At 46.1% G+C, this 281,273-nt stretch overlaps 9 protein-coding genes across 32 annotated transcripts; 6 read left to right on the forward strand and 3 right to left on the reverse strand.

The window, feature by feature from the left end:
• Positions 1-25,638: 25,638 nt before the first annotated feature.
• CCR2 (C-C motif chemokine receptor 2) lies at positions 25,639-33,700 on the forward strand. Of its 2 annotated transcripts, XM_040246806.1 has the most exons (3): positions 25,639-25,858; positions 29,876-30,857; positions 32,047-32,214. In XM_040246806.1, exons 2-3 carry the CDS (start codon positions 29,887-29,889, stop codon positions 32,114-32,116), a joined length of 1,041 nt encoding a protein of 346 aa, XP_040102740.1. In that variant the 5' UTR covers positions 25,639-25,858; positions 29,876-29,886; the 3' UTR covers positions 32,117-32,214. The 2 variants fall into 2 exon arrangements, with proteins under 2 accessions (XP_040102740.1, XP_040102739.1); XM_040246805.1 differs by having other exon boundaries at positions 29,876-33,700.
• Positions 33,701-42,279: 8,579 nt separating this feature from the next.
• LOC120868161 (C-C chemokine receptor type 5) lies at positions 42,280-48,965 on the forward strand. Its single transcript, XM_040246807.1, has 2 exons — positions 42,280-42,364; positions 44,064-48,965. The coding sequence occupies exon 2, from the start codon at positions 44,075-44,077 to the stop codon at positions 45,131-45,133; it is 1,059 nt and encodes a 352-aa protein (XP_040102741.1). The 5' UTR covers positions 42,280-42,364; positions 44,064-44,074; the 3' UTR covers positions 45,134-48,965.
• A 26,020-nt stretch (positions 48,966-74,985) lies between these two features.
• On the forward strand, positions 74,986-76,913 carry CCRL2 (C-C motif chemokine receptor like 2). Of its 6 annotated transcripts, none has more exons than XM_040246809.1 (3): positions 74,986-75,374; positions 75,476-75,529; positions 75,800-76,913. In XM_040246809.1, the coding sequence occupies exon 3, from the start codon at positions 75,812-75,814 to the stop codon at positions 76,856-76,858; it is 1,047 nt and encodes a 348-aa protein (XP_040102743.1). In that variant the 5' UTR covers positions 74,986-75,374; positions 75,476-75,529; positions 75,800-75,811; the 3' UTR covers positions 76,859-76,913. The 6 variants fall into 6 exon arrangements, with proteins under 6 accessions (XP_040102743.1, XP_040102744.1, XP_040102747.1 ...); XM_040246813.1 differs by having other exon boundaries at positions 75,246-75,529; positions 75,805-76,000; positions 76,167-76,250; XM_040246808.1 differs by having other exon boundaries at positions 75,253-75,374; positions 75,805-76,913.
• Positions 76,914-88,309: 11,396 nt separating this feature from the next.
• Positions 88,310-118,648, reverse strand: LTF (lactotransferrin). The gene is made up of 17 exons (XM_040246814.1): positions 118,542-118,648; positions 114,522-114,685; positions 111,530-111,638; positions 111,051-111,233; positions 110,573-110,720; positions 109,588-109,643; positions 105,967-106,145; positions 105,366-105,540; positions 104,794-104,948; positions 103,100-103,190; positions 100,811-100,858; positions 99,926-100,081; positions 97,887-98,028; positions 93,577-93,644; positions 91,444-91,628; positions 90,125-90,317; positions 88,310-88,562 (listed from the first exon to the last, which is right to left on the reverse strand). The coding sequence occupies exons 1-17, from the start codon at positions 118,582-118,584 to the stop codon at positions 88,528-88,530; spliced, it is 2,130 nt and encodes a 709-aa protein (XP_040102748.1). The 5' UTR covers positions 118,585-118,648; the 3' UTR covers positions 88,310-88,527.
• A 21,367-nt stretch (positions 118,649-140,015) lies between these two features.
• On the forward strand, positions 140,016-142,955 carry RTP3 (receptor transporter protein 3). Its single transcript, XM_040246817.1, has 2 exons — positions 140,016-140,212; positions 141,892-142,955. Exons 1-2 carry the CDS (start codon positions 140,058-140,060, stop codon positions 142,607-142,609), a joined length of 873 nt encoding a protein of 290 aa, XP_040102751.1. The 5' UTR covers positions 140,016-140,057; the 3' UTR covers positions 142,610-142,955.
• Positions 142,956-147,421: 4,466 nt separating this feature from the next.
• On the reverse strand, positions 147,422-186,797 carry LRRC2 (leucine rich repeat containing 2). Of its 2 annotated transcripts, none has more exons than XM_040246815.1 (9): positions 186,635-186,797; positions 176,836-176,979; positions 171,701-171,908; positions 164,867-165,023; positions 159,234-159,370; positions 157,476-157,621; positions 155,403-155,558; positions 152,768-152,904; positions 147,422-149,457 (listed from the first exon to the last, which is right to left on the reverse strand). In XM_040246815.1, exons 2-9 carry the CDS (start codon positions 176,958-176,960, stop codon positions 149,408-149,410), a joined length of 1,116 nt encoding a protein of 371 aa, XP_040102749.1. In that variant the 5' UTR covers positions 176,961-176,979; positions 186,635-186,797; the 3' UTR covers positions 147,422-149,407. The 2 variants fall into 2 exon arrangements, with proteins under 2 accessions (XP_040102749.1, XP_040102750.1); XM_040246816.1 differs by having other exon boundaries at positions 186,654-186,779.
• Positions 186,798-198,473: 11,676 nt separating this feature from the next.
• Positions 198,474-201,453, forward strand: TDGF1 (teratocarcinoma-derived growth factor 1). Its single transcript, XM_040247271.1, has 5 exons — positions 198,474-198,513; positions 198,595-198,729; positions 199,202-199,316; positions 199,398-199,507; positions 201,148-201,453. Exons 1-5 carry the CDS (start codon positions 198,474-198,476, stop codon positions 201,258-201,260), a joined length of 513 nt encoding a protein of 170 aa, XP_040103205.1. The 3' UTR covers positions 201,261-201,453.
• A 30,182-nt stretch (positions 201,454-231,635) lies between these two features.
• FAM240A (family with sequence similarity 240 member A) lies at positions 231,636-233,382 on the forward strand. The gene is made up of 2 exons (XM_040247272.1): positions 231,636-231,784; positions 233,280-233,382. The coding sequence occupies exons 1-2, from the start codon at positions 231,642-231,644 to the stop codon at positions 233,380-233,382; spliced, it is 246 nt and encodes an 81-aa protein (XP_040103206.1). The 5' UTR covers positions 231,636-231,641.
• A 17,666-nt stretch (positions 233,383-251,048) lies between these two features.
• ALS2CL (ALS2 C-terminal like) lies at positions 251,049-275,060 on the reverse strand. Of its 17 annotated transcripts, none has more exons than XR_005722163.1 (27): positions 271,723-272,180; positions 270,780-270,904; positions 269,532-269,730; positions 269,158-269,223; positions 268,523-268,688; positions 267,891-268,022; positions 267,075-267,194; positions 266,156-266,214; positions 265,946-266,012; positions 265,311-265,507; positions 264,239-264,304; positions 263,725-263,823; positions 263,475-263,636; positions 262,419-262,530; positions 261,102-261,179; positions 260,100-260,230; positions 258,782-258,955; positions 258,533-258,629; positions 258,247-258,404; positions 257,620-257,688; positions 256,528-256,701; positions 255,075-255,117; positions 254,184-255,032; positions 253,931-254,080; positions 253,541-253,637; positions 252,631-253,123; positions 251,049-252,239 (listed from the first exon to the last, which is right to left on the reverse strand). XR_005722163.1 is itself a non-coding variant. In XM_040246822.1 (26 exons), exons 2-26 carry the CDS (start codon positions 270,880-270,882, stop codon positions 253,043-253,045), a joined length of 2,862 nt encoding a protein of 953 aa, XP_040102756.1. In that variant the 5' UTR covers positions 270,883-270,904; positions 274,994-275,060; the 3' UTR covers positions 251,049-253,042. The 17 variants fall into 17 exon arrangements, 8 of the variants coding, with proteins under 8 accessions (XP_040102756.1, XP_040102754.1, XP_040102755.1 ...); XR_005722164.1 differs by having other exon boundaries at positions 254,184-254,960; positions 271,723-272,179; XR_005722158.1 differs by having other exon boundaries at positions 253,541-253,661; positions 254,184-254,245; positions 271,723-271,985.
• Between the last annotated feature and the right edge of the window lie 6,213 nt (positions 275,061-281,273).

Below are 281,273 nucleotides of genomic sequence, written 5' to 3' on the forward strand. Positions count from 1 at the left end.
CCCAACTCCTTCTATGAGATTAGCATTACCCTGACACCAAAATCATACAAAGGCAGTATAAGAAAGCAACAGGTCCATATGCTCCATGAACACAAGTGAAATATAAGATATCCCGTGCATAAACTGAGACTTCACTGTCCTACAAATACAAGCAATTCAGCATTGTTGGCTGCCCTTCCAGGCCTGTTAAGTCCTGCCTCTTTTATTAGAAGGCATCCTTCTTGAGGACAGAAGTCTCAACACTTCTCTCCTCACAGCACCTCCCTTGATCCTCAACATTCGCTGACCCATCACTACACAGATAAAACATTAAGTGTGTCCACAAATTATTTTAGAGAAAAAGCAAGAGAAGAAAGGGATTTTTGTATGAGAAAAGAGAGAGGAAATTCTTGTGGGTTTTGTACAGATGGGGCCAAGGGAAAATTACACATGTGAAAATAAAGAGTATGTGAAACAGTGTCCTTGGTACTCAACAAATGCAATAACTTCATTTTTTTTTAATGACAACTGTTTCAATGTTTCAATACAAAGCTTTATTGAAAGCAAACTATACCGTGGTTCCTCATTCCTGAGGTTGCTGCTGATGATTTCCTCTTCTCATCTGATTATATTTGGTGAAACAATTCAAAGGCTGAGATGTAAACACATTCTGTTTCAGGTGCATGACCCTTCTCCTGGGCTCATCACAGGAGCAATTATAGCTGAAGACACAAGGTCCTACCAGCAGAACTTTCCTCACAGTCTTAACTTTGGCCATGTAGTTCTGGACCTTCTAAACATCAAAGCAGAGGAAGTGACTCATTTTTGCCTGATGCAAATTGTAGGCTTCTAATGAGGAAAAGCAATATGTATATCCCTAGTGTGTTAAGTCTGTATAATTTAGGACTTATGGAGCTTAAGTGGTTGAGGATGGCACTGGAGGTATGGTGGGCCACAGAATGTCAAATGGTGAAATCCTGGTAAGATTAAACATTAAAACCCTCCTCTTTTCCAGTTCCCTGTAGGATGTGAATTGCAAATCATTGATGGGGGCAAAACTGGGATGAAGCTGGAGAACATATTACCAACTAGGCACTTAAAAGTGTTTATGAGAGCTAGCTTCTCTGGATGAGAACTCAACCTACTTCCATGGTGACCCAATGGGTATCAATTCTAAAAACCCTGAATCAGAAGAGACCATCTCTTCTCTGAGTTATTGCCCAGGACTCCAGGGAACTCCAACACATTAACCTTTCCTGATTACTTTTTTTGCTACTAGCCTAGGAGTTTCTGGAAGGGGGGGTAGTGGTGGCAGGAGGCAGGACTGTGTCCTATTCACTTTGTAACCATAGCAACTGACCCAGAAGAGCTGTTCCCTGAAGGTTTGCTGAACTATAAGCATGCATGTCTTTTCCTATTTCTTCCAGACTATTCCAATGATGTGTTGGGCACCTGTCTCCCTCACTAAACCATGAATTTCTTGAGGGTGAAATCCATGTTTGACTTATCTTGGTACACCCATGCTCCCTGTATTGAAAACCATGCCTAAGATAGAGTAAGCACTCAGTTTGAGTCTGCTGAATAACTTAAATGCATATGTGCATGAAAGAACAAAAAGAGCCTCCCTAAACTTTATCAATATACCTCAATAAAGCTGGAGAGGAAAAATGAGGATCCTTCTGACAATTAGTTGCTTTACTACTTCCTGCAGCCTAGAGCTTACCACCTGGGCATCTAAAGTTATCTATTAGTGAAGTGGTTCTCAAACTGATGTGGATTCGAATTATCTAGAGGTCCAAGTTCTTTGATATATGATAGGGCCTGGGCCTTTGTAGTTTCACTAATTTTCCCAGATGATTCTAACACCAACCCAAACTGGAGAACTAACGCTTTTCAGCAGTGCTTATCAACCTTTCTCATGTTGTACCATCACAGAGCACGATACTTATTCAGCATATTGGAATAAACAAGATGAAGCTACTTGCAGCCGGGGGACTCAAACTCTCACCCACCGAGGATGCTTTCATTCACTAGGAACACGAGCTGGAATGATCTGCAGAACCCTAACACTCAAACAGTGATCTGGGGATTAACAGCTTCAGGATCAACCAAGACCTTGTTAAAAGTACAAATCTCAGGCCTCCCCAGGCTCCAAAAAGAGGATTTTAACAAGATCTCAAGATTCGCAAGAACATGAAAGACTAAAAAGCACTGATTTTAACATCCCTAACCTTGAAACTTTACTTCTTGACTTCACACTCGAAGATGTCTGGCTCTTGGTGAGTCACGTGTGCCTAGGAAACATCACTAGAAACAAAGCTAGTGGAGGTGATGGAATTTCAGCTGAACTATTTCAAATCCAAAAGATGATGCTGTGAAACTGCTCCACTCAATATGCCAGCAAATTTGGAAAATTCAGCAGTGGCCACAGGACTGGAAAAGGTCAGTTTTCATCCCAACCTTAAAGAAAGGCAATGCCAAAGAATGCTCAAACAACTGCACAATTGCACTCATTTCACATACTAGCAAAGTAATGCTCAAAATTCTCCAAGCCAGGCTTCAACAGTATGTGAACCGAGAACTTCCAGATGTTCAAGCTGGATTTAGAAAAGGCAGAAGGACCAGAGATCAGATTGCCAACATCCGTTGGATCATTGAAAAAGTGAGAGAGTTCCAGAAAAGCTACTTCGGATTTATTGATTATGTCAAAACTCTGTGTGGATCACAACAAACTGTGGAAAATTCTTAAAGAGATGGGAATACCAGACCACCTGACCTGCCCCTTGAGAAATCTGTATGCAGGTCAAGAAGCAACAGTCAGAACTGGACATGGAACAGCAGACTGGTTGCAAATCAGGGAAGGAGTACGTCAAGGCTGTATATTGTCACCCTGCTTATTTAACTTCTGTGCAGAGTACATCATGAGAAATGCTGGGCTAGATGAAGCACAAGCTGGAATCAAGATTGCCGGGAGAAATATCAATAACCTCAGATATGCAGATGACACCACCCTTATGGCAGAAAGTGAAGAGGAACTAAAAAGCCTCTTGATGAAAGTAAAAGAGGAGAGTGAAAAAGTTGGCTTAAAACTCAACATTCAAAAAACTAAGATCATGGCATCCAGTTCCATCACTTCATGGCAAATAGATGGGGAAACAATGGAAACAGTAAAAGACTTTATTTTCTTGTGCTCCAAAATCACTGCAGATGGTGACTGCAGCCATGAAATTAAAAGATGCTTACTCCTTGGAAGAAAAGTTATGACCAACCTAGACAGCATATTGAAAAGCAGAGACATTACTTTGGCAACAAAGGTCCATCTAGTCAAAGCTATGGTTTTTCCAGACCAACCTAGACAGCATATTGAAAAGCAGAGACATTACTTTGCCAACAGAGGTCCATATAGTCAAAGCTATGATTTTTCCAGGAGTCATGTATGGATGCGAGAGTTGAACCATAAAGAAGGCTTGAGTGACAAAGAATTGATGCTTTTCAACTGTGGTGTTGGAGAAGACTTTTGAGAGTCCCTTGGACTGCAAGATCATCAACCCAGTCAGTCCTAAAGAAAATCAACCCTGAGTATTTATTGGAAGGACTGATGCTGAAGTTCCAATACTTTGGCCACCTGATGTGAAGAGCTGACTTATTATAAAAGACCCTGATGCTGGGAAAGATTGAAGGCAGGAAGAGAAGGGGATGACAGAGGACGAGATGGTTGCATGGCATCACCACCTCAATGGACATGAATCTGAGCAAGCTCCAGGAGATGGTGAAGGACAGGGAAGTCTGGCGTGCAACAGTCCATGGGGTTACAAAGGGTTGGACAAGACTGAGTGACTGAACAACAAACCTTGAAACTCTAACTCTTCTCTGACCCAAACAAAACCTATGTGTGTCCAGGAAAAGACATGACTCTTCCTTCCCTGTAGTTGACTCAGAGAAGCAGAGGAAGTGGGTCAGAAATCTGCTGAGCTCAGCTACAACCACTGTTTTACACTTGAGGTCACTGGAGGGGACTGGGGGTGGGGGTTGTGGTATACGTGGTATTTCATTCCTGGCAGAGCACCACTGAGCCACAGTTTAATGAACATAATCTTAGATGTTCTTTTTAAAAAGTAAGAATTCTGAAAGATGGTGAAGAAAAGTCTGTGCTCTCTCTCTGCACCTGAGATATATCCAGGACTGTTTTCTGTTCCGTTCCTGCGACCATGACTCTAGTTCATTCACTCACTCTTTCCTTGAGCATCGATTTTGTGGCCAGTATCACATTCAGTTCAGTTCACTTCAGTTCAGTCACTCAGTCGTGTCTGACTCTTTGCGGCCCCATGAATTGCAGCACGCCAGGCCTCCCTGTCCATCACCAACTCCTGGAGTTCACTCAAACTCACGTCCATCGAGTCGGTGATGCCATCCAGCCATCTCATCCTCTGTCGTCCTCTTCTCCTCCTGCCCCCAACCCCTCCCAGCATCAGAGTCTTTTCCAATGAGTCAACTCTTCGCATGAGGTGGCCAAAGCACTGGAGTTTCAGCTTTAGCATCATTCCTTCCAAAGAACACCCAGGACCGATCTCCTTCAGAATGGACTGGTTGGATCTCCTTGCAGTCCAAGGGACTCTCAAGAGTCTTCTCCAACACCACAGTTCAAAAGCATCAATTCTTTGGTGCTCAGCTTTCTTCACAGTCCAACTCTCACATCCATACATGACCACTGGAAAAACCATACCCTTGACTAAATGGACCTTTGTTGGCAAAGTAATGTCTCTGCTTTTGAATATGTTATCTAGGTTGGTCATAACTTTTCTTCCAAGGAGTAAGTGTCTTTTAATTTCATGGCTACAGTCACCATCTGCAGTGATTTTGGAGCCCCAAAAAATAAAGTCTGATACAGTATCACATTAGGTACCAGAAATAAAAATCTGAAACAACATTTAGGTTGTTGCTCAAGCCTCTGCCCACAGCCTCTCATCCTCCCAATCCACAATGCCTATGACACCAGACTACCCTTCATAGAATGTATATTTCACTGTCACTTCCGTGGACCAGGTGCTTTCAAGGGTGCCAACCTTCTTTATTTGCTGGCCTATCTCCTAGCATTTTCCTATGTAGACCTACCAATCCCTGAAGCTGGACTTCCCTTTAAATATGGCGAGCACTTTACTGCTGGAATCAGATTCAGCAGGTCTAGAAAGCATCCCAAGCCTCTGTATATTTGTGAAGTTCTTTGATTGGGGCTGATGTACAGCCATGACTGAGAAACACTTGTTAACAAGATTAGAGACATGACCCCTATCCTCTGGACACTCACAGCCCAGCCATGCAGTGTGTGAAGGCAATGCTAATTGAAAGTGGGAGCTGCGGTACTCAGTACAGTGTTGACATCTACACAGGTGCCCCAATCCTGGTCAGGACATCCAGGAGGCTGGCTGGAGGAGAGGCCATCTGAAATGCTGTTTTGTAGGATGAGAGGAAGTAAGATACTCAGGCAGGAGACTCGGAGTGAAGCTTTGTAACACCTCAGGGAACTAGAGTGAATTTAGAGTGCAGGGTGGCATCAGGAGGAGAGGACAGTGAGGCAGACGGTCAGAGTTCAGAAAGTCTGCTACACCACACTAGAGAATCTGGTCTTAATCACACAATGGAGTGCAGGAGGGCAGCATGGGAGATTTTAATCAGGAATACAGACCTAAACTTGAGTCTCAAATAAGCAGCCTGAAGGTTTTGCAGAGAATGTGTGAGAAGATAGGGGTGAGGCTGAGGGCATGGAAGTCCAGCACAAGAAGGCTAGTTGGAAAAGCCACATGGGATTAAGCAGAGTGACAGAAAGACAACTGTCACGACTTGGTTCTGCTTCTTGTGGCTATGTAGCCTTCATCAAGTCGTGTCATTTCTCAGGGCCTCAGTCTCTTCATCTGTAACATCAGTGGGTTGCAACACATAACCAGAAAGATCATCCTCAGTGCTACAAGCCCATGATGTGGTGAAATTTAGTCTGGGAGACAGTTTGTGTTCTGTTTTTTTTTTAATTGTGGTAAAATACACATAACGTAAAATTTACCATTTTAACCATTTTCAGTGTTATGAAGTACATTCCCACTGTTATGCAACCGTCACCACCCCATCCATCTCCATAACTCTTTCATCTTCCTCAGCTGAAACTAGCCCCACTGAACACTAACTCACCGTTTTCTCCTCCTCCCAGCCCCTGGCAATCACTATTCTACTTTCTGGCTCTAGGAACTGAACTACTCTAGAAATCTCATACAAGTGGAATCATATTTATCCATTTGTGACTGGCTTATTTCATTTAAAACAATGTTTTCAAGGTTCATCCTTATTGAAGCTTGTGTCAGAATTTCCTTCCACTGTAGGCATATACCACATTTTGTCCATCTATTCATCTCTTGATGAACACTTAGACTGCATCCACCTTTGACTTTTATGAATAATGTTACTACAGAGATGAGAGTACAAACATCTGTTTAGAGCAAGTCCTGCTTTCAATTCTTTTGAGAATTTACTTAGATGTGGGACCACTGGATCACATGGTAATTCTATATTTAATTTTTTGAGGCACTGACAAACTGTTTTCCACAGTAGCTACTACAGCATTTTACATTTCTACCAGTAAAGTAAAAAAGTTCCAATTTTTCCAAACCTCATAACACTTGTTATTTTCTGGGGTTTTTTGATAGTACCATCCTAATGGGTGTGGAGTGGTATTTCATTGTGATTTTTGATTTGTATTTCTCTAATGATTAGCAATGTAGAACAACTTTTCATGGGTTTGCTGGCCATTTTCTTTTTTGGACTTATAAGCTGTTTAAGCCCTTTACCCAATTTTTAATTCAGTCTTTGCTTTTTTTGTTGTTCAGCTATAGGAGCTCTTTATATATTTTAGGTATTAATCTCTCAAAGATATATGATTTACAAATTGTTTCCATTCAATGGATTGCTCTTTCATTCTGTTGAGTGTGTCCAGTTTGTCTATTGTTACTTTTGTTGACTGTTCCTTTGATATCAGATCCTAGAAGTTACTGCCAAATCCAATGTCATGAGGCTTTCCTCTATGTTTCCTCTAAGGTTTTTATAGGTTTAGCTCTTACATTTGGGTCTTTTATCTATTTTGAGTTATCTTTGTATATGATATATAGTAAGGGTTCACTTAATTCTTTTGCATTTGGGTAGCCAGTTTTCCCAACACCATGTTGAAAATACTGTTTTATCCCTATTGAATTAGCTTGATGCCCCGTCAAAATTTATTCGACCATATATCTGAGGGTTTATTTTTGAGCTCTCTAATTTATTCTGTCAATCAGTATATCTGTCTTTGCACCAGAACAACTGTTTTGACTACTGTAGCTTTATACAAGCTTGAAATCAGGAAATGTGAGACCTTTAATTTTGTTCTCTTTTAACATTATTTGGCTATTTGGGGTCCTCTGAGCGTCCATATGAATTTTAGGATGGATTTTTGTTTTCCTGTGAAAAAAAAAGTGCTTTAATTTTTATGAGGGTTGCACAGACTTTAATCTGCAGATTATTTTAGTTAATACTGACATCTTAACAACATTAAGTCTTCTAATCCATGAATACAGATTATCATTCATTTAGTTCTAACTTCTTTAATCTCCTTCAGAAATGTTTTGCACTTTCAGTGTGCAAGTTTTTCACCTCCTTGCTTAAGTTTACTCGTATTTTATTCTTTTTGATGCTATTGTAAATGGAATTCTTTTCTTAATTTCCTTTCTGTTTTTTCAGAAATACAACTGATTTTCATGTATCGATTTTGAATCCTGCAACACTGCTGAATTCATTTGTTGTAACAGATTTTACGTAGAATCTTCCAGGTTTTGCACATATAAGATCATGTCATCTTCAAACAAAGACAATTTTACTTCTTTATTTCCAGCTTTGATGCTTTTCCTTGTCTATTTTCTTTTCTTTGTCTAGTTTCTCTGGCTAAGACTCCCACTACTTATTAAACAGAAGTGGTGAAAATGGGTATCTTAATCTCATCACTGATCCTGGAGGGAAAGATTTCAGTCTTTCATGGTTTGAAAGGCTTTTTAATCTACTCATGGGGTTAAAGAACTTCAAAAGTTTGCTAAGTAAGAGATTGCTTTATTAACATAACTGGCAACAATGCTGAGAGATCAGAAAGGAAAGAAAAGGGGTAAGAAGTATCTGGTGAGTATATAGATTTGAGTGGGCTGTATATACTACTAATTTTCCATAGGTATTAAACAGAGTGCAAAAGAAAGAATGAAAAATAAAGCAAGGTAGTAAGAGAGGCAAAAAGCCTTAATCAAAGTTGACTGAGCAACACTGAATGAAGTGGCTTTGCATTTATATCCATGAATGACTTCCCAAGAAGCCCCCAGCCTCGACTGTAAGCTAAACAAACAGACAGCAACAACAGACCCAACACCTAAAATCAGAAGCCTTGGAAGAATGAAAAACGAATTGGGGGACTCACTCCATGTCTGTTCCAGAAGCAGTCTCCTCTGGGGTTCTGACCCTCAACAAGCCATGTAAAAAGAACCCCAGCCACATTTATTGAAAGATGGAAAGTTTGTCTAAAAATACGAGAGAGGGAACTGAAACATTTCAGAGAAGGCAGGGCTCAGGAGAAAGAAACAAAAAGAGGAAGGTAAAATTCTACTTACAAAAAAAAGAGGAATGGAAATTGAATTTTCTTACACAGAAAGTCCAGAAGCTTCCCCCTGTTCCCTGACTACTCCAACAAAAAAGGGGAAAAAGTAGTCAACGGGAAACAGCTCTGAGAAAAATAAGTCTCTGCACCATTACAGTTGAGAATTCAAGCAACCTGCAAAGTTGGACAAATTCTTGACTAAAAGTATGTATGAAATGAAAAGGCTCTTCTTAAAATCACCCATCTCTCCCATCTCAGAGAAGAAACTGAGGCTGAGAAGGCTCTGAAGCTCCATCAGAGTTACAGAGCTAACAAAGGTCAGAGACAGGTTGGAAAGTCATTTTCGGATGTTGTCCTGTGCTCTTTTATCTGGACTCCCATAGTGATTTGATGTACTCACTGCATTGAACTGGAATCTTTCCCTTGACATTCCTTCAGGACCAAGTTTACATTTAAGTCTGTGGTTCTCAGAGTAGGGGCCCGTATCAGCAGCACTAGCATTGTCTGGGAACTTGTTAGAAATGCATGGTCTCTGCCCTTCAGTCCTAAAGAATCAGAAACTCCGGAGTAAGGACCAGGTTTAACAAGCTCAATGAGAAATTCTGATACATTAAGTTTTGAGAATTGCTGGTCCAAGAAATACGTCCCTTTTATTCATTATAACATGAATAATGATAAACATGTACTTTACAATTTAAAGCGCTTTTAACCTGCATTCTTCTTTATTTTAGTTGTCTAGCGGGGGTGGGGGTTCCTCTTAAAATCTCTGTGAAAGTAGAAAGTCAGGTACTGATATATCTGTTTTATGGCCTCAGAGCTGAAGTTAAAGGAGGGTAAGTGGTACTGAGATGGCAGGTCTAGAGAGGGCAGAGCCAAAACTGCAAGGGAGTTTCTGCCTTGAAAATCAGCGTAGTTGTCCCAAGGTGTTCCTCAATAAAACTTACCACTTATCACTTCTAAATAAAATGGTATTGACTAGGGCCAACTTTCAGACCATTCTTAGAAGCATAAGATATGAGGCCAATTGTGTCATGGGTACAGATGAGGAAATAATACTAAGAGCTCCCATTTTCTGAGGACTTAGACAGGATCTTGTTGGGGAGGAAGCAGTCTCAGAGAGACAACGCTGCCCACTCTAATCACCAGGTGGGCAAGAGCTGAGATCAGGATGCTGGTGTTTGGCTCCAGAGCCTGCCTGCCCACAGAGGTTACATGAATTGTACTTGGTCATCCAGAGCCTGAGGGGGCAGCACTGGGCTCACACTAAATTCTCTCAACTTAAATTCAGTGCCCTATCAACCTACAGAAAATCACTTCTCTCTAGACCAATGGCTTTCAAACATAAAATCCATCAGAATCACTTGTAAGGTTTGTTTAAACACAGACTACCCCACCCCAAGAGCTTCTGATTGCACAGCCTGGAGTGGGGCCGATGGATCTGCATTTCTAACAAGCTCCCAGGCAATGTTGATGCTGTGGCCCACACTCTGAGGAGTGAGGCTCTAGACTCCCTCACCTGAAGAGTGACCAGGCTGATGCAGCAAAGGAGTAAGAAGCAAAGTTCTGAGTCTAATATCTTCACTGTCAGTCCTAATCGGTAACATACACACAATCCCATGCATTTTGCCTTCAGCTTCTCATCTGTATCCATCCCTCCTTTCCCTTCCAGTCCCTCTCTCCAGTTACCTCATACCAGGTAACACCAGGCCTCCTGGCACTAGCCTCAATCCATTCTGCTCACCCCCATCATATTCATTTTCCTTGTCAGAACACCAAGTCATATAAGGCCTGAACTTATCATTAAAGGTTTTCCACGACTTCCGTGAGTCAACCTAACATTTTGGCCTTATCTCCAGTAACATGTCTTCACCACATCTTTATCCCTCTTTCTCTCTCATTACTTTTGTTCATTCCATCTCTTCTAAGTGAAATCTCCTCCCTCACCATCTCACCAGATTTAAATTCTTCAGAGCTCATCTCAAATGCCCTTCCTCCCATGAATCCTTTTTTCTTGGAAACCCCTAGCAGGAGGTTCTTCCTCTGAGCTCTCCAAAGCACATAGATCTGCACTGGTGGCCATTATCTTATGCTACCCTGCATAAAAACTTCTCCATTCTGTCACACTGCCATTCCCTTGAAGGCAGACACCTTGTTGTGCCTTATGCATCTTTCTATTTCATCAGCACAGTACCCAAAACACTTCGGGCCTTCAGTCAGCATTTGGTGAATGAATGTATGTGTTCTGTTTCCAGTCATACTGCACATGAACCATTAGTTTTCCCTGATAGGGATCTAAAGAATAAATAATAAAGATCAGTGCAAGTCATTAACAAACACTGAGGACAATTTATAGGGACATTCTAAGGAGGGCTAATCATTACACATTGCAATGCTCATCCACCTGAAGCCAGCTAAATATTGGCCAAGTTAATGAGCTTACAGAAAAAGATAAAATATCATGAAAAGCCCTAGCTAGTCCCCATTTCAAGTAATAAAATGATACCCTATGATAATATTTCATGAATAGTATAATTGCTGGTTCTCTTTACAGTAAAGCAAGATATAAGAGAGAAGTCTGAAAAATCCTTGTATCTGGCTGCCACAAAGTTCTGAGAATAATGGCCTTTCTGCCCTTCTGCCTTCCAAGCATAGGCACGTTCTCCTCATTGGAGACCTCTAACCACACAGAGAAGGGAAGCCATGTGAAATCCATACAAGGTGAGGGATTCTGGAAAATGCAATTTCTCACTTCCCTTCTATATGCTCCTGATCCAAAGCATTTACTACTTTGAATTATACTTAAACTCCTTAATATAGCATTGTGCAGTCTGGTTATAGTCAAGGTTATGGTCTTCCCAGTGGTCACACACAGTTGTGAGAGCTGGACTGTAAAGGCGGCGGAGTGCTGAAGAATTCATGCCTTCAAACTATGGTGCTAGAGAAGACTCCTGAAAGTCTCTTGGACAGCAAAGAGATCAAACCAGTCAATCTTAAGGGAAATCAACCCTGAATACACACTGGAAGGACTGATGCTGAAGCTGAAGCTCCAGTATTTTGGTCACCTGATATGAAGAACTGATTCACTAGAAAAGTCCCTGGTGCTGGGCAAGATTTAGAGGAAAAGGAGAAGATGGCATCAGAGGATGAGGTGGCTGGATAGCATCACCAATGCCAATGGACTTGGGCAAACTTCAGATGATGGTGAGGGACAGGGAGGCCTGGCAAGCTGCAGTCTATGAGGTCACAGAGTCGGACACGACTGGACGACTGAACAACAACAACAGTCTGGTTACTTTTAACCCCAAAAACATTCACACACACTCTATCAGACTGATTGTGGTCTGGCCATACTGGTCTTCTTTCAGTTCCTTGAAAACACTGATTTCTCATCCATGGGTTAGTAACTTCTTTGGTTGTGTTTTTTCCGTTATGAAGATATGCAGTGGTTAAAAAAAAAAAAGTAAAAGAAATATATATATGACAAATTCTATCTCTAAAACAAGCATCTTGGAACCAGAAGTGGAGCAGAAAACCAAATGTGGTGAGTAGAACTAAACCATAAGCCCAGGTACAAAGTGGGTGATTGCAGCCAGCAGTGTGGCATCTGATGGGTTCCGTTCAGTTCAGCTCAGTCGTTCAGTCGTGTCCGACTCTTTGTGACCCCATGAATCGCAGCACACCATGCTTCCCTGTCCATCACCAACTCCCAGAGCTTGCTCAAACTTGTGTCTATCAAGTCAGTGATGCCATCCAAACATCTCATCCTCTATCATCCCCTTCTCCTCCTGCCTTCAATCTTTCCTAGCATCAGGGTCTTTCTAATGAGTCAGTTCTTTGCATCAGGTGGCCAAAGTACTGGAGATTCAGCTTCAACATCAGTCCTTCCAATGAATATTCAAGACTGATTTCCTTTAGGATGGACTTGTTTGATATGCCTGCAGTCCACGGGACTCTCAAGAGTCTTTTCCAGCACCACAGTTCAAAAGCATCAATTTGGTGCTCAGCCTTCTTTATAGCCCAACTCTCACATCTATACATGGCTACTGGAAAAATCATAGCCTTGACTAGATGGACCTTTGTCGGCAAAGTAACGTCTCTGCTTTATAATATGCTGTGTAGGTTGGTCATGACTTTTCTTCCAAGGAGTAAGCGTCTTTTAATTTCATGGCTGCAGTCACCATCCGCAGTGATTTTGGAGCCCCAAAAAATAAAGTCTGACACTGTTTCCCCATCTATTTGCCATGGAGTGATGGGACCAGATGCTATGATCTTAGTTTTCTGAATGTTGAACTTTAAGCCAACTTTTTCACTCTCCTCTTTCACTTTCATCAAGAGGCTCTTTAGTTCTTCTTCACTTTCTGCCATAATGGTGGTGTCATCTGCATATCTGAGGTTATTGATATTTCTCCCAGGGTAACAGGTACTAAAAATGTATGCATGAGATGGAGATGGGAGCCAGGTTGAGTCTTAAAACCAAAGGTAGGATGAGCTTCCACAACTCTTGAACAAAGGCTGGCCGCTGTAGCCTGCTCTTCCCCAGGTGCACAGTTTATACAGGGCAGCAGGCCCATGGAGGCAAGAGGACTCAGAACTCACTTGGAAACAGAGCGTCAATCACATCACCTGTGGTTACGGCTCCAATATCCTCACAGGGCAAGCAGTTTGGGCCAACATGCGAAGTCTTGTTCTGGCTTAGGGAACTAGACAAAGACAAATACAAAACAGCTGGATAGGGAAAGAAAAGCATAAAAGGAGAAGGAAGACCAAATGTTCTTTTATTCAAAATGTGATTAGAAGTAAAAGTTTCACAATTTGTAAAGAAACAAAATGGTAATAAAGACATTCAATACCTATAGCTTAAAGCCAGAGGATTGTCTGTCTTAAGAGGCTCTTAAGTCAAATGATAAGGTTCTACCATGCCTGATACAACAAAGGGGGAGGAGGTAGAAATATACCCAAATGTCTAACTCTGACAGAGACTATTGGCTGCCTTCTAATAGCTCTTCTTTCTTAGTAACTCTATCTTACTTAGTAACAAAATCCTAGACAAGGCAACCATCAGTTCAGTTCAGTTTCAGTTCAGTCGCTCAGTCGTGTGCGACTCTTTGCGACCCCATGAATCGCAGCACGCCAGGCCTCCCTATCCATCACCATCTCCCGGAGTTCACTCAGACTCACGTCCATCGAGTCCGTGATGCCATCCAGCCATCTCATCCTCGGTCGTCCCCTTCTCCTCCTGCCCCCAATCCCTCCCAGCATCAGAGTCTTTTCCAATGATTCAACTCTTTGCATGAGGTGGCCAAAGTACTGGAGCTTCAGCTTCAGCATCATTCCTTCCAAAGAAATCCCAGGGTTGATCTCCTTCAGAATGGACTGGTTGGATCTCCTTGCAGTCCAAGGGACTCTCAAGAGTCTTCTCCAGCACCACAGTTCAAAAGCATCAATTCTTCGGCGCTCAGCCTTCTTTACAGTCCAACTCTCACATCCATAAATGACCACAGGAAAAACCATAGCCTTGACTAGTCGGACCTTAGTCGGCAAAGTAATGTCTCTGCTTTTGAATATACTATCTAGGTTGCTCATAACTTTTCTTCCAAGGAGTAAGCGTCTTTTAACTTCATGGCTGCAGTCACCATCTGCAGTGATTTTGGAGCCCAGAAAAATAAAGTCTGACACTGTTTCCACTGTTTCCCCATCTATTTCCCATGAAGTGATGGGACCAGATGCCATGATCTTCATTTTCTTAATGTTGAGCTTTAAGCCAAGTTTTTCGCTCTCCTCTTTCACTTTCATCAAGAGGCTTTTTAGTTCCTCTTCACTTTCTGCCATAAGGGTGGTGTCATCTGCATATCTGAGGTTATTGATATTTCTCCCAGCAATCTTGATTCCAGCTTGTGTTTCTTCCAGCCAGCGTTTCTCATGATGTACTCTGCATAGAAGTTAAATAAGCAGAGTGACAATATACAGCCTTGATGTCCTCCTTTTCTGATTTGGAACCAGTCTGTTGTTCCATGTCCAGTTCTAACTGTTGCTTCCTGACCTGCATACAGATTTCTCAAGAGGCAGATCAGGTGGTCTGGTATTCCCATCTCTTTCAGAATTTTCCACAGTTTATTGTGATCCACACAGTCAAAGGCTTTGGCATAGTCAATAAAGCAGAAATAGATGTTTTTCTGGAACTCTCTTGCTTTTTCCATGATCCAGCGGATGTTGGCAATTTGATCTCTGGTTCCTCTGCCTTTTCTAAAACCAGCTTGAACATCAGGGAGTTCACGGTTCATGTATTGCTGAAGTCTGGCTTGGAGAATTTGGAGCATTACTTTACTAGCATGTGAGATGAGTGCAACTGTGCGGTAGTTTGAGCATTCTTTTGCATTGCCTTTCTTTGGAATTGGAATGAAAACTGACCTTTTCCATAGCCAGTCAAAAGATGACTTTTCTCAGCTTCCCTTGCTACTAAGAATCATGGAATTTTGGCCAATGAGAAGTGAACAGAAGTGCTGTGTACAGCTTCTGCAAACCTTAACCTTAGAAGCAAAGAGATGAGTTCCTATTTTTTTTTTCTTCCTCTCTTGCTCTTTTCTGCTGTCTGAATATGGGCAAGATGGCTGGGTCATTTTAGACCACCAAGTGACCTAGAGGATAGCAGTTTTGTACTAGAGACAGTGGGGTGGCAAAAACAGAGGTAATAATAAACCTCAGTACGTTAAGATGGAAATATTCCCCAAATGGATCTACAGATTCAACTCAATCCCTATGCAATTTCAGCTGGTTTTTTGCAGAAGTCAATACATTGAACATAAAATTGATATGGAAATGCAAGGAACCCAGCATAGTCAAAACAATCTTTAAAGAAGAGTAAACATGGATGGAAGATTCATACTTGCTGATTTCAAAACTTACTACAAAGCTTCAGTAATCGAGACAATGGATAAATGGTATAGCAAAGTGTTAGTCGCTCAGTCATATCCTACTGATTGCAACTCCATGAACTGTAGCCCACCAGGCTCCTCTGTCCATGGAATTCTCCAGGCAAGAACACTGGAGTGGGTAGCCATTCCCTTCTCCAGGGGATCTTCCTGACCCAGGGACTGAACTTGGGTGTCCCGCGTTGCAGGCAGATTCTTCACTGTCTCAGCCACCAGGGAAGCCCCATAGAATGGAACTGAGAGTCCAGAAGTAAAACTTTATACTTACAGTCAACTGATTTTCAACACGGGTGCCAAGATCATTCAGTAGGGGAAAGAATAGTCTTTTCAACAAATGGTACTGGGATAACTGAATAGCCACATGCAAAAGAATGAACCTGAGTCCCAACCTGAAGCCAACTGGGCTATGGGGGTCCAGTGAGACTACTGATGTTTCATTACCCAGGGCTATGCCAGCAATGGGACAATCTACAAATCTCATCCCCTCAAAAAAGAAACAAATTTGAACGATTATATCATTCCATATGCAAAAATTAATTCAAGATGAACCATAGAGCTAAATGTAACCCCTAAAATGATTAAACTCCTAGGAGAAAGCATAGGCGTAAATCTTTATGACATTAGGTTAGACGGTGGCTCCTTAGATGTGACGCCAAATGCACCAAGGACGTAGGAAAGAGTAGATGAACTGAAGCTCATCAGAATTAAGAGAACATTTGTGCTGCAAATGATATCATCAGGAAGTGAAGACACAACAAACGAGATGGGAGAATGTATTTACACACAGCATGTCTAATAAGAGACACGCCCAGAATACACAAAGAATGACTACAGCTCAATAACTGAAAAGATAAATAACCGGGACAAAAAGTGGGCCAAGGACATGAACAGATATTCCTCCAAAGAATATACAAAAATAGCCAATAAGCACATTAAAAGATGCTCAATATCATTATATATTGGAGAAATGCAAATCCGAACCACAATGTGATACCAATTCACACCAGGGTGGTTACAATAAAAAACACAGATAACAACTATCGCCAGCAAGATATGGAGAAACTGAAACTCTAACACATAGCCAGTAGGAATGTAAAATATACAGCAGCAGCTTTGAAACCAACCTGGCAGTTTCTCAAAAACTTAAACATACACTTACTATACGAGCTAGCAACCCAACCCCTAGGTATACATCCAAGAGAAATGAAAGTATATATCCACACAAAAACTTGCATACAAATGTTCAAATCAGCTTTATTCATAATAGCCAAAAAGTAGAAGCAACTCAAATATGTCAACTAATGAGTGGATAAATAAAATGTGGCTTATCTATACAATACTATTCAGCCACAAAAGGAAAGACATACTGATACATGCTATGACATGGATAAAGCTTGAAAACAGTATGCTATGTGAAAGAAAATAGTCATGAAAAACCACCTACTTATGATTCCATTCACATGAAATGTCCAGAAGAGAGAATTCCATAGAAACAGAAGAACAGTGTTTGCCTAGATCTGGCATGGCAAGGGGACAGAGACTGGGAGAGGCAAGGCAGAGTGACTGATAATGGTACAGGGTTTCTTTTGGGGTGATGAAAATATTTTAAAATTAGCTTATGGTGATGGCTGCACAACTGTGAATACGCTAAAACAAAACATTTAATTTATACATTAAATGGGTAGATTTTATGGTTTGTGAATTACATCGCAATAAAACTGCTTTTAAAAAATCAGTATGGACCTACTGTCTAGCTCAGGGAACCCTATTCAGTGCTCTGTGGTGACCTAAATGGAAAGGAAATCCAAAAAAGTGAAAATATATGTATATGTATAGCTGATTCACCTTCCTGTACAGCAGAAACTAATACAACATTGTAATGCAATAATACTCCAGTAATTTTTTTTAATCAGGGAAAACGGACTATTCATGATATAGTTAATTAGTTAGCATACAGGACAAAAATTAGATCCTTATTGCACACTGTATTAATCAATCAAGACTCTTGAGAGTCCCTTGGACTGAAAGGAAATCAATCAGTCGATCCTAAAGGAAATCAACCCTGAACATTCACTGGAAGGACTAACACTGAAGCTGAAGCTCTAATACTTTGGTCTCCTGATGCAAAGAGATGACTTATTGGAAAAGACCCTGATGCTGGGAAAGCCTGAGGGCATGAAAAGAAAGGGGTGAAATTTATTTCTGGACTCTCTCAATTATAATCTGTTGATCTACATGTTTATCCTTATGCCAGGATAAACTGGCACTAATGACTACAGCATTGCAGTAAGTTATGAAATTGGAAAGCTGTAATTCTCAGAAGTCGCTTTGCTGGTGCTATCATCATTTCAATTGTTTTGACTATTTGGTATCCCTTGAAACATCTATGTATTTGAGGATCAGTTTTTCCATTTCTACAAAAGGCCACTGGAATTTTGATAGGGATTGCATTAAATCTTTAGATAGCTTTGGGCAATATTGCAGTCACAATGATTTAAGTCTTCTAATCCATTGACATGTGCTGCCCTTCCATATATTCAAATCTTCTTTAATTTCTTTCAGTGTTTTATAGTTAGGGTATACAAGTCTTTAAGCTCTATAGTTATATTTATTCCTAGGTATTTTATTCTTTTTAACGCCATTCATTATAAGTCGAATCGTTTTCTCAGTCTCTTTTCCGAGTGTTCGCTGCCAGCATATAAAAACATGACTGACGTTTGTGCCCTGATTTTGTTTCCTGCAGCTTTGCTAAGTGTGTTTAGTAGATCTAGCAGAGCTTTTTTGTGACTTCTTTGGGGTTTTCTATATGTAGGATCATGTCATCTGTGAAAAGAGATAGTTTTACTTCTTTCTTCCCAACTTGGATGACTTATTTCCTTTTCTTGCCAGATCCACTAAGTGCTGAACAGCAGTGGTAAAAGTGAGTGTTCTTGTCTTGATCTTAGACAGAAAGCTTTGGTCTTTGAGTATGATACTAACTATGAGGTTTCACATATGACCTTTATCACATTGAGAAAGTTTCCTCGTATTTCTAATTTTTTTTAGTGTTTCTGCTATGAACAGGCATTTAATTTTGCCAAATGCTTTTCTGTGTTAACTGAGGTGATTATATTTTTTTCTCTCATTCTGTTATGTATTACAATGGTTGATTTTCTTTTACTGAACCATGCTTACATTCTTTGCATAAATTCCAGTTGGCGATAGAGTATGATCTTTTCAATGTGCTGTTGAATTTAGTTTGCTAGTATTTTGCTATTAGTTTTGCACTTGTATTCATAAGGGAAACTGGTCTCTGTCTGGCTTTGATCTCAGGGTAACACTGGTTACAAAGAATAAATTAGGAAATGTTCCCTCCTCTTTCATTTTTAGGAAGAGTTTGAAAAGGACGGATTGTTAATTTCTTTTTAAATGTTTGGTAGAAATCACCAGTGAAGCCACATGGTCCTGAATGCTTTCAGTTGATTTCTGATTCAATCTCTTTAATTTTTAACAGATCTTTTCAGATTTTCTATTTCTTGAGTCAGTCTTGGATAATTTATGTGCTTCTAGGAATTTTTCCACTTTATCTAGGTTGTTTATTGGTGGACATTGCTCATAGTGTTCTCTTATAATCCTTTTTTATCTCTGTAAATTTGGTAGAATAAGGACTTTCATCTGATATTATTTATATCTTTTCTTTCTTAATCAGTGTAGCTAGAGGTCTGTCAACTTTGTTGATCTTTTCAAAGAACAAGCTTTTGTTTGCAACATGATATATATATATAGACACACATGCATATGTATATGGGGCTTCCCGGGTAGCACTAGTGGTAGAGAACCTGCCTGACAAAGCAGGAGATGTAAGAGATGTGGGTTTGATCTCTGGGTCAGGAAGATCCCCTGGAGGAGGGCAAGGCAACCCACTCCAGTATTCTTGCCTGGAGAATGCCATGGACAGAGGAGTCTCTGGCAGGCTACAGTCCAAAGGGTCGCAAAGAGTCAGACATGACTGAAACAACTTAGCACACGTGCACACACATATATGTGTATGTCTGGGGCCTCCCAGATGGCAGTAGTGGTAATGAAACCAACTGCCAATGCAGGAGACATAAAAGAGATGTGGGTTTGATCCCTGAATCAGGCAGTCCACTGGAGGAGTGCATGGCAACCAATTTCAGTAATATTGCCTGAAGAATCCCATGGTGGGCTACAGTCCACAAGGTTGTGAGTCGGCCACAACTGAAGTGACTTAGCACACACATGTATATGTCTGCATATAGCAGGTTGAAAGCATTGATAGGCATATATTTCCAACTAGTCACAATGATAGGTATATATTTCCACTAGACCATTGATCGGGGTCTCTCCAACTATCTTCCATCAGCCACCGCCCATTCAGCAGCCCAGGATGACTCCTCATTCATGTCCTCCAATCAGAATCTGCCATACCAGCTTTGTGGGTTTCTTCTCATGTCACCTGTGCCTGCAAAGAACATGATCTGAGTTTCCTGCAGCTGGGTACAGCATCGTGTTCTACCCTGGGACACCTCAGAAGCCACACTCAAATAGTAGATGATGTCAGAGGTGGAGAGACGACCTCTGGTCCCTAGTGCTATGTATGAAACCTCATCCTGGAGATACTTCCTTCCATCCTCCTCCTACTCATCATGCCTTGGGAGGGGGGGCAGGTAATGGTGGAGAGAGTGACTTCTAGCTTCTCAGTCCCCAGAAACAGCCCCCAACCCACTGCTGTCCTGGGAGGTAGGTGAAAATGTCTTCTAAGTACTCTGTTCTGACCAATTCTCACCCAAGATTTCTTCCCCAGAGCAGGCCACCTCTGAGGCATCTAGACTAAGATCTGATTCTAGTCACAGAGTAGTCTGAAGCATCGGAGCTATGGAAAAACACCGCATTATCTCCCTACTATATGGTTCAACTGATATCAACTTAAGTCACTTGACAGCAAGTGAATGTATTAAAGATCCTGACTTCACACCATTTCCCCAAGATTTATTTGGCCTAAAGGTACGGAAACTATCAATCTGCTACCTTTACACTCTAAGTTAATACAGACTCAAATTACCATTTTGATGGCATTTTTATTTCTATTCTTCATTACATATTCAAGTCTGTTCTTGGTTCACTTGGAGATGTTATTGAACTTGGAGGGTTAAAAAAGAAGGAGAAATTCAAGTCTCACCTCTGAGTGTTACTTGACACTTTTCCTTTCCAAAAATCATGTGTTGTTTCTGGGCTTTCCTGCTTAGACTATATGCCCTGTTGTATTACTTTGTCACTTGGAACAAAAACAGTGGAAATAGTTGGTACAATTTTTATCATAAAGAAATGACCAGAACATGAAGGAACATAAAACTGTGCTTCTTTGATGGGTACTAGTCTAGATCATTGTTTTTAACCAAAACTGAACTGAAGATGTAAAATCCTAGAACTCACTAATCTATTTTAGTAGGTCACAGGAAGCAGGCAAACCATAGAAACCACAATCAACCAAAAGCATCGCTGCTGAAAATAAATGGCAAGAGTTTAACCTTCTAAAGGTGTTAACTGAACAAATCCAACTGACAGTGTCAAGGGGACAACCTCAAAGCACCTCAGGGTGTTGATAAACCTCTCCTATCTCCTTGCCCCAGCAGCCATTCTCTCTAGCCATGCTTTTCCCCATGTTATAATTGAGTACTGCCACCCATGGAGGGGCAGAGAGGTTCTTGGAACAAATCTAACTTTCAGCTTCAATGGTCTAACCCCCAACTCGGCTGTTGATCTTTAGAGTATGAATAATCAAGAATCTTAAAACTTTCCATGGCCAGTGTTGTTGATCTGGTTCCTCCCTCTTCATTCAGGGAGCATGAGCTCTATTTCATTGGTTTACAGAAGAACTGGTCATCTCCTCAACCCTGGCCCAGGTGACCTTGAGGTGATCCCAGCCATGTCTTCTATGCTGACCTGCACGGTCAGCAGTCACATCAGAGACAGAAGTCTGGAGACATGTTTTCCTCTAAGTCTGGTCATACTCCAGACTTACTCCAAGGTCATACTCCTTTTGCCAGATTTGAGAATTTCAGAACCCATCAACCCAGTGCCAACAGGTAGATGGAGGTGGGTGGGGGTGGAGGTGGTTCTCAAACTCAAGGAGAAGTATCTTTTGTAACTGTTTCTATGTGCAGAAAGAATTCTAAGGTGTACTAGCATTGGTTCCCAATTTTCTGACTATCTACATGGACCCTGTGAAAAGAAAAAAAAAAGTTTGACTTGATAGCAGTGTGGCTATTTGCTACTCTTCCCCAGATCCACTCTGAGCCCCAGAAAGCTGATGTCCACATGCTACATCACCTGGACTCCCTGCTGCACCCTCTTCTCATCGGTTTTAACCCAACATTACTGGGATGCACCGCAGGAGATCAGAGTGGGAACAGAAGGTTTCCTGCTTGGCTGCAGTTCTGGTAGTGCCTGTATCCTTCACCTTTCAGCTCTCAGTAGGACTTAGGTAATACTGTTTATTCTTTTGACTCTTCAAGCACAGGGGTAACAGTTCCCACTTTTGCTAGCATCTCTGGGCACCTCAACACCCTTGCTAGCTCTTTTAATCCTGTCAATGCCTATGTACATATACTTATCCTTATCAAGTCTTCAAAATGTCAGTCAACTGTCATATGTTCCCTGCACTAGAGATAAGGCAACGATCTGAATTCAGGCTCTACCGCTATTTAGCTCTGCATATCTCTGTTTATAAAATGACAGACCTGGAGTCAATGATACTTGTGTGAAGACAGAAATGTAGAGTGGTCCTAATCAGCAATAGCCAAATTTCTGGGTCTTGACCTTCCCCATTCCAGACTGACTCAAAAGAACTAGTTGCAAGATATCGTAAGTGGAAGTGGATGCAGTATCAGTGGAGTGAATATGACCTGTTTTGTTATTGATATCTCAGAAAAACCACATTAGGAGATTTGGGGGAACTTTCCCTATTCCTGCTCAAGCAAAGAATTGTTTCTTAGAGGAACAACCTGAGGCCCCTTTGCTCAGTACGAGAAACAGGTCTTATGCAGGATACATGGTCACAATGTATTGAAATCTAGAAAGGACACCTGAACTTCCCTGAGTGTTTTACTGTTATTATTCTTGACTACTATTTATTGAGAGCCTACTACACACCAGGCACTGTACTAGCTGCTTTACATTTATTTACACCTCAGAGACCCCAGACACCTTATTATTCCTAATTCATAGCTGGGGAAAATAAAGCTTAGAAACCTGCCAAGGCTATCTGAGATCCTTGTTTCTATATGGCGTATCCTGGAAAATTCCCCATGTGCATTTGGGAAGTACACTGTATGCTGCTGTTGTTTGGCAGAGTTGTACATATAATCTGTTAAAATCTCATTGGTTTATTGTGTTGTTCAAGTTTTCTACTTCCTTACTTCCCATGAATTTTTTTCCCATTACTAAGAGCGGGTTATTAAAGTCTCCAGTGATTATTACTTCTTCATTTCTGTCAGTTTCTGCTTCATATATTTTGATGATCTGTTATTAGGTGTGTTTATAATTATCATACCTTCTTGCTGTACTGAGCTTTCTTCATTATCCCTGTAACCTTTTTTGAACTTCATGTCTATCTTGTCTGATATTAGCATAACCACCTCTGCTCTCTTGGTTAATAGTTCCGTGGAACATATTTCTCTGTCCTTCACTGTCAATCTTTTTGTGTCTTTTAAAGTGAATCTCTTATTGACAGTATTTAATTAGGTCATATTTTTGTTTTGCTTTGTTAATTCATTCTATAATTCTTTAACTTTTGGTTGGAGGATTTAATCCACTTAAATTTCAAGTAATTACTTACAAGGAATGGCATTCTGTCATTCTGCTATTTGTTTTCAATACACCTTAGAACTTTTTTGTCCTTCATTCCATGCATTACTGTCTTTTGTGCTTAGTTGACTTTTTTGAAATGGAATGTTTATTGCTTTTTATTTTCTTTTGTATATATTCTATAGCTATTTTCTTTCTGGTTACCATGAGGGTCATATTTAACATCCCAAAGTTATAACATTCTAATTTAAATTTGTACCAGCTTAACTTCAATAACATCGGAGAAGGCAATGGCAACCCACTCCAGCGTCCTTGCCTAGAGAATCCCAGGGACGGGGGAGCCTGATGGGCTCCCCTTAGTGAATTTTTCATATCAGTTATTGTATTTTTCAGCTCCAGAATTTCTTTTTGGCTTTTTAGATTTTCCATCTCTTAAGTGGTATTTGCATTTTGATCATACATGGTTTTCTTGATTCTCTCCACATCTCCCTTGAAGTCTTTGAGACTCTTTAAGTCTTTATCTAACAGATCTGCCATCACATCTTTTTCAGGAACAGTTTCTCTTTGTTTATTATTTGCCTTTGAGTGGACAATATTTTTGTTCCTTTATACATTTTGTGATTCTTTTTTTTTTTCTTTTGGCTGAAATTGGACATTTGAACCTAATAACATGGTAATTCTAGAAGTCAGATTCTCCCTTTCTCAGGATTTTTTTATCATTATTGAGGGATAATTGCTTTACAAAACTGTGTTGTTTTCTGTCAAACCTCAACCTGAATCAGCCACAGGTATACATAAATCCCCTCCCTTTTGAACTTCCCTCCCAACTCCCTCCCCATCCCACTCCTCTAGGTTAATACAGAGCCCTTGTGTGAGTTTCTTAGCCATACATCAAATTCCCTGTTGGCTATTTATTTTACACATGGTAATGTAAGTTTTTTGCTTTTGTTTTTTACAGTTGTTCTTGGTTTGTTTTTGTTTTGATTGCTGTAACCTCTCTCTGTGCCAAGGATCAGCCTGCACTGTGAACTTAAGGTCTTCTCAGGTCTTTTCAGAGCCTATGCTCTTCCCTGAATACATGGTGGTGGTTTAGGCGCTGAGTCATTTCCAACTCTTGCGACCCCAAGGACTGTAGCCTGCCAGGCTCCTCTGTCCATGGAATTCTCCAGGCAAGAATCCTGGAGTGGGTTGACATTTCCTTCTCCAGGGGATCTTCCCAACCCAGGAATCGAACCTGGGTCTCCTGCCTTTCAGGCAGATTATTTCCAACTGAGCTACGCATGCGGTCCTTTTTAAATTTTCCCTGGAAATGCAGCTGTTTTTGAAGGTCCCAGTTTTTAATGTGTGATTCCCAGAAAAGGAAAAGAGAAAAATTAAACAGAGAAAAATAAAGGGCACCGGCTCTTTAAATACCCTGAAAGTCACTTCAGCCAGAGGGGGAGGGGCTTACAGCAATGAGGGGAATACAACAATGGCTGCCCTTCTCTTTGTTGGCATTTCTAAGATCAGAAGCAATCACCAGTGATCAGAGCACAGATCCCTGATACCTGGAGGTCAGGGCCCAATTTGTGCCCACCTTGGCTTCTGCAAGCTACGTGCAAGCTGCCCCAGGAACACATGCAGAACTGCCTGCCAAAGTGCCTGGGGTAGGGAAGTAGGTGGGGGTTACTGTGCCAAGAGCTGAAATTGGCCATAGTTAACTGCAACTGGTCATCCAAGCCTTCTCCTGAAAGTTGAAGACCCTCAACAGACTCCAGAGTTCCAAATCAGTTAGATCAGACAGCTGCTGCCAGTGAAACTGTTATCTAGGTGAGGAGAGAGACTCGTGGTACTTCCTAACCTACTACCTTCCCAAAATCTCAATGGTGTTTTCTTTTAGCAAAACTTTTTTCTTAAAGAGTGGAACCTGTAACAGCTGAGGATTTTCTTACTAAAGACATCTCTGACACAAGAGACCATTTAACATTCCCTTTTCATTAAAAAGCTCTGTTTAAATAAGTTTTCTCACCAAGTCCCAAATCTTTGATGCCACTGAAATCAGAGCATATGGTCAACAGCCCCCATTATCATTTATCCTCTAGGAAATGAAATTCTAGTGTGCTCGTTTCATGCAAATCATTACTGACAGAAGAGAGTAAAAGATTTCCAGATATAGAGAACCACAAGATAAAGAAGCCCAGAGTCGTTAGACCCAGGAGCAAACACGGAGTGTGCTTGATTTAAACCCTCAAGGTTGCATAATCAAGATTTCAAAATTAATTCTACTCTGGAGACTTCAACCTAGTGCACATCGTTCCTGGCTGGAAAAGAAGAACTATATCATTCTTTTTTTCAAATCTTTACCATTACTTGCCCTTGTATCTCCGCCTTCTCTTTCTGCAGGAAACTTTATTTCCTACTTCTGCACACCAAGTTTCTACCTCCAGATCTGTTTGGTTCAGTTGCTGAGAAGCCTGACACACCAGTGCCACTTAAAAGAAGCCATCTACCGGTGAGTTGGGGGTGCTTTTTCCATCACTTTATGAATCAAAGGCTCAAAGCAGCTCGATGCTAGATGTAGGGACTGGGAGTCTATATTGCCCAGGAACTTGGGGGATGATCAAGATAGGAGAAAGGGATGGAGAGTGGCATCTGTCCCAGGAATGACAGAGAGATCCCAACAGCAGGAAGGAAGCACAAAGCAGAGTGAGCAGAGCTCAGCTGGTAGGATAGAGTTGGGCTAAAACAAGACAATTAAGAAAGTAGGACAATCAGGCTTCTCAAATACTGCTCCTCTCATTCTGCCCCTCCCAGCCCCCAAAGACTGTGAAGAGCAGGAACTTTCTACCCTGAATTTTTCCCCCTCTAGTCCACATTTGTGATAGTACAGACCCTGCACTGAAATACACTTTTCACCTCAATTCAGAGGCTGAAGTGAGGAGTTCATTTTTCTGAGAGGCAGCTTTTAATCAGTTCTGTTTGATGTGTCTTGACACTTGAAAGTGACACCTAAACCAGTGCTCTTCAGCCTCCTTGCTACGTGTCTGCTGTGGTAGGAGCCAGGTGACACGGGAGTAGATGATAAAAAGAAGGTTTCTGGCACTTGAGAGGCAGGTGAACAACAAAGCATAGGAAACACACAGTGGGAGTGGCTGGGGCAGCTCATCCCCAATCTGAATGACCAGAACCAGGGTCTGCGCTGTGTGTTTCTGACTGATGGGCTTCCTGTGTAATCTGAAAGCCAGCATTTCCGAACCACTGATCCAGTCTACACCTTTCCATACAGATGCGGAGACTAATGACAGAACAGCCCAGAGGGCCTGTTACAGCTAAGAGGCATGTGCAACGAACCCCAATATTTTAGCTTTTATAACAGCTCCCACTAGATTACCTGGGAGTCTAGCCCACAGGGGAGCCCTCTGTTTCTCAGAAGCTTGTAGCCTACTAGTTCTCCATTATTCACTTCTCAATTGATATTTATATGTACTAGGCGGGATTCTAGGGCACTAAGATAGTTCATTGCAAAAACAAAGCTCTCTGCCCTCTTGGAGCTTATTTTCTGGCAGAAATGTATGTGTATGTATGTGTGTGCTTGTGCCTTTATAGGCAGAACACATTTGTATGGGCAAGTGTGTGGATTTTAAGGCTAAATGCCAAAGACACTCATGAAGGCATGAAGAACAACCAAAAAATCGGTTACTTCTACATTCTTCTACATTCATCTCTGTTCTCAGAGTCTGAAGATGAAAACCCTTGAGGGCCTTTGAAATGGAATAGCCCAACAGTTCAAATTCCAGCTCAGCCATTACTTGCATTGTGAGTCTGAGAAAAAATTATTTAATTAATCCATGCTTTTATTTCTTCACTTTTAAAATGTATATTTATCTCACAAAACTGTTAAGGATTACATTAATTAACGTATGAAAAGTATTTAGCATAGCACATGGAGCCTAACGAACATTCAATTAATCACTATAGTTTTAATTCTTTAGGTGGACACCTTTTTTCCTCAAGTTTGATCAGAAGTATTATTTCGTTTCTGCTCATTTAAAGAATCTAGTTCAGTGCTGTGAAATTCAAAATCTGTGAAATGTATCAATCACAAGAGAAAGTGAAAAATATGGTGTGTACACAGATTAAAAACAAATCCAGTCACTGCCAGGGAAAAAATAAACATTCTTGAGAACAATTCTAATGTTGTTAGTTGTTACACTTACTATGAGTTTGATGTATTTTTTCAATGAACATATTACTGGTACCTCCTTTAGCCAGGTGCTATCATAAGTGCTGAAGACAGAAACATAACCTAGTCCTCTCTCTCAAGGAGCACACTATGGGTAGAAGATAATGTGTTTATTACAAAGGCATGCACAACGTTTCGAGATGGTAAGAATGGTATGACAGAGGAGGATGGTTGGACTTCACAGAGAAGGGGAGAGGGCTTCCTAGGTGGCACAGTGGTAAAGAATCTGCCCGCCAATGCAGGAGATGCAAGTTCAATTCCTGGGTTGGGAAGGTTCCCTGGAGTAGGAAATGGCAACTCACTGCAGTATTCTTGCCTGGAAAATTCCATGGACAAAGAAGCCTGGCAGGCTACAGTCCCTGGGGTCGCAAAAGAGTCAGACACGACTGAGTGCGTGGAAGTGCGTGTGCACGTGCACACACACACACACATCGCAGGATGAACAGGAACTCACCAGACATTTTAGGCAAGGGGGCAAGCATGTGCAAAACCACTGAAGCCTGAAGGAAATGATGAGCCTGGGAAAAGTGGGAAAAAATGGGTATTGCTGGACCACAGGATCTGGGATTTGAGAAGTGATTAGAGATGAAGCTGAGAAGAAAGGAGCTTAGAAAAGCCATGATGAGTAGCATGGGCATTGCCTTTGAGGCCCCACCATATACAAATTGTGGGGCTACTTGAGTTTTAAACTTAGAAAAGCATGATCCAATTTCAGTTTCAGAGAATACAGACTGAAACAGAACATGGTGAGGAAAAAGGCAAGAACAAATGAAAGAGCTCAGCAAAGCCAGGATGCATAGGAGGCAAGAGAGTGGCAGCTGAAAGAGGTACAGAGGGGACGACTCTGAGAGGTGACTATGAGGTAGAATCCATATAACATAATAATAACAACAACAACAACAATACAGAGCATTTCTTTGTACTAGATGCTGCACTATCTTTGTTTCCACAGCAACTCAGCATGGTTATTATTTTAAACAAAAAGAAACTGACAGTTGAAGAAGTAGTTAACCTCAAATTACACAACTTGGACGCTGGAGGCAGGATTCAAGTCTAGGTCTGTTTAGCTCCAAAGGCCTGCTCCTAATCTTCTGAAAAAGAGCGGACCCAAGACAATGTCAAATCTTACTTCTTAAATAATGGAGTACATGACATTGGTCAAGATAAAGAATCCACAAGCAGAAGCAACTTTCCCGGGGTGTTCAGTTTGGGGTGGGTTGAATTCGAGGTACCTATCTGATACCCACTTTGCTCTCTGTCTAAAATAGAGTATGGCTCCTAGCAAGTGCTCAATAAATATTGGTTAAATAAATAAGTCCAAGGGGATATATGCAATAGGCAATGGAAAATTCAACTCTGAGGTGGGGCTGAAAGGCAGAGCTTTGGGAAGCATTAGCCTACAGGAAACTTAGAACCTGAAAACAATGCAGGAAGAACTTTGGAACAAGGGCTAAGAGGTAAATGCTAAAGAAGTGGGAGCCAAGGATGGTGCCTAGGGACCCTTACAGCAGAGGCAGGGGGAGGAAACACCAACAAAGCATATGAAAGAGAAGTGGTAGGCCAGGAGCTAGCCTACTGGAAGCCAAACAGGGTTTCTTATTTTTTAACTTAAAAAAATTTGTTTTTCTTTTTGGCCGTGCTATGCACCTTGTGGAATCTTAGTTCCTGAACCAGGGATTTAACTCGGCCCTCAGCAGTGAAAGCATGAAGTCCTAAGCACTGGACTGCCAGCGAATTTCCAAACCAAAAGTTTTCAATGAAAGCAGTCATGGGAAGGATCAAACGTTTGATGAAGATGAAACTAAAAGCCAGGGTGTTTAAAATTGGGCTGTCATCGCAATCCCGGCAAGAGAAGTTTTGGCAAAATGATGGGGGCAGAAAGTTGAGAGTGTTCAGAACATTTTGGGTGGCAAGTAATAGAAAACACAACTCATAATGGCTCATTATGAGCATCCCCAGAAGCCCCCTAGTGGGGTCCCCTTATATATTATCATCCAGGATGGAGTCCTAGGCCCAATAGAGAAAGCAAGTGTGCAGCACAGTCAGCCTTATAATGAGAGTCAGGCTCTGCAGGAAGGCCAAGGTGTTGGGAAATGGCTGTGGGAAGATGACTGGTGTCTGTGATCAGGAATAAGGGGAAGTGGTGAACTAGCACACACGCTTTCAAGGAGATGGCTGCCAAGGAAAGAGAAAGCCTGGATGTTGCTTAAGTGGAGCAGGGACCTTGGTAAGACTGGGGATTGTAGCCATTGTGCTGTATGTCATCATCTTGTCCTCTGTTTCCAGGACCGAGGAAGATGGACGGCAATGATACGTTCAGCCACAATGTGCTTCCCACATCTCATTCTCTGTTTACAACAAACGTCAAGGGGAATGATGAAGAACCCACCACCAGTTATGACTATGATTACAGTGAACCCTGCCGAAAGACCAGCGTGGGACAAATCGAGGCACAGCTCCTGCCGCCGCTCTACTCGCTGGTGTTCATCTTCGGTTTTGTGGGCAACTTGCTGGTTGTCCTCATCCTGATAAACTGCAAAAAGCTGAAGAGCATGACTGACATCTACCTGCTTAACTTGGCCATCTCTGACCTGCTGTTCCTCCTCACCATGCCGTTCTGGGCTCACTATGCTGCAGACCAGTGGGTTTTTGGGAATGTGATGTGCAAATTTTTCACAGGGCTGTATCACATTGGTTATTTTGGTGGAATCTTCTTCATCATCCTCTTGACAATCGATAGGTACCTGGCTATCGTCCATGCTGTGTTTGCTTTAAAAGCCAGGACAGTCACCTTTGGGGTGGTGACCAGTGGGGTCACCTGGGTGGTGGCTGTGTCTGCCTCTCTCCCAGGAATCATCTTTATCAAATCCCTCGAAGAACATTCAGGTTACGCATGTGCCCCTTATTTTCCACTAGGATGGAAGAATTTCCATACAATTATGAGGAGCGTCTTGGGGCTGGTGCTGCCACTGCTTGTCATGATCGTCTGCTACTCGGGAATCATCAAAACCCTGCTCCGGTGTCGCAACGAGAAGAAGAAGCACAAGGCCGTGAGGCTCATCTTCGTGATCATGCTTGTCTACTTTCTCTTCTGGGCTCCCTACAACATCGTCCTTCTCCTGAGCACCTTCCAGGACTTCTTTGGCCTGAGTAACTGTAAGAGCAGCAGCCAGCTGGACCAGGCCATGCAGGTGACAGAGACCCTGGGGATGACGCACTGCTGCATCAACCCCATCATCTACGCCTTCGTCGGGGAGAAGTTCAGGAGGTATCTCTCCGTGTTCTTCCGAAAGCATATTGCCAAACACCTCTGCAAACAATGCCCAGTTTTCTATGGGGAGACAGGAGATCGAGTGAGTTCAACATACACCCATTCCACTGGGGAACAGGAAGTCTCAGCTGCTTTATAGAAGAGCAGAAGTTCACCTGTTATTTTCCAAAGGTGACAGCAATCTATATATGATAATAAGCCGCCAGGGTTTGTTGAAGAACAGAGGAGTCTCAAGTTTCTAGAGCAAGTGCCCAGGAACTTCAGGATTATGTGAATCAATGAAGACTGATGTTACTCTCGTAGAGTCACCGTGCTCAGGGAATATTCCAAGACAACTGTGGGCAGAGACTTGGAATCTCCAACGAGCTCATCGCGGTTCCTAGAAAATGCCATATTGCCTTGTGTTTGTGCTCTTCCCTCCACCTTCCCCCCATCCACCACTTCGCTTACTCTCTGATTCTATCAACCTCTTTAATCAATCTCTTTAATCCTCTGGAGATTGGGAAGAGGAGTCAGGCGAGGGTGAACGGAAAGAGGGGGAGTAGAGTCTGGACCAAGGGGAAGGAGGTGAAAATGTTTAAGCCTTTACAAGGACGCAGGTAAGGGGTTTGCTTGCCCAGCCAGGCAGCAGCACTGGTCCTTAGCATCATCTCCTACCACATTTAACTTTGGAGGCTTTTGTAGGTCATGGCGAGCAAGGGAACTGTAAGAACTCTCTGGGAGCTTTGGCTAGGCCCATGATCCTCTTCTGCTAAGTGCATGACACATTTCTGCTTCATTACAGTTTAACTATGACAACCACACAACCTACATTTGAAATCTATTCAATACCTTGCCCCATTGTACATATGCCTCTTAGGCCTCATCCCTCTATACAAAAATTTATTAAAATGTTTGTTTATAAAATACACATAATCTTTAATGAGATGAAAAAAATAAAAGCCTTTGTTTAAAAAGGGAAAGGGGAGGGGTGGAAGTGGTGATTATGAGAAAGGAGTGGGCTCTAGTGAGTCCCTCCATGAGGAGTGGAGGGGCACGCTCACACCAGATGCACAGGAATGTTTCCAGAACTGGTCAAGACCAAAAGTCAGGAAGGATGCGCCAGAAACCCTAAAGGGATCTGATAGTATTTTCTTTGTGGCTTTTCCTGCTTTCTTGCTGCCCTTTCCCACCTGTCTCCCCACAGCCTTTATCACAGTTCTTCCTGTGGGATTGCCCCACGCCAAAAGCCGGTTTGTAGAGGTCCAGGAGAGTAACTGTGGGGAGAATGTAAAGGAAATTGTGCAACAAGAACTCCTACTGGGCCTGGGAGAGGGAAGACAATCAGTGGGGATACTGGGGTGAGTGTTCAAAGCAGAGAAGGGGCCTGTTCTGGAAAACAAACATCAGCCTGTGACCTCAGGGTCTATTACCAGGCAAGGCAGGCCACGATGAGGAAGACTCTAGACAGACTGGAAAAAAAAAGTTTTCCAAATTACCTTCTGGCAACTCATTTTTGCACACAGGCAGAGAGTTCAGATACACAAACATATACACACACCACACACACACTCATGTATTTCAATGTAAAGTAAAAATTAAATGAAAGCTGGAAACTGCAACCTAAAATTGTGGTAAAGTATCATTTTTAAGATACTTACTATTATGCCAAGCCTAAAAATACTGTATGAGTCATAGAGACAATGCTGGTATTGGTGGAGCACATGGTGTGTTTGGGAGACCGCTGGTTCAACATAAATAAATATTGTCAGGGAGCTGGAGGTCTGTGAGCTACGGGTTTACTGGCTTATGGTGATATAGCATCTAAATAATCTCAGATTACAGCATGCATGCCACAACTGTCATCTCAACTGTGTGTCTTTATTCTGACTTTGTACCAAAAATCTTTTTTGCCTCATTATGAAGTCTAGAAAGTCATGGATTTAATCCTGTTTGAATGCTTCATGCCTTGCTGCATCTTTACTGATGCTCTGACGGGTCCTCTCTTTGGCCAGTGGGAACTCCTAACAGGGAGTTGGAGAAGTTCACCTAAGCAAGCAAAGACTTTGGTCTTGGCTTGAGCTAAGCTAAGAATATATCTATGTGTTAGAGCATCTCCAATCTGATGCAGGCAAGAAACACAGGGATCCTGGAACCTGGCAACTGGGGAACTGGAAATTACTAAGGTTTTACTTTCTTGCCTCATGTCTAGAGGCTTCAGAAAGAGGGGTATGTTGTGTTGGGGGGTGGGGCGGCCTTCACCTTCAGATATCTGTATTATCCTAATGAATGCATTAAATTTTGTTTTGATGATGAAATGTAAATATTGTTTTTAAAAACTATGTCTTGAAAACTACCACAATATTATAAAGCAATTATCCTCCAATTAAAACAAATTAATTTTTTAAAAACTATGACTTTGAAAATGCATCAACACTCTTAACTATAGTTTTTTAAAAACTTTCTGATTACCAATTCCTCTGTACTTCTTCTCCCAGACTCTGATACTCACCATTCTATTCTTTTCATCTATGAGACTGATGATTTTAGATTCCTTATGTGAGTGAAATTATGCAGTTCCTGTCCTCCTGTGTCTGACTTATTTCATTAGCATCATGCCCTCCAAGTACATCCATGTTGTTGCATACTGCAGAATTTCCCACTTTTTTGAGACTAAATTATATTCCTTGAATGTGTAGACGTTTTCTTTATCCATTTATCAACGTGCATAGAATTGTTATACAGGATGAGTAAGTACTAAATAGTGTGCTTATAAATAATAATACCCTATTGTATACTTAAAAACTGTTAGAAGTGTAAATCTCATATTCTATTTCCACCACAATAAAAAAATCTTAAACTGCCAATTTTGTTATGCAGTGCTGACAGACTGTCTCACTGTCCACAACTTCTCACTGCTTCCCCTGTGTGATTACACATGCCTGTCCTTGCTGTGTGACCTGCAGTGTACCCTGAGGGGAGGGACACCCCTCAGCCCGACCACAGGCGGCTTGGCCAGGAGACAGCACAACTGACGCCTGCTTCATCCGAGCAGGGTGTTGAAATGCCTGGGTGGAGTCTCTGGCTCTCCCTGCTCAGCTGCAGGAAGGTCCATCCCAGACCACAAGTCCTTCAGCCCAGGTGCCTGGTGAGTGAGTGGGAAATCGCAGAGAGCAGAATTGGGCCCCAGCTACCCAGCAGCCACGTCATGGGAGTAAGCAGTCCATGTTAGCTGTTTTAAGCTCCTGAGTTGTGGGGGTTGTTTACTAAGAAGCACAAAAGTTACCTGATACATACGTTACATAGTGCCTCCATAAATAAAATTTGAAAAACTGTTTTTCCATGATGGAATTCAGTGTGACAAACACACTTGAGGAGTCAGTGTGTGTCGGCCTGGGGAGGGCACATAGAGATGGTGATGTTATTCTCCTGCCCTTAGACCTCCCAGCCCAGAGACACCTGATGGGGAGGAGCAGGGGAGAAATCATCACCACTATGGAGTATTCATAATCACAATGCACTATGCAAGGTGCAGAAACAGACGTGTGTGTGAAATTTTTTGAGAGCCCCAAGGAGAGAGTGAGAGTCCTGCATCATAGTAATAATAGCTACAGCAGGATTTACTGCCACCAAACAAACTGCCCCTTAAAAGCTGCCAACCACCTCTAGACCCATTTTCTACAAGTGGAAACCCCAAGCCTCCTTTATCCCGGGGAAAGCATTCAAGTGGGCTGTTTGAGGTAAGCAGATGTCAGGAAGGATGACCGTTCCAAGGGGTGGGTATCATATTTAAGACTCTTGGTGGAGCTGGCACTTGGCACCGTCCACCCCATACCATCCTCCTCGATCTGTGGTAACTGGGACAGTTTGAGTATTTTTCAGAGAGGCCCTGCCATCTCCTGGAAGTAAGCCATCAAGACCCTACCTCTTTGCTTTCACTTTTTCTCCCTATTAAAATTTCCCTGACAAATTGAAACGGCCTCAGGTGAGATTAGCCAGTGACAAAGGTCACGAAGGGCCACCAAAAGGAAACCCAACACGAGCAAAGAAGTGTCTGGGCTGGTGAGCAGATCCACAAAGCAGCCTCTGAGCTCGGGGAGGGCCAGCCCTGGGTGTGAGGAGGGACTGAGTGGCCACTTCTCCAGACGCCACAGTCCAGCACCACGTTTATCACTAGACATCCTTGGGACACTCTTGCTATCTCTCTGCCACACACCATCCTCCACCATCACCTGTCTTCCCAGCTCCTCTTTCCTGCTCAGGGGGCTTGCTGCCCAGTGGATGCCCCACCCAGGAACGAGGTACTGGCCTCCTCTTCCGGCAAGCCCCCACTCCTCACACGTTTTTCTCTCAGAGGTCCCTCCTTTGGGTTTGAAGAGAGGAACCCCACCCTCCTTCCCATCAACCTCACCCACTTCTAAAACCCTTTCCTGCCCAAACCTGTCTCCTCCTTGTACAGGACACACTGAGAAAAGTTGTCATGGTGACTAGGGGCACAGAGCTGATTCTGTCACACTTAGAAAGCCCTGGGGTAGGTGTTCAATCCCAGGTGTCAGTGGTTTTTTGTAGAACTTCAGGGTACTTAACACCTCGTTGCCCTCAGCCTCAGGCCATAGTTGCCAGTTCTGGAGCAACAGGAAAAGTCCCACCTAATATCCTGTTATACAGAGAGAACATAGAGGTGAAGGTGTGACCTGACCCACTGAAGACTGCGCTAGGTCTAGCATACACCTTAATCGTACATTAGACTTCTGTTACCACACTTAGGGGCTTCCCTCATAGCTCAGTTGGTAAAAAAATCTGCCTGCAATGCAGGAGACCCAGGTTCGATCCCTGGGTCGGGAAGATCCCCTGGAGAAGGAAATGGCAACCCACTCAGGTATTCTTGCCCAGAGAATCCCATGGATGGAGGAGCCTGGCAGGTTGCAGTCCATGGGGTCGCAAGAGTCAGATACGACTTAGCAACTAAAGCACACCCCACCCCACATAAAGTTGCATCAGCTTCATGTCTGCACACTGATCTGAAAGAAATCCCAAAGTGCACAGAGCAGGCTTCTCAGCAGAGTTATGGGGTTTCCACCAAGTCTGGACATACCTAACAAAGTGATGAGGTGGACAGCCTATTAGTGTCTACTCAGTTTGAGGATCTGCACGGGGCTAGGGGAACAGGGTGCATGGGCTGGGTAAAGTGGTCCAACTGGGAAGGTCCAAAGGACAGGGATCAAGACCACCCCCAAGAAAAAGAAATGTAAAAAGGCAAAACGGTTGTCTGAGGAGGCCTTACAAATAGCTGAGAAAAGAAGAGAAGCTTTGGCAATGCCAAAGGAGAAAAGGGAAAGATATACCCATTTGAATGCAGAGTTCCAAAGAATACCAAGGAGAGATAAGGAAGCCTTCCTCGGTGATCATTGCAAAGAAATAGAGGAAAACAATAGAATGGGAAAGACTAGCGATCTCTTCAAGAAAATTACAGATACCAAGGGAACATTTCATGCAAGAAAGACGGGCACAATAAAGGACAGAAATGGTATGGACCTAACAGAAGCAGAAGATATTAAGAAGAGGTGGCAAGAATATACAAAAGCACTATACAGAAGAACTATACCAAAATGATCTTCATGACCCAGATAACCACAATGGTGTGATCACTCACCTAGAGCCAGACATCCTGGAATGTGAAGTCAAGTGGGCCTTAGGAAACATCACTACAAACAAAGCTACTGGAGGTGATGGAATTCCAGTTGAGCTATTTCAAATCCGGAAAGATGATGCTGTGAAAGTGCTGCACTCAATATGCCAGCAAATTTGCAAAACTCAGCAGTGGCCACAGGACTGGAAAAGGTCAGTTTTCATTCCAATCCCAGAGAAAGGCAATGTCAAAGAATACTCAAACTACCACACAATTGCACTCATCTCACATGCTAGTAAAGTAATGCTCAAAATTCTCCAAGTCAGGTTTCAACAGTATGTGAACCATGAACTTCTAGATGTTCAAGCTGGATTTAGAAAAGCCAGAGGAACCAGATATCAGATTGCCAACATCCACTGGATCATTGAAAAAGTAAGAGAGTTCCAGAAAAAACATCTGCTTCATTGACTACACCAAAGCCTTTGACTGTGTGGATCAGAATAAACTGGGAAATTCTGAGAGAGATAGGAATACCAGACCACCTTACCTGTCTCCTAAAAAATCTGCATGCAGGTCAAGAAGCAACAGTTAGAACTGGACATGCAACAACAGAATGGTTTCAAACTGGGAAAGGAGTACATCAAAGCTGTATATTGTCACTCTGCTTATTTAACTTATATGCAGAGTACATCATCCGGAATGCTGGGCTGGATGAAGCACAAACTGGAATCAAGATTGCCAGGAGAAATATCAATAACCTCAGATATATAGATGACACCACCCTTATGGCAGAAAGCAAAGAAGAATGAAAGAGCCTCTTAATGATGAAAGTGAAAGAGGAGAGTGAAAAAAGTTGCCTTAAAACTCAACATTCAGAAAACTAAGATCATAGCATCTGGTCCCATCACTTCATGGCAAATAGATGGGGAAACAATGGAAACAGTGCCAGACTTTATCTTCTTGGGCTCCAAAATCACTGCAGGTGGTGACCGCGGCCATGAAATTCAAAGACACTTGCTCCTTGGAAAAACTATGACAAACCTAGACAGCATATTAAAAAGCAGAGACATTACCTTGCTAACAAAGGTCCATCTAGTCAAAGTTATGGATTTTCCAGTAGTCATGTATGGATGTGAGAGTTGGACTATAAAGAAAGCTGAGCGCCAAAGAATTGATGCTTTTGAACTGTGGTGTTGGAGAAGACTCTTGAGAGTCCCTTGGACTGCAAGGAGATCCAACCAGTCCATCCTAAAGGAGATCAGTCCTGGGTGTTCATTGCAAGGACTGATGTTGAAGCTGAAACTCCAATACTCTGGCCACCTGATGAGAAGAACTGACTTATTGGAAAAGACCCTGATGCTGGGAAAGATTGAAGGTGGGAGGAGAAGGGGATGACAGAGGATGAAATGGTTGGATGGCATCACCGACTTGACGGACATGAGTCTGAGTAAATTCCGGGAGTTGGTGATGGACAGAGAAGCCTGGTGTGCTGCAGTCCATGGGTTCGCAGAGTCAGACACAACTGAGTGACTGAACTGAACTGAATGGACAGACACAGTGGGAGTGGAGAGGACAGCATGGTGGCCCCCATCCCCCCTCACCATGAATGGTGTCTGGAGCAGCAGACGAAGGGGAGTCATGGGACCCCAGCATCACTGCTGAGGCACACAGGTACAAACTGTAACACTGGTGGGGGTGGGGGATTCTTCCTGTATCGTTGAGAACCGTGGGGATTCTCTGGCTCTGCTGGTGAAGGGGGCTTCAAGGACACTAGGAGCTTCCTCCTTGGTGGAGATATCAGAGCACTGACAGCAACACCCACAACATGCTGTCCAAGTGAGTGACCCAAGCAAAGGGCTCACCTAACAGAGCTCTGTCACATACAGTTACTGCATTCGGTTGAACAAAAGGAGCCAGACAGAAAGAGGACAGCATTTGTGATTCCATTTATGTGAAGCTATAGAAGAGGTACCTCTCATTCATGCACTGAAGCAAACTGGCCTCTGCAAGGTGGGGCAGGGTGTGAAGGCATGTTCTGGGGTGACAGGGCTGCTCTCTATCATCTGGTGACAGGGATGTATGTGTATCAAAACTTCCCCAAAATGTACACCTAGGACTAGTGTGTTTTTGCTACAAGTAAGTTACACATCAATCAAAGTAACAATTAAAGAGACGTATTTATAAAGGATTTTTAATAACATGGGTACACACCGATACTATAATTTTTAGCCAGAAAAAGGAGCAGCATAAAGAACTGGTATGTGTGTGAGAACAATTAATCAAAAAGTATGCATGGGAAAAGGTCTGGATTAAAATATATCATGTGTTAAGAGGGACTGTTTTGAGATTGTGAGACGATGACTAATTTTTTCTGTACTTTCTATTTTTCTGTTTTTCCTAACTTGATACAATGAGCATGATGTGTTAGTTTCAGAATTAGATACATGTTTTAAACACTAAGAAATTCGTGTGCTATTTTTTCAGCCCATCTCACTGCTGACATTGATAGAGTCAGTGCGAGCCCCCAGGGTTTCAGTTCATTGAGCTCATGCAGTTGGCCCTCTGAACCCAAGAAAAGAGTAAGTGTCCTCCCTATCTTGTGCGTGATGCTCTGAGTCATGGTCCAGAGATGGCGTGGGCGAGCAAAGAGAAGCTGCCCTCAGAACTTGGGTACAATGACTCGACCTGGAGCAGCTAGTGAAAGCTTGGCCAGCACCCCAGGAGGAGGGCTGGGCATCAAGTCCAGAGTGACAAACCAACAAAAAGCTCATTCCTCAGGGAGAGTCTGAAGGCCTGCATATCAGAACCAGAGCCCTGGAAACTGGAAGGGCCAAGGTAAGAAGATAAGCAGAGAAGGGGAAACTAAGTCCTGGCATGCTAAACCACTGGCTTGCCTTGCTGCTGTATCCAGAGCAACAATTCATTGATTAACTGCTGAAGACCTTCCCATGGGTCCTCCCTTCCTTGCACATCCCTGGAATGAACCCCTATCCCAAAAGGTGACCTGAATGTCCCCCTAAAAGGAGACACACACACACTGCTAAGCTGTGCTTCCTTGTTTCAGCCTGTGAATCCTCACCCTGTATTGCCCAAATGTGTCTTTTCCAAAGCAACTTGGCCAGGGAGTCATTTTGTATTTCAGCAGGGAGGTCTCCTGGGGCCCCTAAAGTCTAGCACATAATTTGACAAAATAGGAAACAGAAGCTCAGAGAGGGGTAGGATCTTGCTAAGGGCACACAATGAGTCAGCAGCACAGTCTGGGGGACTCTCAGCCTGCTTCACTGCTCTACACTGCCCTCTGGGGGTAAGCGTTCCCTCAAGTCTATACCACCCGATGACAATCTGCAGAAGACGACAAACAAACCCCAGGTCCGTGTGGTAAAGTACAAAGCAACCAAAGCCACACACAGAAATATTATGTTTGTCCTGCAGCATCTAAGAGTTCTACCCTGTGTATTACCAGTGAACACACAAGGGTCTCTTCAATGAGACAAAATTATATTCCCTGTTTCCTGTGAAATTTTGTATTATTTGCTACCCCTCTTGTAAATGCTTTCTCAAGCATACTTTGTACGACACCACTTAACTAGCCCACAGAGAGCGAGTACCAACAAAAGGCTCTACACTTGTTTCATCGTTTGATCTTGACCACAAATCTGTCAAGCACATTTGTGATTGGGGGTTTTTTTGCCCCCATTTTACAGATAAGAAAACTAAGATCTGGAGAGTTTCAGTAACTTGTACAAATCAAGTGGTAAAGAGTAAAGCTGAGGACTAAGCCCAGCCTGGAGATGGCAATGGCGCCCCACTCCAGTACTCTTCCCTGGAAAATCCCATGGATGGAGGAGCCTGGTGGGCTGCAGTCCATGGGGTCGCAAAGAGTCGGACACAACTGAGCGACTTCACTTTCACTTTTCACTTTCATGCAGTGGAGAAGGAAATGGAAACCCACTCCAGTGTTCTTGCCTGGAGAATCCCAGGGACGGGGGAGCCTGATGGGCTGTCGTCTATGGGGTCGCACAGAGTTGGACACAACTGAAGTGACTTAGCAGCAAGCCCAGCCTGGTGACTGGAGTACAGTTCTCAACTGCTGTCTCTTGAATCCACATACAGCATGAACTTGAACATTTTTTTCATGATTCATTGCCCTGGTTGTGATTGCCAGTTGCTGATTCTTTCTGCCTTATTCTAGCTTTCCCCAGCAGTCATATCCCCATACTCTGTAGCACCAGCCATTAGCTTCTCCCTTTCAGCTTCTGCTTTGCTGACAAGGACCCCAGGAAACCAATTTTATTAGAATTTTATATAATAAATCTCTCTAAGAAAGAATCACTGAATGAGTACGAGTCTGATTTTTTTTTTGAGTGTATATTATATGCTACATTCTCAACTTGGATGTCTCAAGCAATCCTCCCAACAATCCCAAGGAGCAACTACCATTATCCAGCCCATTCCACAAATGAGAAAGCTGAGGGTAGGGCCAGGCTTTGAGTTCAGGCAGTTGACTGCAGAGGCCACTTTAGCAGGTTTGGGGTCTTCTCAGATCATAGGCTGTGCTGGCGTGTTTCTTAGCCTGTGGCAGAGGAAACAAAAGCATGCAGAGGGCCCTCCTGTGGCTCGGGGCTGGCTCTCAGTTCTGTTCTATAACGTTCTCGGTTCTGTTGTCAACAATTGAGGTTTTTAGATAAGTAACCAACCACCAAGGAAGCCAGGGGTGACTGCAGATATTGAAATAGAATCCTGAACTTGACCCTTTTCTTCTGCCATTTGCTGCCTGTTTCATGTTGAAAAATTCTCAGAGAAATTCCAGATAGACTGTATCCTTTGAGTGTGGGACTCTGCTACCTATGTCCCTGGCACAGTACAACTACCCACAAACACGGGCTGCCTTGGAGGGCTGCAAAATGGTGAACAAGGAGGCTAACATTTTATAATGACATGCCCCCAAGATACTTGATCTGGAGAAAGATGGGCAACACGTTCAGCTCACAGGTGAAGAACATACAGTAAAAACCCTTAAGCAGCCAGCTATTTTAGTTTGCAGAGGAAAATAGTATTGGGTGGTGAGTGTATGTGTGTGAGTTGTGGGAGGAAAGAGGGGGTAGTGAGGGAGTGAACAAAGCAGGGGGGTGTGCATGCTCAGTCCCTCAGTTGTGTCAGATTTCTTGCAAACCCATGGACTGTATGTAGCCCACCAGGCTCCTCCATCCATTTTTCTAGGCAAGAATACTCAAGTAGTTTGCCATTTCCTCCTCCAGGTGATCTTTCCAACCCAGGGATCAAACACACATCTCCTGCGTCAGCAAGCAGGTTCTTCACCACTGAGCCAGCTGGGAAGCCCAGGTTTAAGGGGGATCACAGGGTTAATGTGAGATGTTCCCTGCACTTTAAAGTCAATTTCAGCTGGCTTCCACAAATAGCAAGTGGGTCAGAATCTCTCACCCTCTGAGCCTCCCCATTGATAAGCCCTGCAGTCTAGTACAAATCATTTGTCTCTTGGACAGAAGTTTCTTTCAGTAAAACATGGCCCTTTGACTAGATGCTCATGAATGTTCTTCTAGTTCTAATATCCTTTAATTCCTTCTTTTTTCTAACCATTTGGGTACCCGGGTGAACTAAGAAGTAAAAAGAAATTGTGTAATCAAAGAAACCCATGAATAAAGTTTCAGATTAGAGATCTATTTTCCGTCTATTTTAAGCTCAATTTAAGAAAAAAAAAAAAAGGACTGTTCTTTGATGATTTTTTGCACAGCCAGATACTTACTCAGTAAAACTCCGCCCCCAACTCAGAAGAAACCGTGCATTTCCTACTTTTATGCTGTCTATATGTTTGACTTGCACAGCTCAGCTGGTCTGAGGAGTTGAGACATCCGTTCCCCTACGAGAATCTCTCTCGGTAAGTTATCTCTCAGCTAACTTTGCCTATTTCTTAGCGCAGCTTGAGTGATGAGTAAAAGCCTTTACAGGAAACCATAGAAAACATCAGAAATACACCAGGCGTTCACTGAACTATCTTAAAATATAATCTTTAAGTAAGGAAAAAGTTAGAGAGTTTAGAATCAGTTTCAGACTGTGATAACATCAAAGATACAAAACAGGATTATGAATGGAAGACTATAAAAAGCCCTCACCTTTCAAAAGAAAGATATTTTTGGAGAATAATTACTGGCCAAAACTTTGACAGACATGATCTTTTGGTTAGGAGAAATAAAACCTCCTCAGCAGGATGCCCTCTGAACATGTGCCCAACCAGAAGCTGTGTCTAAGTCTCCTTTTATTTCTGCCAAGAAAAGAAGGAAGCCTGAAAATTGTCCAAATTAATAACAAGTTATAAATATCAAATCAACTTTCATAGCACATCTAGTTGATTCTTTTTCTGGCTCAGAATTTAAAGGTGAGATTTTTCTGTGAGCTTTTCCCAGCTGCTTAATCTGAGGTACTGGGAGCTAGAGTCTCACAGGGACTAATTAGAGAAAATTCTCAGTCAAGCGGTGGGACCTAAATAGACCAGGCAAGTTAGTGGGTTGTGAAGGAACTAAACTAACACAGGACACATGCTAGGAGATGAAACACTGTCCACTTGACCACTTCTTATGTATTAGGGGAGGGGGTCCTTAATCATAGCAGCTCAGAAACTACAAACACAAACTTCAGAGAAAATGTGAGAATGGCAATCGGGACTTGACAACCAGCTGCTGGCTCCTATGACCTTCTCCAGGGACTTGGGCATCAGTCTGTTTCATTTTGACTACATCAAGGCTCCAGGCTGACAATCCTGCTTGTAGTTCTCTCACCAAGGAGTGAAAGACAGGGACCATAGCAGATAAGTTACAGTCTGCACTGCCTGCCTTCAAAATTAGTTGCTTATTCCCTGTGGGTCTTTGGGGAAGTTACTCATCTTCTCTGTGCTCTGAGGTTCTTATTTGCAAAACGGGGACAATAAACCTGACCTGCCTCACTGAGTCACCTTGAGGATTAACTGAATGAATGAAGTGAAGCTTAGAACAGTGCTTGGCAGGCAAAGTGCCCTTGAGAACTGTTCATTATCACCAGCAAGCCCCTAATGATGCTATGTGTAAGCTAACTCCAAGGAATGACAGCTTAAGAACAGACACGGTTGGACAGTTCCTGACCCAGTTTCTGGACATTGTAACATCCGATTTTATTTGGTGAGATGATTGATGCTCTCCATCTAGTAAACAGAGTGTTAGTCGCTCAGGCGTGTCTGACTCTTATGACCCCATGGATTGTAGCCCACCAGGCTCCTCTGACCATGGAATTCTCCAGGCAAGAATACTGGAGTGGGTTGCCATTTCCTTCTCCAGGGGATCTTCCCAACCCAGGGATCGAACCCAGGTCTCCTGCATTGCAGGCAGATTCTTTACCATCTGAGCCACCACAGAAACCCAAAGCAGAGAAGCTAGGAGCAAACTTATAAAAAGTTCATTGTTTGACCAAAAAAGGGACTTCAGTTAAATGTAGAAATCTATGTATCAATTTTTAAAACCTACTGAAGTATATAAAATGGTTTGCATTCATGATGGACTGCTAAGAACATTCTAGGACTTTATAAAAGACGTTTTCTTTATTTACAGAGTCAAGCAAAATGGATTATCAAACATCAACTCCCCTCTATGACATTGATTATGGGATGTCAGAGCCATGCCAAAAAATCAACGTGAGGCAAACTGCAGCCCAGCTCTTGCCCCCACTCTACTCGCTGGTGTTCATCTTTGGTTTTGTGGGTAACATGCTGGTTGTCCTCATCCTGATAAACTGCAAAAAGCTGAAGAGCATGACTGACATCTATCTGCTCAACTTGGCCATCTCTGACCTACTTTTCATCATCACCATCCCATTCTGGGCTCACTATGCTGCAGACCAGTGGGTCTTTGGAAATACAATATGCCAGTTATTCACAGGGATGTATCACATTGGTTATTTTGGTGGAGTCTTCTTCATCATCCTCTTGACAATTGATAGATACCTGGCTATCGTCCATGCTGTGTTTGCTTTAAAAGCCAGGACAGTCACCTTTGGGGCGGTGACAAGTGGGGTCACGTGGGTGGTGGCTGTGTTTGCCTCTCTCCCAGGAATTATCTTTACCAAATCCCAAAAAGAAGGCTCTCGTCATACGTGCAGCCCACATTTCCCATCCAGTCAGTATCATTTCTGGAAGAGTTTCCAAACTTTAAAGATAGCCGTCTTGGGGCTGGTGCTGCCACTGCTTGTCATGATCGTCTGCTACTCGGGAATCATCAAAACCCTGCTCCGGTGTCGCAACGAGAAGAAGAAGCACAAGGCCGTGAGGCTCATCTTCGTGGTCATGCTTGTCTACTTTCTCTTCTGGGCTCCCTACAACATCGTCCTTCTCCTGAGCACCTTCCAGGAATTCTTTGGCCTGAATAACTGCAGTGACTCTAACAGGCTGGACCAGGCTATGCAGGTGACAGAGACCCTGGGGATGACGCACTGCTGCATCAACCCCATCATCTACGCCTTCGTGGGGGAGAAGTTCCGGAACTATCTCCTGCGGTTCTTCCGAAAGTACATCGCCAGCCGCTTCTGCAAAGGCTGTCCAGTCTTCCAGGGAGAGGCTCCAGAGCGAGTGAGCTCCGTTTATACACGATCCACGGGAGAACAGGAAATCTCTGTTGGCTTGTGATCTGACTCAGTTTATATATGCAAACTGTGGTGGAGTAGTTCAAGAGGAAATTACTGTCAACAAGGGTTTAAGATTCATCCATCAATTTGGCATCAGCTCTGAATATATTAGATATTTTAAGCAGATCAATTCTAGAAAGCCAAAGCAAAACATGCTGATGAAATAGCAATCTTCTCACCGCCCCCCTCCACATACAACAATTTATTGGCAAGGTTCAAAAGGTTCAATGTTTAAAAAAAAAAATCCTCAGAGAATTATTAATTCCTGAGTTTGGTTACCTGAACAGGAATAACAAAATGAACTGAGGAAAGTATTGTATAGTTTCTTATCTGGGTAGGGCAATAGCCAGGTTGCAAATGTGATTAAAATAGGTCCTTCTCTTGCCATGGGGAGAAAAGACATGCCGGTGATCAGATAAGGAATGACATCTTCCATGTGGGATCTCTCCCAAAAGGTACGTTAATAAGTTCCACAGACACTGATGCCAAGGAAGAGCCCTGTGGTCTGCTGAGAGCTGGGAAGGCTTCTTCGCAGAAAAGGTACTGGAGGTCAATGGTCTGTCAGCGGAGAAGGAAGCTGAGCTCCAGGATGCGGGCACTGCACAGGCAAAACTTGGCTGTGGGGAGACAGGCACTGGCTGGGGGAGCTCCTGGGAGGAAAAATGAGCCTGGCGCATGAGAAAACTGGACGGCACTGCTCATCAAAGCCCGAGAGCAGAGTGGGGAGCCCTGGCCAGTGCTGCAGAAGGCTCATTCTGTGACCAAAGGATGGCCTGGAAAGGTGAGCATTCAGGTCAAGGAGACCAGCAACAATGTGATCAAGTCAGGAGGCTCCACTGAGGTTGAAGCCAGAGATGGGAAGGATGGATACCTCCCCACAGCACTGAGGATGAGAGCCAGCAGAATCTGGGGTGGATTTGGCTTGGCAGTGAAGGGCAGAGAGGACTCAGAGACTCCCTAGATTTGAGGCAAGCATCAGAGATGCCCTAAAAGAGACATCAAGCATGGGAGGAGGAGGAGGTTTAGGTCAAAACAGGAGCTGGTGGAAGAGAAAGGGTCCAGTTTTGGAAGCTGAACACCACCCTAGGCAGACAGACCCTGGGCTGCCTGCCGTTGACTGCTCCAGCCACCAGAGCAGTCCTTCCATCCTGGCTCAAACCATGAGGCATCCCCAGGTGGCTCTGAAATACTAGATTTACAAATGCATGAGTCTGAGGTCCAGGAACACTTCCAGGTCAGATATGACATTTGGGTGGTACTGATTACAAAGTTAACAAAAATCCAAAGCTTTATAAGCACTGAGTAAAGAGGCCCGGAAGAGCTGAAGGAAGCCTAAATGACTGCTTCTAAGTAGGTCTTCTGGATTTAATTATCAATAGATAAAGGGAAGAAGGACACACTCATTTGGAAACAGGTCGCTTCAAGCTTTTTAAACCACAGAATATACAATTTACCAACCTCTGTGCTTCAACCTGAGCGTGAGGGCTAGAGATACACATTCCAGATGCATTTCTGAACAAACCTTATCCAAACACTAAGAGACTTCTTTCAAAGGAAGAACTGTGTGGGATTTTTTGCAGTTTGCTAGTTACATTATTATTTTGTATATTCCTAAGACTGTTTTGAGTCCAGGGGTAGCTAAGGCCATCACTGTAAAGATTAGGTGGGAAAACACAAAGGAATGAGAACCTCTCAAGAAATTAAGATGTCAGAATAACAGGTACTACTGATTTTTCTCCAGCTCTAAAGTGTGAAACTTGAGGGTTGTGGCTGTCAATAGGAAGTGACTAGAAGGGTCTTTTGTCTTGTTCTTAAAGTTGTTGAGAGTATATACATGGCATATGAGCCTCGTCTCCGGGTCAGTTCAAACATTCTGACACATATATATACACATATACTCATACATATATACATATATGTGGCATTATTATGTATATAGACAGTCACAAGTTGCTTGAAAGAAAATATGCATCTAATAAAAACTCTAAAAAATAATTGACTGTATTCTTATTCTTTCAGCCAATGTCCATTTAGAATACTGCACATAAAATTGTGAGAGAACTTTTTAAGTAGCTGATTTGGAAAATTTCACGCACATACAAACACACATATTGAGGATTATTTTTTCTAATTATTTTTAAAAGTTGACCCTCTCACTGGGTAAAATTGCCAGAATAATTTGTTTTTAAAGACGCTATCTCTCAGAGTGAAGATTCTGAGCAACTGACCCTGAAAACTTTTACATTTCAAACTTAATTCTCTACTCAAGCAAAAGAATTGACATGATTCTTCAGAGAAAATCAATGTGTGATTCAACACACGTTAGCTGTCTAGGTTGGACAATGGAAAAGACATAATGTTGTAACTTGGTTACTCATCTGTAATCTTGTGTTGCAGACACATGATACAGAAGGTCACCGGTGGCTATAAAGATTGCTTTTGTTTCATTTGACAATCTCTCCCCCAAACCTGGCTGCCATTGCAGTGATGGCAACGGTGTTCACACAGACTTCTGTGCACGTGCCTCCTTCCCTCAAGAAGGACAGGCACTTCAGGTAGAGGTGGCCTACCTGGGCACACTCACACAGCTTTCCCCCTGCTTCCCTCTCCTCTTCCAAGCACACTCTAGAGTCGGGTGCCATCCTAACTTGGAGGTCTGTGACAAGGACAGCTTCTCCCTAACAATACTGAAGGACTGCCTTCCATCTCACAGGGCACAAGGAGGCATGAACCGAGGTCAAGTGGGAGGGGCTGGGGTTAAAGCAGAGGGAAGGACCGGGGAGAAAGAAGGCCTCCCCTGTAAGAGGAAGGTGGCTGCATAGGGAGGTTGGAAGGTGTCAGTTTGATGACTGATACACGTGTACTTCTCATCCTCTTTCCTGCTAAATAAAACAAGTCCAATGCCAACATGAAGCAAAGCTACCCAGCGTGTCTGTGGCCTTCCCAGGGTGCATCCTGTCCCCCATCGTGTGCACCCCTCACCCCTCATTTGCCTGGATCCTCCACACCCCTCGCTCTGCAGGCCCCTTCACTGCCCACCTCTTTTTTGCTCATTGTTTAGATCAGTAAATGAATGTTAATTCATTATGGCCCACAGGCTCTGACTTATCTCAATGCCTCAACCCAGAGGCCCTGTCAAGGAGGGGGTTTCATATGTGCCATGGAGAAAGTCAAAGAAAAAGTGAATGTCCTTAGAGGGAGGAATAATGTGCAAATTCATAAATTAGGATTCTGCTGACATCTGAATGACAAGGGTTCTCAGTAGCAGCAGCTCTCACTAAATTAAATGTGTTGGTATTTCTAGTGACTAAATTAATGTCATTTACTTTATAATCAAAGGACAGATTCCCCCACATGAACATAGATGTCCAAGTGTTAACCCTTCTTATGAAGGCAGGAGACTTACCACGGAAGTGAGATGTGAGCCAGAGAACAACTCCTGAACTTCCTAACTGCTCTGGCTCATAGCTTGATAGCATATCCTTTACCAGCAATTCAGGGTTTGTGCAGAGCATCTATATAACCCTTGGAGTGAGGGTAGACAGAAGAGGCAGAAAGAGGTATTTTCCATAAGTTCTTTTCAATTAAATTCACTATAAAAATCTTGCTTGTATTTTTCTAAAATACTCTCAAACTTTAATATTTTCCATTATGTATATGTCTACGCCACACTTTTCATTTTCCTTAATTTATTGTAAGCATTTTTGTAATTCTTATATTTGGCTCCATACTGTTACTACTTTGAGAATAAGTTCTGTGTCATTTTGATTCTGTCATGCTTCAGCAACTTATGTTTGTCTCTTATAAAGTGGCAACTATTTTTTTAAAGCACAGCTTATATGTCTTTTTCTTAAATGCAAAGCCATTCAGAACCTTGGGCTGTACTGCCCCCCTGTGGCCACTTAGCAAACCAACAAGTGTGGCCAGCAGCCATCCTTGATCAGAGATGCAGACGGGACATTTTTATACTCAGCTATTTCATGTCTGTCTCTGCTGGCACCACAGCTGTTGTGTACACGAAGTATCACCACAACAGGTAGGGGTGGATGATTCCCTACTTGTCACTCGTGAAGAATAACTGGAGCATCAGTGGAGGCCTCACTGATGGAATGGCAACCCACTCCAATATTCTTGCTTGGAGAATCCCATGGACAGAGGGGCCTGGTGGGCTATAGTCCATGGGGTTGCAAAGAGTCAGACACAACTGAGCAACTTTCACTGATGCCTGCAGTGAAGGTCCCAATGGCCCAGAACCAATCTCTGCAGATCTGGTCAATTTCTGGGATTCAGATTTGAAGTCTGTGATGCAGCCTGTGGTTCTGACTTTCAGAAATTCCCCAGGTGATTCTAAGTGCTGCCACAAGTATGAACACCACTTGCTTACAGCCAGTTGAACCGAAAGCAGGTTCAGGGAGGATTGCCATCTGGGCAGGATTCTGCCCAGCGTGGGAGTGGGCAACTTGTGGGCCCAGGAGAGTCTGGACTCAGATCTTTCCATTTTCATAACAGAATACTGACTCTGTCTTCCCCTAGGCTGATTTTAAAAGCATGTAAATCTAGACTTAATTGGCAGTATAAAAATAATCCATATTCAAGGCCCCAAATATTTTGCTTTCATTTCTGGTTTTGGATTATGTTTTGACCTGTTCCAAGTGAAAAGTAAATAAAAGTGGGATGTCTGGCACCCATGCTGAGTTTGGGAGCTTCAAATTCAATAAAGAACACGTCAAGGTCTGTCTGAGATGGTTTGCAAGTGAATATAGATTTTGCTTCCTTTGGTAAAAGAATTCTGCCCCCACCGTTTCCATCTCCCTTCAGTAAGCCCCACCTTTAACCAAGTCCAGCGAAAACACGACTGAAGCTACTTAGCAGCAGCAGCAGTGAAAACCATCATCCCTAAAGAACTGGATAACTCTGGGAGTTCCGGTAAACCGTGGATAAGACAATGAAAATTCTGCAGAGAAATAAAGTTTTAAAAGAGTATTGCTCCTAGTTAGTCTCAAAATGCTCTATTTATGTTTACCACCACTTAGCTAATGTTCTTCAAAAATCCCTTTTAAGAAACTTACAACATTTTCCAACATATGATCAAATCAGGGCTTTGTTCACTGGTTAACTCTCTCCTTCATGCAGGGTACAAAGAAGAGCCTGGTAGATTGAAAGAATAGGTATTTAAAAATCAGACTGACTTCAGCTCCAGCCTCAATACTATGGGAGTTTGCATAAGTGACTTAAAGACTCTGGATGTCAGATTCCTTTCCTGTAATTTGGTGTACTATTAATATCCACTGGGAATTATGCTGGGATATAGTGTCTAGACCAGCACTGTCCAGTAGCATTTTCTGTAATGATGGAAATGCTCTGTATTTGCATTGTTCAATACAGTGGCCACCAGACCAGTGCAAAATGTGGCTAGTGCAAATGTGGAACTAGGCTTTTTATTTCAATTAATTAATTTTTTACTATGGCAAATGTTGGGAAAATAATGGAAACAGTGACAGACTTTATTTTCTTGGGCTTCAAAATCACTGCAGATGGTGACTGCAGCCATGAAATTAAAAGATGCTTGCTCCTTGGAAGAAATGCTATGACCCACCTAGACAGCATATTAAAAAGCAGAGACATTACTTTGCCAACAAAGGTCCCTCTAGTCAAAGTTATGGTTTTTCCAGTGCTCATGTATGAATGTGAGAGCTGGGCCATACAGAAAGCTGAGTGCCAAAGAATTGATGCTTTTGAACTGTGGTGTTGGAGAAGACTCTTGAGAGTCCCTTGGACTGCAAGGAGATCCAACCAGTCCATCCTAAAGGAGATCAGTCCTGAATATTCATTGGAAGGACTGATACTGAAGCTGAAGCTCCAATACTTTGGCCAACTGATGCAAAGAACTGACTTATTTGAAAAGACCCTGATGCTGGGAAAGATTAAAGGCAGGAGGAGAAGGGGACGACAGAGGATGAAATGGTTGGATGGCATCACCGACTCAACGGACAGGAGTTTGAGTAGGCTCCTGGAGTTGGTCAGGGTGATGAAGAGTTGGTGATGGTCAGGGAAGCCTGACATGCTGCAATCCATGGGGTCACAAAGAGTCGGACACGACTGAGCAAATGAACTGAACTGAAGGCCAATGACTACATTAATGGACAGTACAAGCATGGTACACAATAGATATTCGTAAATATCGGTATTACTTGGACTCTGGCATCAAGGATTCCTATGTTTAAATTCTGAGGCACATTACTAAATGTTTCCAAGCTTCAGTGTTTTCATCTGTAATGTGGGCCTAATAACAATACCTTCCCTATAGACTGGTTCAGAAGATTAAACAGAAACTGCAAATGCTCTTCACCATGGTGGGTGATTCAGGTTGCTTTCTGCAGGGGAAGAGAAGCGCTGCAGCCCTGAGAGGGCTCTTTGGGTGTGAAATCAAACACCATGGGTTTCGAGTAATAGACAGAACAGGCCTCCCAACTTTGTGGCAGTATGTTCAATCCATTCAATCTTACGGATCTCCTCTGAAAAGTCTTTTAAGGATAACAAATCTGATCAGGTTTCTGGCTGGATGCAAACCCTATGGCTCAAAGCAAAGTGAGAGATGGGGATGTGGATGACAGGTTAATTCCTCTCCCCTATTCCTGGGATTCTGACAGAAGCTTATACACAAGGAGAATCAAGAATTATATAATAGTCAATGAGTCCTGGCAAAGTAACCTGGGCAGATATGGCTTAGGCAAGAAGGCAATGGGGTTTCTCACCACTGTCCTCATGAAGATCCAGTACCCTCACCCTGAGGTGTACCAGTAGAAAGAAAGTGCAATCCAGAGACCCCCCAAGCCCACACTCCTCCCACAGAAGCTGGGACAATCAGGGTTGAGAGAAAGGGTCCACATCGGCCCTCCACTGAGAGGGAAAAGGGACATGGGCCAGAAGCAGAAACCTGGGGAAACAGGAAACGAGGGGAGTCACCCTAGTACCATTCAGCTGTGCATTCAGTTCAGTTCAGTTCAGTCGCTCAGTCATGTCTGACTCTTTGCAACCCCATGAATCGCCGCACGCCAGGCCTCTCTGTCCATCACCAAATCCCAGGGTTCCCTCAAGCTAACATCCATCGAGTTGGTGATGCCATCCAGCCATCTCTCCCTCTGTAGTCCCCTTCTCCTCCTGCCTCCAATCCCTCCCAGCATCAGAGTCTTTGCCAATGAGTCAACTCTTCGCATGAGGTGGCCAAAGTACTGGATTTCAGCTTTAGCATCATTCCTTCCAAAGAAATCCCAGGACTGATCTCCTTTAGGATGGACTGGTTGGATCTCCTTGCAGTCCAAGGGACTCTCAAGAGTCTTCTCCAACACCACAGTTCAAAAGCATCAATTCTTCGGTGCTCAGCTTTCTTACAGTCCAACTCTCACATCCATACATGACCACTGGAAAAACCGGAGCCTTGACTAGATGGACCTTTGTTGGCAAAGTAATGTCTCTGCTTTTGAATATGCTATCTAGGTTGGTCATAACTTTCCTTCCAAGGAGTAAGCGTCTTTTAATTTCATGGCTGCAATCACCATCTGCAGTGATTTTGGAGCCCCAAAAAATAAAGTCTGACATTGTTTCCACTGTTTCCCCATCTATTTCCCATGAAGTGATGGGACCAGATGCCATGATCTTCGTTTTCTGAATGTTGAGCTTTAAGCCAAGTTTTTCACTCTCCTCTTTCACTTTCATCAAGAGGCTTTTTAGTTCCTCTTTGCTTTCTGCCATAAGGGTGGTGTCATCTGCATATCTGAGGTTATTGATATTTCTCCCAGTAATCTTGATTCCACCTTGTGTTTCTTCCAGTCCAGCGTTTCTCATGATGTACTCTGCATAGAAGTAAAGTAAGCAGGGTGACAATATACAGCCTTGACGTACTCCTTTTCCTATTTGGAACCAGTCTGTTTTTCCATGTCCAGTTCTAGCTGTTCCTTCCTGACCTGCATGTAGGTTTCTCAAGAGGCAGGTCAGGTGGTCAGGTATTCCCATCTCTTTCAGAATTTTCCACAGTTTATTGTGATCTACACAGTCAAAGGCTTTGGCATAGTCAATAAAGCAGAAATAGATGTTTTTCTGGAACTCTCCTGCTTTTTCGATGATCCAGCGGATGTTGGCAACTTGATCTCTGGTTCCTCTGCCTTCTCTAAAACCAGCTTGAACATTTGGAAGTTCATGGTTCACGTATTGCTGAAGCCTGGCTTGGAGAATTTTGAGCATTACTTTACTAGCATGTGAGATGAGTGCAACTGTGCGGTCGTTTGAGCATTCTTTGGCATTGCCTTTCTTTGGGACTGGAATGAAAACTGACCTTTTCCAGTCCTGTGGCCACTGCTGAGTCTTCCAAATTTGCTGGCATATTGAGTGCAGCACTTTCACAGCATCATCTTTCAGGATTTGAAATAGCTCAACTGGAATTCCATCACCTCCACTAGCTTTGTTCGTAGTGATGCTTTCTAAGGCCCACTTGACTTCACACTCCAGGATGTCTGGCTCTAGATGAATGATCACACCATTGTCATTATCTGGGTCGTGAAGATCCTTTTTGTACAGTTCTTCTGTGTATTCTTGCCACCTCTTAATATCTTCTGCTTCTGTTAGGTCCATAACATTTCTGTCCTTTATTGAGCCCATCTTTGCATGAAATGTTCCCTTGGTATCTCTAATTTTCTTGAAGAGATCTCTAGTCTTGCCCATTCTGTTCTTTTCCTCTATTTCTTTGCATTGATCGCTGAGGAAGGCTTTCTTATCTCTTCTTGCTATTCTTTGGATCTCTGCATTCAGATGCTTGTATCTTTCCTTTTCTCCTTTGCTTTTCGCTTCTCTTCTTTTCACAGCTATTTGTAAGGCCTCCCCAGACAGCCATTTTGCTTTTTTGCATTTTTTTTCCATGGGGATGGTCTTGATCCCTGTCTCCTGTACAATGTCATGAACCTCTGTCCATAGTTCATCAGGCACTCTATCTATCAGAAGTAGTCTCTTAAATCTATTTCTCACTTCTACTGTATAATCATAAGGGATTTGATTTAGGTCATACCTGAATGGTCTAGTGGTTTTCCCTACTTTCTTCAATTTAAGTCTGAATTTGGCAATGACAGAATGTGGTCCACTGGAGAAGGGAATGGCAAACCACTTCAGTATTCTTGCTTTGAGAACCTCATGAAGAGTGAAAAGGCAAAATGATAGGATACTGAAAGAACTCCCCAGGTTAGTAGGTGCCCAATATGCTACTGGAGATCAGTGGAGAAATAACTCCAGAAAGAATGAAGGGATGGAGCCAAAGCAAAAACAATACCCAGTTGTGGATGGGACTGGTGATAGAAGCAAGGTCTGATGCTGTAAAGAGCAATATTGCATAGGAACCTGGAATTTTAGGTCCATGAGTTAAGGCAAATTGTAAGTGGTCAAACAGGAGATGGCAAGAGTGAACGTGGACAATCTAGGAATCACTGAACTAAAATGGACTGGAATGGGTGAAATTTAACTCAGATGACCATTATATCTACTACTGCAGGCAGGAATCCCTCAGAAGAAATGGAGTAGCCATCATGGTCAACAAGAGAGTCTGAAATGCAGTACTTGGATGCAATCTCAAAAACGACAGAATGATCTGTTCATTTCCAAGGCAAACCATTCAATATCACAGTAATCCAAGTCTATGCCCCAACCAGTAACACTGAAGAAGCTGAAATTGAATGGTTCTATGAAGAACTACAAGACCTTTTAAAACTAACACCCAAAGAAGATGTCCTTTTCATTATAGGGGACTGTCATGCAAAAGTAGGAAGTCAAAAAACACCTGGAGTAACAGGCAAATTTGGCCTTGGAATATGGAATGAAGCAGGGCAAAGGCTAATAGAGTTTTGCCAAGAGAACGCACTGGTCATAGCAAACACGCTCTTCCAACAACACAAGAGAAGACTCTACACATGGACATCACCAGATGGTCAACACTGTAATCAGACTGATTATATTCTTTGCAGCCAAAGATGGAGAAGCTCTATACAGTCAGCAAAAACAAGACCGGGAGCTGACTGTGGCTCAGATCATGAACTCCTTATTGCCAAACTGAAGAAAGCTGTGCATTAACCATCTGCAACTCAACATGCATTCATTCAGCAAGCATTACAAGGGCCTTCTACATGCAAGATAGCAACCATTCCACAAAAGACAGTTCCTGCCTTCACAAGGTTCACTGTTGAGAGAGAAAGGCAAGCAAATAAACAAAGTGATCTGGTGTTTGAAGGCAATGAGGTACAGGAAGGAGGCTCTAAGAGTCAGAGGAGGGTAGCTCTCTCAGCCCAAGCACAGGAGCCCAGGGAAGTAAGCCGGCAGGAGACAATCTGTACTTGAGCAAGGGCTGCAGAGAAGCTCCTCAAGTAGATCACTGGAGAGGGAACAAGTGCGCAGAGGCGACCAAGAAAATGGCACAGGCCAAGGGCTTCAAGTGGCACCGCCACTTGATAAGAGAGGTAGATGGATGGCTAGATGGACTGCAAAGACAAACCACGTGAGTGTGTGAGAGGAGGGGATGGGGGCATCCCTCCCAAGGGAGGTTAGGAGTGGTGGCCAGTACAGAGGGAGGGCAGGACCAGGTAGTGTCCCCTCCAGGCACTTCCTTTGAGCAGAAGCAAAACAGGTGATGGGGAGCCAGGAATCTCCCCAACACAGTACCCAAGTGCATTAGCTATTTATGATTCCATATCCCCCATTTATTCATTAATCCAACATTTATTGAGTGCCTACTGTATGCAACATCTATATCCAGCTCTCAGGAGTGGATTCTATCCTGCTGGCCACAGGAAACCCTTGATACCATGAGACACCCTCAGCTTTGCTTTTCAGAAAAAGTCTGTAGGACAAAACGAGAGACTCAGAGAAGGAGCAGTGTCACAAACCACAGCTGGAATGAAGTTCCTGTGTTCACTGAATGATTTAAGAGTCTGGAGACAGGATCCAGAGAGATAAACAGACTATCCTAGAGCATAGAGTGAGGCATGCTCCAGCACCAAGGAGGACTCTCCAGCCAGGTGCTGGGCTGTCAGAACTGACTTCCTGGCAGAGATGATGGCTCAGTGAAAGCCTGAGGATCAAGGAGGGCCTTGAGACATCTCAGGATTAAATCAGCTCCCCCACCCAGAAGCATAAAAGAAATTATTTTATAACCAGACACACTTTTCCTCATTTTAAGTTGCATTTGTTTCAGAATGCAAAGTTCCCATTCCATCCTGCCTAGCATGTTCAATCCAACCTCATGGCTCTTCAGCCAAATTCAGGATACATACCATTCATTTTCTGTTCAGTGCTCCCTTGCCAAAATCTCCCCCTTTCCCCTCACTCCCACAGTTGATTCTTCTAGTGTAGTGGATCTCAACTAGAAGATGACTTTCCTCCAGGGGCCATCCAGCCATGTCTGGAGACATTCAGGTTGTTACAATTTGGGAAGAGGCCTAGTATCCCCCACAACAAAATCATACCCCAGTCCCCATCTGTCAGCAGTGCCATGGCAGAAAACCCTCCTCCAGTCTCAGCAAGTAGGACCCTAGATCAGGCCCCACACAGATGGCTGCAGCTGACTCCAGACTTATGGAACATTCCAGATACTTTACATGGCCAAAGGAGACTCAGGCTGTCCACAAGTGCCCATTCCTGTCACTCCACCATTTCCACAGCCTTTCCACACCTGCTGATGCAAGAGAAATCCATAGCGGGTCCCACCACAGGTGCTCTCCTCTTCCCCACAGCACGTGCAGACCTAGTGGGGGGCGTGATCCCTGTCTCCCTACCCCACCTTCCTCGGCCAGGCGACTTTAGAACACCGCAGTTTTAGGTTATCTTTCTCAGCAATCCAGTCTGTGCGCATATGGGAAGGGATGAGGGGGGCTATCAGATGAGGAGAAATTATAAGGGAAAGCGTATCTATGTGTGATGAAAGGAGGCATTCCAGTGGCAACAGTGTATGAGAAAAAACAGAGTCACAGAGAAGAGGCGGCTTCAGAGAATAGGGGGTGAGTGGCTCCATGAGAAGGGAGAGAGAGCAGGGGATGGGAAGAAACGGGACTGGCGGCTGCAGAGCAGACGGCAAATGAGGACAGGCTTGCTGCAGAGTCTGGCCTGTTGAAGCCAGGGAATAGATGCATACTTGGGCCCTGAATGGCCCGGGCAAGTGGTGGATGTGCTGGAGGAAGACAAGAAGCGGGGCAGGGACTATGGGCGGAGGTTTTGGTAGTGCTCCTTCTGGGACACAATGGAGGGCTCTGCCAAGGCAAAGAGCTCTGTGCGGAAAGAAATTAACATATTTGAAAGCTACATTTTTAGTTGTTTGTTTTATTGGAGGATAATTGCTTTACAATATTGTGTTGGCCCTCTGCCATAGAGAAGCACTCATCAGGACTGCGATTTAGGGAGTGGGGAAGGTCAAGGGTTGAGCCCAGCCCAAAGGGATGGGGAGCACTGACTCCAGGATGTGGGATTCTGTTTTTAGGACAGGCTGAGTTAGAACTCCTGGAGGCGGCAGTGTCAAGAGAAGCTGGATGTGCTGGCCCTGAATTAGCAAAGCAAATGGGTAGAGATCCACATTTGTGGGGGTCACAGGAAGTGAACACTGTGGGAATGGAAAAGTGGCTCAAGACAGGACCCAGAGGAATAGAGGCAGCAGAAGAGTCCCAGAGGAGAAGGTGAAGGTGTACTAGGCAGGGCAAAGACAATTGCAGAGGAGAGAGCTCTGGGCGGAACAGGAAATGTCAGTGGTGTTTAATACTGCCAAGCAAGATAAGAGCAGAAAAACACATCTCCTGATCCTGTGACGCAATCAGAAAGGCACAATAATTTTGAAGCTCCTGCCGTGTCTCTTCCTGGGCCAATTCATGTAGCAAAGGGGCACAGAATCGTATTTCTTCCTTCCCACAGAAATGCATAATTTTTGTCCCCAAGTTCTGGGCTCTCTCAAGGACAGGACCAGCCTTTGCAGTCTGAAGGTCCTTGGGAGAGGGAAGTGCCCTTTCCAATGACCCTTTCCAGAGGGTGTAGTTGACTCCTTTGGAACAGGAAGGGATGGGACTGTGGACTCTGATGCAGAGATAAGAGCCCGCTCAAGGCCCCGGGGCCTGGAAGGGATTGGCTGCAGAGCCTCTGAGGAGCCTCAAGGACCAGCCTGCAGGAGCACTGCGCAGGAGGGAGCACTGCCTGCAGTTTTCAACACAGGGGCTCGCATGGGTGCTAGCCCTCAGAGGGGCCCAGAGCAATCACCCAGGCTAAGTACCAAGGCAAATCCCATCCTGCACAGTTAAAATCTGTCAGGATTTAATTCTAAAGAAATTATTTTTAAAGTGAGATGCTACTTAATTATCTTTAACTTTTGTTCATAAGAAAAAAGTTTTTATCTAGTTAAGATATGGTTAGTATACAATCACCGTGACTGTCCAGCACAACCAACCCTACAAAAGCTGGAGCAGGGAAAGAGAGGAGAAGGGCGCACTGGGGGTGGGGCGGGTGGATGAGCCACTTCCTCTTCCATTCTGCTCTCCATACCCTGTGGACAACGGTGAGAACCAGGGGGACAGTCAGATGGAGTGCGTGTGCAGCATGGCCTCCCTGTGCACATGACTCGTCCTTCCGTCCAGCATACACGTGGGTTTCACAGTCTTGCAACATGATGGTGCTGAAAATTCCAGTTTCCATTTCCTGTCATCCAGGGTAAACGGCATTGCAGAAAAGCAGAACCCTCAGCCTGTGCCCTACTCTGCCCAGATGCCCACTGCAGTCCTGGGGATGGGGCTGCTGCCCCCGTCACTGGAAACCACGCTCAGTCGCTGGGACCTGCCTGTCTGCGGGGTGACAGAGGCCAGTGACTGCTGGGCTGGGACTGCAGAGGCTGGGCCCCTGCTCTCCCCGTGGCATGGCGCTCGCGGGCCGCCCCAGAGCACCGCAGAGGGTCAGTCGAGCCCTCACACTGTGCAGAGGCCTGTGCTATGCCCACGCCGTGGTGGCTTCTCCCTCTGCCCAGTCCTGCCTCGCTCACTCCCTCACACGTGAGTGTCCCGGAAGCTACCCTAACAGGCCCGCTGCCGCTGAGAGCTCTGGATTGCCAGGAACGCAATCTAAGATAGCCTGATTTGGGGTACAACTTTCTCTTCCACTGAAACTCAGTCACAGATGCCAGTAAGTAATAAGATGTCTCCACCTTGAATTCTGTTACTTTCCCTTCCCTTGCTCCATCTCTGGGATCCAAGTAGCTGGTCCCTCAGGAACCTGAAAAAGAAGACTAAGAGGAAAAGGGAGGAGAGGGGAAGAGGCCTCCGCACACTTCACCTGGTTAACTAGCGTTCAGACTGGGCTTAGAGACTCCCACACTGGAAAACCCGGCCTGCTGCCCCTGCTGACAGCTCCAACAGCTCCTGAGTGCTCCCCTCGCACAGCACGTGACCCCCTGAATCATAGCCGGGTGTGCACCTGACCATCTCCCCCCAGAGAGTTACTGCCATCAGGGCAAAGAAGGGGTCTACTTTGCTTGCCATTTTCTCCAGGGACCTGGCAAAGCTCCCGGCACTTGGGAGACATGTCCTATAGGGTCCTGGCAGGAAATAAACAGCACATACAAGTAGGGCAACTGAGGCAAGTTTGGTAAGAAGACTCTACAAGATTTAGTCAGGGCATGAGGAAGCCACAGTGTACAGTGCAGCACCTGGTGGCAGTGAGAGCAGGCTGCCATTCCCACTGCCAGGAACAGGGGGCAGGGCACAGGCATGGGGAGAGGCTGACAGCCACACACAGGGCGACACATCAGTCCCATCAGCAAGACAAACCCTGAGAACCACCAGGAAGGAGCCAGGGAGCTAAATCCCCTGACCTCACTCTAATCTCCTGCCTAAAACTCCCCATTGGCCAAATGCAGCTGATAGAGGACAGAAGAGACTGCCATTATAAGATAAGGAGTCCTGGGCATAAACCAACGTGGAGGTGAGTAGAGAGTGGATCAGTTCAGTTCAGTTCAGTCGCTCAGTCGTGTCTGACTCTTTGCGACCCCATGAATTGCAGCACACCAGGCCTCCCCGTCCATCGCCAACTCGCAGAGTTCACTCAAACTCACATCCATCAAGTCAGTGATACCATCCAGCCATCTCTTCCTCTGTCATCCCCTTCTCCTCGGCCCCCAATCCCTCTCAGCATCAGAGTCGTTTCCAATGAGTCAACTCTTCACATGAGGTGGCCAAAGATTTGAACTTTCAGCTTCAGCATCAGTCCTTCCAAAGAACACCCAGGACTGATCTCCTTTAGGATGGACTGGTTGGATCTCCTTGCAGTCCAAGGGACTCTCAAGAATCTTCTCCAACACCACAGTTCAAAAGCATCAATTCTTCGGCACTCAGCTTTCTTTACAGTCCAACTCTCACGTCTATACATGACTACTGGAAAAACCATAGCCTTGATTAGATGGACCTTTGCTGGCAAAGTAATGTCTCTGCTTTTCAATATGCTACCTAGGTTGGTCATAACTTTCCTTCCAAGGAGTAAATGTTTTTTAATTTAATGGCTGCAATCACCATCTGCAGTGATTTTGGAGCCCCCAAAAAATAAAGTCTGACATTGTTTCCACTGTTTCCCCATCTATTTCCCATGAAGTGATGGGACCAGATGCCATGATCTTCGTTTTCTGAATGTTGAGCTTTAAGCCAAGTTTTTCACTCTCCTCTCCTCTTTCACTTTCATCAAGAGGCTTTTTAGTTCCTCTTCACTTTCTGCCATAAGGGTGGTGTCATCTGCATATCTGAGGTTATTGATATTTCTCCTGGCAATCTTGATTCCAGCGTGTGCTTCTTCCAGCCCCATATTTCTCATGATGTACTCTGCATATAAGTTAAATAAGCAGGGTGACAATATACAGCCTTGACGTACTCCTTTTCCTATTTGGAACCAGTCTGTTGTTCCATGTCCAGTTCTAGCTGTTCCTTCCTGACCTGCATATAGGTTTCTCAAGAGGCAGGTGGTCAGGTATTCCCATCTCTTTCAGAATTTTCCCCAGTTTATTGTGATCTACACAGTCAAAGGCTTTGGCATAGTCAATAAAGCAGAAATAGATGTTTTTCTGGAACTCTCTTGTTTTTTCCATGATCCAGTGGATGTTGGCAATTTGATCTCTGGTTCCTCTGCCTTCTCTGAAACCAGCTTGAACATTTAGAAGTTCACGGTTCACGTATTGCTGAAGACTGGCTTGGAGAATTTTGAGCATTACTTTACTAGTGTGTGAGATGAGTGCAATTGTGCGGTCGTTTGAGTATTCTTTGGCATTGCCTTTCTTTGGACTCGAATGAAAACTGACCTTTTCCAGTCCTGTGGCCACTGCTGAGTTTTGCAAATTTGCTGGCATATTGAGTGCAGCACTTTCACAGCATTATCTTTCCGGATTTGAAATAGCTCAACTGGAATTCCATCACCTCCACTAGCTTTGTTTGTAGTGATGCTTTCGAAGGTCCACTTGACTTCACATTCCAGGATGTCTGGCTCTAGGTGAGTGATCACACCATCGTCATTATCTTGGTCATGAAGATCTTTTTTGTACAGTTCTTCTGTGTATTCTTGCCACCTCTTCTTAATATCTTCTGCTTCTGTTAGGTCCATATCATTTCTGTCCTTTATCGAGTCCATCTTTGCATGAAATGTTCCCTTGGTATCTCTAATTTTCTTGAAGAGATCTCTAGTGTTGCCCATTCTGTGGTTTTCCTCTAAGAGCATTTTTATGAGGAATCAAAATCGTAAAACATAGACAAATATTTTTACCAGAACCCATGAAGTGTTATGAAAGTATATGCTACTCTTGTGGAATTTTTCTTATTGCCCTAACTCAGCACTCTATCTCAGATACAAAAAATCCTAGAAACCATTCTGAAATATGAGGGCATTTACTCAGTAGACATTTTCCCTTTCTTTTCCTAGGGATACACACTCACAAGGGGTTGCCTTCTGAGTCCACTTGTCTGCTAATTGAAGAGTACTGAAATAATTCTCAGGACTTAGTGATTTTCCCTCTTTCTTCAGTACCATATCTGTAGTAGGATTAGGTTTAGGTTCAGCTCCAATTCAGGCTTCCCAGGTGGCTCAGTGGTAAAGAATTCATGTGCAGATGCAGGAGCCACAGGAGACCTGGGTTCGATGCCTGGGTCAGGAAGATCCCCTGGAGGAGGAAGTGGCAACCCACTCCAGTGTTCTTGCTGGGATAATCTTATGGACAGAGGAGCCTGGCGGGCTACAGCCCATGGGGTCACACAGGGTCAGACATGACTGAGCATGCATGCACAGCTCAGGTGCACCACTTTCAAAGTTGTGGCACAAGATCATACCCTATTTCTTGTTCAGTTGCTACTGGCCACGTTTTAGAATTTTTGTTGAAACTATCTTTTAGTCATTTTACAAGGTACTGGAGAAGGAAGAGTTCATGACCCTACTTCACTCTGCCATCTTTACTAGAAAGCCCCACAGAAATGATTTTGAGATTCTATAGAGGTTTCAAAAGCTTAAGTACTGCTTCCCCTTGGGCGGCCCTAGATGTATGTAGTGGTATTTGTGTGCTGACTGTGGAGCTTGGTTGGTGGGACTGTTGTTTATAGTTGGGCAGCAGGGAGATATTAGACACCTGTTTATGGGGCATTAGCTGTCCTGACTCAGCAGAGCAACCAATTACATTTCACCACAAGATGTTGCTGGTGGCCCTGGGAAACCAACCTCATTGGAATGGTAGGGACAGACGCTAGGCCAGAGGGGACTCGGTAGGGAGTAAACAACATGAAGCAGCTGGACAACTAATGAAAGCTGTCTAAGAAGAGGGAGAATAAGTCGCTTGAGCAATGTGTGAGGTTAAGGGCAGGATTACAGTCTTTATCTGAGAGACCTCAGCATTTAAAACTTCTGGAGAGACCAACAGAGAAAGAGAGGGTTGGACCTAAAGCAAAACATGGAAAACTCTAATGGAGGTTAGACAGAATGAGAGCCAGAGTGCAGGAGGAGACATCAGCCTTCAATAAAAGAGGAGCAACTGAGTCTATGGAAAGAGGGAAGAAAGGAGAATCTGAAGCTAGGGACCAGGGAGCTGAGGGAGTTCAAGAAAGGTAGAAGGTGAGGCCATTTCCTGAACATAAATGTAGGTGACGGGAATGGGCATTTGAAGAGATGGCAGAGTTTTAAATTGCTCAAAGTAGCCAACAGAAAATAGGAGAAAGTGGCAATTTGGGACATTCATCACCTATTAGAGTTAGAAGGAAAACTAGAAAAATCCTTGGACGCCAGTTGAGACTCAGTTCAGTTCAGTTCAGTCGCTCAGTCGTGTCCGACTCTTTGCGACCCCATGAATCGCAGCACGCCAGGCCTCCCTGTCCATCGCCAACTCCCAGAGTTCACTCAGATTCACATCCATCGAGTCAGTGATGCCATCCAGCCATCTCATCCTCTGTCATCCACTTCTCCTCCTGTCCCCAATCCCTCCCAGCATCAGAGTCTTTTCCAGTGAGTCAACTCTTCGCATGAGGTGGCCAAAGTATTGGACTTTCAGCTTCAGCATCATTCCTTCCAAAGAAATTCCAGGGCTGATCTCCTCCAAAATGGACTGGTTGGATCTCCTTGCAGTCCAAGGGACTCTCAAGAATCTTCTCCAACACCACAGTTCAAAAGCATCAATTCTTCAGTGCTCAGCTTTCTTCACAGTCCAACTCTCACATCCATACATGACCACTGGAAAAACTATAGCTTTGACTAGACGGATCTTTGTTGGCAAAGTAATGTCTCTGCTTTTGAATATGCTATCTAGGTTGGTCATAACTTTCCTTCCAAGGAGTAAGCGTCTTTTAATTTCATGGCTGCAATCACCATCTGCAGTGATTTTGGAGCCCCAAAAAATAAAGTCTGACACTGTTTCCACTGTTTCCTCATCTATTTCCCATGAAGTGATGGGACCAGATGCCATGATCTTCGTTTTCTGAATGTTGAGCTTTAAGCCAAGTTTTTCACTCTCCTCTTTCACTTTCATCAAGAGGCTTTTTAGTTCCTCTTCACTTTCTGCCATAAGGGTGGTGTCATCTGCATATCTGAGGTTATTGATATTTCTCCTGGCAATCTTGATTCCAGCCTGTGCTTCTTCCAGCCCCACGTTTCTCATGATGTACTCTGCATAGGAGTTAAATAAGCAGGATGACAATATACAGCCTTGACGTACTCCTTTTCTGATTTGGAACCAGTCTGTTGCCCCATGTTCAGTTCTAACTGTTGCTTCCTAACCTGCATATAGGTTTCTCAAGAGGCTGGAAGTGGACAAACAGGAGATGGCAAGAGTGAATGTCGACATTCTAGGAATCAGCGAACTAAAATGGACTGGAATGGGTGAATTTAACTCAGATGACCATTATATCTACTACTGAGGGCAGGAATCCCTTAGAAGAAATGTAGTAGCCATCATTGTCAACAAAAGAGTCCGAAATGCAGTACTTGGATGCAATCTCAAAAACGACAGAATGATCTCTGTTCGTTTCCAAGGCAAACCATTCAATATCACACTAATCCAAGTCTATGCCCCAACCAGTAACACTGAAAAAGCTGAAGTTGAACAGTTCTATGAAGAACTACAAGACCTTTTAGAACTAACACCCAAAAAAGATGTCCTTTTCATTATAGGGGACTGGAATGCAAAAGTAGGAAGTCAAAAAACACCTGGAGTAACGGGTAAATTTGGCCTTGGAATATGGAATGAAGCAGGGCAAAGACTAATACAGTCTTGCCAAGAAAATGCACTGGTCATAGCAAACACCCTCTTCCAACAACACAAGAGAAGACTCTACACATGGACATCACCAGATGGTCAACACCAAAATCAGATTGATTATATTCTTTGCAGCCAAAGATGGAGAAGCTCTATACAGTCAACAAAAACAAGACCAGGGGCAGACTGTAGCTCAGATCATGAACTCCTTATTGCCAAATTCAGACTTAAATTGAAGAAAGTAGGGAAAACCACTAGACCATTCAGGTATGACCTATATCAAATCCCTTATGATTATACAGTGGAAGTGAGAAATAGATTTAAGGGACTACTTCTGATAGATAGAGTGCCTGATGAACGATGGACGGAGGTTCATGACATTGTACAGGAGACAGGGATCAAGACCATCCCCATGGGAAAAAAATGCAAAAAAGCAAAATGGCTGTCTGGGGAGGCCTTACAAATAGCTGTGAAAAGAAGAGAAGCGAAAAGCAAAGGAGAAAAGGAAAGATATAAGCATCTGAATGCAGAGATCCAAAGAATAGCAAGAAGAGATAAGAAAGCCTTCCTCAGTGATTAATGCAAAGAAATAGAGGATAACAACAGAATGGGCAAGACTAGAGATCTTTTCAAGAAAATTAGAGATACCAAGGGAACATTTCATGCAAAGATGGGCTCAATAAAGGACAGAAATGTTATGGACCTAACAGAAGCAGAAGATATTAAAAAGAGGTGGCATGCCAGGGTCCAGCCCTGGTGGATCCAGGGAATTCGAAGCAGGGATGGCATTGGCGAAGAAAAACTTATCTATTTAATTAGAAATATAAGATTAGATTAGGAAGAAATAGTGTAGTAGGAAAATTTAGTGGAGAAAAGAGGCTGAATAACTTGGTTTACGTGGAAAGCCAATAAAGTTCCAGACAAGGAGCTTGCACCATCTACGTTAGGCCACCGGCGTCCATTTGAATATCAGAGGGTGCCCCACCTTGGGCTCCCTCTCTCGTGGATCTTAGAAGCCAGGGCACGTAAGTAGACATGGCGAGCCTCCACGCCCCAGATAGGAATTCAGCCAGAAATTAGAGTACAGAGAAGACACGGGGGAAACCAGTCCAGCAACTGGCCCGGCCTCTATTGTCTAGAAAGGCCTTTTATACCTTTTTGATTGTACATAGAGATCAATGGGTAACACAAAATTATGCAGCGTTAGCAGCCCAGACTCTTATCAAAACCAGGCTTTTCTCTCTGTATACCTAGTTGTATACACAAGTCTTAGGTGATTTACATCATCTTCAAGCCAAAAGGGCCAATTAACATTTTACAGCCTTTTTTCTGATAAGGGTTTGTCAACCAGAAGACTTATTTGCGTTGTTCTTCTCAAAGTCTGGTGCCACTCTCAGAAAGCACTAAATAAAGTTACATTCTTACATAGCAAAGATAGAGCAATTTATAATAAGTAAAAGGAGTACAGTGATTTATAACAAAAGAAAAGTAATTAACTCAAAAGTCTAGTGTTGCTAACATCAAAACTACTATATATCCTTTTCCATATCCTGTTTACATTGATTAACATCCTCCCAGGTGCCTAAAAGATAAAGAATATGGAGGCCTGGCAGCAATCATTGAGTCAACAGTGAAAACCCACCACCAATATGATTTTTAGCTCTTTAGAAAAGGCTCTGTATCTTTAAGATGCTTTTAAGCTTTGTGCCTCTCACAGTTGGGGGGCTGTAAGCAATTCACAAGCTGTAAGAGGTCAGGGGGAACCTGTTAGGCAAGCTAGAGAGTTATCAGAGGGGGTTTAACTGAAATATCCCTTTCAAATGCAGAAGACTAAAGCCCTGAGTTGACTATTTCCAGACAGTGTCAGAAGAGTGGAGAAGCAGAGTACAAAGGCCAGCATATTTTTGGTTTTGGGGGTACATGCTCAGGAAATACCAGGGGGACACCCTGAGATCTGACTCGCCTTGCCCATCAGATCTCTGCCGCATGACCTTGTCACGGGTGGGATTCCTCACGCTGGCTCCGAGCAGTGGCAAGAATACACAAAAGAACTGTACAAAAAAGATCTTCACAACCCGGATAATCACGATGTGATCACTCATCTAGAGCCAGACATCCTGGAATGTGAAGTCAAGTGGGCCTTAGAAAGCATCACTACAAACAAAGCTAGTGGAGGTGATGGAATTCCAGTTGAGCTGTTTCAAATCCAGAAAGATGATGCTGTGAAAGTGCTGCACTCAATATGCCAGCAAATTTGCAAAACTCAGCAGTGGCCACAGGACTGGAAAAGGTCAGTTTTCATTCCAATCCCAAAGAAAGGCAATGCCAAAGAATGCTCAAACGACCGCACAATTGCACTCATCTCACACACTAGTAAAGTAATGCTCAAAATTCTCCAAGCCAGGCTTCAGCAACGTGAACCGTGAACTTCTAAATGTTCGAGCTGGTTTTAGAGAAGGCAGAGGAACCAGAGATCAAATTGCCAACATCTCCTGGATCATGGAAAAAGCAAGAGAGTTCCAGAAAAACATCTATTTCTGCTTTATTGACTATGCCAAAGCCTTTGACTGTGTAGATCACAATAAACTGTGGAAAATTCTGAAAGAGATGGGAATACCAGAGCACCTGACCTGCCAGTTGTGACTAGAGACCATAAATTAGTCACAAATTCTGTCTTCATGGGTAAGTGGTTTTAACCAGCTATTCTCAGAAACACATTCCAAAGAAAGAATGGCAGGGAGAAGTAGAGTGATGGGATCTAAAGCTGGGAATCAAGGGCACCCAAGGTACTGACCAGAGAATGACTAGCTGATAGACTATGGGATCTTAGCTAGACTAGGAGGGATGTGGCTATAGGAAGGGCTGAGACACAGAGGCTAGAGGGCCTGATGATGGAGAACACCAGTACAGAAGGAGCGAATGCAGTGAGAAAGATCTAAGGAGTAGATGCTGTGATCAGAAGAGTGAGCAATTTTACTGTGAAAGTTCAGTGGGGAATCAACTTAACAAATCCTAAATCTGACTGTTAGTGTGGATGATAGTGGGGTGAAACTGAAGGCCAGTGAAGTGGAGTTAATGAGCTGAAAGCCCTGGGCCCTGAGTGGAAGTCAACATGGGCAATTAAGCCACCAGGATGATGGAGAAAACTAGATGAAGAGAAGCTCCTATTCCACATACCCTTGTCTTAATGAAAGAAGAGGCAGTCAGGCAGACAGTGGTAATCAGCAATGATGAGCAGAGTGCAGGGTGGGGGCTGGAGACCGCAGTAGTCTGTTATATATCTACCTACTGAAACCTGTAGGAGTAACGGTCAGGAAGAGGCACTGGAGCCAGGAATACCATCTTCTGACCCTCAAGGATGAGGCATGTGTGAGAGCGAAGGAGCACCCTCAAGGAACATGTTGAGGAATGTTCTGGGATTCAGTTGAGGATGTCAGGAGGATTGTCTGCAGTGGAATTCAGATTTCAGAGGGCACAGAGGAGAGCAGTGGAGAAAAGGGAGCATTAGGAAGGGAGGCGAGGGCAGAGGAGACAGGAAGAAGAATGCAATCAGAAACTGACCTGGGGCACTGAAGATGGTGTGGATGTGGGGGCATAATGACATCAAGTGGCCTTATGTGTCCCCAAAAGATTGACCCCAGCAGAGCACAGGTAAGTGAAATGAAGTCTCTCAGTCATGTCCGACTCTTTGCAACCCCATGGACTGTAGCCTAACAGGGTCCTCCATCCATGGGGTTTTCCAGGCAAGAGTACTGGAGTGGGTTATCATTTCCTTCTCCAGAGGATCTTCCCAACCCAGGGATCAAACCTAGGTCTCCTGCATTGTCCTCAGGCACTTTACCATCTGAGCCACCAGGGAAGTCAGGTAGACAGTGGCTAAACAGATGAGGCAGGGATTAAGATGCTGATAAAGAATCTGCCTACAATGCAGGAGACCTGGGTTTGATCCCTGAGTTGGTAAGACCCCTGAAGAAGGAAATGGCTACCCACTCCAGTATTCTGAAGAATTCCATCAGAAGAGTCTGGTGGGCTACAGTCCATGGGGTTGCAAAGAGTCAGACATGACTGAGCTACTCACGCTTAAGATGCTGCAGAACGTATCATTCTTCAGTAAGCGAAGGACTCAAGACTCTCTGAAGACTGATGTCTCCCTCCCAAGGCTGTGTTTACCCAAATTCTTTCAAGATACAGACACTAATATGGGACACAGCATAAAATAAATGGATTAGATGAAACACCTCTGAGAGAGATTGCGAAGGGTGGTGGGCAAAGCTGGGAAAGTTAACAGATCACAATGCAAGTCTGACCCCAAGTGAAGGACAGAAGGAAAAAGTAGGGTGAGGGAGAAGCACCAGTCCATCATCCAGGAATGGGCCCATCCCAGTGGCCCTATTAGGGATGGGAGCAGCCCACTGGCTGGGAGCAGCCCTTGGCAGGCAAGGCTTTGGCATGGATGCAAGGATGTATTTTTGGAGTGAGGAAGCTGGGCTCCTCAGTCAGTTATGCTCATTCCCACACAGCACAGCAATATTTGCATGTCTGAAGTAACATTTCTCGAAAACATGTTCTGCAGAGCACTTAGTCCATCCATACGCAACTGCAAGAGAATTAACAAGGGGACTCCATGATCTAACAACTTTGGGAAATACCACATACTTTCTCCAGGATCCAAATGCTTATCAGCACTTGAAGAGCTCTGAGAAGCACTGTAGTGAAGACTTGTTTTATATTTTTAGTCCACCTATCTTCTAAATATCCTTGAGCAAAGTCACTCTTGCCCATTTTTTACGTTTTTTTAGCACAATGCAGAATAAACCAAACATAGGTTGAAAAAGTCTTTGTTAAGGATATGATTACTTTTCTTCCAGTAAGTACATATAAAATCTGTATTTCAGAGTTGGTCATCAATACAATTGTGTTTTGAAAGTCTTGTCTCCCCCTTGCTGCCCTCCCAGGTAGCCCAGGTAGTAAGTGGACTAAGCACTAAAGAAATGCTGTAAGCTTGGCCAGGATGTGGGAGAAAATGTGGGGGCAGGATGAGACATTCTCAGAATCCCTAAAATTACAACATGAAGGTATGTTCCCCTTCAAACTACTGCTCAGCACCAAACAACGAACCCAGAGGAAAACTGATGGTTTTCTCAAAATAGGTTTTACACACTCTCCACCAAGAAGTAGTTCTATTTAAAAATTATAATCGCTGCTATTTGGGAATATCAATATCAAAGATTTTTTTTCCTATACTTACCAAATTTTCTGGAATATTTACTAATAAAAATTAGATAGATAATCTGACAGCATTGATGAAGCCATTTTAAGAAATAAAGTACTGTAATTCTAAATTTTTGAATACCCTTTTCTCAATATCATTAGACCTCTGAAAATGCCACCACACTAGGATATATTAAGCATCCTAGCAATCTGCCATCCCTTCACTCAACCAATTTAATGTTGTATCTATGAATTAGCATCCAGTTAAGAGACAGGAATCATACCAGTAATTTGAACAAAGAAAATTCACTACCAAGAATTGTTAGCCAGTCAAAGGGGACTGAAAACCCAAGGGAGGAGGAAGTAGGTACAGGGAGTGGCCTCCAGGCTAAGGCAGAGCACCCGAGAAGAACACACCTGGAAGATGCCTGCCCTCGCAAATCTGAGATTCAGACCTTGTCAGAGAGGGTGACTGCAACCCTCTAGATGGTCAGCAAATTTGCCAAGGTGCTGCCTTCGGGGCTGGAGAGTAGGAAACGGCCTGAAAGGGCACCAGTGAGACACACAAGAGGGCGGGCGTCATTCAGTCTCCACACAGCACTGTCAGCTCATCTCAAGAAACAAAAACAAACAACAAAATCCTGGAGCCAGAGGGAGAAGCCCCTGCCTCTTCCTGTGATTCTCAGCACCTGCTATACCAGCTGGCAAAGGGCAAATGTTTACAGAATTCAGCTTGAGGATCACAAAGCAAAAGAAGGAAGGTGGGTTAGGGGCTAAAAGGCAATGAATTACTAACAGGTGCACTGCACCCTCAGCGTTTTTTTTTTTTTAATGGAAAACCAATGTAACATGAAGAATATTTCCACATCTCCTGTCACATTATTGCTAAGTGTGTTTTCCAGTGTGTTTTTGTGTACCTTTGCTCAGTGTTGTTTTCTAATCTCCCTGATACAAGAACTCAGTAACAAGAGAAAAAATGAGATGAGTATAAATTATTGGACCTAATCATTTGCTGTTTCATCTCATCAGAGATTATCTTGTCAGCAAGGCTTTCTCTGACTATTCTACGTAAAATGTGAACTCCCAAACCACCCTGGCCCCTCCTAGTCTCCTTCCCTGCTTTACTTTTTGCCACAGAACTTCTCTCCTACCACCTTCAACTTACATACTTATTTTGCTTTTGTCTGCAATGTAAGCTCCATGAAGGTCAGGATGTTTGTCTACTGAACAGTGCTGGGCACACGCTAGGCATTTTACAAACATTCTTTGAATAAATGAATGATCTACATGTTGGGGGGGAATAAGAGTCATAACGTGACAGCCTCCTATACTGAAACTGGGACTGAACTTGACTAAACACTTTTCTGAAACCACACCGATTGCCAACAAACACACGAAAGGTGGTCAACATCATTAACCATCAGATAAATGCAAATCAAAACCACCTCGTTTCTGTTAGAATGGCTAGTATCCAAAGGCCACCAATAACTAATGTTGGTGAGGATGTAGAGAAAAGGGAACCCTCGTACACTGTTGGCAGGAATGCAAATTGGTGCAGCCACTATGGAAAACAGTATAGAGGTTCTTCAAAAAACTAAAAATAAAACTTCCAGATGACCCAGCAATTACACTCCTGGGTATATATCTGAAAAAAAATGAAACCACTAATTTCAAAGATATAAGAACCACAACTTTCATAGCATTATTTACATTGGCCAAGATATGGAAGAAACCTAAGTGCCCGTAAACAGATGAATGGATAAGGAAGATGTGGTGCATACACGTACGATGGAATATCACTCAGCCATCAAAGTGAATGAAATGCTGCCATTCACAACAACATCGACGGACAGAGTATTATGCTTAAATAAATCATAGGAAAACAAACACTATATGTTATCACTTATATGTGGAATCTAAATTTAAAAAGCAAACTCACGGATATGAAACAGAAAGAGCCTCACAGATGTAGAGAACAAACTAGCGGTTATCTGTGGAGAGAGAGAAGGGCCAAAAGAGGGGTAAAGGATGAAAAGATACAAACTATTATGTATAAAATAAATAAGCAACATTGATATATTGTACAACACAAGGAAATATAGCCATTATTTTGCAGTAATTTTGCTGTTATTTAGTCACTAAGTCATGTCCAACTCTTTGCGACCCCAAGGACTGCAGCACACCAGGATTCCCTGTCCTTCACTATCTCTGAGAGTTTGCTCAAACCCATGTATATTGAGCTGGTAATGCTATCCAACCATCTCATCCCCTGTCATCCCCTTCTACTCCTGCCCTCAATCTTTCCTGGCATCAAGGTCTTTTCCAATGAGTCGGCTCTTCACATCCAGCAGCTGAAATATTGGAGGTTCAGCTTCAGCATCAGTCCTTCTAAAGAATAACTTTAAATAGAGTATAATGTATAATATACTGAATCACTATGTTATACACCTGAAACTAATATAATATTGTAAATCAACTATACTTCAATTGTCTAAAAGACTGGGGTTTAATTATATTTATCACAGAATCATGTGAAATTTGAAGTTTCCTAGAGAAAAGCATTGTTCGGTAAGGCTCACCCTAACTTCCTGGTATTCAAATGGACTTCACTTTCAGAATTATTTTATTTGGCTTGATTCCCAGAATACTGCTTATTTACGCCCAGACCTTGGACTTTTTTTTTTTTTTTTAATTGAGATTGCAGCTCACAAACCTTAGAATGTAGTGAAGTTTCACCAATAACGATGACCCTATTACAGTTCCAGATACTAAAATGGTAAATAAAACCTTCCTCCTGCTTCAACTTTAGACTTTTAAACCACTCCTTCCTACTAATTTTCAATTTTCAAGAATCCCGTGGTCTTCGAGATCTAATATACAGTATAGTGATTATAGACAACCAAACTGTATTATAAACATTAAATTTGCTAAGAAAACAGAACTTTATTGTTTTCACCACATAAAAAATTGGTAATTTTGTTAGCTAACACTACCATGGCAATCATATTGCAATATAAATCTATCAGTATGGCACACCTTAAACTTCTAGAATGCTTTTTGTCGATTATATTTCAATTAGAAAAAAAAAAAAAGAACTCCAAGGTCTGGGTGTAAATAAGCAGAATTCTGGGAATCAAGCCAAAATAAAATAATCCCAAAAGTGAAGTCCATTTGACGATCAGGAAGTTAGGGTGATCTGGAATTTACCGAATGATGCTTTTCTCTAGGAAACATCAAATTTCACATGATTCTGTGATACAGATGAGGCACCTGCTTGCTGCTATTTTCCTCCACTTAACCACACAACGTGCAGTGTGTATGTTCATGGGGTTTTTTAAGTTTCAAAGTTTGACTTGACCCTCATTCCCCTCTTGGAGACTGACCAGTGAGCATCAGGCAATAAAGCACCATGAGGCACCATCACTTAGTCAAAGTTGAGGGGGGACTGATGTGTCTCCAAATAGCCCAGCTGCAGGGGGCAGAATCCCAGGGCACAGTGACCCTCACTGACACACAGAAGCCATACTGGGGGATGATGGGGGAAGAGTTGCTGGGAAACATTCACAGCCCAGGTTCCCAGCAGCACCAATCTCTCCCAACCCCTTCCAACCCCTTCATACAGAGGAACATCACGAGTTTCCCTCTGGGTTAAATTTAATGCTTGTCACATATTTGTCCAGGAGTTTATTGTTTATTTTTCCTTTCCCTTGATAGATCCCTCAGTTATATTTCTACTTTGACAGGTCCACATTCTGCACCGACTATCACCTCAAACACATTTTTGGCATTAACAGAAGTCTTTTAACCAGTGAAATGAACACGAAGCCAACATGTAAGACTGGTCCCCAAATTAGGTCCATCACAGGTACAAAGAGTTGATCCAGGAGTTCATACAGATTTTCCAGTTACTTAAAGTTATTCTTCTCAGTTCATCTTTCTTTCCAACCACCCCCATCTCCCTTCAAATTTGGACTTTCAGCTTCCTTTCTCTCTGGCCTTAAATGTCACCCACCCCAGCCTCAGTCTAAGGTTGAACTTGTTCCCCTCACATTCTCTGCACAGCATCTTGATAGAGCCTTTGTGTTCTCACCATGGAATCTTCCTGCACTAGGCCCTTCTTATAGGAGCAGGGTCAGCTCCTAACATCCTTCCTAACTCCATCGATTTCCCCCAGGCTCACTGGTACTGAGGTCTCATCTCTGCACCCACTCTCTTCCCAAATGACATCATTCCGTGGCTTCCACTGTCCCCACATCCTCCCTTGGGGACCCACTCTTCAGCCAAATATCTGACACATAAAAAATGTCTCTCAAAAAGAATAAAGAAAGGCACTCAGTCGTGTCCTACTCTTTGCAACCCCATGGACTATACAGCCCACAGAATTCTGCAGGCCAGATTACTGGAGTGGGTAGCCATTCCCTTCTCCAGGGTATCTTCCCAACCCAGGGATCGAAGCCAGGTCTCCCACATTGCCGACGGATTCTTTACCAGCTGAGCTATGAGGAAAGCCCTGTTACTGTTCCTCTCAGTTACTGCTACTTTCAAAAGTAACAGTACAAGTCCAGGCAGAGTTGCTCACTCCAAGTCCTTGAAGACTGACCCATATGCTAATACTGAGGAAATGCTACAGGGGAGCGTCAGCCCAGTCTGGACGCATAGTCACCGCCAGTCACTGTGTATGACACTTCTCTGCTGCTACCGACTACCTGCTCAGAGTTGCACATCAGAGCACTTTCCATCCCTCCCTCAGTATCACTGAGAAGCAGCAGTAACTTAGTTCCTTATCTGGGGCAGCCAGCAGGATGGCCACAGGGAAATCAAAGGCGGGGTGCGGGGTGGGGGTGGGGAGAGCAGCAGCTGGAGCAAACAGCTTCCCGGTTTCTCTCTGCAGCTTGAGAAGCTCTCTAGGGGTTAGTGGGAGCTTTCAAGTTGCTTTATTTCGCTTAGTCCCCGAGACCTGTGACTGGTGGGACACAGCCACCAGGGGGATAAACAGTGGTTTCTCTTGCCCCAAAGGGTCAGGGGCCAGCTATTCAGAAGGAAGTTAGTCTTTCATCTGGCCAGACAGCTCCCACAGCAACTCGGATGGTAGGTCAGGAGGCTGTTCCCTCCCCTCCCAGGAACTCAGTCACTGGTAAGTCATCGACGTATTTAACCAGTTGTGTCCATTTGATACTTAGGGTGGTTTCACTTTTGCAAGCATTTATTTATATCCTTCGAGACAAGAACTCAGACTTCTCTACCTATCACAGGAAGCTGTTTACAGAGGGTGAGCAAACTTTTTAAACACATAGGAACTGTGACTGACACCAATTTTGTGAAACTAAACCCTGGTACTAGTTCTCTCTAATTGTGTTTTTTCTTATATAGCTTCAAGTAGGCAAGTCTTGTTTCTACCAAGAGAATGAAGTTGTATGAAGAAGGGTAACGTTTACTTTTGTCTCCCTGTGGTAGCTGGCATACTACTAAACACCTAAGTGTTTAATGAAGGAATGAATTAGAGCAGCTGTGCTCGGGATGCAGGGGCATGTTAAAGAAATGTTTATTTTAAATCTTCTGAGTTGTAGACCTGCTCTGGCTAAAATAAACACCAGAAAAGGACGAGTGTGGCTGCAGGGGCTCTAGTCCTGTGTGCTGTTTCATCCAGGACCACATAGCTGTATGAAGGGAAAATAACCTTTCATTTCTCCCCAGGGCAGCCTGAAGATGGCTAATTACACGTCAGCACCAGAGGATGACTATGACGTCCTCATAGAGGATGATCTGAGTAACAGCAAAATAGAACCATGCGTCCCATACGACCCCAAGATTCTCTCAGCCCAGCTGGTGCCTTACCTCTACACCACGGTGTTCATAGTTGGCCTCCTGGACAATATCTTGGTTGTGGTTATCCTGGTAAAATATAAAGGACTCAAGCAAGCAGAAAATATCTGTTTCCTCAATTTGGCGCTTTCTAACTTGGGTTTCTTGCTCACTCTGCCATTCTGGGCTTACGCAGCCTCTCATGGGGAGGGCTTTGATGAACCCCTGTGTAAACTTCTCCTGGCACTCTACTCCATAGGCCTGTACAGTGAGGCATTTTTCAACGTCCTTCTGACTGTGCAAAGGTACAAGGAGTTTTTCCAGGTGAGAAGGCGTCTCTTGGCCTGTAGGACTGTGGCCGGCAGAATCCTCATGAGCGCTCTAGTGTGGGTCACAGCCACTCTGGTCACTTTGCCTGAACTTGTTTTTTACAAAGCTCAGATGGAAAGCCAGAAATACAAGTGCTTCTTTACCGGACTTTACTTCTTACCAGATGATGAGACATTCTGGAAGCATTTTCTGACCTTAAAGATGAACATTTTGGGATTTCTTTTGCCACTGTTTGCTTTTGTATATTGCTACGTGCGAATGAGGAAAACACTCCAGTTTCGGGAGAGGAACTTTGGCCTTTTCAAGCTTGTTTTCACCATAATGGCAGTTTTCCTTCTTATGTGGGGACCCTACAATATTACACTTTTCCTGTCTGCTTTCAACAAACACGTCTCCCTGCATGGCTGTGCCAGTAGTTACAACCTGAACAAAAGCGTTCAGATCACGAGAATCATCGCCACCACCCACTGCTTCATCAACCCTCTCCTCTACGTGTTTCTTGACAAGGCATTTAGGAAACACCTCAGCCGCCTTTGCTGCCTGTGTAGTGACGCTGCACCGCAACCCACTGAGGAGCCTGCCCAAGGCACCTCAGGGGAAGAATATCACCTTTCTCCCTAAATGGAAACTAGCTCCTGTCAAAGGCAAGATAAATAAACATCGATTTTTCACTCATCGCCTTGTCCTGTCCAATAGTTTTTTACACATTTGTATATAAAATAGGGTACAGGGAGAAAGGGGGGCAGTGAACAAACACCCACCAAGCGCCGAATCTGTCTCAGGCAATGTGCTAGGCTCTTGACAAACACGAGCTCCTCCACATCTCACTGTTTGCTCATGATATGGGTGGAATTAGTCTCTTTTCTCTGGGGAGGAAACAGGCTCAGAAATTTGTCTATGATCACACAGCTAGAGAGTGGCAAAGCTGGGACACAAACCCAGTGCCATTCACTCCAGAATCTATGCTGTGGCCAGCACACCAAACTTTCAAAATTCAGGTGAGAAAATACATAAAGAAAATATGCACTTTTACAACCAACTGGACCACATTCTGTAAGAGAAGCAACCTACTCACACAGAAGTAATTTATCAGGCACCTTTCCTTTCATGTAATTGGAAGAGCTGGCTAGCTGGAGGCTCTGGATGGCAAAACCAATACAGTATTGTAAAGTAAAAAAATAAAATTTAAATTAAAAAAATAAAAAAAAAGAGGAAAACAGACTTTCTCTGTGTAAAGTACTCTGAGTCTTCTTGGCTACTTGCCACACCCCCAATGAGCCCAGATAACCCCAACCGCTGAGCCTCCCAAGGTTTCTAATACTTCCTCCTATTTAACAATAGTAAATGTAAGATTGTGTCTAGAAATCTTTAACACAAGGCAGGCTTTGTTCTTTTCAGAGTAACACACACCTTAGGCCCTCCCCACATGTAACTACAAAATGCCACAATAGGCTTGCCGGGTGCTATCTAGCACCCGTTTTCTGTTACATATCCCAAGTAGAGGTGACAGCTTAAATGTGGGATGACCGTGGACAACAACCTCTCGCCTCCATTACAGAGGAGGAGGAGGAAGAGGCGGCACCTGGGAGAGACCTCATAGTAAGCACTGCTGCTGCTGCTGAGTTGCCTCAGTCGTGTCCGACTCTGTGCGACCCCAGAGACGGCAGCCCACCAGGCTCCCCCATCCCTGGGATTCTCCAGGCAAGAACGCTGGGGTGGGTTGCCATTTCCTTCTCCAAAGCATGAAAGTGAAAAGTGAAAGTGAAGTCGCTCAGTCACAGGCTATCCCAATCCCTGGCTCTTTCGTGTCCTCACAGGGTAGTATGGATGGATCGTGTCCTCCAAAACATTCATACGTTGCAATCCAAGCCCCAGTGTGACTTTGTGGGGTAACTTGGTTTAGATGTGGAGCCCTCAGGAAGGGATTAATGCCTTTTAAGAAAAGACCCTAGAGAATGTGTTCTCTCTGCACCATGGGAGGACACAGCAAGAAGGTGACCATTGGCAAGCCAGGGAGAGAGCCTGCACCAGAATTCCACAGGCACCTCAATGTTGGACCTCCCAGCCTTGAGTACTGTGAGAAATAAGATTCTGTTGTTTAAGCCACCAAGTCTGTGGTATGTGTTGTGACAGCCTGAGCTAAGACAGGACTCATCCTGAATGACATTAAATAGCAAATAAAAACACCATGACAAGTTAAGAGCAAGACCTCAGAAGAAAGTACCCCAGCAGATATGAAAAGAGGAGGAAAAGGCACGTGGGAATCTTCTTCACATGCTGATATGAGTAGGTCTGGACTCTCCATTCACCTCTACCACATATGGGACAGAAATCTCAGACAAAATGACATTGGTTTTGGATGTTCACAGACACGGTGCTGAAATCACAGAACAAATCTTTGCAGAATTTTCAGAATGAAAACATGGGTGTATATAAATTCTGACAGTGACTCAGAGTGAAATCGTTATTGAAAAGCAAAAGTTTGTGAAGGATGACCCAGTTACAACAGCTCACGCACATAAGTAGTATATTTAGAACATTGATAATCCAGCGAGGTCTTCTTCCCCTAGCAGGAGACAGTTGTCCTAAAGATAAAAATGATTTCGGCTTGCACCATTTACAACAGCCAAGACATGAGAGCAGCCCAAGGGCCATCAAGTGCAGATCAGACAATGTACACACTCCCAAAATGAAATATCATTCAGCCAGAAAAAGGAAGGAATTTTGACATTTGCAGAAACGTGGATGGACCTACAGAACATTGTGCTGCATGAAATAAGTCAGACAGAGAAAGACAAATACTGCATGGCATCACTTATATGTGGAATCTAGAAAAGAACACAAATGAGTCTCTATGAAAAACAGAAACAGAGGCTTGGACATAGAAAATACACTTGTAGTTACCGAAGGGGAGAGGAAGTGCAGGGGACAAGTTAGGGATATGGGATCAACAAACACAAACCTCTTCGTATAAAACAGACAAGTATCAAAGGTGTGTTACATAGTATAGGGAACTATAGCCATTAACTTATAATAACTTATAAAGGAGTATCATTTGCAAAAATACAGAAGCACTATGCTATATACTTGAAACTACTAAAATACTGTGAATCAACTATCTTTCAATTAAAAAAAAAAACACATGCTTTTGCACTTTTCTACAAACTATTGCATTAGAAAACTAATAATCATTAAAAAGCCAAAGAGAAGATAGTCAGCATAGTTAAGAAAAATTGATGACATTTCTGTTTTGCCTGTAAATTAAATTATTTTCTAATGCAAAAAGAATTTCCTATCAAGTCAAGATAATTCTGATTTGGGACATTTGAGAGAAAGGCTGAAATCTCACGAGAAGTCTCTTCTTCATCTCAATTCTATGTATTTGTGGGTATAAATGGAACAAATTGTAAAATGGTAAACAACTGATACAGTGAATGAGAAAACAATAAAATTTGAGGTTGAAAAAAAACACAGGATGCCAGTTAATTCTGAATTTTGGTTAAGCAACAAATACCCTTTTTTTTTTTTTTTCCAAATGTTCTGGGGCCACATCAGCCCCAGTCATCCTCCTTCCTAAGAGCTGCTCATCCTTTGCTGGTCTCAGGCTCCCCCACCTAGCTGGAATTTCAATAAGACTTTGTTGTTGTTGTTTACCAACTGCCTTCACAGACATATCTGCACCACAGAAAAATCAAAGAAAACTGAGAATCATCAGCTTCAGTTTACAAGTGTGGAAACGGAGAATTAAATCACACAGTTCTCAGGGGTCAGAATCTGGGCTTGACATTTTCTGATATCAAATCTTATGCTCCTTCCTCTCCTCCACCCAGTACTTCCTGGTTTGTCTCTAGAGCTTGGTTTATAGAGTGAGTTCCTGTGTATAACTGCACCAGATTTTTCACAATATACCAAGTGATTGGGGGAAGGCGGGTCTGAGGATTGCTGGTCCCGTCAGCCACCCATTTACGGACACTGAGAAAAGCAGAGTTCTCCAAACAACCATCTCTGGCACATCCAACAGAAGAAAATCTTTGATCTAAATTTCAGACTGTAAATCCTTTGATCTTTCCCTGGGGTGTGGCCTTTAGCTATGACCAGGGCCATTAGTCACATCCCTAGAGTCCCCTGCCGTGCCTGCTTGGAGAGAGGGTAGGAAGGGGTGTCTCTCTTTTCCAGTGGGACCCAACACAGGCCATCTAGCCTCCTGGACCTTCAGATGACTGGGAATAAGACTTCTCCCCAGGCAAGGTTGATGGCCGGGATGAGGGCTTAGTGAGCAACACAGTGACTGGCCCATTGGATGCTGCCACACAGCACTTTTCCTCACACCCTCCATAGATGCTGCCTGAAACTTGATGGTGTTGGAATTTCAGTTCTCATGGGCCTCCTTCTCCCCATATCAGCCTCCTGCAACTGCCAGGTAAATGACTATGTTTAACAAAAGGATCTGGGGACATGTGGCTCACCCCCACTTCTTTGTTTGAAGGAGTGGTAGGGAGGATCAGACCATCTGGCTTGTATCGCCTACGACAATATGTGTTTTCCTCTGCCCTCAACCACATGGTCAGCTCAATAGTTTTGCTGTGAGTCTGTGGACAGCCCTCCCCACCAAGCCCTCGCCCACACGCTACTTCAGGCGTCTGTCTTTGCAGCTCACCTGACACCCACTTCCTGGGGGTGCACCCAGCTTGCTCACCATGGCTCAGGACCTTCCCCAGCTGCCCCATGCAAACAGGCTGGCCCTCCTCTGCAAAGCAAACAACACAAGTCCCCAAGTACACGCCAGCTCTGTCTGACGATGATCGGCACACACACTCACTGTTTCCACTCTGTCTCTGAAAGACTCCAAGGCAGAGGGTCAGGTTCATCTCCAAATGGACTAGAGGAGATGGGATGCAGTGACAGATGAGGAGGTGGCCAAGAAAAAGACTCCAGCCAATACAGGTGCTGTTATTCCCACAGAGAGAAGTGAGACTCATGCCCAGGAGGGAAGGGAAGAAGGAGAGGTTGACTACCAATGGGTAATGGGAACACTTCCTCAAAAAGATGCTAAAGACATTACAGGGAAAATCTGAAAAATATGACTATGAACAACATATCAGATGCTATAGATTTATCATTTCAAGAGTAACAATAAAATTGGAATTATGTGGGACACTGTCCTTACTCTTAGAGAATGCATGCTCAAGAATTTAGGAATGATATGGCTGATTCATGCTGATGTATGGCAGAAATCAACACAATATTGTAAAGCAATTATCCTCCGGTTAAAAATAATTTGTTTTTAAAAATGCAAAAAGAACAACTTAGAAATGAAATGTCACAGTGGTCACAACTCACATTCAAATAATTTAATGTCACACACACACAACCAGGTCATATAAAGGAAACGAGGAGGAAAACACATCAAAATGTTAACACCTGTCAGCTCCACATGGTGCGTATGTAGATGTCCACTGAGCCCTCTTTGACTCTCACTGCACAAAGGGAAATGTTCCTAAGATCAAGCTGAAGAGGAAAACGGATTTTTTTTTTTTTTTAAATTTTCTGGCCATGATGGGTCTTCATGCTGTCCGTGTGCTTTCTCTGGTTGCAGGGAGCACGGGCTACTCTCTAGCTGTGGTGCATGGGCTTCTCACCGCAGTGGCTTCTCACCTGTGCGCAGCAGCGGCAGCTCCCTGGCTCTGGGCACAGGCTTAGTAGTTGAGGAACACAGACTCAGTTGCTCTGCAGCTTGTGGAACGTTCCTGGACCAGAGATGGATCTCATGTCTCCTGCACCGGCAGGTAGATTCTTTACCACCGAGCCACGAGGTAAGCCCAGAAAACTAACTCTGATATTGTCTGGATAATATAGTGGCCAGAGGACAAAAGAACAAGCTGAGCTCGAAGGGCCTCAGAAGGCAGAAACAGATAGCATCAGACCCTTATCGCCCTTCCACCCACGTCGCAACTGTTGCAATTTTTGCGCCATCCTGGGGAGCATAGCTCGTCCCTTTCCTAACCCCATATTAGGAAGGGTATTTGTCCTGTTCTTCTCCCCGGAAAAGAAAAGCAGACATATGGTACCTAATTAGTAAATGACAGCAAGATTTCTATCCCATTCCCTTTCTTGTTCCCCGGCTAGAAAAGACAGGCAGATGACGCGTGTTCGTTGTCATTTCTTCCCCGATCCTGCCTGCTGCGTCTATCAGACACACTCTATTTAATAAGAGTGCACTCTAATAAATTGTATTCACCTCTCATTCTGCCTTTCCAGAAATTCTTTTCCAACCTGCACACAGACCACCACAGGTAAAAACAAAGAAAAAAGTATGATATCCTCCCCCAGGACAAATTTTAAAAGTCTTCTCCTTTCTGGTCCCTCATGACTGGGGTGAGACTCAATCTGTTCGACAATCATAGAGAACAAGGCCCAGCCCCTCATTTCACCCACAAATAAAGCTGAGGCAAGAGCAGGTAAAGGGCTTACCTGAGGTCGCACAGCCACACAGCAGCAGAGCTGGGCCCGGCTCTAGACGTCCTGCTCACAGGCCACTTCTTTCCCACTCAGGACTGACTTGTAATTATTTCTGGAAACAATGCGGCGCTGAACTAGTCCAAATACGCTAAGCGTAACAGCTAACTCCCTGAGAAGTATACAGCCTCAGTCTGCTTCCCGACTTAAGAATACACGACGCTCCTCCTGACAGGAAGCTCCCCGCACCACATGGTAACAGCTTTTCCCTCAAACTAAACCCACAAAACAAGGAAAGCAGCCCGAGGGAAAACCTTGGAGCCCTCCAGGGCACTTTCGAGCCCTTGACAGAATCTTCGAGGCCGCCAGAGAACTTTTGAGGCCTCGCGAGAACCTTCGGGCCCTCTGCCGCGCAGCCCTCTAAGGAAGGACTGCGCAGGCGCAGGCGCAGACCCTGGCAGCCGCGTGGACTCCTGCGCGGTACAGATGAGCCGAATAGCCCTGAGCAAGCGCTGCAGCACCGCGCTGGAGGTATCGGTGTGGTGCATAAATCGCTGCCCCAGAGCAGCTCTAGGCCCTTTCAACACGTGGTGCAGTGGAAACAAGAGTCGTCGTTGCTGTGCTTGTCGAGCTCCTCCAGGAACTTGTCCTGCTCGGCAGAGGCAGAGCCTCACTTGCGAGAGTAGATGGAAAGAGCCAGGGATGTTCCTACCAGAGGACAAAGGGCAGCATCCAAAGGAACTGGCAAACTACCAGCCTTGGAACAAACCCAGCCTACCACCTGTTGTTTTGTTTGGCAGGGCACCTGCACAAAGAATGGCTTTTACCTTATTTTTTAATAGTTGGGAAAAAGTCAAAAGAATATTTCACGGCATGCGAAAGTCATATGAAATAAAGATTTCCGTGTCCATTAACAAAGTTTAATTGGCATTGTAAATATGTATTGCTAGTGGGCTTTTTTTTGCACTGTAATGCCTGAGTCCAGTGGTTGTGAGATGGTTTCTGGAACTCTCATGGCTTCCTGCTGCCCCTTGGTGCGTTGCAAATCACAGTCAGGTGGTTATGATTCAACAGCCCTACAAGTAGCAGACTGATGATGTGACACGGCAATGACATGTACATGTACACGTACAATACAGTATGACACGTACATGCAATCTTCAGCCTCGACTGCCGGGGTGTAATACAAGACAGTATGACACGTACATGCAATCTTCAGCCTCGACTGCCGGGGTGTAATACAAGACAGTATGACACGTACATGCAATCTTCAGCCCAGACTGACGGGTGATAAGAGTGTCTTTTGTTATTCATAAGAAACTTTATACCTGAGTTTCAGTCAGACCTGAGCATATGCTGGTGAAGTAACTTTTGCTGCTTTCCTATGTAAGTTCAGGGTGGGAGCTGGTTCCCAGCACCAATGTGTAATTAGACGATTCGATCTTTCAGCTCTACCTCCCAGCCTCCAGGGATGGCAGAGTGGCTGGATAATCACCAGAGGTAAATGGCTTAATCAGTTGTGTGTATGTTACAAAACTTCCATACAAACCCTATACGACGGTGTTCAGGGAGCTTCTTGGTTAGTGAACGCATTCATGCGCTGGAAGAGAGGAACACCCCAGCTCCACAGGGACAGAAGCTCCTATGCTCTAGGCCCTCCCAGTCCTTAGCCTATGTACCTCTTTATCTGGCTAGTCTGTATCTTTTATATGCTCCTTTAACATAAATAGGAAACAATAAGTAAAGCGTTCCCCTGAATTCTGTGAGTCATTATAGCAAATTATCAAACGTAAGGAGGAAGTTGTGGGAGCCCTTGGTTCATAGCCAAGTTGGTCAAAAGTATATGTAACCTGGGAACCCACTACTTGTGATTGGCATCTGAGGAAAGAGGGCAGTCTGGTGGGCCTGGGCCTTTAACCTGTGGTGAACTCTAAGTGGTTAGTGTCAGAACTGAAATGACTTTCAGGAAACCCAGTTGTGTCCACAGAGAATTAGAGAATTGTTTGGTGTAAGAAACCCACATATTTAGTATCCAAAATGGTTTGAGTAGACACATGCATACAGAACAGACTTGTGGTTGCCAATGGCAAGGGTGTTGTGGCAGGGATGAATTGGGAGTTTGGGATTAGCAGTTATAAACTATTATCTATAGAATGGATAAACAACAAGGCCCTACTATATAGCACAGGGAACTATATTCAAACTCCTGTGATAAACCACAATGGAAAAATATTTGTAAAATAATGTACATATATATACACAACTGAATCACTTTGCTGTACAATAGAAATTTGACACATCATAAATCAACTATATTTCAATATAAAAAAAGTGTTGTCGGTAGAGAAAACAGTTTCTCTTTACACACAATGTAAATTTTTAAAAAATGTTTTCAGTAGACAGTTTCTTTTTATTACCAGTTCATATCCAACATGTCAAAATTTAAGCAAAGAGAAAAGTGAACTTCAAATGTCACTATGGATTGTGGATTATTTTGTTATCAAATTAGATGACAAAGCACTGTACTTATTACACAGTGAAACTGTCATTGTGCTAAAAGAATACAACATGTGTTGATATCTCCAGCCTAAGCATTCATTGCACTATTCCAAACTCAGAGGGAAAAAAAAAAAATGATCAGGAAATTTAGAAATTTTAAAGTGAAATATCTCATCACAACAGAATTTCTTCAAGGGAATTCCCTGGCAATTCAGTGGTTAGGACTTGGCTCTTTCACTGCTATGGGCCCAGAATCAATTCCTGGTCAAGGAATTAAACTTCAACAAGCTGTACACTCCAGCCAAAACAAAAAAAAGAAAAAGAAAAATTTTTTTTCTTCAGAACAAAAAATGAAATAAGGCTATAAGCAAAGTAAGTTTCTAAATAGCTCATTTGTTAACCAAGCAAGAAAAACCTTTTAACTATGTTGAATCAAAGAAATCATTTGATTGCAACTGCAAACAAATGTGTCCAGAGAAAATTAACTTATTTAAGACTGTTAGGGCTTCCTGGGTAGCTCAGTGGTAAAGAATCCGCCTGCCAGTGTAGAGGACACAAATTCAATCCCTCATCTGGGAAGCTCCCACATGCCACAGAGTAACTAAGCCTGTGCACCCCAAGTACTGAGTCTGTGCTCTAGAGCCAGGGAATTGCAACTTCTGAAGTTCCCATACCCTAGAGCCCGTGGTCTACAACGGATGAGGCCACCACAGTGAGAAGCCCAAACACCGCAACTAGGAAAAAGCCCATGCAGCGACTAAGACTGAGCACAGCCCAAAATAAATAAATATTTAAAATTTCCAAAAAAAGACTGTTAACCTTTCATTGACAATTCTCGCTTACAGAGCTGAAGACACTGGGACCAATATCAATGGTCAGAACACAAGGCAGATGGTTCTGAACGGCTTTCCTTGGCTTTTGATGAGTCAACAGATGATACAGATGCTGCAGACTGTTGTCTTTCTGAGGAATTAGTGGTGAGTTTGAAGTGAGTAAATAGCCTCCGTGAATAGTCTGCATGGGTTAACTATAGACAAGAATATTTTCCAAAAAGCTGAGGAAACACTAATTCAGTACAATCTGAAGTGGAATGTGCTAAAATGTATTAATATCTGTGTCAGGCAGAAAAAAGCTTAGAGTGGGAACCATGCAGAATGCAAGGCCATGAGCTTTCCTAGAAGATTTTAAGGAACTTGGGGGTTTCAGAAAGTAAAACCGGGGACACCAAACAGAGTTCACACTCAATTCAGGGTCAGAGTGAAAGGATGTGAGACCAAAGACCCCTCCCCCCAACACACACAGTGATGCTATGACCTCCTGACTTGTTTTGGGGTGACGAAATGATGGAAATTATATGGCCTCTCCCAGGAGGAAGCTTTAAGAGTTATTGTGTTGTGCCTCCAACCCTTTTATTTTCCCCTGTTTATAGGCCAACACACCCCAGGTGGGAGCTGCTGGTTCAGCCTGGGTCTCAGAATAAAGAGACCCAGGTGCGGTCAGAGTGCGGTCTCTGATGACTCATGATAGGCATGAATGTGACCCATGACCCATGAATGTGGCTTTGTTATGTAAGGCACTGGGATGTTGACATAACTTAGCATGAACTAATGGATACAGGGGCTTCCCTGATAGCTCAGTTGGTAAAGAATCTGCCTGCAACGCAGGAGATCTCAGTTCGATTCCTGGGTTGGGAAGATCCCCTGGAGAAGGGAAAAGCTGCCCACTCCAGTATTCTGGCCTGGAGAATTCCAAGGACTATAGTCCATGGCGTTGCAAAGGGTCAGACATGACTGACCAACTTTCACTTTCAATGGATACAGTGATGTTAGACTTTGAACTTTATTTCAGCCAGAAAAGGGGATTTCATGGGCCTTTCATTCCACTTAAGTTATCTACTGATACCCATGAGCCCTGGAGGCCATGCTCCACAACAAGAGAAGCCACTGCAGTGAGAAGCCTGTTACAACAACTAGAGAAAAGTCCTTCCAGAAACGAAGACCCAGTACAACAAGCAGAATAATAATAATAAATTTTAAAAATAAATTTTAAAAAATGTTAAAGGCAGAGAAAGGAAGGAGGAGGAGCAGCAGGGAAGATCAGGAAACAGGGCTTCAAGAAACACATGGTCCATAGGATCGGAGATGTACGGGGCTTGGGGGAAGAGATGGGAACCCTACTCAGCTTCTGTCTTATTCCAGAATTCTTATTCACTTCAAGGGAGTGAATAGGTTAGAATCAAATTACAGTGAGGAGAGAATGACCCAACCACCCACCCGACTTGCTGAAGGAAGCGAAGGCAGCCCTCTCTGACGGCACTTGAAAAAGCTTGGCTGAGAAAAGTAGGAATAAACCGATGACTGGAGGTTAACTGGAGAACGAGGACCAATAAAGCCAAGGGATAAATGCACAGTTATGCACAGTTAGTTTTCCCTTGTACCTCAGTATACCCAGGGATTGGTTCCAGGAAAAATCCAAGGATGCTCAAGTCCCTATGTAAAATGATGTAGTATTTGCATACAACCTATGCATATCCTCCTGTACATTTTTTTTTCCTTCTATACATTTTAAATCACCTCTAGGCTACTTACAACACCTAATACAATGTAAACTATATGTAAATAGTTGGCAGCACATGGCAAATTCAAGTTTTACATTCTGGAACTTTCTGAAATTTTTCAAATATTTTCAGTGCTCTGTTGGTTGAATTCAAGGATGTGTAACCCAGGGACATGGAGGGCCCAATGTATTCCACATTTTCCCCTGGTTGTCTATATTTGTACATGTATTACACCTGATGCCATTTACTTAAAATACCAAATACTCATAAACCTTCTTGGCACCCACTTTCTTCCACTGATCACTTGATTCCTACTCTCTATTTCTTCCCCACCTTAGAAACAAACATACCCACTCAAACCTACACGTACACAGACAGCTATGTAACTGACCAACCATGTGCCCTAGAGGAAAATAGTTTCTTGGCCTGACCTTAGATTCCAGAGCATCAGACACCAAACACAAAACTGCAGGAAAGTGGGAGGCAGGTGTGCCCTGGAAAACAGGCCAGGAAAGGTTCCACTGGGCAGGTATTTTGTCAGACACGATTTCAGTATGACATTCGAGAGAAGATAATTGGCATTTTATAGGGAATGAAAATCAACAGCATTTCTAATTTTATTTCTTGCTAAGATGACAGCAGGGAATTGTGAATACTGATGAGCTTGGCAAAAATCCGACTTCAGGAAGGGGGAGGAAGGTCCCTCGCGCCTGGAGACTGGGGCTGAGAGCAGGGAGGAGCTGAGGCCCAGGGAGGCAGGCTAGCTTCTTTGCAGGCTTTACCTCGTCAGGAAGGCGCAGGCTTCCAGAAGCGCTGTGGGACACAACAAAGCCAGAGATTCAGAAAAGGATTCCTTTTTTTTTTTTTTCTTGGAATCAATGCATCAATCAAAGAAGACACTAAAACAGACTTCCCTCTGCCCTTCTTCCCCACTGTAGGTCAAAGCTTGCCATCCCCATATTTCTCAATGACCCCTCCTGCTAAGAGCAGCAGAGCCCAAGGGAGCACACAGAAGCTCTGGTCCTCATTGAGCTTAGAGATTTCCTGCTCTGGCCTGAGTGACATGACCCCCACCCACTTGTCTCCAGGTGAATCAGCTGTCACACTCTCAAGTTCACATGGTCCTCGAATTTCTTTTGCGAGCAACCAATCATCTTCGTGCAAATCTGCCTGCAATAGTGTCTACCTCGGCCCTCACTCATTCATCCACGAATGCCTCCTGAGCACCTGCTTTGTACGAGTCTCTGCTAAGTGCTGGGGACTCAGCACAGACAGAGGAGCCTGCCCTCCAGAAGCGCATGGTCTGTGCAGTCCTGAGCGGCTGCTCTGAGAGTAGCCCTGCAGCAGGGTTCTGAGTGTGGCCCTAGATCCACCTGCATCACGATTCCCGAGATACCTGTGGATACAGCAGGGTTTCTCAGCCTTGGCACTACTGACATTTGGGGCTGGGGAACTCTGCATTGTGAAGGCTGTTCTGTGCTTTGTTTAGAAGCATCCCTGCTTCTACCCACAGATGCCAGCAGCACCCCCACCCCAAGTCATCAGAATTAAAAATACTTCCTGGCATTGCCAAATGCCTCAGGAGCAAAATCATCCTCGGTTGAGAACCACTGATGTAGAGATTCCCAGCCTTCCCCCTCCCCCTGGACCACCACACAAGCCCCACCAATGCCTCCAACTCCCCTGGGGAGGGACCAGAAACAGGAACCTGGATGACTCCAGTGCACAGAGCAGGTAGAACTCACTAAGATTTGGGAATTATTGCCTGGAGCCTTACAACACTCTGCTATGTCTTCTAAACGTTTTTAAATTGTTATCAGTACGTTTTCCTGGCTAAAATGGCTTATGAGAATTTGTATTCTCTTTATGGTTACTGTTTATGGTAACTGCCTAGAAATCAGAATTTGCTATTTCTCAATATGTATGTATACACATGCGTACACATGTTTATATGCATTGGCAGGCAGGTTCTTTACCACTAGCACCACCTGGGAAGCCCATGTATACACACACATATATTTATGTGCATAGATATATTTGCATGCATAAATATATTTACAATTGCTAGCAGCATTATAAAAATTTAGCATATTATCTACTGCTTATTTTATTCTCTAATTCTTTCACTTCATCAATGAGAGCATAATTTCCTGAGGTATTTGTTGTTCAGTCGCTCAGTCATGTCCAACTCTTTGCAACCCCATGGGCTGCAGCACACCAGGCCTCCCTGTCCTTCACCATCTCCATCTCTGAGGTACAGAGACACTGTATTGCCTTAATGTTTTTAAACCACATCACCCCTAAAATGTTTGACCCTCCAACTTTGACCTTCATGCAAGACGGTTTCTCGGCGATGTTATTTATATTCCACTTACGGGAGGTTGAGCACTTTTTCAGGTTGGCAATGGTCGTGACATACTCTGTCCCCAAATATGTTTCATACGTTGGTCTGCCTCCAAGTTTGGCCAGACACTCAGTGTTGTCATTGAACAGAAGGTTGTTTTTGGTTTCAGATTTGAACAAACAAAACTTGTCCGGGCAGTTTTTTCCATTTTTCCCGAACAGAGCCTATGTCAGAAGGGCAGACAGTAAGAGACCAGTTGAGGAAAAGAAGACAGATTATGGACTTGGGAGGCAATCTCTGCTGTGCAGGATCAGCTGCAGGAAGACCGTGGGGCAAAAGGAGCCGAGTTCTAGAATCGATCCACTGCCCTGGCTGAGCCTTCCCCTGCTCCAGGCCCCAGGCCAGCGCCCAAGCGCCTCACCACTTCTGATCTCACCTCCCACCATCTTGCCTTGCTCCTTAAATCTGTGGCCTCCGCCCTCAGATTCACCTTCTTATGGGTGACGAGGTACCAGGTGAGGAGTTTGAGATCCATCCTCAAGGTTAATCACCTCTAGCATTCTAATAGGCCAGCTCTCCCAGAGGGGCAGTCTGCGTGGGAAATCCTCTCTGCCACAGACCAGGTCATTGCCTTGGGAGGGTCACCTGGCCTCCCCTGACCATGGTTCCTCCTTTGTGCCCAGGGCTCCTCCAGAGGTGAGCTGCAAGGACCAGGCACCTTCATGGTGGCAGACCTCTTATCAGCACCTGTGACTATGCATAGTGGGAGCTCCAGGCATGCTAGTAACTGGGCCTATTTTTATATCCTAGGGTCACTGTCTTTAAAGCACATCTGGAAAAAAACATGCCGTTTTAACACAGAACTAGACAAGCTAATAGAAAAATCCCAGACTTTAAGGAAATTATAGGATGTCTTTCAAATAGAAAGAAATCTTCACATAGATAGCCTTAAATCTATAGAGGTTCTGGGTCAGCTGTTTTTAGAGATTACAAATGCAGGGGCCTTGTCAGAGAACATTGCCCAGCCAGCCCAGGCTCTGGAGACATCAGCAGAAGAAACTCAACTCTCTACCTGGCTATGAAAGGAAGGCTCAGTCGCCTCCCTCATTTGCTGGAAGAACAACAGGAGGCTCAAGGAGAGACAGCCTCTCCTGGCTGGGCAGTGAGCACACGTCCAGGGGCCTGAGACTCGGGGCAGCCCCACAGTGTGGACAAATACTGTCATCTCCAGCTTCAAGCGGGGGCATGAGGAAGAATGGCTGGAGATGACAGATTTGCTGAACTCTGTGGTTGCCCACCTGAGGGGAGCCCCTGCAGGTAAGCACAGGCAGGAGGCCCTGTGACCCTTACCTGCTGGTAGAGCAGCACCTGTTCCACGTGCGCTGCCCTATCGCTCCGAGACACCACAGCGTGATTCGGGGCCACCGCCAGGTAGCAGCTCTGAGCCTCCGTCACAGGCTTCGTGGTGCCATCGAGGCAGAGCAACCTGAAGTCCTCGCGATTCAAGTTCTTAGCCCAGTCTGCAGAGCTCTCTCCTGGAGACAGAGAGAAGGCTGCATCAGCCACGGCTGCCCAGCTGAGTCAAAGCCTCCTTTCTGGGGCTGTGACCACGCACCGGCCTCTTGAAATGCAAACACGTGAAGGAGAACAAATAAAGCTCCTCAAGTTATACAGACTTCAAATGTATCAAATGCCAGCACTATATGCTCAGGATGGAGTCTTACTCAGCAACAAGAAGGAGCCAAGTTCTGACACATGCTACCACGCAGATGAAAACAGGATGCAAAGTAAGACAAACCAGTCACAGAAGACCACTTATCATAGGATTCCATTTCTGTGAAATGCCCACAATAGGCAAATCTATTTTTTGGAGACAGAAAGTGAATTGGTGGTTGCCAGCTCTGGGGGTGTGGGGAAGGGACTGCTAACAGGAGCAGAGCTTTTTAAAGGGGTTTTGTGAATGTTCTCCAATTGGATTTTGTCGGCAACTGCACCACTTTGAATGTGCTGGATATCACTGAATCAGACAGTCCGAATGGGTGGATTTTACAGTATATAAATTGTACCTCCATAAAGCTGTTACATTGGACTGTGTATTATAAAAATATGAAAAATCCATATTTTCCAGCAAGTTCCAGAAATAGAAGTGCTAGTTTGTGTTCAAGAAGAAATTGTTTTCTTTCGAATTCCAACGCTCTTAATGTAACTAGAAGAAGGATAGGAACTTCTCTTATGGGTTTATCAAATACATTTAAATCAATTTCAATAAAATACAGTTGCAAAATCCCAGAGCAGCTTAAAACTATACTCATCTGAGCCCTGGAGATCACTTAGATTCAAGGTTCCTGAATTCGAAATATAGTTGTGTGCAGGCCCGCCTGTGTGTACGCAAATCGCCCGTGTGTATGCAAATACGGCTTCCTCGGTCACACGGCTGGCTGCTTCTCTCCTTTCGCCCTCTCCCCTCAAGAAACTACTTCCTCCAACCTCTTGGCTTTGTCTATCCAATACTTAGATCATCCCAAAATTTACATGTCTGGCCTCAGTCACTCTCCCTAGGGACTTGAGGAAGCAGAGCCTAGGACTGTAGCTGTCACTGAGGGAGGGAGGTGGAAAGTTGAGGCAGGTCCTTCTCCAGGGGAGGAGGTGGTAGTTCCCTCTGGGTGGAGAGGCTGATGGGAGGTGAGCACAAAGGTGCAGTTTAGAACGAAGCAAACTGCTCAGAGTCTTGAATTTATCATTATTATTTTCACCAGAGATCAGAAGAGAGAGTGGCTACTTCTCTACTGGCTGGCAGGTCTTCCACTTGATCATCCACCTGTGATTTTGCCCTCATTCACTCTCCAAGGAGTCTCCCCACTGAGAGCTCATAGGGGCTGAATGAAGGCTTCTACTTCCTTCTAAAAAAGGGGAAATTTTTACTTGCATATGTTCAACTTTTTTTTTTTTTAGTATCATTCACCTTCAACTTCTGATCGGCTGAGACAGGCAGATGGCGTGCTTCTGTGGCCCAGAGTCAAGGGCACCTCTGGAACTGACTGAGCCCCATAGGAACCATTGCCAAAAGCCCACCTGATCCTTACCGACCAGTTTCCTGACCCCATATTATTAACAGGAAAAATTGCCTACCCTGGTACTCACCCTCTAGTGCCCTAACCAATCACCTTAATCCACCTTCCAGCAGCAATTTTCGTCTTGAGGTTATAAAAACTGGCTACTAACCCAGGAAAGAGTCGGCTCTCCCTTGAGCCTGGTTGCTGTTCTAACAGCGTTCTGTCGACCATCCCTGGTCAGGAGGTCGGCCCACTGTGCCTGCAGCACCCTCATTATCTCTGCTCCTTGTTCTTATAAAGTCACTCCTTGCTGAAATACTTTGTGTCAGGAAATTCTTTTCCAACCCGCACTGGGGCTGCCACAACAGTAGGCTATGTTGTGACGGCAAAGATTGTGCTCTCAAGGGGAAAGCACAACACCTTCACCTACCGTTCGTGTTCTCCCAGACTGTGTCGTTTTTCACAAATGCAACGTCCCCAACGTCCTCAGCCAGGCACCTAAGTTGTTCCAGAGAATAAAAACATTGCCAGAGAGGAAAAACTATTAGAATTTTCATAGCTATTTATAATACACATTCCAAAAACTGCAACATGGAAGTAAACATAGAAAAAATAAAGACAAATATGTCCAGGAACTTTTAGAGTTTAAAACAGTAGCTCAAAGACTTCTAAGTACCCTCCCTCCTTGTAAAATGCCAATAACATGGCACGAATGAGATTTTCTTTTTTTAAGCCACAAATCCATGAGTGAGAGGAAAGCAAGAGGGAAAGAGGGAAGATAATAATGTCATTTGGAAGTCAAAGATCAAATGGATGAACGGTAATTAACCCAACAGAGCAAAGAAAACTGTGACATAAATTGGACGCCCAAGTGTCCAATTTGGGTGGGGAACACCCAAGGAGAAAGCTGATGTGCACAGCAGAGCTCCAGAAAGACTCAACAATTAGAAGTACTAGGTACCACTGAAAGTAGCTGAGAACAGGAGGACTAAATAGAGCCTATATACATGCAATGTAAATACACACGTGCCATCCAATGGATTAAAACAAGACCCACATATATAACCTCTTGAAGTTTCAGAACACTGGAGGGAGATTTAAAAATAATTTTTACAACTATTGCTTATTTCTTTTATTTTTTAAAATCAAAAACTTTTCAAGAAAATAACTTTCAAAGCATTTTACATTGGATGAAACCCCGAACTCATTTTTCCTAAAGAGTATTTTTTATTCATTGTTTAATCTCTGAAATTTAGAGATAAATATGCATCAAATATGTCTGATTTATTTACTCTTCAAAAAAATATTCTTTGTGTAGATCTGTTTACTAAAACATCTCATGAGCTTTCTAAAACTTCTCTCTCAGAATTAGGAAGCCAAAAATAAACTGCTAAAACTTAAAAACAATTTCCTTTTCAAGAAGAAAAAAATGTCATATACAAAGAATTAGGGAAGCAATGGCAACCCACTCCAGTACTCTTGCCTGGAAAATCCCATGGAGGGAGGAGCCTCGTGGGCTGCAGTCCATGGGGTCACTAGGAGTCAGACACGGCTGAGAATTTTCACTTTCACTTTTCACTTTCCTGCATTGGAGAAGGAAATGGCAACCCAGTCCAGTGTTCTTGCCTGGAGAATCCCAGAGACGGGGGAGCCTGGTGGGCTGCCGTCTATGGGGTCACACAGAGTCGGACACGACTGAAGTGACTTAGCAGCAGCAGCAGCAGCAGCAGGGATCAAAAACTGCTATCAGCTTTCTTATCAGAAACTTTAGATTTAGAAGACAATGGATTAATGCTCTTAAATTTCTAAATTTGCTTATTTTCTTTCTATGTTACATTCTGCATAATTTTTTCATATACTTTCCACATCACTACTTCTCTTTTTAGCTATGTTTAATCTGTTAAATTGGTCAGCTGCATAGCTAACTTCAATTGCTGTACATTTTTTCCTTTCAAGAAGTTCTATTTATTCCTTTTAAGAACACTAACCTGCTGATTCTTCTGTTTTCCACTTCTGGCAACTTCTTCCCTGTATGTTTGCTTAACAATGTTATAGTTACTGTTTTTACTGTGTCTGGCTCATTATTATTCAAAGAGTATTTCTGAGCAGTCTTTGAGGCCTAACCTGAAGATTCTGTCTTCCAGACAGGTTCCTAGAGGAGTGACCTCGCTAGTCTAGGTCACTTTTTTTGGAATTATGAGTTGAGAATTTCTGAACCATCCTAAGAGACACAAGTTAGAGCTGCAAATTCATGTAAGAGCTGGCCCATGGTTTCACTTTTTCAGGGATGGTGTGTATTTTCCTCTGCATCTAGACAACTTGAAGCCCTATGGGAGTGGCGGGGAAGCTACCTCTTGTTCACTCCTACCCTAAAGATGTATGTAACCTCTGAGTGTAAGTTTGTTAGAGTCGCTAACTGTCCTCAGGACAAAGTGGCTCCACTTAGCTCCCTCAATCCCTATTTGCCTTAGATTTTAGTCTAATAATCCCTTGTTACTTTGTCAGTTATTCAATGCTCTTAGGAACATGTCTGTGTGTGTGTTTGTGCTGAGTCCAACACTTTTCCTTGTTTTTCGTGGGACCATTGGTCAAACCAGTTAATGCTGCCATTTCCCAGATGTGGAAATCCTGCCAAAATTCCTAGGAAAATTTTTTCTAGCCTACACTTAATTTATTCAAACTATAAATCCCTTCAAGGGTGTACTAAAGATGTTTTTAAACATGTAAATACTCAAAAACCAGCAACTCCTATTCACTCTTTCTCAAGAAGATATGTTCTGTCGCAACAAAATCAAGAAACCGAAAGATGCAGGATCCAAAAAACAAGTCCTTTAACGGGAAGTAAGACAATGGAAAATCCCAGAATGATGATTCAGGGGAATCCCACAACCACAGATGTGCGGGGGGCCTAGAAAGGGCCAATCTAGATTGGGAAGGAGGGTGGAAACTTCAGATGCAACATTCGCAGGTAAATGATGAGCCTGGGGCAGCACCCAGTCTGTTTATGCACAGAATGTTAGGAGATTTGTGCTACGAGTGAAAGGTTTGGGGATGAATGAGTGATTTGTTTAAAAGCAGTATAGAAAGTTAAGCAAAGTTTAATAAGACACTTATCAACTCCAGAGTAAACTAAAACTTTGTACAGTAAGGGAAATATAATTTTATTATATCACATATTTAATATGAGACTAATATTTGCATATTCATAATAAAGTAAACCCTAAATACGTCATACTCTTGTCGGATACTAAAAGGAGGTAAAGCTTGTGGTTATGAGTGAAAGAGGCACAGGAGCAGTAACAGAGGCTAGATTTTCTTCTTTCATAATAAAAAGTCAGCAGAAAATGGCTGGCATTTAAAAACTGAGAACCAGCAATATATGAGGATGTTAGAAACAGAGAGATCAACAGAACTTCCGGTTCCAACTTTCGAGTTGAGCAAAAGACAAAGCATTTCCTTCTAGTATAAATAGGAGTTCTAAAGGGTATGTGTTTTCAGTGAAATACTGCCTTACTATAGGTTTGAAAAGGAAAACCTCATGGTTTTTTATCAGACAAGTTGTCTGTTCAGTTTTTCTGAGTGGAATCACATTACAACTTTCCCACATGCACAAACTTAGCCCCTCAAAATTTTTTTGCAAATTCATGAAATATGTAATAAGTCACTCAAGAGTATAGCAAAAGCTACTTTTATATCATCCCATCACTGGAGGGAGGGCTACTGAATTCACATTAAAAAAATTCCAAGACCAGTTTGAGCAGTGTTTCTCAGATACATGACGCCACCTCGTGGTGAAATATATTCTTGGCGAATAGAGAAAAAATAACGGATGGGGGAGAACTCTGCCCTTCAAACCCCTAACCGTATCACTCAGAAGTAACAGCTGCATGAATGGGACTGAAAAAATGAGGATGTGAAAAGATACTGTAATTCACTAAGTGTTTATAATTTGTGAGTTCTGAAAACACTTTTAGGTTTATTTTTCACTAGTGGAGAATAACTGCAACACTCTCTGCCATTTCTAAGGCCAAAATCAAAGAGAGCAGAAAAACGTGAGACATACCTAGACTCGGGGAGAAGGTGGTGCCTACGGGAAAGAGAATTCTTCCCCATAAAACTGAGTTGCCGAAAGGACTTATACCACAACCTCTCCCTATATGATTCTGAACATGACGTCCACTGAGATTGACCTTGGTTCCAGGACACAGGAAGGGACCCAGCAGAGCTGAGGTCAGACAGCCCCAGGGTCAGTCCCCACTCGTGGGATGAGGGGAGCCCTCCGAGCCCGCCCATCAGCTGATCCCCAGGCTGCCCCCGACAGACCACATCAGGCCCCTTAGCAATGCAATGCCAAAGACTTGCGGGCAGAGCAGGGGGAAGGAGAGGGTGGGACGAACTGAGAGAGAAGCACTGAAATGTAACATCACCACGTGTAAAACAGAGAGTCAGTCTCTATACCACACAGGGAGCTCAACTTGGTGCTCAGCCATAACCTACAGGGGTGTTCCGGGGGGAAGGAGGCAGAGAGGGAGGCGATGTACGTATACTTCTGGTACTTACGGCTGATTCGTGTTTTCTATGGCAGAAACCAACACAACATTGTTAAGCAGTCATCCTCCAATTAAAAATAAAGGAAATATATTTTACAAAGAGAAAGAAAAAAAAAAGAAATGTGATGTGCCAAGGCCCTGGAGGCTGAGGGCCAGGCCTGTCCTGATGAAGCCTGGCCGCAGCACTCACCTGAAAGCTCCGGTGTACCCGTAGTACTTCTCCTTAGAGTTGGGCACACACTTGTCCTGGCCCTGGTCATCGCCAGCACACAATGCACAGAGTCTGGATTTCGGGTCGGCCCCAGGGGCACAGCTCTGACTAAAGAATTCATCTGCAGAGAAGAAACATGGAGAGCCAGCTCTTCCTACCTGTGTCAAGATTAAGTGGTCTCTGCCTAACAGGGACAGACGTGGCTTGGTCTGACCAAGGCAGACAGAACACACTCATTATAACACATAGTAACACGTTACCACCAACCTGGGCCCCAGCAGGATTCAGAATAACTTGAGACTATAGGCAACCTGACTGGGGCTGGAGAAGAGAGTCTGTGACTGTACAAAGGGTCCCATCCTCGCAGCCTCGAGCAGGGGACTCAGCCTGATGAACTCCAAGGCCATTGTATCAGAAGCTGCAAAATGTCCAGGTTCTGCTCTCCCCTTTTCCTCAGTAATAGGAATCCTGCTTTTTACCAGGGCCCCTGGTACCCGGTAAAACAGAGATAAGCCTTATCAGACTGTGGCCAGTAAGCCACGTGGCCAGGCACTCACTCCTGAAATATGAGCGGGAGTATCGGGGGCCAGTGTCCTGACATCTTCAAAAGACAGCTGGCATACACGTTCTGCCCCTTCTTCCCTTCCTTCATTCTGCACGTGAAAAGCAGAAGCGCGGGCTGGACCGCCAGATGTGACATGAGCCGTGAGTGACCTTGAGCATGGAAGTCACATATGTGTCAAAACAGCCAGATACTTGAAAGCTAGGTCCCTGATACCATGCTGCTGTCCTGTCAGCTCTGGACAAGCCACCTTTGGGCTTCACTCACATGAGAGAGAAATAAGCCTCTATTCACTCCTACTGGGGGTTCTCTGCCCTTGCAGCTGAACCGAATCTGGACCAACTCATCATGCGATTTAGCCCACATTAAGAAGTTAGTGGAGCTTCTCTGGTGGTGAAGAATCCACCTGCCAATGCAGGAGACTCAGGTCCAATCCCTGGGTCGGGAAGAGTCTGGAGAAGGAAATGGCAACCCACTCCAATATTCTTGCCTAGAGAAATCCCATGGACAGAGGAGCCTGGCGGGCTACAGTTAATGGGGTCGCAGAGTTGGACACAACTTAGCAACTAAACAACAACAAGGAGTTAACACGGATTAAAACAGGTTAAAGAGAGAGGAAATAAAAGTGACAAGGAAGCCCTGCGCCAGTGAGCAAATGGCACCCCTTATCTGACTTGTGCATTCTCTACCACTGGAAAAGCCACACCACGAGCCAAGCTCAGGCGATGCTGGGAGTGTCCCTCCATGGTCCTGACAGCCTCCCCACAGCTTGGAGGCAGCCGTGGGGTCAGGAAGAGCCACACCAGCGTGCGCTCCTGGGGAGGAGCAGAGCCACATGAAAGCCTGCCAAGGCGGAATCGCAAAGACCCGTTCAAAATGCAGCAGGGCCCCACCGGAGCAGAGGCCTGCCCGGGACGTGGGCCACAACGAGAACGTGGCACACACCTCCCCATCACCATGCCCACGGCAGGTAGGGTGTGGCTCCTATGTGAGGCGCAAGCATGGTGTGCAGTGGGGAGGGCAGGAGGGGGGAGGCTGAGGCAGAAGTCTGGAGGTCTTACTGGGTTTCCTCTGTAAGTCAGTTCTGTGTAGTAGCAGAAGGCACCTTTTGTGAGGAAGGCAGATGGCTTTTCCCAAATTAGGGAGCCAGTGCCTGGGAGGAATTTAGATCTGGAGCTTCAGGAGGTGGGAAAAAAAAGACTTCTGAACTTCTCAGTACCAGCATCCATTTTTAGCGTGCAGAGAGGTAGACTGACCCTGCAGTTTTGTGCCTCCGTGTGGGGTGGACGGGGCATGGGGCAGGTTGTATGAAGAAACTGAAGGAGGCAGCCACAGGGGACCGCTTACACCAAACGAGGCCTGTGGGCCGCAGCCAGCCTGCAAATCCCCGCCCCTCCCTGCCCTGACTTTCTCAGGGGACCCCAGCGTACCCCCACAACTGCCTCAGGACTCCTACCAAATGCGCAGGAGCCTGTCTTGTTGGCAATCAGGCCCATGGGGATGTTCCAGCCTGCAGTCCTGTTCACGGCGGTGTGGCACGACTTCTTGCCTTTCAGAGAATTCCAAGTGAGCCCCTCATTTGCTTTCTTGACAACTGCCACGGCAAGGTACCCTTGGACAAACGGAAGAGCAAGTCTTAACCTCCCAGGGCCTGGGCCGTGGACTCTATTGCACAGCATGCAACCCAGGCCCACAAAGGTTAAGAAGCATCACCAGGCAACGATGCCCCCAGATGACTGGTCATTGTCAAATAGACCAACACAGCCTAAGCTTAAGTGGGGTGCAGCTCCCCTCCTGCTAGCTCACGCCTGGTAGACTCTGCTGCCGGCAAGTGTCCCTCTCTACCCAAGCTGAGGAGGCACCAGCTCTGGAGGGCGGTGGGCTGGCTGGTGCACAGGGCATGGGATTTAGCACAAGGGACCCTGGTTCCGCCCAGGATCTGCACAGTATTATCCATGGCTGTGAGTGAGATCTGGGGCTCTGCTTCCTCATCCGTACGAGATGGGGATGGGCCACCCCTCCTCCCCAGGACACAGTGGGGCTCAGGACACAGTGAGGAACTCTGAGATTTCTCTGCCATGTGTGAGGGTCCATGTGAACACGAATCCCAGCCACTCTCATCTCTGAATGCCTGGCATCTGCTTAAGAACTCACAGCGTCTATGGCTGCATCTCTGTGAGTTTTTTTTTAAGTTCCCAACCTCTCCTCCAGGGACAAGAATGTACCCTCACAAACTTTTAAATCCCAGCAGTCCAGAATCAAATGCAAACAGACCATCCCAGCAGTCAGTTCCATGCAGCAGAAATGCTTGTATGCGTTCACCAAAAGACAAGGCACTCACCTTCCGTTGGTCTCAGCACACAATCTGGGCTACTGTATTTGGAGGATTCTGAAAGAATAAAGAGAAGCAAAGTGTCATTAGACACATTGTTTAGGTACCCACATATTGAAAAACGCATATTGGCATGGCTTTGTATATGTTTGTTTTTAACATAAATACATGGCATTGTATAACAGACTTCCCTATGTTTCTTCCTTTTTTTGGTTTTTGTTTTCAGTTCAACCCAATGCTGTGTCTTTAAGTTCTTTTTTTAAACTGAAGTATAGTTGATTTACAGTGTTGTGTCAATCTTTGCTGTATAGCAAAGTGACTCAGTTAAACACATATACACATTTGTCTTTTTATATTCTTTTCCATTATGGTTTATCCAGGAAACTGGACATAGTTTCCTGTACTACACAGTAGGGCCTTGTTGTTTATCCATTCTAAAAGTAACGGTTTGAATCTACCAAGCCCAAACTCCCAGCCCATGCCTCTCCCTCTTCCCATCCCCCTTGGCTACCAGTCTGTTCAGTATGCCTGTGAGTCTATTTCTGTTTGTAGATAGGTTCATTTGTGCCATATTTTAGATGCCACATATAAGAGATATCATATGATATTTTCCCCAATACTGTGATTTTAAGTTCGCATCGCCTTACTGTCGTCTGTAACTCAACTGAGCGGAGTTATGGCTCCTAAGTTCACAGCACATCTTCATACATGTCTGGGGATGTACCCAGGGGTGGAACTGCTGAAACTAACATCTGGACAGTTCAGTCAACTATCATTTTTTGTTTAAGCCACTTGGCAACTGGCTGGTGTTATTTGCAACCAAAGGACTCCTACCTAATCCTCACCGGTCGGAGGTGGGGGGCACCTGGCCTCCTCTGGTTCCCTGTGGAGAGGTGAAGGATAAAGTGGAATTGTTTATATCCTTGCATCACTCTCCATCCATGCCTTTGGACTCCGGAATCAGCTTCTCCTTGGGAAAAGGTCTCATCATCCCCACTTCATGTGATGGATAATTTGAATGTAGGTGTTGTTTTATTGGAAAAACATTTTTTAACTGGTTTATAACATTATGTAACTTTTATGAGTACTATACCTATAGTGTGTGTGTGTGTGTGTGTGTGTGTGTGTGTGTGTGTGTGCGCGCGCGCGCTCTTTGTGACCCCATGGACTATAGCTCCCCAGACTCCTCTGTCCATGAAATTTCCCAGGCAAGAATACTGGAGTGGGTTGTCATTTCCTCCCTCAGGGGATCTTCCTAACCCAGGGATCGAACCCATGTCTCTTGACTCTCTCGCATTGGCAGGCGTATTCTTTATCACTGCGCCGCTGGGGACGCCCCTTACCTGCAGTGTGCTCACCACCAAAACTTTAGTTTCCATCCATCACCTACAGCTGACCCCCACTACCCATTTCTCCCTCCCCCACATCTCTTTCCCTGTTTTCTTATCCACCACTCGGTTCCCTGAATCTGTGTATTTGTTTTTGCTTGATTTGGTTTATTCACTTATTTTTTAACTATCCCACATAGGAGTGAAATCAGAAGGTATCTGTCTTTCTCCAGCTGAGAGATCACAAACTTTTCAATCCCAGCAGTGCAGAGTCAAATCCAAACAGACCATCCCAGCAGTTCCATGCAGCAGAATGCATGTACGTGTTCACCAAGAGACACGGACCCAGATGTTCACAGCAACACTATCCACAGCAGCCAACCATTGGAAATTGCCCAAATGCTTACTACCCACAGTAGAGTAAACAAGTAACTGCAGTGGAGTCACAACAGAAAGCTACAAAACGAGATATAACGCTGAGCAAAAGACGTTTGAAAAGGAACCTGCTGTGCAACTCCTTTTACATCAAGTTCAAAGACGGGCAGAACCGGTTTGTGCCGTTTGAAGTCAGGAGTCATTACCCTTGCTGGGGTAAGAGGGTTAGTGGACGCAAGAGGACTTGTGGAACCTGCTGTATCTCGCTGTGGGCACGAGAGCTTGGGGATGCACCGCTGTGTGAAATGTTCTTGAGTTGTACACTTACGTGCACTTTTCTGTATATATATTATAACTTACTAAAATCTCTTTTAAAATCAAAAAGAGGAAATCAAGCTGGGCTCTGTCAGTTCTCACCACACTAGGCCATGTGGGTAACACAGCCATTTGCATCTATTCTTTCTCCTGATTCTTCTGTTTGAACCTATCTGTCCATTTTAATGTCTCCGCATGACCCACCGAGTGGGGTTACTCCTCTCCACCCCGCCCTCGAAGCCCAGGGGGAATAAGCCAGAGGATGCTCTTCTCCACTTACTCCGGTTCTCTGCCATGACAGGCACCAGACCACACTTGCCGGCAGTGTAGATATAGCCTCCATCCAAGTTCAGGGCGTCCGCTTCCCCTTTCTGCCAAGACAAAGCATATCTTCAGCACCACGGTGAGGCTATTTCCCATCCTGCCTGTCTTTACAGCTTGTCAGGTGCCCCAGTGAAGCAGCAAGGATTGATCTGGGCAGCCCAAGGAAACGCCACGTGCACTATTAATTCTCTACCGGCCGTGCATGCCTTTCACGCTGTCACTTCCACTGGAAAGACCGGGAACAGGCAGCCCAGTCGTTGCTGCTGTTTAGTCACTAAGATGTGAACGACTCTTTGCGACCCCGTGGACTGTAGCCCACCAGGCTCCTCTGTGTATGGGATCTCCAGGCGAGAATACTGGAGGGGGTTGCCATTTCCTCCTCCAAGGGGATCCTCCTGACCCAGGGATGGAACCTGTTCCTCCTGCATTGGCGGGTGGAGTCTTTACCCCCGGACTCGGAACAGAAACTCCTTCTGTACTTGGAGCACTGTTGGGACCACTCCTGCACCAGCCTCCCTCGCTGAGGAGACGGGTGGGAATGGCTGGTCTTGTCTGGTCTCCACTCATTAGCACTACACTCAAAAGTATTCAGCAAGTGAACAGAAGCAATTAAATTCGCTCACCATCAGAATGAACAAGCCCTCACTCCAGCACTGGAACATGGATTCAGCAAGACTGTGAAACTCCCTCTTTGAACTAATAACTTTTCTACAACTGTATTGAAGGTAATTGGAGACGTGGATGAAGATTTCTATTCAAAGCTGCACAGCACATGTTATTTTGATAACATCAAAATAAGGGGACAAAGAAGAATAGGGTCATGACTAAATTGTGCCACATCCATATACAAGATATTCTAAAAAATATATATATTTTTTTTGGCCACACCATGCAGCACGTGGGATCTTCCCCAAACAGTGATCAAACCAAGGTGCCCTACAGGCCTTCCTGGACTCTTCACTACTGGACCCCCAGGAAAATCACTGAAATAATTTTTTAAAGTGTTTTCAAAGCATATGTCACATGGGAAAATAGCCAAGATATACTGTTAAGTGAAAAGGACTCAAAACAACATAAGTGCAACAATCCACTACTGTTCCGAGGCTAAACTGAGATGAACTGATGAATCCTAGGGTGAAGAATTAGTGAAACTCTTAACTATGGTGCTTTCCTGCTGGCTCAGATGGTAAACAATTTGTCTGCAATGCAGGAGACTCGGATTCAAGCCCTGGTTCGGGAAGATCTCCTGGAGAAGGGCATGGCAACCCACTCCGGTATTCTTGCCTGGAGAATCCCATGGACAGAGGAGGGCTACAGTCCATGGGACCACAAGGAGTCAGACACGACTGAGTGACTAACACACACTGAACTGTGGTGGCCCCGTATGAGGTTCCACTGCTCTCTTTGTTTTTACATCACATCTTTCCAAATTTTCCAAATTACCTGCATTCATTGTGAGTTGTTCTTAAGATCAGAAGAGTGGGAAGTCCACAATAGACACTCTGGAGGACAGAAAGCTCTGTCCCCACTCTGCGCAGGCACGAGCAGACCCTGCCTCCCTGGGGGCGAAGCACCGTTGAGCCCCTGCTCCCCTCCAACGAGATGCGGTGACCTGGGCCCCCCGCCCACAGGCCAGCCACAGGCCCCTACCAGCACCAGGGCGATGCAGTCATCGGTGGTGGAGGCCGTGGCACAGGTCACGTTCTGGCCGCTCTGCTCGCTCCACTGCTGGCACTTACTCTGCTCCTCGGGTCCCACCGCGCACCACACGACCCGCGTGCACCGCGCCTTCACCTCCTCCGCGGCTGCCCAGGGACACAGTGGTCAACAGGCTGTGAGCTCCCTGGAAGGAGCCAGAAGGGCCCTGGCTCTCTTGGGGTGTCCTCGTACTTCTCACTTCCCCAGAGGCAAACTGTCTGCTCTGCCATGGCTGGGCAACCTGACGCACACAGGGTCCTGCGGCAGTGTTATCAGGAGGCGACATGCTCCTTTGGAGACACTTGTCACCTGATTTGGTCCACAGAAGATGCTCACATTCGCATCACACCTACCCCGGTGAAGACCTCCAGGGGCTGGAAGGTGACCAAGGGACCACTGCAGAGCAGGGTCAAGCTGCCCATAGCGGGCGGGGGTGGAGGGTGGTGAGGTGCTCCCGGAAGGCCTCAGCCAAGGCTCCCCGCCCACGCCGGCCTGCCCTTAGGGCGGGCCTGGCCCTCACTCACTTTCCCTGAGGTTCTTCAAGGCGGTCAAGTAGCGGGAGCCCAGGTACAGCGCCGAATCTACTTTTGAGGGGATCCTCAAAAACCCAAGAGCAGAGTCTTTGAATAGCAGGTCCCTCTGGCCATGTGGAGAGCCAAAGAGCTGAAAGCCCTGAGACTTGTTTTTTCCAAACTTCTCCTAATGAGGGGAAAGAGAATTATGATGTCAGTGGTAAACAGGAAACCGAAACACCAGGTTGAAACAGTATCTGGAATTCTGGGATGATTCTGAGAGCAGGAACCTGGGTTGCCCTCCTCCTGTAGCGGGTCTCAGGCATCCCTGAGACACAGCTCAGTCATGGCTTCGTCTTTACGAAGTTGCTGGGGTCTAAGCACCTTAGAGTCTTGAGAATATTGCATCATCCTCCCCCTAGTTCTATTCCAGCCTGGGAGACACCACGAGTGGGTCACGCTAGAGGAGGCATCATTGTTTCAGCTGTATGGAGGACGGCCTAGACAGGCAGGTCACTGAATCTTCCAGAGTGGCAAGAAGTTAGGGAAGGAAGGAAGGAAACCTCCCCACCACCAGATCCAAGTGGGTGGGGGGTACTGTGGGTGGGGATACCTGTGCCTTCCTGAGAAGCTCCCAGATCAAGTTCTCCTTGCCATCCACACTGCGGGCCACAACAGCATGAGAAGGGACCTGGGCCAGGTGGCACTCCTTGAATGCATCCACTGGCGCCCGAGTGTTGTTTAGGCAGAGAAGCTCATACTGGTCCCTGTCAGCCTTCTCTGGCAAGTTCTCTGGGGGGAAGGGAGAGGTGGAGGAGAGGAGGGTCCAAATGAGCAGACCCCAATCAGTAGCCATGAGCTATGGCCCTCCTCTCCCCATGGAATTTGAGCTGGAGGAGACATCGTATACAGTTGACAAAATTGGGGGTCAGAAGGGCAGTGGATTGCTCCAGAACATATGGAAAAGTAAAGACAGAGCCCAGGAAGCCTTAAGGGCAAGCCCATGGTCCTCTGATTGGATCATACAGGCTCTGGGATCATTGCAACTCTTGCCTGGCAAGCCAAGGAGGCTGAACCAGACCCACCTTTTCACATGACAACCCCACCTACGAAGGGTCGCAGGATGGAAGCAAGCCCAGCACTGCTGCTTTAACCTACATCTCTAGAAAGAATAAAAATGGTAAAAACTTTAAAGCAAAAAATACAGTTGAATCACTTCTCAACACTTGGGTGTATCCAAAAAAGGGGGAAAGACGGTATGAGTGAGTCCATCCCAATTTGGAATTGTTGATCTACATCACATGTAAATTGCATCAGAATACGTTAAGTGATGGAAACTGACCCAAGTTGTTTTAGGAGCTTAGTATGATTTGGATCTCAAAATCAGAGAAAGAAGTACAAGAGGGGATAATTACAGACCTGTTTTACTTATGAACATAAACCAAAAAATCTAAAATAATTAGCTAAGTCAATATAACAGAATATTTTTAAACTAATAGGTCAGACTCTTACATTTATCAGTTTATTCCATTCACAAAAGAATGACTGAATGCCAAAGAAGCTAAAGACATTCATGACAAGAATGAATTAAAGGAAAACAATGAGATCATCTTAATAGCTACAGAAAAAAGCATTTATATGTTCAACATTTATTTGTGCTTTTTTTCAGTTTTGGAAAACCAGTAATATAGAGAACTTGGTAAAGGTATTAAACTTGATAAATGCTAGTTATCAAAATATCTACAGCAAAATCATACTAAAAGAAGAAAATTTAAAGTCACTTCAAAATCAGGACCAAGCAAAGACGTCAGTTGTCACATTGCCAACACAATACCAGACGACCTGTATTTCACAATTTGCTAAAGAAATAAGAGATACAAGCACTGGAAGGAAAAAGACAAATTCTAATTATTGAAAGATGATGCAATCACCTACATAGAAAAGCCAGTGAAACCAAGAAAAAACTAATAAAACTAACAAGAAAAGTCCAGCGAGGCAACACTACAAAAATCAAGTGTTACCCTCATTAGCAACAACAGAACAGAAACTAATAGAGAATATAATATACTCTAATAGCAAATAAAATCATTAAATAGCAGGTAACTGGTTTCATCGGCTTCTTGGGTGGCTCAGTGGTAAAGAATCCGCCTGCCGGCGCAGGAGAAGCGGGAGACATGGGTTCAATCCCTGAGTCAGGAAGATCCCCTGGAGCAGGGATCGGCAACCCACCTCGATATTCTTGTCTGGAGATCCCATAGACAGAGGAGCCTGGGGGGCTACAGTCTATAGGGTCACACAGAGTCAGACACCACTGAGTGACTGCAATTAGTTTCATTAAACAATGCAGAAAAAAAAAAAAGAAAAACAATTCAGGAGGGAGCCCCCTGATGGTCTGCTGCTGCTGCTGCTGCTGCTGCTGCTGCTGCTGCTAAGTCGCTTCAGTCGTGTCCGACTCTGTGCGACCCCATAGACGGCAGCCCACCAGGCTGCCCCGTCCCTGGGATTCTCCAGGCAAGAACCCTGGAGTGGATTGCCATTTCCTTCTCCAATGCATGAAAGTGAAAAGTGAAAGAGAAGTCGCTCAGTCATGTTTGACTCTTAGTGACCCCATGGACTGCAGCCCACCAGGCTCCTCCGTCCATGGGATTTTCCAGGCAAGAGTACTGGAGTGGGGCGCCATTGCCTTCTCCGCCCTGATGGTCTAGTAGTTAGGATTCTGTGCTTTGACTGTGGTGGCCTGGGTTCAATCCGTCAGAGAACTGAGATCCCGCGAGCCTTTCTGCTCAGCCGAAGTAAGACAGAAACAACGCAGGAGACTAAGAGAAAAATGTTAAGTTCTATAAATTCTACTGAAGAACCTAAAAAGAGGTGTGATCAAAAGGGAGAGATTTATTTATGATCCAGGGATTAGAAAATTTGACATAAATATATCAGTTTTTCATGAATCAATTTAAATTCAATACAGTTCTACTTAAAGTATGATGTTTTAAACAATCAAAAAAATAATTCAAAAATTTTAGTTAGAAAATAAATAGCAAACTGTTTGGGGAAGGTTCTCTCTCTTTCTCTCCCTCCCACTTCCACCTCCATAAGCTATTAAGGATCACTACAAACCAGAGGAATAAAAGCAGAAAAATACAAATAGATCAGTGATACAAAATAGCTCAGAATCCATGATTATAAACAAGTTTTATGTATAAGTGGCTCCACACAGCAGTAGGAAAAGGGTAGAATTTTTTACAGTCAGTATTGTAAGGAAAATGGTCTCACTATAAAGGGGAGAATGCTCGAGTGGAATCCATACCTAATTTCCTAGGTAGGGTACATATGAACAGACAAGAATGTGTTAGGGACTGAAGGCTATAAATTGTACTGTAGAAAATCTTTATGATTTGGATGGAAAATAGCACCTTTAAAAGACCCCCAAAACATATGCCAGCAGGGCAAAAGTGACCAATTTGACTTTATCAATATCAAGGACTCTGTTCAACAAACCTGTTACTGACAGATTTTTTTTTTGACTGAGAAGAGATTTTCCTAAAGTCTAGAACCAACCATGGCTGGTTATATAGAGAGGAGGAACGCCTCACCTTGAATCAAAATCATGAAGAAACAGGCATGAAAATCAATAAAAAGACGAAGGTAAAAAAAAGGAAGAAAGGGAAGCCCAAACTACCAGCAAATACAGTGAGATGATCAAACTCACTAGATGCCAGAGAAATGCAAGATAAACCAACAGTGACGTATCTACTGCTTTACAGCTGTAGATAGTAAATGTAATGTGTGCTCTCCACAGAGCACTTCTCACCTGTTAGAACCACTGAACCAGACAAGTACAGCACAACAACACGGATAAATCTCTAAAACGGAATGCTGAGTGGAAAACCGTGATCACATCATAATCAATAACGATCAATAGAGCTTCTGTGAGCTTAGAATCCAGAAACACAGATCACCTCTATACACTTTGCAAGACCACATCTATCTTGGGGGACACGTATCAGATACCTTGACCTGGGTGTCTTTGATGCAGAAGAGAAAGATAGCGGGCATGGGGGACTTTCAAAGAAAACTGATGGCTTAAAATATAAAGTCACGTAAAAATCAGAGCTGTGCTCTGCAGAGAACTTTGATAATCGTGTGCCAGGAAGTGAGGAGTCAAATTAGCTCAATGAAATGAAAGGAAAGAAAAAGCAAAGGAGGCGGTACCTGCGGCTCCTCGCCCTCCCCTTACCAAACACTGTTGTCTCCTTGACAAAAGCCACGTCTCCAGCCCCGTCCTGCAGGCACCTGTGGGATGAGAAAGCACCAGAAGGGTCAGCACAGAGCGGCCCGGCTTGTTCCTCGTGTCTGCCTGTGGAACTGGGCCCTGGGGCTTGTCTTCTGTGGGCTCCTGACCTGCAGAGGACAGGTCTCTGAGGCTCTGGGGCCCCCACTGGGAAGGCATCAGGGGCCACCTGCAGATGGATTCTGAGGAAGAAAGAACCAGAGGATGCTGGCTAGAGACCCCCACTTTCCCCTTTAAGGGTTGATTGAGAGGGCAAAACTTTGTCTTTCTATGTAAAAGAGTTTCCAAGCCTCTACACCAGAGGGTAAAAGCAGTACATGCGGCCACGTGCTTTTTTCCCCTCCCAGGGCTAAGTGGCAAACGTGCCCTAGGCAGCAGAGAATTGGGGAGGCCCCCCAACACACACAAAATGCCTGAGTCCAAGAGGCAGATGGGGTAAAAGGAGAAACATCAGCTTCAGCATGAGGCTGGGGCGGAGGAGAGAGCTCCCCAGTGAGGCAGAGATCACTACCTCCCGGGGAGAGGGACCAGGCTGTCCAGCTGCCTGGCCAGGGGTCTGGGGCCAGTCTGCTCATGACAAGACTCCTTCAGTCCTTCTGTAGTTAGGGAGGGGACAGCCGTCAGCAGGAGGAGCCCAGGACCGCAGAGGGACAAAGCCAGATTCAGGGATCTCTGGGGAGGCAGGAGGGTGCGCTGACGAGGTGACTGGGCTGGTGCGGAGGTGAGGGAGTCCTGTGGGGGGCTAGGGGACTGGAGGAGATCATGCACTGGGCAGAGCCAGCACCTTTTTCGGACTCGGTTTCTCTGCACAGCTGGAGAACCGGACCTCCTCCATGGTCCCCACTCATTGAGCTCTATGTGGGGCCAGAGAAAGGGCTTCCTAGCCCGAGGACACATGGGCCGCTGGGGAAAAGAGGATAGTCTCACTCACCTGAAGGCACCAGAATAACCAAAGTATGGTTCCTGGGGAGAGCAGGCACACTTGTTCTCTCCCACCCCCTTGCACAGTTGACACAGGTTGGGGTACGCTTTTCCATCAACGCAGGGAACACAGCTGGCAGAGAAGAATTTAGCCACAGCTGTTGAACAGAGAGAAATAAACCAGGGTATGAGCTTACCCGACCACAGCCAGTGGCACCCCCAGTGTTCCCTCCCCTCCACCCCCACCTGACAGCCTTTGCAAAGCCAGGAGCTCAGAAGATGTACATTGGCTTAGACTAGACTCAGCTACCACCTCCCAGGGCTGCTGATACAGGAGACCCCACCCCCACAGGCTTCACAGCAGTTAACCTGACCCCTGCCTTGGATTCACCCCATATGCTCACCTGGGACACCCCGAAGTGGCTTGTGAACATGCCACTGGAGTAGGGACCCCAGCCTGAGATCACCAGAACCCCCACACGTCTTACCTCCCTGGAGGGGCTCGGCTGACTCTGTCCAGCTCAAGAACGGGCGAAGGATTCCCATAGGGATGTTCCACCCAGCGGACCTGCCAAGGCCCGTATGGCAGGACTTCCGGCCTTGCAGCTGGTCCAGCTGAAAGTTGCTGCCCTTCTTCACGATGGCCACAGCATAATAGTGGGTTTGGGGAGCTGCAGAAAAGGTAGAGAGAATCGAGAGCTCTTATCCTGGACCGGAGAGAGAGAGAAACAGCCCTCCCTGAACGAGTCCCTAGTGGGAAGGGGAATTCCATCTGGTCACTGCAGCCCAGAGCCTCCTCTGCTTCCCCAGTGGGTTGGTGACCTGCCTAAAGAGCCCAGGGACATCATTCCCTGGATATGTGACACTGTCTGAGACCTCAGCTCTGTGCCTTGTCCACTCTGACCCCACAGAGCCCAGGGCCCAGGTCCAGGCCACCTCAACTTCTGGGTCCCCAGGAAGAACTCACACTTTTCCGTCCCATAGATTTCTGCCGCTACTGGCCGCAGTTTGTAGGGGTCCAGGCCCGCCTCAAACACCATGCCACTATCCAGGGTCACAGCATCCGCCTTTTTTCCCTGAAACCACAGGCCAGACCAGCTTCAAGAGAAAACCTACCCTAAGCCAGGCAAGTGAACCTCAGGATGTCAGAAGGCTCCACGGCTGGAAGGATCTTCCAGAGGGTCAGCTTCCAGTCACATCCCACTCAGTTGCTGTGAGAGGTGGTATGAGCCCAGAGCCCCTCTTTTCTGGGTAACGGGCTCCAGCCCCTTTTCTGTAACTCCTGAGGTCGCCAGGTGGCCGCTTTTTCACAAGACATGCCTCAGATCACTCAGCGATGGCATCCTTCACCGTCTTTTATATTACAAATTTTAGGGATGGACATGTACACACTGCTATATCTTAAGTGGATAATCAACAAGGCCCTACTGTGCAGCACAGGGTACTCTGCTCAGTGTCATATAGCAGCCTGGATGGGAGGAGTTTGGGGGAGAGTGGACCCCTGTATATGTATGGCTGAGTCCCCTTGCTGTTCACCTGAAACTACCACAACATTGTCAATCAGCTATATCCCAATACAAAATTAAAAGTTCAGTAAAAACAAAAGTTCTAGATGCTTCCCCCACCCTGTTTTTCCTCTATATTTCTTTTAAGTTCTTATTTTTATTGAATACAAATGTTAACTATTAGTATATCTTAAAGTTATCATCATCATAAACCATGTTCATCCTCTTTGGCATATTATTTCACCTATGCTTACTTATTTCTCATATTTGAAGCCTGGTAGAAATACTATTTTCTGGACTGCTTTATTTATCTAAAACTGCCTACATTTTCTCCTGTAGCAGCTTTATTGATTGTACTGACTTCATGATATTTTATCATAATGTGGCTGTTTTATATATTAAGCTAAATTTGAAACATTCCCTCCAATGTTCACCACTTGGGTTCCTTCTAACTTTTTGCTATTAAAATTATACTTGCACGGGCAGCTTTGTCCTCTTAGCTTTTTTCCCTTCTGATGACCTGTTGCCTTGGGATAGGCATCTGGGAGGGGATCACCCAGACAATGGGCATTTTGTCTTCAAGGCCTTGGCCATCATTGCCATCCTGCTTTCCAGACAATTCCTTTCCAATTTGGAATGCCACCTGCCGGGAGGACCAGTTTCACTATAGAACCACCAGTGTGAGAGGCTTTCATTTTATTAAGTGCTATCACTTAGAAAATTCAAGTGCTAACAAATTGCTTAGATTTGTATGTTTCTTGATTATTATGGGGAACATTTCATAGTATTTTTATTAATACTACCTCCATCCCCCTATATTGTTTTTCTTATGTGATCTTAAACATTTCTTATCAGTTGAATTAGTTCTTTATAGAATACAGTCACTTGTCAGAGCTGGTGCATATTCACTCCAGTGCTTTCTAAAGTTTCTTTTTAATTGGAGGATAATTGCTTTACAATGCTGTCAAATGTTTTGCTTAAATGTTTTTAATGGCTATAAATTAAAATTTTTTAATCATTCATTTTACTTCATGATTTGGTTCATTGCTTTTTTCAAAGCTAAGAGACTTCTCTTCCCTCTATGGTTCTGCTAATGAATCTGCCTCTCTAGGTTTTCGATAATACACATTTTATTTTTAAGCATTCCATCTATCTCTATTTTGGTGTATGGTATGTAGTTGCTGTTGCGTAGTCGCTCAGTTGTGTCCAGCTCTCTGCGACCCCATCGACTGGAGCCCACCAGGCTCCTCTGCCCATGGGACTTTCCAGGCAAGAATACTGGAGTGGGGTGCCATCGCCTTCTCCAGGGGATCTTCCTGACCCAGCGATCGAATCCACACCTTCTACACTGGTGGATGGATTCCTTACCACAGAATCACCAGGGAAGTCCGTGGTGTGTGGTACTGATTTCAAATGGGGCTCTAATTAAAAAGGCAGATTTTGAGGTCTTATTCACAGATATGGAACAAGTTAGAATAGGGCCTACAAATCTGCATTTTAAGCCAGCAGGAAATGCTGGTGTTGCTTGTCCACAGGCCATAGCTGTAAACTAACAGTCTAAAATATTATTCAAACTAGATTTTTTCCCTTAAGCACTGTTCCAATAACCCTAGATATTAATAGGAACTTTTCGCACATCACCTACTTTGTGCTAAAGTCATATACACATTGCCATGGCACATGGCAGACACACAACATAGTTGCCAAACAAATGAATAAACATGATTGCAATAGATTTTACATCTGAAAAAAACAAAAGGAATCTGAAGTTATGCACAGGTCATGACTCCCTTTCCTTTCTCTCTCTGCTAACGTCTTAGACAAGTGTCTTTCCAGTGTGGCCTGGCCGGCTGTGCCCCAGTATGTGATGTGCTGACTATGACGGGCTCAGCTTTTTTCTCTGCAAGTTCAGAGGTAATCTCTCTGGAGATTTTCTCTTAGAGTCACCTTGACTTTTGCCAGTGTTACCTATTCACCCAATACAACTGCTCCTGTGACATCAGTGTGTGTTAGTGGTGGGTTAGTCACTCAGTCATGTCCGACTCTTTGCAACAACTTGGACTGTAGCCCGCCAGGCTCTTCTGTCCATGGGATTCTCCAGGCAAGAATTCTGGAGTGCGTTGCCATTTCCTTCTCCAGGGGATCTTCCCCACCCAGGGATCGAACCCAGGTCTCCCGCGCTGCAGGCAGATTCTTTACCGTCTTAGCCACCATCATTGCACTGCCATTATTCTCAATTTGTGTGGTGATGTCAGTTTCCCTACAGGTGGTTTTCAAATGTTAGAATGGTAATGTCTGCTTCCAAAATAGCATTGTGTCCTAAGAGAGAGGACAGCTCCCAACTTACAGGCGCTCAGGAAGAAGAGCAGAGAGGGCAGGGCGAGTACATTTTCCACGGCACTTGGATCCTTTCCCTTTCAGTCTGGTCCCACCCAGCCTACAGCCTGGACTCACCGCAATGGCCCGGATACATTCCAAGGCAGAGGTCCTCCTCACACAGGTGATAGAGGGAGCACCCAGCTTCTTCATCCGCCTCTGCCATCGGGAGCACTTGGACCACTCCGGTTGTGAGACGGCACACCATCGAACATTTTTCCTCGGGGCAGCCAGACACAGTCCTGGGAGAAAAAGGCCAAGGAGTGAGGGTTCTATCACTGTCTGGGGAAGGGACAGCCTTGCCCTCTCAAGGAGTGGCCCTCCCCTTCCCTCTCCATTCTGTGGCTAAGTCAGGCCACTCGCCTCTGATGGAGGTGTTTTGCTAGCCTAATGACCACTCCATGCTGGCCAGAGGGGTGTGACCCTCAACAAATTTGAGGAGATGATCAGAGCCTCTGGAATCGTTTCCCTCCTCTGACTGACATACTTCTTATCCCTGACAAAAAACCAGCAATGCTCCCTTGCATCGGCTAAGGGAGTTCTTCCACCTGCTTTGTTCCCCTGGAACCTAGGAGGTAGGCAGGGGAGGAAGTATTGCGTCTGTCTTTCTGGTGTGGAAGCTGACTCTTGAGCATGGCTGAGTGACCGTCTGCTCAGCAGTGGCAATGTCCAGCCTGGAATCTGGGTCCCTCTAGCTTGTTGAGGCTTCAGACATCTCCCCAGACATCCTCCCCAGAGGATGCCAAGGGAATGAAGGAAAATACACTCCACCCCTTGTCGGGAGATGAGCTGCAGTAGGTGTTGTACCAAATGGGTCAGTGTGCCTGAGTTACACCATTTACCACTGCACCGAAGACAGGACTCTCAAGGAGGGATGGAAATGTTCTTAAATTGATTTACCGCAATGGTTGTACCACTTGGTAAAGTTACTAAAAACCACTGAATTGTATACTTTGATGAGGTGAATTTCATAAGTAAAATATACATCGGTAAAACTGCTACAAAAAAAAAAAAAGCCTCTTGGTTGCAACAGCCATTCCCCTTTTGGATGTGATTTGGTGGGGAAGGGGGCTGCATTCAGCTCTCTGCCACCTCCTATTCGTAAGCACCCCCTGCACCCTCCAGGGTATTGAGACACCTGGCGAGGATGTGGCTGCCACACCTTTCCCCCCCACACCAGCCACCGTCCCAGGGAAATTTCTAGGGGTGTAATCTACCCTGGGAAGACTTCCTGGATCTGTCCTGAAGTGAGAATCAGCGCTATCCGATTTAGCCACTGGGATCCAGCAGGGTTTCCTGGGTGCCCTCTGTATACACAGCCCTGGGTGATATGCAGAGGAACGTGCAAGCAGATGGCAGCAGCCATCTCATCGGGAGAGGCGAAAAGCCTCCAAGGATGCAACCAAGTACGATGAATGCTCTAGAAGAGAACAAGTGCCAAGCCAGGTGTGATGTCCCCGTGACCTCAGCCAGTGACTGGGGCGGGGAGGCAATCCAAGAAGTGGGCGCAATGGGCCACATGCTCAGAGACGGTTGCAAGGCCGATCTGTGCCAGGTCTTTACTCAGCCCTTCATGTGTTCCGTTCCCCCTCAATCCACCCAATCCCTTTTTATTGAGTTTTGCTGATATCCACGTTTCCTAGGTGAGAAAATTGTGGCTTTAACTTATGGTTAAGGTTTCACAACTAATAAGTCTGGATCCAGGATTTGAACCTAGGCAGTCAGACACCAAGCCCCCTGCCTATGTAGGCTGACTGGTTAGAGACGGGGTGCCGTGGAGATGGCAAAGGGCTTGGGGGCAGGTCATGGAAAGCCTCCAGTGCTGGTCCTAGAAAGTCTCCTTCAGAAGCCATGGAGCGGCGACTCACAGGAGGGCAGGGACAGGTGGGCTGAAACCTGGAAACCAGGCAGAAAAGGGAGTCGAGAGGAGGGAGCACAGCAGAAATCAGGAGTTGGAGGTCACAAGATGGAAGCTGGGGGTGAAGGGAGAGAGCAAAACGAAGACCATGTGTCAAGCTGGAGGGAAGGCATGAGCCGGGGCAGGAATAGGGAACCAGGGGACGAGCTTGTGTGCTCCCTTGGGAGGGGTGAACCAGGAAACTAAAGCGCCACTGAGAGGTTTTCTGAGATGCCTCCCGAACACCCGCGCTGGGTGCAGAACGCAGCACTCTGCTCCTCCCCTTCACAGCTCCCAGCAGCCAGCTCTGAAGCTGCCTGTCTCTCTCAAGACAAAACGCTCCGAGGCAGATCTAGGTCTGGCCCTTCTGGTATCCCCAGCCCCGCCCCAATCTGTCTCAGTCACTCACATGCTGCCCACTTGAGCCTGGATGGCACCCTCCTGAAAGGACACCTGCTCAGATTCCTTCTGTGCGGACACACAGTGCCCCTCTCTCAAAGGCAGGGGCTGGGCTGGAGTTACTCTTCTCGCCTCACCCAGGCTCTTCCTGCCACGACACCCATGGGGAGCAGGGCAGGAAGCCCCTAGGCCAGTGGCCGCCCCTTCCACTGGGTAGGACAAGGGATTCAGTGATACTTTGGGACGTTGGCCACCATCCCATGGATGGTAGGATTTACACTGCAGACCTCACTGGGGGTCAAGACAACCAAAGATTCAAGTGAAAATGGAACCCAGTGATGTGACTCTGAGCCAGATCCCAGACCACAGCCCATGACCACTTCTAGGAAAGCAAGGATTCCTGCCCCTCCGGCCTCTCCTAGGTGACCCCGACCCTGTGCTACAGGCCCAGCAGGCCACGGGTCAGCGAGCAGAAGGAAGGGTAGTCGTGAGCTGGTGGTCCTGGCCAGGTCCAGTCCTGCCTTAGAGAAGAGAGAAATAATCCACACTCCTGGGGAGGATGAGATGGTTGGATGGCATCACTGACTCAATGGACATGAGTTTGGGCCAACTCCAGGAGATACCAAAGGACAGGGGGTGCCTGGCGTGCTGCAGTCCACGGGATTGCAGAGTTAGACATGCCTGAGTGACTGAAGAACAACATGGGGAGGAAACTGGAGAAGAGGGCCAGAAAAGACAGGGATAGGTGAGGGAGCAAAAGCTCCCGGTCATCCTCTAAACACCTCTCTTCATCCAGGAAGCTCCCAGCCCGGAGCAGACGCCACAGGACAGAAGGAGGCTGCTGGCGGGGCAGGCTGCAGGGGCGACACCTGGGCTTTCACCCGAGCCCTGCACACACCCCTTCTCACCGCTGACACTCTCCAGCCCTTGCGGCCACTGTCCTGGACCCTCCCCCTCCACTGCTGGAAGCCCGGCCCTCACATTTACATCACTAATGTCCAGCACAGGTGAGTGAGCACTCCAGGAATGAGTTCAGATACTTGGTGGGGGTGGGGTGGGGGGTGCGGTCAGAAGGAACGGTGGTTTAGTCCCTTCTGCTTAGTCCCCTTCTAGTCCAGGCACATTAAAAATCAGGCACCAGGCACTTCTCTTGCACCCTCTGACAGAAGGGGCCCAGCAGCAGGGTCTGTGCCCCCCACCCCTGCCCCTTTGCAGTGGGAAGGCTTGTGTGCGCCTCTATCTACCAGGGCAGGCGGCCCTGCGCCCTCCTCACAGCCCTGTGGAAAAAGGGTTGAGCCATTTTTCAGTGAAGCTGAGGTTCAGAAAGACTGTCGCTTGCCCAAGTTACACAGTCCTTGCAGGAGCTGGGACCCCATCTGCAGTCTCCTGAGTGTCTTGGGCAAGTCACTCGCCCTCTCCGAATCTCATTACCACCCCTGCCTCCCTCTGTATACTCTTGTCACCAGTGCTATGGGTAGGACAAAGGGACAGGGACCGGGAAAGACCCTTAGGGGATCTCGGCAGCTCTGGGCACGGACCCGCCAGCTTCTCGGAACCCAGCTCCGGGCTCCTCCCCAGGCGAGTGGGCGGGATCAGCTCCGCTCCCGGGCGCCTCCTCTGCGGCAGGTGCCCGTGCCAAACTGCCTGCTGCGGGGATCAAGGAGGCCCACACCGCGGGGAGCCAGGACCCAGACGCCTACTCTGCGGGGTGAGGGGACTGGGATGCTCCCAGAGCAGGGTCTGGGGACCGGGACGTCTACCTGCAGGGGCATGCCCCTGCCCCCACCCATACCTGCACTCACCAAGGGCTCCAAGGGACAGCAGGGCGGGGACAAAGAGCTTCATGTCTGGGGTCCTGGGGCGACTCTGGAACGAAGGCTCTGCCACCTGCGCTCGTTCTGCGTCCCTTTATCCAGTGCTCGGTGACCTCACGAGGTTTGCCCCGCCCTGTGGTCCTATAAGCGCCCCAGCCTCCTCCCCCCTTCCGAGGTCTGCTAGTTCTTAGAGGGGAAGAGTGGGGGGGGGGGGGTAGGTGGGGGCGGAGACCGAGGGAGCGGGAAAGGTGCCCGGGAGGGGCTTGGCGCTCCGGGAGAGGATACCCAACCCACACCCACCTCTCAAGTCCCCCAGCGCTGCCTAGTTGGGCGATGCTCTTTCTTTCCCACTTGTCCGCAGCCCCTCGGGAGTGGCAGTCCCTGAGTTTTGTCCCCTCTCTGGTCTCAGTGCCTCCTAGAGAGGGGGACCCAGAGCAGGGGTCCTAAGGTGAATCCTTGCAGATCAGCTTGACTGTACAGATGGTATCTAAAGTGCTTGGGAACCAGTTAAGGCAGACGGAGACCCTTGCATCTGCATGCAGCAGCCAGCCTGGAGTTTTGAAAGAAGGCCTGCTGCCTGGCCCGGGGTCCACTGCAGCCTGGTCCAGCTGGCAGAGGCAATATGCTGCCCAGAGTCTGACCCAGACTGCCCCTGGGGCCCCCCTGAGATGGCAATACAGCTCCCAGAAAATAGAACCAGAGGCCTAAGTGCCCAAAGGCTCTCCTGGTCCCTCACTTGCCAATGAAAAGGATATCCTACCACTTGTTTTGTTTTGTGGCAATATGAGGTGGGAGATAGGAACCTCATTTTGATAAATGTCCTATTTTGTCCTCAGTACACAGGCTGACCCTGTTTCAGGAAGCTGGTCTTCAATTCTCCGCTCTGCATCTTCGAAATACACTGCCTTGAAGCACAACGATTCCCACGAAGGGGTATCCAGTGCAGCCCTGCTTATCATTCACTGATTGTAAGCAAACTAAATGTCCATCCAGGGGTGGGGGCAGGACTTCCCTGGCGCTTCCAATGCAGCATGTACAGGTTCAAACCCACTTGGGGGAACTAAGATCCCATATGCTGTGAGGTGTGACCAAAAAAGTTAAAAAAAAAAAAAGAGGGGGGTTGTCACATAGAGCATGATGTTCTGAACACACTGGGGGGCCCAGAGAGAAAGGGCCACCATGCGAGTACTGATGAGCACCTAGCTCCAGGAGATACTGAGTGAAGAAGTCAGGTCCTAAGAGGGAGAGAAATTCCCTCTGTGGGTTAGTCTGGACAGTATGTTATTCTGAAATCCCTCTGTCCTGAAAAGCTGGCCTTGATTCTTTGCTTAGACTACTGAGTACACAAAGGGTTTCCAGGAGCAGAGGGGCAATACCTCAGGAGATGGCCCTGTTGGGGGGTGGATATGCAGTGGGCGGCACTTGGCGCCATGGCGAAGCAGAGCCAGCCCAAGTTTTGGAGGCCCTCGAGGAGGCTGTGGGGGCCCTCTATCCTGGGTGTGGATCCTGCCAAGGCACATGAGTGGAGTCTGACTAGGGATCCCGCTTGCTGGGCACAGGAGTGGGATCCAAGGTTCAGTGGGAGAATCACCGTCAGGTTTTGGGGTGACAGATCCAGGGTCTCTCATGGTTTGGAAACACAGTGTTGCAACATTAAAAGTTGCTTTCATCAATAACTGCAATAAGCCATTACAAAAATAATGAAGTAACACAAAATTGACTAATTCTCAGGAGTGCTGAAGCATCTTTGCACCTTAATTAGCAACTTGGCTTTGCCCTTCCGTGATTATAAAAGAATTAAGACATGTCACAACCCAGGTCTGTATCTCCAAGTGCAAATTAGAAAAAGGATGGGTTGGGAGGTCAGACGCCTGCAGATTCTCTCATGTCTGATAGAGTTGGCAGGAACACAGAGAACCTGGGGCCACAACTGAGAGGCAGAGCTGAGGAATTGCCCTGGAGGCAGGATTGGGGTAAGCAGACTGTTTTCATGCTGTGTCTTCAAGGAATGTCCCAGCCTCAGGCCAGCAGAACAGCCCCCAAGGCCATATGAAGCTGACAAAGGAGGTGGGGCTGCCCAGAAGACAATGTTCCACTGATTTGTTATCAACATTCATTCATTCACTCATCCAAGCCAGAACTGGTGGATGCCAAGAGGGACACAGAGAAGAGGGGGTCCCATCCTGGCCCTAAGGAGCTGATGGCACACAGCGGGTGGGGTGGGCACAGGCCACTGGGAAGAGGCAAGGCAGCATAAATAGAGTGAGCGAGGGAGCCGAAGGAAGGCCATTTGACCGGTTTGCATCATCAGGAGCCCATAAGTCTTTGAAGAAGAGCATTTGACCTGGGTACCTGAAGGAAAGGGTACCTATCTACAAAGAGAACTTCAGGTAGAGGAAATAGCCAGGTAAAGGCTTGAGAACATGGATTCAGTGACCTCAATGGACAACCAAAAGTTGCCCTAGACTTTCCGACCTGGAACGCATTGAAGGAGGATTCACAAAATCATGTCCTCCATCCTGAGCTCCACGTCAGGTGTCTATCTTCCCCTTGCTGCGTGTCCTGCAGGCACTACAGTCAATGCATCAAAAATAGATCTCCTCTGCTCCCTCAAGCCCCACATTTCCTCTCATACCTCCTACTACTTCCCACCAAATGAAGAGCCTTGGGGTCATCCTCAAATCCTCTGGTCAACGAGCCCTATGTGTGTGCTGGGCACTTAATGATTAACATTGGTTGAATGGATGAGTGAATGAGTGAGGAGGAGGGACAGTTCAGTTCAGTCGCTCAGTCGTGTTGACTCTTTGCAACCCCATGAACTGCAGCACACCAGGCCTCCCTGTCCATCACCAACTCCCAGAGTCCATCCAAACCCATGTCCATTGAGTCAGTGATGCCATCCAGCCATCTCATCCTCTGTCGTCCCCTTCTCCTCCTGCCCCCAATCCCTCCCAGCATCAGGGTCTTTTCCAATGAGTCAGCTCTTCGCATGCATGGCCAAAGTATTGGAGTTTCAGCTTTAGCATCAGTCCTTCCAATGAACACCCAGGATCTCCTTTAGGATGGACTGGTTGGACCTCCTTGCAGTCCAAGGGACTCTCAAGAGTCTTCTCCAACACCACAGTTCAAAAGCATCAATTCTTCAGCGCTCAGCTTTCTTTATAGTCTAACTCTCACATCCATACATGACCACTGGAAAAATCATAGCCATGACTAGACGGAACTTTGTTGGCAAAGTAATGTCTCTGCTTTTTAATATGCTGTCTAGGTTGGTCATAGCTTTCCTTCCAAGGAGTAAGCGTCTTTTGATTTCATGGCTGCAATCACCAACTGCAGTGATTTTGGAGCCCAGAAACATAAAGTCAGCCACTGTTTCCCTGTCTACTTGCCATGAAGTGATGGGACCAGATGCCATGATTTTAGTTTTCTGAACGTTGAGCTTTAACCCAACTTTTTCACTCTCCTCTTTCACTTTCATCAAGAGGCTCTTTAGTGGGAATATTCTTGGTGGGAATATTTATACCATGGAAATTAGCGAATTCTAGATGTCAGGTCATCTTTCCCTCCAAGAGAGCCAGCTGACAGCACACCTCTGCCTGTGCTTGTCATTATTTGGAGGAACGCAGTGCCCATTGTTGTAAAGGGTGTGTATGGGGGGGAGTGTCATCCTAGCAGGGAGAAGATAATAGTGCTTAGCAGTTAAATGGCACCTTGTCCTCCAAACAGCACCGTCAGTTACCTTGTCTCCTGTGGCTCTAACAGAAACTCTGAGTTAAGAAAGTCACTCTTCCTGCTCTAAAATGAGGGAAACTGAGGGTCGCCTGTGGTCACGCAGTGAGTGAAAGACGGAGACCAAATTGCTAACCCCGTGTCTCCCATTAGGCCCGCAGCCAGGCATGCTTTCTACCACTCAGCCAGAACTTTCTGAGAGCTCCCAGGGATGGCCTCTGCCCTCGATCTCAGTGGTGGTATTGGACCCTCCTGTGGACCATGAGTTTGGGTAGGCTCCAGGAGTTGGTGATGGACAGGGAAGCCTGGCGTGCTACAGTCCATGGGGTCACAAAGAATCGGACACGACTGAGCGACTGAACTGAACTGTGGACCAGGCACTGTCAGCCGCTTCACACATCAGCACCATGATTGCCTTATTGGTCTTCCTTCCATACGTGGGGACTCTGGCAAAGCAGCTAGCTCATCCACCATCCAGCTAGAAATCTGTCACTAATCCCTGCCCCCTGCCCCATGACCTCTTATTGGTTTGATCGTTCCTATGCTGACCACCTTGAAGAGAGAGCACAAAGTAAGCAAGAATGAGCGAGAGATGGAGGGAGAGCTCCCTGCTTTCCGGCCAGTGCGATGACTGATATTTCAGATCAGATCTTCGCGCTGGGCCCTTGCACAGAGCTCAAGGTCCCTGGGAGCCTGTGGACGTGCCTGTGGGTGCTGGGGGGTCATCAGGAGGAGGAGGGAGCTCAGAAGGGCAGTGGGCAGGAAAACCGGGCCTCTGTTAACTAATACGTTGTATTGCCAATTGTTGCCCAATTCACAGAGAACCCACAGAGACAAAGAGTTTCTATTTCTGTGCACAGACCTCTTCCTCCTCCTCCCTGCCCCTCGTCATAATCAGGACCCTCGGCCAGCATAGACCCTCCCCTCCCAGGGCCAAGCCCTCCCAGGGCGGACACCCCACAGACCTGTTGAACAGTCTCCCCAGCAGTCAAAGGGGCAATGGAAACACCCCAGGTTTACCCAGCCGCAAGGTTTCAATGTTGGCACCCCACATCCCTGGCAACAACTGGATTCCATGAGCACCTAACTGTGGCATCCACTGAGGTGAGAATGTGCAGCATGCCAGGCCCAGGGAAAGTCTCCCAGGAAGGTGCCAGTCAATGGCAGCCTGCAGGAAGCTGGGGGCTGGCCCCTGGCCAGCCACGCAAATTTCTTCCCAGAAGGAATGAGCCCCTTGCCCAGGGAAACCCCCAAGCAGGAAGCACCTGAGCCCTGGGGGCCCTTTTGCTGCTCCTCCCCAGGGCCGCATTTGGGCAGGGAGGGGGCCTGCTCTCTGGCCTTGAGCAAGTCAGCTCAGGAGGCCTCTGTGTCTGCCGCCTGCACCCCATAGAGAGAGATTAGGATGGCCTTCACCGAGAAGCAGCTGGAGACGCACACTCAGAGGAGTGAGATCCTCCCTCCCCAGCTCCTCCAGGCTGGGAGTGCCTAGCGCCCAGACCACTGCTCTACCCAGGCTTCCCTTGCTCATCCCTCCATTCATTTCTTCCCTGGACAGCCTAGCATGCTGGAGGGCACAGGGGAGATGCAGTTAGAAACTCAAGAGGTGGGCTTGGACGTGGGGTTCCCACCTGCTCCAGCCTAAACTGCCACCTGGTCCTGGGCCATCTCTCAACCTGCCTAAGCCTCAGTTTCCCCAGGTGTAAAAAAATAAATAAATAAGAGGGACACAGATAATATCAGTTCCTGAAGTGGGCAGAGTTCAGACCTGATGTCTGAGATGTTTATAAAGGCTCAGTACAGGCGAGCTATTGTCCATATTTACAGACATTCAGCAGCCCCGGCCACGTGGGGCTTGGCTAAGCAGAGGGTAACAAGGGAAGTAGAAATGGCCTCTGGGGGCACCGAGCCCAGCGGGAGGGGCTGTGTGTGCTGAGAGGTGCACACACACAGGTGTCGCAGGGAGCCTTGGCAGACACGGGAACAACCCACCTAGGGTGCGCCCAGGTGCGCCAGTTTCTAGTGTTCAGTCAGTCCTACCTTGCCCTGCTCTCTGGCCCCTTCTCCGTGTCTGTCTCTAAGCCCCGCCTCCTCTCCTCCCCCTCTCACTTTCCATCTCTCCTCGGCTTCTTTCTCCATGTCTAGCTCTGTCTCTTGCTCTTTCCCTCCTGAAACACACATCTGCATTTGTCCTGGGTGCCCTGCTGCCTGGATCCTGCTGAGACCCTGGCTGAGCTTCCTTCTACCCCAGTCATCGCAATTACTAACTCATCTCAGGCCCTCCTACCCCACCTCCCCGATGCTGAGCTCTGGGGGAAAGGGTCTGTGGCTGCAACCAGAAGTAAAACTAGCACAAACCCGGGGCCCTTTTGGAGCTGCTTGCCGGAGAGCTGTGGCCTTTATCCTACAAGCGTGTCTTACTCCGGAAATGACGGTCTCCCAAGGTTGCACCACAGGGCACCAGCCCAGGGCAGGTGGGGTGGGGGTGGGGGTAGCAAGATGCCTCCTCTTTGTCACCCACCCGAGACTGATCTTGATTGACCCTGAGCAAAATCTTCCTTCAGTGAGAATTAATTTCCAAAAAATGCATTTGAGGAAAGACTCTTGAAGTTCAGCCATCTGGTTGGCCCTCTTGAAAACAGAGCTGACCCCCTGGAGTTATTGTGTTTGTGGGGGATTTGGAGGAATCTGAGGGGAGGGGGCTGGGGGCCAGGAAAACAAGGGCTCTGAACCAATAGCGGTGTTGCCCATGGTGGCCCCATTTGTAAAGGACACTCAGCGATCAAAGGGCTTCTCTGCTTGTCTTTCCTGCCCCTTCTCTATACACTTCCCTTCCCCGTGGTCTTCTCTCCACTCCAGTCTGGCAGGGCTGGGCTCGGGTTCTCAGTCTCACGGGGTTAAAATACTTGTGTGTCTTTTGATTCCCCTTCTCCTTCATCCATAATGTGTGATCTAGGGCCCAACTGAGCCCGGTCTTTCTTCATTCTGCCCACACATTCTTTCTTCCTTGTGCCCACACATCCCTTTCTATCCTATGGTCACAAGATGGCCCTGGGCTCCTGACCTCTCCCCTGCCTCTCGACTCCCTGCTGCAGTCTGTGCCGGAAGGAATCAATCTTTCAGAAGCACAGAGTACTAGCGGTCCAAGGCATCTCTGCTTGACCCCGTTTCCTGTCCCTGCACTCTGTCCCTGAAGAATCTCATCCTTCTTCCCCCTTGGGAGGTGCTGAAACCTCCCAGAACCACACTGCCCATCCAGGTCTCATCCCAGCCGTGACCCAGACAACTCTGTCTGAAGTCCCACCAGAACCCCGAAGCAGCATACCCAGCTTCCAGTGCTGGCCCACGATGGATAAGACACATCTCTCCTTATCCCTCCCCCCCTCAGCTAACCCCCCGCTAATACAGCTTAAACCGTGAAAATGATAGAAACGGCAGCTTAAACAGCACAAATGAATCATCTCATAGTTGTAAAAGCAGAGGCTGAAGTCAGACTCAGAGGCTCCAGGACAACTGGCTGTGCCCTCCGGGAGGTCCCAGGGAGCCCGCTTCCTGGCTTTCCCCACTTCCTTGGCTCTGCCTCACTCCCCCTTCTGTTTCCATCATCATAGCCCAGTCTCTCACTCTGACTCTCCTGCCTCTGTCTTATAAAAACCCTTATGACAGTGGGCCCCACTAGGGTAAAAAACATCTCAAGATCTATAATCTAATCATATCTGCAAAGTCCCTTTTGTCACCTGAGGTAACAATATTTACAGGTTCCAAGAATTAGGACGTGTACATCTTTGGGGTCCATACTCAACCTATCAGACCAGTATATAATGATAAGCTGTGTGTATGAGATAATACCTAGAGCAACCACTAGGTAAACTATACAAAGAGATATACTCGAAAACACTACAGATAAATCAGGATGGAGTTCTAAAAAATGTTCAAACAACCTACGATTATATTAGGTGAAAGAAAACAGTGAAAATGTCAAAACAGGGAAAACAAACAAAAAGCAAAAATAAAACGACAGGCTTAACTCTAATATATCAATAATTACATCAGATATAAATAATTTAACTATCCCAATTAAGAGGCTTCCCTGGTGGCTCAGACAGTAAAGAATCTGCCCGCAGTGCAGGAGACCAGGGTTCAATCCCTGGGTTAGGAAGATCTCCTGGAGAAGGAAATGGCAATCCACTCCAGTATTCTTGCCTGGGAAATCCCATGGACAGAGGAGCCTGGCAGGCTACAGTCCACGGGGTTGTAAAGAGCTAAACACGACTAAGCAACTAACACACACACATCCCAGTTAAAAGACAGATTGGAGGAGTGCTTTGAAAAAATAATCTTGTATTGACTGCTTACAAGAAACTCACTAAACTATATAACATCATAGCTAAGTTGAAAGTAAAAGCATGGAAAAAATATGGTAGCTCAGATGGTAAAGTGTCTGTCTACAGTGCGAGAGACCCGGGTTCAATCCCTAGGTTGGGAAGATCCCCTGGAGAAGGAAATGGCAATCCACTCCAGTATATTGCCTGGAAAATCCCATGGACAGAGGAGCCTGGAAGGCTACAGTCCATGGGGTCACAAAGAGTTGGACACGACTGAGCGACTTCACTTTACTTTACTTTAAACAGTAATAAAAAAAAAAAAAGAAAGTGTGGCTATATTAATATCAGATAAAGTCAAATCAGAGTAAAGAACATTATTACAGGCAGCGAGAAATATTGCATAATGATGAGTCTACACATCAAGACATCACCACAATCCTAAATGTGTATGCACCAAACAACAGAGCTCTAGAAGTGAAAAGAGAGGGACTTCCCCCATGGTCCAGTGGCTAAGACTCTGCATTCCCAATGCAGGGGGTCCAGGTTCAATCCCTAGTCGGGGAACTAGATCCCGCATGCTTCAACTAAAGATCTTGCATGTTGCAACAAAAACCCGGCACAGACACATAAATATTTTTTTTTAAGAAATGAAAAGAGAAACAGATAAATTTATAATTATAGCCAGAAGTATCAAACTTCTCTTGCAACTACTGATAGAACAAGGAGACAGCAAATCAGCAGTGTGTAAGGACCAACCCAACAGCACCATCAACCAAGATCTAATCAACATTTGTGGAACACTGCCCAACAGCAGAATACACATTCTCCTCAAGTACCCACAGAGCATTTACCAAGACAGACTATATCCTGGAACACAAACCAAACCTCAACCCTTTTAAAAGAATTTAAACTGTACAAAATGTGTTTGATCACAACTAAATCAAACTAGAAGTCAAGAACAAAGAGATAGGAACACCTTCAAACACTTGGAAACCAAGTATCATACTTCTAAATAATCAACGGGTCAAAGAGTCAAAAATGGGGAGCTTGAGTTCTTCCCAAACAACAGTGGAGTCATGACTTTGAGTAAGAACCCAGTTAGTTTTAAAGCAAGCAGCTAAGCCAAGTTTTTGAGTAACACAGGTATGTATATTCAGATATAGGGGAAAACACACACACACAGAATGAGAACCCATTTTTCCTTGGGGACCCCCATGAAAGGAGATCACTTTCTCTGGCTCTCACCTCCCCCGTGTCTCTCCCTTCCCCTCTCATACTGTCCTGGAAAGGGCTTCCTTTGAATCACATGGCTCTTTTGATTTGGCTACAGTCAACTAACTTAAACTGTGGATCACTTACTCAAGCTGGCTGAGTACTCTTTAATTTAAAAAAAAAATCTCTCTCATACAGGAAAGTGTAAAAACATAAATGTAGAGCTCAATAAATTATCCCCAAAAGAACACATATGTAACCACCACTCAGGTCTAAAAAGAAAACACTGCCAACATTCAGAAGTCCCCTTATACCCTACTCAAACCAACACCCTCTCTCTTATCCCCAAAGTTGAAGCTACTCTCCTAATTTTTAACACTATAGTTTACTTTGCCTGCATTTAAGGTGAAGTGAAGTCACTCAGTCGTGTCCAACTCTTTGTGACCCCATAGACAGCAGCCTGCCAGGCTCCTCTGTCCATGGTATTTATCCAGGCAATAGTCCTGGAGTGGGTTGCCATTTCCTTCTTTGCCTGTGTTTGAGCTTTATGTAAATCACACAGGATGTATTCTTTTGTTTCTGATTCCTTTCAGTCAACATTTATGTTCGCGAGATCATCCTTTTTTTTTTTTTAACTTTCTGAATCTTATTCATTTCCTAATAATTGCGAGTATTACAAATACAATCTGTTTTTGAATGAATTCTCAGGCCCCCCCAGCAGCTTCTGTGGCTCACCTTGGCATTTCTAATCTGTCTTCTAGCCAGCTATTTCCTGACTCTCAGGTCCTACCTCTGCTCCACGTCTTCTCTCTGTTGCCTCCAGAGCGCTCTGAGCTACAAGGGAAGCTTTCCCAGGGTCCATGTGGCCACTTGGCCACTTCCCCAGGAACAGAGGATCACTACATTGGTGACTAAGGACAGGTGATGTGCTTTGCAGGGGCCATGGAGAGTACCAGGGACTGAGAGTGAGTCCAGGGCCAGCTAGTTCTGAACCGTCCTTCCCTGATCATCCGGGAAGGGGCACCTTGATGAGAAAGCAGCAGCAGGATGGTGCACAGATGCCAGAGGCCGAGATGAGGGCTTAAAGGTGGCAGATGACTCGTAGAATGGAGAACTGGTAGCAAAGCCTGGGGACCTGCTACACAAAGCAGAACTTGATGGCTATTTGGAAATGGAAGAAAGAGTCAGGGAAGTGAGCAATTTCCAGGATATTTGGAAATATTCTGGCACACAGTTGCTCCTATGAAATAACCTGACCAAAAAAAAAAAAAAAAAAAGAAATCAGACATTCTCGGAGCTGATTGTTTCCTTTGATGCTATTTTACAAATGGGGTCTCTAACCCCAGAGCCCTGCACCTGCCCTGGTAGGTCTGGGTAGAATCTGGCTTCCTGACTCCTTGCACTAAGGGAAGAGGGGAGCTGTCTCCTTCAGTTGAAGGAGCATTTATTGTGGTCCGGGCGCTTGTCAAGGGCTGGGGTCACAAGTGTCAGTCAGACCTGGTCCCAGCCCCCGAAGACAGCAGACAAGTAAGTGAGCAGGCAGTTACCATCAATAATCAGGGAGAGAGATGAGACAGCTTCATCTGGGGTGCAGCAGCAGGGAAGTGGCAAGACAAGTTGAACTCTAGGTGTGATTTACAGGTGGACATGATGGGATTTGCTTACATCTCCAGGGGCTATGGAGTGTGAAGATCAGGAGTGGAAGATGACAACACCAAGGTGCCTGGCCTGAGAAGCTAAAGGATGAACTTGCATTAACTGAAATGGGGAAGTCCATGGATGGAACAGACTGGGAGTAGGTGGACCAGAAGTTCCATCCTCGGCACCATCGTATTGACAGACCCTTGGACCTCCAAGTGGATTGTGAGTGAGGAAGCTCCCTGACTTGCAGCTGCCCAGAGTATGCTGATCTGACAAGGGCCAAAGGCAGAGAGGTCTGGAGCTTTATTTAAAACTATTTTTTGGACCAAGGATCCATTTTCTCTTGGATAATGCTGATGCCTAATTACCCAAAACAGTGTCCAGCATCAGGGGCTCATGAAAAACTCGGTATCATGTCGATGGCTCGTTCTTACATGTTGGGAGTCTGGGACAACTTCCCTAATGGCCCCCTTGAGCTCCCCCTGACCGTTCTGCCCCTGCCCTACCCTCGCCTGCAACAGTGGAGTGCAGACTGTCTCCCATTCAAGCCTTTGGCTCACCTGCGCTGTTCCATGCCTGTGGGTGCCTTCTTTGCACAGGGACTCAGCAGGGTTGAAGTGTTTCTCCACATGGTCCACACCTAGCACAGAGCCTGCCTCTGGGAGATTCAGGACTAACCCTTCTTTGTAATGACTGTTGACCACATCATGGCCTCTCCCAGAATGAGACAGAAGGAAATGTCCACCCTGGCTGCAGGGAGAACAATGGGCACATTCACAAGCCCCCAAAGGGTTTCTGTGCGTTTCTGAACAATGTTTACTCATTATTTCACAGGCTGCTCTGTGTTGCCCACAGACTTCAGGGCACTAAAGGATTTATTGAGATCAGATCTGGGCAGTGATCCATAAGATGTGAGAATTAAACCAATGAATTCAACTCAAGAAGCCTTGAGGAGAAGAGCACGGCTTCCTCACCCGGGGCTTCTGCCCCAGGGACGGCCTTGCTGGGGCTTTCTCCCCGGTGGGCCAGGCAGCCGATGCACACAGGACAGGAGCCCCAGACGGGGGGACACCATGGTCAGGGGAACTGCTCCCCACTCTGCGCCCTCTGCCACCGTCTGTGGGAAGATGCTCCAGCTGGACTCTGCCCCGCAGTGCTCACGGGCTACCCCTGCCCTGATGCCTGCGGGCTCCCTTCCCCACTCAGATTCTCGGAGCCAACCCAAAGGGGTGGGATGGGGTGAGAGGTGGGAGGGAGGTTCAAGAGAGAGATGTATACCTATGACTGATTCATGTTGATGTATGGCAGAAACCAACACAATCTTGTAAAGCCATTATCCTCCAATTAAAAATAAACAAATATTAAATGGGGGAATTATAACTAAAAAAATTTAAAATTAAATAAAAAATTCTCAGGGCCAGCCGAGTGCAGCCCCCTCCAGGAAGCCGAGCAGCTGCACCTGCGTCGCCTCTTCCTTCCTACGGCCCACCACCCTTCCCAGACCCCACATCAGCAAGTGGCCCTAGGAAGTACCTTTTGCTTATGGAATCTATTGCGGGTAATTCTCACCAGTCTGGGTCAGCTAGTTTGGTCAGTCATGGGCTTAGTTTCTAGGAAACTGCTGGTCCTGTGATATGACTACAAAGCACAACTGAATTTTGTTTAAAACCCCACCAACGAACATATAAACAGGTACAACCCCCCCTTGGAGACCCACTGGGTAGTATGAGTTGAAGCACAGTGCACCCCATAACCAGGGCTGGGCTACAAAGTACTTACTAACTGGCTCTGGGAGGGTAGTTGTTTGATACATTTCTTTTATGTTAAAGAGCAAGATGAAAGAGAAACGAATAGATACATGACAGAACTTCAATTATTTGTCAATGATGTGAGCAACGTCTTTCCTGAATCAGATATATAAGCATTTTCCAGTGCTGGAAAAATATTTTCTCAATTTTTTGTGCTGTTTACAATGTTATAACTATAGAGAAGACACACGCATCAGTTTAATCTGCCTTATGGGGCTTTTCTCTCCCACTTTCTTAAGTCTAACGCTGCTGCTGCTGCCAAGTCACTTCAGTCGTGTCCGACTCTGTGCGACCCCATAGACGGCAGCCCACCAGGCTCCCCCATCCCTGGGATGCTCCAGGCAAGAACACTGGAGTGGGGTGCCATTTCCTTCTCCAATGCATGTAAGTGAAAAGTGAAAGTGAAGTCTCTCAGTCGTGTCCGACTCTTAGCGACCCCATGGACTGCAGCCTACCAGGCTCCTCCATCCATGGGATTTTCCAGGCAAGAGTACTGGAGTGGGGTGCCGCAAGTCTAACTCTAGACAATCACTAAAAAACAACTGTCTATTAAGCCCTGATTTGTAGCATTTGCCAATTCCCAAGGTGACTGATTTCATATTATCAGTGTGGATGGCCATCACTGAATTTGAAACAATCACAACATTGTTTGTTAATCGGCTATATTCCAAGACAAAATAAAAAGGTTAAAACAGAAAAACAACTCTTTCCCTCAGATGGCAACCTGTGACAGTGGCTGAAGAGAGAAAGCGGAGAGAAGAACGTGCTAAGACATTTGAGTCGTGTCCAACTCTTTGCGACCCCATGGACTGTAGCCGACCAGGCTCCTCTGTCCATGGGATTCTCCAGGCAGGAATACTGGAGTGGGTTGTCCTTTCCTATTCCAGGGGATCTTCATGACTCAGGGATTGAACCTGCCTCTCTTAAGTCTCCCGCATCAGCAACTGGCTTCTTTTCCACCAGAGCCACCTGGGAAGCCCAGAGGGGAGAGGAAAGTGAAGTGAAAGTGTTAGTCGCAGTCTTGTCTGACTCTTTGCAACCCCATGGACTGTAGCTCACCAGGCTCCTCTGTCCATGGCATTCTCCAGGCAAGAATACTGGAGTGGGTAGTCATTTCCTCCTCCAGGGGATCTTTCTGATCCAGGGATCAAACCCACGTCTCCTGGGTCTTCTGCATTGCAGGCAGATTCTTTACCATCTGAGCCACTGGGAAAGTCCATGGGCGAGGAAGGCGAGGAATATTTGCAAAAAAGTTCTGGTTACTTGAGTTGCAGTGTGATGGAGTTGAGCTGGGCACAGGTTCTGGAGAAGTGAAGGGAAAGCAGGATGCGGGAGAGGGAGAGAAAAAGAAACAAGCATGCTTGGCAGACCCTGCCCAACCCCCGAGTGCAGCGCCGGGGCTGTTTCCACAACTCGGATCCTCAGCCATTCTTGCGAGGTGGGTCCCCCCATCATTCTGCCCATCTCACAGATGAGGACACGGAGGCCTGGGAGCAAGGTGACGCCAAAACCCCTCTAGGCTGCCTCAGATCCCAGGGGCCGTGTGCTCTCCTCACCCCACTCCACTCCCACCCCCAGATCCCCTAGGAAACTCTGTGTCCCTGCTGGGAAGGCAGTGCCAAGAAGGGCCTGAATGTCCTGGCAGTATCCACCTTCCTCCCACACTTGCACTGAGCCTCCACACTCTGGAGGCCCCAGCACACTGCTGTTGATCACAATGAGCTGTGAAGATCATATGAAGCTGGGACATCAAAGCGGTCCACAGGAGAAATAAGGAAACAACTGAATCATTGAGCGGAACGTTCCCAGCAAGGGCTGATACCTCCAGCTTCACAGTCTGTCTCACCTCCTGCCCCCACCCTGCCCACCTCAGAGTGCAGCGGGGCAAGAACCTGCCACCCTGGGGCAGAGAGGCCAACTGTTCCATGCCCTCAGGGGCTGCTGAGTAAGCTCCTGACTGGAAAGAGTCTCCATGACCCCCAGGCCTGGCCCAAGGTCATGCTTCCTCCCTGGCCAGACCCCTGCTCTCCAGAGCCCATGCCAGCCCCCTGGAAGCCAGCCTTCCTTTCTTTCTGTGGATTAAATTCTTGATCAGCCGACCTCAGTCCTGTGCTCAGCTGAAACAGGGATCCGGGAAGCTGGGAGCAGAGTTCAGGGCTGCAGGCTGGCTGAGTCAGAGGCAGGCAGCCTGGAGGGTGACGACCAGGTTTGCTGGCTGGGCTCCAGGCTTTGATCTCTTGGGTTCCGGCCGTGCTCTGGGCCCACCCAGACCAGTCACAAGGGCTGCAAGACACTGTCCACTGGGGAGGGTAGCAGAGCTCTCCAAGCAAGCATGAGCAGGAATGGGGTGCAGGGCAAAGAAGGAAAACTGATGGGAAGCAGGGAGCCGTGCCGCGCAGCATGTCCCCACAGCTGCTTCCTGTCCTTCCTGCTGCTGGCAGCGAGGGTCCACCATGGGCTTAATGTCAATCACTAAGGGGTGCTAAGGTCAGGGCTGAGCCTAGTGGGGGAGGGGTGCAGCTCTGAGGACTCACATGGCTCCTAAGGTGAGGAGGGGGCACCCTCAGAGGAGAGAACTACAGGAGGTACCTGTCCCCTAGGAAGCCAGCAAGCCACACCCTCCCTGGGTCCAGCCTCTTTACAGAACCCACTCATGCTGACTGGCACCTTTGCTCCCACACATGTTGGCTGTCACACTTGTAAAGTGGTTCTTCCTACATCTTCTTCCTCAAAGTTTTGTGTCAGGGTTCACTGCTGTGATTCTGGCCACTTGCAGCGTGTTCAGTTCAGTTCAGTCACTCAGTCGTGTCTGACTCTTTGCGACCCCATGAATCGCAGCACGCCAGGCCTCCCTGTCCATCACCAAATCCCGGAGTTCACTCAAACTCATGTCCATTGAGTTGGTGATGCCATCCAGCCATCTCATCCTCTGTCATCCCCTTTTCCTCCTGCCCCCAATCCCTCCCAGCATCAGGGTCTTTTCCAATGAGTCAACTCTTCACATGAGGTGGCCAAAGTATTGGAGTTTCAGCTTCAGCATCAGTCCTTCTAATGAACACCCAGGACTGATCTCCTTTAGAATGGACTGGTTGGATCTCCTTGCAGTCCAAGGGACTCTCAAGAGTCTTCTACAACACCACAGTTCAAAAGCATCAATTCTTCAGTGCTCAGCCTTCTTCACAGTCCAACTCTCACATCCATACATGACCACTGGAAAAACCATAGCCTTGACTAGATGGACCTTTGTTGGCAAAGTAATATCTCTGCTTTTCAATATGCTATCTAGGTTGGTTATAACTTTCCTTCCAAGGAGTAAGCATCTTTTAATTTCATGGCTGCAATCACCATCTGCAGTGATTTTGGAGCCCAAAAAAAAAAAAGTCTGACACCGTTTCCACTGTTTCTCCATCTATTTGTCATGAAGTGATAGGACCAGATGCCATGATCTTCGTTTTCTGACTGTTGAGTTTTAAGCCAACTTTTTCACTCTCCTCTTTCACTTTCATCAAGAGGCTTTTTAGTTCCTCTTCACTTTCTGCCATAAGGGTGATGTCATATGCATATCTGAGGTTATTGATATTTCTCCCAGCAATCTTGATTCCAGCTTGTGCTTCTTCCAGCCCAGCGTTTCTCATGATGTACTCTGCATATAAGTTAAATAAGTAGGGTGACAGTATTCAGCCTTGACGTACTCCTTTTCCAATTTGGAACCAGTCTGTTGTTCCATGTCCAGTTCTAACTGTGGCCTCCTGACCTGCACATAGGTTTCTCAAGAGGCAGGTCAGGTTAGCTGTGGCTAACATTGGCTGGTTGGGAACCAAGGCATCCTGGGCTCCAGGGAGGTGGGGGTGGGGAGTGGGGGGCTGAGGCAGTGGACTGAGTTGAAGCTGGGAGGCGTCAATGAGATACACACCAGGGCTGCTGCCCTCCACGTAAAGGTCTTAGAAGAGAAACTGCCCTGGTGAACCTTCCTCGGAATCCTTTAAGGCTTGTCACAGCCGAGGAAGGAAGGACAAGGGGAGAAGGCTGGCCGGTCCTCTAGAAGCAAGGGGGAGGAGGGAGCACAGATGTCTGGGTTCTGGTGAAGAAGGAATTCATAGGGCCTGGACTCCATCTTAGGCCTGTTCATGCTGACCATGCTTGGCCACCTTTCCAATGGACTCTGAACTCTGTTTAGTGCCTATGAAAACAACAGAAGGATAAGACCCCCTCCAGACAGGGGAACCTTGAAGATCGTATCTAGGTTACTCATCGCCTAAGAGAAAACATACATTAATCACCCCTTCCTCCAGACAGGCCATAGATTTTTCTGTATCAATCGGAGTGTAACCTTGGGTTTATTGATTATTGGCTAATTGTTTGACTGTTTGCACACATGAGCACATAGCATGTGAATGATGGGGTTATTGGGATTGTATTTTCCTTGGTTTATGTAAGTCTCAAGGAATTTGGAGTGGTGGGTTCAGACACGTACACATGGGATATAAATGATTTTCACAAATGCTGGTTGGGGTCTTTGGCTAAGAGGAGACTCTGCCTTGGGCCCGCTGGTGTAATAAACTGCACTCCACTATCCGCATTGTCCTTCTGAGTGAGTTTGTTTCCCAGAATGCGTGGCTACAACACTGGGAAGAGCGTTTGCTGCTTTGGGGAGCAGCTGCTCCCGAGACACTCTGCAGGGAATGCCCATCCCCTGGAAGCCACACAGACAGACACCCCGCCCCCACCCTCAGGCCAGGCAGGAACAAGGAAGCAGCCTGGTTTCCTGCTTCCTTACCCACAGCAGGGCCTTTTCAGGCTGCGGCGGGGGTGGGGGTGGGGGTGGGGGGGCGGGGGGGAGAGGACGGCCCGAGGGAGAAATGATGTCACAGTTGGGAAGGGATGGTCTCAGATGGGCCAGTCACCTGGAACCTGGGGGCCACTCCAACAAGCCATGAGACAAATGGCAGCCTTCAGCTTCCAACAGTGCACCTGGGCTACAGGAGAGGTGTTTTCCACCTCTCTGGACCTCAGTTTTCTCATCTCTAAAATGGGAGTAATAACCTCCCAGAGCTGTAGAGAGGATTCGATTAAAAAAAAAAAAAAAAACTTGGCACAGTGTCTGGCCCATTAGAGAAATGTTAGCCCCAGCTTAGGCCAGCTGGGATCTGTTTCAAGTTGGTTCCCACATCCTTTTGGCATGCCCGCATCCTTTTGTTTTTTGAGAACTTCCTTATTTTCTGGTACCAAAAGACGCTACAGGCTGATCTTGTATGTTTCCTGCCCGAAGCCTACAATCAGCTATTTTACCAAGGAGTCTTCCTTCCTTTTACTGGACAATGAGAGCCAGAAACCAAAGTCTTAACACCGGGTGCTCTTGTTGCTGCTGGCCCGTCTCAACAGAGTGAGGCACCAAAGGTAAAGGTAACACGTGTAAATCACGTGCACAGATGTGCTCACCTTGTTTCTGTATCTACCCAGCTGAGTGCATACTGAGCTGCATTCGATCTAAGGCGTCCTCAGGGTTCACTCCAGCCTTCCTTCCTGGGGTGTAACTTCCCTCTCCTGCGGTACAAACCACCTTCTATCATCCATCTACTTCTTTGTTCTATCTTAGCACACCTGTGAGGCAATTTTGGAATTGCAGCCCTCTAGAAAACACATTTACCAATTACAGAGTATGCTCGTTCCTACTCCTTTCATCTTTAGCCTTATAACTTCCAGGCAAAACACTGTTTGCTACAGTGATTCAGATCAGCCCCTTTTCCCGTCAGCGGCTTCAATGGGGTCCTGTCATACATTTGTATAGTTTGTGTCAGTCATCAGCTTACTGCCTCCCAGCTCAAAATGCACCGGCAGAGGTCAGCGCATGCTCTGAGCTGGAATTCCTTTAGAGGGAGCGACGGTAAGCTTTCTCAGTAGGGGGAGCTGGAAGAACACAGCAGGAGAAAGGTGTTCTGCCATTTCCAGCAGCGCTGGCAGGGAGGGGGGGGGTTGGGGGAGGCGGGGAGGGCAGGGTGGGCCTGAGTGCAGGTGGTCTGGGCTGCCCATTTGTAGCTTGGGTCTGCTGATGACCTTTTCCAGAGCCCTCTCCACACAGATCCAGGAGTCACACACAGCTTGTGTGGCCTGCTCTGCACTGGCACCCAGACTTCCTCTCCAAGCCCAGGGTCACACACTGAGCTGCAGCCACAGGGCAAGGCTCCACATGGTTCAGGAACTCAGAAAGCCTCCTGGCCCTGTGGCCCCTGGTGACCATCTCTGCTATCTCTGGACTGACCACACCTTCTCCAGGGAGACCCCGACCCCTTGCAAGACCCAGACCCCTTGCAAGACCCAGATCCCTACTACAATACTATGTAGTTTCCTTATACCTTAGAATTACTCTTATATTATTGAAATTTGTTTATTAACTCTTCTGCTGCCCTAGGAGGACTCCCTGGGGGAGAGATGGTTTGCCCTGGCTCCAGAGAAACGTGTCCTGACTTAATAAAGCTGCCCCATCACGACCCCTTGGGACCAAGGCCAGTGAGATGAGAAATACAGACTCAGGCTGGTGGCCGGGCCCCTGGACTGGTGGTTGGACAATTCCAAGTGCTGGTGAGGATTAGAGCAATTGAAACACTCGTAAACTTTCCAAAAAAAAAATTGGTGTATCTACCCAACTGGTGGGCTGCACCTCACAGACCTACAAGACCTGTGCTTGCCCCACCTCAATACCAAAGAAAGAGCCTGGAGTCGGGAACAGAGACACCAGCAATTTAATGGATGGGGGAGCTTACCTGTCAGAAGCAAGATCCGGGAGCAACACCCCACCACGTGTGGTGGAAGGCGGGCAGAAGGTGGTGGAAGACTGATCATCAGGTGGGCTCATTAATTACCAGGGAAACCAATGGAGAGGCACACCCCTCATCACGCCTTTGATAAGAGCAACCAGCAGTTGGAGTGGAATGTAGGAAGGTCAGTCGCGTCAGCAGAGCGCAAGTGAAGCAGGCACCGGTCGGGGAGAGGATGTACAGAGCAAGAGAACACCCTGACCAAACACCAATGGAAAGGCACGAGAAAACATACCTTAAGAATACACACATTCCCATTATTTGTAATAAGCAAACACTGGTGTGGCCAAATGCACTGCAATTTTCATCCAATGGAATATGTAAGATTGAGAATCAAAAAATTATGGTGACATGGCATGACACGGATGAATCTCACATGCATACTACTGGGGAAGAGACATGTTAAAAGATAAACTGAGGCACATTAACATTTTTTGGATTTTGAACACATATCAGCTGGAATCAGGCAGTACTAAACTGAAGACAGCTGGGTGTGCTCCATGGACAGGGGCTGGGGGCTTTTATAGAGAAGACACAGTAGCTAAACAAGGAAATTATCTGATTGGCTATAGCTTGTGCGGTGGCCTAATACGACAAAGTCTACTTGGCTGCTTGTGACTGGTCGTTCTTAAGTTTCATTTTCTCCGATTCCAGTGTGTCACTTCTGGCTGAGGTTTCAGTTTGCTTTCTAAGGCTACCAGGGCAGCATGACCACCTCGTTCTAATGGACCCCTTGTTTAATTTCTTTAACACAGAGGGCTGTGTTAGATGTTTTAATGATAACATTAAAAAATAATAGGGGACTTCCCTGGTGGTCCAGAGGCTAAGACTCCATTCTCCCAATGCAGGGGGCCTGTGTTCGATCCCTGGTCAGGGAATTGGATCCCACATGCCACAACTAAAAGATTACATGTGCTCCAGCTGAGACCTAGTGAGGCCAAATAAATAAAAAATCATGGTTGTTTGCTTTTTCACTTTTTTTTTGCAATGTTAACAGAGTTGTGGAAAAATAAAACTCAAAACATAAATAAAGATGCTCCAAGAGAGGACAGAGGGGCTTCCCTGGTGGCTCAGATAGTAAGGAATCCGCCTGCAATGCAGAAGACCTGGGTTCTATCCTTGGGTCAGGAAGATCCCCTAGAGAAGGGAGTGGCAACCCACTCCAGTATTTTTGCCCGCTTTGAGGGTCTCCATTTACAAGCCAGAGCAGGTGGGGAGCTCTGTAGTCAGGTACCTTGGGTCTCAGAGGGCCCCAAGGCTCTCCTGAAGGAAGTAGAGGATGAAGCACCTCAGGGTGTGGCCATGCCCTCCCACCCACGTGGGGACATTGTAGCCTCATCTCCAGGGCACAGGAACTGCAAGAGCTTTTGTCTCCAGTGGGTGGAAGAGTAGGCTTGGACAGCTTAGCATCTGTGAAACACTGTCCCACAGAGGCTTGGCACAAGCAAGGAAGTAAAGAACAAGAGCAAAGATGCAGAGGGACAGGCGTTCAAAGGAGGGCCCTGGATGGCTGTGTCTTGCTTTGTGTCTCTCCTCCCGGATTCTGAGGACAGCAGCCCGGTTAATAAGGACTTTCAAATGTTAGAATGAGAAAGGGCAACTGAGCCTGTCTCCACCACTAGTAGGGCTTTGGAGATAGAAAGGTGTGTTCCCAGTTAAAGGTGGGCAACAAGCAGAGCCAGGCTGAGACTCGCCCCTCCCGACGGAGTCCGGGGCACTTCTTTGGTAATATTTCGCTGGATGAAGCCACACATTCGCGTTTTTTAAAATCCCCCGTGGAGCCATGTCCTGTACTTGAAACCGAGCCAGAATCAACTGACCCTTGTCCCTGAGGCAAAGACCTGGTTCAGGAGCCCAGTCCAGGAACATAAGGAGAGCGTGGATCTGAGCTCTTCTAAAGCAGGAAACCTCACGTCGCACCTCAGATCCGTCAGAGCCGGGAGACTCTTCCACAGCCAGCTCACTGCGACGGCAGAGATGGATCTGGACATGAAGGTGTGGAAGCGAATGTTCCAGGAATTAATTCGGGAGGTGAAGCCATGGCACACGTGGCAACTCACACTGGACAAAAGCCTTCTTCCTAACATCCTGAAGCCAGGGTGGGCACAATACCAGCAGTGGACCTTCGCCTGGTGAGCAGGGAGTGCGGTGGTGATATTCCAGAAAATTCCTGCTCATTTCTTCTTACTTCACACACTCATTACTTTTCTTCTGCTCATGCTTGTAAATTGGAGATTACAGGAAGGTACCCATCATCCAAGATGCTTTAGGTTCATTAAATTTTTTTTCCTTATTACACTGAACTGCAAAATGAAAGCAAGACTGAGCTAATGCCCAGAGAGAGAAAAAAGAAGCTGTGAGCAGTGAGGGTGAGAAGCAGTGAGGAAAAGGGGAGGGGAGGAAGGGAGGCTATTGCCCTCCACTGCACAAGAGCTGGATGAGCAAGGCTTAGGGCACATGTCCCCTGCTTTGGGGACACCTGGGATCCAACACAGAGTCTGCGGGGGAGAGGCTGTGCGCTAAGACCCCCTCAGAGAAGGAGTGGAGGGTGGTGAGGAGCTGAGCAACACACAGCAAACCCTGCCCCTCTCTACTCTGAGCTGATGGAGTCTTTTTATTTTCTCAATTGATTTATTTCTGCCTGCGCTGGTCTTCACTGCTCTTGCACAGGCTTCTCACCGCAGTGGGCTCTCTTGCTGCAGAGCACAGGCTGTAGGCGCGCAGGCTTCAGTCGTCGCAGCACACGGGCTCAGTGGTGGTGGCGACAGGCTTCAGGCACTCTGGGGCATGTGGGATCTTCCCCAACCAGGGATTGAACCCATGACCCCTGCACTGGCAGGCAGATTCTTATCCACTGCAACACTGCAGAAGTCTGATGGAGTCTTTTAAAAATAGGACCTTCTGAGGTCATTCAAAGTCTAGCCCTCTCTTTTCCAGTTGGGAGAGTAGAACCTCAAGGGTTGGGGGTGGGGGCCTGGGACTCTATCCTGGAACTGGGGCCGTGCTCAATCCCTTTTCTGGGAGAGGGTCCAGGCAGAGGAAGCAGAGCTCTTCTCTCCTGGTGGTGTATGTTTTCCCGGGCCAGGAGCATCAGAGCAGAGTCTCAGCTCACTCCTTACAGTCTGGAGGCTGGAAGTCCAAGATCAAGGTGCCAGCTGCTCTTCTGGGCCACAGGCTTCTTGTTGTGTCCTTACATGGCAGAAGGAGCTGAGGTGCTCTGCGGGCTTGCTTCTGTAGGAGCACTAATCTCAGACAACCTAATCACCTCCCAAAGGCTTCACTTTCTAACACAATCACCTTGGGTGTTAGGATCCCAACGTGGGAATTTGGGGGGTACACAAACATTTAGACTGCAGCATTTATCCACATCCACTTGTATCTATTTGTGGATTTCAGTTCAGGGTTCTTGGAGCTCTTGCACGCATAGCCTCTGATCCACTTACATCAACATGTGAGGAAGCCTTGGTTTGGGGTCAAGAGACTGGAACTCCAGTCCTGGCTCTTCCACCTGCTGGGTCTCCGGGCATGACACGTTGCCAGGGTGTGCCTCATCTCTAAAATGATTACACTGGACTTGGAATTTGCCCAAAGTCCCTTCCAGCTCCAAGGGTTTGTAATTTGCTGTTTTCATGGCAGACATACCCGTGGGTCACACTGTCGGTGGCACAATGGAGATAGGAACATGGGGCTCAGGATCTCTTCCCCGCTAACCCACGACCCCATCAAATCACGTCTCTGCATGTCCTTCCCACACAGCCCACAACGTGGTCATACTGAGCCAAGTTATGGGTCTTGTCTTCTGTCTCCATAGGTTCCAGTGTTCCTTGTGCTCTCGAAACTGGGCCTCCGCCCAAGTTCAGGTCCTTTTCCACATGCACTGGAGTGAGGGGGAGTCCAGGGGGCAGGTGAAGATGAGAGTCTTTGCCCAGAGATGTCAGAAGTGCTCCCAGCCTTCGTTTGAGGTTCCTGAGTTCACAGAAGAGAACATCTCAAGGATCCTGAACAACCTGGTGTTGCAAATTCTGAAGAAATGCTACAGAGAAAGAATTAAGTTCGTGAAGAGTCCTATGATTAAAGACATTGCTCTCAAAGGGCCACATAACAGTGACAACTGCGAGGCATGTCTGCAGGGGGTTTGTGTCCAGAATGACATAGGTCTGGCTGTGCAGTCACCAATAGCCCTGTCATTTCCCACAATAAGCTGGCCCACCCTTGGGATCACCGCTGAAATGCCTTCTCCCACGAGTGGAAGCACCAGAGGGGAAGCAGTGAAGAAAAAGAAGGTATTACCCAGATCATGGTTTCCTGAGCCCACACCAGCTGAGAGCCTCCCTACTTCGTGGAGCCCAAGAACGAACACCAGCTTCCAGAGGGAAAGAGACCAGGATTCCTCCTGCGATCAGAGCTTCTATTCCCACCCAGCCCAGCATCCCAGGAGCACATGCATGGGTTGCTGCTGTTTCATCCTAATTTTAATTGTAATTATAATCATCATCATAACTGTAATTGTGGTAGAAGTCACTATCTGAGCCTCGAAAGCTTGATCAGTGAGTTTATAAAATCAGACACACAGTCATCTACTGTATAATCCCACTGATGCAAAATATTCAGATTAGGTAAATCTAGAGACAGGAAGTAGATTTAGGGATGCCAATCAAAGGAGAAATGGTGGACAACTATATAATCTGTATGGTTTTTTTGGGGGGTGGTGACAAAAATATTTCAGAGGTGATGGCTGTACCATTCAGGTGTGAATGCACCAAACGCGCCTGCATTGTTCACTTTAAGACGGTTAATTTAATGTAAAGCTCGCCTCAATGAAAAAAACCAAAAACACTGCAATTTCATTCATTCTCTGCAGAACTGAGACTGAGGCGTTTTATGGCTCATGGAACCATTTGGAAATCTCATGCAACCCGGGGGCCCTCTCACCAGAAAATTTCGCATAGACCCTCTGTTGGCAGTCTGTGGAGGTGTTTGCTGTTCAAAGCATTTGCCTGAAAATCCAGGTTCTAGGTCAGAGGTCTCCACTGAGGAGCTAACACACAGCTGAGGGGTGAGGCAGGAAGCTCTGCCAAGGTCGGCAGTTATCCTTCCAAGGTCCATTTAGCTTATTCTTTGTACTTTACTATTTCTTGTCACATGTTTTGTAATGTATGTTATTAGCAGAATGGGATAGTGATGTGATAAATAAATACACACCCATTTGGTGTGTGTATTCAGTTTCTCATTGACAGGGTTGCACAATCAAAATCATCAGGGTGGTGGTGGGGGGGAACCCTGCTCTGAAGGACCAAGGGTGGAAGCCTGTGCATGGATTCTCAGCTAGATTCTGAAATCCAGTTGTTTTTGTACAAGTTTGCTGTTCTGATTAATGAGAACTATCTTAAGACTCATTCTCACATCTTCTTTTAAATGTAGAAATAGGAATCCTCCCATTTACATGGCTAAAATGAAAGCAAGAGTCGTTTACAGCAAATGCTCCTTTTCCCTTACCCTCGTCCCCTTCTCCATCCGTCTGTCCCCCTCATCAGTGTCAGTGGTTCCTGCAAGCACAGGGGTGGTCTGGTCCAGCCCCAGCCTGCAGGCTGCTCCTCTGGGGCAATCTCTACAACGACTTCACTTTGCAAAACTGAACCTTTGTAGCCATTAAACAACAACTACCCCTTTTTCCTTTCCCCTAGGCCCTGCTAACCAACATTCTTCTGTCTGTTTCTTTAAATCTGACTACTTTAGATACCTCATATATGTGGAATTATATAGTGTTTGTCCTCTTGTAACTGGTTCATTTCACTTAGCCTAATACCCTCAAGGTTCACCCATGTTGTAGTGTGTGACAGGATTTCACTTCCTTTCTGGGGCTGAATAATATTCCACTCTATGTATATACCATAGTTTGTTTATCCAGTCATCTGTTGATAGACACTTGAGTTGCTTCTATCTCTTGGATGCTGGAACTAGTGCTTCTGTGAACTTGGGTGCACAAATATCTCTTGAGACTCTGCCTGCAACTCTTCTGGATATATACTCTGAAGTGGAACTGCAAGATCATATGATAATTCTATTTTAATTTTTTGAGGAACCTCCAAACTGTTCCGTAACTGTACCATTTTACAATCCCAACATAAGGATTCCAATTTCTTCACATTCTAGCCAACATTTATTTCATTTATTTTGTTTTTTTTTAATATGTAATCACCATATCAATGGTGTAAGGTGATATCTAATAGTATTTTTGATTTGTATTTCTAGACAATGCATTTTTTTATGATGAAAGTTTAATTTTCCAAGGCAATATCAGAAATAATATTTGTAAGAACTCAGCACAGAGATAACTACTGGGAACACAACCCAAATGTGTGGGTAAATTTTTCACAGACTTGAGCACAGTCTACATACCTATATTAGACAAGCTGCTATTAGACTTAAATAGCAGGACAAGACAGAGAACACACATGCCTAAGAAACAAGCATGTAAGAGAAATGAGGGAGTCCCACAGCCCATAAACACCTGGACGCTGGGTGACCAGTGAGGTGGGGAAGGTATGCTGGATCATTACCATAAAAAGGGTTCAGGGTTTCCCTGATGGCTCAGTGGTAAAGAATCCACCTGCCAGTTCAGGACACACTGGTTCGATCCCTGGTCTGGGAAGATCCCATACGCCTCAGAGCAACTAAAACTCCTGTGCCACAACTATTGAGCCTGTGCCCAGAAGCCACAACTACTGCACCCACAGGCCACAGCTTCTGAAGCTTGCGTGCCCTAGAGCCCATGTTCTACAACAAGAGAAGCCGCCACAACGAGAAACCTGCACGCCACACCTGGAGAGGAGCCCCGGCTCACCGCAACTAGAGAAAAAGCCCGACAGCAACAAAGACCTAGCACAGCCAAAAATAAAGCACAAAATCAAAATTTGTTAATTAAAATTGTTTTTAAAAAGGGGGTTCCTAGTGGAAAGCAAATCATCAAATCTTAAAGTGGGATCAGCCTTAAAGACTGTCTTTTCCACCTCCATTTTTTGCAGGTGGGGAAAATGAGACTCCCGCAAAGTGAAGTGATTTTTCTCAGGACAGTACAGTGCATTTGTAAAAGAGCTGGCCTTGCAGTCCCGGCTCCTTGAGTTCCAGTGTTGACTATCGGTCCCTTCAGGAGGTCATCAAATATATTCAGAAAGTCACAAGAATAAACGCGCTCTCTATGAGAACCAGATCTATTTTGGACCAATTCATCACTAGTACCTGAGTTACAGGAGCTACCCGGGGTTGACCAGTTACAAGTGAAAATAGATTGTGGTATAGCAGCTGATTAGTAAAGACTGAAATCCTAACCCCAGACAGTGTCCCTCCTCCCCTCAAAGCCACACCTCTACTGGTGCAGGCTCAGCCTTGGGTCATCTCTGTCCCCCTGGTGAGTTTCACAGTCAAGGCTAGTTCATCTGTGTAACATCGTATCTTCTTTGGTCCCAGTACCAGGGTTCTGCTGCTTTCTTTCCTAAGAATTATGAGTTAAGGCCTACTCAACTGTAATTTGCTTCCCCTGTAATTTATATTACACTGCAATAAAATGACAGAAGCATCTCAACTCTAAGCAGAGATATTTGAGTTGCCTATGAACGCTGAAGTTTGGCACCATTTCAAATTTTAAAGCCAAGATATAATTTCCTAATTTTTAGAAATAAAACCAATGTACATACCATAAAATAAGCATTGAAACTTACGTACACCACAGAACAATAACTAAGAAGACACACATATGGCCAAAAGCACGTGACAAAGTGTTCAACATCACTAATTATCAGAGAAATCAAGTCAAAACTTCAACGAGGTACCACATCACAAGGGTCAGAAAGTGTGACATCATCAAAAAATCTACAAACAATAAATGCTGGAGAGTGTGTGGAGAAAAGGGAACCCTCCTCCACTGTTGATGGGAATGTAAATTGGTACAGCCACTGAGGAGAACAGTATATGTGTTCGGTCGCTCAGTCATGTTCGACCCATTGTGACCCCATGGACTGTAGTCCGCCAGGCCCCTCTGTCTGTGGGAGTTTCCCAGCAAGAGTACTGGAGTGGGTTGCCATTTCCTTCTCTAGGGGATCTTCCCAACCCTGGGACTGAACCCATGTCTCCTGCATTGGCAGGCAGATTCTTTACCACTGAACCACCAGGAAAGCTGGATAACAGTATGCTGTTTCCTTAAAAAAATTAAAAATAGAGCTACCATATGATCCAGCAATCCCATTCCTGGACATATATCTGACGTAAAACATACTTCTAAAAGATACATGCACCCCAATGCTCACTGCAGCACTATTTACAATACCCAAGACATGGAAGCAGTCTAAATGTCCATTGACAGAGGAAAGTATAAAGATGTGGTCTGTGTATACAATGAAGTATTACTCAGCCATAACAAAAGAATGAAATAATGCCATCTGCAGCAACATGGATGGACCCAGAGATGATCACACTGAGAGAACTAAGTCAGACAGAGAGACAAATATCACGTATGTCACTCGTATGTGGGATCCAATTTTAAAAAATAATACAAATGCACTTCTTTATAAAACAGAAACAGACCACACAGGTTTCAAAAACAAACTTTCAGTTACCAAAGGGGAAACGTGGGGGGAAGGATAAATTAGCAGCTTGGGGTTAACATACAGACACTGTAAAATAGATAACCTACCATAGAGCACAGGAACTCTACTCAGTATTCTGTAACAAGCTATAAAGAATCTGAAAAAGAATGAATATATGTATAACTGAATCACTTTGATATACACCTGTAACTAACACAACATCATACATAAACTACACTTCAATTAAAAAAATATCACCAAAGGTATCTAAATTTTCTTTCCACTCAAAAGTAGGGAGATGCATCAAGGCAGGAAAGAATAGGAGGGAAAGACAGTAACTGATTTCCAAAGATTGCTCCTCACAGTCCTGAGTTACCCTAAACTGGTGTTTGGCAAGCATGTCAAATGGTTGTTCTAGACAGCTAAAGTCAAGAAATCTAGTGTAGGTCTTGTTATTAATTAAAATGCACTACTCAGTGATTTTGCCGAAGTGTCTTTACCCCTTTACTTTCAACATATGAAAAATGGGTATCATAATAAGCTTTTGGAACCAGAACATTTTTCTCCTAAGAATTATATTTTCTTTCCTTCATATTGCTTTAATATTCATATCTATACTCTACATAAGTTACTTTTCCAAATTATAAATCAATCCATATGCATCATGTAAAATGTTCAAGATGCTTAATCTGCTTTAGAATCTTTCTGCATTTTTACATTTATATGAGTAAAGTAAAGAGTATTTCTACAAGCCCCATATTTAAGCTATATTTCTTTATTTATGTTATTAAACATAATAAACATTATGGGATGTTATATAATATGAAATAATTGCATATCAATGTATTCAGTACTTTTTCAGTTATTTTATGTAACGTCAATATAAGGGTTTTTTTTGCACAAAAGACTAGTTTTATTGAAATAAATTTTACATGAGTTATGGACAGTCAATTTATGTGAAAGCCCTCCTTTCCCCCCTTTTGAGATACATTTTCCATTTGGCTGTTATGTAAGATATACTGTGGCATGAAATAAAATTCCAAAATCATTCACATAGTACAACTGATAAATTTGCATTATATTTGTAAAGTGTATAAATAAAAACACAACTGTTTGAGGCTCAATTAAAGTGACTTCTCACTTAACTGAGAAAAGAGGCTCTCCTACTCTTTTCATCTCTTAACCCACCTCTCAGAGTTTGCCTTTAAGTTGAAGCAGCGCTCTATGGAACCATTACTATGTGGTTTTAGATTGTTCTGCCTGCTTTACATCTGTTGAGAATAAAATATTTAGAAGTATGATTAAACCTATGAAGACAAAATATTGAGTGTCAGTATTAACCCCTTTGGTTTTTCAGATAAAGAAATAAAAATTGCTCACTTCTAGTCCTGATTAACTTCTGAAAAACCCAACTGACCTGACTTGTGCTGTCCAATATGGTAGTTACCTTTGGCTATTTAAATTTAAATGTAATTAAAAATTTGTTCTTCAGTCACACCAGACATTGTTCAAGAGCTCAAGAAGCACATACATCTGTCAGTTACTAAATTAGACAGCACAGATACAGAGCACTTCCCTCACAGCAGCAAGTTCTACTGGACAGCGCTCAGCTAGACCACAGAGGGGTGGATTGATATAAACATATATGAATATATGCAATTCTTCCATCTTAGTCACAAAAGTTACTTGTTTAAACCCATCTTCAACCTATTCACAATCTTGTTTATTTTAGCTCAAGATAATAGTATAAAAATAGATATTTGTATAATTTCTCCAAATCCTATAATGTGATATCAAAGTTCAAAGCCCTCTAATGAACTCCTTCTTTGCCCATGTAAACTCAGTCTCCTCTGCTCTCTCTGGACCGCAGTGGCTCACCCGTGAGCAAAGTCTTCCTGAGGCACCTGCAGGGCAGCCTTGCGGGGGACTGACTCCTCATCAGTGTGGACTAGTCTTTCCTGCTACCTGATATGACCATCTTGGAGGACGGGTCCCCAGAGGCAATGCTTCTGCTCTGTGCTGCGGCATGCATCCTGGGACCCCCAAGAGGCCCACTCGTGGCAGGCTGACCATCCATGGAGGCCCCACCAGGCTTCCCATGACCAGCCAGGCCCACACGTCCTCCACCAGAGCCACCGGAGCACCATCTGAGCCTAATGCCTGGGCAGACAATCCAGCCCGTCTTTCTACCTTCAAGGCCCAGATTATACCTAAAGTCTTTCCTGAAAGCCTGAACTTGGTAAAATACAACTTAAAATATACGAAAATAACAATTTATATAAACCCAAGGAAAACCGTCCTCAGTAAAAGAAATGATGCATTAAAACTCTTTCAAAATAACAAAATAAATTCTCATCTGACTAATTCAATATAAATACTCTTTTCAATACCCCTTTATCCCTGGATCTCCAAAAACAATGCAGTCAACTTCAAAATTTGGTCTTTTAAGTGATAATTTTTTAAAATAACACATTTTTTAAAACATTAAATGTGTATTATTTGGAAACAAGTAAATGCAAATGAACCTTTAAATATCACTATATAAACCCATTTATCGATTCTCCAGTCCACACAGAGAGGTATTCATGTATTTGAAATTTGAAAATCATTTTTCCTAACAACTATGACAGTGGTTTCTAGACTTTGCCTTTAAGCCCAAGCTATTATTCCTCTATGACAACCCACAACAGGAAGATTTACAGCTCCACAGGTCAGGAAAATTCTGTAGTCTTCTGATGGATGGCATCAAAGCTGAAGGCTGAAAGATACTTTGGTGGTATAGCTGGGAACAGATTCTGCAACAAAAAGAAAAAAATATATTCAACCACTCCGCATCTTATTATGAAGTGTAACTACATAAAAATTCAAATTAATGCCATTTCATACTCCAAGTATAGAGATAAAGGCATTTATTTATCACCATTAAGTCAATCACGACAAATGTGTAGTCATGCTTTAGAGATATTTAGACCTAAGATAGAAGAATGCATTATTTAAGATTGATTTTTAATTAAAAAAAATTTTTTTTTCTTTTATTTTCTGCACTGTGTCTTTGTTGGAGCACACAAGTTTAGTTGCTTTGTGTCATACAGGATCTAGTTCCTCAACCAGATATCAAACCTGTGTCCCCTGCCTTGGAAGGCAGATTCTTAACTACTGGACCACCAAGCAAGTCCTGAAGATTAACTTATTATTAATTCTCATTCTTTTGCAATCTTTCCAACCAGCTTACACAAGCTACATCAACATACTGGAAACTGTATGAGCCTAAAATAATAAAAGTTGGTAAAATAGAAATATATAGCCAAGAACTAGAGGTGCCAGGTAGAAGGGAATATGGTTTATAAGAGAAGTCTGGGCTATTCCGAAACCAAGCACCATCTTATTAATAATCATTTTATCATTCCTGCTCTTCCCACTGGTTACTGCACACTCTTTCTCTCTTCACAGCCAAATTTTTTCGAAGGCTGGTCTATACCAATGGTTCTCAGACTCAAAGCATCATCTGGGAACTTCTGAGAAATGCACATTCTCAGGCCCCACCCCAGACCTGATGACTCAAAATTTCTGAGAGTGGAGCCTGTAGCTGATTCTCATGTTCACTAAAGTGTGAGGACCAGGGAGAGGCCTCACTTCTTCAACGTTCTTGAATCGTACAAGGTTGGACATCCACACAGACTCACTAAATCTACTTTTTAAAACAAATCTATTTATTTATTTATTTAGGCTGCATCCTGCAGCACGTGGGATCTTAGTCCCCTAACCAGGGATTGAACCCTCACCCCCTGCACTGGAAGGCAGTCTTAACCACTGGGCTGCCAAGGAAGTCCCGCTAAATCTATCTTCTTTTCCTTACAGTGATGAACTCTCTAACTCAGACATTAGTCTGAAAGGGAAGGAGAGAAAAGAGAGAAGACAGCACAATGAAGAAGAAAGAAACTTGAAAAAATTCAAAGCATATGTCCAACCACATCTAGGTTGATCTATTAAGAAATCACCTTTTTTGTAGGTCAAACACAGCTGAATATTGGCAATGTCATTTAGTTCAACCTACTATGAATATACGAAGGATGTGAGTGTGTGCGTGCATGCTCAGTTGCTCCTTCATGTCTGACTCTTAGCAACCCTATGGCCTGCAGCCCACCAGGCTCCCCTGCCCATGAGCTATCCCTGGGAAGAATCCTGGAGTGGGTTGCCATTTCCCTCTCCAGGGGATCTTCCCGACCCAGGGATTCGAACCCACGTCTTCTGCATCTCCTGCGTTGCAGGCAGATTCTTTTACCGCTGAGCCACCAGGAAGCCCATAAGGATAGAATTATGATAATTATTCAGAAATAAACAAATGGATTCAAAATCTATTATCACTAAAGTTAACTTTTAAAATCAAACCATTTTTATTCCTGGCCACACAGATGGAAAGATTAATACCTATTTTCTCTGATCCATTCCTACATTTTTATATAATAGCAGTATAACAGAATTATGAACAAACGAATAAAATACAAGATAGTTTTCTGTAAGAGGAAAATTATACAACCCTAAAATAAATTTTGACAAAATAAATGGTTCTGGTATTTCAGTTTCATGTTTAATATAAATTTCTAATTTATTTCATAACATTTCAGGATTCAGGATTAAGGATGGACAAACACATGAGAGGTAACTGGAAAAATTTTAACTGGAAAAATTTTAACTGGAAAAATTTTACTTTGCCAATAAATGGTATTTTTCATTAATGTCATGAGATACCTGAATATCTGAATGTGACTTATCATCTCCAGATACCTACTAACAAGGGAGCAGTAAGCTCACATGTATAATACTTTCTGAGAGTGATTGAGGGACCCTGTCCCCAAGTGCTTGGCTTCAGAGTCACGGGGCCAGGGCTACATCCTCCCTAAATTCATATGCACATCTTTCATTCAGGTCTGTATCCAGCCTACCAAAAAAAAAAAAAAGAGAGAACTGGAAAAATTAAGAGATAACTTGTGGGGACCCACACTCAGAAAAGGAAAAAAAAAGAAAAGAAGCAGCAAAAAAGAAGAACAAAGACTCAGTTCAGTTCAGTCGCTCAGTCGTGTCTGACTCTGTGACCCCATGAATCGCAGCACGCCAGGCCTCCCTGTCCATCACCATCTCCCGGAGTTCACTCAGACTCACATCCATCGAGTCGGTGATGCCATCCAGCCATCTCATCCTTGGAACAAAGACTAACTGATGCCTTTCCTTGAGTCTATGTTTCTGAAAAGAGGAAAGGGTACTAAGGCTTCTGGAATACTTTGGAAACAGCCACGGGGAAAAACACTTCCGCCCTTTCCTGAGGTACTGTGACTGCCCTGTTCCTCTGTGTCATTGACTTATGCGAAACCAAAACTAAATGCATCTACTTAAAATCCGCCAGGTGGCACTAGTGGTAAAGAACCAGCCTGCTAGTGGAAATGTAAGGCATGTGGGTTCGCTCCCTGGGTTAGGAAGATCCTCTGGAAGAGGGCATGGCAACCCACACTAGTATTCTTGCCTGGAGAATCCCCATGGGCAGAGGAGCCTGGAGGGCTGCAGTACATAGGATCGCAGAAGAGTCGGACAAGACTGTGACTTATCATACACACACACATCTGTCATTTTGTTTTTTCCTTTTGTGATATTCTACAGGTGTACTTTGATTTATATGAGATGACTTTTTTAAAAGTTAAATGTAAATGGATTTTGACATGGAAACCTCTGTTCTATTAAGTAAAATACTATTTTATCAATATCATTTCATTACAATCCCACAGAAAGTTAGTAATGCAACCTTCACATTTGAAGTGTATGTTTCCCAGCTTCTCTGTCACATGGTTGAGGATGTATTAAGCAGGCTAACACACTAGGAAATTTCGATTATTCAACAAAAGGAAAGGTATCTCTCTCTTTTCCTTTTTTGGTAAATAGAAAATAATTTACAAAGTAACCTGCCCCTAACCGATCAAGTTTTCTTTCTTTCTTTCTTTCTTTTTTTTTTTTTTGTAAGTTTTCTTTAGTTTGGCTTACAGCAATAAACGTGTTGCATGAGTGACTGGAATTCTATACACTCATGTTAAATAATTTTAAATATGAATAACCTACCTCTTTCTTTAAGATCTTCAATATAGGCTTTCATAAATTCTTTATCAAAATGTTGGCGATCTCGTTCACTCTCCATCATTTCATCACCGTCTTGACACTGGGTATTCTCAAGAGGATTGTCCATAAGACTTACAAATCTATCCAAGAGAATATGGAAAATACCACCACTTTCACCTGTGCATTTGTAATTGTGCAAAAATCTTCTCAGAAGTCAACCTTTGTGGCACTAAATCCCAATTTCTCACTTCTTCTTGGCAGTCACAGCTGACCACATAATAATAGTGTCACCGGTGGAATTTCACTGTTCAGTAATCCAATAGGATTACTGGATTCAGTTTACACCAGACTGTGCAGAAGCTTGTTGGGAAAATGAGGGGTACTTAGCCACAGACAGAGGACAGTGGGCATGAGGTGAACAATAACACTTAACCTCTCCATCAGATATGATGCCTTACTATGTTTGATATTACTCCCAATTAGTGACAGCAAACTCTTAAAATGTTGTGGCTATGTTGAAAAGGACTCAGATGAAATCCCCATCAAAGAAATATTTAAAGTATGGACTACTTACTGTGACAAAAAAAAAAACTAAAGGAGACAAGCCAAAATGGCATTTGACCTAATTTCTTCACAATTTTGAAAGATCTTTTGATGTGAGAGATTCTACAAATATATCTATTCAGAATAGGAAATCTTTCAAACAGTCTTTGGTTGCAATTGTAGGCCCTACTAAGTCTTGGGGAATTTAGTCTACTATCTTTGGTTTGTAGAAGAGATGTTACATACCTATATTACGAATATACATTAATGTGTATATATATGATATTAGCCACATAGCTGCTAGCTTTATATATATATATATCCCAGTTAATTTTCCTTTTAACTTTATTTAATAGCTAAATATGGGGAAAGCAAAAAGGCTTTACTTCTTATATACATAGATCCATTTAACTTTTCATTTGCAATTTCTTTCATTGAATTTTTATCACTTTTTTTTTTATCACTTTTTTAATCCAAAAATAAGATGTATAACTATATTTTATCATCCTTCATTTTTTATCAAAGTAATCACTGTACATATCTTAAAATTTGAATAGCACAATAATACTTTTTATGTAAAACAGCCCTACCCCTTCACTCCTCTGCCATCTCAAAGAAATTTGTCATTGGTCAATCACTGTTTTTACTGAATCTATTTGAAATTATCTTTTACCATGGAAAAATACTTTAATGTTGTTCAATCAGGTGAAGGTATTCCTCCCCTTATATTCAACTCCCTCTATATCCCCAATTTTTATCTATACTTTTATTTTTTCAACATTTTATTACACAACTTTTTCAAACTTTCAGCAAAGTTGAAAAATGTTACAGTGAACACCCCTGGACCCACTGCTAGGTTCCACATTTAACATTTTACTGTACTTGCTTTATGACATACCCATCCACCGATCGACCCACTCCTCTAGCCACCCATCGAGCCACCTGATTTTTTGAAGCATTTCCAAGCACATCACAGACATTGTGTAGTTTTACATTGTTAGTGTCAACACCACCCACGTTCTGATCTGTAACCACATTTAACTTTTCTGTCTTTTTCGCAGTTTGATTCTAGAATTGAAAACCAGTTTATAATATTTATATGTTTGTGACAATTATCTGGTAAGTCTTACAGACACCTTCGTATTTTGAAAATGAGACAGCAAAATGTTGGCTGTCCACTGTGGCTGACCACTCAGGGAGCAAATCAGTCCCCTGGGGAATCTCCAAACACAAAAGTCCAGGGTCATTCCCTTAGGGCCTCCCTAAAGCAAACCTCACACTTTCGATCAGTGGGCTAGACTCTTGGTGCTGAGTGATCTGCCCAGTGAAATCAAGGAAGAGGTCTGGAAGGCAGAGGATCACCCATTTGTATGAAGCTTTCCTCTTGCTCCTTCTGTTTTTAGCACCATGACTCAGCCTATACCTTCCATACCTGAAATCCGACTACCATGCATCTTTGGAGTCCTCCAGGATACGGCTCATCTCTCAGTTTGCCCTCTGAGCTTCAGCCTATTTCATCCCATTTCCATCAGTCACCAGTGTGCCTCTGCTGAGTATCTCCCAGAAATGTATTGGGACCTCTCATTCTGTGAGGGCCTTAGCTGCTTCTTTCATCATTGTGGGTCTATACATTTTTTTCCCCTCATTTTAATGGGGTCTCAAGATGGACAGGTGTTAAACACATCATCATGTATTTATCATTGTTATCATCATTAACCTGGCAATTCTCATTCATTTTATAGCTTCCTTCCTATATTTAATTTGTGGCTTAATCCAGATTTCTTTTTATATATTACTTATGATTTTATATGTCTTTATCTATGTGTGTGTGTGTGTGTGTGTGTGTATTTGTGCCCTGGGCACATATCCCTCTGTGCCTTCAGCCAGCAGGTAGCATTTATCCAGAAATCCTTTGAGCTATACCTCCCCATGCCATTGGCCAAAGACTTCAAAATTGCATATGAAAGCACCAGAATTTCTTGTTCTCAGAGTAGGAGAACCATTGAACATGGTTCCTGAGATGGAGGCCCAGGCTCCAGGGACTCCTCGCTCTTACCTTGTGTCTGAATGGGTCTCTACTGGGCCATCTACTCACTTTAAAGGTGTGGAGGAGTCACAGAGGGCTGTTGGGAGCTCCACCAAGTGGTCCCCGCTGACGACTAACAAGGTGAGCTTCTTTAGGTTAAGCAAGGCATAAGGAAGGTAGGTGAGCTTGTTCTTGTACAGGAGAAAGGTCTTCAGTCCTTCTAGCCTAAGAAGATGTGAAAGGGATTAGAACTCAAGGACAGCCTCACAGCCAAGAAAAGTGAGTTACAGATAAATTCTAGTAGGAAATCCCTACTTAGTTTATTTTTTATATATGACACTTATAAGAATAAACTGGCTACACGATTTAAATAAAGTCATACCGGGTGATACGATTTGGATTTTTTGTTTTTTAAGTTTTTACTGAATTAATTGGCAATGGAAGATACAGATATAGCAGCAGGATAAGCAAATTACACAATATATAGTAGGCCATGATGGAACTTATAAAATCAGTGTATCTGCCATTCTATCTAGTATCTACTCTGTTCCCACAGGTATATATGGGAAAGAAATCATATCAGAGCTGCAGTGAGAATAAACAAATTGTGAGAATAAACAAATTTTGGTAAAATATTTCCTCTTGTGAGAACACAGTTAGTATTCTCTCATCATACTTTAACTTTAAAATATAAATAAACCGGCAGAGTGAGAAGGAAATGAGCAAAATATGGTCCAAATATGTTATTCTCTGTTTTCCATTTTCTTCTAGCTCAATGCCTGCCTCTCTAGCTTTTTATTTCACTCATTTGCAAAATTTTGACTGACCCCACAAAATATTTCACAAATTCCCACTTAGTCTCATAAACCAGGAAAGCATCCATATACATCACATGTCCCAGGAGTAGAGAAAGGTCATGAGATGGCATTCAGGACCAAGCAATTTTCAGTTCCTGTGTCCCAACAGCTTACTATGCTACTTTATGATGAACACTATGGAGTCCAGGAGGCCAGAAAGTTTGTTTCATTCACACTTAAACTCAGCCCACTTCCTGGGCCTGCCATATGGAAGCCTAGTAATATTAGCTGATTGGATAAATGAATGAATCTATCTTACATGACTCTGTATAATAGTTATTTTTTAAAAAATGAAATAGCTACAAGGAGAAAATTTGAAAACCTTACTAAGCAAATCAATTTTGTTTGAAACATTATGTATAATAAAGCAATAAATGAAACTGATAAAAATTATCCTGATAGCCTATATCCATTCTGAAGGAGATCAACCCTGGGATTTCTTTGGAAGGAATGATGCTGAAGCTGAAGCTCCAGTACTTTGGCCACCTCATGCAAAGAGTTGACTCATTGGAAAAGACTCTGATTCTGGGAGGGATTCGGGGCAGGAGGAGAAGTGGATGACAGAGGATGAGATGGCTGGATGGCATCACAGACTCGATGGACGTGAGTCTGAGTGAACTCCAGGAGATGGTGATGGACAGGGAGGCCTGGCGTGCTGCAATTCATGGGGTCGCAAAGAGTCAGACATGACTGAGCGACTGAACTGAACTGAACTGAACTGATAGCCTATATAGAATGATATGTTTCTATTCCATACATAATGAATTTACTTTTCTACTTCTGGGAAGTAAGGGAAAGCTAAACTTCCATTCTACTGAGGACTAAAGTAAAACAAAGATGTGTTCAGATACATATATATGTGTGTGTATATATATTGTGTTTAAACTGTGTATCTATGTATACATATATATATACAATTGACCCTTGAACAACATAGGTCTGAACTGCATGAGTCCACTCATGTGCAAATATTTTTCAACAGTAAATATTACAGTATTGCATGGGCCTGTGGTTGGTTGAATGTGCAGATGCAGAGGAACCCTTGGTACAGAGACCAACAAGAAATTATATGCAGATTAAGTCCCTCATTGTTCAAGCGTCAGCTGTACATGTATCTGTATGATGTAGACTGACAACTGTCTTATTCTATAAAGCACCAAACTAATTCCTCAGAACCAAGAAACTCTGGAAAATCAGTTGATCTTGGAAAACACTCATGTGTTGGGCATATTTAGAATGTCAGTGACTAGTTCCTGTACCGCACCTTCAGAATGCAAGTAGCTACCTGTCTATGTCTTGCGGCAGGTCACTCAGGTTATTGTTGCTGATATCCAACCACTGCAAATTAGACATCCTCAGGACGCAGATCGGGACGCTGGCAAACTTGTTTGCTGAGATATCTACGAATGAAACTTGCTTCAAATTACTTAACTAGGAAGGAATAACAGAATATTCTAATTACTTTTTAATTTTTTAATTTATTTTTAAAAATTTTTATTGGGGTAGCATTGACTTATTGCAATGTTGTGTCTAATTAGTTTTTAACAGTGGCAATTAATTTTAGATTGACGTCTCTTCCCAAAGGCATTTACATGAACATATGCAAAACAGATATAGTATATATTCTGAACACCTACTGTGTGTTGTTCACTGTGCTACCTTCTAGGGGTGATAAGACGAATAGCTCATAGTGGCTGCCCTTGAGGTGTTTCTATTTTCATAAATGAGCAAGGCAAATTTATGTAGTAAGAACTACTGTGAAGAAGTTTCCAATTTGCAACACTCAGTAACACAGAGAAAGGAGTGAGGTGAGAGTCAGGGGTCCGGAAAGAGTCACAGAGAATAGAGTGTTTGAATTGGGTTGGTTCCTTGACAGGCAGAAAGGTTGGGGAGGAAACTCAGGTGGGGAACAGCATGTACAAAGCCAGAGAAGACAAAGTGTAAGCCTGAAAGAGTCGTGTGACCTAGCGAAGCCTGTCTCAGTGGGTTTTGGCAAATCTTCAGGAGACTCACACTTGAATTGGTAAAGAGACACGGCAAACGATCAGAAATCTCCACTGTTATTCGGAAGGGCATGCCCAACAGGACTTATTCATGGAGTGGACACGGGGCACAGGAGCAAGAGAGGTCAAAGGTGAGTTGGCTTGCTGCCAGCCTGCACATCTGGGAGAGGACTGGGCCTCTCTGTAAAGATGGGAGGACTGGGGAACAAGAAGCTTATGGGAGAATCTTGAGCCCTTGCTGTGCCCCCTCACCAGGACCATCCCTCGGCATGCCCCAGGTCACACAGGTGCTAAGAGTGGAAGCAGCCACTCCCTCTCACCCAGAAGTTTCCAGGAAAGAAGAAGAATATGCCTTCTAGGACTAGACAGAGTCAGTGGCCAGGGCCTTGTCAGAGCCTCACCAGCGACACTATTTTTAGCCTATTCATTAGCAGCAGGATTTGTGAGATCCTTATTGCTCTTCAAGCACAAGAAGCTTGTTGAGTTTTATTTAACAACAAAAACTGCTGACTTTCATCCATTCCGTTTTATCAGAAAATAATTGAAAATCATTTCCCCAATGAATACAGATGAAAAACAAACAAATGGATATTTTTAAATTAATGGACTTCTCAAATCATATCTCTGGACTGTTTTACTTATCTGCATTTAAATTTTAAAAATTTTATCCACTTTATTTATTTCCAATTGTTTCCAATTTTTTTCTCCATTATGGGTAAACAAGTTGGGATCTGCATTATGGACATCAGGCATCACATATTAAATAGACATTAAATAAAAATACCTTGCATGAAAATAGGATTTATTTTACCTAGTTTTCTTTTGATAGCAGCTCTGAAATTAAATTTGGGTTGTAGCCAAGTATAAGCACATTTCTAAAGACTTTATATTAGCTGGTTTAGGGTGATTAAAATGTCATGAAAATGTGACTTAAGTAAAGATGGATTTTATCTTCTAAAACTTTTTTCCCATATTATAGACCATTCCATGTCATAAACCAAGTAAAAGTGAATCACCATGCAAAAATGTTTCTTTCTTACTTCAAAAGGGAGCTCGGTTAACTCTAGATTTCCAGAACAATCCAGTTTCTCTAGATTTTCACAGTCTCCCAGTTCTGGAGGAATGCTCTTCAGACGGTTGAAACTCACGTTGAGTTCCTTGAGGTTCTTCAAACAACCTGTTATCAGAAAAAACCAACAGGCACGGTTGCATGTTCATTAAGGTCTTTTAAGGACAAAAAGCAAAACGAAGATGTAAAACATCTGTATAAATGATGGTGGTGAAAGCATGAAACATAATTTTGTGTTTGTTTCCTAAGCACTCTGATTAAATGTCTGCTCATCTTTTATCTTGAGCATTTTGGTTATAGATCGGAGCATTTTTTGCTTGTTTTTTACCTATTTAATCCTTTGTGAAACTATAGGCAAGGGGGATGTGGGGGATTTTTCCTCCACATAGACTGAGTCAGGGCCCAAAACCCACAGAGTGCAAACCTCTCTGAAATCATATGATGAATGAAGTAACAGGCAGTGGCTTTGAAGTGGTCCAGTTCCTAGGGGCAGACTCTGATTGAAGGCAAGCTAAGTACTGAAATACACACAAAGCTCAATGTATATGGTAAATGACTTCAACAAGGAGACTGTTCATAGACTGCATGGAATTCATTAATCTTTCGCTTCATATTTGCATTAATTAATTATGACATATTGTGCTTCCTAAATAATACGTCTGCTTTTAAAAAGCCTAAATCCCTTTCACAAGCAGGAAGTGAACACACTAAGAATATTAGGCAATAACAGATTGATGGAGAAACACTGCATCCCACTTCTGTCTTGATTGACTAAACATATGACAAGTTTCAAATCAGAAACCAGAACAAGAGTAAATATATTTAATATTCCAAAAATCATGTCACACATCATCTAAAGCATTACTTTAACATTCTTAATCTAATTTTTAAAGTTAGAAAACCAAAAGTATTGGTTACTTTTGCAAAGCAGGCACTCAAAATACAAAATTTCTTGCCATTTTATAACCGAGAAAGGGAAACAAACAAAGACAGTATATCGGTGGTAGGGCCCCTTCTGAGTCAATTTTTGTGGTCTCACTGTTAGAAGATAATGATGTTGTGACAATCAGTGGCCCTTCTAACTTACCCACCTGGCATACACTGCAACTGCAACCTTACAATCAGGTTTTGGTGTCAATATAGCAGGATAGATTCAGGGGCTAATATAAGACTGTTTCTCTTATGGGGAGGGCTGGGGAGCGTGTGATCAGATTAACGCTCTCCACAGGCCCAGCTTCTGTAAGACAGGGTCACACTGCACAAACCTTCTTTAGTTTAAATAAGGAAAGTTAAGATTGGCACAGATAGTGTGAATGTTCTAAGTTGTCTAGTCTCCAGATTCAGGAGAGTAAATTTGTCTATTAAAGAGTTACCTGATCTGGTTGGTGGAGCCCTTTGCTCCAGTACATTAAGGACACATTTATACCAACCGGACATGCATTTATTGCAAGGGGATGCAAAGAGAAGATGAGGTAACTGGAGAGAAAACTGTATACAAGTTCCTTCTAGCTAGTGCAGAGAAAAAGTAGTAGCTTTGGAAAGTCTACCTCAGATATAACATTTTAATAATTTACAGACATAAAGAAATTATATGTGTTTGTATTCACATTGGTGTTCTCCTTGCCACATTTTCATGATGCCTGATCTCATTATACAAACACTACTTTTCCTCTCTCAACAAATAAGAACTTGGCATTATTCATCTGAGATGAACCCAGTAGTCCCCATCAGAGATAGTGAACAGCATTGTCATCAAGCACCATGAGCCACCTGAAGTTCCAGGAAAAAACAGTTTTTCCGTGTGACAAGGGTCCCAAGTCACAAAAACCAAAATAAAACCTTTAAGGCACTGCTATGGTCTGAAAATGCATATGTTGAAATCCTAATGCCCAAAAGTGATATTAATAGTAGGTGGGGTCTTTGGGAGCTAATTACGGTTGGGTAAGATCATAAGGGTGGAGCTCCATGAGGGATCGATGGTCTTGTAGAAAAGATCCCACAGAGCTCCCTGGCCCCTTCGACCACATGAGGATTCAGTAAGAAGTGTGCAACCCAGAAAAAGGCCCTCCGTCCACCATGCTGGCAATCCAAACTCAGACTCCAGAACTGTGAGCAAAAAAAATTATTTTGTTTATAAACCATCCAGTCTGTTTTTTTTATAGCAGTCTGAATGGACTAAGACAGGCATCATAGCTCCAGCATATTATATTTCTAAATAGCTAATGAGTCTATCCTTTCCTGCAATGTTCCCGGATCTTTTCCAGCTGAAACGAAATCTCCCTACTTATATAGCCCATCCTCCCAGGGCCCTCAGACTTAATTGCCAGTGAGCAAAATATAATCCAATTGGGGTACAATTTGTTGTCCAGAGGCTTCTAGCTTCTAGAGCCCAAAGAAAACATTAAGGAATTTACGTACTTTAAATTAGCTGAGTAAACAGTTTTAAACGACTTCAATAATTAGCTATTTTAAACCTATTTAATGATAATTCCTCAGAGTTAAGAGGACCACTAACTGTCATGCTTAATTCCTTGATGCCAAATGTCAGAAATAATTGTCCTGATAATGAGAAATATGGGGATACCCCATTTGGTGACCACTTCCCCTCACCCACTCTGCTCAGACAATGCTCAGTTATTCTCTAAAACAGCTCTGTAAGAGATCCAGTTCCACCTCCTTTACAAAAGATAGCCATTCAACATAAAAGAGCTAAAAAAAAAAAAAAACAAAAACAGAAAAACACACAACTCTTCACACCTCCTTCTGGCCTACCACATTCTGTTGATTTTTTTTTTTTTAATTTATCTCTAGTGTGTAAGGAGTTATACCTACTCCACCAGGAAAAGACCATGTCTTGAATTAGTATATATTTAGTTCTTTTCAGCACATTTGGAATGATTTGTCCTAAATGTCCACAATAGTTGTGTTTGAAAAGAAGATGTATTCCAAATACTCCAAGTTAATAACTCAACTAGCATCTAAGAAGAAAATGGCAACCCACTCCAGTGTTCTTGCCTGGAGAATCCCAGGGACAGGGAAGCCTGGTGGGCTGCCCTCTATGGGGTCGCACAGAGTCGGACACGACTGAAGCAACTTAGCAACAGCAGCAGCAGCAGCATCTAAGAAGCAAGCAAGCAACAGAAAATAACTCCCTAGAATAAAACAAGGGCTAGTTACATTTCCTAAATGATTCCAAGACTCTCTTTTTATTACTTGACCCTTACTTTTCTTATGAATACCCTATGTAATGATAAAAATTTTATACTTATCCATCACAAGAAGCTTCAAACTAGGTATATGATATATTTCTCAGCCATGTGAGGAGAATTTTTTTGACTCTGCCAAAGTCACAGGTATATTTGGCTGAATTATATTCAGTTGACTTGTGAGTGAAGTTAAGTCGCTCAGTCATGCCCGACTCTTTGAGACCCCATGGATAGTAGCCTGCACCAAGCTCCTCCGTCCATGGGATTTTCAAGGCAAGAGTACTGGAATGAGTTACCATTTCCTTCTCCAGGGAATCTTTCCGACCCAGGGATCGAACCCAGGTCTCTCACATTGTAGACAGATGCTTTACCATCTGAGCCAGACTCAAAGTTACAAGTTGGATAAGATATTCATGTATGATTCATATCCAGAATAGAATGTGTAAAGTTTCTGAGATTTCTTTCCCCTCCCCTCCCACAGTGTCTTTGACATGAAAAAACACTCAACTGGGGAATTTTAAAGGTGGCAAATATTATTAAAAAAATCACCTAGTCTGACCCCTTATCCTACAAAGGAGGATACTAAGATGCAAAAAAATGAAAGTATTTGCCCAAGTTACTCAGACTAGAATTGTGTCTTCAGAATCTTAGATCTAGTATCCAATAACTTAGTTTAAATGTAAAATATTTAAAGAACAAGTTAAATAAAGCATACCATAATCATCACTCAGCCATTAGGGAGAATGAGGAAGGATAGGATATTCTGATATTGAAAAATAACATTTATGTAAAGATAACAATGATGATGATGATGAGAGTGGTGAAGTGAAAGTCACTCGGTCAGTCATGTCTGACTCTTTGTGACCCCATGGACTATACAGTTCACAGAATTCTCCAAGCCAGAATACTGGAATGGGTAGCCATTCCCTTCTCCAGGGGATCTTCCCAATCCAGGGATGGAACCTACTACTACTACTACTACTACTACTACTAAGTCACTTCAGTCGTGTCCGACTCTGTGCGACCCCACAGACGGCAGCCCACCAGGCTCCCCCGTCCCTGGGATTCTCCAGGCAAGAACACTGGAGTGGGTTGCCATTTCCTTCTCCAATGCATGAAAGTGAAAAGTGAAAGTGAAGTTGCTCAGTTGTGTCCGACTCTTAGTGACCCCATGGACTGCAGCCCACCAGGCTCCTCCGTCCATGGGATTTCCCAGGCAAGAGTTCTGGAGTGGGGTGCCATTGCCTTCTCCGAGGGATGGAACCTAGGTCTCCTGTATTGCAGGTGGATTCTTTAACAGCTGAGCCACCAGGGAAGCCTGATGATAGTGGTGGTGGCTAGCGAATGTTGAGGGTTTATCTGTTTTAAATGCTTTCTTTGTATTAATTACTTAATCCTTACAACAACCTTGAGAAGTAGATATTATTATTATCACCATTTTACAAATAGAGAAACTGAAAACCAGTGAGTGACCTGCCTAAGGTGACCTTTCAATAAGTGAAAGACCCAATCAGCCTGACCCTAGAGTCCATCCCCATCTTCAAGGTATGATAAGGGAAAAGAAGGCTTAGGCTGGAGAACACGGTGTAAGCTCTTCTACGGAAGTATGTTTAGTGTGCATATACGTTAACATAAGCATACATATAAAGATATTTAATGGGCATATATTTTAACATATATTTATAAATACAGCTACAATGTAGGGCTCTAGAAGAACATTGGATATGTGTATAATTTTGATACCAGGAAATAATTTTTGCTGAGAGAGTTGACTTTACATTTTACGTCTTTCTAGAATGTTTAATTATTTTGCCCTGCTCATGACAGAGGTTTATGGGGATGATATGTCTCCAGAAAGACTTGAGTGTCTTAGAAGAATCGTAACGACTATGTGCCCAGAACAGCCACGTGCTTCACACGAGAGAGAGAAAGAGAAGCAGTGATGATCATTATCATGGACTTCACTTACGGAGAAGTGAGTGAACAACGGAATGATTGAAAATAAAGAATCTGGACCAAAATAAAACCATAAGCTAAACTAAACTCATCAATGGACTCATATGTGGCAGCAATATATTCTGTCTTATATTTATAATAAATACATTATTGCATGTTTGTATTTCTAAAGCTAAAAGAAAAAAAAAAACCAAAAAGTTTCTAAACACAGCACTGCTCACTCATGAGACTTGCCATTTCTAAGGAAGTGGCAGATGTCAGCACTGCTGTTACGCAGGGAGATCCTGGCATCACCACCAGAGGGGACGCGTGAACCAGCAGCTCTGGAGAGACACGAAACAGCCCCGCCCAGCGACGTCCTGGGGCAGCAGCAGAAGGAAGAGTTCTCCGTGTCATCTGCTTCCCAGACAAGGGGCCGGAAGGTTCCACCTGAGGAACATACCAATTTCAGCTGGAAGACGGGAGATCTGGTTTTTTGGCAGATCCAGAATCCTCATGGCTTGAAACAGTTCGATATACTTAGGAATGATTTGAATCAGAGTATTGCTGATGTGCCATTCTTTCAGATGCGTCTGCTCCTTCAAAGAATCTGGGAACTCCTAGAATAGAAGGTAACCCACCGGTCAGAACTAGCTCCTCACCATGTAGGAGTTCAGAGGCAGAATGCATGAAGCCAAGGAAAACATGCACTTGTTCCAAAAGCCAGAGGAGAGGGAGCGTGGGTGACAGCATCCGCCTAAACTGACTTAGCAAGAATGCACGCACGCCAGCTCTGCAGCCACTCCAAAGAGAAAGCAAGATGCTGTGGCTGTCAGTAACTCCCCAGCAGCAGATGAGTCCAATTTCAAAAGGGCCATGAGTTCATCTTATTAAAATCAAATGCTGGGTGGACACTGACAACCAGGCTCCCACCCCAAGCCACATACAAATTATTTATTTACAACATATGGATTTAACATCATCTAAAAATAAAATCTGGCCACGACTTGGATTTTAAAATGTGTGCTCCAGCTCCATTTACCTTCCTCTGTACTACTAATAGTTGCTTTCTAAAATATTTGATAAAGACTTAATATTTGCTGTGCCAAATTTCTAAAAAATTTTATGAGTCTTTCACAGGATAAGAGCTGAGAAGGACAGTGGGGAGACCTGGATGCTGAGCCACATCTCAAGGGCACGCCTTTTCTGGCCCTTACTTCTGAAGTGACACAGACCAACTCAGCTGTATCCAGGATCTTCCCTGCCTCAAATGTTCTGGGATAAAATCATAAAGGTATTGAGAAATGCCTTAGACCCTAGAGGGGCTATTTGGCCAGCTGAAGAATTTCAGTTCATGGGCTTACAAACCCCTACTTCAACAAAGTGTGCTGAGCATTGAGAAACATGCATGTCCCCTGACCTTACAGAGCTGACCACAGCACACCATCAGCAAAGTGGGGCAGGAATGTACAGGGGAGAGGTGGGGCGGGGTGGAGGCAGCAATCAGAGCGTCCACAGTGACCCTTTGCTTGGTATCTGTACTTGCAATGGGCTTTAGGATCACTGCTATTAAATATGTGGATTAAGCTTGTAACTTACAGAAGTCCTTTCATCTTTAATACGCTTTCACATAACAGTGCAAGATAGGCAAAGTGGGCATGATTCAGGCCCATTTTAAAGAAGGAAACTGAGGGCTTCCCTGGTAGCTCAGTGGTAAGGAATCTGTCTGCCAATACAAGAGATGAGGGGATCGATCCCTGATCCAGGAAGATCCCACATGACGTGCAGCAACTAAGCTCATGCACCACCACTATTGAGCCTGTGCTCCAGAGCCCGGAAGCCATGACTACTGAAGCCCGCACACCCCAGAGCCCACAATCTGCAACAAGAGAAGCCACTGCAATGAGAAGCCCATGCACCGCAACTGGAGAGCAGCCCCTGCTCACCATAACTAGAAAAGAGCCCGAGTAGCAGTGAAGACTCAGCACAGCCAAAACAGTAATTAATTATTAAAAATAAATCAAAGAGGAACACTGAAATCCAAAGACATTTAAATGGGTTACTTAGGGTACACTCCAGCTACGTAGTTTCGGAACTAGGACAAAATGAAAATGCAGGCCCCTTCTAAAAATTATTAAGAATTTCAAGATGGAGATGGCAGAGCATTAAATCAAGCCCAGGGCCCTTCCCAACATAGGGCCCTGCATGACTGACCCCAGCACCCAGGCCTGGCAAATCCATCTCAGCACCTCCTCATCCTGATCCAAATGCCACCCACCCCAGACCAGACGGTTTCCTTCTGCAGCACAGACAAGACAGGAGCTGGGGCATAAGGGAGCTGACCCCAGGTCATAACAACGCTCTCTTTCTTGAAGTTTCAATGGTCAAGTGCCTCATAAATAACTTCTCTCATGTTGCTCTTCCAATAACAGCACGCTTGCAAAAGTTACAATGCCTTCTAAAATTATATCCATAACCATTTTTAATAACATGGGAAAATTCTTAAGATAGCACATTAAATAAAAATAAAAGGAACAGGGTGAAGATGGCAGGCTGAACACACACATATACTTTTGCTCCTCTCTATGAAAAAAGACAGTAAAAGAATTCCTTTTTGAAAGCATAAACCTTACAAGAGGGCAAAGAGAAAGAGAACAGAGGCAGTAGCGACAAGTCTTGGTAGCTAGAAAGCTGAAAGATGGTAACCCAGCGCCCCCTGACCTGCTCAGTCTTAGACCAGCAGCAGGAACAAAAAGACACAACCTGAACTTCTTAGGGACCTAACAGAAGCAGAAGATATTAAGAGGTGGCAAGAATACACAGAAGAACTATACAAAAAAGATCTTCACGACCCGGATAATCACAATGTTGTGATCACTCACCTAGAGCCAGACATCCTGGAATGTGAAATCAAGTGGGCCTTAGGAAGCATCACTACAAACAAAGCTAGTGGAGGTGATGGAATTCCAGTTCAGCTATTTCAAATCCTGAAAGATGATGTTGTGAAAGTGCTGCGCTCAATATGCCAGCAAATTTGGAAGACTCAGCAGTGGCCACAGGACTGGAAAAGGTCAGTTTTCATTCCAATCCCAAAGAAAGGCAATGCCAAAGAATGCTCAGACTACCACACAATTGCACTTATCTCACACGCTAGTAAAGTAATGCTCAAAATTCTCCAAGCCAGGCTTCAGCAATACGTGAACCGTGAACTTCCAGAAGTTCAAGCTGGTTTTAGAAAAGGCAGAAGAACCAGAGATCAAATTGCCAACATCTGATGGATCACTGAAAAAGCAAGAGAGTTCCAGAAAAACATCTATTTCTGCTTTATTGACTATGCCAAAGCCTTTGACTGTGTGCACAATAAACTGTGGAAAATTCTGAAAGAGATGGGAATACCAGACCACCTGACCTTCCTCTTGAGAAACCTATATGCAGGTCAGGAAGCAACAGTTAGAACTGGGCATGGAACAATAGACTGGTTCCAAATCAGAAAATGAGTACATCAAGGCTGTATATTATCACCCTGCTTATTTAACTTCTATGCAGAGTACATCATGAGAAACGCTGGGCTGGAGGAAGCAAAGGCTGGAATCAAGATTGCCGGGAGAAATAGCAATAACCTCAGATATGCAGATGACACCACCCTTATGGCAGAAAGTGAAGAAGAACTAAAGAGCCTCTTGATGAAGGTGAAAGAGGAAACTGAAAAAGTTGGCCTAAAGCTCAACATTCAGAAAACTAAGATCATAGCATCTGGTCCTATCACTTCATGGCAAATAGATGGGGAAACAGTGGAAACAGTGTCAGACTTTATTTTTCTGGGCTCCAAAATCACTGCAGATGGTGACTGCAGCCATGAAATTAAAAGACGCTTACTCCTTGGAAGAAAAGTTATGACCAACCTAGACAGCATATTGAAAAGCAGACATTACTTTGTCAACAAAGGTCCGTCTAGTCAAGGCTATGGCTTTTCCAGTAGTCATGTATGGATGTGAGAGTTGGACTATAAAGAAAGCTGAGTGCTGAAGAATTGATGCTTTTGAACTGTGGTTTTGGAGAAGACTGTTGAGAGTCCCTTAGACTCCAAGGAGATCCAACCAGTCCATCCTAACGGAAATCAGTCCTGAATATTCATTGGAAGGACTGATGTTGAAGCTGAAACTCCAATACTTTGGCCACGCATGCGAAGAGCTGACTCATTTGAAAAGACCCTGATGCTGGGAAAGATTGAGGGCAGGAGGAGAAGGGGACGACAGAGGATGAGATGATTGGATGGCATCACAGACTCAATGGACATGGGTTTGGGTGGACTCCAGGAGTTGGTGATGGACAGGGAGGCCTGGCGTGCTGCGGTTCATGGGGTCGCAAAGAGTCAGACACGACTGAGCAACTGAACTGAACTGAACTGATCTTCTCACCAGATGCCTCAGAAAGTTAGAAAGTAGAAGAGCCAGGGATGTGCAGAGGTGAGGGAGGAAGGCAGGGCAGAAAGAAGGAGGTCAGGTTCAAAGTCTAGGACCAGATCTCTGCCCCATCCACATCACAGAGCTACTGTCCCTGTAGGAGACTGAGGCTTATCCACTGGAGGAGTTAACCGGAGTCCCTGGATTGGGGACCTTCAGGCATATCTAGGCGGGGAGGCAGCAACCATAGGATGAGTGATGGATGCCAACACTCCACCCCCAGCCCTCCTCTCTCCAGAGCACAGGCTGCCAGGCCTGTCCCTGCCTGCATGACGAGAGAGTACTCTCTCCATGGGCTCTCACCAGCTGCAGACAAATCATAAATATGTACCTCTGAGGTGGGGGTGGAGGGCAGCACACTGGTGATATGGGGGCTCCCTCAAAAAACAAAGCCCCCACCTGACACACACACTCAGACCTTCTAATCAGCTTCTCAGTGCTCCCGACACCTCATGTCTCCAGAGCTCCCAGGCAGCCCTAAATGCCAGATGCAAACACCCTAACATGCAAACCCCCTAAAACATGCAAACACCCTAAAAGAAAAAGGAGACCCTGAAAGATGGAAACTGCATCCAAAAAGCTATTGATAATCAAGATAGATAAGAAAGTCCCAAGAGGACTGCCTTGGTGGAGTAAAAGATAAGAATCCGCATGCCAATGCAGGGGACTCGGGTTTGGTCCCTGGTCCAGGAGGATCCCACATGCCGTAGAGCAGCTAAGCTGGTGTGCCACAACTACTGAGCCTGTGATCTAGAGTCTGGGAGCCAAACTACTGAAGCCTGCATGACTAGAGCCCACGTTACACATGAGAAGCCACCACAATGAGAAGTCCGCACACCACAACTAAAGAGTAGCCCTCGCAGCAACGAAGATCCGGTGCAACCAAAACCAAATAAATTTAAAAAATTTTAAGCCCCATGAAATCAGGAAAAAAAAATTTAAGAGTTTTATTAAATTTTATAATGTCTATAAAAGTAGAAAATTAAAGCCACATCATAGGATGCATGCATTCACAAAACAGAGAGTTCTTGAAAACTGAAAACTTGACAGACAGCAGAAGTGAAATCTTCTATTGAAGACATGTTGAATAAAGTTGGAGAAATCTTCCTGAAAGAGCAGGGCCCAGGGCCTGGGTGCTTCCAGCTCACAAAGAATGACTAGCCCCCTAGTACCACCTCCAAATAGGTATCTTTAGTCACAGATCACAGCCCCACAGCCAGCTTTAAGGGACTCCAGGCGAGCTCTCCCCACCCAGTCCCCAAAGCCCCAGAAGCTCCTCCACCCTATCCATCCCATGCTGGCCTCCTGCAGGGACCAGGCCTGTTGCCGGGAGTGAGGCTAGAGGCCAGAATCCCCTTGCTGCCATAAGCACTCTAATACTCGTGGTGAAAATCCCTTAATGGAGCTTTTCACTCCTTACGTAGAGGCAAGACTGAAACACAAATCTCTCTGGGGAGGGAAAACAGCAACTGAAATTCATACTGATGAATGCTGGAGGCCCCAGAGTCTCTCCCGGGGCAAGTACCAGTGAGGATAGGGTACCAGCTCAGGGAGCAGAGTGCAGGGGACAGAAAGACTGTAAGTAATGAAGACACTGTCCACAGGGTTCACCCTGGAGTGTCCCGAGCCACCCGGCTCTTAACCCTCTTCCTATCCCCTTACCACACCAGGCACTCACTAAATGCTCTGTAAAGTGGTTTTCCAAAGGTGCTGTGAGCCGAGAGGACTCAGCAGGTTCCCCAGGGGTCTGGGGTCAGGTCTGATGATGGTACATGAGAATGATGTATCAGTGATATTTAATTAGAAATCCAGACAGGCCCTCCTTCTTGCCCCAGAAAAGGCAGCACTGATCTCAGTGATGGGGATGCAGGAGAAAGGCCATTATAGAGGTTTCAGTCATAGTCTCTCCCATTTTTATAGGGATGTGTCGGTCAGTGTCACAGAGTATCTGCTCATTTAACTCTCACCAGGGCCCTCAGAGGGGGTCAAGGCAAGCAGCAGCACCATTTGACAGAGAAGGAGGTGAAATGCGTGCAAGTGGAGTGAACTGCCTCAGGTCACGGGGGCCAATAAAGGGTCACCCCCAAATACTCGGTTTCCGGTCCAGAGGCCTTTCGGCCACAAAACAGTGGCCTACAGAGAGATGGAGGGCAGGTCCGGAGAAGCCTGTCCCAGTGAAGGGAAGAGAGCCTGAGCTCATTCCTCCACCCCATGCACACTCACCCCAGGTGCTGCCTCAACCAGAATCTGTCAGACCACAGGCAGCCTCTCCAAGTCAAGCAGCAACCTGGGCAGAGTGGGAGCAGGAAGGACCCATACACACTTGACGAAAGAAAGAAAAGACATCTCCGCCCTGGCCTCAGAATCTCAGAGAAAATCTGACTGCAAAATTCCTTTGCAGCCCCGCACTCTGTGACAAGTCAGCAAAGTCAGAGGAGTGTTAGGCAGGTTACACGCTCAGGGTTTTTAAATTAAAAAAAAAAAAGGGGGGGGCTAAGAGTTATTTTTTAATGTCAGTGGGGAAAGATGGCAGAATCAGGCATTTTAAAGACTTGTGCCAGCCTGGGGAGCCGCTGAGGTCCCAGTCCCTCACAGAGACCCAAGGGGATCCCGCTGCTCTTTTCAGGACTACACAGTCTTTCACCGCAGAAAAGATGCAGGAACTCAGCTTACAGCAGGCAAGGGATCCTCCGCATCCAGAGAAAAACCTCTCTAAAGACAAGAGCGCGCGCTGGACCAAGGTCAGTGCCCTGAGCTCAGCCTAAGCAGCAGACGTCGGCCGCAGCACGGCACCAGTCTCCACCTGCTGCGGGGACAGGAGCGCGTGGACTCACCTTCCAGTGATCGCCGGAAAGTTCAAACACAAACTCACTGCTCCGTTTGTCTCTTTCCTTGGAAAGCGCACTCTGCGCAGCTAGAGAGCGCCTTTCGATCCGTTCCAGCAGCCTCACGCTGGTGTCTACGAAGCCATTCTTGCAGTACTCGGCCTGGGGAATGCCTTTCCTCCTGCACTCGGCCACGAAGTTCCACTCCTCCTTTATCCTAAAACCGGGCGGCAGAGGTCGCGGTTACCTGCCTGGAGAAGTCGGGCAGGCCACCTGGGCGCATGCGCAGTCCTTCTCATCACCTGCAGTTTCCCAGCAGTCGGAGACAAGCCCTTCCCTCCCCTTCCGCCCCCTCTCCCCGCCCCTCCTTTCCTGTTTCCTCTGCAGTAGGGGATCTGGCGGGTGGGAAGTGGGTAGGAATCTTAAACTTACAGAGTTGTGAATTATTAGCAAATCTGACTTAAAAATACAGGAGTTACACGGCTGAAATTTTAACCAAAATTACCTATTCCTTTGATTAATTACAATATCTTTTGATATTATACGGTGCCAACCCCAATTTATTTTTAAATGCAACTTTTAAAAATGCAGGAATTTGCTGATCTTCCAGGAGCCATCAACCCAGGTGGCGCTAGTGGTAAAGAACCTGCCTTAAGAGACCCGGGTTCGATCCCCGGGTTGGGAAGATCCCCTGGAGAAGGGTATGGCAACCCACTCCAGTATTCTTGCCTGGAGAATCCCGCGGAGCCTGGAGGGCTGCAGTCCATTGGGTCGCACAGAGTCAGACATGATTCAAGCGACTTAGCATGCACACAGGAGTATATAGATAGAAATATATAGACAGCCCCAATTTATAAAATATAACTTTAGAAGGTCTACCACCAGCCACCTTGGGAAACTTCACTCCTACAGATGAACCTGTTATTCATAAACCCCAGTTTCAGTCAGACACTGGAGCTGGCCCAGGACTCCTCAGCCTCCCCATTACTCCCAGTACCTTCTCATTGCTACCTCCCTAAAGTGAAAGTCCCTCAGTCGTGTCCGACTCTTTACAACCCGATGGACTATACAGTCCATGGAATTCTCTAGGCCAGAATACTTCTCTAACCTATCACTTTATAGTTTTCTTCGTCCTCCAGCTTGGTCATAAGCTCCATGATGATGGACTACATCTCACTGCCATTCTGATGCCCACACGGTCATTAGAAGAGTGTTGGGCACTTGGGGGGGGGGTCTTTCTCCATTTAGAGATTTGATATCTGCTTGGAGCATTTAATAGGTTAACCTTCTGTGTGATACAAAACAAGGTTTGATGTGGCTGTCCTTCAAATCTATCACACAGAGACACTGTCTCAAAACAAGTAGCCCGCCTTGGATAGGAACTTCGTGCAAAAGACATTCAGGAAGGCATCTGGGCCCTTCTTAGCCCAACTTAGGGACTTGGTGGCAGGCGGGGTCCCGGGATTAAAAAGGGGGTTGTTTCAGAAACAAGTTGCAACTGCAGCCCTGGTCTCTACATGACCCAAGGCAACACAAATGCTGAGTGAACAAACAGACAAAAACCCTGTAGTGGAGGGTCAGTCCTAGCATGGAAACTCTCAAGTGGTACCTGAAGGAGAAATGCACTAGAATCACAGTCGGCTCTGGGGTCTCAGGCAAGCCCAGGAGCCAAGGGGTCAGGAGGGGCAGGAACAGAGCAAAGAGTCTGGCGTGGGAACATCTCTGAGGGCAGGGATTTTCCCTAACTACCAAACACTGTCAACTGTAAGAAAAAAAATGGAAGGCTCAAGAAAGCAAGAGACTGGTAGATACTGGTAGATATGTGGAATGCCAGAGCCCTGCTGGATTTTATCCAATCCTATAGGGGTATGCAGCCTTGTCATTGACTAGGCTAAGCTATTTTACAACTCAGCAGGGATTGAAGTTAACTTGTAGAAAATTGAGAGCAACACAGATCATCCTTGTCTGCAGACATTCTTGTCTCTTGGCATTTAATACATCTATATGCTGACGAGGCCCAATTATATCATTCCAGCCAAGGTGTCCTCAGTGAATCCAGCCTCCTTGCCTCCCAACATCTCCACCTGAATAAGTAAAAGGCATCCCAAAGTTGACAAGTTCCAACCCAAACTCCTATCTCCACCTGCTAAACTTTCTTCTTACTCCATTTTAATAAAAAGACTTCCCAGGTGCTCTGACCCCAAACCTCAGGGTCATCTTTGACTCTGTGCTTTCTTTCATATCTCACATCAAGCCCATCAGCAAGTAAGGTCATTTTTACCAGAATCTGGCCACTCCTCACCATCTTAACTGCTCCCATCCTGATCCAAGTCACCAGCATCTTTAAGCAGGGAACACTCTTGCCTCCTGACAGTCTACATTCACCCAGCATTTTGAGTGGGCCTGTGACAGTGTCAATCACACCACATCATGCCTCTGGCCATATCTTTCACTGGTTTCTCCCAATAAAGCAGTTGTCTCACTATGGCCTAAGGCCCTGCAGGTCTGTGCCCTCCCCCTGCCTGTCTGACCTCATCCACTTCTGCTCCCTCCCTTACTTTTTCTGACCCAGGCACTCTAGCCTCCTGGCTCTTCCCTGAACCACCCAGGCAAACCCCTGCCTGAGGGTGTTTGCACTTGCTATTATGGCGGCTTGGAGTTCTTGATCCCATATCTCTGCAGGGCTGGTTCGCCAGGACTATGTACAAATGTTTCCCCCTTAATCAGAAATCAGACTTTTTGCCCTTCAGAAACCACTTCAGGTTTCAGTGGAGTTTCATGCTTTGACATTAATCTAGGCGAACAGGAGCATTTGAGAAAACTATCTTGCTGGCATTGGCTAGCACACCACTACGAAGGTCTTAGTCCCAGGGAGCTGAGCTGGAGAATAGCCGGTGCTTCAGGATCTATATATGAAGTCTATAAATAATGTCGTGCGTGCTCAGTCATCTCCAACTCTTTGTGACCCCATGGACTATAGCCTGCCAGACTCCTCCGTCCATGGAGTTTTCCAAGCAAGAATACTGGAGTGGGTTGCCATTTCTGACTCCAGAGGATCTTCCCAACCCTGGGATCAAACCCCCATCTCTTGCATCTCCCTCACTGGCAGGTGATTCTTCACCACTGCACCAAACAATGTAATAAAACAGATACATTTAAAAAGACCAGCTCATGGAGAGATAGGAACTTAATACCAGAAGAAAATGCTGAAAAAAGTTAGAAGTGGACTCCTCTGGGAAATACTAGCAGGGGCTTGGGGTGATTTGCTTTTCATTATTAGTTTTTCAGTATAATTTAAATATTTTACTACCATCTGATAAATATGAACTTAAATATTTGCCTGTAGCTCTAGCTCTAATAGTAGTCAGGGATTCAGGCCAGACCCTAGATACAAGATACTGGTTGAACTAATTAGAAGTCCTCCAGAAATTTCACAGCCAACAGCACAGCCACAGCGAGGTCTTCTATTCACTGAGCACTTTTTCAGACTAATGTTTCTTATTTTTCCTTCTTCATTTCTTAGACTGAACCTGAAAGTAGATTCTGGCAATGCAATGAAAAGATACCCATTCAGTCCTACCCAATACATCTTTCCTATATCACAAATTACAAGTTGATGGGACAATTTCACATATCTTGGTAGTCCACATAGAACAGAGACAAAAAGGAAATCAGAAATGCGACTTTAAAAATACTTAAATACTAAATCTTCTTTGGATTTCTTTTTTAAATGTTTATGTCTTAGTCCCTTTGAAACCTAATGAGAGGAAAGTCACAATGAGAATGTAAACTATTTTTACAATGCCATTCTCTTCCTTGAGAGTAACTAACATAAATAAAATGTCATTGTCTTTATATTCTATCACCCATGTAATTGAATAGTCCTCCCCTTGAGTCAATTTTGGTAGAATTTCAAATACAATATAAACATACAAAATAATGTCATTAGGACTCTATTAATTAAATCAGTAAATGTGCAAATAAAAACTCTTTCCTTAGGGAATGAGCCCACAGTCTTAGCCTAGATGGCAATATTGCCTCATTGGATGAAAAATTCCTCACTTAAAGCCTAACAATAGCATCTCTAGCTCTCCCTCTAAATGACTGAATTTCATTCACGTAGAATGATGTTCTCTGTTTTATCTCTACTTATAACATTTAAGTGTTGGGACCAATACAGTATTACAAAATGAAACACCACGAACTGAGGTAACAGAGCCCCTCGCAGTGATGTTTACAAGTAGCAGCTTCATTATCCAGCATGATCAGAATAAGTATTTGTTTGGTCGAAATAGTTCAGAGAAGTGGAGAACCAAGAATAAAGAGACATTCACGTCCTACACATTTTTATTTTATCCTAAAGTATCGACATATGTCACCATTTGCCAACTTGATATGGCAGTCATGGACTGCCTTTGAGAATGGATCTGCAATCAGAATCCCACTCTGCCTTTCTTATATAAACCACACCCACAACACATCATCCAAGACTTTTAGTTTGAGTTTCTTCACAAGGAATAAAAATTACAGATGTGCAAAGCCACCTGAATGTGCACCCTTTCTAGCTCACTATACTTGTATCCGTCTTGCACAGTGTTAATTCAATTGTGTGGTTCAGACTGATCACACACATAGTTTTTCCAAAGCACCCAACTTAGTTTTCACACACACAATAACTCCCTTTTACTCATACTTCATGAGTGTGTGATAGCAGTCAAACCACATCATTCCAATCCAGGTAAAAACGGCATCGACCCAATGAATCTTATCTAGTGTTCAGCTCAACAGGGGAGGGCTGAGTGCAGGACAGACAGCAGCCCTCGCGTGGCCACACAGGGAGAGAGCATCAGACAGCCTGCTGAGGTGAGGTGAGCAGTCTTCTCAGAATTCACTATGGAGACATTTCTCGTGTCACTGCTGTCTTTCCATGGCTAGCACGGTGCCTGCGATGCGTGTGGGTCCTTATAGCTATGCGTGTTACTGTTATAGGAATCAAACGTTCATTGTGGGCAACAGACTCTGAAGTCCAGTGAGCACACGTCACTGACAGGGAGAAATCTCAGAGGAGAGGCACCCCCTCCACAGCATAACTGCAGCCTCCCATTTGCTGAAGACAGTGTAAACAAAGTACAGAAAACACATACTTTTCCAAAGCGCTTTTCTCAAGCCTTTCTGCCTCCTTCTTCTGCCAGGCTTTGTGCTTCTTGACACGAGTCTCCCACAAGGCTCTGACGACGGAAATGTCGAATACGACCACTTTATGTCCCATTTTGGAAGCATGAAATTACCTGTTTAAGAAACATATGTGTCAGCTTCATACACACGGAGAAGAAAATAGTTTTAAGTTGAACTTTAAAATATGAGTGAATCAATTTTACCACTAATGATGAAATGCCCTGTTGCTTCCAGAATGGCAGTTTCTAATGTTCTTAAGGTCTGAGAGGACTCTTGTCTATAAGTCAAAATTCAGCACTCAACTGAGGTCATCTCCTCTAGAACGTCATCTCTTTACCCCTCAGCTGAAACATGGATTCCCAAAGCCCCCTGGGCATTCCTCAAGCTTCACGGTTCCACATTCTATTAAATTTATTAGAATCTGATCTTCCAAATACATTGTAACATGCTCAAAGATAAATTTGATGAATTAATTAAAACACACATGCCAGTTATCTGAGGCTAAACACCAACCACCATTAAGTAACAAACCAAGCATTGTACCAAACCCCACTGAGTACTTTCCTGCCTGGGACTAACCACACAGCCTGGGCACTTGTCCTGTAGGTTTTCCCTGTGACCTGAACCCTCACAAGCTGCTGATCTCTGTTTATGTGGTTTTCTAAATACAAGAAAGTTCAGACTCAGGTACATCTTGGTCATCACCTCTTGGTGAGACCAAGCATGGCACCTGGCACATAGTAGGCTCTCCATAAATACTTATTGAAAGAATAAGTGAGTGAATGAAAGAATGAAAGTGAATAAGAGATTTGCACCCAGGTTGCCTCACTCTCAGCCCACTGAATGACATTTCTTTCTTCTTTTTATTTTCCCACCTCGTCTTCACTGTTTAAGTGATTATTTGCTCACTGCAAAAAAAAAAAAAAAAAAAAACGATCAAAAGTACATTTCAATATTCATTCCATTAAGGCATACTTTCTCCCTTATTGAAGTAACACAAGTTTCTATATATTGTTTTAAACTTCCCCTACCTACAGCATTGAAATCTGGCTAAATCCATTTCCTGATCTGCAAAATACACAGAGCGTCAGCTGGCAAATAGTATGGCTGTGAATACTCTCTGTTCCAATTCCAGACACTTTTAAATAGCAGTCAGTGAGGATACGAAACCAAATATTTCCTCTTCTGCCTCAAGTTTGTGCTCTCCACAAATGGCTTGCCAATATGAGTGGGAGAATTGGCTTATGTTTGTGCAGCTGAACATTTGAGGTCCGTGAGTTTAGTCTGAAGAGCTGAAAATACTGACCTCAACTGATTCCCTTCTTTCCTTTCTGACATCTGGGACTGTCTTTTGTCTCCCCTGAAACTCTTTTACCTAAAGGGAATTTTTCACAAAGGTGCAAATGGTGCAAGTTTTTGTGTAGACATATGTTTTCAGTTCTCTTGGGTAAATACCTAGGATTAGAACTGGAGAGTCATATGTCAGTTCTACGTTTAACTTTTTCAGGAACTGCCAGGCTGTTTTCCGAAGCACTTGCCCCATCTGCAGGGTCTCAGGGTCCCAGCAGCCCCACATACTCGCTGACATGGTTAGTATCTCCCTTTGTATTACAGGCATCACAGTGGGTGTGCAGGGAGTCTTCTGGTTTGCATTTCCCTGGTAGCTAATGATGCTGAACATCTTTTTATGTGCTTATTGGCCATTTGTATACCTTCTCGGGAGAAATGGCTATTCAGATTCTCTGCTCATTTTTTAACTTGGGCTGTTTGTCTTTTTATTGTTGAGTTGTGGCAGTTCTTTACATATTCCAGATACTGGTCCTTTGCCAGAGGTATGATTTGCAAAAAAAAAAAAAACTTCCTCTCGTCCTGCAGGCCACCCACCACGAGAAAAGCAGGAAACCTCTTCCTACTACACGGTCCCTGCAGGGTCCTCTCCGGAGAAAGGTTAACGTGATGTTCACGTCAGAGGACAAATACTTAGAGGAATTCCATCGTACACCACAGAATTCACACACTGAAGGATGCACTATGAGCTGAGAGGCAATAAGGTGATAGCTCACACCGCAGGTGATCAGTTTGGTTGGGTTCAGACCTCGAATTCCAGCCTGCCCCCTGAGGTTGGGACTCACGCAACAGATCCCTCTCGACTTGGCAGCACTATTCAGCTGCTCCACGGGCGCCACCTAGTGGCCACCTGGGACGGTGTGATGGTCCATCCTGGGGGTCCGTTCTAGCAGACTTGGACATGCTGTAGGATCAGATCCGAAGAGGTGCAGCTCGGGGATGAGCCCAGGAGTTCATAAGCAACCTTTCAGGGTTGTTCTCCAGAGCCCCTCCCTCTTGGTGATCTCTCTGGTCCTTCCAGATTCCTGGGGCTCACTTTTCAGTCCTCTGGTCGGAGACCTGAGACTTCAGCTATCCTGCTCTACCATGCATGTCTAACAAGTGAACTGGTTCAAGCAGTAGGAGGACAGTGAGAGCGAAAACTCAATGAGACTTTCCTCCACCCTTTGGGGACCACAGTCTCTCCGATCAGAAAGGAAGCATCCTCTCTCTCATAGTCTGGGTGACTGACGTCCTCCACCACCCATCTTCTCCCCAGTGTCCTTCACAGCTCCTGCTACACAATCCTATGCGGGCTGAGGCATGAGAGAGTGGAGAAAAGAAAAAGGTAAAAGAGAGGGATTTACCCCCCCTTCTCTGAGCATTAGGAGCCCCATTCTCACTCCTGGAGCAACATTAAGTACTTTGTCTTCAATTCTGGGTTTCAGGCTGCCTTGAGTCCAAGCTGGGGAATACTTGAGGGGGGGAAATGGGGAAGAGACCACAGGTTCTGTGTTACTTTGAATCCTGGTGTCCTTCCCTCTTCTCTTGCAACTGTTTCCTTTTCAGGGACTTCATGTTGCTGTTCTGTACAGTATGTCCAGGTTTTAAAGCTGCATTTAGAAGGAGGGATGGGTTAAGTGTGCTTGCTCATCTTGGGCTTCCCTGCTGACTCAGACAGTAAAGAATCTGCCTGTTCCATCTTACTCCAAACCAGAAATCTCTGCATTTAATTTTTCTTTCACCGCTTTCCTTACTCTGTTACCTTTAGCTCAGGAGCACTTTTTTTTTTTTTTTTAAGCCACACCTTGTGGCTTGTGGTATCTTAGTTCCCAACCAGGGATTGAACCCACATCTTCTGGAGTGAAAGCACAGAATCCTAACCGCTAGACCACTAGGGAATTCCCCTAAGCTGCAAAAGTCTTAAGGCTTTGACTTTTGACAAAAAAGCTTTCATAAAGGAATGCCAAGCATCAGCTTGAAAACAAGAAATTAAAGACTATAGCCAGTAATGGAGAATACTTGTTAAAAGAGAAAGAATCAGGCGGCCTAGTTTCTTTGAGGAAATCTCTGCACATAATCCAAGTCTACAAATAAAAGCAAACCACAAGGCCAAAATAAAGTGAACTGCTTTTGAGTAGTGTAGACAGCCAGTCATCCAAGAATAACTAAAGCTGGAAGACTCGCTTCCTGTCCAGGGTGTGTGTTCTAGATCAGCCAATCATGGCTCCGATTCTTTTGTGGTATTTCTTTAATTTTCTTAGGTCAGTAAATCCACAGAAAGTAACCAGATCTGTACATTAATTTCTATGCATTTAGAGATATGTACTTAAAGTCCCTGAATTACAGAGATTGCCTCTTCTTGATGCCTTTGTGTTATATTTTTAAACAGTTGTAAGCCTGGTGGCTCGGACAGTAAAGAATCTGCCTGTGATGCGGGAGACCCAGATTCAGTCCCGAGGCTAGGAAGATCCCTTGGAGAAGAGAATGGCCAACCCACTCCATTATCCTTGTTTGGAGAAGTCCGTGAACAGAGGAGCTTGGTGGGCTACAGTTCATGTGGTCACAAAGAGTTGGATACAACTGAGTGACTAACACTTTTCACTAAACCAACATTAGTCTCAGTATTTTGGTGGGAAAGAGTCTATCCTGAATGTCATCTAACCATGTTCATTATTTTCATTTTCTGCCAAGCAGAAAAAGAGGTGCTATCCTTCAACTAAGGGGGTTCAGAATGTGCCAGGATTTAAGTCAAAGTTTTGCCTGTTAGATGTTCTGCTTACAAATGTGCGTAATGAAAACTAGAGACTCTAAGAACAGTAAGTGGTGACTGTGTATGCTGGGGATCTACACTGTAACAAGCAGAGATCCTGGGAAGCGGAGGAACACCAGCTCCTGAGTCCCAGGTCCAGCCCAGCTGCTGGCACCCTGTGCAGGACAGGGCTGAAGTCCAGGGGCCCCTAGACAATTGAGCAGGTTTGACCTTAACCCAGGAGGTCATAGCCCCATGGGTGGGGCTGAGACTGGGAAAGTGGTTTTACGACAAGAGCCCATGAGTCATTCCATCCAGGGATAAAAAGCCATTTGGAGCCAGGGAGGGGATGGGGGAGCCAGAGAGGAGGCAGATTCAAGGACGAACGCAGGTGCCACTTGCTTAGCAGCCTGGGGGGAATGAGAGTCCCCTGGCAAATTCACAAAGCTAATCTCTTCTTTGTACCATGACCTCCATCCAGTCTACTCTTTCAGGTAATTACATAAAACGCAATTTTCTAAGCATTAACTTTCTGCAGAGCTATAGAAATATCACCAAAGTATACTACACCAAAGGCTTCCCGGGTGGCTCAGTGGTAAAGAATCCACTATTCCTAGGTCGGCAATATCCCCTGGAGAAGGGAATGGTAACCTATTCCAGTATTCTTGCCTGGGGAATCCCATGGACAGAGAGCCTGGCAGGCTACAGTCCACCGGGTTGCAAAGAGTCGGACACGACTGAGCAACTAAACAAAAGCAATACTACATACACCATAGCAGAAGAGAAAAATTAACCTCTGCAGGGTCCAGTCTGCAAACCCTGGACACAAAGAAAACGTTAACCTCTCAGAGAAAACACTACAACCAAGGAGACTCTCCTGAGGCAGCATAAGAAGGCAGAGCTTTAGGCTGGGTCCACGATAAACTTAACAGCAAGGATTCATGGTTCCAAGAGGACTCTCATGCCCGTTCTCTGCTGGAGAGCTGGCTTCACAAGGTGAGCACAGAATCACGAGAACAAGTCTCCCTAGATTTGGCCACAGTGTCTACAACCACGGAGCACCTTCCAGAGAAGAAAATACTTGGGACTGTGAGAGGGGAGGGATCCACTGTGTCCCTCACTAGGACAGAAAAGGACACAGGTACAAAGTGTGTACAGGTTCACTCCCCTGCAGTGTTTCAGGCCCTGAGGGACAATGTCAACCTTCAGAGATGCTCAAAGGTTGGATTCACAGTGGAAAAAAAATCTTTTTTTTTTCCTGGAAAAACCATTTGCTTTACTGCAAGATCAGCAAACTTTTAGTAAAGGGCAAGATAGTAAATATTTTATGAAAGTACTTATATAACAAAAGAGAAAATGCCTGGTCTTCCTGCTTGTCTGGCAAGGGCCTGCCCAAGCAACAAGCTGGCATCTATGCTTCTGCCCAGTTGTTGCCCACTGGACACATTCTCAGGACCAGAGCAAACGACAGACCCAAGAGGAAAAGCAGGCCACAAGCATGGGGCAGGGGAGGGAGACCCGCTACAGTCAGCTTCGTTCTCTGCCCTAGTGATGCCTGTGTGTCCTCCCCTCCCACTCATCTCAAGCTGGACAGCGGGCTGAAGGTCAGTGACACGCTAACTCACCAACTCTCGAGCAGAGAGTCGACTGCTTGGGGCCTGGCAGGTGCCAGCAGTAGAGTCTCAAATATGTGAATGGCAACCAGTGTGGGCCCTGGGCAGCACTGAGATATGGCTGGCCAGGTAGACAGGTGCTGAGAGTCTAGGTAGAATAGGAACAAAGGGCCTTACTCCAGTTTGGTCTCCACGGCTTACGTTGCCCTGGCAGTCCCCCTGTGCCCAGCTTGTGCGTGGTCCTTTGCTGACCCCAGCTTTCGTGAACAGTAAGAGAGGGCAGCTTTCGTTCCCCCAGGCTGCTGACTGAGTGCCACCTGCTCCCCTGCCCTGAATCGGCCTCCTCTCTGCTTTGTTTTTCCTGGACACAAAGTTCTAGTGGATGTGAGAGCTCTAAATTACATGGACAAACGTGTCGACTTTCTTCTTTTTAAAAAGCTAGAGCTTAATTCCTCTCTCCTTGACCTTGGGTTGGATTTATGGACTCACTTCTAATGACTATAGTGTGGTAAAAGTGATGGTGTGTGACTTCTGACATGAGTTATCACCCTCCCTCTCAGTTCACTCCCTCTAGGGAAAGCCAGCCACCATGTCCTGAGGGTGCTCAAGCAGCCCTATGGAGAAATTCCGGGTGAGAAATTTCGTGAGAGAAACTGAGGACTCCTGCCAATAGCCACGTGAGTGGAAGCTGTCTTAGCAGCAAGTCCTCAAGCCTTCGTCAAGCCTCCAGATGACTGTAGCCCTGGCCAAAATCTAGACGTCATGAGAGACCCTGAGCCAGAATCATTCAGCTAAGGCACTCCTGGGTTTGGACCCTTCAAAAGTATGGGAAAACAAATGTTTATCCTTTGAAATGTCGGGATCATTTTTATACAGCAATAAATAAATGGTAAAATAGTAAAAAGGAGGCACTTATAAAAATTAGTCTTAATTTATAGTGACATCTGGTGCCCGTGCTTCCTCGACATATCCGCGTCTCACACGTATCTCAAAAGAAACACAATTCCCTCCAAACTTACTCATCTAGAATCTATCCATCCCGGCTGCCTTAATTCCCCAGCTTGACAATGGCTTCATATTTATCTGGAGGTCATTTCTTTATGCTGTTTCCTCACCCTGATCACCCACTATGAAGACATGCACACACACAAACACACACACATCCAATCTACCCTGTAGGTCTTAGAGGGCATGCGTTTCTCACCACCAATCCATGCCACATCTGGCCCCAGTTGTGCAAAAGCCTCACAGCTGGTCTCCTGGCTTCCTACTCACCCGCGTCCAATCCATTTGCTACACAGTGGTGAGCATCACCATCTGAGGAGAACCAGACCATGCTGCCACCTGGCCCAAGTCCTCCAGAGACTTCCCTTTGGGCTGAGAGGGAGACCCCAGCTCCTCACAGGGCCCAATAAGACCCTGGCGTGACCTCCCCTCAGCCAGACCCCCCGCTCGCCCCCACTGCTCTGCTCCTCAGAGCCTGTCCGCCCCTTGCTTCGACCCCCTCAGACAGCACATGCGGCTCCCTCTGCCTAGACCTTTCCCCCGTCCAAACAACTCCCCCCACCCCTACGCCCCTGGACTCAGCTTCTGCTGTTCTCCCGTTAGCGCTGTTCTCCCGTTAGCGTGGCCTCTTTGTCTAAGGCAGAGCCTCCTGCTGTTCTGTCTCTCAGACTGTTCCTTACTTACTTCACAGCATATCGTACAAGTTGAATCATTCGACCATTTGTTCAACTATACTTTATCTGCCCGTCGACTGACAGAAACATGGTTTACTGGCGGGAGCTGCCATCCAAGGGGCTCCAGATTGGGGCTCAGAGCCTGACCCTTCAAGTCAGCCCTTGACGCTAAGTCACAGAACAGTAACAGACACAGGAACTAGAGAGGGCTATAGGCGCCAGGCTCCTGCTTCTGAATCTCAACACAGAAACCCCGGGTATGCAGCCTGTTTACCTGGTGTGTATTTCTGCTCGTTGATTCCAAGGAACCCTAAATAACTGACATTTAGGGACACTCATTAGATGCAGAAAGATGGATGTCCTTGCCTCTGAGCTTTCAATCTGGAGGGATGAACAGATGTTTAAAGGGATACATTTCAGTGCGGCGTGTGGATTCGACAACAGAGACTGAAGGAGCTGCTGTGGGAGCCAGAAGGGGACGGATGCCCTGAAGGGTGTTTGGGAGGAGGGTGGATAGTCCCACAGGGACTGTGAGAGAGTGGAAAGGACTGTTCTTCTGGGTTTAGTTGAATGGTTTTCCGTGCTCCCTCCCCAAGTCAGGTATATCAGAACCACTTTACAGAACCGTCCACTATCCCGAGCCAGGGGGTGATGGAAGAACATGTCCTTTGGCCCAGAACTCTAGTCTCCACTTAGAGTCATAGGCCAGGGTTCCAGGTGGGAAGAGAGGCTTACGGGTCACCCAGTCTTCTCACTCTTCGTCAAATGACAGACTGGGCTGGAAGGTGGCAGGGCTTCATCTCAGAGAATTTAGAGTGGAGGGGATCTGGGGGAGTCTGGGAGGAGACTCAACTAACTCCACAATTCAGGTTCCAAGCCAGGCTTGATGCTGCCTCTGTGAGGCTGGGAGGGGGGACAGTACCAAATGGGGGAGGAGGGAGCAGGTGTCAGGGGTCACCTGGACCAGACACAGGGAGAGAAGGCTGGCTTGCCTCCTCCCCACCTGCCCCTCAGAGCCCCCAGGGACCCTCCCTTGCACTGACCAGCATCAGGCCTTCCATAGTGTTTATCTAGGTGTATCCTCTGTGTGCAGAAAACACCTATCATCAGCCTTGCTGGATCCAAGGGAATGACTATAAGCAACAGGAACTTCCAGTGGCACCAAGGTACAGTGGGAGAATAATATGGCAGACTGGGGTCTTTAGTGGCTCACAAATCCTTTCCCATCCTCACATAAGGCCTGGACCCCAGAGTTGGCACACAGAGTGAGTTTTCTGATAGAAACAGTTGGGGAAACAGTGGCTAAATCTTCAAGCGAGGCCAGTCACAACAGTCACACTATTTCAGCCAAATTCTAAATTAAGTCACGTTTTATGTCCCTTGATCAGCGTTCCCCCGGGGACACCCATTATTTTATGGTAATTTTTTAGGCTAGAAAATCTGGCCATGGGAGGCAGAGGCTCCAGGTAGGATTGAGAGGACAGTCTCAGAGTCAGCCTGCAGGGCTGGAGTCCTGCATCCTGAGACGGTCACCTAACCTCTCTGAACCCCGGTGTTCTCATGAGGACACGCTGTAACAGCAGCACTGAGCTTATAGGATTAGTGGGAGGATCACGAGTGATCATTTGTGGCAAGTGCTTAAGACAGTACCTGGCACCTAGTAAACCTCAAAAAGCTGTCAGTTATTTAAAGAAAAGAAGAAATTAAGACAGACATTGTTCCCAATTAAACATAAGATAAGCACAAGAGATATAATACGTGAGCACCTGGGGACTTTTCTCTATCAGCCATGGTAACAGAAGGTTCTTTGGGAGAACACCCAGCCTCTGAGTTAACAGAGAGGATCTGGTCATTAGAAGAGCCACCAAGACAGTGGAACTGCTTACAAAACTAGACAATTCTCTGGGTTTCCAGTCACTTTCCCACCCTCACCCCCAGCCTCTCCTGCAGGACAGACTTCCCCAGCCACTTGATCATCCCCTCCCCGGCACTTAAGAAGCACAAACAAAGATGATTTATCTCCCTTGGACAGCACTTTGGACCAGCAGGCTTTGAGTTCACCCTTGGGCACAAGGGTGCCGCTGGGAGTAACTCACTAAGCAGGAGCAGGAATGTGCGGAGCCGGCGCCAGCAGACCCGCGCCTTGGACAGGCCGGCCCACAGGCTCTCCTTCAATTCCAGGCCCTGCCGTAAAAACGCAGATAGATGCGGAATCTTTTGCCTGCATCCACATTCAAGCCTTGGCACAGCAGGAACAGACATAAACAAGGAGGCATTGCCCCCCACCACCACATCCGCAGGTGCCACACACCCTCTCCCTCGCTTTCCCCACAGTTCCCCCCAGTTTCAGGAGCTGCGGCGCACTGACCACCCCCACCCCCACCCCATGCCCACCTACCCGTGATCACGCTGCAAACCTGAACCCCTGCCTCGGCTCTCTGAGCGGAATCCGAGCCTGCCTGTTTACACCGCAGCAGCCACAGGCTGCGGCCGGAAACGCTCCGACCACGGGAGCCTGCCCGCCTGTGTGCTAACGGGCTATATTTGTAAGCTGATAATATGATCTGTAGGACATGTGCTGATAAACTATCTATCTATTCTATGTGACTCAGCCAGCATGAGACAAAACAGACTTGGGAGGGGAGGGTTTGGCACAGGGCAGCCGACAAACTGGCCAATCTGAGCCCTACAACCCGGGATTATCTGCACCTCCCTGCAGTCGGCCTTGCCTTTTGACATTGGAAATCCTGAAGCGTGTTAAATAAAACAGGCCGGAGAAGGCCAAGGGTGCCGCGTTCTCAGCCCGCTAAACTAGGAACCAAACAAAAAGCAGGATAAGAAAGCCATATAACCAAGGAAATGTAAGGGCTTGTCTCCCCGACCCCTCTTCCCGGGTATTTGAGGCAACAGATGTCCGAAATCTTGGTTTCACGCTACATTTTTTTCTTAATTTAATTAAGAAATTAATTTCCTAAAACATATGTCAGTTTAGGTTCTGTCTAGAGATTTTACTAATTTGGCAAATATGTTTTCCTGATATCCAACGTTGGGACGATGTGATAGTCACTTAATAAGCAGTAATCACGTCCAAGACAACCTCTCTCAGTGCCCTTTCAGGGCAACAGTTCCTCACACACTTCACCCTAAAACAGCAAAACACCTTTGTCTAATACATACATAAGAACTCTAATTAGAAAATAGTTTGATTTCTGAGGGACTGTTTTCTATATGGAACATTTTCTATTTATTGGCATTTTAATTAAGCTACCATTTAAAATGGTATACTAAGCTGACATTGACATGGTCACTCAGTCCTGCCTGAGCTCAACGCCCTGGGTTCAGGAAGGCTGCACTAGCTATTGAATCCAAGTGATCTACTGATTATTAAGCCAGTTTTTCAAAATTATTTTGTCCAACTTTCTAATTGTTTTCTGCAGATCTGATTTACCTTTTCTATCATTACCAAAAGTGGAAACTACAATCATAAAACTAACTGAAAGAAATCTCTCATACATACTTATTTTCTTCCACAGGGATTCATCTATTAATTTACCAAATATTTATTAAGTGCCTACTATATTCCTGGAAATATGTTTGGTATTAAGCATTTGGTAGTGAATTAAACAGGATCTTGCCCTTTGGAATATCACAGTTTGTTGGAAGAGTGTCCTCTAAACAAGCATTTAAATATCCAACGGTAAACTGTGGTGAATGTGATAAATCAAAAAAACTGAGTGTTATGAAAAAGATAATGAAATAATCACTGATGATCTGATCTCTCATATCTGTCAGATTTCTTAGCTTGTAAAATTTCTGGGAGACACAGCAAAAAGATGGCCACGTGCATGCCAAGAAGAGAGGACTCAGAAGAAATCAAACCTCAAAATACCTTGATCTTGGACTTCTAGGCTCCAGAATTGTGAGAAAATCAATTTCTGTTGTTTAAGACCCTTTGTCTCTGTATTTAGTATGGCAGTGCTAGCTAATATAATAAGTAAATTTGTTAAGAGCACTGGATACAAGATCAATATAAAAATTAGTGCCACAAAAATGGAAGTAAAAGTTACCATTCACTTTAACATTAAAAGAACAAATATTTAGTTAGGAATGATCCAAAAAACTCTATAATATCTCTATATAGAAATTATTAATAAAAATTTTCTTAAAGAAATTAAACAGCACCTAAACAGATCTTCATAGGCTGGAAGACTCAATATGACACAGATAGTAATTCTAAAGGATCAATGTGCTTTTATCAAAATCCTGGCAGAAATTTTTAGAAATTTAGAAAACATTCTAAAAATTAATTGGAAATGTAGAAGGTCAAGAATAGTTGCTATAAGCTGACGTGTGGAAGGGAGATAACTTACTATGCTGAATATCAAGGACTTTTTAATTATAAAGCATAAAGCTACAGTATTAAAGACAGAATGATATTGGTATAAGAAGAGAGAATAAGGCATTAGAAAAGAAAAAAACCACTTCACACAAGCACATGAACAACTGATTGCTAATGAAATAACATGATAGATTAGTATTATAGGAATGATCTTTTCCATTAGGGGTGCTGCAATGGAATACTATACAGCAATTGAATATGAACAAGCTTCTACAAACAATATAGATTACTCTCCCCAAAGAAGAGCAAAAAGCAGCAGATATACATGCACACTGATGGTTATAAAAAGGTCAAAACCATGGAAACCCCACCTTTGGGATTAGAAACTTAAAAAGTAAAAGCTCTGAGGAAGAGGGAGTGAGTGGTGGTTGTGAAAAAACAGGAAGTGGACTTTTGGGGTTCTAGTAATATTCTTCTTCTTGAGCTGGGTTGTGGTTCCATGGTTCTGACTTTGGAATAATTCACTACTAACCTGTAACCCTAATTACTTGTGGACTTTTATCAATGTAAAACATACTTCATTAAAAAAATTTTACCTATTCATCTTATATTGCTGTATCAAATTCTCACAAATTCAGTGGCTTAATAGAATATCATTTATTCACAGTTCCCGTACTTCAGATAGCTATCCTGGATCAACTGAGTTTCCAGAGTGGGGAGCAACTCAAAGTGCCCAGGGTCATTTGCATACAGGAAATCTTCTCCCTGGAGCACTTTAACAGGTCTCTGATACAGCCTGGGTTTTGCACTTTGGCCTCCCTCCGTCCCTCCACTTGCATTTCATCCATTTCAAAACCATTAAGAGCTGTGAAGAATGTCTGAATGCAATCTGATACAATATCCACTTAAGAAGCACTTTAAAATGAGATCCTCCACGTCTTGTGAAACCAAGTGGGACCCCAGTTCACCTTCCCAAGTCCCTTCAAAGAGTCTGTCTGCCCATCTGTCTGTCTGTCCGGGGCCACTGACCTCGACCTGGTCAGGGGGCCATCAGGAAATGACGGCTCCTTCCCCATCAGCAGTTTTTTTGATAACACTAAAATGGTACTTGGAATACATTACTGGGCTCATCTTTTCTGGGGGAAGTGGGAAAGGAACAAGAATCCAGTCTAGGAGATCCTGTCTCCTCTAGTGTGCTCAGCAGAGTAACTATCTGACTAATTTGATTGAAAAGAGAAAAATTTTGGTGAGAATTCTAAACCATAGCCATGTTTAGGATTCTAAATCAGAATTCCCCCTACCCTAACATGGTTCCTGGTAACTGCATCAAGACTATTTTGTCTTATACATTGTGACCTCTCTTGAATAAGTTGCCCAGAATTCAGCACTGCTCAGAGTGGAGAAGGAAATAGCAACCCACTCCAGTGTTCTTGCCTGGAGAATCCCAGGGACGGGGGAGCCTGGTGGGCTGCCGTCTATGGGGTCGGACACGACTGAAGCAACTTAGCAGCAGCAGCAGCAGAGTACTTAAGATTCACTTATTTTTTCCTTCACTGTTGTCGGCAGGGAGTATTTTTTGTTGTATTTCCTAGCTCAGGCTAGGGGGCGCAAGTTGTTTTCCTTTGGAGCTTCTCAAAGACCTAGTCCACGCCCACCCCACCTTCTCATTTAGAAAGTGAGATGCGGCAGACGGAATAAGATTTAGCCAAAAGGAAACCAGCACAGACAGACAGACACTGCTCTAGAGCCTGCAGAAGTGAGATTTCCAGAAGACCAGGTTTTTGGATCCGCTGGTGTGGGGGATAAGGCATAAGGAGAGGGGCTGGTGAAAGACAAGGAAACTGGTAGTTAACAACGGGGTTGACAAAATGAGGGACACTCCAGTTCAATTGCCCTCTCAGCACCACCTGCCAGTTCATAGGAAAAGAAATACAAGCATCCGGTAAACAACAGTGCAAATCCAAACAACAAGGGGATACTATTTTCACAAACAGATTCAGCAAAAATTAAGATACTTGTGGGATTTCCCTGGCGGTCCAGGGGTTAAGATACTGTGCTTCTGCTGCAGGGGGCGTGGGTTTGAGCCTCAGTCAGGAAGCAGATCCTGCAAGCCAGGTGGCGCTAGTCATTAAGTACTCACCTGTCAATGCAGGACATGTAAGAGACCTGGGTTCAATCCCTGGGTCAGGAAGATCCCCTGGAGGAGCGCATGGCAATCCACTCCAGTAGTCCTGCCTGGAGAATCCCGTGGACAGAGGGGCCTGGCAGGCTGTGGTCCATTGGGCTGCAAAGAGTCAGACACAACTGAAGCGACTTAGCACCCTCGCACAAGATGCTTGTTGCAGCCAGCTGTTAAGGACCTGGGGATGTGTGGGGAAGGGAAGAAAAGGGAGGGAGAGGAAACCAGCGCAACCTTCTTGGAAAATAAATTTGGAAATGTTCTCCCTTTAACCAAACAATTCCAGTGCTACAAGCTTACTGGCTAGAAATATTCCCCCAAAGTCACCAGGATATACATTCAAGGGAGCTCACTGTAAATGTAGAAACACAGCAAGTATTTCTTGATGAGATAGTTTATGTCTATATAGAAATTGATATGATATACCCTCCACCCCGCACACGTACACACGTACACACACACACACACACACACACACACACACACAAGCAGTCTCCTCCTAAGGCCTTCTCTGTCCCTCTTACCCAATTTCTACAACAGTATAGCATTAAATTGGCTCGTTTGAACAATCTTTCCTTCTGAGACTGCAGAGATTTGGGAGCAAGAACCTATTCTTCTGAACCCCACACAGAGGTCTGTGCAAATACAGAAGAGGTTTCCAGTGGCTATTTGCTAAGTTAACTGGTGAAAAGAGAAAGCCATGTACTTGTTGATGAACGGGTAAGGGCTCCACTCCTGCCAGAGTGTCACTTGGGTTTTATCAGAAGCCGCTGGGTGCTGAGCTTGGTAGCATCTACACCCCTCAGCTGAAGTTCCCCAGCCTGGCTCATTGTTCTTCTGGCCGGAGGAGACAATGACAGAGGGGCCACACAACTGTCCCTAGGAGTCCTGTGAAAAAGTAGGCTTTGACCTTAAACCTCATCATCATGCTGCAGAAATGGCTATTCTTTTTACTAACTATTTGAGCTTCCCTGGCGGCTCAGATGGTAAAGCGTCTGCCTGCAATAAGGGAGACCCGGATTCGATCCCTGGGTTGGGAAGATCTCCTGGAGAAGGAAATGGCAACCCACTCCAGTATTCCTGCCTGGAGAATCCCAGGGACAGAGGAGTCTGGTAGGCTACAGTCCATGGGGTCACAAAGAGTCGGACACGACTGAGCAACTTCACTTCAGCTGAGGTTTCATTCTAAACGGTCTCAACCACTGAAACGCTGAATTGACTTTTTAAAGCTAAAGACTTATCCTACCTCCAAAGGTGTTTTCTTCCTTGAAACTGAGACAAACACTGGAAATCTCTGTTAGGATTATTATTATTATTATTTTGCTTTGACTATTCTTGGTTGGTTGATTGGTTTTAAGTCAAATTCTTTCTTGTATATTTTAAACACACACAACTCTCTTTTGCCCCAGTTTTTAATGCAAGACAACCCAGAGTGTTGTTGAACCCAAGTTCACGTGCCCAGTGCGCGTTTAGGTTTGTTTGGCCTCCTTGTGCACTGGCACAGCGACTGGGGTTGGACAACAAGAGGGCGGTAGTGAACCACCCTGAGACCAAGGCCATCTGGCGCTGACAGAGAGTGTGGGCTGCCAGTGACGGGGAACGCCCATTCCAGGATCTCCTAACCCCAGACCCTCCATGGGTCCCTAACACAGGAATTACTGGCCAGATGCTGGGTGGGCTCTGGCAGTTTCAGCAGTGACCGAGCAGAGGTGTCCAGTGACTGTCTCAGAGATGTCAATCAACTCCCCACCCAGAGACAGCAGCACAATTACAATCATGTCTGTCCTTTCTCCTCCACTGAGCGGTGGGGTCACCTTTCATCACTGTGTCCCCAGAGCCCAGCCTTTGACCAGCAACACGGTAGCCTCATTAAATACTTTTTGAATGAACAGCCTATGGGTCCCCAGCCCAATACCAAATATCTAGCCACTCAAACACTTCAGCCCTCCCCTCCCCTTATCCTCTTCCTATCTTAAAACTTAAAACTAGCCCAGATTCTGTCTACTGCATACACTAGACTTTCTCTGCCCTCTGTCCCTCTGGGGAACACAGATCTTTTCAGTGAGCTCCAGTTTTGGGGTATGTAGAGATCCTGTGTGGGCTGCAGGCTGAACTCACACCAGTCATGCAAACGTCACCAGACTCAGGGCCTTGATTCTCTCCTGAAAATGAGGAGGTGATTTCCAGGGGTTCTATTCCAAGTCCCAAAAGTTCCACAAGAGCCCCTTTAAACAAGGAAGTGTCAGGGCAGGGGTGGTGTCCCTCTGCCAGTTCTGCCACAGACCTGCCCAGCTTCTGTGGAAAAGACCTGTAAGTCCACAGATGGGAGCCATTATTTCATCCAAAAAATGAGACTAACGTTGCCAGTTATCTGCTTAGCACGCTGGATTGTTGAAGACTATGAAGCACAAGGTGTACTAAGAATGTACTGTTCTTTCTTTAAGCCTCTGTGCAGCTCCTGAGTTAGATGATTAGCCTTCTCTTCTGCACTGCCCTCCTCCACATCCAGCTTCTAGAGCTTCAGGCCAAGTTGCTCATTCCCTCGGAATCTCGAGTGACAAGTGAAACAAGCTGGAAGGCCACACAGGGAGCTGAAGCACTGCAGGAATTAGTCAGCCACTGTGGAGTAACGACCAGCTTTAAGTAAACAGGCTGCATCCCATTCCACCATTGCTCTGATGGGGACCTACCTTCCAATAAAAATCATTTGAAATTTAATTCCCCCAAGAATTAAACTGCTGGCGTAGAAGCAAATAACCACTCTTCTTTAGCACCTGTGGACTAGTCACGTTCACACAGGTAGACAGGGATGCTGAAATGGTCTCAGATGCTGTGATCTGTTCTGCCACAGGAAGCGGGCGGAGCATAGTCCTTAAAGAATGACACAGCCGTTGACAAAAACTGCAGACAACAGAACCTGGCTAGAGCTGACTAGGCCCAAGACGGTGGAAGATCTGACTTCCAGTAGCCTCATTATGTGATGGCACCCCACCCCAGTACTCTTGCCTGGAAAATCCCATGGACGGAGGAGCCTGGTGGGCCGCAGTCCACAGGGTCGCGAAGAGTCGGACACGACTGAGTGACTTCCCTTTCACTTTTCACTTTCACACATTGGAGAAGGAAACGGCAACCCACTCCAGTATTCTTGCCTGGAGAATCCCAGGGACGGGGAAGCCTGGTGGGCTGCCGTCTTTGGGGTCACACAGAGTCGGACACGACTGAAGCGACTTAGCAGCAGCAGCAGCAGCAGCAGCCTCATTATAAGCTCGTTGAAATATATTAGCATATGCGAAATGACACATCCAGTCGCACCATGACTGTTCTGAGAGGGAAAGCCAAAAAGGACACGGTGGTCTAATTCCTCAAAATAGATGAAATAATCCTCCCACTAACCACCCCAACAATTCGGTGCCGCTCTTGCCTTCTGAGATGGACCGCATTCTGCCTGTGGAATATGTATTTCTGCTTTCACTTTACTATGGCTCACTCTTGAATTCCTTCCTACTCAAAGCCAAGCACTTTCACTTGGTGGCCCATCCCAAGAACTCACCTGAGACCTGGGGCATGACCATCCTTTCGGGCTCCATTATCCTGCAACTTCATTACAAAGTATATTAATAAATCTATACTTCTTACCCATCACTTTGCCTCTTACTGAATTCCTTTTGCTCCAAGACATAAAGAACCTGAATTTTATTAAGTCTTCAGAAGAGTTGGGCCATTTTAGTACTAGATAAAAGTTTCACATTTGTGTGCCTGGCAATATTAGGTAAATGCAGGGCTTTTACTTTAGAAATTAGGCATAGATGATTTTTAGAAACTACTCCTGACTTTAGGGGCTTCCCTGGTGGCTCAGACAGTAAAGAATCTGCCTGCAAAGCAGGGACTCAGGTTTAATCCCTGGGTCAGGAAGATTTCCTGGAGAAGGGAATGGTTACCCACTCCAGTATTCTTGCCTGGGAAATTCCATGGACCGAGGAGCCTGGCAGGCTACAGTCCATGGGGTCACAAAAAGTCGGACACAAATGGGCGATTAACACTTTCACTTTCACTCATGACTTAGGATGTATTTAATAACAAATTAAATTATCTGGAGCACTCAGGTATTAGGTGAAAGTGTTACCAAATCCACTCTCAGCAGCTCTTTGCTCTAGAGTCCAATACTGAGAGACAAGTGTTAGGTAAAAGGAAAGATAACCTTATTAAGGAAGCCAGCAACCCTGGAGAGACAGAGACTCGTGTCACAAAGAACCAAATCCCCAGGTTTGCTCAGAGATTACCCAGGGAAAAGAGGAAGGGGCTATGTGCAGGGGAAGGGGCAGTCTTTTATATCCAGAGATGACTGTCCCCATCACAAGGTTCCAAGTAGCCACCAGGTCTTGCTTGCGGTTGGAACAAATCTTTGGTCAGCTAGTACCAGAGAGTAGGGAACAGAAGTGAGACCTATTAAAAAACTAATCTTCAATCTTGGTATGCATCAACAGCTTTCTCTATCTGTAGCAAGCTAAGCCAAGCTAATGGTAGAAGTCAGGCATAGTGAAAAATGAAGAGATAGATTTGGAGGAGTTCCCTGATGGCTCAGTGGTTAGAACCTCACCCTTCTACTGTTGGGGCACAGGATTGATCTCTGATCAGGAACTAAGGCCCCAAAGCTACTCAGTGCAGCCAACGAAAAGAAAGAAAGAAAGAAAAAGAAATAGACTTGGAATGCTGAGTTGCTGACAGTCCCTAGTTAGAGTCTTAATTCCTCAGTGACAACCCCCACTGTCAGATTTTCCTTTCAAGTCTAGGGAAAAAGGGTGAAGAAGTCTTCTGTAATTTCAAGCTGAACATGAGCAACAAAGAATTGTTAGAGTGGAAGGATCTGACATGGTATAAGAAATATTCTCTGCTTCCCTCACATGCCCACTGAGACTCCAAAAGCTGCATCTCATTATTAACATTTTAAGTAATCATTTTGCAAAGACTCCTCATGCCAATTATGATCTCCTTGACTAGAAGATAAAATTCCAATTTAAGGATTCCTTCAAGGATTGATCCTCTCCCAGAGGAAATTCAAGAAAGTGGGTTAGTAAACCCTCACCCACTTTGAAATAGGGAAGTATTGTGGGCTAAGGTGTGTTGGAGCCAAGTAGCAGGTTGTGTCAGCGTCATCTTGATTGTTTCAAGCCCAGTTAATCTTCAACTCCAGGGTCAGTTTTTTTCCCCATTCTCCTGAGGCCAATTCTTGGAATTGTGCTGGCCAGACATAGGGCTTCCCTGGTAGCTCAGCTGGTAAAGAATCCACCTGTAATGTGGGTGACCTGGGTTCAATCCCTGGGTTGGGAAGATCCCCTGGAGAAGGATACTGCTACTCACTCCAGTATTCTGGCCTGGAGAATTCCATGGACTGTATAGACTATGGGGTCACAAAGAGTCTGACCCGACTGAGCCACTTTCACTTTCAGAGAATCAGTGCTGCTCAAGATGGAGCAACTTATGTCATGGCTATAGTCTGGTCATCGTGCAGTTAGCCTTTTCCCTTTGGTGGCAATTTTGGTATCTGCAGTACAGCTCAGGAATGTGCATCAGACACTTATCTGCCTCCTTCAGGGAGGAACTAAAGATTCTGTGACTCTATTGTCCTAATCATTAACTGCTTGAGTCTGCTCCTGTGTGACTAACAGGAGACAAGGGACACGGAGGGACTTTTTATACCTGGGAGGGCCCCAAAGAGTCCTATTCTGTTTCAAGAGGCTCAGGGACAGGCCTCTCCAGCAGCAGCGTCTGGAGCTTACTGAAATTACCAAATAAATACTTTTAGGGTAATACAGGACACAGCTAAATCGGGTTAATTCCGGTGTCGTGGTGGGAAGGGAGGACAGGGCAGACTAAGGGGATGGAAGAGACTGCACATTGAGCCCTGGGAGACTGTTAAAATGCCCAGTGGCAAAGCTGAAATGGCCTCCCAGGCTAGGCGGCCGTGTTTCTACATCCTTTTCCTGGAGCAGGCCTGGCACCCCCTGCGCAGACCGCTAGCGGCTGCGCCCCGGCCTTCGGTCCACCAGGAAGGCACAGGCCCCGGCCGGCCGGACACTCCGCCTCGCTGCCTGCCTCCCCTAGCCCACCCACCCGCCTGGCGCCGGCAGTGCTTCCTTCCAGCCTCGCTTGCAATTCAGGTGCGCCTGGAATTTACACCCATTCACTCCAGCGGGGGCAGGAACCTCTTCCTAACCCTGAACTTCTGTCCTAACCCTAACTTTCCCTGAGTCCTCACCTTTCCCTCCCACCCCCGAGACACACCCTTCTCGACCACGGGCTCAACACACCTGTCCTGGGAAAACCAAAAATGAAAGCAAATTTCGGGAAATAAAACTTATAAAACATCAACTCCTTAGGAGACCCAAACTTGGTGTTTCAGTTTTCCTGATTAAAGCAATACTTTCCCACCACCTCGATACAGTAATTGGTTTGCCCTTTTTTTAAAAACAGCAAATCTGATATTTTTAACCCGAAACTAATGATACAGACATTAGGGCTAATTAGCAACAGTTTTACAAGAATGGCCTTTTCCATTCTCTCTTTGGCCGCCTCGCAGCCTCTCACCTCCACCCCGGAGTGTTTAAGCATTGTAATGCGAACGGGCTGCCGCCTCCCCGCCCACCCGAGGGAGGGTTGTCCCCACAACCCCGGGGCTTGCGACTGAGGAAGGCGAATCTCCCTGAAGGTTATAGTCCAAGCGTTTGTTAGGACAGACCCGTGAGGAGTCCCCTACTTTGGCCGGACGGCCCGACTTCTGCTTCTAAGAACTTTGGGGGAAAGCATATTTCTCATCTGGAATATTTTTCTTTTAAAATGTTCTTTTGCACGCCAAGAAATTAACATTTTCCTTTGGGTGTTTTGGCAATGACTGTGAATTAAAGCCGGGTTAATATTTTTTTCCTTCTAAATTGTTAGGGGCCACAGACCAGAGGAAGATGGAGCGCTTTTCTTACAGGTATGAACCGATCTTGAGTGTGAGCTTTTTATTACTAGAGTTTGCCAGCTTAGGAAACGTGTTCTGTACCTCTGCATTTTTCTATTTCATCTCATTCAAACCTTAAAAAGCTGCCGACCGTGCTGCTGTTTTTCTAAAAGACCTGGTAGTTGCATCTACCTTTGTTATTGGCTTTTAACATCTTCAGTCAGGTTACTGGCTCTGCCTATGACATGACTAGTGGTTTCCTCCTCTTTTGTAAGAACAGGTCAATATTACAACGAAATTTAAAATATACTTCTGAGAAGGTTGAAGTTATAGACAGGTTTTCAATATTTGGAAACCATCAAGAATAATGGGAATTGTTTTTTAACCTTCAACATCTTTTAAATGACTGATGTAAATGAAATAGTTTGTGAAATGTGATTTGTCGATGACATTGAATGTCATCCAGCCATTTAAAATTACTATGAAAACTAGGTGCAGGAGAAAAATATGTGATATAGAAGGCAGAAGACACTTAAAATTATATGCATGTGAGGATACGTATTGGAAAGAGCTGGAAATTAGTTGGACTTTATTCTCATCATCTTTCCTTGGGTTGTTATATAAAGTAATCATTTAAAAAGAAAGGGGTGAGGGGGAGGAAAGTGGTGCTCTAGGATTTCTCTTCCTAGTGGCCTGTGGTGTTAACTCAAAGGGATTTTATTTGCTTTGTTTTGCTAATGAAGGTCTGATTTCCTCTTCCTAGTGTGATTTTGATCATGGCCTTTTCCAGAGCACTTGAACTGGGATTAGTCGCTGGTAAGAGACTTTGTTCTTTTGATCACTGGCAATTTTCAAGTGGCTGGAACATAGACTCAAGGAGTTAATTTTGTCATTCAGGATTGGGCAACCTTGAACTTGCCCGTCCGTCACAGGGAGAGCTGACCTTCAGAGATGATGGCCTTTGGTCCCAAGAGGAGCCTGCAATTCGTCACCAGCCTTCCCAGTTTGTAGCATCCATGGGAATCCAAAAGAGTAAGACGTACCCGCCTTAGATGTACAGTGTGGTATCTTTATCGTGGTCCTTTATGTGTTTTCTGAGTATCTTTTTGACACTTTCGCCTAAAAGAGTGATTCTGGAGCTGGGTAGAGGGATAGCTGGACTGGGTTTGATTCTGGGGACCATACAGGCATGCACTTCACACTGCCCTCCACCCCACCACAGAACAGTTTCTCTCGCAGAACGCAAGTTTCCCTCACCTGATCCCACCACGCTGGGGATTCCAGGTACCACCACTGGCTTGGGCATGAAAAAAGATTTCTCTGCTCAAAAGCACAGGTAGCCAAAGGAACACTAAAAAGCAGAGTCTTATTCAGTGAGATTTACAATGTTTAGACATCTGCAAACACTTTGGGGAGATGAAGCCCTTACCGCCATATTAACCTTTTAAGAGAACTCCCTTTTCAGTCCCTCCACCCCTCTCAGCCACCTCTTCTTACATTTCAGGTAAGGAGCTGAACAGAACCTGCTGTTTGAATGGGGGAACCTGCATGCTGGGGTCCTTTTGTGCCTGCCCTCCCTCTTTCTATGGACGCAACTGTGAGCATGACTCTCGCAAAGAGTAAGTCCTTGAAAAGGGGGCTGGGGGCGCAGAGGGGAGGAGAAGTGGGGATTTAAAATCTGCATGTCCATTCATCCTCAGGAACTGTGGGTCTGTGCCCCATGACACCTGGCTGCCCAGGAAGTGTTCCATGTGTAAATGCTGGCATGGCCAGCTCCGCTGCTTTCCTCAGTCATTCCTACCTGGTTGTGGTAAGCAGCGGGTCCCCTCTTTTGCCCTCTCCGGTTAGTTAGTGGCCTGTGGACACTTAGTTACTAGTGTCTTTCCTCTTACCACATGGCTTGCTGGAAGCTGTCAGTCAAAGGTCTGCTTGTAAAAGCATCGAGGACTCCAGATTGGATGTTCATCCTGGCACCCTTGATATTTACTTCCTCAGTATGTGGCTAGTTGTGCCAGGTGGAGAGTTACTTTGAGTCTACCTGACACTTTATAGGACGTGAAACTCTGTAGAGGAAAATAAACAAGAAAAGTCTTGACCTCTTAAATACCAAGAGATGCTCTCTGGTATTCCTTTCTTTGGGCAGGGAAACCCAGGCAGACTCCGTGGGGGCAGCTCAGTTAGTGCCCACCCCAGAGTGGGATTGCAAGTGAAGGCAGCCGTCTGCTAATTAACTTGCAAGTGAAAGTCGCTCAATCGTGTCCAATTCTTTGCAACCCCATCAACTGTACAGTCCATGGAATTTTCCAGGCCAGAATACTGGAGTGGGTAGCCTTTCCCTTCTCCAGGGTATCTTCCCAACCCAGGGATCGAACCCAAGTCTCCTGCATTGCAGGCGGATTCTTTACCAGCCGAGCCACAAGGGAAGCCCAGAGCGGGGTTGGGAAAACCCAACTTCTAGTATTGTACTTAAATTCCACGGGAGGATCCGAGCCCCCTCCTCCTTTCATAGGAGCTTCTCCATGGATCCTAAAAGGTCCTTGTACGGCACTCCCTGGTGATTGGTCTCAGAACCCTTTCACCTTATTGATTTTTACTGATTTGAGAAAAACAATGACAGGAAGGGCAGGGACATAAAGGAGAACAAGAGGAGAGGGTTTGCTCCCTACCCCAACCTAAGCCAGATTTCAGAGGCCACCCTAGTTCAGAGGCCTCTCCTAGTCCTGACCCTGAAGATGTTAGAAATGGAAAATATTCAACAAATTGAAAATGAACACAGATGCTTCATTGAGTACAAGATGGGACACCGATCCAGGCGGGATTGTCTTGTCTATTTACATTGGGTATCAGACCCAGGTGGGCTTTCCTGGTGGCTCACACGGTAAAGAATCCGCCTGCAATGCTGGAGATCTGGGTTTGATTCCTGGGTTGGGAAGATTTCCTGGAGAAGTCCATGGACAGAGGAGCCTGGCAGGCAGCAGTCCATGGGACTGCAGAAAGTTGGACGTGACTGAGTAACGAACACACACACACAAATATGCATACACATCAGACCCAGGGTAGGTGACTGGAAGGTGCGGGTGGCGTGGTTGGATAGGTAGCAACCATATTTCCTCCCCAGAACTTGGGACCTGAAATATGCTGTCTCCTTATCATCAGACCCCAACCAAGTTCTGCTACACGCCAGCAATTACAGGCTTCACCGGCAGGGTTAGATTCCCAGGTCTGAGAAAGACCAAGTTAACAGTGGGCCTGTGGCATCTTCTGTCAAAATATTTTTTCAGGGGAGTCTGACTGCACGTAATTGGTAGGTACTGTTGATCCCATAAGCACATTGTACTCAGTCTTGGACCCTAACTGCTTTGGGGCTCACGTAGAGGAGTCACCCATGTGGGCAACAGGATAAAGTGCCAGAGGGATCTTCTTTAATGACCAAGTGTCTCTATCTTCCAGACGGCCATGTGATGGATGAGCACCTCACAGCTTCCAGGACTCCAGAATTAACACTGTCTGCATGTGCTCTTATGCTACCTGGCATCTGCCTTGCTATACAAAGTTATTATTAACCCACATTTCTTTTCAACATTTGTCATGCAGATTTCATGACCTGTAAAGGCTGTCTCTCTAATGTCTCAACTGAGAGATGATAATTTGTTAGTTGCCTTGAAATAGTGAATAGATTTCCCTGTGGTCCCTAAAAAGATTTCCTTGAAGCGCCAATTACTTTCCTCTGCCCCGCTCTCTCCAAAAAACTAATTAGAAAAAAAAGTGCCCAACTCCTGTGTTTCTGATACATGTAACTGCCAAGGGCTTACAAATAATTTCCTTTAAACAGTTGAATTCTATATTCAGATTATTAAAGGTTACTCTCAATGTGGAACTGAGCATAAAGCTTTGAATGGAGTTGATTGACATCAGTTAAGATAGTATCTTGGAAAGGAAGGACCTGTAAGGGGAGCAGAAGAGAAGGAAGGGGGCAGATATCCACAGTGAGAGACACGGTGCTAGAGTGATGGAGGTGTGCATATATCCTGGGTGACTAGGTAGGAAGGTGGGAGCAAATGGGAGAGATTTGAGAAAATAAAATGAATGTCTTGGTTGATCCAGTGGCTACAGAGAAGCAAGTTAAAAGGCTAAGTTGAAGGGCAAGTTTCTGTCATCTATAGGAAGCTGTATGAGACAAGGGCACCTGTTTTCTGAAGGATTTGTAAAAAGAATAAAAGTGAAAGTGAAGTTGCTCAGTCATGTCCGACTTTTTGCGACCCCATGGACTGTAGCCTACCAGGCTCCTCCCTCCATGGGATTCTGCAGGCAAGAGTACTGGAGTGGGTTGCCATTTCCTTCTCCAGGGGATCTTCCCGACCCAGGGATCGAACCGGGGTCTCCCGCATTCCAGGCAGATGCTTTAACCTCTGAGCCACTAGGAAAGCCCAGGGGAAAAGAATAAAGTCTCCTTTAAAAAAAACTATCTAAATTCCCCTGATATATAAAGATTGCTTAATACATTATGATTTCTCTATACTATGCAATTATTTCAATGGTGGTAAAAGAAAATGTTCACAGTATGTTTAGTTGTAAGCCAGTGATAAAACCATATATTGTAAGGCCAATTTAAAAAATATGTATCTGTTCTATCTAGTAAAAGTGGGAAGTACATTGACCAATGTGTGAACTGTGGTTATTTCTAGGTGGTAGCATTTTTCCTCTCACTTCTCTGTTTTCCGCAGTGAGGGTGTATTATTTTTGTTCTCATATGGACCGTGATGACTACAACAGGCTTAAAGATAAGGGAACTAGAAAGGCCAAGAGCTCAAGGTGGTGCTCAGTTTTGTTTGTGGCTTTGGTGTGTGTGCTCTGCTGTGAGGGACAAGATCTGTTTCCATTATTTACATACTGTTGGATCCATAATTTGTGGTTTTCCAGATGAATGCCCTACAGATGCAAAATTGCAGAAGAGTGGACTTTTGTTTTCTGCAATGTCCAGTGACAGAAGGCGAAATGGGATAAACAAGGAAGCAGTGAGAGATACCACCAAGAGAGCTCAAAGCTGGAGAGAGGGCTGCCCAGTGGGGAGGGCTGGTCTGGCCACTTACTGGCAACGGGACCCAGTTTCCTAGTCTGAACCATGTTGGTCACTACACCACCGTGTTAGAATGAAGTGAACCAACTAAAACTCTAGCACAAGTTCCTCAACAAATGTCACAGTTCTTCTCTACCTTCCTATTTACCACAAATTACTTTAAAACATTTTTAGCCCAGAAATGAAAAAAAAAAAAAAAGACTTCAGAGTATTGAAATAAGGCTTTGTCTCATGTCATGAAACTGCTGTGATCCCTAAGCATAATGTGAACACTGTTGGGACTGTGTTCTCCAAACTTGGACAATTCACATTCCACCGTATTTGGGCCACATCACCTGTGCTTTAAATTGTAATTTATATTCAGTCATTATCATTTCAACTATTTTTTAAGTGTAAAGTTCAGTGACATTAAGTACATTCACACTATTGGGCAACCATCACCACCATCCATTTCCACAACTTTTTCATCCTTTCAAACTGAAACTCAACTCATTTTTCCTCCCCACAGCCCCTGGCAACCACTAGTCTATTTTGTGTCCATGAATTTATGCTAGACACCTCACATAATTAGTCGTACACATCCTTTTGTGACTGGCATATTTCACTTAGTATACTGTCTTCAAGGTTCACCCATGTGTCAGAACTTCATCTTTTTTTAAAGGCCAAATAATATTCCATTATATATATATACCACATTTGGTTATCCATCCATTAATGGCATTTGGTGTCTACCTTTTGGCTATTATGAATAATGTGATGTGAACATTGGTGTATAAATATATCTTCCAGTCCCTGCTTTCAGTTCTTTGATGTATAGACTCACAAGTGGAATTGTTGGATCATATCATAATTCTGTTTTAATTTTGTAAAGAACTACTGTACGTTTCTCACAATAGCTTCACCATTTTACACGCCCATCAGCAATGCATAAATATTCTAATTTTTCTGCACCCTATTGCTTTCTGGGCACTGCTTTTATTTTATTTTTTTCATAATAGCTATCCTAGTGGGTATGAAGTAGTATCTTATATGGTTTTGATTTGTATTTCCCTAGTCATTGGTGATCTTGAATATCTATCCACTTTTTTTTAAGTGCTTTTTACTTGTCCAAAACAATAGCATTTGTGAAGCCTGAATAATTTATACCAGTCCCTAAATTTTAAAGAACAAAAATGAATAATAATAATGTTCACCTGTATATTCTGAGAAATGGTATTCAAGGGGATGCAAAAGACTCTAGATTCTACCCTCAAAAGCCTTACAGACTTCTTGAAGTGTCCACATGGGAAACAATAAAGACACACCTGGGTCCACACTAGCTAGAAAGCATTTTGCCCTTGGGCCCTGTTACTCCAAGTGGGTGGTTCACTCAAAACACTGTTGCTGACCCAGAGGTCTGACATCAGAGAAGGGCTTCTTAGTGTCCACTTGCAATGCAGGAGACCTGGGTTCGATCCCTGGATCAGGAAGATCCCCTGGAGATGGAAATGGCAACCCACTCCAGTACTCTTGCCTGGAAAATCCCATGAACAGAGAAGCCTGGCAGGCTACAGTCCATGGGGTCGCAAAGAGTCGGACATGACTGAGCGACTTCACTTCACTTCACATGAGAACTCAACTGTAACCTTGGAATACGACCACCTTTAAAATACCATCTTTAGAATATTTAATGACTTGAAATGTGTAAAACACAATGTCACGTGAGAAAGGCAGAGTATAGTGTAGCTTCAACTAGAGTTCATAAAAGGTAAGAAACATGAAAATATTGAAATGGTTATTTCCAAGTAGAGGTAAATTTTCATCTTGTTTTCTAAGCTAACTACAATTGCACATAATTGATTTTATAACAGGAAGTTAAGATTTTGTAAAGACTAAAGGCAAGAATTAGTTATAATGTTTATATTTGTGAGGTCCGTGGAAGTGTTCATGGGCGAGCAAGGCAGTTAGCCAGGGACAACTATGAAATTACAGGGAGAAAAAAATCGACTTCAAGATGAGTGGTTAGATGGAGAAGGGCTGTCTCTATTTCAGTGAAAATCAGGACAGATTTATGTGATGACAATGTCAATAAATAAAAGGAAGCTGGAGGAAACCACAGCACAGGGGAAAATGGTTACTCTAGGATGAGTCCTGGGTCAGGTTCCCAGAAAGCTGAGCTGTGAGTGTTCAGAAGGAGCTTCCTGGGAGGGGCTCCTGAAAACAACACTTTCAGAGAGCCGCCTTCGGGAAGAAGTTTACTGCACGGTTGCTGTGCAGCAGAGATGCTATGTGTAACAGGCCTCAACAGATGCCGTGGGAGCTCCAGGGCTGGGATGGCCCTTCAGAGCTGTCTCTTGTTGAGGTAAGGGACTAGATCTTTGGACTCCTGAGTCAACAAGTCAGTAGGGAGGTTCCCCAAAAAGCTAAAAATAGAGTTGCCATATGATCCAGCAGTCTCACTCCCGGGCCTATATTTGGACAAAATTTGAAAAGATACATGCACCTCTATGTTCATAGCAGCACTCCTTACAATAGCCAAGACACGGAAGCAACCAAAATGTCCAACAGCTGAATGGATAAAGAAGATGTGGTACATATAAATATATCTATATATACACACATAAACACAATGGGATGTTACTCAGCCATAAAAATGAAACAATGCCATTTGCAGCAATATGGATGGACCCAGACATGATCAGACAAAGTGAAATAACTTAGAAAGAGACAAATACCTATCATATCTCCTATATAAAGAATTTAAAATATAACACAAATGAACTTATCTATAAAACAGGCTCACAGACATACAGAAGACTTGTATGATGCAAGTAGATGCATCTTCATACAGAACATGCCAAGGGGGATGGGTAGGGGAGAGATAGATTGAGAGTTGGAACTAGCAGATACAAACTATTATATATAGGATGGGTAAACAATGAGGTCCTACTGTATAGCACAAGGAACTATAGCCAATATCCTGTAAAAAACCACAAATGGAAAAAAAAATGCAATATCCACTTTGCCAGAGGTACAGCTGGGCCTGTATAATACAAGCATCTCACAAGGGGTAGGATGATAAATATGATCTGTGCCTCCACCCCTCCTTCTCCTTCTACTTTTCCTGTCTCCCCACCCCTACTCCAACTACTGTTGGGGAAGGACCGCTCTGTGAACTGAATCCCCCCAAAGGTCTCCCATAGATCCCATAACACTCCAACACCCTGATTGGTTTTCCTGTCTGTCTCCTGCACTGGTCTGTCAGCATCCTCAGCCCCTGGGTGCCAAACCTCCAGGGACTCTAGAGCTGCTCTGTAGATACTGTAGATGGAGGAGGGAGGGAAAAAGAGGGGGAGGAAGGCAGGAAGGGGACTGGTTCCTTATCGTCTCCTTTCTCATTAACAGCTGCATTAAAGACAATTAACACCTCTAGAGACCATCTCCTACATCCCCATCGAGAGGGAAGATAATAAAGACAGGAAAAACAGGCAGCATGCTGTTTGACAAAACTGACCTCAGTATGGGCTGTGGCTCCTTCAGAGAAGAAGGCCCTCCCCAGCTGTGGTCGCTTCCAGGAGCCTCTGCAACTCCCAGGAGACTTGGCCCACCTCACCCACTAGGTCAACTCTGATCGGGGTGGGGGGTGGGGGGCAGGCAGGGAATGAAGAAAAGAAAGCAGAAGAGGGAGGTCACAATTCTTCTCCTAAGTGATGTAGCACTTCTAAGCCACACAATTATTTCTTACATTGAATGCGTGATGTAAATTAACCTATCACAGATTAACCCCAGTTGCACAGGGAGCCCTCCATGCAGTAGGAATCAGAAGACAAGTGTGATATTATCTAATTTCAGATCACTCTGGTTTATTTTTATTCAGAAAAAAAAAAAAAAAAGCCAAGGACTACAGACTAGATACATCAGCACGTAATCAATGTTAATCAGAAAAACTGATATTATTATAGGATTTACCAGACTAGCCCATCAAAATAAAACCCATGTGCCATGAGAAGAAAATCAAATTTTGTCTGGAATCATAAAAAGTAAGATGTTCATTTTTCTATAGTACTTGGAGATATTTGGATAAAAGGTGTTTCCCACTCTGAAGTGTGTCCCAGTTATACAAACACATCCCAGTTATAAACAGAAATGTCAACTGCCCCATCCAACAAAACACAGCCTTGGTTAGATTCTTTGCCTAAGACCCTTCCCTCAAAGCTTTGGCTCTGTCTCCACTCAGAGTTGTTGATGGTCTTGGCTTCATCTCTGCCAGCCTAAGCACAGCCTAACCAAGGGTCAGAGTCACCCCAAGTCCAAGATTCCTTCCTTTCTGGGCAGGGGAAGGAGGGAAGTCCACAGAGGAAGATAAAACTAATTGCCTTGTAACTTCACGAGCTTCTAAAAGCCCCAAGTTAGAAGCACCAGGTAATATAGCAATAGGTGATGAGCACTCTAGGCAGGTGAGAGAGTCAATTTCTAGGCTCTGCCCCCTTCTGATGTCTATGTCAGAAGCTTTCTTTATCTTTTTTGTACTTTAATAAAACCTTATTACACAAAAGCTCTGAGCAATCAATCCTCGTCTCTGGCCCCGGGTTGATTTCTTCCCCTCTGGAGGCCAAGAATCCTGGCATCTTTTGTGGTTCAGCAACAACCTTTCACAGGAAAATATAGGAAGCTCATCGTTTTCTCTGCAAGAGTCACTCTGCACAGCTATCTGGAGCTAGTTCTGAGTTCAGCTGTGCCTCATCTCACTTCTTAGGAGAAGGAATAACAGCTGCCCAGTGCATGCTGGTCTGCAGGGCCAGCAACTACATCTAGAGTGTAGAGTTGGGAAGACAGCACCAACTCCCCGTATGGCCATGTTACTGGTCCCCAGCCTCCTTCCAACTTGAAACTGCTAGGTGGGCAGACCTGACTGATGTTCTTTGAAATGGATGTGGCCCTTGCCCTGGTGTCTATCAATCACTGAGGCATGTGCTCTCACTGGGAAGTGAGTTGTTCCAACCGCCCATTGAAAAATGACCAAAAGGAGGCTCAGAGCCATAGATACTCAATAGATACACATGCTCCTGGAGATCATGAAGTAGACTGGATAATTCTTACTGAAGAGCCACTTTTCCCTTTGGCCCTGGAAGAAGCCAAGCAAGCCCTTTCCTGCACATAGTGGAGAAAAGTCTCCTCCTTGGGTGGGGCCTCTGCTGGGAAGAGGTGGAGTGATGAGAAAGAAGGGGCTTTAAAGAAGATGGAGAAGAGCAGGAAACCGCAGACACACCTTTTCAGGCTGCCAAGCGCTGGCCGTCCAAAGCTTGGTCTTTTTCCCAGCACAGTGGATTTGGACTCCAACGGCCTAGGAGCAAGTCTCACCCCCTCCATTGCCAGCAAGTTGTCTCAAGGCCTGAGCCTCCATGTGCTGTGGGCAGAATGAGGGCCCGGCAGGCTGCTCATCATCGTCCCCAGCGGCACCAGTGCCAGCATGTAAGTGGTGCTCAAGAAAGGTTTTGGAAGGGAGGCGAGGAGATCCCACCACCATGCTTCCCAGGAATCAGCTCTCTTCCTGTAAGTAGTCTCTTCTAAACAGTTTTCCCTCTGGCTGCCTCACTGCAGCGTGTGCTAAACACCCCTGGCCAAACACAGAACAGAGCTGAGCACGCAGCCTGGTTCTAAAACAATGGTAGATGAGGTTCCCATTTTAATGAGATCATTAAGAGGACTGTACCCCTTTCTTCTTTCCTTCCCTTTATTTATTCTTCTGCAAATGGCAAAACATTTCAGAGTTCAACCCCCACACCGCAGTACTGAGTAACTTGAGTTCACACTTCAGGCATCTCCTTCAGTTCCCAGCACCCTTCTGCTCCACTCCTGGGCAAGACACCTGGAATGACTAGAGGTGGCCAGGCTCACCTAAGCCTTTTTGTGCACAGCCTCCACCTCGGGAGATATTTGGACTAAAATCCAATAGATGATTTCCCTGAATATATCAAGAGTAGAGCATTTTTTTTTTTGTTGCTCTTGCCCGAAAACAATGTTTACACTTGCCCAAGGTGGCAGCCCCAGCAGGCAGAGGGGCCCATCCTTCCCCAAGGTGAGGGCAAAAACCAGGCCCATCTCCTGGCTCCCAGGCTGGAGGCGAAGGAACAGCAGCTGCCTGGGACTCAGCTCTCTGCCCTAGCTAGCCTCTTCATCATCCTTTTTTTTCCATAGGGTTTTTTGGTTTTGGCTGAGCTGGGTCTTCATTGCTCCAGGCAGACTTCTCTCTAGTTGTGGCAAGCAGGGGCTATTCTCTAGTTGTGGTACCGAGGCTTCTCATTGCAGTGACTTCTTTTGTTGCAACCTGAAGAAAGGAATGGCTACCCATCCCAGTATTCTTGCTTGGAGAATCCCATGGACAGAGGAGCCTGGCAGGCTACAGTCCAGGGGGTCACAAAGAGTCAGATATGCCTAAGCACGCATACCCCACACTGTAGTGTAATTGAATAAATAGTACTCATTGTATTAATTGGGACAATTCATTTAACCCCTTTGGTTCTTAATGTTTTCATACAGTTTCCAATACTCATCCATCTATCGTGGACTTCCTTTGCCAGGAACTTTGCTAGAAAATGTGTACATCCTTGTGATCCCATTTGATGCTTTCAATAATAGTGTTGAGTAACTATTACTACCTCCATTTCACAGCGAAAGAAACTGAGACTCAGAGAGGGTGACTAACCTGCCCAAGGCCAAACAGCTAGTAGGTGAAGACAGATTCCAACACTGACTCCACATGCCAGGTCCTTAAACCCATCCTCCATCCCTAGCCCCATCTCATCCCCCAAATATGGGTTTGAATCAAATTAAATCTGCTGTTACTGATTTTCTTGAGCTAACAAACATTTAGTACAGGAAAAAATGCTTGCTGTATGCAAATTGTGAAAGGAGTATGACAAGGCTGAATATTGTCACCCTGCTTATTTAACTTATCTGCAGAATACATCATGCAAAATGTCAAGCTGGATGAATCACAACCCCACAAGACTGCCAGGAGAAATATCAACAACCTCAGGTATGTAGGTGATACTACTCTAATGGCAGAAAGTGAAAAGGAACTAAAGAGCCTCTTGAAGAGGGTGAAAGAGGAAAGTGAAAGAGCTGGCTTAAAACTCAACATTCAAAAAACGAAGGTTCATGGCATCCAGTCCCATCACTTCACAGCAAAATAGAAGGGGAAAAGTGGAAGGAGGGACAGATTTTATTGCCTTGGGCTCCAAAATCACTGCAGATGGTGACTGCAGCCATGAAATTAAAAGACACTTGCTCCTTGGAAGGAAAACTATGACAAACCTAGATAGTATATTAAAAAGCAGAGACATCACTTTGTTAACAAAGTTTCATATAGTCAAAGCTATGATTTTTCCGGTGGTCATGTATGGATGTGAGCGTTGGGCCAAAAAGAAGGCTGAGTGGCAAAGAATTGATGCTTTCAAACTGTGGTGCTGAAGAAGACTCTTGAGAGGCCCTTAGACAGCAAGGAGATCAAGCCAGTCAGTCCTAAAGGAAATCAGTCCTGAATATTCACTGGGAAAGACTGATGCTGAAGCTGAAGCTCCAATACTTTGGGCCCCTGATACAAAGAGCCAACTCTTTAGGAAAGACTGTGATGCTGGGAAAGATTGAAGCCAGCAGAGGATAAGATGGTTAGATAGCATCACTGATGCCATGGACATGAATTTGAACAAACTCTGGGAGATAGCGAAGGACAGGGAAGCCTGATGTGCCATATTTCATGGGGTTGCAAAGAGTTAGACACAGCTTAGCAACTGAACAGCAGCAACAAAGCATTGTCCTAGATGCCTGGGGCAAACACACCAGGACGCATAGGACATAACCCCCACAGACCGTGGTGCCCATAGCCTGGGGTGTAGAGAGACAACTACACAAAGGGGAAAAGTACAGAGCAGCTGGTGCTAAATATGGAGCAAATGGAAATACGCAGGTTCAGCGTTCAAATCTGAAACAATAGTATTATCACTCTGTGGGGAATAGATTCCTACTTTATGCAGCAAGCCATGCCTCGTCACTGCAGTGAGCAGACCATCGTCAGGAAATCCTGGAGAGCACAGGGTCCTGACTGTGGGTGGAGGGAGGCCCTCGGGTCCAGGTGCTGGTGTCGCCACTGTGCAGAGGTGGCCCTGGCTGGGTGCTGGCTCACAGACCACCAGCTGCACTCCTGACAGAGGGCATCAGCATACCAGCCTCTGCATACCTGTTTTCACCCACCCGCATCCTGGGCAGGGAGTGGAGGAGCAGCTCCATCACAGGGGCACCGACCCGACCCCCCTCCATGCGGCCAGCCTCGGGGCTGGCCAGAGAGCGGCTGCTGTGTGGGCTACGCCCCGCCCTTCCCAAGCTGTACCCTTGAAACGTAAGGACGTGCTTGGCCAGACATGCCTGGACTCAGCAGCCTCATTTTTGGTGGCTGGAAAGAGTTCATAAAGTCCTTGCCCAGAATAATTTTCCCCACGGCACTTCTGGAAAATCTGCCTCCGTTCTCATTTTTCTGAACAGAATGGCAGGGAAGACTGTGAAAATGCTGATAGAATCCAGGCAGCTTACTCACTGGCACCCACTCCCCACCAAGCAAGCACAGCTTATCTGAAAGTAATGGAATATGGATCAGACTCATAAAGGAGTGGAAAAGGTCAGGCCAAGAGAGACACAGTCCCAGGCCCTGTCAACTTCACAACTCTTATCTTTGGCAAAGCACCATTCTAAATGAGGTTCTTAAGGATAAGCCACCAGGGCATAGATAAACGCATCACAAAATGGTCTTGTGGTCCTGACCACATGAAGGCATGTGAAGCGCCAGAGAGAAGCTTCTGTCAGAGTTCACCGTAGCTGTCTCTTGGAGAAATTACAGTTCCTGGCTCTGTATCAGCTGGGGTCTGCAGTGGGCAAGGGTCTTGGGAAATGGGGCCTGTGGGTCAGTGATTCTGTCAAGTCGTGTCCTGCCTCTGCCTGGTGCTCAGGGGGTGGCTCACCAACACAATCTTTCTTCATCAACCTCCACCCCCTCTCCAGAGGATCAGCCTCATTCCCAGGCTCATCTTAACGCTTTTTGTCATCTTTGCCTTACTTCTTACCACTTTTCCTAACCCTTGTTGATAACTCATTAGACAATGTGATTGAAAGCACTTTGTAAATTAAAAAACGTCCTACAAAATCAATATTAAATGTTCAGCTGTGCAGGATCACAGTCATATCTCAGGGCTCCCAGCCTCTTCATTTGGTCAGGCAGAGCCTGGAAACGAATTAGCCCTGGAAAAGGAATTGCTGAGAGAAGAGGAAAGGAGATGAAAGATGGTAAGCTACTTCCTATTTAACCACCCCATGGGTCCCAGTGAAGGAGCACAGGTTTAAGGCTAAAGTCATTCAGAGATGACAAAGTCAGGGACACAGTGCTGCTGTGGACTGCTAACACAGCTTCCAGACTTCTCTTGGGTTTGGCCCAGCCATCCAAAGACCTCTTTGCTTGTGGTGACTATATTTCACATTTCATGTGTGTTTAGTCTCTAAGGCATGTCTGACTCTTTTGCAGCCCATGGACTGTAGCCCGCCAGGCTCCTCTGTCCATGGAATTTTCCAGGCAAGAACACTGGAGTGTGTTGCCATTTTCTTCCCCAGGAGGATCTTCCCGAACCAGGGATTGAACCCGCATCTCCCGCACTGGCAGGTTCGTTACTGCTGAGCCACCGAAGAAAAAAGACAGATGATAATCTTTAAGTAGAGGCGTCCTCAAGTGTGGATCAGGTTACACAATGTTAATCATGTTGTTACATGGGTATTTACTATCTATATCCTATGTGCCTAATATACAGGCCAATTTCAACCAGGTACAAACATACCAGCTTCAACAGCACTTGCAGACTTTGAGATCAGGTTTGAGCCTCAGCTCTGCCATTTCCAGCTGTGAGATCATAGGCTCAGTTTTCATGTCTATAAAATAGGGACAAGAACCTCATGTGAGGACAATCAGTAAAGAACTACAATATAGCATCAAATGATCACAATAGAACATACATAAATATTAGTTTCATCTTTCTCTGCCCCCCTCATAGAAAATTAGTCTCCTCTCAGTTCATTTCAGTCACTCAGTCACATCCGACTCTTTGCGACTCATGCTGCATGGACTGCAGCACGCCAGGCCTCCCTGTCCATCACCAACTCCCAGAACTTACTCAGACTCATGTCCATTGAGTCGGTGATGACATCCAACCATCTCATCCTCTGTCGCCCCATTCCCCTCCTGCCTTCAATCTTTCCCAGCATCAGGGTCTTTTCCAATGAGTCAGTTCTTCGCATCAGGTGGCCAGAGTATTGGAGCTTCAGCTTCAGCATCAGTCCTTCCAATGAATATTCAGGGTTGATTTCCTTTAGGATTGACTGGCTTGATCTCCTTAAAGTCCAAGGGACTCTCAAGAGTCTTCTCCAACACCACAGTTCAAAAGCATCAATTCTTTGGTGCTCAGCTTTTTTTATAGTCCAACTCTCACATCCATACATGACAACTGAAAAAACCATAGCTTTGATTAGACAGACCTTTGCAACAAAGTAATGTCTTTGTCGCCAAAGTAAAGTCTCCTCTGCTGCTGCTGCTGCTGCTGCTAAGTCACTTCAGTCGTGTCCGACTCTGTGCGACCCCATAGGTGACAGCCCACCAGGCTCCGCTGTCCCTGGGATTCTCCAGGCAAGAACACTGGAGTGGGTTGCCATTTCCTTCTCCAATGCATGAAAGTGAAAAGTGAAAGTGAAGTCGCTCAGTCGTGTCTGACCCTCAGCGACCCCATGGACTGCAGCCTTCCAGGCTCCTCCAACCATGGGATTTTCCAGGTTTAAATTTAAATATTTTATCATCTTACTAATTTTACATTCTTTGCAAGTATGAAACAATGGGATAACTAATATGTTATGTGTAAAGCAGTGTGAGTTTTTTAGGGAATGAAACTCACTCCATGGAGTATTACAAAAAGGGACAACCATTTTCTTAACAGGAAAGTTCGGTGCTACCAGCCCCAGGAAGGCCTTTCCTGCTTCAGTGAGCTTATCCCAGAAAAGCAGCTGAATTAAGGGCCAGAAATATCATGCAACCCATATAAATACTTGCAGTGTTGCAAAACCCAAGTTAGTAAGAGGCTGTGTTGGCTTCCCCCAACTTCTGCCTTACTGACCTTGAACTTGCCTGTAAAAGGCCTAACGTTGTTGAGGGGCAGTATTTGCATCTTGGAGCTGAATAAAAGTACTTTCCTCTAATGAGGGGCTTCTCAGAGCCTTGTTGCAAAGGTTAGGGATGGCCCTTCCTGGCGACTCTTCCACTTCCTTGGTCTGGGCAGCAAATATATTTCCTGCTAGCCCTCTTCTAACCAATGATTCATAACTTTTTTGCTTCCACGAAGCCCCCAAGCTTAGTAAAGCAGCTCTGTTCCTTATAAATAGGATCTCACAAAGTCCCATTTGTGAGCCTGCTGGCTAGGCCAGGTCCCCACTGGCCTCTTGATGATTAGGATACCTGGTATACAGGCTGGTCTTACTAACTGGGTTTCCCTTGGCCCATTTGGAGGAGGGTTTTTAAACCCGGGTAGTTATCTTCTGTCAGAGAGTCCTATTTTCATGCTATTTATTTTGCTCTCTCTCTGCCCATCCCCACCACCATATCTGATAACTCAGCTCTTAGAGCTAAGAGTATATGCCATGTTGAGCACAACATCATAACATCCAGCTGGGCTCTGGCAACCCCTGGAATTCTCCTCCACCATTTTGAGACAAAAATTGAATCAGCACAAATTCCTTGTTTTTAAGAAAGGAGAAAGGCTGTGTACAATGACAACAAAATCAACAGCAGAAGCAACAACATCTCTATCTAGCAGGGTCTCCTCTGGGACAGGAGCTACGTGAGGAGCAAAGCAGCTGCATTTTCCAAATGCTCTGTCTGGTGGCTGTTTCAAGAGCCTTCTCCTCGGGCTGTGGCCCTGTCTTCTCTCCTGTCCTCCAAGGACTGCTTCAGTTGTATAGCTCTTGCAGTGGCCCTGCTAGGCCAAGCCAAGTTCACTGAGGGCATTGTTCCAACCCTCAACTCAGAAAACATCCCATTTCCAGTGTATGGCGCTGTCTTAGGAATGAATGCAACTAGAAACCAATCAAGCAGCATTAGGTTATGCAGCGTCCCCCTAATTCAACTTCAGAAAGCTTGAAACCCAGATGCTGAGAGGGTTTGGAAGCTGTGACCTCTCCAATGCAATAGGCATACCCAGCACCCTTGTCTTGCTGCATCAACACCTTTCTCAGTAAAAGGAGCCAGGGCTTCAAAGAGAAGTGGCTGATACCAGGGCTGAGGCAGGAAAGGTACAAGATAGGCCTGGAACATCTTATGCCAAAAAGCAAGGAAGGCCTCAAGAAGGATATTGTTTTTGTTGTTAGTCACTCAGTTATGTCAGACTCTGCAGTTCCATGGACTGTAGCTCGCCAGGCTTCTCTGTCCATGGGATTTTCCAGGCAAGAATACTAGAGTGGGTAGCCATTCCCTTCTCTGGGGGAGATCCCAACCCAGGGATCGAACACAGATCTCCTGCATCACAGGCAGATTCTTACTGTCTGAACCACCAGGGAAGGACAGGGATGTGGCAAAAAACATAGAAGCCAGCTTGAAGAGGCTACCCCTCGCAAATCTGCAGTAGTCTGCGCATTGAAATAAAAAATGGTAATAACAGATTGTAATCCATTGAATAAAATAATAATCCATGAGTCCATACTGACAATATCTAGACTGACCAATGGACAGACAAATAGTTGAGAAGAGCAAACACTACTGTAGAATGCCAGCTAAATACATGTAGAAAGAAACATCGAATTAGATTTATAAAAATGTTTATTATTATAAAAAATGTTACAGGCAGGAGTCATCAGTGAATGCTAAACCTAGAGGCTGAAAGTTTGATGAGCACCAAGATATTTACAGTCTCAAATTAGTCCCCCACAAAATACTTACTATAAAGGGAGAAATAATAGCTTTACAGTGGATAAAACTGGCAGATACTATGTTAATCAATGGTCAACACTGACACCACCAACACTGGAACAAATGGCTATCTGTGCCTCCTGCTAGGGTGCCCTGAATAGGAAACATCACTTCAGTGGCACTTATGCCAAAAATCCATAATCTGATTCTAATGATGACAAGATATCATACAAAGTCAAGCTGAAGGGTATTCCATAAAATACTAACCTATGGTATTAAAAACTGTCACTGTCACAAAACACCTAAATTAATTAGTTAATTAAATTAAAAGGATGAGCAATTTTTCCAGATTAATGGAGATCAAGGAGACATGACAAGTGAATGCAATGTCTGTATGATCTTGGATTGGATTTCAGGGGGGAGAACTGCTATCAGTTGCATTGAGAAAATTCTGAAAAACGTGTGTTTGAGATAATAATTGTTAAACTTCCTCATTTTGACCACTATATGGTGGTTATATAAGTGAATGTCCTTGTATTTAGGAAATACACACTGAAATGTGAAGTATTTAGGAGGAAAATGACTCTTGAGAGAGCCTTGGACTATAAGGAGATCAAACCAATCAGTCCTAAAGGAAATCAACTCTGAATAGTCAATGGAAGAACTGATGCTGAAGCTGAAGCTCGAGTACTTTGGCCATCTGATTCGAAGAACCTACTCATTGGAAAAGAACCTGATGCTGGGAAAGATTGAGGGCAAGAAGAGAAGGGGGCAACAGAGGATGAGATGGATGGATGGCATCACTGACTCAATGGACATGAGTTTGAGCAAACTCTAGGAGATAGTGAAGGACAGGAAAGCCTGGTGTGGTGCAGTCCATGGGGCCACAAAGAGTTAGACATGACTTAGCGACTCAACAACAACAAAGAGAAAAATGACATGATGTATGCAGCTTACTTTAAACCAGTTCAGAAATGAGATGATGGATGGATGGATGGATAGAGACAGAAAGATGATAGATAGGTAGAGAGAAAGACAGAGAGAGATGTAGGAAATGCTATAGCAAATGTTGCAAAATTAACATTTGGTTAATCTTGGTGATGGTGTGAAACTCTTTGTACTATTCTTTCTTAACAAAATTTCTGTTGTGTGAAATTATTTTAAAAAGAGTAGTTTTAAAAAACAAAGCAGTTTCGCAGTTTCCTAAAAACCTAAACATGTATTAATACTTACCATCGACTGCCCTGTGCTTAGTCACTTAGTCATGTCTGACTTTGTGCAATACCGTAGACTGTAGCCCACCAGGCTCCTCTGTCCATGGGGATTCTCCAGGCAAGAATACTGGAGTGGGTTGCCATCCCCTCCTCCAGTGGACCTTCCCAACCTAGGGATCGAACCTAGGTCTCCTGCATTTCAGGTGGATTCTTTATCATATGAGCCACCAGGGAAGCCCAAGGATACTGCAGCGTATCCCTTCTCCAGGGAGTCTTCCCAACCCAAGAATTGAACCAGGGTCTCCTGCACACAGACAGATTCCTTACCAGGTGACCTACCAGGGAAGCCTTGCCAAATACTTACCATGTGACCCAGCAGTTGAACTCTTGGGTATTTATTCCAGAGAAGGATTTTTGTCTGTTCTCAAAAAGCCTGTACGGGTGTTCATAGAAGCTTTGGGTATAATATCCAAAAAACCGGAAACAATCAAAACATCCTTCAATAGGTAAATAATGAAAGAAGCTGATGCATTTACATCATGGGGTACAACTGAGCAATGCAGAGGAACAAACTGTTGATATACACAACAGTTTAAATGGATCTCAAGGAAATCTGGTTGAATGCAAAAAGTCAACCCCCAAAGTTCACATTGCATGGTTTCTGCAGTATATAGCATTACTGAAATGACAAAACTGCAGAGATGAAGGAAAAATTAGTAGTTGGCAGAGGTTTGGGATAGAAGGAAGGAGGGAAGTGGCCATGAGTATAAAAGGAAGACACAGGGGATCCGTACCATGGAACAAGTCTGTATCTTGACTGTGATGGCAAACGTGCAAATCTGCACACATAGAACTACACAGAGCTACACACACAAGTGCTTGTGAAACCAGGGAAACCTGAAGAAGCTCTGTGGATGGTACCAGGGTATTTCTTGGTTTTGCTCTTGCACTGTGGTTAAACAAGGTGTTAACTCTGGAGGATACTGGGTGGAAGGTGTGCAGCGCCACCCTGTCCACCTCTTTGTAATTCCCTGTGAGTCTATAATTATTTTAAAATAATCAGTTCAAACAAAGAAGACAGTAAGCCCCCGACAGAGCCTGTATGGGCTGCCCTGCTGGTACTGACATGACCTTGGTGCCCAAGAGATGTCCCCTGAGGGAGGGAGGTCTGGCCTGGGTGCTGTCCTCTCTTCTCACTTTATCTGGCAGCCCCACAGCTTTGCATGAAGTTTCAACCCCCATCCCCATGTAACTTATCACTGGGGAACAGATGATGGAAGCACAGGGCAGAGACCCAGAGAAATCTGGGTGTGACCTTTAACAATGCTGGAGCTCACGATGGATTAAGGGCTTTGAAGTCACACTGCTTGGGTTCAAACCCCAATCTGTCACTTACTGTCGATATGACCTCAGATAAGATGCTTACCCTTTTGTGCCGCTGTCTTTTTATCTATGAAGTGGGAGTGACGATAGTCGCCCAGTCTTAGGTGTACAATGTATAGCATACTGTGTTTGTACCTATAAAGCTTAGAACAGTACCAGACATCTAAAAAGAGTTAATAAATGTTGGTTTTTATTTATAATACTAATAAAACAATTGTTTACTGTTATTATATCTCTCTATAGGTTTTATATATATATATATATTTGGCTGTGCCAGGTCTTAATTGTGGAATGTGAGATCTTTAGTCACGGCATGTAGGATCTAGTTCGCTGACCAGGGATCAAACCCAGGCGCCCTGCATTAGGAGCTCAGAGTCTTAGCCATTGGACCACCAAGGAAGTCCCTCTCTATAGGTTTTATCATTCCTCTTTTACAATGAAGAAGCTGAGACTTAACAAAACTACTTAACTAGTGTGAATCAACTAGTGACAGAGCTGAGATTCAAATCCAGAGCCTCCAAAAGAAAGTGAAACTCGCTCAGTCGTGTCTTTCTCTTGGCGACCCCATGGACTATATAGTCCATGGAATTCTCCAGGCCAGAATACTGGAGTGGATGGCCATTCCTTTCTCCAGGGGATCTTCCTAACCCAGGGATCAAACCCAGGTCTCCCGCATTGCAGGGAGATTCTTTACCAGCTGAGCCACAAGGGAAGCCCAGAGCCTCCAAATGTATGCCTTTTCCCATGTGCATGTCTGAGCCAGTGTGTATGGAAACCTTACCAGAAAGATGAGGAGAGGGAAAATTCAGAAAGAACAGGAAAGGAGAAAGAATAGATTATATTCTAGAGAAAAAGATGAAAGAACATCTCAACTGACTCAGGACTATGAAGGAAACTCATGTTCTCACTTATTATGGTTTCCTAAGTTGGAAGCCTCTAGGGTTGGTGAATTCAGTGGTTCAGCAATGTCATGGGTCACATGAGTGTCAATCTTTTGACTCTGTGTTGTCAATTCAAAATTCAGTCAAACTACAAATATCAGAAATGTTTGTCCTTCGGAGTAAACGAATTATGGAGACTGTGAAATTCCATGCTAGGGCCTTAAGTAGGTTTTCAGACCACTTGTGAGCACCAAAGGAGCAGCAACCCTTCAGAAGCTCAGTTTGATAACATTTTTTCTTAAAGGACTTGCTAATGGTTTGTCTAAGGTCTGAGGAATATATGTATATAGCATGTCAGTTAAAAAAAAAAATCTTTCAAGACAATCTTTCACCTATTAAATATCGTTCTCTTGTGGATTTCTTTTAAAGAGGAAAACGGAGTTAAAAACTTACAGAATAAATATTTTAATAGCTTTTTTATCTTGTCCTCTCTGTTTGCCTATAACATGTATCAGCAGAAAAACAGTGAAAGCAAAATGGGTATCTTTACCTTTACATACAGTCCAGTGATACCAGCAGTGCTCTTGCCATCATTTTGAATAGGTGATGCTTAGCTCCTTCTTTCCCTGATGAGAAAACCTCCACTGCATGATCTGGTTCTGCTGTTCCCACAGGCATTCACAATAGGAGAGAAAAGATTTATTGAAATACCTCTACAGATTGAACACCAGCAATTCTACTTGCTTCACTGCCCTCGGATTTTATCTTGAGCTTGGACACTGACACTCATATAACTAAGTTATAAGCATGCTTACTAGTAGCCCAGCAGGGTCTGATGGTGACCTGACTGTTCTCAGATAGGGACCATTTCAGATGTTTAACCCAAGAACACAACAAGCTCCTTGAAATTGCTTGAAGGCCCCTTTCAACTGAGAAGCCCTTCTCAGTTTAATACCTTTGCTGGAAGATGGTCATTGGTGTCCAGTTCCTGCTCCCGCTGGGGGAGAACTAAGCAAACTGTGAAATGTCATCACCAAGTTCCCTGAGTGGATTAGCAGCTCCAAAGGACAACATACAACTCTAAGTCATCCTGTAAAGTGACCCCAAAGCGTGGCTTGTCACACCATCCTGGGCTCGTTTACTCTCTGAAGGGCAGAGGGCGGCCTGATGCACAGCAGGTTCAAGCTCATGGGTAATCCAGAGCATATTTTGCACAATAACTCTGGTTCTAGCCAAGTCATGGTCCCTGCAGGGCCTGCCAGAGCAGAAGCTTACCTGCCCTGGGGTGGGTAGGGGGAACAGGCGATAGGGGCTATTTTTCACCAGGAAGAAGGTCACTGTGTGCCTGGAATGATATCTCTGTGATTTTGCTACTAATTTGGTGCCTGTAACCTTGAAAGGCTGAGTCGTTTCTGAAACACCTCCCCTCCACATATAAAAGGTTGCTGCCCCGGGGTTTCAGGACCAGACCGGGGCTGTTGCAAACCCTAGCTGCAATACTCACTCTCCTTGACACCGTATCAAGACAGCAGCAGATTCATCACAAAGGTAAAGGATGTTGAACTTGAGTGTACATGGGATGGAAGTTCATCTTACCCTTCTCAGGGGGGAGTGAATGGAGAGAGTTCTTGTAACCCTGTCTTTTTCAGCCACTGGGGTTCATCTTTCCCCCCCCTCTGAATTCTCACCTTACACCTGTTTGGGAATGGTGGAATTCCACTGCTTAGAAATCTCAACAGGACTTTTCCATATCTAGTTTATATATTTAAGTAATGCATTCAAAACAGCTCTGTGAGAGAACCAGAAATCTGTTATAGTGTTCATTTAACAAGGCTCTGATAAGATGATTGCCTGTAAAAAAAAAAAAAACAAAAAAAAACAGTGCATATTGAGGGGGAGATGCTAAACCTCAGAGGAATCAACATCCTTTCAAATAGAGATGCTCAGCTACAGTGGGCTCCCCAGAAGACAGATGCTTAAGAAGATGTACTAAATTCTGGTCTTTGTAATTCTGAAGCTGAGCTTCTTCAACTTTCCTATGTGTGTGAATCATCTAGGGATCAGTTTAAAATGCAGATTTTGCTTCAGATTTTGGTCTTGATAAACTCTGCCTTCATAACAACTACTAGGTGGTACCAGTACAGCTGGTCCACGCAGCAACTGAGAAGGTTCTGTGGTGTTTCAGGGATCGAAAATAATCTTTAGACTTTTCAATGACTGAATCTTATCAAATCAGTGAAAATTCAAAAACAGTTCTGTTCTATTTTTAAATTTTGATTTGTATCTTAACATAGAGCAAAATGACTCTTCTGTGTGTGCTCAGTTCTAAGAATTTATCACATATTCAGCTCTGTGGAACTACCACCACAGTTGGGATACAGAACAATTCCATCACCCCCACCCCTAATTTCTTCATGCTCTGGCTTTGAAATTATGCTCTCCCCCTATCTCTAACCCCAAGCAATTATTATAGGCTTGTTTTTTCGAGAATGTTATATCAGTTCATTTGCTCAGTCGTGTCCGACTCTTTGCAACCTCATGAACTGCAGCATGCCAGGCCTCCCTGTCCATCACTAACTCCCAGAGTCCACCCAAACCCATGTCCATGGAGTCAGAGATGCCATCCAACCATCTCATCCTCTGTCGTCCCCCTTTCCTTTCCTCCTGCCTTCAATCTTGCCCAGCATGCGGGTCTTTTCCAATGAGTCAGCTCTTTGCATCAGGTGGCCAAAGTATGGGAGTTTCAGCTTCAACATCAGTCCTTCCAATGAACACCCAGGACTGATCTCCTTTAGAATGGACTGGTTGGATCTCGTCGCAATCCAAGTGACTTTCAAGAGTCTTCTCCAACACCACAATTCAAAAGCATCAATTCTTTGGCACTCAGCTTTCTTTATAGTCCAACTCTCATATCCATTCATGACTACTGGAAAAACCATAGCCTTGACCAGAGAGACCTTTGTTGGCAAAGTAATGTCTCTGCTTTTTAATATGGTGTCTAGGTTGGTCATAACTTTTCTTCCAAGGAGTAAGCGTCTTTTAATTTCATGGCTGCAGTCACCAACTGCAGTGATTTTGGAGCCCAGAAAAATAAAGTCTGACACTGTTTCTACTGTTTCCCCGTCTATTTCCCATGAAGTGATGGGACTGGATGCCATGATTTTAGTTTTATGAATGTTGAGCTTTAAGCCAACTTTTTCACTTACTCTTTAACTTTCATCAAGAGGCTCTTTAGTTCTTCTTCACTTTCTGCCATAAGGGTGGTGTCATTTGCATATCTGAGGTTATTGATATTTCTCCTGGCAATCTTGATTCCAGCCTGTGCTTCCTCTAGCCTAGAGTTTCTCATGATGTACTCTGCATATAAGTTAAATAAGCAGGGTGACAATATACAGCCTTGACGTACTCCTTTTCCTATTTGGAACCAGTGTGTTGTTCCATGTTCAGTTCTAACTGTTGCTTCTTGACCTGCATACAGATTTCTCAAGAGGCAGGTCATGTGGTCTGGTATTCCCAGCTCTTTCAGAATTTTCCACAGTTTATTGTGATCCACACAGTCAAAGGCTTTGGCATAGTCAATAAAGCAGAAATAGATGTTTTTCTGGAACTCTCTTGCTTTTTTGATTATCCAGCGGATGTTGGGAATTTGATCTCTAGTTCCTCTGCCTTTTCTAAAACCAGCCTGAACATCTGGAAGTTCACGGTTCACGTATTGCTGAAGCCTGGCGTGGAGAATTTTAAGCATTACATTACTACTGTGTGAGATGAGTGCAATTGTGTGGTAGTTTGAGCATTCTTTGGCATTGCCTTTCTTTGGGATTGGAATGAAAACTGACATTTTCCAGTCCTGTGGCCACTGCTGAGTTTTCCAAATTTGCTGGCATATTGAGTGCAGCACTTTCACAACATCATCTTTCAGGATTTGAAATAGCTTAACTGGAATTCCATCACCTCCACTAGCTTTGTTCGTAGTGATGCTTCCTAAGGCCCACTTGACTTCACATTCCAGGATGTCTGGCTCTAGGTGAGTGATCACACCATCGTGATTATCTGGGTAGTGAAGACTTTTTTTGTACAGTTCTTCTGTGTATTCTTGCCACCTCTTCTTAATATCTTCTGCTTCTGTTAGGTCCCTACCATTTCTGTCCTTTATTGAGCCCATCTTTGCATAAAATGTTCCTTTGATATCTCTAATTTTCTTGAAGAGAGCTCTAGTCTTTCCCATTCTATTGTTTTCCTCTATTTCTTTGCATTGATTGCTGAGGAAGGCTCTCTTATCTCTCCTTGCTATTCTTTGGAACTCTGCATTCACATGGGTATATCTTTCCTTTTCCCCTTTGCTTTTTGCTTCCCTTCTTTTCACAGCTATTTGTAAGGCCTCCTCAGATAGCCATTTTGCTTTTTTGAATTTCTTTTTCTTGGGTATGGTCTTGATCCCTGTCTCCTGTACAATGTCATGAACCTCTGTCCATAGTTCATCAGGCACTTTGTCTATCAGATCTACTCCCTTAAATCTATTTCTCACTTCCACTGTAAGGGATTTGATTTAGGTCATACCTGACCGGTCTAGTGGTTTTCTCTACTTTCTTCAATTTCAGTCTGAATTTGGCAATAAGGAATTCATCATCTGAGCCACAGTCAGCTCCTGGTCTTGTTTTTGCTGACTGTATAGAGCTTCTCCATCTTTGGCTGCAAAGAATATAATCAGTCTGATTTCGTTGTCAACCATCTGGTGATGTCCATGTGTAGAGTCTTCTCTTGCATTGTTGGAAGAGGGTGTTTGCTATGACCAGTGTGTACTCTTGGCAGAACGCTATTAGCCTTTGCCCTGCTTCATTCTGTACTCCAAGGCCAAATTTACCTGTTACTCCAGGTGTTTCTTGACTTCCTACTTTTGCATTTCAGTCCCCTATAATGAAAAGGACATCTTTTCTTGGGTATTAGTTCTAGAAGGTCTTGTAGGTCTTCATAGAACTGTTCAACTTCAGCTTCTTCAGCATTACTGGTTGGGGCACAGACTTGGATTACTGTGATATTGAATGGTTTGCCTTGGAAACAAACAGAGATCATTCTGTCATTTATGAGATTGCATCCAAGTACTGCATTTTGGACTCTTTTTGTTAACTATGATGGCTACTCCATTTCTTCTAAGGGATTCCTGCCCACAATAGTAGATATAATGGTCATCTGAGTTAAATTCACCCATTCCAGTCCATCTTAGTTTGCTGATTCCTAGAATGTTGATGTTCACTCTTGTCATCTCCTGTTTGACCACTTTCAATTTGCCTTGATTCATGGACCTAACGTTCCAGGTTCCTATGCAATATTGCTCTTTACAGCATCGAACCTTGATTCTATCACCAGTCCCATCCACAACTGGGTGTTGTTTTTGCTTTGGCTCCATCCCTTCATTCTTTCTGGAGTTCTTTCTCCACTGCTCTCCAGTAGCATATTGGGCACCTAATGAGCTGGGGAGTTCCTCTTTTAGTGTTCTATCTTTCTGCCTTTTCATACTGTTCATGGGGTTCTCAAGGCAAGAATACTGAATTGTTTTGCCATTCCCTTCTCCAGTGGACCACATTCTGTCAGACCTCTCCACCATGACCCGCCCATCTTGGGTAGCCCCACACGGCATGGCTTAGTTTCACTGAGTTAGACAAGCCTGTGGTCCATGTGATCAGATTGGCTAGTTGTTTGTGATTGTGGTTTCAGTCTGTCTGCCCTCTGATGCCCTCTCTCAGTGCCTACCTCTTACTTGGTTTTCTCATACATTGGACGTGGGGTATCTCTTCACAGCTGGAATCATAAAGGGTATATAGTTTATTGAGACTGGCTTCTTCCACTCAACATGAATGCCTTTGAGGTTCATCCAAGTTATTGAAAATATCAACAGTATTCTTTTTTATTACTGCACACTATTTTATCCTACAGATGTTCAACAGTTATTCACACATTCAAAGACTGTTGGTTGTCTCCACTTTTTGGCTTGAAAAATAGAACTGTGGTTAGTTGTACATACTTTGCTAGAACATTAGTTTGCATTCGTTGTTGTTGTTAGTTAGTGAGTTGCTAAGTTGTGTCTGACTTTTTTGCAACCCCATAGACTGTAGCCAGGCAGGCTCCTCTGTCCATGGGATTTCCCAGGCAAGAATATCAGAGTGGGTTGCCTTTTCCTTCTCCAGGGGAGCTTCCCAACCCAGGGATCGAACTTGCTTCTTCTGCATTGGCAGGTGGATTCTTTACCACTGAGTCACCTGGGAAGCTGAGGTTTGCATTTCTCTAGGCTAAATACCTAGGAATGGAATTGCTGAGTCATATGGTGAGAATATGTTTAATTTGACAAGTCATACATTGACAGTTCCAATTGCTCCATACCTCTCCTCTCTAGCACTTGATATTGTCAATATGTAAATTTTTATTTTGGCCATTCTTATAAGGATATAGTGGTATCTCTGCACTTTTTACTTAACTTGTATTTTCCTAGTGGCTAATGATGTTCAACATCTTTTAATGTTTACTTGTTATCTGTTCATTTTCTTTGGTGAAGTGTCTGCTAAAGTGGTTTTCCCATCTTTTACTTGGGTTGCTTGTTTTCATACTGTTGAGTTTTGAGAGTTCTTCTTATACTCTGGACACAAATCCTTTGTTATAGACATGATTTGCAAATATTTTTTTCTCAATTTGTATCTCATCTTTCCATTCTTTTTTAGAGAGCAAAACTCTAATTTTGATGAAGCCCAATTTATTGAATTTTTTTTTCTTTCATGGAGTGTACTTTTTATGTCATGTCTAAGAATTCTTTACCTAGCTGCAAGTCACACACACACACACATACACTCACACACAAAACTAGACTTTCTCTGTAAGAGTTTTATAGTTTTGCATTTTATATTAGGTCTATAATAAGTTAATTTTTATACAAGGTGTGGGCCTTTTTTTTTTTTGGCATATTGGTATCCTGTTGTTCCAACACTATTTGTCGAGACATGTCTTTGATGTGTTTTTTTTTTTTTTCTGTAATCACACATCTACATTACCATAGCTTTAGAGTAAGACTTAATATTAGGTAGTATAATTTCTTCAACTTTACTCCTCATTTTCAAAAGTGCTTTAGTTACTCTAGTCCTTTTGCTTTTCCATGTAAGTTTTAGAATCACTTTGCCTTTATTTATTTTTAAAAATACAGTTTGGATTTTTGCTAGAATTGCAATAAATCTACAGATTTATTTTTGGAGAACTAATATCTCTGCTATGCTATCTTCTAATCCATTAACATGATATGTCTCTCCATTTATTGAAGTTTTATTTTATTCATTAGCATTTTGCAGTTTTTAGCAACCACATTTTGTACACATTTTGTTAGATTTATACCTAAGTATTTAATTGGGGGGCATTATTGTAAATGGTATTATCTCTTTAATTTCAATTTCCAATTGCCCATTGGTAGTATACACTAATTTGTGTGTATTAAACTGATATCCTGCATCTTTGCTAAACTCACTTACTAGTTTTAGGAATTTTTTTGTGACTTGCCTCATGTACACTTGAAAAGAATCTATATTCTGTCATCATTGGATAGAGATCCAATAAATTACACTTAGATCTAGTTGGCAGCTGCTGCTGCTCAGTTTTTTTATATCTGTGATGATTTTCTATCAGTTCAGTTCAGTCGCTCAGTTGTGTCCGACTCTTTGCGACCCCATGGACTAGAGCACACCAGGCTTCCCTGTTCATCGCCCAACTCCCAGAGTTTACTCAAACTCGTGTCCATTGAGTCAGTAATGCCATCCAGCCATCTCATCCTCTGTTGTCCCCTTCTCCTGCCCTCAATCTTGCTCAGCATCAGGGTCTTTTCCAATGAGTCAGCTCTTCACATCAGGTGGCCAAAGTATGGGAGTTTCAGCTTCAACATCAGTCCTTCCAATGAACACCCAGGACTGGTCTCCTTTAGGATGGACTGGTAGGATCTCCTTGCAGTCCAAGGGATTCTCAAGAGTCTTCTCCAACAACACAGTTCAAAAGCATCAATTCTTTGGTGTTCAACTTTCTTTATAGTCCAAATGTCACATCCATACATGACTACTGGAAAAATCATAGCTTTGACTAGACAGACCTTTGTTGGCAAAGTAATATCTCTGCTTTTTAATATGCTGTCTAGGTTGGTCATAACTTTTCTTCCAAGGAGCAAGTGTCTTTTAATTTCATGGTCGCAGTCACCATCTACAGTGATTTTGGAGCCCCCCCAAAATAAAGTCTGACACTGTTTCCACTGTTTCCCCATCTATTTGCCATGAAGTGATGGGACCAGATGCCATGATCTTAGTTTTCTGAATATTGAGTTTGAAGCCAACTTTTTCACTATCCTCTTTCACTTTCATCAACAGGCTCTTTAGTTCTTCTTTGCTTTCTGCCATAATAGTGGTGTCATTTGCATATCTGAGGTTGATATTTCTCTCAACAATCTTGATTCCAACTTGTGCTTCATCCAGCCCACATTTCTCATGATGTACTCTGCATATAAGTTAAATAAGCACGGTGACAATATATAGCCTTGACGTACACCTTTCCTGGTTTGAAATCAGTCAGTTGTTCCACATCCAGTTCTAACTGTTGCTTCTTGACCTGCATACAGATTTCTCAGGAGGCAGGTCAGGTGGTCTGGTATTCCCAGCTCTTTTAAGAATTTTCCAGTTTGTTGTGATCCACACAGTCAAAGGCTTTGGCATAGTCAATAAAGCACGCTGAGAAGACAGAGAAAAGTAGTGAGTATCTACTCCACCCAGTGGGACCACAGCTCCTCCTATCAGAGCTGGTGGGTTGTGCATCTCTGCAAGCCCTGCTGCTGGTCCATTCCATTGCTGCTGCCAAGCTCAGCAATGTGTATGTATTGGAATTTCCTTGGTCAGCTGGGACACAGTGAACCACAACTAGCCGAGAGTCATAGGATGCTTATGAAGATAACTCTCACATCCCTCAATTTGGGTTTAATACTCTGAGTAACCAGAGACTTGGGAAGTTAAATGATTGGCACAGCAATTAGCACTCACAATGGGCAAACGTGCCTTTGTCTCAGCTGACTCACTAAGATCAATTGGCCCCCAGGGCAGTACTGATGCCTCACGGCTGGTGAAAAATTCAACACACTTTGTTTAACTGAATTCTATGAAGGTGTTACATGCTGCTGTTCTCTTTAAGCATGCATTAATTTTGTGAGGTAAAGTTTATAATTGTCATTGAAGTTATGGCTTTTCTGAGTTGGTGATTGACTGGAAGGAATACTATTGAGTCTCTCAACAGGAATGCTTTGCGCTAGGTGCTCAGTCGTTCAGTCATGTCTGACTCTTTGTGACCCCAAGAACTGCCAGGCTCCTCTGATCGTGGAATTTTCCAGGCAAGAATACTGGAATGGGTTGCCTTATTTCCTCCTCCAGGGGATCTTCCTGACCCAGGGATTGAACCTGTGTCTCTTATGTCTCCTGCATTGGCAGGGAGATTCTTTACCACTGTGCCACCTGGGAATGCAGTCTGGTGGATAGTATTGTTGGCATTGTTGAGCAGATACACATGAATAGTCACTTATTCATTGAGGACAATCTTCCACATTTTCAAAGGACTTTCCTTCTACTGATATCTTCCTTGTCACCTTTCTGCAAGCTAGAGTAGTTGTCCTCATTTCAGAAGCCAGAAAACACAAATGTTCCCGGAAATGTGTATTATCTGTGAGGGAATGGGCTAAATCCTAACAATAAGATGCTGAATCTCCAAGGAGGTTAGAACTGGGGAACTTGGATGAATCTCTAGTCCAAAGATAGAAGACAGTTTTTCTCTATTTATTGAGACATAACTTAAGTGTAATAAAATACACCTGTTTTAGGTGTACAGTTTGATAAGTTTCAGCATTGTATACAGCTGTGTCACCACGATGAGAAACAAGATATAAACCATTTCCACAACCCGAAAGTGTTACCAGGCCACCCACCCCATCTGCTTCTGTCCCTCTGTTTCTGCAGGGCTCTCACCATAGGCCTCTGCAGAGTCCACTTCCCACACCATGGGCGCTCCTACCCACTCATCCTGCATGTCCCTGCCCTTAGGAATCACCTTGAGGCCCTCAGGCCAGGCCAGGTGACCTCAGGGTGCCCCTTACTGGCCCCACAGACTGATCCTCAATGCCTGAAGCACTGCCACGGGGACCACTGCCACTTTCTGGCCAGACCTTCAGGATAAAGATAACTTGGAGGTGGGGGGCATTTATTCAATTCAACAAATATTTATTGAGCACCAGTACACACTTTAATATATTTAAATAAAACATAGGATAATCTCATTTCCTAAAAGCTCTGGGAGCTTTCTGCAAGGTCAGTTGGATTTCTGCTCTTTTGCCAGGAAATTGTGAGATCACTGAGCATTTCCAGGAGATAAGAAAGTCACTCTCCTCCTTCTTAGGGGACAGTTGGGGGCAGGGGATGGGGCTTGGGCCCTGAGTATGACAGCTGCCCCCTTAACCAGCTATATTACATTGATAAGGTCAGATTGCTACTCAACTTCCTTACCTGCAAAATAGTGTCTACCCTGAAAGACAGCTGTTGCTGAGACATACCTAGGCCCAGCCTTCACTACCTTAGTTTCCCTGGAGCCAGCTCTGGACACAGACATGACCAACACACAAGAGGACAGGATCAAAGACTGAGTTCTCACCTTCGCTTGCACATTAGAATCACAGGAGGAACTTTAAAAAATCCTGACACCCAGTACATTTTCAAGGCTGATGAAATTAGACTCCTTAAGGAGGAATCCCTGGCATCCATTTTTTGTAAAGCTCCCCAAGTGACTCCAAGTTCAGTGAAGGTCAACAGACACTGATTCAGAAAGAAAAGAGAAGTATAATTATTTCATGTCTATAAAAAGAAAGTTGGGGGGAGGTTGTGATGATTACTTATTGCTAATTATTGTCCTATAATCCTGTACAATTTGAGGTTTTAGAATTATAAAAGGCTATGTATATTGAGATCAAAACTCATAAACTGCAAAACACTTTTGCATTTATGATCAAATTTAATCTTCAGAGAAATTTTAAAGATGAGGAGACTAAGACCTGGAGAATTATTGGCCGACAGAAGGTGCATCAAGTTGATAGGTCTGGAGTAAATGTCTGGTTTCAAACCTGTCTCGCTTCCATCCTGCCCTAGTGTCCTTGCCCATCCCTCTGGGAGAGCTGTGATCCAGAACTTCATGCTGATTCTAGACCGAGTATCCACATACCCCTTCAGGAGTTCCCTTGGATGTTAGTGCCCAAACAACTCAAACTCTGTCCAACATTGCTCAGGGTTGCTCTGCACAATGCTCTTTCTCTGGTTGCCTGTCTTTGCACAGGCATGGCCTGGGCAGCTCCACTGACACACCTCACTTTGGTTCACCACGTGGAGTTGACCTCTTCAGAATGCCTCCATTACCCTTGCCTCTGCCTCCCTGGACATTTCCAGTTGCCCATTAACTCCTTTCCCTGTACCCACTCTCACCCCTCAGCCCCTGTTTTGACCTGTCTGCTGGACCCACCAAGGTCTGGGAGTTGCGCAGTGGTCTCTTCATGTAAAAAGTGAGCATTATTGAGTATCTGATATGTATGATTCCACACACAAGTGTGCATATACACACGTGTGTACACACATGCACATGCACACTGAGCTGCTTGCTCTGTTGTGTCAGATGTTGGGACTATTTTCTGTGACAAATCTCTTTAGTAAAGAGCCTGAAAATGTTCCGAGGTGTGCAGCCTGCCTTCTGCCTGTTACAGCCATGAGACCTTGAGCAAATTTAATCACTTCTCAAATGTCTCGCCTAGAATACGAGGAAGGGGATATTGACTTATGGAGATATGATAACTAAAGGGACCAATAGCATAAAATGCCAATAACATAAATAGCATAAAATACTTCCTGCTGATAAAAAGCTGAGAAGTCATTCATTTGTGAGGGGGAAGGAAGGACAGAGGTATTTGTCAGATGCTGGAGAAGGGATAGGCTACCCACTCCAGTATTCTTGGGCTTCCCTTGTGGCTCAGCTGGTATACAATCCTCCTGCAATGTGGGAGACCTGGGTTTGATCCCTGGGTTGGGAAGATCCCCTGGAGAAGGGAAAGGCTATGCACTCCAGTATTCTGGCCTGGATAATTCCATGGACTATATATAGTCTATGGGGTCGCAAAGAGTCAGACTGAGCAACTTTCACTTCACTTGTGACATGCTTCAGCGGGGAGCTTCTGCAGTCACATCCCTGGATCTCATCAATAAACCAGTGTGTCCCTATCACGAGGTTTTGTGCCTGACTGGGGTCTCCCTCAGGAGTTAAACAGCAGGATCTGTACCTTCCAGAGCACAAGGGAGCATGTTCTGTGGGGGTTCAGCTGATATTTTCTTTTTCAGGGGATGAACAATCAGTACGTCCGCCGGGAGGTCTTCTGCCGGAACACCTGTCACGAGCTCAAACGCTTCTGGGAAAGGGAAATTGGCAAACAGACTTACTATCGAGAATCAGAAGAACATCGCCTGGGAAGAAGTGCACTGAGAAAGTACGTGCCTTATCTACTTTTTTATTATTAATTTTTAAAAATAAACTGATTTTTAGGGTGGTTTTAGGTTCACAGCCAAACTCCACCACACAGCCTCTCCCACCAGCAACACGCCCCACCAGAGGGTACTCTGTTACAATTCATGAACCTACATGGACACATCATAATGACCTTTGCTTCTGTATTTTTTGAAAGCAAAATTTATTTCCCCAGAAAAATGCCAATCCTAGAGGATGCAATTATTTTAATTTTTGCATGTAGTCCTGCCACCATTTATGGTGATGGGCAGTAATTTAAGAAATTCTTCCAAGTTAACAAGTGTACACAGCTCTCATCTTTATAACCAGAAAAATCTCTCCTCTCTGTCAGCATTTCTAGTGTGTGAGGGTTACACTAAATTTGTGGAGCATGTCAACAGACGTATCCATGAAGAACAATCAAACAAAGGAGACAATGATCAGCTAATGGTCAGTGCTCATTTGGATAATGACACAGGATATCCTGCGTGGTTCTGGGAGGCTCTTGGCCCTCTGGTATGCAACCCTGTTCTAGCCAAAGAAGTCGAGTGGAGAGCAGTGACTCATACGAGCAGACCTGGGTTGCTGTCTCTGGAAACAATGGCCCTTCACCACCCTCACACGTACAGCCTCTCGATGACTGCAGAGAGTCACCTACAGGCCACAGGAAAGGACAGGCCAGCTTGTCTGTTCCCTCAGAGGGAATAGTTCAGTTGCTGTCTGTTCACCAAGACCACAGCTAGTGAGTAGCCAGGGGCTGTGGGGCATGTGTATGCTAGCCATTTTATCTTCTCTATTGGTTTTTAAGCTATATCTCTGTGTGTTATTCTAGTGGTTGCTTTAGGATTTATATACTTATCACAGTCTACCTTCAAGTGATACATCATTTCCTGTAGAGGGTAAGAACCTTGCAATCATATGAATACAATTTTATCTCACCTCTGGTTTTTGAAAGATAGCTTTGCTGGGTAAACAATTCTAGATTGGCAGGGCTTTCCCCCCCTCTTAAACTTTAAAGATACTGCACTTTCAAAGGAAATTTTAGAAATTAAGACTAAAATAGTACTCAAATAGAAAGAAAGAAAGTGAAGTCGTTCAGTCATGTCCGACTCTTTGCAACCCCATGGACTGTAGCCTACCAGACTCCTCTGTCCATGGGATTTTCCAGGCAAGAGTACTGGAGTGGGTTGCCATTTCCTTCTCCAGGCTATCTTCCCAACCCAGGGATTGAACCCGGGTCTCCCACATTGTAGGCAGATGCTTTATCATCTGAGCCACCAGGGCTCAAATAGAAATGAGATGTCAAATATGTATATATTTAAATTTGCAAGTCCTCTGCATACCTTTTAAAGCCCAAACACACAAAATCACACACAAGCATACTTAAAACACCTTCAGAATAAAAGGGAAAGGAGCTTCCCTGAACCAAAAGTCATGGAGAGGAACCCTCCATTTGTATATTTTGTTTCTATTTTCAGGCTCAGGGAAGAATGGAAGCAGAAAGTGGAAACAAAGCTGAGACTACGCAACAATCCAGATGAGACAGAAAAGCAGGCTAACGTTGGCCAAGAGCTGCATTGACACAAGAGGATACAAAGCACTGAGGTTATTCTGCCAGGACAAGCCAGTGCAAATCCCTTAGCCCCTTTGCTACACCATACATATCCGATACTATTGTTTCCCCCACCTGTGAGGGATTTACCTGTGGCTCCTTCTCCAGTGCTGAGTGGGAATTCTTAGCCAAGATAGTCCTCTCTTCATGGGAGCCAGAATATTATTCCCAGTACCTCTAAAGATGGAATTATCTAACGTCAAAGCTCTATGTAGCTTACTTCATTTCCATATTATTATCTTCTAATTTTGGAATCCCAATATTGAAATTCTAAGCACACAAGGTGGGGGGTGGGTGATGATTTTTACAGTCATACTGGCTTGACCAAAAAGTTCACTCAGGCGTTTTGATAACATCTTATGGAAAAACTCAAATGAACTTTTGGCCAACCCAAGACTTTAAACATTTGCACAGTACTGTTGCTCTACATTTCTCCTAAGAAAGCAGATCATGTAATCCTTTCTCTTGTTTTCTTTTAATAAGAGAAATGCACCAATCTGCAGCAATAAAAATGTTGTAAATAGTCATTAGTATAAGGTTCATAAATTAATTGATCTAATACTATGTTTTCTTCACATGAATTTAATTGGCTTATTCAAAAACACGTTCACATAGAACCACTCAATAAGATTAGGATAATTTTAATACAACTTGGTTGCCATGCCATTGCTGGCATGTGTGCTCCTTGTTTTGGCCATTAAGGCATGTAGGATCTTAGTTCTCCTGACTAGGATCAAACCCACGCCCCTGACAAGCGAGAAGTCTTAATCACTGGACCACTAGGGAAGTCCCATGTACTCTTCATTTTCTTGCTTTAAATCTCCACATGCTGGCAGCTAAGGTGTATCTTGCCACTCCAGCAAAGTGTCACATAGATTCGGGACTTTGAAATATCATTGTCACTGCCCAGCTATCTCTCAGATCTCCTTACAGGGTTGCTGCTTCTTAAAGTGAAAATTATAACTAGGCCTGGTGCACTTCCCAAACAGGGCAAAGGAGCAGAGAAATAGATGTATGTTGTAAAGTACTTGATGGTTATAGGTAGCTAGCACCTGCAAAGTCTTACATATTCAAGCAGCAGTGCCACCAGGAGACACAGAGAACAAAGCAGGGCAATTCGGAACAGAGAAAGTGAGGTGTTCCAGTCCTCTAAGTGCCCTGATATACCACAAAGTGCTTCCATTAACATCCCCAGAGGGCCCAGATGGGAATCACCATCTCACTGGGAAGCAAGAAGAGTTAGGGGAGCACTTCCTCAGATTCACTTATATAATCCAGGAAACAGGGCTCAGAGCCCTTCTCCCTGTTATGGTCTCTCATTCAACTTGGGATTCAATGCAATGAATAAACCACGAATCTCAGTTCGGATCACTGAGAGCATTCTGATGAAAGAGGAATTTTTGCTGGATATAAGAGGGAAAGTGAAAGTGTTAGTCACTTAGTCGTGTCTCTTTGTAACTCCATGGACTATAGCCCACCAGGCTCCTCTGTACATGGAATTCTCCAAGCAAGAATACTGGAGTGGGTACCATTCCCTTCTCCAGGGGATCTTCCTGACCCAGGGATTCAACCTGGGTCTACTGCCTTGCAGGTACATTCTTTATTGTCTGAGCCACCAGGGAAGCCCCTAAGAGGGAAATAGAAGGTAGAAAGAAGGAGAAGACAAGATAGAACTTGCAGGCTCTGTCTGAGAGGCTCTTAGAAGCAAAGGCCTACCATCATGGACTGCAAAGTGCTGCTGCTGGAATGTAAATGCAATCAAGTGAGGCAGAAAATGCAGGTGAAAATTTGTTGTGGATTTTCTGACTCATCACATGCCGAGCACTATGCTATAAATACAGCAGAAAAAAAAACCAGAAGTGATGGCTCTGGAGGCTACAAGTCTAGGGAAGAAGATAGCAGAAAAGCCAAGGTAATAAGTGTGAAAAACTAAATAACACTGGGAGCCACAGCAGCAAAGGTGCCCACCTGATATGGGGACCCATTCTGGCTAAAAGAAGGCTTCTTAAGAACAGGCTAGTTAAGCCCAGCTGAGCATGATCCAGTGAAGGCGAAATTCAGGACTCAGGTCCTGGGTGTCTTGAGGGAATACATTTAGCTAAGCTAGAATGGGAGTGAGGAGAAAATGTAGCAAGAGCTGAATCTGAAGAAATCAGCATTCAGGGCCTTGCTGGCTGAGCATCTGAGCTTTTCCCAAGGGCTAGCCATTGAAAGGTGCCACTGAAGGGTGTTGGCCAGGGGAGTGCCACAATGGACATGGTTCAGGAGGATTACTTTGCACAGAAAGATGGCAGGACAAAGCTGGGAAGGAAAGCCAAGAGCTTCTGCAGATGCCTCTCGAGAGGCAAGAAGGACCACACAAAGTCCTCAGTGCCCTGGCAGCAGTGACTGGGGGGAAAGAGATGGGGAGAGAAGTATGAGTGCCTTTTCTCATAGTACTAGAGGCTGGAAGTCCAAGATCAAAGTGGCAGCATGGTCAGTTTCTGATGACAGCTCTTTGCTCTCTTATAGATGGCCACTTCTCACCATGTCCTCACATGGCATAAGGAGAGAGAAAGGGAGAGAGAGGGGGTGAGAGAGGGAGGGAGAGAACAAGCTCTCAGGTGTCTCTTCTTGTTGTTTAGTAGCTGAGTCATGTCCGACTCTTTGTGACTCCATGGACTGTGGCCTGCCAGGTTCATCTGTCCATGGGATTTCCCAGGCAAGAATACTGGAGTGGGTTGCCATTTCCTTCTCCAGGAGATCTTCCCGACCCAGGGATCGAACCTGTGTCTCCTGCATTGGCAGGCAGGTTCTTTATAACTGAGCTACCAGGAAAGCCCAGTGTCTTTTGTTACAAGGACACTAATCCCACCATGGGGGCCCCACCTGCATGACCTTATCTAAACCTAATAACCCCCCAAAGGCCTCATTTCTAAATACCTGACTTTATGAAGGGTTAGGGCTTCAGGATATGAATTTGGGAAGGTGTAGGATTTCGGGGATAGGGAGGACACTGCAGTCCACAGCAGAATGGGATGCTTTCAATCTGTGTATGAAGTCCTGGACACAGCACATTTCTCAAACTGATCAGGATCAAACAGCAAAAACTTTGATAACTGAACTACAGCATGGAATGGCATAGGTTTCAAACTGACCTCTGGGTAGCACACAAGCAACAGACCACAAAAGCACTGCAACGGCTTTGAAAAGTAATTGATATTTAAAACACAGCCCACAAAAGTGGGCCAGGACACGCATTCTTAACATAAATAGATTGACTGCCTATTAAAATAGTTGTATGAAAAACAGAGTCTCCTAACCTTGTACTCAAAATGTCCAGGATACAGTCCAAAATTACTCATACCAAGAGCCAAGACAATCTCAACTCAAATGGGAAAAGATCATCAACAGACACTTAGTACTGAGATGACATAGAGGTTGAAATTATCTGACAAGGATTTTAAAACAGTTACATAAACACTTTAACAAGCAATTACAAGAACTCTTTAGGCAAATGGAAAAAGTAAAAAAACTATCAGCAAAGGAACAATAGATATGTAGAAGAACCAAATGGAACTTTTAGAAATGAAAGCTTTCACAACCAAGGCAAACAAACAAACAACAAAAATAACACTGGATGAGCTCAAGGGTAGAAAGGAAAATATAGAGAAAAGGATCAGTGAAGTTTCAGATAGTTGATAAAATTATTTAATTTGAATAAGAAAGAGAAAACAGTTTTATTATTATTATTATTATTTTTGGCAGTGCCACATGGGATTGAACCCTCAACCAGGGATTGAACCCACTCCCCCTGCCTTAACCACTGGATTACCAGGAAAGTCCTGAATATAGTTTTCTCAAAAAAAAAAAAAAAAAAAAGTAGCAGAGTCTCAGGACCTATGGGACAACAGCAAAAGATATAAAATTTGTGTCACTGGAGTCCCAAGAGGAGAGGATGCCCACTTTCACCACTTTTATTTAACATACTACTAGACATCTAGTGGGAGCAACTAGCCAAGAAAAAGAAAATAAAAGGTTTATCTTTGTTCTTATATGACATGATCTTATATCAAGATAACACTAAAGATTACACACAAATACAAAATAAACTGTCAGAACTAATAATAAGTGAATTCAGAAAAGCTGAAGAATATAAAATATACTCAAAAATCACTTATATTTCTAATACACCAAAAATGAACTATGTGAAAAAGGTTATGAAAACAATTCTACTTGTAATAGCATCAAAAAGAATAATATACTTAGGAATTAAATTAACTAAAGAGGCAAAAAGTTTTGTACACTTAAAAGTACAAAATATTGTTGAAAGAAATTTAAAAGATACAAATAAATGAAAAGACATCTCATGTTTATGCACTGGAAAAATTAATATAGTTAAGATGTCAGTATTATCCAAAGCAATCTATAGATTCAATGCAATCTCATCAAAATCTCAACGGTGATTTTTACAGTAATAGAAAAAATCTGCCATAAAATTCAAAATTCAATGAACTCCAAATAACCAAAAACAATCCTGAAAAAGAAGAAAGTTGGAGGTCTCATAGTTGCTGATTTCAAAACTTTCTACAAAGCTAAAGTAATCAAAACAATGTGGTACTGGCATAAAGACAGACACATAGGCCAATGAATTAACATAGAGAGCCAAAAAATAAACTCTTGCATATGTGGTCGGATGATTTTCAACAAGGGTGGCAAAACCATTCAATAGGGAAAGGATAATCATTTCAGCAAATGGTACTGGGAAAACTGAATATTGACATGGAAAAGAATGAAGTTGGACACTTATTATACCATTTATAAAAATAAACTCAGAATGGATCAAAGACCTAAATATAAGGGCTAAAACTATAAAACTCTTAGAAGAAAACATAGGGGTAATTTTATGACATTGAATTTGACAATAATTTCTTAATTTGACTTGGATATGATGACAAAAGAAAAAATAGATCAGTTGGGCTACATCAACATTAAAAACTTCTGTACATAAAAGGACACAATCAATAGAGTGAAAAGGCAACCCGTGGAATGGGTGAAAATATATACAAATCATATATCTGACAAGGGTTTCACAGCCAGAACATATGAACAACTAGAACTCAACAACAAAACACAAACTACCTAATTCAAAAATGGGTAATGTAGTTGAGTACCTATATTTAAGTGGAAATTCAACAGAAATCTCTGAAGAAAATATGCAAGTGGCCAATGAGCTCATGAAAATATGCTCAACATCCTTAAATCATTAGGGAGACGCAAATCAAAATTATAATAAGATACCACCTCACACCCACCCTCACACCTATCCAGAAAACCGAAAATTAGTATTGGGGAGGATGTGGAGAAATTGAAATCCTCTCTGTTAGTGGGAATGTAAAAATAGTACAATTGTGAAAAACAGTGTATCAGTTCCTCAAAAAATTAAATGAAGAATTATCACGTGGGCCAGCAATTCTACTGCATATATACTCAAAAGAATAGAAAGCAGGATCTTAAGGTGGTGTTTATACACTTATGTCCCTAGCAGCATTATCCAGAGTAGCGAAAATGTAGAAGCAACCCAAGTATCCATCAAGGAGCGACTGGATAAGCAAAATATGGCATAGCCATATAATGGAACACTGTGGAGCTTTAAATAGGAAGGAAGGTCTGACACATGGTACAACATGGATAAACCCTGAGGACACTGGGCTAAGTGGAATAAGCTAGTCACGAAGGAACAAGTACTGTATCCCACCAGGCTTGCATGGAATGGGGAAGGAGCAGTTTCCTCACATAAAAAGTGGAACGTGTAATAAGCAGAAAATAATTTGTCCCCATAGATCCAAGGGGACCATGACCAAATGGCAAACACCCACAGGACCTCAACAGATCTGTGGTTACATTCCCACCCTTAGCTGTCCTGAGCAGCATCTGCTCAGAGCTAAACTCAGAGAAGTTCCTTTCTGGCTTTCCTTTCCAAATCTGTGGTTCCCACAGCAGCCAGGCTTATACCGCAGAGCTCTGTCCTGACTTGGGTTCAGAAAAGAGCATGCTGCAGACCCAGCAGACATTTCCCCAGGGTGAGGTGGGGTAGATCAGGGAAGAATCCATTTCCTTCTGAGCATCTGAATGAATACCATGGAAATCTGAGAGCTCCAGGGGCCACCATGGCCTCAGACTGTAAAGCGGAGAAGTCTAGCTGCTCGGAAATAAGAGGGAAGCAGATGCCTGGAGAAAAACATAGGGGTGAGAAAAGTGTCCTCCAGGGTTCTCGGCGGCCTTCCATTCCCAGTTCTCATCCTTCCCAGGGTCTGACTGCTTACCCAACTTGGGCTCCATGAGGTACTGACGCATCCGTATAATAAATTCCCTTTTCAAAGCTGCCTACACATTTCCCTTATTCACAAAGTTACAAACAATATGGATTAAAGATTTAAGGAGATTTCAGGAGTTCCCTGGTGGTCCAGTGGTTAAGAATCCACCTGCCAACACAGGGGACACAGTTTCTATCCCCAGTCTGGGAGGATCCCACATGTCATGGAACAACTAATCCTTTGTGCCACAACTACTGGGCCTGTTCTAGAGCCCCGTGTTCTGCAACAAGGGAAGCCACCGCAAGAAGCCTGAGCACCACAACAAAGAGTAGCTGCCATTCACCAGAACTAGAGAAAGCCCAAGCCCAGCAGCGAAAACCCAGTGCAGTCAAATATATATATAAATATATATATATTTAAAGGAGATTTCAGAGTCTGGATCAGGGAGTGGGGCTGTTCTGCAGAGACCTGGCCTCCCACATCAGCCGTGAAGTCTGCTGGGACCTAAGGCCCAGTGGTCTAGAATGCCAAGTTATACTTCTATAAGGGAAAGAGTCAGTCTCAGAAGTTTGGTGCTAGGTTGCTTACTGGGAGAATACCCAGAGTCCACTCAACTCATGGACTAAATTCTGCAAACAAACCTCTCCCAGTTCTATCTCAAGGGCAGCCTAAATACCGCGGGTTCTCCAGAGCAGTCCCGATTTAAAATGTGTTGCCAATATCTGCTCCTGTGTCACCATTTTTGGTGAAGAAATGTGGTCACCATAAATATACTCCAACAGGATTCCAAGGGTTTTTCAAAGACATCTCTTGTAGATTCTCTTGGCTCAGCAAGTAAGTACTATGCATACACTGGATAAAGGAATTAGTGATCAGAAGTTACCAGACAGGGCAGCATGTATTCCACAGGGCCCAGGGAGCTGGTGCTGTTTGTTCTGAAGCCACAAAGCACCTGATCATTTGTGTCGGGCTAACTTTCTGTATAATATATTAAACGTACAGAAAGAGAATTCTACTGTATATAATTCTAGCTAGATGACCTTAGTTATTTATGAGCTTCAGTTTCCTCATCTTTATAATGATACAATTAAAAATTACTTTCTTCATAAGTAAACTACAGTGCCTGACATATCGTAAGTTACGGTAGGCAAATAGATGGTGCAAATGGAGGTGTAAAGCAACTGAATAGATTGCTAAACTTCTAAGAATGGTAATTTCTAGGGTTATAAATAGGCTTCACGTGAGTGCTATTAAAGGCTGTTCCCACATTTAAATGCTCCAGATCAAAGTATTCTTTCTTCTAAGATTTTCCCAGAAAGTTTCTCCTCTCCCACTCCCATATTCCACCACCCTCAATCGCATTATCTCCATAAATAGTGCCCCAGTCACCCTGTTACTCAGATTAAAATCTAGTCACCCTGGCTCTTCTCTCTTAAGCCTTCCATCTAAACTACTCACAAATCCTGCCAGTTCTACCTTCAAAATTCACAAGGTTCTTAAGTTCATAAGGTTTAGAATGAGACCACTACACCCTAGTTCAAAGGTGACAGTAACTTTAACACAATTGAAAATTATCATCTTTATACTGCCTAATTTATAAGAGAAGGTCAGAGCCACCCACTCCCCCCAAGGACACCTTCTTTGGGAAGTGCTGCCCCCTTTCCATGAGCGATGGTTCACTTAGGATGGATGCAAGGGAGTTGGGTTGGTGAGCTGTAGGTCCCTCAGGAAGCTTGATGGAAGTGGTACTTTTTAAATAGAGTGTGAAACAGAGAGAAAGAATTCTATTTCCAGGCCACTGCTCAGATATTTGGGAGCACTACCTCCTCAGGACACTTTTTAGATATCTGTAAAAATGGGTATCTTAGGACCTTCTGTTTCAGTGTCTACCTGGTCTCCTAAATGGGGGATAGAGACTCGGCAGAAGTCTTGGCTAGTTCCATGCTGGTCTCCAGCATAAGGCTATGACCCATCAGAGAATGATGAATTCACAGTCAAGGAGGTGATGAATGGGAAGAAGAGGTCTTGGACTTGGAGATCCCATTTCTAGGGGGATAGGTTTTATGGGTGTGCTGGCAGGTGGAACAGTTTGTCACATCTCTGAGAATTAAAAAGGGATGTCTCTCTTTGGAAATATCCCAGCATTGCTGACTGGGTGGGGCTCTAACCTATTCCCAGGCTGAACATGTTCCGAAGAGATTTTTATTGATTGGTATGTTTTCGTTTAGTTTTCTGTGATGCGTGTGAATACAAGTAGAATGAAATGCTTCTTTTAGGACGGATCATAAAATCAACTTGTCATGTTCACCTATGTGGATGTGACTTATCATTTTTAAAGTTCCATTGGAATTCTCTTCTAGAAAAAAAACATGTTTATGGAATCCTGTATAGTGCTTGAAAATAATACCTGTATGACATAGGATTCGTTTGTTTGAGGTCAAGAAAGAGACTTAAGGGATGAATCAGGCCCTGAGGCTCAGCTCCTAGGCCATTCTGTCCCTTTGGCTTGTGTCCTCTCAGAGATCTGAACAGTCCTAGATGCTGCTCTTTGGAAATGAGCAGACACTGCTTCCTTTTCTCTAATCTGTGGAAAGGTCACCAGGATAATGCATCTACCAGGTTGAAGACCAGCTTTGGGAGAACTTGAGAGACACAGTGGGAGAAGACCGGGAAAGGAAGGTTCCAGCTACATGGTCTGGCTGTGGGGAAAGGGTAAGATAAGTTAGGGCCAGGAAGACCCAGGGCCCACCTCAGGGGGCTCTGAGGTTGAATGTGAAAGCGGAAACCTTGGCTGCCTTGGCATCCAGTACAGCCCTAGGGTCTGAAACAACACTCGTTAATAGGTTATGAGACATACAACTTACCTGTTGGATGAATGAATGGAGTGTTCACACAAGCACATTGCTCTATGAGAAACTCCTCAACAACACCCCGCTCACAGTAGGGTCGAGGAGGCTGAACGGCTGTCACCTCGGGCCTATTTCCTCCCCGTTTCAGCAGAGAACTCACTCAGCTTGTCTGAATTAGTTCACATAAAACAGGCTGATGTCAGTGGCTAAGCTTCAGAGGCTTCTCCTTTTTACAAGGGTACTTCCTGACCAGGAAGATTTCATTATTTCATAACTGTTCAATTGGTTCCATTCAGCCTAAAAAATGAAGGGCAGTACAGCGGCGTGGTGCTCCTAGAACTTTTTCACATGGGTCCAATCCAGTTGTGCCAGGCCTGGGCCCACCTCTGGGTGCGCCCTGTGGCTTCTTGGCTGGTACTTTCTTCCTATTAAAGATAATTGTATATATAAGCCCTGAGTGGCTTTAGCGATGGGTGGTCCCTGTTCCTTGTTCATGACAGCGGCCTAATTCAGATCCTTCTACCCCCAGAAGGCTCCCTTGGAGGATAGCTCTGGAGTCTAGTGAGGACTTGGGACAAGAAGAGGGAAGGGTAAAAAGAGGCAGAGAACAAACCAAAGGAAGTAAAATCCATGTACGAGAGATAGTATAGTTTTTTGGAAAGAATCCTGCAAAGCGTTTAGAAAAACTGATTCCTGATCTGATACATCTCACTGACAGGTCAGCCAAATGTATTTTGTTGGACTCATACAGCAGGTATATAGCTGACTGAACAAGACCTCAAGTTTCAGGATGAAACCCTCTGACAGAATTGATTCAACCTCATCCCCCAGGGTTCAGGACCCATCAGCCAAACAAATCCCATCAACCCTGATGATGTGTACTCTAGAAAGCCAAGGGGCTTTCTCCTTAAGCCTCTATGCTGACCTTTCCTCTTGGCCCAAGGCATTTATCCAGGTACACAGGGTGTATTAGGATTACCGGCTCCACTTTCTCCTGCAAGGAGGAAGCCTGCTGCTGCTAAATCGCTTCAGTCTTGTCTGACTCTGTGCACCTAGGGAGGTTCTATCATCTGTAACAACCCCAGCCCGTGAGCTGAGGCTGCCTTGAACACCTTCCAGAGCCGAGGTGGTGGAAGTGATCAAGGGGCATTGATCACTTCAGCTGAAATCAAGGACAAGTTTTCACATCACCTTTCCTAACTGGATGATTCCCATTGGATGGAAAAGTGCCCTCAGGGTCCATATACATAGTGAGTCTGAGCAAACAATGGTAACCTTATTTTGAAGATATCTCAACAATTGTCAGGGGCTTCCCAGGTGGCACGACTGGTAAAGGCCCTGCCAGCAATGCAAGAGACTTAAGAGGCATGGGTTCGATCCCTGGGTCAGAAAGATCCCCTGGAGGAAGGCATGGCAACCCACTCCAGTACTCTCGCCTGGAGAATCCCATGGACAAGGGAGACTCGCTGACCAAAGTTCAGAGCATCACAACAAGTTGACACAACTGAAACAACTTAGCACGCACACACACACAGCAGTTGTCAGGGCTACACGAGCCGCCGGTGGTTAAGCACTCAAAGGTCTCTTATGACAACCGCAAGGTACTAGTCAGGGGCCTGACACGATGGAGACAGGTGTCTGTATCCAACAGAGCCATGAGCCATGAAAGAGAGCCCTGAGTCCTTCCCTTCTCTGAGTTTCCCCAGCATACTTGAAGAGACGTGTATGGCCTTTGATTTCTCGGGGGGAAATAAAGATCTCTGGCCTCTGCCCCAAGAATCTTACTCCTTAAAGGAGCTGCATTGAGGACCTAAGGGGATGGGAGAATCAGTATCACGTCTCATTGATTTACTCCTGGTTTGCTGGTTTCCTATGGTGGCGATCTTGGTGCTTCATTGACATTATTCTTGTAGACTTTTTAATTCTATCCTGTGCTTTCTGATTGATTCTTGGATGAAAGACTCAAGTAACATACACTGATAGTCAAGTGCATAATTTATACAAATCTTAGGTATATAATATGTAAGAGGCACAAAGAACCTGAAGCAGTGTAGGTAGACAAACATGAAATAAATTAACAAAATGAGCCAATCTTAGTATGTAAGATTACAATAGATAACACTAAAAACTGGAATAACTGTACGTGCTTTTTTCTCCCCCCTCTTTGGTCACACCACATGGCATGAGGGATCTTAGTTCCCTGACCAGGGATCGAACTTGTACCCCCTGCCCTGGAAGCACAGAGTCTTAACCATTGGACCTCTAGGGAAGTCTTCAGTGCTGACTTTAAAGTAATTTCGTGTTATTTTAACTTAGTGCTTAAATTTGGGGCTCTGGAATGAATTAACAATTTTCCACTGAAATTAAACTTAATTATGTTTTGTAACTTAGGAGAATTTTCCCCAGATGAGGCTTTCTTTTCTTTCCTCTTCTGATCTTTATGTTATAAGCATTTTCAGATTTAAAGTATAATGAATATGCATATATATGTGATCAAAATTTAACAGCTGCTGACATTTTGCCATGTTTGCTTTACCTATAACTGTTCTGAAAATGTTTTTGAAAATAAATTACAAATACATTGACATTTTACTCCTTAGGTTTCTCTGAAATTTTCTCTGAAAATATGACATTTTCCCACATAACTAGGATAAAACTATCACACCTAACAAAACCAATAGTCATTCCTTAAACTTATCTAGTACTCAGTAAAAATCATATTTCTTGAGAATAAATTACTCAACCTACAGTTGGAGAAACATTGTAATCCAGGAGAGAACCTGAAGATATTATATTTATATATCTAAGACCCTATAATAGTTTCCCTGTGGAAGGAACCAAAATAGCTCCCCTACACAAGGGAAAAAAGTGACAGAAATTTTCATTTTGTTCAAAAAAGTTTTAGACAGCATCAACAGAAACTTGTAAATTTCATTGCTATTGTCTGAGTGTGCATCAAGGTGAACAGGATGTTCAAAGTTCCCAAAGGGGACTCTTTTCCTTGGGTATCAGTAGGAGTCCCTGAACTGGAGACACAGTACATCTTTTCTCTCCTCTTTAGATACACACCAATGTGTGAGGTACACTGATCATCAGTTCTCAAACTCTCAAGACCACTGCCTCCCAAAGAAAGTGAACTTCCTGGATTCTCAAGACCCACTAAGGATGGCTCTGGACAGCATCACTCTGTGCTATTCTGTTCTCACAGCTGTGCTCCTCAGGAGTCTCTGTGAAGCACTGAGACACTCGATCATCAAGGCCAGCAACTGACTCTCAGCTACATCCTGCTTACCTTCCTCTTCCTGGGTTTCCTCTGTTCTTACTCTCCATCAGCCCTCCCAACACAGGCACCTGCATAGCTCAGCAAATGACATTTACATTTGTGTTTGCTGTGGTTATTTCTATACTGTTAAGGCTAAAATCATGACTGTGGTTTTGGCTTTCAAGATAAAGGGAAAAGAATAAGACAGTGGTTTGTATCAGGAGCACTGACTTTGTCCCTCCCATCAAGCCTTGATCCAAGTCAGAATCTAGAATCGGGTTGGGACTCTCTCCTTTTTTCACTGAAATGAACACACACATCATCGCTGGATGCACTAAGGGCTCCGTCACTGCCTTCCACTGTGGCCTGGAATGCTTGGGGTCCTTGGCCCTGGGAAGCACTGCTGTGGATTCCCCAGTCAGGAACCTACCTGACACCTTCAGTGAAGCCAACTTCAAGCATGCTGGTGTCCTGCAGTGTCTGGGTCACCTCCTTGCCTATCACAGCACCACAGTGATCATGCAGACCTTTTTCTTCTTGGCCTCCAGTGCAGGACTACTAGGCTGCATCTTTGCCACCCAAGTGCTACATCAATATTCTGCTGAGTACTGATGAGAATACCTTGCAGGGTTTATTTTAGGGTCTATTTAAGGAGTAAAACAGGCCCTGGAGTCAATAAACATTTCAAAGATTGATCTTATGGTTCTCAAATAAGATGTCTGATAGGTAGCAGACACATAAAAAAAATCACCATTTTTATAGAGAGTGATTCCAGACCAAATTTATAATTTCACCTCTTTCTCAGTTAGCAGAGGGTTTTTCTCCTATGTTCTCTAATATACCAGCGGCACAGCTATGCTCAGCCAACAGTTCTTGAAATTTCAAAGTTATCTTGGATATTCCACTCTTCAAAATTAAATCTATTATCCCTATTATCTATTTACAGGAACAAAAACTTCATTTTACCCTTCAGTTCTTGAATGAATTTTCTAGCCAAGACACTGATAGTTGGTACAATCTACCAGGTGGTGGTCTACTATTAATATTTTAATTTGGTCCCCAAAACCTTTAGGCACCATCAATAGAAGTTAATGCTCATCCCTAATTAAAATGGCTTTTCACACACTAATACGGGGACTTATTCCCCTATTTCTTCTTCTAATATATTTAAAGTTTTATCTTTTAACTATTCAGTTTATCTGGTGTTTGTTTTTTGTGGTTTGTGAAGGAAGCTACACCATCCCTTTTTTTTAAGAGAGAGAACTGGAGGGTGTGTGGTTTGCTATTTGTCCTGAGTGAGTCAGGTCTATTGAACAGAAGTGCCTAAAGTGAAAGACTGAAGAGATTTTGGGGCCCAAAGCCCCAACTCTGGGGAGGCCCTATATGATGACAGGCCAATTTATAAGCTGAAGATGTCATAAGCAAGGAGGGAACAGAATCGTAGTTTCCTGGGAGCCTGAGAATCCTGTGGGATCTGGGCCACCCAGAGGTCAGTTATAGGACACACAAGATTAGAGAGACACAGAAGCGCATCAGATGGAAGAAATTCCTGCAATTCAGAGCCAGTCAGCATAAGAGATAGAGATGGGAGAGGTGGAGTCTGCCCTGAGCTCACATTGCCCACCATCTGGAGGGACAGGAACGTTCAGGATGTGAGGGAGCTGGAGGGAGTCTCTGCATTAGCCCAGGGTGGGGAGGATGAAACCTCAACAGTTACAGTAACGAAGAGAATTATAGAAGCAGTGTATGTGCTTTCTATTGCCATGAGAGCAAATGATCATAAATTTGGTGGCTTTAAAACAACACAAATGCACTCTCTTTCATTTCTGTAGGTAAGAAGTCTGACACGGCTCTCCCTGGGCTGTGTTCCTCCTGGAAGCTCCAGGACAGAATCCATTTCTTTGCCTTTTCCAGCTTCTAGAGGCTCTTACAGTCTTGTGCTCCAACCCTGCATCTCCTGGGTGATTCCTCCATGATTGTTATCTCCTGATACTCTCCCATCTCTCTCTTCAACTTTTAAGGACCCTTGTGATTAGACTGGACCCACCCAGAAAATCCAGGATCAGCTCTCCTTCAGCAAGGTCCTCAACTTAATCACGTCGACAAAAGTGATGTGACAGTCACAGCTTCAGGGATTAGGTAATAGACATCTTCCGAGGACAGTTTCTCTGTCTACCACACATTGATCAGGAAGAAGAAGAAGAAGAAAAAGAATCCTCAAACTGCTATCCATCATACAGTGGAGAAATTGTGTTTCCGAGGCAGAAGCCATCAGTGTATGTGGGATCTGTAACTCCAGTCAGAAGGCTGTCTCAACAGGGAAAATAGCCACACTCCACGAGGCCATGGCCCTGCCTCTTTCTGATCAGATCTCTGACGGCTCCTCTCCAGGCAAGGCCGGGACTCCAGCCTGTCCTTTTTAGGGTACAAAGATGTGGCTTCCACCAACATTGACCCTACCATGTCCTTGAAACTAATCTGTGTTGTTCCCTGTGAAGGACAGTTCGCACAGCCAGGAAAGAGAGGTTTTAGGATGAGAACCTCTTCTTACTGGGAGGGGTGATGGTGTGGGGGAAAGGCCATGGTTAGGACAGTGACATGGGGGCAACTGCCCAATAGGAGCTCTCCAGGCTCCCCGGCCCAGTCACATGGCAGCAGTAGCGAAGTTTAGAAGACAAGGGTGGACGAGGAAGGAGCTCACTGCACATCAACCGAAGAGCTGTGGGCGCAGAAGTGCTTAAAGAAAGCAACCCGCAGGCTGCACAGGCTGCCTCCTGCTCAGGCCAGTTTGTCCTAAGAGACTTTCTGATGACAAGTGTGGGGGACTGAGAATTACGCAGCCTGGAGCCTGGGGCAGTAGGAAGCTGACACTCAGCAAAGAGGACACCTGGTGTTTTGATTAGCAGTTGCCTGACAGTTGTGGCTCAGCCTATCCCATTACTGGCTCGACACTGGGCACTCGTGGACAGTGAGAGACTAGCTCCCCTTGTGCTGTTCTTCCCTGACATGTCTGCCATGGAATAAAGTGGGCCCTGCCCAGCAAGCCCCTATTATTAAGTGAAAACAGTACATCCAAGAAAGGAGTAAACCAGCTATCAATGGACTCTCCCACCTGCGTGGAAGTGTGGCCCTGTGATGCGGGGTCTTCAGTATACCACTGTCCTGGAGGATGCCTAAGAAAGAGCTAAAGCATGTAGGGGGGAAACAAAAAAACTCTGCCCATGAACAGAGATGCAGACTGGTGCTTGTCCTGTAAGACATCCCCTGAACACACCTTGTTATATTTGCCGCAACTTGCAGCCAGTAGCCAACAGCCATCAATTGTGGCGCCTGACAACTGAACAACCTGGATACAGTCCCAACCCCTTAGGGACAAACTCTGTGGCAGCAGAGTGCTCAGGATTCACACGCTCTGTTCATGACCCACGGAAAAGGACCCTTTGGCAATGAACATCAGTGGAAGCAATGATCAGTTCTGCGTCACACAGGTAAAGATCACAGCCACCTGTATATCCATCGCCCAGACTCTGGAGACCCGTGACCCTTGCCCCAGGGGTACCACTGGGTGTCAACTACAGTGATCCCCTTTCTGGGTACCACACAATTCCCACTTGCAGAACAGATGCAGGACATGTCATCTGAGAACTCCTAAACGTGCTGCTGCATGTCCGAACTCCCTGAACACATCCAGTCAGACAGCGATGCCTCCCTCGTGGTCACGAGTGCCAACATCTGGCATTAATGTGGCATATCATGCCCAGTATCACCCACAGACAATAGAAACCATGAAAAGATGAAGTGGACTCTTTTTTAAAAACTGGGGACATCATAAGTGGACTCTACTTGTGGCAATTTTCCAGAAATGTACCACCACTTAAGTACACTATTTAATTAGGATGGAGGATGAGAAAAGGCCCACCTTGCCTGCAAGAGACTCCAGCCACACAATGAGACTTCTCCCACCTCCATTTTTCTCTCCTGTGCCCACCTGCAGGAACCCAGGCCATAGGGTCTGTGTGAGGCCGAGCAGAGCTGGGGACCAGGCAGTTTGGGGACATAATGAGCAGAAGCACAAGGTGACAACTCCTAGGGTGGTCCTGCCAGCATGGCCAGCATGATCTGAGATGCATGTATAATCTCCCAGGGATGAGTCCATCCAGAGTAAGAAACGGCGAGGATTTTTTAAAGAGTTAAAACTCCCGTGCTGCAGGGACAGGTCATACAGATACTGACCATGGGGCCATGAGAGGACAGCTGTTCTGCTGGTGGGAGGAGATCTCAGACTCTCTGGAGGTCAAAGATGTTGTGGGGTGGGGGTGGGCAGCATTAGTGACTCGGCTGTCACATGCAGGACCCCTGGCCCAGCCTGTCATCCCAGAATGCTCTGACAACCTCATCCCAGACCATTGCCATGCCTTCCGATCTGAGTCCTGGACACCCCCTCTTGGGACACTCTGAACTGAGGACTGACTGGGGAGGCAGAATGGCTTCCACCAAATGACAAAACAATATTTCCTAGATGCTGATGTGAACTCCCTTAGCTTCACCTTATTACAGCTGGTGCCCTGTGGTTACTCTCTACTGTCAAAATGAAAGCAAAGCCCTCCCGTGCGCTTCCTGCAGAACTGAACTGGTTGCTGGGTGTCACTGCCAGCCCCCACCTGGTCCTGCTGATGGGGCCACCTAGCCCTCTCCTGGTCTCTTACCCACCCTCCTTGGACCTGAGCCGGGGAGGCCTCTGCCAGGGGCACTTGCTCAGAACTCAGGTCCAGCTCCCCCTTCTCTGTACGTAGCAAGCAGAGGGAGCAGTGTCTCTGAACACTGGGGAAGTGACGCTGGGGGAAAGCAGGCACCCGCCTGTCACACACCAGTAACATGACGGAGCAGGGGAGGGGCCCTAGAGAGGGCTGGGGAGCAGGGAGACTTCTGCCTTGGGACACAGGGCTTCATGGGAGCAGGGCCTGTGAGGATGGTGCAGACCGGGACCCAGTGGGACCAGAGGAGGACATTTCTAGGGGAGAGAACGGGGCAGGAGCTGGAGAGCAGGGAGGGCAACAGACAGGTTTGACTGTTGAAGGGAAGTAGTCGGGGTGGGGCAGGGGGGCAGAAGCAGGGGTTGAGAGCTTGCATGAGAGATTGCCTGCAGGGCCAGGGCAAAGGTGGGTCTCCAGAGTCAGGGCTGCAGTGAAAAGTGGGGGGTTGGGTTGTGTGACTCAGACACATCTGCCCACTGAAACGCCATTTACTAACTCTCAGGTGTCTCTTTCTCAGCCCCAAGTCCAGGCTCTTGAAGGCCAGTGTGGCCCTTCGGAGACTGTCAGAACCCCATCAGTGGGAAGCATCTCCCCTGGCCTCTCTCCTCTCCAGCCCTGGTGATCACGAGTCTTGATCGAGACAGACTGTGAAGAATTCTACCACTTCCTCGCAATTGTTGCTGAAAGTAGAATCCTCACTCTGGAGAGGAGATGGGGACCAGAAAGACGGGGGGCAGAGGCTGCTTTGCACATCAACCAGATCACTTGAGGTACTAGAGTCCCTGGTTTCCAACCAGACTCACAGAGTGGACACCAGTGCCCTTACCACAGCCAAAGGGCTCCCGCAGCAGCTGGGAGACACCATCACTGAGGGTGGACAAGCCTACCCCAGGCCATCTCCATCAGCCTCCTCAAGGGACTTACACGGCAGGTGGTCACCAGGCGTCTCATCTGTAAATGAAGCACTGACCTTAGCTGTCAATCTGCTGTCTAATCTGAAGGCCCCTGCTGGCTCTGCAATTGTGCTGAAAGGGTCTGACAGCAGAGCTGCCCTGGGAACCTCCCGAAGCCCTGTCGGGAGGGCCCAGTTCAGTAGGTGTGGGCGAGGCCCAGCCAGAGGATGGGTGAAAAGGGCCCTGGTGAATCTGAACTGTGGTGAGTGGGCACCAATGCTGACAAAGCCAGGGAGTGTGCGGGGAGTGAGGCTGCAGCACCGCACCAGCTCAGGGCTGCCCTCAGGCAAGGCTGCTGTCACCCGTTAAAGGACGAGAGCTGGCACCCATTAAAGGACGAGAGCCGGCTGACAACTGCTGGAGAGCTACCACAGTCCTGGGTGAGGGGGCGTGCCCACGGCATCCTGGGGATCCCTATTCTTCACCACTTCAATCCTCTTCCAGGGACCTCTGTGAGGACACCACAGGCATGTCTGGCAAAACCAGAGCCCAAAACCTTTCTCCATTCCAGCTGTTCACTTGGTGGAACCAGTCAGGGAAGCTCAGCCTTCCCCCTTCTTCTGGAGGCACTGCAGCTCTCTGCTCATGCTCCCTAGTATCTCTGGGGGTCCTTGGATTGGCCCCCTGAATCCTTGGGCACAGTCCCCGCCAGAACACTTGGGCCCCTGCTGTCCTTCATGCATGCAGGTTCAGAGGCCAATTCCCTTGGTACCTGCTGACAGTGAGACAAGCAAGGTGAGTTTCCTTCTCCTCTCCCTCAAGCCTGCTCCAGCATGGCCATTATATGTGGACTGCAGTTCAGAGACCCCCAAGCCCACTCCCTCAATTGCATACGCAATGAAGGGAGGGCCTCACCAGAGGCCACCCAGCAGGATGGAGCTGGAACAGTTCCTACCCTGAGACCCTGAGAGGCCAGCTCCGCCCTGGGGCAGAGCTGGGAAGGAAGCAGGTCCACGGAAGATGACTCATGGGGAAAAAAAAAAACAATAAAGCAAGAGGTCAACAGCAGTTTGGAGCCTCTGACCAGGACAGGAGAAATGGAATGACACCCCCCATGACGCAGGAACTTCACTTACAGCCCAACAGACCAAAATCAGACTTACGGAAGGATGCCAGAAGTCAGCAAGATGGATGGAAGGCTCTTTACAGATCCCCTAGTCCACCATTTTACAGATGGCAACACTGAGGCCCAGAGCGGCTCAGTCACGTGAAGGCAAGGCTCAGGCAAGGAGAAGTCAGGGTCTCTGCCTCCGCATTGAGGAGATCATCCAAGGCTGGCCTGGAGAGTGGTGAGGGACAGACTACCAGCTCCAGGGCCACACCCGTCACCCTCATCCCAGTCAGGACTCCAGCAGCATCTCCCTGGAGAAACTGGACCTCATCTCCTCAAAGAGCCAGAGTCACCGCCCGGGCCCATCTTGCCTTCTGCCCCCTGGGCCAGGCTAGGCCAGGCCCGGGCCACGGGCATTCCACAGCGGCCCTCTCAGCGCTGCAGTGGGTCCAGGAGAAGCCGAGCTACCGTGGCTCCCTGGAGCTCCAGCGGCTGGGCAGGCGATGCAACCTCATGTCCTCCTTCTGGATGTGCTCGTAGCAAGACTGGCAGGAGAGAGGCAAGGCTGGAGCCAGCTGGCCTGCCAGCCTCCAGCTGCGTGCAGAGGCTTTAGGGCCTAACGCGGGTGCACCCGCTCCCAGTTCTGGATCACTGTGTCTCCAACTCAGCCCTCAGCCACAGGCTGCAAGGAAAGGGGTCCTTCCCTCTTCTCCTGTGCTCAGGGACGCAGCCTGGAACACACTTAGCCCTGGGGAGCCGAGGGCCGGGATGTGCTATGCCTGCTTTCCCCCACCCAGTCCCTTTTAATGAGGGCTGGAGCAGGGGCTCTGTGAGGACCCCTCCCACGGAGACACATACTAGCTATGAATTTGAGCGCATCCCTGTGATGGTGTCTGGGGCAAAAGGAGTCTGCCCCAGAAGCCAGGGCATTCCTGCCTGGGCCAGCCACTTCCATCCCTCACCTCCAGGGCCGTGAGCAGGAAGTCATACAGGCCTCCTGTGTGGAGAGGGTCCATCATGTCACGGATCAGGTGGATCTCGGCTCCCAGGTGCTGGATTCTGGAGTACCACCGCCGCCACCACGAGAGGGAGAAGGGGACCCATCAGGACAGGCGCCCAGCAGCTGGGAAGGAGCCCTGGTCTGGGTGGCTAGACACCTGGGCTGTGGTCCCCGCTGTGAGTGGTACCCATGGGACCCTGGGTGGGCCTTTCTGGGCCTCAGCTTCCCCATCTGTCCCAAGAAAGGCTGTGCCCATAGACTGCAGTGTTCAAAGGCTTTGCAGTATGTCTTGGTTGGGGGCAGGCAGGGTGGGAAGGGAAGCTCCTGGGCCCACCCCCCAGCTGGGGCTCACTGGGCACGAGACACCACATAGATGAGCAGCGGCAGCAGGTCGTCCATGGGCAGCTTGTGCTCCCGGCCCAGCACCCGCGACACGGTGGCCTCGATTTCCCCATATGTCCTCTCCAGCACCTCCAGCTTCTCCCGGGGGTCCACCGTGGTGCTGCAGCAGGGTAACTGGCTCCAGATCAAGACCCTCGGGTTCAGTCCCAAACAGGGTCCCCACAGTCCTGCCTCGCACGCCCCTCCCCAGGCTGCGGACTCACATCATCTTCTGCAGACACTCCGTGGCTGACAGGAAGCACTTGTCTCTGACCAGGGAGTATCTCTGTGTGGTCGGGGAGGGGGTTAGATGAGGCCTCCCCTTCCCAGGGTTGGGGCTGGCCCCCCCTCACCACCCACCCCTTCGTCATTGCTGGCTTCAGCACTGCTCTGCCCAGAGGGCTGAGCGACCCAGGGCAAGTCACAGCTCCACTGTAAGCGTCAGTTTACTTGACTGTAAAGTGGGCTAAACGGTCTCCAGGAGGTGGGAGGATCAAGGTGGATAGAGAAGAATCATAACAGCCAGTGGTCACTGGGTGCTGCCTAGTTCTAAGTGCCTTGGTCAACAGCTGTTGAATCCCAGGGCTTGTTGAAACACAAATTCCAAGCTCCCTCCCTGAGTTTCTGACTCAGTAGGTTTGGCATGGGTCCAAGAACTGGCCTTTCTAACTAGTTCCCAGCAACGCTGATGCTGCCCATCCAGCAAGCACACTGAAAACCAGTGCCTCCTCTGTCCCAGCCTGCTCCCCTCCTCCCACAACAACCTCATGAGGGAGTACTAGTACTGCAGCAGTAGGCACTTCCACAGATGGGGGAACCAGGGACAGAGACCCGCCCACGGCCATAGAGCCGGTAAAAGGGGTGGAGCCTGCGCCTAAGGCTGGTCACTGTGGCTGCACACTCACCACATGGAAAACCAGAACAGTGCAGAAAGCCTGCCGTCTTCTCCCTCACCCGCCTCTGCGGCCTGAGACCGTGACTACGAGGAGCTGCTCGGAAACCTGCGCGCTCCCGGGGCCCAGCTGAGGCTCAGGGCCCCCTCTCCTGGGCAGGTAACCGGCCCACCCTCTCACCTGATTGGTCGTCAGTGTGAGGTCCTTGGCCCACCCTCTCACCTGATTGGTCGTCAGTGTGAGGTCCTTGAGGGGCCACAGGTGCCTGAAATAAGACGGGAGATGGGAGGGATTTGCCTCAGAGGGCAAATTCCCTGCATCCCCATGTCCCCCAGGAGGGCTGAGCACCGGAAGGCAGCTGGGGATGCACAATGGCCTCTGGGAGGAACTGTGTGGAGCCAGGCTATACAACTTCCCTGGTGGCTCAGACGGTAAAGCGTCTGTCTACAATGCAGGAGACCCGGGTTCGATCCCTGGGTTGGAAAGATCCCCTGGAGAAGGAAATGGCAATCCACTCTAGTACTACTGCCTGGAAAATCCCATGGACAGAGGAGCCTGGTAGTCTACAGTCCATGGGGTCGCAAAGAATCGGACACGACTGAGCGACTTCACTTCACTTCACTTCACCTCAGGCTAGAGGAGGCCAGGAGGGATTCCCTGAGAGGGCAGCCTTCCATGCAGCCCAAAACACAGTGAGCAGAGAGAGGGACGGTGCTGCAGGCCAGGGGACCCTCCTGCACAAAGTCCTGGGGGGTCCATCCAGAGCGCTTAGTTGTGGAGACTGCTCCAGGGGCTCGGTGAGCCGGCACAGGCTGGTGAGAAGTAGGGACGCCATACAAGGGAAGTAGAACCAATGAAGCAGGGAGGCCAGCATGGAGGAGGTGGCACTGAGGTGGCAGAGGAAAAACCCTTGGGAAGCTGTTGACAACCAGGTCTCTGGGCTGATGACTGGTCAGATGCAGGAAACAGTCACCACAACAGAAAGGGGAACAAGGGTTTTGGGGGAAGGGGGGATAGGAAGCACCATTACCTTGAGAAAGGGGGGACCAGGTGTGGGAGGCAGGGGTGCATTCATACCCTCAACACTCAGATCGAAGGGGCATGGAGGATAAAGGATGTTCTGATTACTGAGGGTAGAAGGGAGGCCCTGACCTGCTTCCAGAATAGTCCTTGGTTTCCCCCTTGAGGATCATCCCTCTCCCACTCTCAGTCCAAGAGCTGGGAGCAGGTGATATTACCCCAGTCCCAGAAGTAGATACTGAGGTAAGCCTGGCCAATCTGGGCCACAGCCAGCATTCAGAGGCACATTCAAGAACCTAGCCATGCCAGGGAGGAACTTTAGAGGCTCTGCTAGAGCTGTTGGGAAGGAGACTCCAACTCCTTGTGGGGACTGAGCTGGAAGAGTATAAACCTCAAGTGACTGGTGCTGTTTGTCACCACACGGGGAAACCAGAGGCACACCAACAGAGAGAGAGAGGGGTTGCTTCCTTTTTCATGTAGCTGAACACCTAGATCCAGTCATACCTGAATCTAGCCGTACTGGCCACACCCTAGAACTTCATGGGTACATAAGCCAATTAACGTCTTCCCTTTTTCTCTGAAGACTACTGGAGTTGAGTTTGCATCCTCCGCTACATAAGAACCCTGGCCACGGTGGCACGGTGGGGAGGCTTACTTCTGCACATCCAGGAACTCGAGCAGCCTGGCATCAGGGAAGAGGCTCAGGTGGGCGATGCCCTGGCTGTAGACGCTGTCCTCTCTCTCATGAAGCAGCAGGTAGAGGGTGAAGAGCTCCGAGTAGAAGCTGGGCAGCACGAGGGGGAGCACCAAGCCGTGCACCCGCAGGTCCCTGAGTGAGAGCCACCAGGACGGCTCAGGGTCAGCAGGGCGCGCGTGGGGGTCTACTTGGGCTACCCCCAAGAGCCCACAGAAATCCGCATTCCACCTTAGCGTGCCTGCCTCCAGCCTCCCCCATCCCTGAGAAAACCTTTCCCAGCCCCGTTCTCAGTCATCTCACAGTCAATGGACATCTGTGACCACCTCATGCTCTCATTCAGCTTTGAGAACCAACATGGCAAGCGAGGTTGGGTTTTGATCCACACTTGACTGAAAGCAAAACCCGGCCCTGATAGACGAGTGGCCTGCAGCAAAGCTGTCAGCAGTCACTCTGGGCTAGTCCAGTTCGGCCTCCTAGCTTTCTGTGCTTGCTAGGACTCGGGGGGAGGGGGAAGTTCTCCCTAAGGTCTAACCCTGTTCCCCCTGCCTCCTGCAATGCAGTAACAGAAATCCCCCTCTGATCAGGATCCCTGGGCCTGGGATCTGAAGGCAAGTTGTGAGGTTTGGTCTCGGGGGCAATGGGCTGAGAGATTTAATGACCCACTTAATTCCTGCTCTGTGTGACCTCGGGCTCAGCCTCTGCCGGGCCTCAGTTTCCCCATCTGTGCACAGGAAGAAGGAGGTGCCTGAGGGAGCTGCTCACCGCCCAGACACCTAAGAGATGAGGCTGGGATAATGTTCAGAACAAAGGTGCATTTGATGCACTGTGACAGTGTCCCTTTCCAGGCTGCTCAAGGAACAGAAGTCACAGGTCTTTGATTCCTGAATGGTCAATGAACAGCATGTGGTCAATAGCATGAATCCCCAACATTTCCTCAGAAACACCTCTTTTCCCTGAGGGAAGTCCCAGGAGCAAGGTACACGGATCCCCTGGACCGGAGGCTAGCTGCACCAGGGGAGAAGACCCCACAGACTTCCTAGGGGCAGTCACCTTGTCTCTGCATCTTCATCCTCCTCTGGGGCCTGGCCCTTGCGCTGCAAGGCAACCTGCAGCAGGCCCCTGTGAACCAAAGAGAGGGGCGGTGTGGCTGCCATCTCCCACAGAACGAGTCACCCAAGGCCAGGCAGGTGGGTTCTGCTCCCAGAACCATGAAGCTTGAGGCCTGCAGAGCCCAGCTGCCCGAACCTCAGCAGAGAGGGGGATGGGAGTACAGGATGTCCACGTGAGTGTCCTGGAACCCCAGACAGAACGAACTACAGCACTGAAGGTTTCAGTTTATAATGTTTGATGGGGTCACAGCTCAGCCAGGACAGAACAGAAGATGGGGTGTGAGTCCAGGTCACGATCAGCCTGCAGTGGGGTTAGAGCCAGCCCAGAGCCTGGCTGGGGCTTGGACTCTGGCTGCAATCAGGCCTTGTTATCACCTCCCCTCCATCCAACCCATATGCTCACCAGCGGCACACTAAACAACCCATCCTCTATTTCTCTCTCATTCCAGACCCAAGGCAGAGGCACCATTCCTACCCAGGGCAGCAGGCAGAGCTGAGGCCTAGAAAGGGCAGAGCCTCCCGCCCTGGGGACAGGGCAGTGGTTGTCCCCAAGTGCCACCGAGCTCACCTGTAGGCAGCCCAGAGCTCCTGGGCGTGCTGCTTCACCTCCTCCTGCGCCAGCCCCTGTAGATGCTTGTTGGCCCCGATACCTGCGTATGTGGCCTGGAAGGTCAACATCAGCGTCCGGAGCAGCTTCCCCAGGGGATGCAGAGAGTTGCTCAGAGCCTGGGCAGGTGCGACGGCCACAAAGAGATGCTCAGCACCAGGGCAAGACCCCGCTTCTCAGACAGGAGCACCGCGGCCTCTCAGCGAGGCCTGTCCCCTGCGGTCAGCACCCTCCCCTGCAGCCTCACCTTCCTGAGGCACAGCTGCAGGGCCTCGGGCTCCCGGTGCTGCACCAGCTCCTCTAGGAGGTCCTCCATCCTGCCCGCCTGGTCCTCGGGGCAGGTCCTGGGGCACCGCACACAACGTCTCACCCATGCTCGGGCCCGCCCCCTCCAGAAAGCCTTCTTGCCCCTCCCCCACCCACTCAGAGCCCACTGCCCCCAGCCCTTGGTCTGGACACCCCATAGGAACACACACCCCACATGCCTGGGCCTCACCTCTCACAGCACAGGTACTCCTGCGACTTGCGCAGCTCCCTTGAGCTCTGCACATGGAAGCCCAGCAGGGCCTCCCGCAGGTCCCCAGGGCAGCCGGCACGAACAAAGTCCCGGAAGGGGCCGTAGACACCCTGCCAGCGGCTCTCCACGGGGAAGACGCCCTGACCCAGCTGCCTGCGATGGAGGTGGTGGGAAACGTGGACAGGGAGGGAGCCATGTAGGACCCTGTCCAGCCCTTGGAAAGGGGGGGATATCCAGCCTGGCCAGAGTTAGGGTCCCGGTGGGGTGAATAGACTGGGGTATGCAGAGGGGTCTGACCTCCAAGACTCCAGGAGGAGAAACAGGAGGCAGAGAAGGGTCAGAGAGAATCTATTCCACGGTAGAGAAAAGAAACAGGGGCACACAGAGCCCTGGAAAGGAAAGAGAAAGATCTGGAGAGCTGGAGGCCAAGTCCAGAGACTGGGGACTTGGCCTAAGAGAGCTGAGGGCCCAAAGCCCAGGGTTCCCTGACTCTCCCTCCTCCTACACCTGGTTCCTTCCTGAGCTTGATCCTGTCTCGGTTGCTGGGCCTACGTGTCTGGCTGTGTGCGTGTCTGGTGAGCACTGCCCTCCCCTGTCACACCGACAGATATCCCTACACCTGCACCTGACCCGGGCTCATGCCCCTAGGGTTTGCCATCCACTTCTAGCTCCTGCTATCAGAGAAAAAGATGTGTCAGGTAAATCAACTTCTGAAATGCTGGCTGGCACCATTAGAACCACCAACCACATCTCAACAGACATTACAAGAGTCACCACTTGAACATCTGCCTTTCCAAGGAAGAACTCTGTCCCCATAAGGAAGAAGTCTATCCACTTCTCAAATACCCCGTGATAAGGAGTGTGAATCCACTTCCAAGTTTCCCTTTTCACCCTGGCTGCCAGGGAACTCAGAGTCAGGCTAATGCTCAATTATAGTGCCTATCTGCACCTCCTTTTTTTTTTTTAAGCTCAACTCATACTTTAGCTGTCTATTTTATTCTCATTTGCTTGACTACCTTGTACCTTCCTAGAAAAAAAGCAGTCTAAGCAAAGGCTATACATAGCATTTTTCTTCAGTTCTGTGGCATGTGGAGTTATCACCACATAACCTTTGATTCCCAGAGTCTCTGATAAGGGTTGTGTGACTTGAGCTTTCTGAACTCTCCAAAGAGCTAAGAGGAGGTACAGAAAAGCCCTTCTAACGAGACCTGAGTCTTTGGGGTAGAAACATAGGCACCCACAAGCACAATCCCCAGAAAGGCTCCAGAATGCACAGGCCAGACGGTCAGGCTCTCACCTCTTGCAGGTACTGCTTGGATCTGGAGGGAGGGCAGCTGTGTCCAACACCCCCTGGGTATGCAGTCCTCTCCCTGACATGCTGCCAAAAGAGCCCTCCAGGGTGAAGCCATTGGGGAAGGTGACCTTGCCCTGGAAGCCGGGAGAGGAATGCAGGTATGTCTGTCCATCTGTCTGTCCAGCTGCCCTTCCACCCAATTATAACAGGCCTCATGGCCGTCATTCTGGGTCACAAAGGCTGGAAATGGACGGGTGGCCTTCCCACCATCCATTCAATCTGCCCCACCCCAAGGAGCTCATAATCCTTCACCCCTGCAGGAGCTCTGACCGAGAGCTGTGCCCACCACCAAGGGGCTTGTCTCTGAGGTAGAAGATGGCAAGGGAGTCAGAGTAGGGACTCAGAGGTCAGAGTAGGGGGACCACCACAGAGGCTGGGAGCGGGGAATAAGTCCAGAAGTAGGCAGTGGCCTTAGGGAGGGCGTGAGGTATTACTGGCCCCAAGACGGGGCAATTCCTTACTGCATGGGACTCTCCCATTGACGGCATTCTTGGTCTCTATCCATTAGATGCCACAGTACCCTCCAGTCATTACAAAGAGAAAACAGCCCCCACATGTCCAAAGGCTCCAGGAGGGATACAACTGCCTTCTCCTGGGTCAGCTCGGGCAGAAACTTCCTGAAGGATAATGCCTTCAGGGGACCCCACTCAAGGTGGTGGTAGAGGGGGTGGATCCCTAACTCTGGAGCCAGCGGGGGAAACAAGAGACCACCAGAGCCTCTGCACCCAAGGCAAGCCTGCCTATGCCCTCTTGACTCATATCCGATCAAACTGCTCCTTCGTAGCAGAGAAAGGTCATTGCACATGCCCCCTAGACATAGTGGAGATGGGAGAGGGCCCCCTACCGTCTCCACCCGCCACCCTCAGTCCTGGGTCTAAGCAGGGAGATTATAGATTCAGGCCAAGGTCACAGCGCAGAGTGGAGTAGGGTTGCAGTGGCTCTCACCTTCCCCACGAGGGTCAGGTCCCTGGTAAAACTGCCCTCGTATAAGGAGTCATCATCAGAGAGAAGGATCCCTGGGCCCTAGAGAAGGAGTGGGGAGGGTAGGAGCAGTGGGTTAGAAGGGCCAGAAGACTGGGGATAGGGAGAGGAGAAGGGTCCTGAGCCCTGGCACACCTCCTAGGAATGTGCCCAGGTGGGATGCCAGCCCTTGGACTGCACAAACCCCATGCACCTCAATCCTGGGTTACTCTGACTGACACCCTCAGACCTGGCTTCTCCCCACCTACAGCTCAGGAAGTGCTGGGCTTTTCCTGAACCATCTCCACTTTCCTGTCACTGATGCCAGGGGCAGTGGAGTTCATCAGGCTCCCTTGCGGCTCTGGCTGCCAGGAAGCTTCAGAGCCAAATGGGATACAATTTGTGTTCTTATTTTTAAATCTATTTTATGTGCCTATTCTTATCTTTTCTTCCTCCTTCAACTCCTTCCAGAACAAAGTGTAGCTAAACAAACAAGCCACAGTATCAATAACAGCCATCAGGCCAAGCCATACTATGTGCCAACCACCTGGCAGGGTGTGGGTGAGACAGAAGATGGGGGTTGATATGCCCATGCTCAGGATATCTGGGCTTGAGACTCATTTCTGTCACTCAACAGAATGTGACACTAGGCAGGTTCTCTGACCTCTCTGAGCCTCACATTTGTCACTTGTACACTAGGGATGATGACACAAACCCCAGGGCTACTGGGAGGATCCCACGAGACCACACCACTGGGAGGCCGAGCCCAGAGCTAGGCACCAGGGTTTCCCTGGTGGCTCAGATGGTATAGAATCCACCTGCAATGCAGGAGACCTGGGTTCAATCCCTGGGTCAGGGGAATCCCCTGGAGAAGGGAATGGCAACCCACTCCAGTATTCTTGCCTGGAGAATTCCAGACAAGACAGAGGAGCCTGGCGGGCTATAGTCCCTGGGGTCACAAAAGAGTCAGACATGACTGAGTGACTAACACTCCCACTTTCTTTTTTTTCAGGCACCCAGTTAGTGGTCTATAAATGTGGGCAGAGGAGGCTGCTGGCATTCTCATTACTATTCACTTCATTATTGCTATTCCAGTGAGTCATTATAATAAGTAGGTAACCTGAGCTGTTGAAGGGAAAACTGAGGCTGGGAGGGGCAGAAACTCAGCCAAGGCCAGGGTAGGCAGGCGGCAGAACTGGATTCTGGCCCAGGGTTGGGCTCGCTCTAGCATATCAGAACCCTGATTCCTGCCCCAGTTCAGCTCTGGGGTGGCTCAGGACACATGTGGGTCACCGTACTCACCACCATCTTGTCTGCCTGGAAGGTGCCCTGGTAGCAGACACCCGCCTGGGTAACCATGACCCCTGGGCCATGGCGCTGGTCAGTCTGCCACATGCCAATATAGCGCTCACCCCTGGAGGGTTGGGGGGGGGCGGAGAAGATGGCCAGAGTTGGATCAGAATTGTTCCCATGCACCTTCTGTGTGCTCTGCTGGCATGGGACCAGGGGTCGGGGGGCAAGGGGCAGATAAGGAGCCAGGACATGAATTTACTCAAGTCAAACATGGGGAGGTGAGATTAGGACCGACAAGAGGAAGAGAGGGTGGAGGAGAAAGGAAGCCTGCCTGGGGGAGGGCATCCTGGCAGGCTTCCTGGGAGAGGTGGCAGGAAGGGCAGAGGGAGTGAGTGCCACCGTAACACATGCATAGCCATGGGGGTAGCAGTATACGTCAGACTGTGCGGACGCTAGTGGCCTGAGGGCTTCCCCGGTGGCTCCACTGGTAAAGAATCCACCTGCTAACGCTCAACCCCAGGGTTGGCAAGATCCCCTGGAGAAGGGAACGGCTACCCACTCCAGTATTCTGGGCTGGAGAATTCTATGGACTGTACAGTCCATGGGGTCGCAGAGTTGGACACAACTGAGCGACTTTCACTTCACTTCACTTCAGTGGTCTAGAAGGCTGGGGGGTACACAGGTGTCATGGCACGGATGAGTTCAGAGGAGCAGGCAAGGCCTCGGATGCCAGGCCAAGGACACTGGGCTTTGTCTCAGCCCAGAGAACCTGGAAGGGCTGTGACCCTTTGATGGGACCAGATCTTGGGGGGCACAAACTCCTCTCTGACAGAGTGAAGGGCTGGAGTTGGGGGGAGGGCGCGTATTGCAGTCAAGGTCAGGGTCCCTCAACCTGAGCCTCAGCAGCAACTGAGGGTGTGGAGCAGAAGTGAGGGGCTTCAGAAAGACTCTGGGCGACAGACAAAATGGACCCACTGATGACAGGGAGCCCACGCCTAGAGGCATTTGGTCTGTGAGGGGTCCTGTCTCCCCTCAGTCCTGCTGGGGCGGCTGCAGAGCGCTCACCTGTCGCTGTCCTCCTCGACACCGTAGCCACTCCGCTGGCCCCTCTCCCAGTGGCCCGTGTACCGCAGGGGCCGAGGGGCCTGTGGAGCGCTCTCGAGGACCCCAAATCCATGGCGCAGGCCCTCCTGGAAGTAGCCCTTGTACACCTCGCTGGTGCTGTACCTGAGGAGGGTCACCAATGGCTGGCCCTGCCTCCCAGAGGACGTGCCCAGCCCACAAGGCTGCCCCCTATCAGATAAGGGTCACTTACTCACAGATGCCGTAGCCACACATGCTGCCCTCCTGCCAGTGGCACTTGTAACAGTCAAACTTATCCTCAGAGGCCTGGGGCACCAGGCGGATGCCAAAGCTGCCAGTGTGGGTGGGCAGGGAAGGAGGTCAGCACTGGGGCCACGGCCCTGCCCCAGACACCTGTCACACCCCCTCCACGCCCAGGAGTGTCCCTGCTTCCGAGGGGCCTTCACAGACAATGAGAAGAATCTTACAGGTGATCAGGTCCCTCTTCTTCCTAAGGGCCCCTCAGGATACCCCACCTCCACCCCACCCCCATGCACCCTGAGAGAGCCTTCTGGCCCTAGACCACTCCCTCCATGACCTGCCCTCTCCTCAGAGCCCAGTTTCCCCTTTAGGACAATAAGTGGAGCTGTACCAGATGGCCTCCAAGTTTCTGCTGGAGGTTTGGGAATTTAGGGTGGGACCAGGCCGGTGACAGTGATGGGGGTGGGAACCCCTGCCATGCAGCCCCATGTCAGCCCCAGCCTTACCCGTGCTCCAGGCCCTGGCAGAAATCCCCCACGTGATTCCGCCCATCTGGCCACTTCAGGGTTCCCCTGGAACACAGTCGAGGGCCACAGTCATCAGGTCCATGGGTGTCAGGCCCACCAGACCACCCTTCAGCATACACAAGTTCCCCAGCCGGCCTCCACTGTACACTCTCTCAGAGGCCTCGATCACCCTTGGACTGGACTCTCTGCTCCCACTGGGCCTCTTTCCTGAGCTCTACGACCCTGCACAGGCTCTCAGCCCTTCCCTACTCCTGGCACAGCTGCCCCTGCCGCCTCACGGAGGGCATTCTACACCAGCAGGGAAAGTTCTGGAAGCATCCAGGTTGCCTTGTTCCCTTGACCAACAGGAAGCTCAGAGCTAACCTTCAAGTTCAAGCCAAGCACTAGGAGTCAGTGGGGTTTCTACCATCCTCATCTCCTCTTCTGACACGGCATGGCTTTTTCTGTGTTTTTGTTCATAGGCTTCCTGAAGCCCTTTCTGGAAGTAGGCAGGGTATCAGAAATGAGTGGAATGCTTGCCAGTGAAAACTTGGTGAGTCCCTTCTGCTTTCCGGGCCTTGGTTTCATCAGCTGTGGCAAAAATTAGGGCCACATTCTTCAAAAGCCTATCTGCCCGTAGAGCCTTAGAGATCTGCAGCTGAGGCCAGGCTCCCCCTAGAACCTACCCTGAGGCCTGGAGAAAGTCATGGTTTCTGCATCTACAAAGGGCATGCTAACACTCCCTCAGGCCATTCTTGTAAGGGCCACCAGCAAATGCTACACAGACACCAGTTACCCGCCTTGAGAACAGAACAGTAACTGTGGGCCCTGCAGTCCAGTCTCCTGATGCCTGTCCCGAGCTCTCCAGCCTCACCGACATCAAGACTATTTGGCACAAACCTACTATGGACCAGTGCTGTCCAAGAGAACTTAAGAATTGACAGAATTGACCAGAGAGGGTAACAGCCTCTGGTTCATGCCCTGAGGCAATAAGGTCCATCTGGGTCCTATGCGCCCCCCAGACTCCCAGGAGGACCCCTGCCTTGCTTGGCCCAGAGCCTCGGTCACTCACTTGCCATGGGGCCTGCCCCAGTACCACTCGCCCTCATAGGTGGCCTGGCAGAAGCGGCCCTCTGCACGGAAGGTGTATGCTCCACAGCGGCAGGTGGGGGGTTCAGAAGGCTCCAGGCCCGCTCCCAGCACAGGGAAGTCCTTCTTCCCACGCAAGGCCTGGCACACAGCCTGGGTAACCTTCCATTGCCAGACCACCTGGGGGAGGACAGGGAAAACACAGGACAGGTCACTGCTGCTGGAGGCAGCCCCTCTAGGAAGCCTCCTGGGGTGGCTCCAGGTACCGCCCCCCCACACCCCACTCTGTCACCTGGGGGAACCTCCAACAGTTCCACACTGCTCCCTAGGGCCTCATCCAGACCTGAGATACTTGCAGTTTGGGGCCTGCCCAGAGAGGCCAAACAAAACCATCAAGCAGGCCTCATCCCTGGCTTCACAGAGAAAAATACCTGCTCTCTATGGCAGTCTTAGGCCTGCGTCCAGGCAGACACCTGATTCAGTCTGGCCATGGCTCCAGAGGCTTGACATTCCCAAGGAGCCTCCAGGGCAGTATACTTATGCCCTCCCCTCCCCTCCTGTCGCCTTCCTTTACTCCCCCAATCCTAGTCCCCGAGTTCTCAGTCCACCCACACTCACCAGGCCCTGCGGGTCCTTGGAACAAAAGGAGAACTCTTCCTCGGGTGTGAGGAGGTGAAACGTGCACCTAGACAGATGGAGGTGATGAGTAGGCCCCAGTTTCATTCAGAAGGGAGCTGGGGGCAGGTCCAAGTCAGAGCCCTGGGGTGGGCAGATTTCATGGGGTAGAGGGAGGGAAGGCCTGAGCTGTCACTGGAGAGGGGCACTCACCTATCCTGCCCAGGTTCCACCCACACCAGCTTCAGATCAAAGGTGTGGATGTTGTGGCCCTGAAAGAAGATGGGGCATAGGTGGGCAAGATGCTCACCTATTCTCTGGTTTGGCCTTGCTCCCAAGCACCAGCTCAGCACGCCCCTGGGTATCCCCAGGTTGCTTGGTTCAGCATGCCCAGCACTGAGTCCCCCACCAAGCCTGCCTGTTCCCATCTCCAGGGCAGCCCCTCCACCTCCCTTCCCACCCAAGATGCAGGATCAGTCTCCCACAACCCTCCACATCCTGCTCCATCAGGGCCGCCAGAGTGGTCTTCCGGAAATGCCGCTTGGACCTTGGGAGCTCCTGCTGGAAACCTCCCTGAAGTCCCTCCTGCTAAGCCTGACACCTGAGGCCACACAGAACAGCCCCAGGTCATGTGCCCCCCTTTCTCCTCAGCCCGAACCCGAACCTTCGCTGCGCTGCTGCTTCTACCTGGAATGTCATCCCTGCTCTGAGAGCCAGACCAAACCTCCCTTCCTCTGGACCATCTCGTGTAGTGACCTCTCCCGCCTAGCAACAGCCACAGGACAAAGTGGCCCCAGGCCCAGGCCTGAAGGGGAGGAGGAGCGTGCCAGACATGGGCAAGGACAAGAGAGGGTCCCGCATAGGCAAACGGACGTGCCCAGGTCCAGAGGTGAGAAAGGGCTCAGCGCCTTTTAGTGAGTGTCTTGTCACTGTACCTGAAGCACAGAGGGGGAAGTCGGGGGTGGAGGAAAACAAACTGCATCAAAACCCCCAAACCAGGCTTCAGGAGACATAGGTTTGAATAGGCAAGTAGCACCCTTTCCATGCCGCAGCCCCCTCATCTCCCCCAGCCACTTGTCTCTTTCCTCCTTTCCTCAACCACTCCCAAGACCTCTGGCCTGCCCCAGCCCACCTGCAGCAGGACGAGGGCATCATCAAAGAGCAGCACGCGCTCTGCCCGCAGTGGGGTGACTGTCACGGGGACGTCCTGGCTGTCTTGCAAGAGTCGGCGAGCGGGGGTGCAGAGCACATCCTGGAGAGGTGAGGAGGGAACTGCAAAGCTCAGGGACCCCCATCCTTGACACTGCACCAGTCACTCCACTGCCCGCCTCTACCCCAGGCACCTCCACCCACACTCTGAGCATCTCCTGGAGGCCTCAGGTCAGTGACGGGCACTGGGGCTCTGAGCTGGTGGGGCTTCATTCCTGGCTACTCCCAGCAAGACGTCACAACCTCTCTTAAAGCCCTGCTTTGTCCTCCTCCTCCCCATCCCAGGCCATGGCCACAGCCAAGCCCCCATCAACTCTCACCCAGGGTTCTACAATCCCTGCCTCTCTCTGGCAATTCTCATCCCCTTCATTTGTCCTCCTAGTTCTCTGCTCTGAGCCCCAAGCCTGTCATGCCTCTTCAGAGCACAGGGGATTTTCCCGCTGTAGGGGCAGTATAGGCTGTGGCTCGAGGGTGCAATCATTCAGTGACATCCCAGAAGAGAGGGTCGGTTCTGTGACCGCTCTTCCAGAGCCAGCAGCTCACATCCCAGCCCAGGAGGTGCTCAACAAATGCGTGAAGATGGCCAGACAGAGAAATGTCACAGACACTTGCTTTAGCCACTGCCCCGTTTGGGTGGGGAAAATGAAGCATGGAGAATGCAGCAGGCAGCTCGAGCCACCCAGGGGGCCCCCACTGGATGGGGGGTCTTCTCAGAGCGCCCTTCAGGCGTGGAACTCACCCTCAGCCGGCTACTCAGAGTGGGCCACAGAGCCTGCGTGGCCGTGGCCTGGTCCAGCTCCTGCCTCATGAAGGACTGCAAGTCCCCAAAGAGGCCGGCGGCGTGTATCACCAGCTCCCGGGTGGGGTGACACTGTAGGCGGACAGGGCCACCAGGGCGGGGGCTCATCAGAACCTTCCCCCACTCGGGGATGACTGCCCCAGCCCTGCCCTGGCCCAGCGGGTCAGGAGTTTGTTCTTTTCTCCCTGCTGGCTCTTCCTCTGAGGAGAGGTCAGCAGGAGGATGCATCCGGAGGATTCAGGACCATCTGATGATGCCCCAGCTGGGCCTGGGCCACGTGTCCTCACACCCAGCACATGAGTCTACATCTGCTCTCTGGATCTCCGCTGGCTCTGCCAGGGCAGGTCCATGTAACTCAGATACCCCAGGGCAAGACATGGGCCTTCAAACTCCCAGAACAAGATGATGTCCCCAAGGCAGGCCAGGTCCTTTTCAAACAAGGGGTTCCTGAGTAAGGTAGGTTCCCTGAGCCAGAGGCCCATTTCTCCCATCCGTCAGCTTCCTCACAGAGGCAGGTCTGGTAAGCATCAACACCGCCCTGGCCTCCTGCCCCTGGCACCCCTGCTACCTACCTCCCCGATGGTGTCCCCGAGGCTCAGCAGGAGGAGCACGTACTGCTGCACGTGATGGGCGAGTGGCTGGCGGAGGGCCTGGAGCAGGGCCGTGCCCACCGAGCCCTCGGAGCTCACGCCCGACAGGACTTGCCGCAGCGCCTTCCGCTGGCCCCGCCAGTACTCACTGCGTGGAGGGAGGGCCAGCGCCCCGTCACTCTCCTGTCACTCTCCCCTCCTCTGTTTCCGCACCCACCACCATTGCCTCCTTGCCCTGGCTAATCCCTCAGATCCCAGGACCAATCCCAGACCCCAAAGCTCTCTCTCATGAGAACAGTGGCTGAGGTTTGGGAGCAGCATCTCAGAGACTGAAGGGATCATTGATTATAGCAGCCCTCCCTGAGTAGGAATTAGGAATGCTCCCCTGCCCCAGGGTCACTCCCACTAGTTGGTGTCTCTGGCTTCTGCTCACAGCTTCCCGAGGCTTCCCTGTCCCTCTGCCGGGGTGTGGATCATCGTGGGGTTTCCAGAGCAAGGAGTGTTCAGGTTGAGTCCTGGGCTGTGACACTCACTGCTCTGGGGTCCTGGCTTCCCCACGCCCTCCCTCCCAGACACGCCCCTCTCAGAGGCCCACCGCAGCGTCGCCGTGTGCTCACCTCCTCCTCTTCGCTGCCTTCTGAAAGGCTTGCACTGCCATGCAGCATGTGTAGGACTCGATGTACCTGTAGGTAGCACCAGAGATACCCTGCAGGCCCCACCCTCAGCTCCAGACCCAAGGGCCTGCCCTTCTGGGGTTCCTAGATCCTACCCGCTGAGTGGCTACAGCCCTGAGGGCCTGGCTCTGGGCACTGCTGATCTTGAGTCCTCACTGACTCAGCTGGACAATTCTAACTCAGAGTCTTTCTTCTCTGGGAGGTCACCAGGCTCAGATCTGGGGTGTCTCAGCCCCAGGGCTGAGTGCAAACCTTTGCCGAAGCCCTGAGCCAGGTGAGTCCCAGCGCCAGCCCCCAGCCCACCGGGGCTGTCTTACTCCAGGTGGACCTGCAGGACACGGTCCGCGCTCTGCAGCAGCAGCAGGGACTCCAGGCCGACGGCTTCGGGGCGGCGCAGCCTCTCCCGCAGCGAGTGCAGGCTTTCCTCCGTCACGTCCCACAGCTGCTGGGAGCTCCTGTGCAGCTGCTGCAGGAGGGGCAGGCACTCTCGGCCCCAGGGGTCTGAGGCCTCTGGAGCTGGGGCAGGAGCACAAGCACCCCGTGAGGGGGAACAGGGCCGCTCCACCGTCCAGGGAGCACACACAGGCCCTGGCTGGTTACCCGAGGGGCAGCAGCCCCTCGAGCCCTGGAGGTCCTTGGGACAGGACTGGAAGCCCACATGCCCCCTGGAGCTCAGCAAGGGACAGGCAGGCTGCAGTAGTGAGGGGCACCCTTGTGGATTAAACAGGGCCACATGTCCACCTCCTCACTACATAGGGGCAGCTGCTGCTGCTGCTAAGTCGCTTCAGTCGTGTCCGACTCTGCGCGACCCCATAGACGGCAGCCCACCAGGCTCCCCCGTCCCTGGGATTCTCCAGACAAGAACACTGGAGTGGGTTGCCATTTCCTTCTCCAATGCATGAAAGTGAAAAGTGAAAGGGAAGTCGCTCAGTCGTGTCCGACTCTTAGCGACCCCATGGAGTGCAGCCCACCAGGCTCCTCCGTCCATAGGATTTTCCAGGCAAGAGTACTGGAGTGGGGTGCCATTGCCTTCTCTGCATAGGGGAGAAGGCAGTGACATATGGCCTATGACCTGGTGACCTATGGCCACCAAGTACACACATTCCCCGAGTTTCAAAACGTCCTCGGGTCCAGAATGTGCAGTGGTCCCCTGCCATTTACAGACACGCCGATAAAGCTCCTGAGATGAAGGCACCTGCCTAAGGTCACTTCACAGACTGGGCATCTTGCCTTCCAGTCACGCCCTGGGTGAGAGCAAGATGAGAATTTGGGCAGAGAATCTAGACCTGTGCCCTGGCAAAGATGGGATATCATCTCCATGCACAGCAGACCTAGGTTAGAATGGGGTTCAGAGTCTAGCTCCCTGGGGTCCCTTTGAGAAGGAAGCAGCCAACAATTGAGCGTGAGAACCCTGGACTCATCGAAAGCCACCCACTTCAAATGCCACCGCTCCCATCTGCAGTTGAGAAAGCTGTAGCTCAGAAGATCCAATCAGGGAGGACTCCTGTCTCTAGGAGGATGGTTCCTGTGGCCCCCACCTTTTTCACTGGAGAGCCTCAACTCACCAGCCTCAAGAAGGGGCTGGAGGACAAGGCTGTTGATGCGGGCAAGGGTGGCTGAGAAAACCTCCTCCAGCCGCAGCAGGGCCGCCTCCTCTGGGCTGCACATGGCCAGGGTGCCAGACTCAGGCCTGTGGACAGAGCACAGATTAGAGCAGCTGTGGGAGCACAGTCAGTGCTCCTCTCAGGCCAGATGCCCAAAAGCAAGGCCCATGACCACCCTGCCTCAGAACTGAGCAGGGAGCCCAGGTCACCCCAAAGGGGAGTTCTAAACAGACCAGTGACTCCTGTTTATGCTCTACTTGGACCCAGTTGAGGGGAGCCTGAAGGAGTAGTAGAGAGGGCTCAGAATTGCCAAAAGAAACATCTATTTTTACCCAAAAGGCAGATGTTCCTTAAGCCTTCTGGCTTGTTCATTCCCCTACTCAAACACCCACCATGGCTCCGCCATTCCCCTACTCAAACACCCACCATGGCTCCCAAAGGCTGAGAGTAACGTCTAGTAGTGATCTGACCTAGCCCCATCTCCACAGAGTCTCTGGAAACAAGGATATTGTCAGAAGGACACAGCTTTTTTCTCAAGGTCATGACTCAGGACCCCCTGTCCTGCCTTATAAACAAGAAGAGGTCTGGGGGAAGTAGGGGACTGCCTGCTGGAGCATGAAGGATGAACAGGAAATAAAAGAGGCAGAGAGGACAAGGCATGCAGGTGAGGGAACCATGAGCGCCAAGGCTCGATAGCATGAAGACCCAGGCTTGGCAGGGGGCCCACCAAGAGCTGCCTAAGTGGCTGACAGAGGAGCCATGGAGGGGCTTAGAGTAGGGAAGTGGTGATATTCAAAGTCAGACTTGGGGACACAGACTTGGTGACAGCTGCAGACAAGAAGATGCCAAGCAGTGAGAGGGTGAGGTCAGTGTGGGCAGGAGCCAGCCCCTCCATGCTCCCCACCTGGCTGATCCTGCAGGACTGGTCCTACTCCACATGTGGGGGCTTTGGGAATGAGCAGGTCTTTGTACCTCCTGCTCTGGAGAGAGGGACCCACCAAGGCAGGATCACCTGAGAAAGGAGCCTCCTAACTGGAGAGAGAGGAAGCAAAGGGCCTAGGTTCAAACCCACCGCCATAGCCAGGCTGCAGCCTCCAATCAGACACAGCCCTCTCCTACCAGACCTGGCAAAGGAGGTCATCTGCCCAGATTTCATGACTATACATCTTAGGACTGAAAATTAAATACTCTTTTGACCCCAGACTCTCAGACTCAGCCTCTCTCCAACTCTGAAACTCTGAGTTGGTTGACCCGGGTAGAACTAGAGACATAATTTGAGGCAATGCTGGCAGACCCAAAAGACCAAATGAGAAAGGGTCTCATCACCTCCACCCCCGACCCAGCCCCAAAGACACTGAAGGGTATTCCAGGCCCCTGGCAGAGCCTATGATTCCCAGGGAATTGGCTCTGGGGCAACAAAGTGAGGCAAGTGTCTCAGAACTCTGGCCACGGGCCCAGGCATTCCTGCCCCACCTTTCCTGCTGTTGTTGTTTCAGGAGGGTGAGGCCTTGGGAGGGAGAGGCAGGAAGGAGAAATGACTGGACACCCAGCTGCAGCCTTCTTCTCTTTCTGCTGGCCCTGCAGCAGCCCCAGCCTGCTTTGGGGGACTAGGGGAAGGTTGCTCCAAATCAACTCAGACAGACCAAGTGACCCCAGCCTAGGAGTCAGAGGTGCAGCAAGTGTGGCCTGGGCCCATCTGACTCTCACCCACATCTCCAGAAACTGGTGGAACGGAAAGACCCTTTGGAAGGTGACCTTTCCAACCTTAGCTGGCAGTCTGTCAGGGTCAGAGCTGGCAGGTGAGGACACTGGCTAAAAGTGAAGGGAGGAAGGTGTGGTTAAGATAGGAGGTACCAACTAGAGACCAGATCAGGGTGAGCTGGGGACCTGCAGCAAATAACTCACTGTTGGGAGGCCTTGAACATCAGATCTCAGATACTATTTGGGGCCCACCCCAGCCAATGCCACATTTGAGATGCTCCTCTCCCCTTCGGTTTCCTCCCCTTGCCACATGGGGCTGGCAGTTGCTACCCAGCCCTGGACACGTGGCTCACACCTCAGCAACTCCCACAGGCCCCCTTCTGACCTCTGCCCAGTCTTGGCCATTTCCCAGCTTATCCAGAGCCTTGCTCATCTCTGGGCCTCAATCACCTTCTCTATGAAATGGAGAAGACTAAATTATAGCTTTTTACTCTGACTAAATCACAGCTTTTTTAGTCTTCCCTAGAAAGGATAAAGGAGCTTCCCTGGTGGCTCAGACAGCAAAGAATCCGCCTGCAATGCAGGAGACCCAGGTTCAGTCCCTTGGTCAGGAAGATCCCCTGGAGAAGTGAATCGCAACCCACTCCAGTATTCTTCCCTGGAGAATTCCATGGACAGAGGAGCCTGGCAGGATACAGTCCATGGAGTTGCAAAGAATCAGACATGACCGAGTGACCAACACTTTCAGAAAGGATAAACTGATGGAAGCGAGCTCCTCTGAGTATGGGGACCTGTTTCTCAGCTTCCCTTACCTCTCAGTGCAGCCTGGGGCCCCTGGAAGCTGAGTATTACAGACCCAGACTGGCAACACTATTCTGGGACCCTTCCAGGTCTGTGGCCCCAGAAGGATCTCCTACCTTTGAGTCACATTGCCCAAAGGAAAGGCCAGAGGCTAAGCATTGTTGGTGAGGTGGTGGGTGGGGAGAAAACTGAATTTGGGGCTAAGCGGTAGTCCTGAGAGCCTCTGCTCCCAGGCTAGGAAGCTCCCAGGCTTCATCCCAGGGGCAATGAAATGTGAGGGCAGGACCCAGGCCAGGAATGAGTGTGCCTAAGTGTGTACGAGGAAGGAGAAAGAGGTGCTGAACGTAACACCACAGGGACCCAGCAGGAGTCTCCTCCCTCAAACAGCAGTCCCATCACCAAGCTACAGCTCGCTGGTTAAGGGCATGGCCTTCTTACCCTCTCACTCCATCCAGTTCTAAGGTTCCTCAGGAGTCTGCACAGGAGGTATGTATGGGGAAACCAAGGCCCAGGAAGGAATGGGAGGGCCCAAAGACACTAACTATAGAGCACATACATGGGTCAGACCCAGGTCTCCAGCTCCCAGTCCCATGAAGCTCACTTGAGCTAGGCGGTTCAGAAAGGCTGGGCGACTCACCTCAGAGCACACAGCAAATACCTAGGCTCCCCAGGCAGCTTTCATGGTCACCATGGGGCAGGGTGAGGGCAGACTGGCTAGTCTTGGCATGCCCAGGTGAGTCAGCTGCCGGTCCTTGCAGCTATCTAACCAGCAGCCAGACCTGCTAGCTCACTCTCTGGCTCGCTTGTGCACGCTCCCTCTCTCTCTCTCTCGCATTCTTGGCCTCTGTCCACGCTGGGTCCCTTTCTCCCCTGCCTTCTCCAAGGCCTGGCCCCTCAGGCCCCTTGGCTACACCCTGTCTATGATTTCTTGGTCAGCAAGGAAGTGCTGCCTGCTGCGGAGGCTTTTTCCTGGGCTGCCTTGGAACCCCCTTGATTATCCAGCAAGCTGGGGCGGTAGACAGGGAGGAGGGAGGAGCTGCCCGAGGGAGGGGGCGCTGAGCTGTCACAGCTGACAGGGCCCAGTCTCCACCTGGGCCTCACCCCCACACCCTTCCTCTGGGCCTCAGTGGCTCCAGGCACCTTGTCCTAGACCCCACCCCTCACCCTCCCGATCTCCCTGGTGGCATTTTTTCACAGCCTTCCTTCCTCTCCCTGGCCAGGCACACGCAGTCACTGGAATTTCCCAAACATGGGCTCTTGTTCCAGTCACCAGGCGTTTGCCCACGCCATTCTCCCTGTGGCAACACTAGACTGCGTCACCTCCTGGCGCCAAGTCCCTCAAGCTGGGTGCTGCCCACGAGGTCGCCTCACAGCCCAGGCCAAGCCCCTGGGCACTGCCCTCTTGTCAGGCACGGGACCAGGGAGGCTGTCCCATGGTGACAGGGTGACCAAGGGGCAGGGAGGACGAAGCTGAACCCCGCTGGGAGGGAGGGGCCTTCGGACAAACTCTGACGGCCCCGAGCGAGCGTGAGAGCTGCTGAAGACTGAGCAGTAGTGGAGGGGCGGCGCGCGGCAGCCCGAGGGGGCGCGGAGACGAAAGTCTCACCTGGAGCGAGGAGAGGGGAGAGCAAAAGGGGTCTGCCCCAGACGCGCGACCTCCACCCCGCCCTTACCTGTAAGGCGCGGGAACCCACGCGGGGGAGCGCGCTGCGGTTGCTTGCTCGCGGACGCCCGCCCCTCGCCGGCCCCGCCCCCTCGCCGGCCCCGCCCACTCCTTCCCGCCCCCGCCCCCGAAGGCAACTCCGCCTATCCTGCCTCCAACAGGCCTTGGGATGTTGCTCGTGGTCCAGGACCGGGATCCGCAGGGAGGAGGCGGGAAGTGGCGTCAGTCTGCCCCTCGCACGAGGCCTTTCCTGAGGTCTCAGTTTGGCGTCCTCTAGGGTCTGGGACGCAGTCGGGGTGGGAGAAGGAGGAGAGAAGGTGGGAACCTGATTGCCCTCCCCAGCCAACACACGCGCGCGCGCGCACACACACACACACACACACACACACGCTCAGGCGAGCCCAGCTACGCCTTAGGAAACATCCTGGAGGGGTCTTTCCCTGTTCCACGCATCTGCGTCCCGCCCCACTGCCCTGCCATTCTGACCCCCTACGGACCTAGGTGCACCGGATGGGTTCCTGAAACCCGTGGCCGAGAGGAGGGTAAACCGAGGCTGCTCCTGGTGGGCAGGATGTCCTTGGCCAGCCTCCACTCTTGTCTGAATGACCTTGGGGAAGTCTCCTGCCCCCACTTCCGACTCTGAACATAGCTCAGTAGACCGTGAAGTCAGCCAGCGGTTGTCTGCGCGCCAGGGCCTGCGACCTTGGGAAAGGTGGCAAGAAGCCTTGTCCTGGAGGACCTCCTGGGAGGGGGAGGACCCACAGTTCAAGCCTGTAACAAAGTAGCCCGCTGTCTTCCTCTGGGTCCTCCAATCACTTCCTACAGCATGAGGATTCTAGGGGATAACCGTGTTACTGACAAGACTGAGGTCAAGAGGCTCCCCCTCCAGAGACAGGAAGTGGAAATGAAGAAAGGATGCCGGCTAGTCTTCCCTCACTCACTCCCCATTCATTGGATAACATCACAGGCATTCTCAAGCCCAGTTTTACTGTCTCATAAATGGGACAAGATCTGCCCAGCCTTCCTTCCAGGGTCGTGGGTAATTTGAAGTGCCCTGGTAGTGCCCCAAAGACAGCTTCCACTGGGTCCACCTGCTCTTTGCTGCCTGCAGTACAGCCCAAGGCCCTTACCCAATCCCATCACAGACATGCACATACCCACCTGAACTTCTCCCCCTCTACACGCACGATTCCACAGTCCATTCACTTGTGTCACGCTGACCCATCCACTGGCAGGGCTTCTGTGTTGCACAACTTGGGTGGCAGCTCTGTCCATGGGAACATGTGTGCAGACTCATACACTGCTCCACGGAACACACATTAAGACTCAGACCCATGCATGCAGAGAGGTCAGTGTAGAGTACTTGTGTACTCCCATGTACTCAAGTGCCCCTGGACACAAGTAAATGCTGATGAACACACAGATCTTACCCAGGCCCGGCTCAGCCCCAGAGCTATTTTGGGCCAGGCCCAAGGCCAACAAGGTCAGAGGCTGCCAGCTCCCAACAGGCCCCAGCCACTGTGTCACAGGCCTCAGCCACCCAGCCCTCACACCAGCCTAGGCTGAGTCCAAGATGCACTGGATCTCAGCCTGGCTCTGTGACTAGAGGGATCCTCCCTTCCTACCTGCTGCTTCCCTGGAGCTGAACTTTGAACTCTGCGGTTTCAGACTACAGAAGAGAATGTCTGCAGGGTCCCCTGGCCACTGCCAAATGACTGCCCACAGCTTCCAACCCAGAGGCCCTAGAGGCTGGACTGGATCCCTACAGGAAACCCACAGGAGCTAAAAATAATACGCAAGGGACAAACAGGTTTCTGCAGGCCAGCATTCACACCACCTTAACCAGTCCATTCTGAAGGAGATCAACCCTGGGATTTCTTTGGAAGGAATGATGCTGAAGCTGAAACTCCAGTATTTTGGCCACCTCATGAGAAGAGTTGACTCATTGGAAAAGACTCTGATGCTGGGAGGGATTGGGGGCAGGAGGAGAAGTGGATGACAGAGGATGAGATGGCTGGATGGCATCACTGACTCGATGGAGGTGAGTCTGAGTGAACTCCAGGAGATGGTGATGAACAGGGAGGCCTGGCGTGCTGCGATTCATGGGGTCGCAAAGAGTTGGACATGACTGAGCGACTGAACTGAACTGAACTGATGGGCCCAACTGGGAGTGGAGCATAGGAGTATGTGTGGCCCCTCAGAAGTAGAAAACAGTACTGAACAGTGAGCAGAGCTCACCGGATTACAAGCTGAAAACTGAGTTTGAGGCCCCAGTTCCTGAGTGACCTTAGGTAGGAGACAACCTCTCCCTGGGCTTCAATTCTCACAAGTAAGCAGAGGAGAGGAGTAAAAAAGTGGAAAAGGCTTTAACTTTCAGGATGTTCCTCTCACTATGGTGTTTAACATTGGAGAACTGGAAACACACAAGTGTTCGAGAATAGGGAACTGACTGAATAAAGTATAGCTGAGGATTTTTGTCTGGTTTTGGGTTTTGTTTTTTTGCCTGCACCACAGAGGTTGAATGTATGTATCCTGCAGTGGAAGCACAGAGACCACCAGGGAATTCCCTCGAGATGGGTTTTATACTGTGTAATTTCAGACTGCCTTTAGCAACGATAGCCATATGATAATGACTTGCATTTACTGAAGGTCTGTAGTGTGCGGTTGCCATGATACTGCAGTTATACCCATTTTACAGATGAAGGGTTGAAGCTTAGAGAGATTCGCTAACCCACTGAAGGCTCACAGCTGTCAATAGGAACATGACCCAGAAGTCTTCATTTCAAGCTTTAATAACTTCAGAAGTTATAAAATATAAAGCTCAAACTTATAAAAAACAATTTGAAAGTTTCATCACTTATATCTTCTTTAAGCTGATTTCATCGTGAACTTTGGATAACTAATTTTTGGTCATGTTTTTGTCATCTTCAGAGGCAGAAAAGGAACTTTAAATAAACTTTCAAATGGAGTCTGTTGTAAGTTTCTAGCTTTATACTTCTGAGGTTATTAAAGCTTAAAACTACACTAACCCTTCGGGTCCACATTGCTATTTTAAGTCCGTTTGACTCGAAACCTGCCTGACAGTACTGACACTATGTTTAGGGAAGGTGGCGATCTAAAACGTTGTACTGGGAACAACCTCTGGGAAAAAAGGTATATTGCGAAATGGCACACAGTGAGATTTCAGCTGTATTCAACAGCCTAAGGAGAGGTAGAGCCCACTTGGAGCAGTGGCCATCTCAGGGACACACATGATTGATTCCCTTTCAGATTTCCTCATTGGGCTTTCCCTACTTTTTGGATGGAAAGAAGCAATGAAACCCTTCCCTCCTGGGCTGAGCCATCCCATCAAGGCAAGCCAGATTGTACTCATCACTCCCACAATTGTTAGATCATATAATCCTCCCATCAGCCCTGGGATGAGAGTTTTGCTCTCTCCATTCCTTAGATGAGGACATCAAAGCAGAGAGGAATAACGGTTTACCCAAGGCCACTGTTAGGCTCACTAACCTCAGCCCAATCCAACCAAGGCTTCTCTGACTTCATGTCCCAAGGGTAACCTCCTTAGCTGGTCAAAATGGTGGGCAGAGAGCTACAGGAAGTGGTTTGGGCTTCCCTGAAGTTTCTGTTTGCTTGATCAGGGCAAAACCCAGGGAGGATGAGGTGACGCAGCCTACTCAGTCCCCAGACTTCGCCAGCCACTGTCAAGGGTCTTCTCGATGGACCCCTCGGGACAGCCATCATGGTTCACTGCTGGCTTTCCCACTTCCCTGCCTGCCCTGCATGTCCCAGCCCTGATGCCTGTAGGTATCTGCAGCTGGCCCTCTGCTCTCTGCTGCAGCCTGCCTTGGTCCTGGCCCATCTCCATGGCACCACAGGCAGGAGCCATAAAAGGCTCTGGACCTACAGGGATCCCAGTTCTAACAGCAGGCCCAAGGCCCAAAGCACCACAGCCTGTGCAGGTCTCCACTGGTGTCCTTGGGGATGAGGAATGCAAGGACCTAACACCTGGCTGCTTCTCTAGCGCTCAGCAGGGAGATTAATAAAAACACAAAAGAAGGAAAGAGAGAAGGAGGAGGATGGACCAGAGGAATCTCCCTGTCACAGGCCTCCCCACTGCTCTTCCAAAGTCCTCCCCAGGTCTCCACAGCTCCTCCAGTCCTCCTTGAATCCCTGGGTTGTCAAGGCTCACTCTGAGGTTAGGACTTAGAGTGCAGTGTGGGCCAGGTTCAGTGTGAGGTCAGGGTCATGGCTCAGACGAGTGAGAGTCAGAACATGGTCTTCCAGCCCTTTCGGGGGAGCCTACCCTGTCCTGTGGGGCCACAGATGCTGGCTCCTTCAGGAACCTTCTATCACACCCACAGCTGGCTGCTCTGACTGTATAATCCCCTGTTCCCCCTTCCCCTCCCCCTTGCTCTGGTGTCCAGGGTGACCAGAGCTGCCTCTGGGCAGGAAGCCAGCCCAGAAAGCCCAGGACATCCCTGAGCGCCTGTCACCATAGCAACCTGCCTGCCAAGCCATCCACCCCCCACCCCACCTGGGTCCAGTACGGTTTTTCAAATTCAGAACGTCAGAATGGGAAGGGCCTCCTAGATCAGCAGATTCCAGCCCCTCCCTTTGTCCCAAATGAATAAACTGAGGCCCGAGTGGGGAAGGGAAGGGGGGAACCTGTTGTTCAAGGACCTGACCCCAACCTGTCCCCCCTCCCACCCACTCCTGCCCCATGTCGGTCTTGGTCGGATTCGGGGAATGGGGAGTCTGGAGTGTGATCTCCAGAGGGGGGCGGGCCCTCCACCCGGAGTGATGCAGGGGCGGGCAGCCCAGGAACCGGACACCGAAGATGAATAAATGATGCTCACTCGCAGCCTGCCTGCGACCAGATCGCCAGCGCCGAGCGCCGGCTGCACAAGGGGCAGTCACCCAGCCAAGGCAGCCCGGCCGGCGTCCCTCGGCTCCCCCGACCTGCGACCTGCGGCGGAGCAGCGCGGCGCGCGCGAAGATGGCGGGGCCGCGGCGAGGCGCGGGGCTCCTCTGGGCGCTGGGCGGCGCCGCCCTGGGAGTTTGCCTCGCAGGGGTCGCCGGGCAGCTGGTGGAGGTGAGATGGGCCGGCGCGGTGGGGTTCGGGGTGGCTGTCACCGTCCAGGCAGAGCCAGGCGGTGCCTTTCTGACGGGAAGCTGGTTTTTCCCTTTCTTTTGCCCTAGGAGACCTGACTTAATGGGGAGACACAGTCCATCCCAAGCGCTTCCAGGATGCAGGGAGACTCAGCCCTAGTCTTAGTGTCCTTGCTCTGATGGACGGGCACAGCCCCCAATCTCAGGAACATTATTCTGATGGGGGAGAGTCACCCTGAACTTAGGGCTTCCCAGTCTGATTGGAGATACAGCCTGGCATCAGCGAGCGTCTGATGGGGAACACTCAGCCTCTGTACTCTACTCTTTGGCGTCCAGAGGTGGGCAGATGGGGGGCGGAGGCAGGGGGACAAGGACAGCCTTCGCAGAGCAGCCATGTGTTGTTTGACCCCACACTGCAGGGAGGGGCAGGCAGGGCAGGGCCCGGGGACTCAGGGTCTTACTTGGTCCTGCTGATGACTGGGAGCTAGCACAGGTGTCTGAGCAGAGGAGAATCAGGATGAGTCCTGGACTGGAAGGAGAATAAATTAGAAGAGGGCCCATACTTGGGAGAACTGGAAGGAGCTGCTGAGATGGTCCAGGACGAGGTGAAAAGGATGGCTGAGGGGCTGACCAGAAAGGGAAGGGTGGGGGCCGTCTGCAACCCCCTTGGCTGGCCTCTCTGTACCCCATTCCTGCTGAGCCAGGAAGGGGAGCTGATGAGGCTGACCGGACTCAGGATTCTAGAGCAGCAGGCCACAGGGAGAAGGCCAGAGGTAGGGCCAGGGAAGAGTAGGGTAGGAGCCTGTGTAGGCAGGGGCAGAGTGGAGAGACCAGAGTGCACGAGATAGTCAAGCACCGCGGAGGACCCTCAAGAGGCAGGTGCTGGGCAGCAGGATGGGAGGGGGAGGACAAGGCCTTATCTCTGGGGTCTGAGGGGATACACCCCTGATATAGTGGGTGAGGTATGTGGGGACAGAGTCCTGCACCCCCATGCTAGTCTGTGCCTGCTGCTGACCAGGGAGTGTGATCAGAAGGCTGGGCTGGAATCAGATGTCAGCTCTTGTGTCTCTGTAAGGGGAGTCGGGCTGGCTTGAGCCCCATGGAGTGCACTTAGGCCCCCGCCAGCTGTCCTGAGGCCTCAGGTGCAGCAACTGAGCTGGTCTGGGTGTAGGAGAAGC

The sequence above is a fragment of the Oryx dammah genome, unplaced genomic scaffold, assembly GCF_014754425.2.
Source record: "Oryx dammah isolate SB20612 unplaced genomic scaffold, SCBI_Odam_1.1 HiC_scaffold_9, whole genome shotgun sequence".
Lineage (NCBI taxonomy): Eukaryota > Metazoa > Chordata > Mammalia > Artiodactyla > Bovidae > Oryx > Oryx dammah.

Coding starts and splice junctions, on each gene's coding strand:
- CCR2 (XM_040246805.1), top strand. CDS start 29,887: ATGGACGGCAATGATACGTTCAGCCACAATGTGCTTCCCACATCTCAT.
- LOC120868161 (XM_040246807.1), top strand. CDS start 44,075: ATGGATTATCAAACATCAACTCCCCTCTATGACATTGATTATGGGATG.
- CCRL2 (XM_040246808.1), top strand. CDS start 75,510: ATGAAGTTGTATGAAGAAGG. Junction 75,530..75,804: donor ATGAAGTTGTATGAAGAAGG/GTAACGTTTACT, acceptor TCCCCAGGGCAG/CCTGAAGATGGCTAATTACA.
- LTF (XM_040246814.1), bottom strand. CDS start 118,584: ATGAAGCTCTTTGTCCCCGCCCTGCTGTCCCTTGGAGCCCTTG. Junction 111,639..114,521: donor AATGTATCCGGGCCATTGCG/GTGAGTCCAGGC, acceptor CTGTGGTTTCAG/GGAAAAAAGGCGGATGCTGT. Junction 109,644..110,572: donor GGTTATTCTGGTGCCTTCAG/GTGAGTGAGACT, acceptor CTCATCCCACAG/GTGCCTGCAGGACGGGGCTG.
- RTP3 (XM_040246817.1), top strand. CDS start 140,058: ATGGATCTGGACATGAAGGTGTGGAAGCGAATGTTCCAGGAATTAATT. Junction 140,213..141,891: donor CAGCAGTGGACCTTCGCCTG/GTGAGCAGGGAG, acceptor CTGTCTCCATAG/GTTCCAGTGTTCCTTGTGCT.
- LRRC2 (XM_040246815.1), bottom strand. CDS start 176,960: ATGGGACATAAAGTGGTCGTATTCGACATTTCCGTCGTCAGAGCCTTG. Junction 159,371..164,866: donor CCGTCTTCCAGCTGAAATTG/GTATGTTCCTCA, acceptor TTCTGATAACAG/GTTGTTTGAAGAACCTCAAG. Junction 155,559..157,475: donor CTGCCGCAAGACATAGACAG/GTAGCTACTTGC, acceptor ACATCTTCTTAG/GCTAGAAGGACTGAAGACCT.
- TDGF1 (XM_040247271.1), top strand. CDS start 198,474: ATGGCCTTTTCCAGAGCACTTGAACTGGGATTAGTCGCTG. Junction 198,730..199,201: donor ATCCATGGGAATCCAAAAGA/GTAAGACGTACC, acceptor CTTACATTTCAG/GTAAGGAGCTGAACAGAACC. Junction 199,317..199,397: donor GAGCATGACTCTCGCAAAGA/GTAAGTCCTTGA, acceptor ATTCATCCTCAG/GAACTGTGGGTCTGTGCCCC.
- FAM240A (XM_040247272.1), top strand. CDS start 231,642: ATGAACAATCAGTACGTCCGCCGGGAGGTCTTCTGCCGGAACACCTGT. Junction 231,785..233,279: donor GGAAGAAGTGCACTGAGAAA/GTACGTGCCTTA, acceptor TTCTATTTTCAG/GCTCAGGGAAGAATGGAAGC.
- ALS2CL (XM_040246818.1), bottom strand. CDS start 271,757: ATGTGGAGTAGGACCAGTCCTGCAGGATCAGCCAG. Junction 269,224..269,531: donor GTCCTGCAGGTCCACCTGGA/GTAAGACAGCCC, acceptor TGCTACCTACAG/GTACATCGAGTCCTACACAT. Junction 266,215..267,074: donor ATGCCCTCGTCCTGCTGCAG/GTGGGCTGGGGC, acceptor ATCTTCTTTCAG/GGCCACAACATCCACACCTT.